The sequence below is a fragment of the Ictidomys tridecemlineatus genome, chromosome 8, assembly GCF_052094955.1.
Source record: "Ictidomys tridecemlineatus isolate mIctTri1 chromosome 8, mIctTri1.hap1, whole genome shotgun sequence".
NCBI lineage: Eukaryota > Metazoa > Chordata > Mammalia > Rodentia > Sciuridae > Ictidomys > Ictidomys tridecemlineatus.
The window spans coordinates 154,150,843-154,376,293 of record NC_135484.1 but is presented as its reverse complement, the minus strand read 5'-3'; the positions used below and the strand labels follow the sequence as shown (position 1 = coordinate 154,376,293).

At 47.2% G+C, this 225,451-nt stretch overlaps 7 protein-coding genes, 1 long non-coding RNA gene and 1 other non-coding gene across 12 annotated transcripts; 5 read left to right on the top strand and 4 right to left on the bottom strand.

Annotated features, from left to right (window-relative positions):
• The first annotated feature begins 14,025 nt into the window (after positions 1-14,025).
• Positions 14,026-27,340, top strand: C8H6orf62 (chromosome 8 C6orf62 homolog). 2 transcript variants are annotated; one of them, XM_021734398.3, is made up of 5 exons: positions 14,026-14,896; positions 17,732-17,908; positions 19,219-19,341; positions 23,040-23,174; positions 25,942-27,340. In XM_021734398.3, the coding sequence occupies exons 1-5, from the start codon at positions 14,855-14,857 to the stop codon at positions 26,065-26,067; spliced, it is 603 nt and encodes a 200-aa protein (XP_021590073.1). In that variant the 5' UTR covers positions 14,026-14,854; the 3' UTR covers positions 26,068-27,340. The 2 variants fall into 2 exon arrangements, with proteins under 2 accessions (XP_021590073.1, XP_005337081.1); XM_005337024.5 differs by having other exon boundaries at positions 14,027-16,212.
• Positions 21,785-21,857, bottom strand: Trnav-cac (transfer RNA valine (anticodon CAC)). Its single transcript has one exon. It is a non-coding gene; the product is annotated as a tRNA-Val (tRNA).
• Positions 27,341-29,638: 2,298 nt separating the features above from the next.
• Positions 29,639-42,867, bottom strand: Acot13 (acyl-CoA thioesterase 13). Its single transcript, XM_078020610.1, has 3 exons — positions 42,733-42,867; positions 33,169-33,353; positions 29,639-29,883 (listed from the first exon to the last, which is right to left on the bottom strand). Exons 1-3 carry the CDS (start codon positions 42,811-42,813, stop codon positions 29,727-29,729), a joined length of 423 nt encoding a protein of 140 aa, XP_077876736.1. The 5' UTR covers positions 42,814-42,867; the 3' UTR covers positions 29,639-29,726.
• Positions 42,868-42,924: 57 nt separating this feature from the next.
• On the top strand, positions 42,925-58,571 carry LOC120888930 (tyrosyl-DNA phosphodiesterase 2). Of its 2 annotated transcripts, XM_078020608.1 has the most exons (7): positions 42,925-43,217; positions 43,294-43,379; positions 49,377-49,550; positions 50,286-50,377; positions 53,134-53,252; positions 54,611-54,781; positions 57,272-58,571. In XM_078020608.1, exons 1-7 carry the CDS (start codon positions 43,065-43,067, stop codon positions 57,551-57,553), a joined length of 1,077 nt encoding a protein of 358 aa, XP_077876734.1. In that variant the 5' UTR covers positions 42,925-43,064; the 3' UTR covers positions 57,554-58,571. The 2 variants fall into 2 exon arrangements, with proteins under 2 accessions (XP_077876734.1, XP_077876735.1); XM_078020609.1 differs by lacking the exon at positions 54,611-54,781.
• Positions 58,572-74,943: 16,372 nt separating this feature from the next.
• Positions 74,944-120,593, top strand: Kiaa0319 (KIAA0319 ortholog). Its single transcript, XM_078020607.1, is given in 21 exon segments — positions 74,944-75,337; positions 78,622-79,433; positions 79,736-79,922; positions 86,998-87,096; positions 88,728-88,822; positions 89,732-89,819; positions 90,765-90,861; positions 92,235-92,288; positions 92,290-92,346; positions 96,524-96,752; positions 99,149-99,272; positions 99,770-99,902; positions 100,809-100,957; positions 104,452-104,603; positions 106,046-106,184; positions 106,746-106,905; positions 110,291-110,433; positions 111,757-111,873; positions 112,842-112,932; positions 115,016-115,107; positions 117,402-120,593. Coding segments are annotated over 21 exon segments (3,252 nt in total). The 5' UTR covers positions 74,944-75,282; the 3' UTR covers positions 117,581-120,593.
• Positions 120,594-122,592: 1,999 nt separating this feature from the next.
• On the bottom strand, positions 122,593-145,352 carry Aldh5a1 (aldehyde dehydrogenase 5 family member A1). Its single transcript, XM_005337086.5, has 10 exons — positions 144,826-145,352; positions 140,141-140,224; positions 139,346-139,516; positions 137,698-137,814; positions 136,540-136,683; positions 133,530-133,673; positions 131,657-131,815; positions 129,388-129,557; positions 127,053-127,111; positions 122,593-125,882 (listed from the first exon to the last, which is right to left on the bottom strand). Exons 1-10 carry the CDS (start codon positions 145,159-145,161, stop codon positions 125,677-125,679), a joined length of 1,590 nt encoding a protein of 529 aa, XP_005337143.3. The 5' UTR covers positions 145,162-145,352; the 3' UTR covers positions 122,593-125,676.
• LOC120888931 (uncharacterized) lies at positions 145,060-149,545 on the top strand. The gene is made up of 3 exons (XR_013425491.1): positions 145,060-145,196; positions 146,969-147,060; positions 148,069-149,545. It is a non-coding gene; the product is annotated as an uncharacterized LOC120888931 (long non-coding RNA).
• Positions 149,546-153,528: 3,983 nt separating this feature from the next.
• Positions 153,529-203,795, top strand: Gpld1 (glycosylphosphatidylinositol specific phospholipase D1). Of its 2 annotated transcripts, XM_005337023.5 has the most exons (26): positions 153,529-158,337; positions 158,498-158,780; positions 162,373-162,428; positions 169,990-170,068; positions 172,913-173,010; positions 173,413-173,523; positions 174,157-174,205; positions 175,263-175,317; positions 180,754-180,861; positions 181,251-181,278; positions 181,364-181,503; positions 184,437-184,502; positions 185,705-185,825; positions 187,564-187,703; positions 189,015-189,201; positions 192,820-192,930; positions 194,003-194,077; positions 194,175-194,331; positions 194,826-194,967; positions 195,646-195,748; positions 195,827-195,920; positions 198,378-198,554; positions 198,914-199,074; positions 200,752-200,778; positions 200,897-200,947; positions 203,345-203,795. In XM_005337023.5, exons 2-26 carry the CDS (start codon positions 158,591-158,593, stop codon positions 203,429-203,431), a joined length of 2,613 nt encoding a protein of 870 aa, XP_005337080.3. In that variant the 5' UTR covers positions 153,529-158,337; positions 158,498-158,590; the 3' UTR covers positions 203,432-203,795. The 2 variants fall into 2 exon arrangements, with proteins under 2 accessions (XP_005337080.3, XP_077876731.1); XM_078020605.1 differs by having other exon boundaries at positions 153,529-158,780.
• Positions 203,796-205,836: 2,041 nt separating this feature from the next.
• On the bottom strand, positions 205,837-224,711 carry Mrs2 (magnesium transporter MRS2). Its single transcript, XM_078020606.1, has 11 exons — positions 224,444-224,711; positions 223,333-223,406; positions 220,375-220,411; positions 219,269-219,381; positions 217,205-217,378; positions 215,301-215,431; positions 213,513-213,629; positions 212,142-212,294; positions 211,791-211,908; positions 207,691-207,804; positions 205,837-207,174 (listed from the first exon to the last, which is right to left on the bottom strand). Exons 1-11 carry the CDS (start codon positions 224,592-224,594, stop codon positions 207,064-207,066), a joined length of 1,293 nt encoding a protein of 430 aa, XP_077876732.1. The 5' UTR covers positions 224,595-224,711; the 3' UTR covers positions 205,837-207,063.
• Between the last annotated feature and the right edge of the window lie 740 nt (positions 224,712-225,451).

Sequence of the window (225,451 nt, the reverse complement as noted above, 5' to 3'; positions counted from 1 at the left end):
CCAACGCCATCTCACCAGTCAGTGGCAGAGTGACTCACATCCTCACTTCCAACTTTCGTTTTCTTTCTTCAGGCTTATCCTACAAAGAGGCCATGATGGATGGTGCTTAGCCAAATACTCCTCACCAAAGATTTTAACCATTTGCCTTTGTAGACAGTTTAAATATTTCACTAAGAGCAGAGAAGAGTTGATTTTGTTCTAAAAATCTCACTAGCAGAGAATCTTCCTGGTTTCAGATTGTGGCTTAGAATTCCAGAACACTGGAAATAGAAATAGATAATGATAGAAAATGACTCAGGAAGGAGCTTCGTAAGGTCGCACAGATGGAGTCTGTAAAATTCTCCAGTCTGTCCTTGATGCTTTGTTCTATGGACGCTCAGGCTTCTCTTGGTGACCGGGTGTCACTACCGCTTGACAGCGCCTCCTGGTTTCTGGTGGACCTTGTGAACCCCTCTAGGGGACTTTTTTCTCTCCTCCAGCCCCTCTGGACTCACACACAGTGACTTTCTTTCCTGTGCCAGGACTGAATGTCAAGTTCCTAGGAAGGTTCTGATTTCTAGGTCCCTGCATTTTCCAGCCAGCTTCTCACCTGCCAAGTTCCCTGGGAGCTCATCCACCCTTTCCCCTGCGCATTTACTTTTCATCTTTTAGGGTGCTGGAGATCAACTCGGGGCCTCATGCATGCTAAGCAGGTGCTCGTCTCTGGGCTGCACCCCAGCTCCCAGGTTGCTTTCCAAACTAAGTTCACCTGTGGGCTCCCACCCCTCCTGCCCAACCCTCAGAGGGCGAGATCTGTCTTTCCCGCCTCTTGGGCTGCCAGGCTGTGTTCAGCTGTGCAGCACATCTGCCCCCAGCCTCCGCTTTCCCTCTCCATGGGGACCCGCGCCCAGCTCTCATGTGCTGCACACTTGGCAATCTGCTTTCATCCCCTGGTGCACTGAAGCTGCTTTCCCAAAGGTCAGCAGCGACCTCTTTTTAGCTAAACCCTTTATTCCTTTTCTGGTTTCTTGTTCTCTTGACTTCTCTTCAGCACTAAAATAAAACAAAAAAAAAAAAACCCCAAAAAAACCAAAACTTTTTTTCCTCTCTCTGTCACCTCAGATGCTCATTTCCTTGGCTCCTGGCCCATCTGCTAACAGATCCTTCTCTTTTTATTGCCCGATATTCCTCTGGCTGCACCTTTACCCCTGACTCCCTCTGGTTCCCTGTCCTTTCACTCCAAGGTCACTTCGTCTTCCCCACAGCCAACACTCTGAGCTGGAAACGGCCAGTACTCTTTTCTCACTCAAGCTCCAGTCCCTCTCCACCAACTCCTTATGACCTCGTCACAACCTGCTTACTTTTGGATATGGGGCTGGCACTGCAACATGCATGTGGGACCCCTCTCAAGCCCTCCCTCGGGCTCCCTGCCTCTGGTCACAGCAAGTCATGTTCTCAGAGTCCCTCATATTAGTTTTCTCAGCTGCCATGAGGAAACGCACAGATGGGGCAAGCTAAAACAAAGAAATTCCTTTCCTCACAGTTCTGGAAGGGACATATCCAACACCGAGGTGTGAACGGTTTTGGCTTCTCCCGAGGCCTCTCTTCTGGGCTTGTAGATGGCCACCTCCGAGGTCTGTCCTCACGAGGATGTCTTTCTATGGGTGCATCCGATGACTCTCCCTGTTGTAAGGAACCAGCTGTACTGGGTGAGCACCCACCCTGATAACTTCACTTAGCCTTAAGTACCTTTAAAGGCCTTATCTGCAAATACAGCCACATTGGGAGGCCCCCGGGGGTGCACCTTCAACAGGAGAATCCTGGGGAAACACGGTTTAGTCTTTGACATTTGCCCAGGCCACAGACGTCCTCCTGCTCTACGTCTCCCATCTTCCAGCCAGACATTCCACCTTCTAGATCTTTCCTACTGAATGTTAAAATCCATCTCTTAACATCCTCAGCGCCACTTTCAGGTCTTCAATCTGAATTTCCCCTGCCTGGTTTTCATAAGGCCTTCTAAAATTTGACCCACCTTATCTTTTCTTTTAGTATTTTAATCAGAGAAACTCATTTACAATGTGAAAAAAAAATATGGATGCTAATAATAAAAAGCAATAGTCCTGTGCTCTGCTCCCCCGGCCCCACCCGTCTTCCAGATGCAATGTACATAAATCCAAAGGTACCACAGTCTATGCTGCCAGACGTCTCCCTCCATCTCCCGTTTCCCTGCCTCCCAGGTGCTTTCCCACAGGCAACCTTCTCCTAGTTTCTTGTTTATCTGGGTCTCACAGATAGCTCGTACCCATAAAGAATGGGAACGTCTCCTCATTTCCCACAAATGACAGCTCACCACTCTCGGCACAGTTATGCACTCTTCACTTAATAGAAAGAAAACAGCAATCATCCCCTGAACACTTGCTACCATTCTGCTATGACTGTGAAGGCTTTGCCTGTGTTCACTCACAGCCTCCAAGGATAAAAGCTGCACTCACGGCCTCCAAGGATAAGAGCTGCTATCGTCCCCATTTTTAAAATGAGCAGATTGAAGCACAAAGCTGGGAATTGGCAGAACCAGGTTGAAACTCAGGCAGGCCAACCCCAGAGCTCTCACACTGAACTGTGACACCGTGGGAGTATGTCTTAGAGGTGGTTCTATGTCAGGACACAAAGACATTTTGCATTCTCTTTAAACTTTTCTTTTAAAAGAACTCCTTTTATTGAAGTAAAATGTATGTTCAGGAAAGTGCACAAATCACAAGAGGGTAGATTAATGAGTCATCAGGAAGTGACGACACATGCACAGAAGGCTGCCCAGCTCCAGAGCCCGGGATGCCAGAAGCACCTTCTCCTGCTCTAATTAAAGCTAGCAGCCATTTAACAAGATGGCGCTGCTCCTCTTCAAGGAATGGGGTCCTGCTGGGCACAGGAGGCTGAAGGACGAGGATTGCAAATTCAAGGCCAGTCTCAGCAACTTAGCAAGACCCTGTCTCAAAAAGAAAAAAAAAATAAAAATTAAAAAATAAATAAATAAAAGAAACCCTAGGGATGGGGTTCAGTGGTGGAATGGCCCTTGGCTTCAATTATCCATGATATTGCATGTAGCTATTATTCATTTATTACTTTAAAGCACTTCTTGGTATGTCTATATCACGTGACAATTCATCCATTCTACTGTTGATGTATATTTAGATCAGTTTGGAGCCATTGTGACATTGATGCTATGAATATTCTTAATTCCTTACAGAGTAAAAGTGAGATCCCCCTTACTCTTCCATTTCTCTTTCCCCTTCCACATTTCAACTTCTGTCGTGGGTCTTTGCTTTCTCATTATCAGGGATGATAGCATTCATATTCTGTGATGACAATATTTAAGGTTATTTCTGTAGATTCACTCTAAAAGTGTGGTACATGTCGATGTAGGGTGGCATTCTTATGAATCTATAAATCTTGTTTGCTGTACAGCAAATATTATGAAAGGAATCATTTTTCCACCTAAAGTTAATTTTTATGATCCCTGGGCTGTTCAAAATAGAAAATTTATTAACATCCATATACATCCTCTTTCATTCACTCCACCAATGGCTCAAAAATCATGCCACATTTTAATTTGATTCATATTTGGACCTTTCTTCTTAGAGTTTCTAATCAGTACTTTTGCTCTAAGAGGTATGTTTGTTCCCTAGGGCTAATGTAACAAATTGCCAGGAACTGGGTGGCTTCAAACAACAGGAACATATGCTCTCATAGTTCCGGAAGCTGGAAGTCTAAAATCAAGGTGCCTGCAGGGTGGTGCTCTCTCTGGCTCCGGGGAAGACTCCTTCTTGCCTTTTCCTAGTTTCTGGGCTCCCAGCTACCTGTGGCATTTCCGAGTTTGTGTCCCCATCACTCTGATCTCGGCCTGACCTTCACATGTCCTTCCTTCTGTGTCTGTCCTCTCCTCTTCTTGTAAGGACACCTGTCATTAAATGTGGTGTCCACCACGAACCTAGGATGATTCCATCTCTGGACCTTTATTTTCTTCCCCAACATTTTACTATGAACAATTTCAAAAGTACAGAAATGTTGCAAGAATTGTATGGTGAACACCCATTTCCCTCTCACCCAGCTGGAACAGCTACCATATTCTTTTGGTGTGTGGGGGGGTTACCAGGGATTGAACTCAAGGTCATGTGACCACTGAGCCACATCCGCAGCCCTATTTTGTATTTTATTTAGAGACAGGGTCTCGCTAAGTTGCTTAAGGTCTCCCTAAGTTGCTGGGGCTGGCTTTGAACTCCCCATCCTTCTGCCTTGGCCTCCAGAGCTGCTCGGCTACCATCATATTTTAAAACCAAGTGTCCATCCCGCTACCCAGGCCTCTACTCAGATTGAGCCATCTTATTTTTTATGTATTTTGACATAAGTTGCACTCACTGCTGCACTTAAACATTTCCGCTTATAGATCAGTACCTAGGGTTCAATACTCTCTTCATTTGGGGTAAGTATATACCCAACAAAACACATAAATACTAATTATATAATTCAGTGAGTTCTGACACTGCCACCCTAATCCACATGGAGAGAGAGGTTAGAGGTTCCTTCTGCCTTCCCAGGCAATCCCTGGGCCTTCCTTTCCCCCAGATATCCCACTGTTCTGTTCTTGCCCTATAGGCAGGTTGTTCTGGTGGGCACTTCACATGGTGAATTCATACAGTATCTTCCCTTTCCTATAAGGGCTCTTTTATTCAGCACAACAATTTTGAGATGTGTCCATGCTGTAGCCTATGTCCCCTCCACTGAATGAACGTACTGGTTTGTTTATCCCCTCTCCCATTGATGGGCTGTTCCCTGTGTTCACTATTGTGAATGATGCTGCCATAAGCGTTCCTGTGCACATCTTTTTGTAGATGTAGTTTTCATTTCTCTTGAGTGAAACACCTAGGAGTGGAATTGCTGAGTCATGGGGTTGGTGTCGATTTCATTTTATAAAGAACTGCCATATCTTTTCCCAAGCAGTTGTTCCATTTTATCAACAACATATTAGAGTTCTACCTCCTTGCCAACAATTTTTAATTTTAGTTGTATTGGTGAGCATACAGTGATATTTTATTGATATTTCAATTTTCATTTCTCTCTGATGGACAATAATTTTGAGGACCTTTTTACGTACCATTGGTGTATTTTCTTTGGGGCAATGTTTGATCAAGTCTGTGGCTCAAATTAAAAAAGGTTATCTTTTTATATATTGCAAGGGTTTATAGATAGAGTCTAGGTTTCAGTCTTTTGTGAAAGTATGTTTTGGAGATTTTGTTCCCCATTGTAGCTTGCCGAGCCTGGTGTTTTGTGTTGTTGTTGTTGTTGTTGTTTTGTACTGAGGATGGAATCTGGGGGCATTGTAACATGAGGCACACCCCAAGCCCTTTTTAAAAATATTTTTTTGTTCTGAGACAGGGTCTCACTGAGCTGCCGAGGCTGGCCTGGAACTTGCAATCCTCCCTCCTCAGCCTCCTGAGCTGCTGGAATTACAGTCATGTGCCACAATACCTGGTACCTAGACATATTGTTAAGAATGTTTTTGATGAACAAGTTTTAAAATTTGACTAGTCAGTTCTTTCTGGTTTGGTTTTTGCTTTCAGAAACTTTGTCATGAAGATATTTTCCCGTGATTTCTCCTGCAGGTCCAGGGTTCATCAGTGTTCTGTGCGGTGTGAGGGAGGGCTCAAGGGTTCTCCCCCTCCCAGTTGGATGCCCAGTGGTTCTGGCACTATCGGCTGAACAGGCACGTTGGTCTCTGATGTCTGACAATCGCAGATACTGGGCCTGCTGCCAATCAGAGTCTGGTCCTTACAGTGACGGCCTGTTTCCCCCACTCTGGGTGCACGTGGGATCTTCTCTCCATCCCGTCTGATGTCATCTTGCTGCCTTTCAGCATGTCCTCTCTGGAGATCTGTGGCTCTCTCCACTTGGGAATATTTTGATGATTTCCTGGTAATCTGGTTATCTGTTTAGACCCTGGACCTGCATTAGATCTCCAGATCTTTTAGGTTTTTTAAGTTTTTTTGTCTTTTTTTTCCCCCTTTATGTCACATTTTCACTCCAATGAATTTTTTAACTGTGATAACCTAGTTTTAATTCCCAATTGCTCTTCTTTGGTCTCTAATCATGCTTTATTTGTATCATTCCATTTATTTTTTTTTAAATACTTATATTTTAGTTGTAATTGGACACAATACCTTTATTTTATTTGTTTTTTTTATGTGGTGCTGAGGATCGATCCCAGGGCCTCACATGCACTAGGCAAGAGCTCCATGCCCTCATTTTATTTCTTTTTAAGATTTGTTTTTATTTTATTTATTTATTTTTTTTAGTTGTAGATGGACACAATGCCTTTACTTTATTTATTTTATGTAGTACCAAGGATTGAACCCAGTGCCTCACACATGCCGGGTAACTGCTCTACCACTGAGCCACAACCCCAGCCCTCTAGCATTCTATTTTGATTTTATGTATTTATTGTCTTCTGAGTTATCTCTGAGATGACTTTTTTTTTTTTAAAGAGTGAGAGAGAGTGAGAGAGAAATTTAATATTTATTTCTTAGTTTTTTCGGCGGACACAACATTTGTTTGTATGTGGTGCTGAGGATCAAACCCCGGCCGCACGCTTGCCAGGCGAGCGCAGCTACCGCTTGAGCCACATCCCCAGCCCTCTCTGAGATTACTAATTTGGAGGTTTTAAAATTTCTCTTTCTTTTTTTTTTTTTTTTAAATCTTTATTTTTTTTTATGTGTTGCTGAGGCTCGAACCCAGTGCCCTGCACGTGCCAGGCGAGCGTGCTACCGCTTGAGCCACATCTCCAGCCCCAGAAAATTTCTCTTTCTTTTCCGCAAATCATTTCTCATGCAGTCAGCTTTTATGTTTTGTTTTCTACTTTAAAAAAAAATTCACATAGCTGATTTCCTTTATGTGCCCAGTGACTTGGGGGTGCTTTTAAAAATGTTTAAATAGAGAAGCAAGTTGATTTTTGTTCATATTCTCCCTATTGTTACAGTCAGTGCTGTTTTCCTGCCTGATATTTATCCAGAAAACAGAAGATGGGAAGTTCCAGGTTCTCAGTTAGAGGCTTCTCAACAGGGAGGCTGCCCTGTAGGAGAAGAGTGTGGAGAACCAGAGAGAGGAGGCCTTAACTCTACACCCACCTAGCACCAGCCTGCAGCACTTAGTTAAGGGTAATGTCTTCCGACTGTCCTCCTCTCCTTCTCGTAGCTCCAGCCCTTGTTGATTTAAACATGTATCGACAGCTCTTCAGCTGTGACCTGCAAGAGAGGAGAGACAAACGCCTGTGCTCAGGCTGCCGTCTTGTTGGTGTGTCCAGCAGCCCAGCTGGGATTCCTGCCAGTGTCCCCCTTGGCTGGATTTGGCTGCCTGCTACCTGGAAGGGAAAAAAAAGATATAAAAAGGAGAAATGGATTTAATGCAGTTTGATCCAACTGGGGAAAAAGCAGCCAGATTTCTTCTCTGCGAGCTCTGAAGAAGTGGTTATGATTTGCGGAAGCAAGCCGGGGTCTACACACAGGTGGTTCACACACGTGTGGATTCAGCTAAGCCACACTGGCCAGAGAACTTGTCACAGTTCAGCTTCCTTGGTGCCTGCCCCAGCCAGGCCAGGAAGTGGTTTTCTTCGTTTCCATTCTCAGCATGAGGAAGTTCAGGATACAGAGAAGCAGTTACATGAAGTTGCTTTTAATTTTAAAGGAGCTCTGTTTCATTACCAGAGACCCTGGGTGAAGGCCCCGGCCCGGGAGGTCCCAACAGACCAGGCTCAGCACTAGTCTCAATATTCCAATCAAAGAGATGAGTCATGTGAAGGCAGGAAAGGAACTTTGACCAGCCTGGCTGCTTTGGTAAGAACAGTGACCAAAGAGCTGTCTTCAAGGACTGACAGAAACTCCCGAGGTTTTACAGAAAAGGGAAGCGAAGGCACGGTGGGGGCTTGTGTGGCTGAGACTGGGTCGTCCTGGTCAGGCTGAGTCTGATGGATCATTATCTCAGTTCTGGTTCTGGGAAGCTCTGGGGAGGTCACCATGGCTGGAGGACAGGATTGCTCCACACGTGTGGGTGGGAGCAGTTTCATCACGGGGCGATCCCTTCTGGGAGGCTTGAGGGTCCTTGTTGCTCGGAGGTATTTCCAGCCTTTGTCATAAAGATGCTTATCGATAGGGCTGTGGTTCCTGGAATCCAAGGCGACTGCACAAGAAAAAGTTACAAGAGGCAAAAGGAGTCAGAAAGGAAGAGTTGGTTATGTCAGTGACAAGGGCCTCCTTCAACCCCAAACCAAAGCTTCATTCTGCGTTTCTCAGTGGTTTCCCTTTCTAACCAGCACCTTCCGCTGTTAGGCTGCTGTCCTGCTGTCTCGTGGATGGACCAGGCCAGCATTCGCTGACCTGGCCCCTTCCCCAGATTTCATTCTTCTCCTCCTTCTCTTCTCTCACCCAAATCTAGTGAGACTCCTCCCAACCTTCAAAGCTGAACTGGAACATATAAATCCAACCTATTAAACCTGCTTTCATTTACCTCCTACTTTTCCTACTATTCTCTACCTGCTGGGGATTGAACTCAGGGTCGTATACATGCAAAGCAAGCCCTCTACCAACTGAGCTATACCCCCAGCCCTCTGTTCTTAATTATATGTTGTATATTGCTCACTGTTTTTCAGATTTTATTATTGTGTAGATAACTACTTAAAGCTCTTTCAGAACAAGTAGTTATTTTTCTATAGCCTTCAAACCATACAGCACAGTGTGAATACATAGTAAATATTCAATAAATATTTGTTATCAATTAGCTTCTCTACTGTTTGCAGGAAAGGTAGGTAGATAACTGCTTATTTCTCTTTTCTTTCTTTTTCCCTGGAAGTAGTAGGAAGCCCATATTTGAACTGGAACTGAATTTGGGAAGCTCCATTTCAGGCAGAAAAAAATGCTGTCTTCTACCCTAAGGAAACAAGTTATACAACATAAATATCGCCTGCTGAAAGCAATGGCAGTAGATAACTATCAGTTTAAGAGGGGTTTGGGAAAAGGCAAAGCAGGCAACCATGTGTGATTAAAAGATAGCCTTATAGTGTTTCCACGGTGAGTTCTCCTGGAATTGCCAACAGTGTCTCCTTCAATTAAAAGGGTTAGAAGTCATCTAGAGGGGCTGGGGATATGGCTCAAGCGGTAGCGCACTCGCCTGGCATGCGTGCGGCCCGGGATCGATCCTCAGCACCACATACCAACAAAGATGTTGTGTCCGCCGAGAACTAAAAAATAAATATTAAAAATTCTCTCTCTCTCTCTCTTTCTCTCTCTAAAAAAAAAAAAAAAAAAAAAAAGAAGTCCTCTAGAGGTAGAACAAGAGCAAAAAATTAGGTGTTGGGGGCACAGCTCAGTGGTTAGGGTGTGTTCTTGGGTTCAATCCCCAGCACCAAAAAGAACGGGAAGCAGCCTGCTCTGGTAGCCCTTAGTGCCATTCACCAGGTCAACTGGGCAAATGGCCAGGAGTTGAGAGGCAGTCTCATAACTTGCTTTGATCAAAGAACGAGTGAGGATTCTGTCCTTCTAGAAGCTGAATGGGGTCTGCTGTGTCTGTTTCCTGCTCCGCTGATCCTGGAAGCTGGAATTCCCCATGATTCTGAAGTCCTGAGAGTCTGTAGTCCACAATCACCTGAGGATTTGTATGACTGATGAACTTTTGTTTATGACAAACAGTGTTTTCCATGTATAAACCAGTTTTAGGGTTCTATTTCAGTACAGTCTAGTCCAGGGGTTGGCAGACTACAACCTGTAGGCCAGGTGCTTCCTGGTGAAGTTCTGCACACGGCCACCCACATATGTTTAAATATTATCTATGCCACTTTCAAACTGCAACCGGGTTGAGACCTTGAAGCGTAGATCATATACCCTACAAGTCTGAAATTTTCAGTGTTACTCTTTAAGAAAAAATTCACTGTCCTCTGACCTAATGTGTCCTACCATAGAACTGGAGGTCTTAGGCAATTTCCCTTTTTCGGCTACATTCTGTCTTGTACACAACACAAAAGCTTCTGGTTTATAGTGTCTAGCTTTTTGGATGACACCAGGGGTCCCTGTGCCGCGGTATTCACATCTGGTACAGTCCCTCCCACACTGGATCGGGCTAAACAGGGTTATACTGCAGGACCTCTATGGAAGTGATGTGAACCTGGGTCATGAAAGACATCAGAGCTTCCCTCTTACTTTGTCTGAGCGTACTCACTCAGGGAGGAAGTTGGCCCCCATGCCCACATGGAAAGATACTAGGCCTCCTGCGATCAGCCCCCAAGCCTACAACTTTCTTTAGGTCCTCAGTAAATAGTCTACCATCAAGAACGAGGAACGGTGGCACACACCTGTAGTCCCAGCACTTGTGGAGCTGAGGTGGGAGGATTTGAGCTTAGGAGGTCCAGGCCAGCCTGGGCAAGATAGTGAGACTACAATTTAAAAATTCAGTGCTGACTGTATAGTTTAGGTCTATGTGAGATGAAGGTGATACCAAAGGCCCCCAAAAGAGTGAATGAAGGCTTCAAAACAAACTAAGTTTCTGGGTTTTATTTTATATATATATTTAGTTGGACACAATATCTTTTATTTATTTTTATGTGGTGCTAGGATCGAACCTGGGGCCTCGCACATGCTAGGTGAGTGCTCTACCCTTGACCCACAACCCCAGCCCCGGGTTTTTATATTCTTGATGAGCCCCTGTGGCTCTGCTGTGGACGGGAGGTCAGTGTGTGCTGAGAATGTGCTGACTAATCCCTGCTGGACAGTGAAACTGCATTAGCTCAGAGTCACAGTTACCTTAGATGGTGAATCTGTAAGTCTGAAAACTGGAGCCAAGACCCTTCATGACACTGCCTTTAGGATCACACCGTAGAGTATCTGCAAGAGGTCTCTTGTCCCGCAAGGTGCAGGTGTAGATTCCTTCTGTGTGACTGCTTACTGAGCTTATTAAACGGGTGGTCATAAATGTGGGCTTGTCTAATAAACTTCAAAATAGTAATGGAGGGAAGTAACAGAAGTAATAGAAAAATTTCCATAGGAAAGGGAGTGGGAATGCTGCAGATATTTGTTAAGAGAGCACAAGTATGTATAGCGGGCGTGCTAAAGGTAAGAGGCTGTCTCTTTTTAGGAGAGAAGAGGAGCTGCAAGCACTTGCTGGCTCTCTTGTCATGTGTAGGCTACCAAAGCACAAGCAAGAGTAATCATTTCTGAGCTTATCCTCAGTGCAGGAGCCTGGGACACCTAGACTGGTCTGGGTTGTGTTTCTTCAGGGAGGATCGTGGCACCAAATCTTTACAAGGTGTTATTTTATTAAAGCGCTAATACTTTGCTGTGGTACCAGCATTTCAAAGAAGAAAATCTGATACAATATTCCTAATGGTATAATTTAGAACTCCTGAGGGGGAAATTAAGCAGATATTTTTAGTCAAGGTGTCACTATTTTTGTTCCACAAATCCCATTATGTTGGAAACAGCATACCTCTAATAAGACGTTTCTTATAGAATGAAGTGCACTCTTTTCCATAGTTGGTAAAGTTCAATCTTAATTGAGTTCTTTCTGAATTTCATTAAGGTCATGGTTTTCAAAGAATTTCTGGGGGCATAGCTCAGTGATAGTGTGCTTAGTGTGTACAAGGTCCTGGGCTCAATCTTCAGGAAGAAAAAAGTTTGTGGATTACCCTTCCTATTCCATGGCCATGCCAAGTTGCAGAGAAAATTGAACTAGCAGTGTCTTCTTCCTCCAGGACACATGGCTGCTGTTTTTGGCTCATCCCACTAAGACCTGGCAGTTTCATGCACACAGTGTTGTAAGATTTGTTCTACATGTGTTCCAGGTACTCCAATTCTGTTTCACAGGTGCTGAGGCTAGAAGCTTCACGTTTTCCCTCAACATCTGTTCCATCCTATTTTTATGACATTATAAGAGTGTTTTTTGTTTTTTGTTTTTATGGGCAAAAGTTTAAAATAGACATTTCTCCAAATAAGATGGAAGAATGGCCAATAAGCAAGCTGCTCAATATCATTTATCATCTGAGGAAGGGAAATCAAAATCACAAGATCCACTTTATACCCAGTAGGTAGGCTGTAATAAAAAAGACCTACTTACAAATAGGCGGAGAAAATGGAACCCTCAGATGCTGCTGGTGGGAATGTAAATTAGTGCCACCAATTTGGTAAAATCAGGCAGTTTCTTTGCAGTGCTGGGCATCAAACCCAGGTCTCCTGTATGCTAGGCAAGCACTCCACCATTAAGCCACATCCCCACCCCCTTCTCAAACCATTAAAAACAGTTAACATATGACCTAATATTTACATCCTTAGATATATATTCCTAAAGGAACTAAAAACAGGTACATAGCTAAAAAGAAACAACCTAAAAGTCCATCAACTGATGGATAATATTATTCAACAATAAAAAAGCAATTAAGTATTGATACATGGTACAACATGGAAACTTTCTGCTAGTCAAAAAAGACCAGATACTGAAAGTCTCCATTTATATAAAACTTTAAAAAAGGTAAATCTATAGAAACAATATAAATTAGTGGTTGCCTAGGGCTGGAAGAGAGGAAAGAGAATAACTGCTAGTGGGTGTGGGTTGTCTTCCTGGGGAGGATAATATAATGGTTGCAGAAGTGTGACTATACTAAAAACCATTAGATCATATACTTTAAATAGGGGAGTGGTATGTGACTATTTCAGTAAAGCTAATATTTAAAAAATAAGTTTTCATCCATGAAAATAATTACGAATACAAACTAGGGCCTAGTCAAGAATGAGCCCGTGTTTACACACAGGTTTCTCTTTTTAAAATCAATGTCATAAATTATGTGAAATCTTCAATTTTACCCATTTCCACACAGCTATATGATAGTGAAAATAAATCAGCATAACAACACTAGCACTGCAAGCTGTGACCTTTCAAAGTTAGAAACACTTTGGAAACCCTAGAAATCTCATCCTTGGTTTTGGATAATTTATATTGAGGGCTCCAATTTATATTGAACCCAACTGAGGTTCCAGTTATACCTTTGGCTCACGGGTAAAAACAGAGTTATCACAATTATTATGTTTTGATTTCACATTCAGCAGTACTCCTAGGACGGGACCAGCGCGGCAGGCGCGGGCTGTGCTCCCGCCAGCTCCTGCGCTCTGGGCGAGGCGCTGACACTCAGTGGCCCAGGACCCGGGACCGACCCCGCCACACCCGCTTCACCCTGCGGACCTAAGGGTAGGGTGGGGGATGAGGTTGGGGGATCCTAGCGGCAATGTTCTGACTGCAGGGCACCCACGGCCAACTTCCCCGCCAGGTCACAGCAGCAGCGGCGACTGTGACCTTGCGCCCTCCGGTGCGCGCACGTGGGCCGAGGACCGAGGCGCCGGGCACCAACGCGGCCACTTTCCGCTGCACTGTTCAAACTGCAGCACTGGAAATGAATTCTCGGTTCCCGCCGCAAATTACCACGGCGCACAACCGCACAAGGACCACGGACGTTCTCAGTGAAGCCGGGACGTGCCGCGGCCTCCCAAGTACACGCCCCATCTCCTCTCCGCTCCTCCCTACCCTCCCCGCTCCCAGCTCAGCTCCGCCCGGACCCGACCCATGCCCCGCCCAAGGCTGCGCGGCGGGCGAGAAGCCGGGCGAGCGACTGCATCCGGGTGCTTTGTGGGGCGGGGATGGGGCGTGGTTTGTGGCGTCAGGGGAGGGGCGAGCAGCCTACTCGAGGACTGGGACGCCCTGACGGAGCTACGGGGGGCGTGACCGGAGCCCTTCCACGCCCCATGAAGATTCCATGTCGGCGAAGAGGGGCGTTTCTCTTTTCAAACTCGCTTTGGAGGGAGGCGCTCCAGTTTATAACCTTTATTATTTATTCTGCTCTCGTTTTTTCTTCCCCGATTCCTGAGAGAGCCCTGCGCGCCTCCTCGCTTCCGGTCCTCCCCCCCTCGTTCTCGAGCAGGTGGTGCAATCCGCCGGCGCGCAGCCGCAGAGGGCGCGGGGCGGTGCCGGTGCGGGCGGGTGACGCAGCGGCCGTCGCTGCCATTTTAAGTTGTTTGTTCTTGCTGCTCTCCTCAAACGCGACTCTGCGCCGGACCGGGAGGCGCTAGACGCTGCTGCCGCTCCCGCAGCCACCGGTGGGGACGAGGCTCTGCTGCCGCGGACGCGCACCCGCCTTCCGGCGCCCGCTCTCGGGTCCGCTCGGCCTCTCCGGAGCCGCCAGCGACTGTGGGGGGACGGACTTGCGATCCGATGCTCGAACTGAAATAACTTTGCGGGGCTCGCTTCGCGGACAGACCTTAGCGCAGGGCTCCCCTCTCCTCCTCCCGCCGCCCTCCCTTCGCCGCCGGCGCGCCGAGCAGACTATGGGTCCCAGGCGGGGGCCGAGCGGCGGCAGCAGCGCGGGCGGCCGGGCCTCCGAGCGCTGCGCAGCGGGCATGGAGGGGCGCAGCTGGCTGGTGGTGTTCTCTTGACATGGCTCCCGCCCGCGCCGCGAGCAGCGCCCCCGCCGCCGCCGCCGCCTCCGCCGCCGCCGCCGCTCCGCCCGCAGGCTGCGGCTAGAGGCCGCGCCCGCCCCGCCGGCCGAGCCCCTGCCGCGGGCACGGTCGCCCGCCCGCCCGAGACCGCCCGCGACCCGCCCTGCCACGCACACCCCGCCAACATGGTCTGCTGAGCGCGAAGGCGGCCCGACCGGGAGCTCGATTTTCTTGGGGGGTGGGGGGTGGGCCTAGTTCACAAAGTCACTGCTATTAACACGATTATCTTCTTTTCTTCCCACTGACCCTCCCCACTTACCCTCTCCCGCCTACTCTACCCGGGCGGGAGTTGTTTCCACGATGAAATGAGTGAGAACCCGAGTGCTCCTGTGTCTCCCGTGGTGCGAGTGAGTCGCTGCCGCTGAAGGCAAGGGCGGGGGCGGGACCTGGGGGGTGGACGGCAGGTGGTCCCCGGGCGCCGCCTGGGATTTGGGAGAGCCCGCCACCTTGGCCTCAGCCATGCTCTCGAGAAGATAAGTCGCACTCCCCCATCCCGAACGGGGCGCACGCTCAGGGAGGCTCCCTGGGGGATGTAGGACTCGGGCGCAGGGCTGAGCGCGTTGGGGTCCCGGGCATCGACCAGGTCTGACCGCAGAGCCGGAGCAGCTGCTGTCCTGCAGTACACCCCTTTTCCCTCTGCCATCATGGTTCTCCTTGGCAGCAGCACTAGCAGCCGCCTGAGGGTGAAAATGTGGGTGATGGGGAAGTTGGTAATGACTCCGCTGTTTTTTCTCATGGCTCCTTTGGGCAACAGCTGTCCGCCCCCGGTGTACACTGTAGTTGATTGCAGGGAAACTCTGTACCTCTCCCCTTCTTTCTCTACTGATTTTGCACTTTTCTCTTTGCTCACCACCAAGTGTAATCAATAACAAGCACTGACGATACATAGCAATAGTGAAATCTGAAATAACTAAGAACTAATTAGGTACTACAGCCATGGATCTGGCTGGGTAAAATCCAATTGGATATTTCAGTTTCATTCACCTACCCTGTTTTGGTGTTTTGTTTTTGTTTTTTTTTTGTTTTGTTTTTTTGGTATTTGAAAAACAAGGATCACACTTTCTCCCTCCCCATTCCTTTTCTTAATCCCTTTTCTAAAGGGGGAAAATTCGAATGGGTTTCAAGGATTGGACTGGTGTCAGCTGTGTTTTACTGCACACCTAAATCCTGATAATAGGCTTTTCATTTCCCCTTAAAGCCTTTATTTTAGCAGTGAAGCCAAATGTGTTTTCCAGAAAGTTAGTTCAAATACTTTCTCCTCTTTCTTTCCTTATTCCCCTTCCTTTTTCCCATCAATCCCCAAACATTATTGTCCAGACATGACTGGACAGCAGCTTTTGTTTCTTGACCCTGTAATATGACAGTCTGCTAATATTGCCAGAAGGTGCAGTTTTGGGGTTACAGTCGTGATTTTAGCTATTCAATCATATTAGCAGGAAAAAATGACTTGTTTCTGTTGTACTTGAGTCTTAAGAAAAAGTGCCCATAGTTTAGTGACAATTTCCAAAGGCTTTAGTACCACCTGTATTTCAAAATGGGGGACCCAAACTCCCGGAAGAAACAAGCGCTGAACAGACTTCGTGCTCAGCTTAGAAAGAAAAAAGAATCTCTAGCTGACCAGTTTGACTTCAAGATGTATATTGCCTTTGTGTTCAAGGAGAAGGTAATTTAAAGTTCTTAATGTGAATTAGCACAAGTGATTATTGTAAGTGTATATTAGTTGTTACTCTTAAATAATTTATGAATATCAGTTCAAAGAGTGGTTGGAGAAAATTATTTTGTATGCTTTGTTTTTTACCCTTATGGCTGTTTCTGCTATTGGAGCAGTTGTGGTAAAATTATCAATGGAAGGGCCTGAAGTATTAATTGGTTTGGATATGCTTAATTCTAAAGCTTAGTAGTATCCACTTAGTTGACACAGACTGTGTAACATTGTAAAAAGCAACACAGGGAACTTTATAACTAAATTTATCTAATGTAAAATAGGATGTTTGAAAGTGTTAAGTTGGAATCAATGTTCATATTCTAAAGTTAGCCTGTTTCTTTATTCATGGTTCATTTAATGAGTTAGAATATATAGAATTTAATTTTAGAATTAGCTAAATATTGAAAATGGTCAGTTTGTGTTTTAAAGTGTTTATTTTTTAAATTCAAAATGACATGAAGTTTAATTTTTTTTGTCTTATTTGATTAGTTTCACAGCTAAATAGTAAATGATGAGGTTTAGCTGGTCAAGGTGAAAGTGATGAAAGCACAATTTTTTTTTTGGCACCTTAAAGAACAGTTTCTTAAATTATCAACAAAGCTATTTGAGAGATTAGGTTATGAATGTAAAGAAGTGCTGCTTTGATTTCTTTTTTTTTCTCACTTTAAATGATGAACTAGTTTCAAATCAGAAAAGCATTTGTGTGGCATTGAGTATTTGGAAGTTTTATGAATTGTTACTGTACTCTTAACTCTGAAAGCTATTGGTATTTAAGAACACAATTACTGGAGTGTTAAATAGCATTGCAAAGTGGTTTCAAAGTAATTTGCTTTGAAGTACTAAGAACTTATTTCCTCTTGTGCTTTTTATTTTTAACAAGTGGACTGCAGAATTCAAAAGACCAGATATTAGTTGGAGATGCTATACGTAGCTTCTCTAAATCCAAGTGGTGAAACTAGATCTTTGAATCATCTGTTTTAATTTTTGTGAAGATATGCTTATATTCTATGAATAGATGTTCATACAATTGCCTTGAATAGTTCATGACCTATACTTCAATAGTGAAGAACTTTATAAACTAGTTGGTGATGAGCACTTGATCTTGACTAACATTGAAACATAATTTGGTGTACATTTTCTTCTTCAAATATTGATTTTTGAGGTTATATACTATTCAGAAAGAATAGTAAAATTGACCCATTTAAAAAATGAAAATATTTGAATGGCTGCTTTTAAATTTAGCTGCTTATAGAATCTTAAGTGAAATTATACCAAGACATGTAATTGTTTTCTTTTTAAACTTTAGAGTTGTGTGTTTCTCATACTATTTAAAAATTACTAAACTAAGTACTTGTTATGAATACCATAATACTAAAAAAATGAGAAGCAAAGCTGAAAATAAAGATACTTAACATTATGAGCTGGGTGTTTAAAGACTGTACTCCCCATGGGTTAATACCTTTTTTTTTTCTTTTAGAAGAAAAAATCAGCACTTTTTGAAGTGTCTGAGGTTATACCAGTCATGACAAATAATTATGAAGAAAATATCCTGAAAGGTGTGCGAGATTCCAGCTATTCCTTGGAAAGTTCCATAGAGCTTTTACAAAAGGATGTGGTACAGCTTCATGCTCCTCGTTACCAGTCTATGAGAAGGGTGAGTTCTGTTGTCAAGTTGTGACCTAGTGGGTGAGGTAAGTTTTGTGAGTTAAACTTGCATTTTTCCCCCCTGAAAATGGGTAGTGACTATTGTGATGGATTTCTTCTTTTTACCAAGTATGTTTTTTTAGTAAAAGTATTTCTTATAATTATGAATTATAATAAGTATAACTTATAAGCAGTTGACTGGATGTGCATGCATAAAATCAAAGGGCCAAGAGGAAAAAAGTGAAAAGAATAATACCATCTATAGGTTTACTACAATTAATTTATTCTTTCACATATAGTTTATAAGAACATATATAAAAACTATATGATAAACACTGAATATATTAATATAAAACAGCTTGACAATAGGGGAAAGGAATAAAAGTGAATAATAAGTTAACCAAACAAGACAAAGTTCAGGTAATATCAATGATGACAATCCAGCATGAGTTGAAGATGCTTTAAATCTAGTCCAAGTTGACTTCAGATAAAAGATGAATAACTGCTTATGTGGTATTATGCTGTTCAGGGTGTACACGGTTATTGAGAAGAATACTGTTTTGGGTTTCTCTTAAATAGGAAATTTAGAAGTTCTCCTGCCAACCTTCTAAACTTTGGTAATACAATGAAAGTTAATCTGGGCATACTTTAGCAAGAGATACCCACAATTAGTTGGGGTGAGGGAATGGTAGAGATTAGAGAGAACTATATTGGTCTGTAAGAGGTTCTTGGGCCTTTGAGAGTACATATACTGGCTATGATAATAGAGATGGAAACACCAGCTGTGTCAATGGAGAGTAGGAGCAGGAATGAAGAAAAGTGGTTCCCTGTCAAACCTAACAAAACAGTAGCATTTTAACTGATTAATATTAGGAGTTTCTGGGCTGGGGATGTGGCTCAAGAGATAGCACGCTCGCCTGGCATGCATGCGGCCTGGGTTTGATCCTCAGCACCACAAACAAACAAAGATGTTGTGTCCACCGAAAACTAAAATAAATAAATAAATAAATAAAATATTAAAAAAAAAAAGAAAGAAAGGAGTTTGAAGATACCTTTGTTAAATGGGTTTTATGTCATGCACTGCTGAATCTGGGACTTCATATGAGGAACATTGAACTGAATGTGTGGGCAACTGCACAAGATAAAAATTGAAATTGGGTCATGAGCTTTCTATTCAGATTGTGTAGGCCTATTACTGTTATCTCTTAAGATATAAAAAGGTATGATAAGCCTTTGTACAGTGTTTTTGTAGTCAAACTTATAATTGTTGCTTGTTACAGTTTTGTTTCTTTTAAAAGAAAAAAAATTGTTATTTTATAGGATGTAATTGGCTGTACTCAGGAGATGGATTTCATTCTTTGGCCTCGGAATGATATTGAGAAAATTGTCTGTCTCCTGTTTTCCAGATGGAAGGAATCTGATGAGCCTTTTAGGCCTGTTCAGGTATTTTATTCTAAAATTAACAAGTTAAAACTGTTGAGTAAGGTCTGACTTGAGAAATTCTTTGCGTATATACTTCCTAATAGTTTTATTTCATGAGTCCTTCCTGTTCTTTTGACTATTATGATGTAAGAGAAGGAAAGTATTTGAAGTTTTGGACCCTTTGAGATTGAGGTTATTTTGTCTAATATATCTTTGAAATTGTGGACAGAGAAAGTCTTCCTTTCCATGATACTGAGGTTTGAACACAGGCATACATTACCACTGAGTTACACCCCCTGCCCTTATTTTTTGAGACAAGGTCTCACTTTGTGGCCAAGGCTGACCTCAAATTCTCCTGCCTCAGCCCCTTGAATTTCTGGGATTATTGGCATTTGCCACCATGTCTGGACAGAGAAAATCTTTTAAGGTAGACATTTTATTTACAGAGGGAGCTGATGGATGAGCTTCAGAATATCTGACCCACATCGTGCATACTCCTAAAATGGGTTTTTAAAAAAAGTGTTCTAGAAACTGATGTGTATCTGAAACTATACAGGAGAGAAATAAGTTTAGTATTGTTTTTGGTGTTAGAAGTTGAAACAGGGCCCTATATATGTTATTCATGTATTCTACATTCCTTGCCCCCTAGTATTAGGTTTTAATTGACCTTAACATTGTGCTGACTTCTGTCATTTGGTGTATTAGACAATTTCTAATGTTAGTTCAAGACACTTATGTGTTGGTCCTACTTATATTTGTAATAATAAATTTGTAGACATAGAAAGTCTGCAAAAATGTTAATTATGATTTGTGGTAAACCAGGTGGGTACATCTCCATAATTTTCTACAGTGAGCATACTTTCACAGTTAAAGAATGGCATTTCAGGAACCATTTTAAGTATACTAACTTAATAGTGGAAGGTTTATTGTAAAAGCTGAATATTTAGGAATATGAAAATTATTTTGTCGCTTTAAAATATTTGTCTTTGTAGTGCTTTTGTGTGTGAATAGACTGTAGAAGTTGTTATACTCATCTACTTCCATGATAATATAACTATACATCTAAGATTCATTTCATAATAATTTTATAGATAGGTCATAGTTTAAATATGGTAACAAATATCATATTTAGTTGTTTTTAATAGATAGTATCTGAGTGAGATGAATATGCTAGAGAATATAAGTTGAATATAAAAAGGATGAGAATCAGAATAGAGAAGGAATGTGTGTAGTTGCAAAGCAGTGTGCCTCAATTCTAACCGCTCGTCAGAGGTGTTGGTAGGGTTTTTGTTTTTTATTCTTCCTCGAGATGTGGGCAGTTGAACCCAGGGCCTTCCTTGCACATGGTAGGCAAGCATGCAACCACCAAGCCATATTCCCAGACCAGTTTTTGTTCTTTAGTTCTTGATTTCCGATTGGAAGAAAGGAAAGTCTCCTTATTGTGCACAGTGTTTTTCGTTTTTTGTAATGCTCACAATCCAGCCTAGGGGCTTTGCATATGTAAGGCAAGTGCTCTACCTCTGAGCTGCATGCCCAGCCCATCACAGTACCTCTGAAAGATATCTAATTTATCTTTTTTGGTGGGGGGATTGGGGGTGGTATCAGGGATTGAACCCAGGAGTGCTTAATCACTGAGCCACATTCCCAGCCATTTTTACCTTTTATTTTTTGGGACAGGGTCTCACTAAGTTGAACTGCCTCAGCCTCCCAATTCACTGGGATTACAGGCAAGTGCACTGCACCTGAAGTAATGTCAAGTATCGTTATCCCTAAGTATCCTGTGGGGATTAGTTCCAGGACCCTTATTGAAATTCAGTTTCTTATATGAAACATATTATTTGCATATAATCACCTGTATATATTATATGTATATTTAATTTTAGTTGTCAGTGGACCTTTATTTTACTTATTTATATGGTGCTGAGGATCGAACCCAGTGTCTCACACATAGCTAGGCAAGTGCTCTTCCAATGAGCTACAATCCCAGCCTACCTCCTGTATATTTTAAATCATCTTTTGATTGCTTATAATACCTAATACAGTGGAAATACTATGTAAATAGTGGTTATATTTTGTTTAAGGAATAATGGACTAAGAAAAAACTGTACGTTCAGTACAGATACAGTTTTTTCCCAAATATTTTTTTATCTGGAATTGGTTGAATTTGCAGACATGGAAATTCATGAATACAGAGGGTGGGCTGTATGTGAATATCTAGAAAGGAAGGCCTTAAATATAAATACTTAGTTCTTCAGTAAATGCAAAAAGGAACAACTTTTTACACTTCAGTATTATTTACATAGATCATCAAAGGTTTCATAGTTTCTTGAATTCTCCATTTGGTCTTTTTCACTCATCATTTGTCTCTTCTTGTTGCCCAGATACATTTTGTGGAAGGATGAAGTTTTTTCTTCCTCACATTAAGATTGAAAGAATATTCTTAATGAATTTTTTTTTGGGGGGGTGGTGGTGCTGGGAATTGAACCCAGGACCCTGTGCATGTGAGGCAAGCACTCTACCAACTGAGCTATATCCCCAGCCTGGTAGAGTGTTTGCCTAGCATTCATGAAGTCCTGGTTTCCATTCCCAGTACCAAGTGAAAAAATATTGAAGGGGTTTATACACCCTCAGAAGTCCATCTGTGTGAGAAGTGGAAGTGTATTTCACACCTGGGCATCACATTTCAGTTAATGCTCCTTGACTGTCTTTGAGTAATGGGTTAGAGCCTTACAAATGAGGAAACAGAAGTTTAGAATACTTAGAAACAGTTACATAACTGCTGAGATACACAGCTGGGATAGAAAGACAGATTTTTTTTTCTTTCCTTTTTTTTTTTTTTTTTTTGTAGTGGGGATTAAACCCAGGGAAGCTTTACCACTGGGCCACATCCCCCAGCCCTTTTTATTTTTTGAGGTGTTGTCTTACTAAATTTTTTAGGGCCTTGCTTTTTTGCTGAGGCTGGGCTTGAACTTGTAATCCTAAGAGCAATTAGAGTTTGTCTCCCAAGGGTCATTGGAGTTTAAAGTACTGTGGTGTGAGCCTTGGGCCAAGTAGGTTTGCAAGTAAGATTTTTATGAAACCTCGCTTTAAGATCGTTATTAGGATTTAGTCATGTTGATGCAGAGCTTCTTTGAAGATCAAATTATATAACAGTACTGTCCAGTAGAACTTTCTACAATGAAGGAAATGTCTTTCGTCTGAGATTGTTCAAAGTAGTGGCCAGTAGCCAAATGTGGCTAATATATCTTAGTTTAAGTAGCCATGTGTGGCTGTTGGCTATATATTGGACAGCACAGGTATGTGGGAATGAGTTCAGCAAGTGTTTCAGATAGTCTTAACATTTGTAGTTACATAAACATTTGTATGGACCCTCATTGTTATACAAAATTACATATAAGAGGAAGTGAGGGGAAAGCGAAAAGAAAAACAAGAGAAATGAATTACAGTAGATGGTGTAGAGAGAGAAAATGGGAGAGGAGGGGAGGGGGGATAGTAGAGGATAGGAAGGGCAGCAGAATACAACAGACACTAGTATGGCAGTATGTAAAAACGTGGATGTGTAACCGATGTGATTCTGCAGTCTATATACGGGGTAAAAATGGGAGTTCATAACCCACTTGAATCAAGTGTGTGAAGTATGATATGTCAAGAGCTTTGTAATGTTTTGAACAACTAATAAAAAATAAATAAAAAAGTAAACATTTGTATGTTTTAACTAGGCCAAATTTGAGTTTCATCACGGTGACTATGAGAAACAGTTTCTGCATGTACTGAGCCGCAAGGACAAGACTGGAATTGTTGTCAACAATCCCAACCAGTCAATGTTTCTCTTCATTGACAGACAGCACTTGCAGGTAAGGTAATTTGAGAACAACTTTGGAACTCATGAAAGGCTTTGTTGGTTATTAAAACTGTTTTCTAAATAAGATACTTAATTGTTTTGCCATCTCAACACTGCCTTGTTTTTGAAGTTATTTTAAAAACAGGAAACAAATACTGTACTACTTACTCTAGAAGTTCCTAAATTGTGCTGTATATTAGAACTTCCTGGTGATCTATTTTGAAAGTTCTTATGCAAAGATCAATGTAGGGTATATGGTCAACAGGTGAATATTACCTAGGAACTTATTAAAATATAGACTCTCAGTCCTTACTCTACTCCTGCTTAATCAGAATCTGCATTTTCAAGTGATTCCTAACACTATTTTGAGAAGTACTGATGATGTAGGCCTTTTAAAATAAAGATCTAAAAGGATGAGGTACATTCTATATTAAAAAAATTAGTGCAAGAGAAAAAGAAAAGATAAACTTTGGCTCAAATTTTTAAGGTAGGGCACTAGAGAAGACATAATGGAGAAGGTGATGTAAGTGAAGTATGTTTTAGTACTCATTACATTGCAGACCATATGTTTATGTAAGAGAGAATGTGTGCAAACTGAAAAATACAATGTCAAATCACAGCTTGTCTCTGAGGAGCTAACAGGCTGCTTGGGAAGATTCAATATGTGCTTTTTAGCTTACAGAACATCAAGTAAGTATATGGTACAGGAGCAAATCAAAGAACTGGGAATTAAAAGGAAAGTTAATATTGGTGGACACTTTTGAGGAAGCTATACAGAAAAACATGATTGGGGAAAAAAGCATATATATATATATATATATATATATATATATATTTATGAAGTGCTGAGGATCGAACCCAGTGCCTCACACTTGCTAGGCGAGCACTCTACTGCTGAGCCACAACCCTAGCCCCTGAAGTTGACTATTTTTCCTTTTTTATTTTTATGTGTCCTTTAAATTATTTGTTGAGGAAGTGTTCTGTATAGCAGGCAGTTTTGCTAGTTTTATTCAGTTTTAAAAGTTCCTGAATTATAGTGGACTCTAAAGCACAGATTTTTCTCACAGAAGCTGTAATACTAGTATAGAGGAACCAAACTTCATTTTCATGTGAATGTATTAAGAAAAATTAGCACTATATAGCCATGACTTTGGTATGCTACTTATTATAATAAATTATTTCCTGTTAGGAATCAAGGACACATCTTTTCTATGAATTAAGCAGCTTGAATCCTGATGAAAAATTTAACTTTATAAACCAAATTTGGGTTGTAGGTAGGTGACTGTCTCATATTGCATAGAGTTTCCCAGTATAGTACTGAAAGTCTCAAGTCCTGGAAACTCTTCAGTCCCAGGAAACGGGAATGGTTGTCAACAAACTTGGTCTTTGATGCTCTTAGTCCTCTTCCTCCATTCAGATTCTGTTCTTGATCTTCATAAGCTGAACATGTGTGTGGCCACATTTGCCTGTGAGAAGAATTAACTGCAGCATTAATTTGTAAAGGAAATTGAAACGATAGTGGCCCCAAACACTTTGTGCCCAACTCTACACTAAGAGCTATACATGGATGAACTCATTTAACTCTCGATAATCCTGAGGATATTGGTATTAACTCCCTAATTGTAGCTAAGGAAATAAATCAAATAAATTGATCAAAATCATCTAGCTTGTGCATTTTTTTCATAAGTAACAAGGGTTAACCAAAGGATAATCTTGGATGGCCAGGTGATAGAAAGGTACAGGCCTAGAGTTGGAGGATTCTTTTTATTCCTTTTTGTAATTTATTTTGCAGTAGAATGCATTTTGACATAGTGCACAAATGGAGCACAACTTCTCATTCCTTGGAGTTGGTGGATTCTTAGAGCAGCCACTTGCTGGCTATGTGATTTTGGACAAATAAACTTATGTGAACATGTTCTTTTGGTTGAGCAAATAATTTTCATAAGCTTCCTGTGAGCTTCATAATTAACTGAGGGACAAGAGTGTAGCTCTGCAGTGCTCGTTAGTATACACAAGGCCCCATTTCCAATCCCTAGCACCTCAAAAGATCTACAAAATGAACTAGTCTATATACATATAATACATTCATTGACATAAATAGACTGCCTCATGAGCAAGTCAGTCTTAGATGCTTCAGTAAAAAGATGAACTTTGCAATCAGTTTTATTTAGATCCTATCTTCCAATTACTGGCCATAGTTAGCCAGTAAATGGCTTCAGCCAGTTTTAGTAGTTAGCCATAGTTACTGGCATTCTAGCACATAGTACATGTTATCCTGAAGTTAGATGATTGAGTGGTAAATACTATTAAAAAAAGAAGAGTTTGATTTAGTTGGTCACACTTAGGCTTTCCGGTCCCTAACCCCAGAGGATATGCTTAGAGCTTAACCCATGTCTAATTATCTCCCTGGCTTCAACTCCTGCTGACTCCCTATACACAAAAACATGACCAGAAGTCTGATCTGTTTCCATGAAATGCCTTTAACATTAATTTCTTTTAGCAAGCAGCCTTTGGTTGACTTAATAACTTTTTATAATTTAATTGTGCATAAGTTTTCTATGCATTTAGTTTACAATAGTCTTTACTTTTTTTTTTTTTTTTTTTTGGTGCCTTGTATGGAAAGATGATCTCCCTTACTAGATTGCTAGACTAGCTAAAATGGTAATTTATCACTTATTCTGAAGGCTTTTACTGTGCCATAGGTTCTCCCTAAATTTAACCTTCAAATAATAATTAGATACAAGTCTTACTAAAAATATTAAAAATTTTTTTCTTCCTAGACTCCAAAAAACAAAGCTACAATCTTCAAGTTATGCAGCATCTGCCTCTACCTGCCACAGGAACAGCTCACCCATTGGGCAGTTGGCACCATAGAGGATCACCTCCGTCCTTACATGCCAGAATAAAGGGCCGACCAGCAAAATGAAGAAGATCAGAGAATGCAGCAGCAATTGTTTTTCTTGTTTTCTTACCACTTTATTTTTTCAGAGTTTGAAGAAAATGGACTCATGCACAGAACACTATGCATTTTGAAACTCGTTCATCCTGGATTTTTTTTTTTTAATCATTTGTATCTCAGAACTTAAAAAAAAAAATTAGATGTCTTCTGCACGGACTGTGTGAAAGAAGATGCTTTGCATACTTGCTGCACTGCATCAGCATCTTACTAAAAATGTGAAGTGAAGGACTGTTGTACACTGACATGCTTAAATGTATCTGAAAGCACAAGGTGATACTCATTTTTTTGATGGTCTTCCCATTTGTGCTGGTTTTGCCTCTTTGACATCTGTCATCAGTATTGAGAGGGTGAGAAATGAATGTAACAGGTATAAGTAACATTGAAAAAAACTTAATAGCTTTGCTATGATCACCATTGTTCCAGAGCACTATCAGATTCATTCTAATGACCAGAAGTGGTTGTTTAAAATACAACCATGGGAAAGAAATCTTAAATGAAAAAAAGCATCTCATTATAGGCATTCTTGCCTCATTTTACTGGGCCATGTTTATGTTTCTTAGTACTCATAAATACATGTATTTTTTTCCCAGATCTCTTTCCCCAAGTTGCTGTTATAAAAGTATTCTGCTGAGTGTGGATGCATTTATATTCATTAAAGCAGATCTGGAGTCTGAAGTAGCTAAAAGCAGCTATAAAACTGAGAAATACATTCATAGCTGCAGAAACCGTGATAGGTAGAGGACTTTACTTTTGGTTTTTGTTTTGTTTTTTGGTGTTAAAGAGAAGAGATTTTAATTACAAAGAAAATTCCAATAAATTGTGCAGAAATACTGGTTTCTACACCATCCTAAAGAAAAAAGTTATGCGGGATTTTTGGAATAGGAAAACATTTTTTAAAGTTGGGATTTAAAATTGTAAAAATGACCAGAGTGTCAAAGTTCTAGTAGAACTCATTTTGTGCAATGAACATGAGGAAAGACTACTGTATAGTTTTTTTTTTTTTTTTTTTCTTTGTTTTTTTTTTTTCTTTTAAATGAAGAAAAGCTTTGCTTAAGGGTTGCATACTTTTATTGGAGTAAATCTGAATGATCCTACTCCTTTGGAGTAAAACTAGTGCTTACCATTTCCAATTGTATTTAGCTTCTGGTTGGAATTTGAAAAAAATGAAAACCTAAATAAAATAGGTGAAAGTTCCCTGACTATTCAGGTGAATACACAAAGCTTGAAGTGGTAACTTTATTATCCCAAGTCACTGAGTAGATGTTACTGACCATCTTAGGGGATTATTTTATGATCCATAACTGAACAATTAAGAAAAACCCTGGCAATTTGTAATTTCAACAAGAATACAAATCAAAGATATTTGGTTAGCTTTCAAAAGTTCATAGTCTGCTGTTACACTTGCTTCATTAAAAAAAAAAAACATTCCTAATTTCAAAGTGCATTCACATGTTCTCTGATCAGTTAAAAGTTAGAATCCATTTGAAATAACACTTTGAATTAGGTTCGTATCTTGACCTCTTAATTCTGAATAGAAACAGATGCAGAGGTCGAGTAATTTGCCCAAGCTTGCATCCTAAGAGTGAAAGATTTAAATTAGACTGTTGATCTCCAGAGCCCTAGGCCTTAATCATATGTTGGGTTACACTTGTTCAACATAGTAGGCAATTCAGCAGTCATTTTATTTTGGAATAATAAGTAATACAGAAAGTTCCTGTGTAACCAGTACTCCATTTTATCATCTTGCCATATTTGTTTTCTCTTTTGTGTATATATTTGTAATCTTTTGAGTTATTTTGGTTGTTGGTCAAGGTGTTATGCATAGTAAAATCACCAATCTCGAGAAATGTAGCATTGATATACTTTACCATCCATATTCTTGTTTTGCTGTATTTTTGATCCCCTTTATGTTACAAGGTAATTGCATTTGGTTGCCATAGCTCTGGTGTCCTTTTAGCACAGTGACTTGGCCTCCTTTGTTCATGGTCTTGGTTTTGACTTTCACATAAACTGTGGTATGTTTTGCCATTGACATAGTTTGCCCGTGGCTAGATGACAGGCCTGTGTCCTCCTCCATTCGGTATCTGGAGGCACACATCTGTCTCTTGGTGGTGTTGACTTCAGTGCTTTCCCACTTCTGGATTGTGTGCTCACTACTAGCGACCTATGTGGAGTTATGCAAATTATCCTCCTAGCACATCACCTCTGATGATTCTTGCTGCCAAACCAAGTCGATCTTATGAAGGTTCCAAGAGGTGATTTTTCTAAATCTACCCTCCCTCCATGTTTTCCATTGTTTTATTGTAAGGAGCCTCTGCCATTATTGTCCAAAGCTATGGACTCAAACTCCTAAACCCCATGCACAGTTTGTGACTGCCTCTTATTTTCTTGAATAATCCTTACTTTCAGGTTAAGATCTTGGGACATGTGTTTTCCCAGCACCAGAATCAGTTATTCTCCAAGGAGCCACAGGTTCCTTTTAGTAGGAAGCACTGGCAATGGAGACCCAGGTCTTTAGCCTGCTCACTGCCAGCAGGGAGTCTGTCCTGTGAACAGATCAGCATGCATTCCAGTACAGGAAAAGGACAACCAGCTTGACTGTTTGCTGATTTAAAGTACTTCTTTTCGATCTTTAGTCATGAAATGTTCCCTAAGACCAATGTAGAAATCAAATATTAGGGTGCCATAGTACACAGAACTTTTGAGAAATAGACTGAATTTTGTGACCTAGGGATATTACTATAGACAGGGAGATCCAAAGGGGCTGATAGTATGTCTTTTTCTCTTTTTATAAAAAAAAAGTTGCCAGCCCTATAATAAATTATCAGAACTATATGGACCATTTCCTATCTTGCTAATGTCTTTGCTTCAATCTTAACTATTTAAGGCCATGCAGTATGATAATTTTTCCAATCCAGAGTTCACCTATTTTGAAATTCCATAATCCCACATTAAAAAAAAAATGGAAATGTGGCATGGCATTTTACAGTTGGGGAAGACCTAACTCCACAATGTGTCCCATTAAATCCACACCCTCCTAAGTGATGGTACTAGGAGGTGGGATCTTTAGTGGGTACGGCTATGGTGCCCTTTTAAGAAACCCTGGAGAGCTGCCTTCTGTACCACATTGAGAATGCAGCTAGAAGACACTAAATCAGGAAGCAAGCCCTCACTGGAAAATCTGCTGGACCCTTGACTGGACTCTCAGCCTCCAGAATGGTAAGAAATTTCTGCCTATGAGCTACTTAGCCTATAGTGTGTTATAGAAGCCCAAACAGATGGGACACCATTAATTTTTCTCACTTAGCTGAATATTAGACTTTAATCTTGCCTTCAAGTAGCTCTGCTTGCTTCTTTGCTTTACCTGTTTTCAAAACATTGAGCTAACTTTTAAAATACAATTATCATGCATATGAATAAAAAATTCTGAAGATGTTTAAAATGAAAAACCAAGAAAACCCCAGCTTTACCCTACTTGGTCTCTAGGTCTTTCACCCAAAGAAAATGTCTTAAGCTACTTTGTGGTTCTGATAATTTATTTTGAAAAATTTGTTCAAGTTCACACTTGGTGTTCACTGTTGGGTATCTTCGGGCACCTGCGGGTCTCTAGTTTCCCAGGTGTTTCGTATGCCTGCCTTGTGCTATTAATTTTCCTGTGGCCTTGTTGGTCAGATCCACAGAAGCAAATGCAAGTGTTCTTCCTTGCTTCAGAATTTGTGCTGTAATCACTATTTCTTCTCCTATTTTAGCAGGTGACATGTACCTTAAAAGGAAACAAATTTAGTTAATAGCAAATAATTTTTAAAAAGGAAAATTTGTGACAAGCTCATAACAACCTTCCTGTGTAACTTCACTCCTAATAGTTTAGGAATAATTGCTAAGCTTTCTGTGCTATCAAGTTTGAATGGCTGCTACCTAAGCAGGTTCTGTCATACTCATTCCTTAATCCACACCTTTCTTCTCCCATAAATATTGAGGATGTTCTTGCCCTATTTTTCCTTTAAGTTTTTTACTTCATACTTATTCAGGCTAATGAAAGATTTCCTCTAGCTTTCATTCCATCTGCGTAATTTCCTATGTGAAATATCAATTGGGGTCTACATCTTATATTTAGCTTTTAAAATGTAGAGTTAATACAAGAACTACAAGGAATAAACAAGGACCTTACAGTCCTGGTAATGAAGTATGATTAATTATGGCTTGGCATCCATGAGGGATCAGTGCCTGAACCCTTAAGATACCAAAATCCATGAGTGCTCACGTCCATATATAACAGGTACATAGCTGTAAATCTCTTGATGGCTTAGGGTACCTAATACGTGCAAATGCCACGTAATAGGTTGTTGCAGTATATTGTCTGCATGTGTCCAGTACAGATGCAGTTTTAAACGTTTTTCTAGCTGAGGCTGGCTGAATCTGCAGAGGACTTGTGACAGGCTGGCTACACAGTTCCTGCTTCCCAGTTGTGATGACAAGTTCCTTTAATTCAATTATTGTAGTTCCCTAAAAAATAGGGTTGAGGGCCCTGGTAATGCTAATATTTTAAAGGGAAACCCTTACAATTTACTTTCGTGTATCTGGCTTTTTATAGAACAAGGAGCTGTAGAAGAGAAAACATATTTTTGCCAAATTCAAAACAAAGTCTTACGTGTTTGTGGCTGGGAGGTATAAGAAAGTTGGGAGTTCATTGCTGGAAAAAACAAGCTAGTCTTGAACTCATGATCTCAATTTAAAAAAATGAAAATGGTGTGCTTAGTAGTAACTTACTGTTTTTTTTTATTATTTCCCCTAAACTTCTATAAATTAAGAGCTCTGGCCACTAGCCATTAATTTAAATGAGACTAAGTGAAGGAAAGCAACCCCTTGTAAGGCTGGATCAGCAAGCATTAGTCCTGGGGGATCTGGAAACTGACATTTCAACAGTACTCGTACCTTAGAATTTCTTCTTTCATTGTCCTGCAAGCCCAGTTTTCTACCAGTCATGGTCTAAAACAGACATCCTTGGTTTGTGTAATGTAGAACTTAATTTGGTATCGTGTTTAGTGGTAGTACGAGAATGATTCATGAAGTGTTCAGTGACTATTTTTGAAATACCTATAACCTTTGAGACTATGTCCTACTTTAGTTTCAAGTGAATCAATTTTTAAAGTCTAGGCAGCTCTGGATGGTGTTCAAGGCTTCTGACCACACATACCCAAAAGGCCAGAGCTGTCTGCCTTATTAAAACTCTACAGAGGGCTGGAGATGTGGCTCAAGCGGTAGTGCGCTCGCCTGGCATGCGTGCGGCCCGGGTTCGATCCTCAGCACCACATACCAACAAAGATGTTGTGTCTGCCGAGAACTAAAAATTAAAAATTCTCTCTCTCCCCCCTCTCTCACTCTCTTTAAAAAAAAAAACCAAAACACTCTACAGAGTTGAGAAAGCCACAGTATCTTAGAAGATTATAAAACGCAGTGCTGGTCTGATTTTTTTTTTTTTTTTTTTTTAGTTGTAGATGGAAACAATAACTTTATTTCATTTATCTGCATGTGGTGCCAGGGATCGAACCCAGTGTCTCATGCTTACTAGCCCTGAAGATCTCTGTTTTAATAGAACACTATGGAAAAGCACTGTCAGCAACTGGCCTCCCCGCCCCCCACCCCGTCACATGGAGAAGGACTGCCGAACCCATTCACAGGGAAAGCCTTTTTTTCCCTGCACATCTTAATTTCACAAGAACACTGGTCTGCATCTTGTCCTGTCGCTTGCTTATTGCACCCTCAACTTATCCCCATAATAAAGGCAAATTAACTTGAGTCATAAGGAAACTAATAAAAGACATAAATTACTTAAGACCCAATAACCTACTTATTTCCATTACTTTTATGTCTGGTGGACATTGGCTTTCACCCTAATACCTGCCTTTCTTCTCAATAAATACATTTTCTGTTGCTTCAGTAGAGAAAGCCCAGTTGTCTTCAAACTATCCTGGGCCCTGCTCTCTACTGAACAGGACTGACATTACTAGTTCATGTTGGAAAACTGAATGTTTCACATTTGGTAGTTGGGTCCCTGAAGGCATTTTCACAACATGGAGTGACAGACATCTAGGGCCTGCTTCTCTGGTTCTGCTGTGCAGGTTTCAGGTCATGAGATCCAGGATTGCTGCTGACACTATAGTTCACAAGCTCACATACACAGGTGGAACGTTCAACTTTGCTTTTAATTTTATTCAGATTTTTCTGTATGTATGTACTCAATACATATAAAAATGTTTGCAGCAATACCAGTAGTACTTTAAGGACTGTATGAAACAAACCGTTGAGTGTGTGACTTTTTTCCCCACTAGGAGAATATTAGAAGCTGTGTGCTGTTTGGATGTTTGGGGTCATTTACCTTTGACTATTGACTGTACAGCTGGCCCTCTGTGTCTGTAGCTTCCCCACCCTCAGACTTAACCACCTGTGGATTGAAGGTGTTTGAAGAAAAAGTTGTGTCTGTACTGAACACATATCTTATTTCCCAAACAATACAGCACAACAACTATTTACATGCCATTTGCATTTATTTAGGTTTTATAAGTGATCTAGAGATGATTTGGAATGCATGGAAACGTATAGATTATACATAAAGATGTCATTTTATTTTTTCTAATATGAGGGATTGAACCCAGGGGAGCTTTACCACTGAGCTACCTCTCCCAGCCCTTTTTAGTTTTTGAGACAGTGTCTTGCTAAGTTGCCATGGTTGGTCTCAAACGTGCCATCCCTCCTGCCTTAGCCTCTGAGTAGCTGGGATTATAGTCGTGTGCCACTGTGTCCAAATAAAAATGACTTTTCATATGAGGGATTTGAGCAGAGTCCTGGAACCAATCTCAAAACATCAAGGTAACTATACTTGAAATTAATTGTGTTTTAGTTCTAGTTTTTAAGGCCACATAATATTTTAGCGAAAATCTCTAGTTGCGTTTAACTAAATTTCATACTTCATTAGTATTACAAACAGTGTCTTAATGGTTTGAAGTGATTTATCAAAGCAAAAGGCCTCTGGGGTAGTTTGTATACGTACGTTATGTTCATGTCAACGCTGACTCCAGGCAGACCCCTTTCTGAGCACAGCAAAGCCACAGTTGATATGCTGTCTATTAAGGTGGCTGTCAAACCACCATGGAGTGTGCCCATTTTATTAGCATGCTGCTCTTCTACTTTCATTTCACAAATCACTTTCTCAGGAGCAGCAGAGACGAGAGTCACCTAAATGTGTTTTAAAAAAAAAAAAGTGGACATTCATTCTGTGGTATATGAAAAATTCAAAAACAATCACTGGATTAAACTGAATCTCCTCCAAAAAAGACTGACTCAGGAATTCAATTTGTCAATCTATGATATAAATAAATACTTGTGCAAGTTGTCTTTAAAGAAAAAGGTGGGTGGGGATGTGGGCACTGGGTTTGATCCTCAGCACCACATAAAAATTAAAAAGTAAAGATATTGTGTCCACCTAAAACTAAAAAAGATAAATTAAAAAAAATTTTAAAAAGCAAAACTATGTTGAGTGAATAGTTTCTGCTAATCTTCACGCCTTCGTAATTCAAACATTAAGTCTAAACTTTTCAGCCTTATGTGGAACACCTGACTTCTCTTAATGGTCTGATTTTTGCATCAACCAACCCACCTGGTACCTGTGATCTTTCAATAACATGTGTTTAGTTAGGTGTTCCTTAATTTTTGCACAAGCAGGGTGATTTTCAAATGACTTAATAAATCGTTCGAAACAACCTGAAAGTCAAGCTGGAAAAAATTCAGTAATTTAATGAGTTTTAGAAGCTTATTTCACATACCCATTTTAATATAAAAGTTTAACAGTAGAACCCAACCAAATTAAATGACTGCTTTTTATGTCCTATCCTACATGAAGCACCACAATGAAAAGGTGTTACACCAAAGAGCATGATGCCATAAAGAGGTCCTTGTTGCCTTGCTTGGCTTTTCACCACTGACTGTACGCAGATAATGTAGCACAGACATTCCTCTCTACCCATGAAAACTTTCTGGTGTTGGGCTCACTGTTTTCAAACTTTTTAAGGACTTTTTGGGGTGTGCAAAAGCTGTTAAACCCCTTATTGAATTTTTGGGGTTCTTTTTATTCTGCAGTTTCCTTCTCACTTCTTCAGCTATGCCTTTACTAGGCCACAGGAAGTTTTAGCACTATTATGAACTCTTGGGACCATCAGTATGTGCTGCTGCTGTTGAATGAATGTCATGTGGCAGGGGACCAGACTATAATAAGGAAGGGTAACTGCCATTTTGCTATTATATTCATTATGGGTTATTTTCAAGACCAGCAATATATGACACACATAACTTCATGTCCCTCTAGTTACTCTTCTGGAGACACACAGAAGCCTTTCTGACTCCCTCCAGGAAGATATAATTCAACTTTACTGGTCTTGCTGTGTATCCTACAAGAGGACATGAAGGAAGACAAACACAAATCATTCCAAACAATACCATGTCATGTTTTGCACAACAGATAAATGGAAAATGTAAACAGCAGTAAGCGGTCTAGCCACAAATGTCCTCATAAACTAATACCATACACCAAGGTAGAACAAGGAGGAAACGGTCTTCAACCATTTCTACTTTGTTTTTAGCAGCATTAGGGATTGAGCCCAGGCCTCATGCATGATAGGGAAGTGCCCCAGCACTACGTGAGTCTTGAAGTCTGGCACTGGCAACAACAAATGAGATTGAATCCCTGTTCTCAGAGGGTTGGGTCTAAATAATGGAGCAAATACATAAAACACTGCAACAGAGGAACTTATTGCAGAAAGAATGAGTCCTGTTTCTTGAAGTAAAGATATCTAACATTAGTAAGGTCCGCCGGCCTTTGTTTTCTTTCAAGATATCTCATTTCTACACGTATGTTCTGGGGAAGAGGCATTAACCAAGGCTTCTGGGAGAACACTGGAATCCTGGCAGGCAGGAGCCAGGTAAAGGGGGAAACCAGGAAGTCAGGGAATACAAATGAGAGCCTCAGACACCAAGCGGGTTAGTGTCTTTGAGGCCCCCGTGCCAGCAGAGCTTTGTTCTGAGAGTTCATTTGCTCTCTTGACTGCTGGGATGACTAGTGAAATAACTGACCGTCTTTCATTTTCTCCTGTAGGGTTCAGTGTAAAATTTTCTTTTTCTCAGCTAAAGGCCAAAGAACATGCCAACACTCAAAACTAGTTTAAAATTTACATTAAATGGAAACGATTTTATACTGGTTGGTCTGACATGGCAAAGACATGCTTTCATTATTGCCAATGCTTGTTTCCCTAAGTAAAATAGAGGGATTAAATGGAAAATGAAGGAATGTCCTACCCAGCCCCCAGAGGTAAAAAGTAGACTTGTGGGGACAGACTCACGCAGAGCTCTTTCACGAAGAAAGGGGTTGGGAGAGGAAACTGGAAAGAAAAAACTCAGCCTGTCCGTTTAAGGTACAGCACTTGTCTTCAGTTAGCAGCTGAACAACTGTTAGAGGACAGGTGAGCAAGTTTACATGCATCGTCTCAGTCCTGCGAATCTGTGAAGTAGACCCCATCATCATCTGTCTTACAGATCAGAAAGCAGCTAGTGATGCCTACCCTTCAGTCTCAGGCTAGCCTCCCCTCTGCTGCTGGTCCTGACTGACTCATCATGTGGGAAGCAGTGGAGCCTTGGCATAGTTCACCTTGGAAATGACTGCACAAGCAGCCAGCTGCCCTTCTCTCACGGCTCCAGTGTGCTGCTGCTCTGCTCCTCATGCATCCACATGAGTTTACCTTCCCCGTCTCCAACATCTGGACCCAAGTGCCATTACAGACAGACACACTCCAGGTGACAGTTCCCCCTTCTCGCTTTTTCAGTAAGGAGACTGAGAAGGGCTGCCTGATGACAGCACTGGGGATGGAACCCAGGGCCTTGTGCATGCTAGACTGGCACTCCACCCGAGCCATGCCCCCAGCCCAAGATGCTGTTAATCCCTTACACAAAGGTCTGTCCAGAACTGAGAATTCTGCTCAGGCCTTGGCATTTCGGATCATCCCGAGAGTCGCCACCACCACTGCGACTGCTGCTGCTGTGCACAGCTCACGGCCACCACCTCTGGCCAACAGAGAAGGACTACAGCTCTGCTCAGCAAGGGTGTCTGTGTGTGATGGGCCTCAAGGACAGGAATGTGGCATGAGAATGTGTGTGTAAAAACGAGAGTCGGCCAAGAAGAGACTGAACAGGAAAGACCACACAAAGTCCAGAGAGCAGGTGGTCTCAGCGGGTGAGAATTTTGTGTGCATTGTGAAAGGGGCCATTCTCAAGCAATGTGCCCCGACGATGGATGGATGCTGATTTTTGCATGGCACTGCAGATGCCAGGAGGTGTGTCTGAGGACAATGCACGAATGTGCCTTCACACAGGAAGTGGAAGGTGTCAAGACAGGGGCGGCGGCTTCACACAGGAAGTGGAAGGTGTCAAGACAGGGGCGGCGGTGTGACTGGGTGGCTACAGCTACAAGAATAGATGGAGTCAGGCTAAGGGAACTGTGAGGGCACATGCTACAAAACCACTTGTCCAGCCATGCCACCATCAGCTCAGCACTGGGGCTTCAAAATAAATGTATGTCTTCATGTAATCACTCTGATGGCTGGAGCTTAATGGTTAAGAGTAGATTTAGGCAAAACTCACAACTGAGGTAGGCCGTCTTTGAAGTGGAGATAATAATCGCAGCACTGCCTTCACAGAGCTCTGTAAAGCTTAAAATTCTCCCTGAGGAATTCCTTAAAGCCAATTTGCGGACTGTAAAACGCATGTAAATACACCACTCCTCCGGGTCTTCTCCTCCTCCATTCACCACTCCACGTTCTTTGCTAGCTCTCATTCTGTAGGGAGTCTTGGTGCCAATTAATGACCAGGAGTCTCCGGGACATGAACTCTGGGAAGTGGAGACAAGTGGTAAACCTAGTAAGTGTCCCTTGTCATGAGCAATTCAGATAATGAGAAAAGCCATCCTGAATCCCGGTCACTGCCTTAGGCTGCTCACTGATTCCACTCTGGTCCCAGCCACTGCCGTCCCTCTTTTAAGTTGTTGCAATTGCATCCCAAATTATCCTCCTACTTCTGCCCTTACCCCCTTATGTCTATTCTCAATATTAGCAACTAGAGTGCTTTTTAAAAAATACAAATCAAATTATGTCACTCTTAAAACCTTTCTAATGGAGAGCCATTTCATTAAAGGAAAAGTCAAGTCCCTTTTGTGACCTGCAAAGTCTTAACTTGACCTCATCTCCTCTGCAACTTGCCCCTCGCTAGTTTCCAGTGCTCCCTCAAGTTAGCCTCCCTGAGAAACACTTCTGTGTGTACGTGGTGCTACGGATGGAACCCAGGGCCTCACACACATTGGGCAAGTGCTCTACCCCTGAGCTACAGCCAGCCCCTCACAACCCCTCAAACACTGCAAGCACAGAGCTTTAAAGTCTCCAGGACTTCACAATGGCTCTTCCCTTCCTGGAAGGTTCCCCCCCTTCGACATTCATGACATGCTCAGGTTTTGATTGAAATGTCACTATTTCATGTGACATCTTCCCAGCTGACATTATTTAAAATCGAACTCTCAAAAAAATGAATGCTAGAGGGCATGGCGGCGCACCGGTAGTCCCGGTACCTGGGAGGCTGAGGCAGGAGGGCAACTTCAGTCCAGGAGTCAGGGAGCCTGGACAACAGAGCAAGATAAGAGGGAGGGAGAGGGACAGAACTCCACAGGCACAAATACTTCAGGATAAAAAAACCTTAAACTCTTTTGCACCAATACTCCCTATTCTGTCTGCTTTATTTTCTAGCACTGGCCACCATCTAACATACGTATTTTCTTGTTTTGCTTGATGGCTTATTTGTTCCACTAAAATATAAGTTTCATAAGTGTAAGGATTCTTATCAGTTTTGTCCCCTGATCTATCTCCAGAGTTTAGCATGGTGCCTGGCACATAGTAGGCACTCCAATGTTTGTTGAATGAATACATTCCCATCTGAAGGGCATTCTATTACAAATTCTATAAAAATATGCCCAACACTGAGTGGCTTCAGCCACAGACTGAACAAACCACAGGAGACTCTTGCATGTGAAAGGCAAGCCACCAACCAGCCCTTCCAAGGGCACTGCAGTCCCTTTGAAAGACGCTTATCAGGCTCCTACCACAACTTGTTCCCCAAGAGCTCTGTGTGGAGGGGATGCCAGGCCAGGCAACACACAGTGTGTCCTGTCTCACACGTTAGTCAAGGTGTACAAGTGGATCGGGAGAGAAATCAGGAGCTGCCAGGGAGGCGTTCTCAGCGACAGCAAGTGTCCCTGAAAAGGACTTCGGAAGAAAAAAGTGAAAGTGGCAGGCAACTGGGGCAGGGCAAAGGATCCCCAGATGAGTCAGGTGTTGAGGAGGTCGAAGGCAACAAAGCTGCACCCAGTGCCAGGGACAAAACAGAGCCCCAGGAGGGCAGAGGGGCGGACTCGACATCCCTGAAGTCCCGCCAGCTGGAGGAACACACTGCCCGTCCCGCTGGCACGGGGTGGCGGTGCCACGAGGAACAAAGCAGTCACTGCATTGCACCTGCAGGCAGACAAGTGGCAGACTGCACCCAGCACGGTGAGGGCCCCTCACGTCACTCACGGCAGCGAGACCACCCTCAGACGCAGGTTCTGAACCGGGAAAAGAGGAGCTGGCGGAGCTCCTTCCTGGTCCTCGTCCCACTCCTCCGCATCCATGCACACCTCCAGTTTCCCTTCCAGGAAAGTGTAAGGTTGTTTTTCTGCAGCCGACTCATGTTTCCAACCAAGTACCTGAATACAGAGTACTTCCCAGGAAGGGCTGATGCCTGGGCTGCAAACCTGCTACAACAGGCCAGGGCACAGTTCAATTGTTTTATGGTAAAGCCACAAACCAAACAGCAACAAAAAAGTTCAAACAACCTCTGCTCACTACAGGCCAGAAAGTCCTAGACCTCGTCTGGTAGTTGAATAAAAAGTTTAGCATTCTGGTTTTCCTTTTCACTACTGGGGACTGGACTCTACCACTGAGCTACATCCCCAGCCCTTCTGATTATTTTGAGACAGGATCTCCCTAAGTTGCCTTAGCTTTCTGAGGGCTGGGATTACAGGGCATGTGCCTCTGCGCCTGGCTTCTTAATTCTTAAATACATAAGTTTCTATTAGAGCTCTCAGGTCACAAAATTTCTGAGGCCAAATTTTATGTGTATTTTACAAATTGTGTAAGAGTGTGTGTGTAGGTGCACACACGCACACACCCCCTACTGGGGATCGCTCTACCACTGAGCCACATCCTCAGTCCTTTTTATTTTTTTGAGTCAGGGTCTTGCTAAGTTGCCCATCCTGGCCATGAACTTGTGATCCCCCTGCCTCAGCCTCTGGAATAGACGGGATCACAGGCAAGTGCCATCCTGCTGACAACACCTCCCCCCTGTTTCCTGTTTTTAAAGAAAGGACACATCAATGTTTCCTGGAACTTACTTATTCATGGTGCTTTTATTTTGTCACAGTGCACTGGATGGAATATCTCCTTGGAATATACTTTTCTCCTTCCTAGGTTATAAATTCCTAGGGGGCAAGGAAGTATGGTTGGTATCTCTTTATAATCCCACAGCATTTAATTTGTTGAATGATTTGAAAGTGATCTTTAGAATAGGAGTAGGACATTTATTTTGACTGCTAACTTGTTCTGCATCAGGGTTTAAGTTGGGTTTTTGTGGGTGTAAACATTGATGGAACAGAATTTTTAAAAAAGAGAACAAGCTAGTCAAGCATGGTAGCACATGCACCTCAGGAGACTGAGGCAGAAGAATTACTAAGTTTGAGGCCAGCCTCAGTAACTTAGTGAGGCCTTGAGCAACTTAGTGAGACCCTGGGCAAAGTAAAAAATAAATTAAGTAAATAAATAGATAGATAAAAGGGCTGGGGATACAGCTCAGTGATACAGTGCCCCTGAGGTCCATCCCCAGTACCAAAAACAAAACAAACACAAGAATAAAACAAAATAAAGAAGTTCTAATATAGACGCAAGCATTGCCTTAATGCTATCCCATTAGTGATGGGAAAGTGCCTTCAACAAATCATTTTTGAAAGAATAGAAAATCACCATCATTTACTGGATTACAGATACTGGGTCAAAACATCTGTCCAAACCCAAAACTGCCTTTGGAATATCATTAGTCAAATTTTAATTGTTGTTCTACTTGATTCACTGACTTAACAGCCTGGCCGAGGTCTGTGATCCAGCTGCTAAGGAGATGGAGGCAGTAGGGTCAAAAGTTTTAAGACAGCCTGGGCAATTTAGAGAGAACCTGTCTCAAAAATTAAAGAGATAGGAATGCAGTTCAGTGGTAAAGTGTTCTAGAGTTCAATCCCCAGGAATGAAAAAAAAATCATTAAAAGAGCCTGCCAAAAGTTAGCACTCAGAATAAAACTGTCTCACACAACCAGGAAGAAAATCCTGCCTCTGCCTGCCGAGCTACCAGGATTACAGGCGTGCGCCAACCAAAAATTGTTTGGATGAAGCAATACATTGGGTCTATGGGGGTATTTGGTCAACCAGTGAGCATACAAGTGGGGTGGATGATGGGGAAGCTTGAACCAAATTCTTCACATCTCACTTGTTTCTTAATCTCAGAGACAGTGTCCCTTCTCATCTTTGCAAAAGCAACGCAGTTAGAACCCATTTCTAGGGGAACCATATACATCCTTACACCAACTTAATAATTTTAACAATGTGAATTTTAGAAACTTGCATTTAAAAGTGAGCATTTCTTCCCAGAAAAATCTCTGGTCACATTTAAATAACCAGAAGGAATGATTTTCTCATAAAATAACAAGGGTCCAGTGAAGCGACAAAAACCATACAGTTAACGGAGAGAATTTAATGTCAAGGTTTCCTTTATGTTTTATTTTTTTGGTGGGGTGCTGGGGATTGAACTTAGGGTCTTGCACATTCTCCCACTGAGTCACACCTCAATCCTTAATATAAGAAAAATCGTAAACCAGAGGTTTAAAGAAGGATCATGTTCTGTTCCATGACAAGACGTACAGATACCATGGTCTGAACAAACTCAAAAGTTCAGTGCAAAGATGCATAGTTAGAAGAAACAGACTAGAAATTTACTTAGGGCTGCCCCAGGAGAATGTTCTAAGTCAAGGTTTCTCAATATTGCACTATGGACATTTGGACTGGGCAATTCTTTGTTTTGGGGTAGGATATTTACCACTATCCTGGGCCTCTATCCATTAGATGCCACTCCATCCAAATTGTGATGATCAAAAACATGTCTAGACATTGTAAATGTACATTGGGGAACAAGAACCACTTGTGTCCAGGTAATGACTTTAAATTTTACAATAAAAGGAAAGGGACCATGTCCACAACTAGATTTATGATTTACTATACATAAATTTATACTTTAACCCTAGCAACTCTGCCCACATGAAATATAAACAACTGCAAATCCTCTTTTAGATCAAATTAGTAAACACAGAACAGCTATTAACAGTACTTGTGTGGTTTAATAGCCACTAGCCACATATCAGTACTGAGCATGTGTCTGGTCTGAAGTTCATGTTGAAGTGTAAAGTTCATATTGTATTTCAAAGATTACATGTGAAAAATTCAATACTTAACAGGATTCACTTTTACCTATTTCTTTTAGCTTCTTAGAAAGTGCCTATTTTACAATTTATAATAATATTAGCATTTGTGGCCTGCATCACATTGCTATCCGACAGTGTTAGTTTATACACAGTGAATACTGGGCATACCCAACTTCTGGGAACCACTGGTTCAACAGGCATATCAAGGGCTTGTTTTTTGTTTTGTTTTGTTTTGTTGTAGTGCTAAAGATTCAACCCAGGCTCTCACAAGCTGGGCAAGTGCTCTACCACTACATCCACAGCCCTGCTACAGATTATTAAGCAATTCGAATTTCTTTTTAAGTCAATACATCATCTTTTAGATAACCTATCTTTCCAAAAATTACTGTCAAATAACATGCCCTTGGATTTTACAGCGTTTTCTACTTGAAAACATTAAATGTATTTGTCCTGGTATGACTCCCTGTTTTTCACCAAAGTGAAATTATTCACACTGTTAAATACCATCTGGGGATTGTGTTCCGGAGCCCCCGGAAGGGCTGCAGCTGATCAGTATTTAAACTCCACTTCCAAATTCCCCAGTACCCTATACCAACCAGAAAAACACTGTGCGTTTAATTCAGGAAAGACTCAAAAGTTCTTGGGTCGGGTTCTTCCAACTGACAGCAGCAGGCGATCCGCGCCCACTGGAAGCGCGGTCCGCACCGCGAGCCGGACGCCGGAGACGGCGCGGGCAGCAGGCGATCCGCAGCCCCCGGGCGGGCGAAGCGCCTGGCCGGGCCGGAGCGCCTCTGTGACGTCCGCCAGACCCAGCAGAGGGCGACCTCCGCCTGCGTCTGCGCTCCGCCCGGCTCCAGCCGCCTCCCTGCGCCCGTCGTGCGCGCCACCCGGCCGCTGCCGCTCGGACCCGTGCAGCTGCGGGGCTCGCGCGCACGCCCCGGGCTCCACCCGCCTGTCGCTCCGCCTCGATACCTTTTCCAAAACTCTATCGAAGCCGGGCGACCTCAGCAGGACCTTCATCACTTCCCGCGCGTTCTGCATCAGGCCGCTCATCGTGCACGCACTGCGAGCCTCCGGCTCCCACGCACACCCCGACCTCGGACGAGACGTTCCCTGGAGCCAAGGGCAGCGCGGGGGGCAGGGGCCCCGCCCGCTGCGCTGTGGGCCGAACGCGCAGGCGCGTTGTGTCCACAATGCCGCGGGCCTCGGAGAGCCGAGCGCGTTTCCGGCCGGACTGCTGACTCGGAGCACCGGCGCGTCGGGCGCCTGCGCAGAGCGCGCACGGACGACCGGTGGCGCGAGTGATGGAGCGGGAGGACCGCGTGGTAGCGGCGCCGGACGAGGGGGAACCCGAGGGGAAGAGGCGGCGGCTTCTGTGCGAGGACTTCGCCTCGGTGGCGCGCTGCGACGCCGGCGTGGCCCAGTGCTACCTGGCCGAGAACGACTGGGAGATGGAAGTACGCTCGGCCGCCTCCGCCCCGCGCCTCGCCGTGCCGTGGCGCCCCCGCTGCAGCCTGTGCCTTTGCCTTTCAGAGAGCGCTGCACTCCTACTTCGAGCCGCCGGTGGAGGAGAGCGCCGAGGAGGGCCGCCCCGGGGAGGCGTCGCCGCCCGCGGCCTGGTGAGCGGGCGGCCGGGGCGGGCGGCCGGAGCTACCTCCCTACTTACTTACTTATTTTTTTGGTTCTGGGGATTGGGCGCGGGCGCACTCGACCTCTGAGCCACGTCCCAGCCCTCTGTCGTATTTCACCTAGAGGCAGGGTCTCCCCGAGTTGAGGCTGGCTTTGAACTCGCCATCCTCCTGCCTCCGCCTCCCGAGCCGCCGGGGTGACGGGCCAGCGCCGCATCCCTGTTGAGAGACTGCGGCCGCCTGTTACCCGCTGTCCGCAGGCTCGGCCAACGGGCCTGCGCCGCTGCGCCTGGCTCTGACAGTGGAATTGTACGAAATTTGAAAGGAATGAGGTTAGATCCTCTTTCAAAAAAATGGTGACTTGCCAGGTGTAGTGATGCACACCTGGAATCCCAGCAGCTCGGGAGGCCGAGGCCAGGATCGCCAGTTCAAAGCCAGCCTCAGCAACTTAGCCAGGCCCCGGGTCACACCAGCGCTCCTGGGTTCAAGCCCTGCTACTCTCCTCCCTCCCCGGAATGGTAACTTGAAGTCGCCTTGTTTTCTGTTTATTTGCTCTCTGCTGGCCCACCAGAACGGTAGGTTTTGGTGGTGGTTTTAATCCACACTCCTTTTATTTAAGTGACCTGTCCCCAGTTCCTGCTTTATTGCTCATAAAATAAAGCCCATTTGCCTCATAAGTTCCATTGTCACTCTGCCTATCATTCCAGGATGTTCATCTGCCACCCTCTTTTTCCTATTACCGGAAGAATTTCAGACATCGAACTTTCATTTATTCCAGTGGGCCATTTTTGTTTTTCTCTATTACCTTTGCTTGAGACTTTCCCTTTTTCCTTCCTTGCTTACTAATACTTATCTTAGAGGACTCAGTTTAGGCATGATACCTGCTGAAAATTCCCTGACCTTTCAAGTCTGGATAAGCTTCCTGTTTTAGGTACTTGTATTTACATCTTGGGTGATCCTTGTCATAACTTGCTCCATACTCTTAACTGTGATTCAGTATTTTATATCTTTTACTCCACTACACGTTTGGTAAAGACATATCTGTTTTATTTATTATTGATTTCTCAAAAATATGACACAATATTTGGCAGGTAATAGTCTCAGCTAGTGTGTGTTGAATTATGAAGTTCTTACCACTTTATGGATAGCCTGTACTGTTGGCTAGTCACAGTGCAGACTCTTTTCTGAGTCGTTGTCTGTTATTTGTAACAGACTGATAAATCAAAACAAAGTAAGTGAACTCCTTGATATAGGTCCTCACAAAAAATGTACTGAGTTGAGTAGTGTGACATTGGAGCTATTAGAAGTCCCCTACTCTAGAATGGTACCTTGGCACGGGGGAAAAAGTTATAAGGCTGTAGTCTGTTGTCTCTTAAACCTCTGAGCAAATACTGAGAAGACTGTGGCTTTAGTTTTCTCAGCTCTCCTAAGGAAAATAGAGAAAGGTCAAGCTTCCAGGTGTTTCTAATTCGTAAATATTCATGTATCATGACCTGATTAGATTTTTTTTTTTGAGAGAGAGAGGAGAAAGAATTTTTAATATTTATTTTTTTAGTTTTCGGCGGACACAACATCTTTGTTTATATGTGATGCTGAGGATCGAACCCGGGCCACACGCATGCCAGGCGAGCGCGCTCAGCCCCTGATTAGATTTTTTGATGTTGGCTTTAGGAAGATTTTGTGACCAGAAAAATTGAAGCTGCTGCACAAGGGCTTTGATTATGTTAAAGCAGTGGGTAGAACCTTCAGTGAATTCCTAAGATATTAGCAAAAACAAACAACACTAAAGTGATTTAGCCTCTACATTAGAATCTATATTTAGTGTGTCTCAGGAGAGACAAGGAAAATTTTTCTTAAAACCAGGTGTGCTGTGTTGAATCTTAGCTACTGATTAAAATTACCTGGGGAGTTAAAAAAAATTTTTTTTGTCCTGGGGCCTCACTCCATAGAGAGCTTAATTAGTGTGAAGTGGGACCCATTTATTCCTTATCGATTTTTTAAAAATATTTTTTAGTTGGAGATGGACACAATATCTTTATTTTATTTATTTATGTGGTGCTGAGGATTGAACTCAGTGCCTCACACATTCGAGGTAAGTGCTCAACCACTGAGCCATAACCCCAGTCCCACCTTATCGAGCTTTTTCTTTTTTTAAGCAGCTCTGGTAATTCTGATGTAGAGCCTGCCTCTTGCATGTTTCTGTTAACAGCGTTCTTTCTCCTAACCAACAGCATGACACTGCCTGGGGATTTGTTAGACATGCCAAATCTCAGGTCCCCTCCCAAACCTGCTGAATCATAATCTGCATTTTGACAAGACCTCAGGTGATTTAAAGCTGAGGAATTCTATTCTCAAACATAGAACCTAAGGCATCACATAGACTAAAGCATTTACTACTTAGAGAGGAAGTCAAGTTCAGTTCCTTATTATTTCTGTTCAACACTAGTTTTGGAATTTGTTTCTCCATTTTTCTGAATAGAAGTTTTTATTGCAATTCTTTAGGTACTTTTCCCACATTAAGTATTATGGATACTTATGGAACTTATTATGGATATTTATACATAAATTACACACATGGTGTTGGATTACAGTGAAACAAGGAGAAGAACTAATAGTGCAGTAAATAAGGTCATAAATTCTGGAGCCAAAATGCAAAGATATAAATCCACCTGTGCCATTTAGTAACCGATAATCTTTATCTTGAGGTGAGTAATAGTACCTACCTCATTGGGGTTGTTCTAAGGATTGAATAAGTTAATAGATATAAGACCCTTGGAATAGGCCTGGCACTTAGGAAGAGGTCAGTAAATGTCAGCTCTGATTAAGAACACTATTGTACTTTATTCATGACAGCACTCCATGACAATCCCATCTATTGGGACTTTGGATTATCTTCCATTAAGGAGAGAGAAAGAGTGCTTACATTTTTATTAAGTAGTTACAGGTAGTCATCTTTAAACTTTGAAAGGAAGATTGGGCACAGTGGTGCACACTTGTAATCCCAGCAACTTGAAATAGGATTCTAAGTTTGAGGACAGCTTCTACAATTTAGTGCAAGACCCTGACTCAAGAAAATAGAAAGGGGTGGGGATGTAACTCAGTGGTAGAGCACCCCTGGGTTCTGTGCTGATCAGATCCTTTAGTCACAGTAGTGAGAAAGCTGACTAAAAGAATTATGATCAAGTATTTAATTTACCTTACATAGCTGTATGATGTAGTACTTTTACATGACTGACCGTACTGTTTGTTTATACCAGCATCACCCCCAAACACCCAAGTAATGTGATGTTAAATTTAAGATGGCTGGGGCTGGGGCTGTAGCTGTAGCTGTAGCTCAGTGGTAGAGCGCTTGCCTTGCATGCATGAGGCACTGGATTCAATCCTCAGCACCACATAAAAATGAATTTTAAAAAAATACAGATATTTTGTCCATCTTCAACTAAAAAAATTTTTAAAAATAAATTTAAGATGGCTACAAGGTAACTAAATGATAGGAATTTTTCAGCTCCATTATAATCTTATGGGATCACTGTCATATATGCAGCCCAGTTCAGTACTATACACATTTTAAAATATATAACTGTGGATGAAAAAATTGGACAAAAGTGAGGGGCTGATATTCCTGCCTTTTTTTTTTTTTTAATGCTTCCAATGAAAGAGGAAGGTGCTAACATTCTTGACAAAATACTAGAATCATTTAGCTTTTTCTCTTTGGCAATAAGACTTTGAAAAAATATACAATAGTAAATAATTATTGAGGAAGAAAGAGCTTTTGGGGAGGATAAAACTCAAAGGAAAGTTTTGCACATTTTTTTTTATGCTCTCAAATGTGATGTATAAAAAAGACAACTTAAAAGATTTATAATTTGTTTCAAAATTATTAAGTTCATCTGGCACCAAGATAGATGTTGGCTTCTAAACACAGTTCTTTACTAAAAGGAACAAGGGTCTCTTAGAAATGAGTGATTCCAGAGCAAAGACAAGTTAGGCTACTTATAAAGAAAAAGTGTTTTTTTCAGTTTACAGTTTTGGAATCTGAAAGTCTAAACAACATGGCACAGGCTCTGGAGAGGGCCTGTTATGGCACGTGGATGACAGGAGTACATGCAGGCAGACCAATTACATCTTGACACAGGAAGCCAGAGAGTGACTGGGTAGGCTCAGGGTTTTTTTTAAAGAACCCACTCTTGTGAGAACTTGCTCCCTGAATCCATTATTCCTTCTAAGGACAGGAATCCCACTGACCTAAGGACTTCCACAAGGGCCCACTCCTTAAAAATCCCAGTACTGCCGCCCCGGGGACCAAGCCTCAAACACATGAATATATGCTTAACAAACAACATCTAAGCCATAGCAGTCGGCATTAAGTTAATTAAAACTATAGATTTCTTGAACTTATAGTTTATAAATACTTAGCAGTCATCTTTTTTTAATATTATTTTATTTATTTATATGTGGTGCTAAGGTTCGAACCCAGGGCCTCACATGCTAGGCGAGTGTTCTACCTCTGAGCCACACCTCAGCCCCTTAGCAGTCATCTTTAATGTTTTCTCTCTCCACTCATTTATTTGGGGCCTTAATGTGGGTGTAATAGAGTTTGGGTAGAACTATGGACTGGAGAACTTAAATATGGCCTCTCGTGGCAGTCTTAAGGTAGTCCGGCCTCTAAGGGCAGCTCAAGGTTCCAAAAGGCCTGAGTGGAAGCTTCAGGGCTTATGACCAAGCTTCAGAAGTCCCAGCATATCCCTTCCACTGTACTGTCCTCTATTCGTCAAACAAGTCACTAAAGTCCAATTCAAGGGGAGGAATACTAGACTTCCCCACTCAACTAAGGAAATAGGAAAGGATTTGCAGTTGTTTTTCTAATCTAAAACAGTGAGCTCTTACTTTAAATGACATAACCCAAATAAATTTGGAACTCTTATATTTCCTAGTCTAATTTGAGGCTCTGGTTGTTTTATGCGCATGTATGATGTGGGGGCCCCAATTCAGGACTTTGCACATGCTAGGCAAGCATGCTACCCCTGAGCTACATCACCAGCCCTCTTAAAAAATTATTTTAATGACACCTGAAGGATATTGAATTGGTTATAACTATGTAAGTGAGCAAACATTTGGATAACAGAGACTCTATTTTTCCTCAGTCATTTAACATTTAGTCTTCTATGAATAGATATTTTTAGGGCTTTCTTAAATTTCACTTACTGGTTAATCCCCACAACCTTGACTCAGCAGGAGTAACTTAGAGATTTCTTCGTAGAAATAGAATGTAGAAATGCAACAGTGGTCCACTTTATTCTTTGAATTAGCCCTTACTACTCTGCCACTGTGTCTTATTTTTAAAATGGACATTTTTTTTTGTCTCTTCCTCTTTGCCTGCTCCTCCCTAATCTTGGCGGAAACAGGATTACCTTTCTTCCCCTTCCTAGGCAGAGTTATCTGTCCTCTAGCACTCACCCACCACAGGAACAAAGTAATTCAGACTTTGGGGATGGTACCAGAAATCTCAGAAATGACCCTCTCAAATTAACAAGTGAAATTCAAATTCAGTCAGAGCACTGGAATGTAGCCTTTGAATCACCTCTTTAAAAGCCCCCTCTTCCCCCTGATGGGCAGAATCACAGCCTCTGGGACCGGAGTTGCCTGTGCTGCTCTTTTGCTGGCAAAGCTAGAAAACTTTTTTTCCTATAAATAAATAAAGGGGGACTACAGCTCAGTTGGTAGAGTGCTTGCCTCGTATGCATAAGGCCCTGGGTTCAATCCCCAGCACCACAAAATAAATGATAAAATAATTAATTAATTATAGGCTGAGTACCCTTTATCTGAAATGCTTGGAACAAGAAGTGTTTCGGTCAGGGAGGACATTTTGAATTTTCTAATTAGGTATTTTTAGTCTATATCTGCAAAATAAGGGCTACAAATACAAAAGAATTTTTAATCAATATATCGATTATTTGCAAAGTTGTGTATTATTCTGATCTTTGCTAGTGTTGACCTAACCAGTGAAGAAACAACTGATTCCACTAGTTCAAAAATCAACCCATCTGAAAATACTCAGCAAGAAGATGGCAGCATGTTCTCTCTCATTACGTGGAATATTGATGGATTGGATCTAAACAGTCTGCAGGAGAGGGCTCGTGGGGTGTGTTCCTACATAACTTTGTAAGTATCACTTTTGTTGATCATTTACTGTGACAATGTGTCTTACATAGCTATGGAATGACAGCCCAGTGTTGTGGGCTTTAGAATTAGATTTAGGTTCACAGGAGAAACTTGTGAGGTGATTGCCTCCAAGAGTAGCATCTTGAGGTGGGACAGATAGGAAATACCAATTTTTGTTAGAAGCCTTCTAGAATTATTTTACACAGTAAACTTTGTGTGTAATTACTATAACTACTGTGAAATTAAAATCCAGAAGATCTGTTTTTACCCTGCACCAGTTTAGTGACTTGGACAAACCACTTAAGTTTTCTGGACTTTAGTTTTCTCACTATTTTAAGAGAATCAACAGAGATAACATTGAAAGCATCTATTAAAGGGCAAGATCATTATAGGCTCTCAATATGGTGGTTTCTACTTTCAGTCATTCAGTGTATTTTGGTGGTAGATTTTTGTTTTTATGGTGCTAGGGATTATATCCAGGGCCTCACACAAGCCGGGCAAGTGCTCTGACTCTGAGCTACATCCCTGGCCTTTGTTCTTTTTAATTTGATCATAATAGTGCTGAGTGTTAAGTAACATAAATCTTTCTTATTTTATCATGACTCAAAGGTTGGATATTAAGTGCCCTAAAGGGTAACAGTTTTACATTTCTTACACTGTGGAGTTTCTTTCATTGAGGTAGCTGAAAATGAATGGTATACCTAGTATTTACATTCAATTGATGTTTCTAATTAGGTACAGCCCAGATGTAATATTTCTACAGGAAGTTATTCCCCCATATTATAACTATCTAAAGAAGAGAGCAAGGAGTTACGAAATTATTACAGGTAACACTTTTCCTGTTATTTAATTTGTCTTTTTCTTTGAAAAACAGATGAAAGAGCTGAGCAGGGTGGCACATCTTTATAATCATTTATAATCTCAGCAATTTGGGAGACTTGAGAGAGGAGGATCACAAGTTTGAGGCTAGCCTCAGCATTTTAGCAAAGTCCTAAGCAACTTAGTGAGACCCTGTCTCAAAATTTAAAAATGAAAAGGGCTGGGGATGTGCCTTAGTGGTTAAGCACCCTTGGTTCAATCCCCAGCACCTCCCCTTGCCCTCCTCCCCCCCCCCAAAAAAAAAATAGATTAAAGAGATAGACAAAGTTTAAGTTAACCTAATTGAATATAGAGAAGAAAAAGCACAAATATAAGTTTCAGGGAAAAAAGGTACAAGATTACTAAAAGAATTATAGGAGAATATTACATAACATTTAGGGTTAATAAATGTGAAAAAGTAGTTGAAATGTCTGATTTTTTTGAAAAATGTAATGTACTACAATTTGAAACACTGGCTCTGTTTTTGGTGGAATTCAGTTAAATTGTGTGTGCTGGGATATCACCAGGGCCTGTCTGTGCTGAACATGTACTCTGCCACTTGAGCTGTCCCCTGAGCATAGTTATTAGTCATTTTAAGCGTGATAGTTACATTGTGGTTATGCTTTTTCAGAGTCTTTATTCTTTTTTTGTCCCCCTTGTCTTTTTGCCCTGAATAATTTGATTTTTAAAAATTTTCCATTTATTTTGTTTTTGCTAAGTATATTTATCGTAGCACTTGGCCATATCTCCTGGTTTTGATATTCAGTGTTTTCTGGGGGTTTTTTGTTGTTGTTGTTGTTTTTAATTTTTGCTTTTACTTAGTATGCAGTATTTAATTTTAGTTTATTCTTGAATCCATGACTGTAAAGGAAAAGAGTCTCTCAATCTCTGTTTGTTCCTCTTTGTGGGCTTCCTTTCGGCATGTTCTTGGGGCATTCTTTATGTCTCTCTCATTTGGATTTCTTGTTTTTTGAATCTCATGCCTTGCTGTTCCTCAGTTTACTTCTTCATTTTTTGGGGGAGCCGATCCCTTGAATTACTTTTTAAGAAGTAGTACATTGAGTAGTGAAGTTTTTAAATCCTAGAATATTGAAAATGCCTTTGTTCTAGCCTCATGCAGTTGGTTGATAATTTTAAATGGATGTAGATTTCTAGGTAGGAAAGTCATTTCCCATGAATTTTGAAGATACTGCCTCAGTGTCTTCTAGTTTACAATGGAGGTGATGCAACTTTCTTAACTTTTGGGATATATTTATTTTAATTTTATAGGCTTTCTCTTCACTGAACAGTTCTCTTTCTTATATATTTTCTTTCTTTCTTTTTTAGTTGTAAAAATGAACACTATACCTTTATTTTGTTTTTGTTTTTTATTGATTTTTATGTGGTGCCAAGGATCAAGCCCAGTGCCTCACACATGATAGGCAAGTGCTCTCCCGCTGAGCTACAGCCCCAGCCCCTTATGTTTCTTCTTGATTAATGAATACTGCAGCTTATTTCTAAGAGCCTTCTTTCTTCTTGTTGTTGGTTTTAGGTTTTAATCTGTGTGCCTTCGCTTCCTTCTCATCTCTTTTGATCATCTATTTTTCTGTCAGTCATGTTACCTTAGACCTGATACTTAAATGTCGAGGAATCCTTGGCTCTTGATACAGTTAAATGCAAGGTACTAAAGAACCGATTGCAACTTAATATTTCTGGGCAAGTTTGGGTAGCACACCTCACCAGAGGTGAGGGAAGCATTCGTTCATTTTAGAGCCAATTGCTTGTTGAGTTGAGGGAGATCCCCGATTGTCTGTGTGTCAGTGTGTAGAAGTCTTTAACCTGAAACCATTCAGTTGCTTTAAGAAAAAATTCTTCTTAAGCCAGAATTGTGTGTAGCACATGCCTGTAGTTCCAGCTGAGGCAGGAAGATTGCTTAGGTCCAGGAATTCAATATTAGGCTAGTCAACATAGCTGGACCTGAGACCTCTATCTCAAGAAAAACAAAATAAGAGGAATAAATTCCTTAGCTCTGTCTTCTGGGTGTTGGTGTGCTTGTATTGCCTTCTTGCTAATAGGAGGTCAGTGGGAGGAGCAGCTGAGGCACCCTCTCTTGAGTAGGCTTTATCCTTATTTCTAGTCCACATCTTCACTTTATCCTTATTTCTAGTCCACACCTCACTCATTCTCCTCTCACCCCTCACGTAACAGCTGGTGATCTTTAGTCTCCTATTAGTGTGGGGGCCACTGGCTGCCCAGAGCTGTGGAAGACCTTTGGGATGTGTTTAGCCCTGTAGTCAGTCCTTCTCCTGGCCTCCTGGCCTGAGCTCAGCACCTGTCTTCTGTAGTAGCCTTATGGTCCAGTCCTGTTTCCACACTTTGGTGGAACAAGCCTGCTTGCTTCTCCTTGGTGGTCCTCTATCTGCACTCAACTGGTTCCCCGCTGTGCTGATAAACCATTTACCACTTGTTTCCATGCTTTCTCTTTTCTGCTATTGGAAACTTTAATTCACTGTGCTTCTCTTCTTATTCTACCTGAACCCCATCTCTGTTTATTTTTATTTTTTTTATATCTTCCATGCTTCTGATTAAACTTTGGGATGGGACAGGTAAACATAGGCTTGATTGGCTGTGAGCTATTTTGAAGAAGTTTAAAGATTTAGATCCATTTAATTATGTTACCTTTTGTTATAAAATCTTCAGTAAAAAAACTTGTGATAAACTGAATTTTCCCCTCACACATTTGAAGGTCATGAAGAGGGATATTTCACAGCTATAATGTTGAAAAAATCAAGAGTGAAATTAAAAAGCCAAGAGATTATTCCTTTTCCAAGTACCAAAATGATGAGGAACCTTTTGTGTGTTCATGTAAGTCATTTAAATTTAAGTTTTTTTCTTTTTTTTAAAGAATTTTTAAAAGCAATCCCATGATGTTGTCTATTTTTAGAAAACATTTTTTAAACTACTACAGAAAAATTTGCTCCTTATATATAGTCTTTTAAGTAGTCTTAAAAAACTTTGTTGAATTATTGATAGGTATGTAAAAATAGAATTCTTAACTTGTTAGATGTTTTCCTAAAAATATTTGAGAGTTTTCTAACATTGTACATTTACTTCCTAAAAAACGTTCATACTCAATGTAATTCTGTGTGACTCTGTTGTTGTTTGTGAGGCTTATAAAAGTGATCAAATAGGTCTTGCTTTTATACAGTTGATAGATTAGTGAGGGAGAGATTGTGTATATAGTGAATAAAGAGGTGTAAATGGTATTGTGTGTAAATTAAGAGAAAGGAGAAATGACTATTAGCCTTATTGTCCATGTGGGGAAATCACCATGTACAGACACTTAGGAGTTACAAGAGGTGTTTGTGTACAGGTATGGACAAGCCTTCTCTGCATTTGGGTGCAGAGGCATGAAGTCAGTAGCGTACAGGAGGTTGACAAGTAAGCATGGTCCAGATTATAGAAGGGCATGAGTCCTATATGAAAGAATTATACTTGGTTCTGCAAACTTTAATATCAGATCCTATGTTGTTAATATCTTAAATGCAAAAGGTAAATGGTTCTCAGTCAATTAAGTGACTTTTTATTTATTTTTCAGTACTAGGGATCAAACCAGGAGTGCTGTATTGTTGAGCAATATCCTCAGCGCACCAACACACACACACACACACACACACACACACACACACACACACACACACACACACCCTTCTCCCCACTGCCCCTAATTTTGAGACAGGGTCTGTCTAAGTTTCCCAGGCTGGCCTTGAATTTGTGATCCTCCTGCCTTAGCCTCTTATATTACTGGAATTATATAGGTGTGCACCACTACACCCAGCTTGAGTGTCATTTTTTGAGTACCTGTGTGCCAGGTCATAAATAATATAACAATAAATAAGAACCATTTGTGCTTGAAAATAATTTATGGCTTTGGAGAGAAATTTCTGTCTTAATCTAGTCTGGAGGCTTTAGCAGAAGCCTGTGCAGTGTGCAGTAAGCATCTAGAGGAGAGAACTGATAATGATGGCCTGGAGACCCTGGGGAAGTGCAGTAGCATGTGCTTGCTACACAGCCTTCTTGGTGCCAGGGTTAGTACTAAACACTTCTTCCATCAAGAGGAATAGTAAAATATTTACCAGTTGATTGAATAGTGTGCAATTTTGTTACCATAGTCCAGCATTAGTGATCATTGGTTATTTTAATAATTATGCATCTTGTTGCAGGTGAGTTTGTCTGAAAATGACCTTTACCTTATGACTTCCCATTTGGAGAGCACCAGAGGACATGCCAAGGAACGAATGAGTCAGTTACAAATGGTATTAAAGAAAATGCAAGAGGCTCCAGAGTCAGCCACGGTTATATTTGCAGGAGATACAAACTTACGGGATCAGGAAGTGAGTAACCAGTCAGTCCAGTGTCTGTGAAGAAGTTATTGCTAATTTAGGTTCCTTTGATCAAAGCGGTTGAAACTAGGACCTTTGATCACTCAAAGTGTATACATAACCTTGTAAATGCAAGGCAGAAAATACTTTTTTAGCCTTTGCTGAATATATACATACCTAGGGGTAGGAGAGACTCTTTTTTTTTTTTTTAAAGAGAGAGTAAGAGGAGAGAGAGAGAGAATTTTTAATATTTATTTTTTATTTTTTAGTTCTTGGCAGACACAACATCTTTGTTTGTATGTGGTGCTGAGGATCGAACCCGGGCCGCACGCATGCCAGGCGAGCACGCTACCGCTTGAGCCACATCCCCAGCCCCGAGCAGAGACTCTTATTAGCGAAAAAAATGTAGCATGTGAAATAGATAACATGAAACAAATGTATATATGGGATTTAATAAGAGGCATATAGAGAAAATGTTTAGAGGAATTTAGAAAAGGTTAAGATTATTTGCATCATTCCTACTGAAAAGTTTGACCATATTACTTAACCCTCTGTCTTCTGAAATTCTTTTTTTTAAATTTTATTTATGTATCCAGTGGTTCTGGTAATTGAACCTAGGGCCTCACACATGGAAGGCAAGTGCTCTACCACTGAGCTACATCCCCATCCCCCCAATTTTGTCAAGTTTTATTCTGCATACTTAGAAATTTGAGATTTTAAAACCATGAAAGATATTCAGTCACACTAATAATTAACAAAATGTAATGGTATATTTCTAGACAAAAATCTTTATATTGATATGTCATAATAATTATCAATATATTTACTCCCTTTTCCTGCTGTCACTGTGTCCAGGACTAAAAGTTTCTGTCCCCTCAGTTTAGTTGAGATACGTAGGGATTTTTTAGGACCTCAAAAAATTAAATGTAGAATTATTATATGATCTCTGGGGCTGGGGTTGTGGCTCAGTGATAGAGCACTTGCCTTGCACATGTAAGGCACTGGGTTCAATCCTCAGCATCTCATATAACTAAATAAAGGTATTGTGTCCATCTATAACTAAAAAATAAAAACTTACAACAACAAAAAGAATTATTATCTGGTCTAGAATTCTGCTTCTAGATATTCACCTAGAAGAAGTGAAAGGTAAGGACTTATACAGATATTTGTAAGCCCTTGTTCACAGCAGTGTTATTCACAGTCCCTAAAAGGTACAAGCAGGGCTGGGGTTGTGGCTTAGTGGTAGAGCGCTCCCCTAGCACAGACAAGGCCTTGGGTTCATTCCCCAGCACCACATAAAGATAAATAATAAAGATGTTGTGTCCACCTACAACTAAAAAATAAATACTAAAAAAAAAAAAAGTACAAGCAACCCAAGTGTAATTGTACGTAATATATACATATAGTGTAATATTATTGAGGCTTAAAAAGGAAGGAAATTTTAGCTAATGGTGGTGGTTCACACTTGTAATCTCAGTGACTCAGGAGGCTGAGGCAGGAGGTTGCAAATTCAAGGCCAGCCTTGGCAACTTGGTAAGATCTTATCTCAGAAAAGGATAGGGGTGCTCCAGATGTAACTCGGTGGTAGCTCAGATTCAATCCCCAGTGCCACAAAAATAAAATTAAAAAAAAAAAGTTTGACACATGCCACATGCTAATAAATCTTAAATTATTCTAACTGAATGAAGCCAGTCCATGCAGTTCAAAATATTATGCTATTTCTCTTACATGAAAAACAGAATAACAACTGCCAAGGACTGGGAGGACACAGAAATTGTGAATTGGTGTTATTAATGGATATAAAGTTTCATACAGAGGAGAGGGTCTATAGATGGATGGTGGTGATGGTTGCACAACAATGTGAATTTACTTAATCTCAAAGAGTCGTGTTCTTAAAAATGGCTAGAGTGATAAACTTTGTGTAGTACAGATTTTACTATAAACAGATACAACTCTATTTTGTGTTTGTTTATTTGGTTCTGGGAACTTAACCCAGGGCCTCAAATATGCAAACATATACTCTATTACTGAGCTATGCCCAGGCCACAAAAAATTTTTAAATCCTGGATTTGAATGGGAGAAAGCTCAATTTTGTTAGTACGCTTAAAATATAAATGCTCTGTCTAAATTTGTAGTGTAGTAGTTTTTTCCCTTCTTCTCATGTAAGTTCAGTTTTCAAAAACTAACAGCAATAACTGAAGCCTTAGTGTTCAGCCTTCTGTGTTTTATCTAACACCTAGAATTAGTATTCATGGCAGAAGAGAAGGGACAAATTTTGAACCTCTATAGCTCTCTCAATATTTATATATTACCTATGTGTTACCCTGTAGCATTATGCTTCTTATTATGTTTCTAGTTATATCACATTAAGCATTAACAAATCATTTTTGGCATTCTGGTTTAAAATGTTACACATAGATATGATAATAGCAAACACTTTTTTAAATTAAAAAAAAAAACAGTGTGAATCATCATCCTTTTTTTTTTTTTTCTTCTTTTCAGGTCACTAAATGTGGTGGGTTACCTGACAACATCTTGGATGTGTGGGAGTTTTTGGGCAAACCTAAGCATTGCCAGTACACTTGGGACACACAGATGAACTCCAATCTTGGAATATCTGCCTCTTGTAAGCTTCGTTTTGATCGGATATTTTTCAGAGCAGCAGCAGAAGAGGGCCACATTATTCCCCGAAGTTTGGACCTCCTTGGGTTGGAGAAACTGGACTGTGGTAGATTTCCTAGTGATCACTGGGGTCTTCTGTGCAACTTGGATGTGATATTGTGAAATGTTTTTTCACGTGTGAGTTTAAATGTTTTGAGTAGACTTCTGAACTTTTTGCAGGTATCGTTTCTACCTATCTGGAAAGGTAGGTTTCATATAGAGGAATTAATATACTGGAAAATTGTTTCAGAAAAAAAAAAGATTTTATAGATTATGTTCTCAGAATTCTGAGTTAAATATTAATGTCTGAGGCTGGGAATATAGGTCAATTGGTGGAGTGCTTGTCTTGCATGCATGAGGTCCTGGGTTCAATCCCTAGCAACACACACACACACACACACATATACAAAAAATAATAATAATAATGTATGTTTAATGTAAACATGCCTGTGTTCAGAATGTGAGGTCATTTAGTGAAAGGGCATAAATTCTGTGGGAGCTCTGTCAGTGTTCGTAGCTTCCAGATGGATTCCCACCAGGGGCCACCTTGTCTCGGGACTAACCTTTATAGTGTTTTTCAATCAGGCACCAAAATAGTAATAATTTTTAAAAGTCACCGAAAGAAAAAACAGATTACTTAGTTCCTGGACCTGGATCTCTTATCATATTTCACAAGTTTAGATAATCTCAAAAGAAAAAGCCACATTCCTCTGTTGTTAGTGACAGCTGTCCTGCATCCAACTTAAATACATAATTGGTAAGCTATAAATGAAGTACATAATTAAGTACATAATTGGTAAGCTATAAATGAAGTCTTATGATTTAAAATTTCTTAACTTTTTTCTGATTAATGGTGTAGGTATGTTGCTAACAAAGGCAAAATTAGTCTTGATAATGATTAAAATCAGATTTATAACAGCATGGATCCTTTTTCCTAAGAGAAAAATAAATCCATAAAGAGAAATAACCTTTTAGTTTTGCTACTTGTAAGATAGAGCTATTTTACAATAAGTGAATTAAGAGTATTTTTTTTCTTTTTCTTTTTTTTTTAAGTTTAAAATGTGCTTTAAAGTTTGTGTATGTAGGGGGGTGACCCCAAGAGAAATGTACTGTAAATAAAGAATTTTGTGTTTATAGTTTAGTATGTTTCTGTGTTCCCTGCTCTGCCTCCACTGCTGTTACTTCGACCTTTTATGAAAGAAAACAGCTTCCTATGTTTCCTCCCCCTCAAGGAATCATCAAGAATAATTTTCTTTCTTAGAACATAAAAATGCTGTGGGAAAAACTAGAATGAGAAGTTACAGGACCTTATTTTCATCAGTGGTGCCAAAGTTAACTGAAACACCTATTTGATTGATGTGATGTTCCCTTTGCAATGACTCTGGAAAGGAATTTTACATGTTAATCACAAGTGAAGGTTGGTGTGTAATATTTTAGTAGCATATATTATGGAGTTAATGGTTCATTTCTGTGGGAAAAGAGAATGGATCTGGGATAAATTTCTTATTCACTTGATGAAATTAATTTAGAAGAATCCCAACATATCACAACTTTTTTTTTAAATGGTAAAATGTGCTGTGTGGTATATTAAAGGATGATCAGATTTTTTAAAACTCTGCAAGTATCATTTTTTTTACATAACACGAATCCGAGTGAAGTACCTGTTTGCTGCTCATAATGAACAAATCTAAAGAAGAAGCTGTAGTGAAGTGAATAGGAATAAGCAAAATCACTCATTTTTAATCTTTTTAATTGAGACTGTGTCTTGAAGGATAGCTGGTGGTAAATCTATGCATGTATCAATGTGTAGTAAATCAAACCATTAACCGTCCCATCTCTTCAGTTATTTTTGTGTGGCGAGTATCATAGAGTTTCCACCCGCAGCCCAAAAGCTGCAAGTCGTCAGCTTGCACCGTGACCCAGTGGGTCCCCAGAGGCTCTGCTGGAGAGAGGGGCAGTTCCCAGGCCTTTGACCCGGGTGCTGGGCCCCAGCCTCTGAAGGCACGTGGCAGCTGTTCTTCAGGAAGGAGCCACGGTGGGGAGGGAAGGAGATGGGAAGCAGGGGCCACTCTGCACCGCTGGGTCCCCTGCGCTGTGGGATGCACCTCCTGGGCTGGGCAGGGACTCTGCTGCTGCGCAGGCAACTGCGAGACAGCGGAGCCTGCATCCCCCGCTGGGGACCACCGCTCTGGGCAGCCTGCTGCCCCGCCGAGGTGCGACTGGCCCCGGGAACGAGCATATCCCTGCTGGGAGGTACCTTGACAGGTGCGAGCCGGGCTGCCGGTGTGTGTCTGGGGCCGGGAGAGGAGCAGGTAGGGCGCGACCCAGGCTTCTGAGGACGGCATGGAGCTCAGAGTTGGGGGCAGCCACGCCAGGTGGTACCCTGCTTCCCAGCCTGCGGGGGAGGGCGGCCAGCCCCAGGCGCCCAGGGTTGGGGAGATGGCTTCTTCCAGACACCGAGAGAAGGAGTTTCCGGGGCCGCTGCGATGACTGGCTGTTTCTCAGGGTGGAGTCGGGAAATTGGATGTTTTTCCCCAACCTCGAAAATTGCATTTCTTGGATCTGAAGTATCAATGTCTTTAAACTTCGTTCGATGCTATTTATGCGGTATTTGCTCTCATTTACTAAATGCATGGTCTCTATTCCATATTGTAATTTGAAGCTTAAACCCTGCTGAAGGCTGTCTGTCCTACTCTTTGAATTCCCTGCAAAGAATGTAAAAAAATTAATCAGCACAAACCTGAAATCATGAATCATCATTCTTGAGATCATTTGTTTTCCTATAGGGGGAGAGGGAAGAATATTATATCCATGCACATTTTTATTGCTGGCTTGCTCATCTAAACATTCTTGTTTGTGATTGAAATGTTAGTGTTTTTCCCAGGGCTTGAATAGAAAAGTTGGATTTTTTTCATGTTCCCCCTTTCCCCCGCCCCTTTTCCTGCTGTCCTCCCTCCCCTCCTGGTTCTCCTTCCTCTACTCTACTAGATTGCCTTTTGCTCAGCTATTTATTTATATTTAATTGGTTCCTTTTACTTATAAATAAAGGTGGAATTCCCTGTGGCATTATGTGCACAGAAGGTGGTGTTTTATGAATTCATTCTGCATTGCCCCCACTTCATCCCTCTAACCTGCCTCTCAATCTCCTTCTACATTACTGATATTTTCCTTGATCTTTATAATATCCTATCTTTCCCTCCCACTTTCCTTTATTTTTCTCTAGCTTATACATTTGAGAGGAAAAAATTTGACCCTTGAGTTTCTGAGTTTGGCTTATTTGACTTAGCATGATTTTCTCCATTTCCATCCATTTACTGGTAAATCCCATAATTTCATTCTTTATGGCTGAGTAGAACTCTATTGTATATATAAACACAAAAGTTTCTTAATCCATTCACTTATTGATGGGCACCTGGGTTGATTCCGCAACATAGCTACTGTAAATTGTGGTGCTATAAACATTGAGGTGGCTTTATCGCTATAGGTTGTAGTTTTAGATCTTTGGGGAAAATACTATGGAGTGGGAGAGCTAGGTCATATGGTGGTTCCATCCCTAGCTTTTTTTTTTTTTTTATCATCCCTAGCTTTTTGAGGACTCTTCACGCTACTTTCCAGAATGGTTATCCTAATCTGCAGTCCCACCAACAATGTACAAGTGTACCTTTTCCCCCAGAACCTCACCAATGTGTATTATTATTTTTCTTGATCATTGTCATTCTGATTAGAATGAGATCTTAGTGTAGGTTTTTATTTTTAATTTCCCTAATTACAAGAGATGTTGAACTTTTTTCATATATTTGTTGGCCATTTGTGTTTATTTTTTTTGAGAAGTTTCTGTTTAGTTCTTTTGCCCATTTATTGATTGGGTTATTCATTTAATTAATAATTTGTGGGAGGTTAAGTTTGTTGAAACCTTTATATATTCTAGATATTAATCCATAGGGGAGGAATAGCTGGCCAGGATCCCCCCATTCTATAAGCCCTCTCTTCGTGCTCTTGATTATTCTTTGCTGTGCAGAGCCATTAGATTGATGGCATCCCACTTATTGATACTCAGTTTTATTTCTTGTGTTTTGGTGGTGATGTTTTTGATGATGATAATGATAATAATAATAAAAGAAATTGTCAACAACCCCCCAAGAAAACATGGATTTTTCGAAGTGAATGTCAGTGTTTATTTCTTTACTTCTGAAAAGCATGCTCACTGTTCAAATGCTTCAATTTGTTTATTAAAAGACCACAGTCACACAGTCATGGATACTACTGAAGTTATGTCAAATGTAAAATTTAATTTTGTGCTTATTATTTTACCTTACTTCTAATGCCAATGAAAGGTGGAGATATCAATTCAGTTATAGACTTCAGAGTCATAAAGAAAGCCAATTCCCCTGTAAATTGAAAAAAAAAATGTAAACGTATGAAGACATTTTAGAACAACTCATCACAACTTTACATCATGTAAAATGCAGAGGTAGGGTCTTAACTTCCCTAGAATATCAAAAATAATTAAGATACATTCACACTCAACATACACACAGACATACATATATCCCACATATACATATCAAAATATATATATATATATATTGGTATTAGAGGTTGAACCCCAGCAGTGCTGTATACTGAGCCATATCTCCAGCCCTTTCTGGTTTTTTTTTGTTTTTTTTTTTTCTGTTTTTTATTTTGAGACAGGCTATCTCCAAGTTGCCCAGGCTGGCCTCAAACTTGTGATCCTCCTGCCTCAGCCTCTTGAATAACTGTGATTACAGGTACATGCCACAGCACATGATAATATCTTTGTGTATTAAAAATAGTCAAAAGAAACTTCAGTAAGTTATTGATATATAAAAAAATGGGCTTTCTGTTAAATTTTTCTCTTGACTTCATTTTCCCCCCTAGTCAAACAGAATAATTCTAAGTCAATATGCAGAACCAGGTGTGTCCTTTTCTGGGGAAGAATGATGCAGATGCCAGATGAGAGAGATGGCCTATGTTCTTCTGTGGCTCTGTTGCTTGTTGCAGTGTCACAGGAAATTCCATAACTTCTCTCAGCCTCCATTTCCTCATCTATAAAACAGAGAAAATAATAAGATCTACTCAGTAGACTTCCTGTGAGAATTGAGTAAAATAGGGTGCAATGGCACATAGTTAGCCTGGGCAGTGTAGAAGAATCACTCCACCCCAGTCTCAAAAAAAAAAAGAATATATGTTAGAGCTCTAGTTGCCTGGCATTCAGTCATGCAGTAACATTTTACTGAAAAGGTTGTAATTTTTAAGATAGGTTTTTGTTTTCAGAAAATATTTTCTATATCTTCAAAATAATTTAGCACTAAAAAATTATTTTGATTAATTTAAAATATATTTTGAAAGTCAAGTCATAAGAAAATACATAAAATTTCCCTTTTAAGATCTTTTGACAATCATGACAGTCATAAAGGCTTGGCAATTTGACATCCAGGTAAGAGCTTTGCTTGGAATAATGGGGAGATTATTATTCTATTTGTTTCTTTTTAATCTGTGGATTCAATGACAAAAAATTATTTTCTCATTTATTTCTATTAAGCAATGATTTTGATTGAGCCAAAATAAAATAACGTCTGGTTTTATATTATCTTGCAGTCTTTTAAATGTTCATTTTTTAGTTGTACTTGGACACAATATCTTTATTTTATTTATTTATACGTAGTGCTGAGGATCAAACCTAGGGCCTCACATATGCTAGGTAAGCACTCTACCACTGAGCCACCACCTCAGCTCCCTATCTTGCAGTCTTTTAACAGTATGTAAGTTTCAGAGTAAGGCTTTAAATAGTAGAGGTTGAATGTTGGAGTTTTAGGAGGTCTGTTTCCTTTCAGATAATATTGTAGAGCTATTTTTCCTGTTGGAGCATTTTAGTAGTTTCATCTCAGTGGTCATTCTTTTCTGTAAGTTCAAAAGAGCAAGGACTTTATACAAAGGTAAAAAATTATCCTCTATGTAATAAGAATTGTAATACATTCCGCTGTTGTGTTTTCAAAAAAATAAAATCAATAAAAAAATTAAAAGAGCAAGGAATTTCAGTATAACCTGTTTAATTTAGCAGTGTAGCTAGAATAAGAGGGTAACTTAGATTTCAAGACAAATTTTCAAAATGATTGTAATTCCATGCTATAAAGTGCCAGAATAGTAAGTATTAAGGGGACGGAGTTGTGGCTCAGTGGCAGAGTGCTTGCCTAGCATGTGTAAAGCACTGGGTTTGATCCCCCTATCACATAAAAATAAATAAATAATAAAATAAATAAAGGTATTGTGTCCATTTACAACTAAAAAAATCTTCTTAAAAATAATAATAAGTATTAAGGGTAAATGAACTCCAGTGTTGCCACCACAAATTTTAAGCATTAGAGTCTACTGTGTGTTTTTTCATGTGGTGATAGTGTAGTATGGGATTCCCCTTCTAGGAAAATGATCCTGTTGTTTTAGGATTGATTATATCAGCATACCTTACCATATTTTTGCTTTCATCCTGGAGACAAATCATAGGGAATATTGCACTATCCTGTCAACACAGCTTGGTTTTCTTCAAAATTTTCCAAAATAAATTAAGATGTCTTATTTTCAATATAAGTCATCTTTACCATCTTTTTCAGTATATTTATATTTACCAGAAGACTAAAATGTTTTGTTAATTCAGTATCTTCTACCCCATCTTAAATCTACACAATATTCAAATTCTAGGTGCCAGATGCTCCTGTTTCTGGCCAGCTGTTGGTGAGGGTGAGGGGTGCTCTCAGCCCCCTTGGGCTGCTCTCAGGTTCTTCAGTGGAATAATCATCCCTCAATGTCCCTGAGGGATTGTTCCTGAGCCCCTACAGATACACTAATCTACAGTGCCCTGAGTGAGGAGATAGTATTCACATGGAACCTAGCAATGCTCCCATATGCCTTCCTTCATCTCTAGGTTGCTTACAATTTCTAATATGATGGAAATGCTATGGAAATAATTGGTTTTTTTAATTGGTGCATTACAATTTACACAATAGTGGTATTCCTTATGCCCATATTCATACCTGTCCGTAATTTGATTACTATAAATGGCTATTATGTGCTATTGTCCTGCCTGTACTTGGCATGGAGCCCAAGGACATGGAGCGCTGACTGCATTTCTCTCCTCAGTTACCTTCTCCCTCACGTCCCCTCCCATCTCCAGGTGAGACAGGTCTGCTCCTGAAAGGCAGGTCTGATAGGTCAGAACTGCTCAGAGTCTCCCTCTCTTCATCAAGTTGGTTAGTAACTTTAATTATATCTACAAAAACCCTTTTGTCAAGTACCAGACAGCAGCAGGGGAGTGGGGAAGAAGGTAGACAGGTACTTGCACACTGGCTAGTTACTGTTCCCTGACCATTTTCAAGTGACTACACCTTCAACTGCAGTAAAATTTACATCTTAATGTTCATCATGATGCTTTTTCTTTGGTTTTGACTCCTGAAGCCTATGCTTTCTGCGGCTAGGGAATAGGTTTCTTCTCGTCCTTTTCATTGGTACCACCCCATCTCTTCTCTGACTTTCAGGAATTCTTTGAAATCACATCTGCACCTGGAAGTGTGGGTCTGTAGAGACATAATGGATGGGAGGGTGGGAGCATCTGAAGGAGACTCCTTAGAAGAGGAGGTGCACATAATTGCATGCTTCTCACCTTTTCTTTGTGCCCACCTTTGTGCTTCTGTTTCTTGCTTTTCTTTTTCTTTTTTTTTTTTTTCCGAGAGAGAGAGAGAGAGAGAATTTTTCAATATTTATTCTCTTTAGTTTTCGGCAGACACAATATCTTTGTTGGTATGTGGTGCTGAGGATCAAACCCGGGCAGCACGCATGCCAGGCGAGCGCGCTACCGCTTGAGCCACATCCCCAGCCCTGTTTCTTGCTTTGAAAAGAATTACTATAGAATTAGCAGGAAAAAGGCTGCCTGCAGTAATGGATGGGTGCTGTCATGGACCAGGGGTCAAGTCTCAGCCCTCACTGTATTAAGGTTAAATGAAACTGTGAGGTGAGCCCGTGCTCCCATAGGATTAGTGTCCGTATGACAGGGGACACAGGGAATGGTGGCTTCAGAGCTCAAGGGGGCCTCCCAGGGCCGGGTATGTGGCTCAAGCGGTAGCGCGCTCGCCTGGCATGCGTGCAGCCCGGGTTCGATCCTCAGCACCACATACAAACAAAGGTGTTGTTCCACCAATAACTAAAAAATAAATATTAAAAATTCTCTCTCTCTCTCTCTCTCCCTCTTTCCCTCTCTCTTTAAAAAGAAAAAAAAAGGAGGGGGGGCCTCCCAGCCTCCAGGCTGCTGGGCCACACCAACTAAGTGGAGCTGTGTAAAAGCACCCACTTTGTCTGCAAGATCTTGTTGGGGCAGACAGCAGAGTAACACATTTGTCTCTAAGAAAAGATTGAAGACAGAAGTAAAACCCACTGTGGTTTGACAGCGTTTCTTTCAGGTAAAAGCTGAAGAGCCCTCATGTTTAGGATCTTCCTAAGATTAAAATGGAGCTCTGTGCAGTGAAAAACAACTGTACCGACCTGTGAAGTCACTTTGCGTATTTGTGCATGTTGGATGTTGAATTCCGGAGGCTTTACTCCCTACTCCCTACCAACCCTGGCAAAATTATTGACCAAGAAAATACAGCGCAGGATTTTAGGCCAGACTGATCTGGCAGGATTGCTGTTAACAACAATCCGAGTCCACAGGGCCGTCATTTTGTTAGTGGGTCTTTTCAGTCAGACGGGAGCTATATTTGGTTTGCTCTGGCTGAAGCAGCAGGGAATTGCTACCTTGTGATTTACACTCCTGCTGCCAACAGAATGTGGCACCTCGAGATCAGGAAACACTATTTTAAGTTTCTTCTCTTGCACAGTAAAGCTTCCTTGTAGGTCCATCTAACTAGGCAAGAATTCACTCCCTCTCTCCCCTCTTTCTTTCTTCCTTGTTTCCTTTTCTTCCCTTCCTGGGGATTAAACCCAGGACCTTATGCATGCCAGGCAAGCAGAGAAATGTTCTTTACAGTGTATTTTCACAATAGACCAGTCCTGCCTCTCGAACATCCCCTCTCCTGCTCCAGGCACCCTTCTCCTTCCTTCTCCATCTTGCCTTGCTTCCTTGGTGGTATGGACCTGTGTTGGGGCTTTGAACACTGTCTCTGTTCATATTTCCAGCCCGTTCTCCCCTGAACTTGTGAGCACATACACTGTGGCTGCCCAGCAGCTCTGCTTGAGTATCTCTGGCATTATTCTCCATTTTGGACGATGTGGCCCTGTTCTCATGGTTGCTCAGTTGTCCCATCCCAGGGGAAAGCCACCTGTCCCTTGCAGTGGCCACACTGGCCTCCATGGGCTGCCCTCCCTAGCGTGGCCCTGGCTTGCCTGTGGTGTCCGTTCCTGGCCTGCCCTTCTCACTCCCGGCCTGGGGCTCTTTCCTCTCAGCCTGCGTGTGACTCCCCCCTGTTCTCCTCCACGCCTTTGCTCAATGTGACCTTCTAAATTCACAAATTCTGGGGCTGGGGATGTGGCTCAAGCGGTAGCGTTCTCGCCTGTCATGCATGCGGCCAGGGTTCGATCCTTAGCACCACATTACAAACAAACATGTTGGTCTGCCAAAAACTAAAAACTAAAAAAATAAATATTAAAAAAAATTCTCTCTCTCTCTCTTAAAAAAAAAATATATATATATATATATACACACACACATATACATACACATACACACAAATTCACAAATTCTCTCAGTACATCCCGTCCACTGTTTAACCCATCCATGGGGCTTAGATAGCAAAACTTTATTTTTAGTTGTACTTGGTTAATTTTCAAATCTTACAGAATTTTTCTTTTTTTCTGAAAAAATCTTGTACTTCACAACTCCTTTTACCTCTTGAACATTTCAAGCACTCTGTCATTTTTGTGTGTCAGAATCCCATTATCTGAAAGGCTCTAGGACCTAATTGTCCTGTCTTCTTTCTTGCCTTTTGGCTCGTGCCCAGGTGTCTTGCTATTTCAATTGAAACTTCCGGTTTGTCCAGTTCTTTCTTGGTCAAGAAGAGGGTTTCTCAATCCAGGAAAGATTTATAATTGCCTCTGCTGGGCCCCTGGGGCCTCTCAGGACCACTTGAAGGTAATTTCTCCTTTGGAGGAATCGGCCCACCATAGTGTGAAGCAAGCTGTGGCAGTCGCCAGCTCTCGGGGAGACTTTTCCTCCACACAGCCTGGGGGCCACATGTTTTTCTTTTCTAGTCTGCACTTCGTCACACAAGGTTCTACCTTGTAAAGGTTCTGGCTCTATGGGACGCTTCACAGCAGCACCCCACCTTGGCTCCTATCCTGGGAGCAGGGGTTCAACGTGTCTCTGGAAGCTGCTGCCTCAATGCCCGCTTTCCACCGCTGCCAGCTCCCACTTTGGTTCTGGCCTCTGTCTGGGGTCTCCTTTATTCACCTGTAATTGAGTTTCATATTTAAAAGTATGTTCATTGTATTTTCCCAGCAATCTCCAGATTTGGCTATGTTACCATTTTAATACAGAAACCTAGACTTTAATACAGAAATCTAGACTTATTGTTTCTTCAGTTTGTAACCTGTACTTTCCAGGTAGTTATATATCAGGGACATTAGGGTATCAAGTGTTCTGCTCCTGGATCATTCACACAACCATACCATCTCATGACTCATTATATAAAGGTATGTATGCATATGCTAGTTATTAACAAGGCTAATTCAACAAATTTAGACAAATTAGCAAATTGAGACAGTTGTCCATTATTATAAGATTATATCCTTCTGACATTTATGGTACTAAGATAATCAACTTTTTAATGAAATGATTGTAATTTACATATATATGTATACACATACACGTATATTTTTAATTGTGCTGATGGTTATTTTTTTGCAGTACTGGGGTTGAACCCGGGTTTTATGCCACTGAAGTACATTCCATCCTTTTTTTTAAAATATTTTTTAGGGGCTGGGGATGTGGCTCAAGCGGTAGCGCGCTCGCCTGGCATGCGTGCGGCCCGGGTTCGATCCTCAGCACCACATACCAACAAAGATGTTGTGTCCGCCGAGAACTAAAAAATAAAATATTAAAAATTCTCTCTCTCTCTCTCTCTCTCTCTTCTCTCACTCTCTCTTTAAAAAAAACCCCTCTTTTAAAAAAAAATAAAATATTTTTTAGTTGTAAACGGACACAATACCTTTATTTTATTCATTTATTTATATTCGGTGGTGTGAGGATCGAACCCAATGCCTCACACATGCTAGGCAAGCACTCTACCACAGAGCCACAATCCCAGCCCCCCATTCCATCCCTTTTCAGTTTTTACTTTGAGAGAGAGGTATCACTAATTTCAAGGCTGGCCTCAAACTTGCATCCTCTTGAGTAGCTGGGATTCCAGGTATCCACCATCACACTTGGCATTATTTGAATATTTTTTCTGTGGTGCCGGTCACCAAAGTCAGGGCCTTGTGCATAGGAGGCGAGTGCTGTCCTACTGGGCTAGACCCCCAGTCCCATGGCAGTTTTGGTTGTTTAAATATTTTTACTGGGCTGGGAATGTGGCTCAAGCGGTAGCGCGCTCGCCTGGCATGCGTGCGGCCCGGGTTCGATTCTCAGCACCACATACCAACAAAGATGTTGTGTCCGCCAATAACTAAAAAATAAATATTACAATTCTCTCTCTCTCTTTCTCTCTCTCCCTCTCTCACTCTCTCTTTAAAAAAAAAAAAAAAAAGAAAAATATTTTTACTGGATCAGCCCTTTACTATCTCAAAATTTTAAGGTCCTTTTTAATTTAGTGTTATTAATTTAATCTGGCATTATTTTTATAATAAGTTTAATGGGAATTATTTTAAAGTTTTGTCATCAGAGTTAGGAAGAAATAGTGATAGATATGTAGAAAACTAGACAAGGAATCAAACAAGAAATTTATTAACTACAAGAAAGATTTTTAAGGGAAATTTGTATGATTATACGTGGTTCATTAGTGAAGAATATTTATGTGGTTATTGTAAAGTAAAGCCTGTGGAAAATACAAGTTATTACAAGTCTACATTGCATTTGTGAATCTAAAAAATAAGGTATCATAAATAACCTAGCTAGAAATTCTACTACAGTAAGAAATGATCAAACAATTCATCTGGAAACCTTCAAGGTGAATCAGGCCTTTATGGAATTTGAGTACACTGCATCTCTAAGAACCCCTCAAGGGAATCGTGCCAAATCCTTTGCATGTTTAATTGGGCCTTTTTCATATCCTCAACTTGATGCCAATCCATTTGGTCAATATTTATATTTGAACAACAATTCAAAAGGGCATAAAAGTTTTTTTATGTCCACAATGTCTTCTGTGAAAGAATCTGGAAAGTTACTCTCTTTGACCACTGCTTCTCAGACTTTCCTGCCTCCTCTCCTAGCTTAGAAGCTGCTGTTCGTCGTGCTGTTGGAGGAGAAACACACTATGGTCATGGTTTTCCGTGAGGTGAGAAGGATGTCTGGGGACGCTGGCAGCAGGTGGCGTGACCTGGTGGCTGTACTGTGTGCGCAGCGGGGAGCACAGTGGGTCCTCTTGGTGTCCATCAGCTTTGCCTCACTGTGACCAAAACGCCTGACAAGAACAACCAGTCGAGGAACAGCCATTTGGGGCTCAGGGTTTCGGAGGTTTCAGCCACGGCCAGCCAACCCTGTTACTGCTGGCCCCTGGTGAGGAAGAAGGTCCTGGTGAGAAGGTGTGGAGCAGGACACTGCTCAGCTCCTGGCCCCCAGGAAGGACAATGGCAAGGTGGGGTCAGGACAGACATTAGCCCCAGGCCACACCCCTCGTGACCTACCTCCTCCAGCCATACCCTGCTTTGCCTAACCCACAAGCTTTTCAGGGGACATTAAAGATCCAAACCGGAATGCGTGGTAAGAGGGATAGGAGGATGAATGAAATGGAAAGCCCAAGAAAAAGCTGTGCGTAGATGCGATGCGTTAAAAACCAGAGGCCGGTAACCACAGGAGGAGCTGGAAGTGTTGGGTAGTCTGGAAATGGGCACCAAATTCCTGATTCATAGCCCTGTGTGCTTTTAAATGACTAACTAGCAACACCGCTAGTTAGCACCACGTCATCCAGAGTTGGTCCTGGACACAAGGCGACCGTCACAGGCAGTGGTGCTGGAGATGTGGCCACAGCCCATTTGGTGGTGCTGTGTGCCTCTTGGTCCGTCTGCCCCAGGGGCCCTTTGTTAATCTGGCTGAAGGTAATGTGTGGCCCTTCCTAGGCGACCACCCCTGGCTGGTGGCAGCATTGTCCTCTTAGGCCCAGCACTGTGGGCCACTGGATAAATCTCGTTCTGGCTGGCGGGCAGCTCAGGGGTAGAGTGCCTGTTCCGCTGTGCAGGGCCCTGGATCTGAACCTCAGCACAGGCCAGTGACTCTGTCCTGGTTAACAGCCATCTCCCCTTCTGTCCCCTTCCCATCTCAAACCCCCTTCTGTCTCTGGAAGGAAGGCAAGCAGCTGGTGGCAATCCTGCTGCCGGGAGCTCTCCTGGGTTGGGGCGTGAACCTCACTCTTCACACCCTTGCTTTACCTTCTCAGAGCCACGCTCCAGGGGTCTCAGCTACCCTGGCTGGGAGCCTGGGGCCTTCCTCCCCAGCTGACTGAGGTCACCTGTGGTTGTTCCCTCCTGGCCTCTTGCCTGGCTCAGCTCCATATTTTGAAGCCCCGCAGAGCCCCTTCTGTTGCCCAGGCACTGGCCAGTGTGGACGAGATTGGGCAGCTGCACTTCGAGTGGTCAATGGCCAGATTCCTGCCCAGGGGACATGCCTATGCTTTGCTTCTTGTTGAAAACCCTAAAGCAAAGGTGCAGCAGCTCCTAACACGCTCTGCCAGAGGCGGCCATGCTGTCTGTGAGGGCCTCGCCCTGTCTGGCTGCCTTCTGCCTGGCCACCACCTGACTGCAAGACCAACGGGGAGACCTCTGCTGTCCTTCCCACTGCTCCTCCTCCAACAGGGCACCTGGGCGTTCTCAGGTGTGCTGTGATGCTTCTGGAAACAGGGGTGAGGAGACTTGTCCTCTGTGCACACCTGGGGCTGGAGAGGGGTCCGAGGGGTGAGTGGGGAGAGACCCAGGTGAACCAGAACCAAGACCCGGTTTACCTGAGCAGCAGCTTGACCTCCCAGCAGGTTCCAGACGCACGTGTGTGGAAACTTCTCTCTAGGACTCGAGCTTGTGCATTTCATTCTGAGATCCTAGCAAGTACTCAGAATCCCTGGGAGTCCAGAGAATGGACTCTAGCCTCCCCACACTGGGAGGCCCATTAACTTAAGATAATCATCCTATGAGTTGTGAAGATCGAACTGAGAAAGGTGCCAGGCAAAGAGAGGGGGCTGGCACTATGGCATTGAGCCAGATCCTGTCTCAAAATACAAAATAAAAAGGGCAGGGATGTGGCCAGTGGTTAAGCACCCCTGGGTTCAATCCCTGCAACCACCCATCCCCCCAAAAAAGAAGGCAGCAAAGGAGAAGAAGAAATAACCCTAAGGAGGCAAAAACACTGTCAAACCAGGACACATTTCTTTTCCTTTAGAATATTTATATCAACAGGATGATAGGAGAGTATACTTGGAAACATTTTTATCACAAATCATTTTGTGCACATGTACCACCAGCTGGCCAGACTGGCAATAAGAGCTGGGTTCAAAGGAGCTGGCTGTATCAATAACTATGTAACACGAAGAAGAAACCACAGAGCCCACAGCATAAGTTTCTAAGGCAGGACAGCTCGGTGACCCCAAGGGTCAGCTCCGTGCTGGAAGGAACAAGAGAGTGAGCACACCCCAAACCCCTGTTTTTATTTAGGGGAAGTCATTCGAGAAAGTTCCACCCAAATAAGGCAAGGGATGGGGTTTCGAAGGGTGGATTCTTGCTTGGTGATGTCTTGTGGTCAGCAGACTGACCGACATCTTGGAAAGCCACACTCATCTCATGTGCTGTGTGGGATCACAGGCAGAACGAGAGAAAGGGCACACATATGTCACACAGCCCAATCAGGCAGGACCGTCAAGCCAGTCCCCTCATATACTCACATGCGCATAGCTCACAGACACAGCCCTTGGCTGGCTCGCAACACACATGTATAAAGGAAGATGTAAATGTCATAAAATATTCTGGTAGAGTAGCACACGCCTGTAATCCCAGCAACTCGGGGGCTGGGGCAGGAGAATGGCAAGTTCGAGGCCTGTCTCAGCAACTTAGCAAGACCCTGTCTCAAAAATTAAAAAGGACTGAGGATCTAGCTCAGATGTAAAGCACCCCTGAGTTCAGTCCCCAGTATGAATTACTCAATCCCCAGTGTGAATAGATGTTCCTAGCTAGGCCTGGTGGTGTGTGCCTGAAGTCCTGGCTGTGGAGGGGGTTGAGGCAGGAGGATTGCTGAGCTCAGCAGTTTGAGGTCCACCCGGATTCCATCTCAAAGAAAAAAAAAGTGTGTGTGTGTGTGTGTGTGTGTGTGTGTGTGTGTGTGTGAGAGAGAGAGAGAGAGAGAGAGGGAGAGAACACGAGTGCACACACACATTCTTCATTTCTGCCTAACATCTTATCAATTCAGTTACTGGAGGAAGTCCCAGGAGTTCCAAAGGGGGACCTCAATCACAAGGAGTGGAGTTCTTAACAAGTGTTGCAGAAATGAATTCAAGGATGCCTGGAGACACAGAGATTCATGTAGGAAAGCAAGGAACACACATGGAAGGGAGAACGTGGACCATGCGAAGAGCGGCAGAAGGTTGGGGATTCTCGCTTGGAGAGAGGGATTGGGTGAGGAGGTGCCTGGAGCTGGCCTCTGTCTGGTGGTCAAGGGGGCTCATGGTGTCTGTGCTCTGGATCCTCAGGCTGTCCCCATTACCTGAGGGGTGGGTGTCCATCCCCAGGACTGCAGACGCCCTCGTTGACCCATCCCAGAGAAGAGCTTGGAGGACTCGGCGGAGAGGGTCGGGCATTTATCACTCAGACCTTGGCGGTGGCAGCGGGGTTCAGTGGACGGCCTCCCTGTGCCTACAAGCAGGGGCTGCACCGGAGAGGCCGCAGGCCCTGACGGGTGGCTTGCCGCACATGTTCCAGGAGGACACTCCTGACTTTACAGCCAGGGTCAGGCTGTTCAGCTCCTCTCCTAGGCTGGGGGAAAGGGAGGCGGCCAGCCACCTGAGTCCATTCTCTTTGAACCGCATTCTCTAGGATCTTCTTATCTCCTGGCAAGCTTTCCCAGGCGTCTGTCAGTGTTTAACTCAGTAGTAGATAACACTGGAAGGATTTTCTTTAAAAATCCTTTCCTCGCTTAGTCTTTATTACCTGTGCACGAGGTGACTTGTGTAGGTGGGTGAATCTCCACTACCTCCAAGGTTCACAGAGACTGACAGGCCTGGGAGGAACTGGCTTAGGGAGACGGAGGCTGGGAAGGCATGCAGACCTCCACGTTAAAATCAGATTTCCTGTCCTTCTTTTGCACCTTTCCTACCCACCTTTCACTTCTTCTGTCCCACCTCAGTTTCTATGGCTGGTCACACAGAGCTGCTTGGTGCTGGCAGGAGCCCGGGCGGGCACAGTGCTGTCTGTGTAAGAATGCTCTGCTTTTGCTGTTGTTGCTGCTGCAGCTGGGAATGGAACCCAGAGCTGTGAACTTGCTAAGAACTTGTACTGAGCTACACCTCCAGCCCCTTCGTGTGGTTTTGGAGATGTTCTTCCAAGCCTCAGACACCTGTTCTGCATGGTTGATGTTCACACACAAGCCACAGCATGTAATCCTGCCTGTCCCTTGGCCAACTGCAGCTGTAAGACATCTGAGGTCAGAGGTGGCAAAATGAGAAAGCATTTACATGCTGGAATTGAAAAAATGGAGCAGTATGTTTGTGTCATCATCTCACAGGTCTGGGCTGTGAGATACTGAATACACAAGTGGAAAACGGCCAGGCCATATCTAAAAGTAGGACCTTGAGCCATGACCTGCAGCAATAAACTCAACAAACTGGCCACCCAGGAAGTGGCCTGCTATCAGCAAGACTTATAGGAAGCCAGAGTGCTATCTCTAATAACTCAGGAAGCTAAACAATAACTTCTGCAGTAATTAATCCTACATGGCCAGGACTGGATCGGTGACTGACAGCTTCCCTGTTTTTTATATCTTCTTCCAACTCAGGACCGACCTGAGAAAGCCATCCATGTTCCCTGCTCCATCACACAGGATGCTGCACTTCTAGGCAGCTGTGCTCTGCTTTTGCACGTCATGCCAGCAGCTGCCAGGCAGTGCACACCTGAAGCTGTTCCCCTTTTTCCACCTTAAAACCTTCCTGGTCCCCGTCTGCATCTGAGTGTGTGCCAAGGTCCTTTGATGATGATGGCCTGGTCCTTTGCCGTACAAGTCTGAGTTCATTGCTTGGCTCTTCTCCTTTGGTGGGTTTTTGCTATTTCCACAGCCCACGGAGGCAAGCTTCTTGGATCTGTACTCACCCTTTGAACCAGCTCCTCTGGACGGATGGCTGCCTGGAATGTGACTCTGAGGGTGTTTGGGCCAGCTTTGTTGTTTGCACTCTCACCTACTCTGTTCTCCTTCCTGTCTCTTTTCTTTTATTTATTTATTTATTTATTTTTTAGTTCTCGGCGGACACAACATCTTTGTTGGTATGTGGTGCTGAGGATCGAACCCGGGCCGCACGCATGCCAGGCGAGCACACTACCGCTTGAGCCACATCCCCAGCCCTCCTTCCTGTCTCTTTTCTGTTTTCCCTTTGAAGACCTAGAGGCCAATCTGGCTGTACCCGAGGTGCTGCCTCTGAAGGCTGCCATCACCCTCTGCGAGCTGCGGAATGGCGCCCCCTGCAGTTTCACTGGCTTCACTGCTGCTGGTGGTGACCCTGGCAGGTAGGAGACCAGGGCTGGGAGCTTGTGCCACTGGGCCTTGTCTGAAGTAACTCAGGTCCACTCAACACCAAGGTGCGGTGTTTTCGCTTTCCAGTAGACCTTATGCATAAGTGGTTTTCTGAAGGGATTTCTTTTTCTTGGGCATGCCAGGCAAGCACGCTACCAGCTTGCATCCCTGGTTTTATAGAAACTGGAATTTAAATTTTTTATTCTCGTGAACTTGCCACTTCTTGGAACTGGACTCACCCTTTGAACCAGCTCCTTTGGACGGATGACTGCCTGGAATGTGGGAAAATAAAATCACATTTAATATATCTTAGGAAAAATTTGTATTTGTAGAATTATAAAACTTACATCATTGATATTTCTGGAAGTATCAGACTCTCTTTTCTCATAGGTCTTTATTTTTATTATACTCAATTTGCTTATAGTGGATGCACTTGCACCATAAAATCGTTGGAGACTCTCAGCTCTGGTGGCCCAGGACACCAGCTGAACCAGGGAGAGGGCACAGGGGTTGAGGATGGAAATACACTGGAAAAACTGTTCATTTACAGACTTCGTCAGCCATAGTGAGGCCATGGTGAGGACAGCCTGAGACCCTTACCCTGGGGCCCGATCTCCAGGTCTGCTGAGTCAGAACTCCTAGGGCAGGGCTCAGAGATCTGGGGTTTCAGCTGGCACCTGGTGGTGGTTCAGAAGACCTAAATTTTTGGAAGCACTATTTTAGATGATGCAAGGGCCACTTTGGAAAGTTCTGCACATCATGCTAGTTTACCACCCCCATCTACTCCTGTCACCGCTAGTGTGCAAGACAGAATGTTCAACATGCTCTGAAAGTATACTGTCATTAATATTAATGTGTAGACATCCATTTTTAAAAAACAAAGGAACATTTTCCCATTCCTTTTTGTTCTTTTTTTGAGAAGACAACTAAGTTAATGAAATTAATGAATGTAGGGATTTACATAATTAAGACCGAATAGGTTTTAGTGAGATGCTGGCTCTGTCATTTTCTTTTGAGGTACCATCCACTAGTTCACAAATTCAGTGACTAAGTTACTGAGTCCCAATAATGTTATCTGCAATTTGTCTTTGTTAAATGCTAACCAGTGATTTTATTGTCGACAATCAAATGCCTACAATGTTCATGGATTGGGTTAGGGTTTCAGAGCATACAAATACTGACAGTTCCTTGGTTCCAGGAATTTGGTGCTCCTTCAGTCAAGTGTGCTGTAAAGATGGTAAAGTGGGGCTGGAGATGTGGCTCAAGTGGTAGCGCGCTCGCCTGGCATGCGTGCGGCCCGGGTTCGATCCTCAGCACCACATATCAACAAAGATGTTGTGTCCGCCAATAACTAAAAAAAGAATAAATATTAAAAAATTCTCTCTCTCGCTTTTTTTTTAAAAAAAAAAAGATGGTAAAGTGATTATGAAACTTTTTTTTTTCAGAGTAGAAATTAGAAGTTTATTAAAGGATAGCAGAAAAGACTTCTCCCGGAGGAAGAAGGGGACCAAAGAGGTAGAATCCTGATTATGAAACTTGGACAAAGGAAAAATGATCTGGTTGTGGAGCCACCTTCCCAATTCCTTATTTAGCAGTCATGTCTCTGCTTAAGTTTTGCAGAACATAGGAATGGTCTGCCCTGCGGCCTCCTCCAGCCCAGTTGAAACTGGCTAAGCTTGAGTTGAAGACTTCTTCCACAGGAAGTTCTCTTCACCCCTATAACTATGTGTGCTCCAAGGTCACTGCTTTCCCTATGAGGTGGTTCCTGTGACATAGTTTAAAATTTGGCTCTTGAGCTTTCTGGGAGCCAAGGCCAGAAATGAACATGATTTTTCTCTGAATCACTTTGTCCAAAGGAGATGACCCGACTATTTCTCAAGAGAACGAAAGCATATCTTGGCATTCATGTGTGAAATAATGGGTCTAGCTTGGGTCTTCATTTAAAGGCCACTCAGAGATGCAGTGATACCTCTAAACACAGTGGTTTTGAGAGTGGAGTTGGGAGTGGGAGATTCTCTCTATTCTTCACCTCTCATCATCTTTGATCTGGATGAGATGCTATTTTGTGATACTCAGCTGGAGTATATCACTACTTTCTCCATATCACAGATGAAGCTCTTTTCTAGAAAATAAAAGGACAAAACTATTTGGATGATTTTAAATAGTAGACTTGTGTTTGAGAAGTGCCACTTCATTTTAGTGTGTTGCTATCTTATGCACTGGAGAAGAAACACATCTGGGATACCTAATTCATATTAAATTGGACTAAACAGGAAGGGAGGTGTAGCTCAGGGGCAAGGCCCTAGGTTCCATCTCCAGTGCCAACAAATAAACAAATAGGACTAAATAGTATTTTCATAGAGTCAAGGTTTGGCTTTGGGTTATTTTAAAACTTATGGTGTATGCAGGGATACATAAAAATAATTCCTAGGCTGTGTATACCTTTTACACTATTTCCAGTTAGAACAACCTCTGACATTCCCTCATATGAAAAAACAAAACTCAGTTATTTAAAGAATCATTAGTGATGAACCTACCTAGGGAGGAAATCCCTTGCCATTCTGAATTCTGCAAAACTATAATACAATGCTTTCAAAATCATATGTGGCAAGGCCGGTTTGTTTTTGTGTCCAATCTGTCATGGACTGATTTTTCTATAAAATACCAAACAAACAAGAATACAAGGGAAGTGATTTTGCCCTTGAATTTCAGGCAGTGACACCTTTCTATGGAAGAGACTCGAAGCTGGTGTGACATGGAGTTGGTTTGAGCAAGTTATAGTAGACCACTTCAGCAGTGCCATCGCCTGCGGTAGTTACTGCCTTCTTCTGTTATTGAGAATCTGATTAAGACTACTTGGTTCTAGATATGTACAGAGAACAACCTTTTCTCAATCTTGGATATTTCCCTGTTGACTCATCTGTCATCAGAATAACCTGTGAAATTAAAAAAAAGAAAACATCAGTTACCAACTGCAACCCAAACCCCAAAGATGTCATGCTGTTCCCAAAAGTAAACCTGTGTAACTTAATTTTACGTGAAGAGCAAAGTGTTGTGAGTGATGTAAAACGATATGCACGTGGAGAAGAAGGTTTCTGCTCACTGAAGGGCATGGAGTCGTGAGGCTCTGGAAGAACTGCATGGTGTGTGGACAGGTGGAAGGCCTGCGGACGGAAGGTGGAAGGACGAGGGGTGGATGGGTGGGTGGTGGAAGACAGATGGGGGGGAAGGTAGCTAGCTTGGTGGATGGACTGTGACGTTGCAGTGGTCTTTCTAGGAGACGGGAGTCCGGCTTCCAGAGTGGCACGCCTGCAGGGCGCCTCTGTCCTCACTGTGGACAGCCTCCTCCTCGCAGGTGGTGCCTGTCAACGGTGCAGCGAGGGGAGGACCTACCCCAACGCCGTCATTCGGGCCAACCTGGAGACCATCAGAATCGTGCCAGTGCCTCAGACTTTCTCCCTGGGGGCCTGCACGGCCGCGTGCTGCGACCTGCCCAGCTGCGACCTGGCCTGGTGGTTCGAGGGCCGCTGCTTCCTGGTGAGCTGCCCGCAGGAGGAGAACTGTGCGCCCCAGAAGACTGGCCAACCCAGGTCGCACCTCGTGTTTGTGCTGAGGCCCGCGGGGAGGCCCGCGCAGCTGCCCGACTCCGGGGAGAGGATGCTGAGCAGGGCCGCCGCCGCGGGGGCCTGGGGGGACCCGGCCGAGGGTACCAGGGAGGACCTGCCCCTTGGAGGCCAAGGCCCAGGCCGGGGCCTGGAGGGGATGGCTGGGATGGCTGAGCCCTCCGAAGACGACGGGGAGATGGAGCCCAGTCTCCGGCAGCCCAGCCCCCAGCCAGGCCCCAGCGGGAGCGCCGAGCCCGCGGCCTGGAGCCCGCAGCCCGGAGGCGACGGCCACAGCCCCGCGGTGTCCTCGGAGAAGCCGCGGGACCCGGAGCGCCCCTCGGGGAAGGACTCGGCCGGCTCCGCGTCCCCCAGGCCCAGCCCGGACAGCAGCGACCCGCCTCCCTCGGCCGCCACGCCCCCTCCCGGCCGGGCGCTGGGGAAGGGGGCGGCTTCTCCGCGAGCCCGCGGCGACTCGGGGCGCGAGGTGGGTGCGCGGGGGGGCGCGAGGTGGGTGCGCGCGGGGCGCGAGGTGGGTGGGCGCGGGGCGCGAGGTGGGTGGGCGCGGGGCGCGAGGTGGGTGGGCGCGGGGCAGGCTGCGCGTGTCGCCCGGCCCCTCTCGAGGCACCTGCCTGGCCTAGAGCAGAAAAAGTGACCGTCTCGCAGAGCCTTTTAGAGAACAAACCCTCTGCCCCTTTTCGGTGCTTCTGAAACAGAAAAGAAAGTTGGTGACATTGACATTCGCTGGTTTATCAGACTTTTTTTTTTTTTTTTTTAATGATCTCGCAGGTGCTGAAGCCTTCCCAGAGTCCTTCTGCCAGCCTGGGGTTCAGGCCAGCCGCCCTGGAGGAAAGCTCTGCTCCCACAGCCACCCCGCAGAGCGCAGAGTGCAGCATCCCAACCGTCCCCAGTAGTGCTGTCCCTCCTGGGTCCACTCTGGGGCCACCCGCATCTCCTACCGCTGCTCCCAGAACAGGTAATCCCGACTGGAAGGACTGTGCTGAACACGCGGCCGAGTGCGGCAGCACAGCTTTTAGAGTCTGCTGTTTCCTCCAGGCTTGGCTCTGAGCAGCTGCCGTGTGCCAGCAACAGTGCTGGGTACTGGCCGTAGAAGATGAGGGAGTCCAGGAGCGGAGGCGGGCCGCTGTGCTGTTGGGCTGGATAGAATCTGTCGGGGCCCGAGGCTGCTGTGGGAGCCCAGTCTTTCTAGAGGAGGTAACACTGGCATCGAGTGCACCCGCTAAAATGGGTCTGGAGAGCAACGTGTGATGTCCTAGTGACAATGGAACTCAGAAGGCTTGCAGAAGCCAGGGACTCTGCTCAGCACTCCACCGCAGGGAGTTTGGACTTTCCCTGGAGAGTTTTCACAATGCCGTTCTTTGAAATAAAGCTGACAATAAATTAACAGAAAAAACGAACAACAAATTCATTAACATGGAGAAATAGAAGCCAGACACAAAATGTGAGGCTGAAACACAGGCCTTTTCATGGGGACAGGGAGGCAGGCAAATAGGAAATTTGGGGGGGGGTAGTGAATTATTTTTAGGGTGGATAAATGGGCCAGAAGAACTGACAGTGGCCTAGTTCCTCTGGGTTCTAGATGTGATATTTGAGTTTCAGTCTGATGGCCAGTGCGCGGGCAGTGAGAAGAATTCTCAGACAAGGACCAGCCTTCAGGGAGGTTATTTGGAGGAGGATCACTGAGGAAGCACAGCAGGGACAGGACAGAGGGGGTCTGGGCTCACATGCACTTCTGAGTTTTTCATTCCCTTTGGTGGGCACTTTGCTAGGAGTGGTTTAGGCCAAGCAAGATTAGAAGACTCCCGTCCCTTGCCCATTATGCTTAGTGTGCATGTCCAAATGCTTATTTCTGGTTTGACTCTGGATTCATGAGATGCAAGTAATGAGTATGAGGTCTTAGACTCCAGCTTTCCCTTCTTAGGTTACTGGAGGTCAAATTTGCATCTCTGCGGATGCTCCTCAGGATGGTTGGGCCATCTGTTGAAAAACAGGATCTTGTTTATTCTTCAGGGGTAGTTAGCTTCTCCGATCCACAGCAGCAGGATAAAAGGCAGGCCCTTAGCCTCAGTCACCTCTGCTAACAGAGGTGGGTGGAGCCTGGGAGAGGCCCCTCATCCAGCCTTCTTGAGTCTTCCTCCTGTGCAGTGCCTTTATAAGATTGTGGTTCTGAGAAGACAAGGCAGTGGTGTTCCAGTTTGGGCCACCCAATCAGGCAGGAGAAAGCTTTGCAGACAGCCTGCCCTTACACAGGGAGCGGAAACAAGGAAAGGTCAGATTGAAGACCTTACCCCATTTGCCCCATTGGTTACCTTAGATCCCTGATTAGGAAACCCGTTTCAACTTCCTCTCCATTGGCTACTTTAGGAAGCCTAATTAGAATTCTGTCCAATTAACCCCACTAGTCATTTTAAAATTCTGCACCTGCAGCGGGAGTTGTCATGGTAATGGGACACTGTGAAGAAGGGCATGACTGGTCTCCCTATGTTGCCTCCAGTGGCACCCTTCTGTTACTCCGCTCTGCCATTTTGGAGTCTCTGAACTCCTACGTAAGACGTAACAGAGTGACAAGCATTCTGGGGTGGCACGCTCTTCCTCCATAGACCCAGAAAGGAGGAAGAGCCCCTGGACTGTGTATTGCAGAGGCTTCAGTGAGGAATGGAAAGCTTCTGTTAGATTGTCTAATAAAGAAGTTTTACGCTGTGGAAGGCCTAAGTGTCGTGTTCACTGAGCTTTCCTGTGGTGATGTATTCTGAGGATTATGTTCTGTTGAGCGAGAATAAAATCAACCTAGTTGAGAATAAAGAGGACTGCATTTTTGTGGGGCTAATTAGGATTGCAATCTGAGAAAATATAGATCCTCGCAGTCTTAACAATGTGCTCCAGGGGTTTACAAAATGGTGGCTATATTTAGAGTTTAAAAGCACCAGAGAGGCCTGGTCATTACATCACTGGTCGGTCAGGGACTGACTGGTGCTGGCAGAAGGTAAGGTTGGTGTGGATTCCGTCCCTGACAGTTGGGGGGAGGGAAGGAGGGCTCCCTGTCCAGCAGGTCAGCAGCGGCTCCAGTCCGACTTGCCTTAGGTCTGACTAACAAGGCCCTGCCGAATCGTTTTCAGTGCCCTGAGCCAGTGAGACTCAATTTTGATGTTTTTTTCTTGATACCTCTTTACCTTTTTAATTTACTTTGATCCTGAGCTTCAGAAAGGGTTAATGATGGAAGAGAAGCTGTGTGGAATATGGAAAAGGAAACTGCCCTTGGAATCAGGATCCTGGGGTTCTAACAGTCCCACTGTCAATGAGAATGAACTTTGCTTTCAGGAAATAAGAAAGTAGTTTATTTTGAGTCAGTTATTAGTGGCCATGGCCCGGGAGCACAGATTCGGGTCACCCTGAATGACATGCTCCTCCATGAAAGAGCACAAAGAAAATGACAAATCAACGTATTAATGAACACCGTGGGGACATTAGGTAGGTGGCTACAGTAAAGCAGAAAAGCTTGTGACCAGAGTTTTAGAGTTAAGGCCCAGCTCGGGGGTCTCAACAGACTAGATCCAGCCCCCATCTGAAGGACCAATCCAAGAGCCCATCAGTGACAAAGACAGGGAAGGAATATGTAGCCCACCAGAGACACAGGGAGACCCACATCCTCAGTTGCCGCAGTCTGGCTGGGCACAAGATCACGAGCCACTCACACCTTGTAGATTCAAACAGCAATTCTTTATTCCCGAACTCACACCGGCCCTGTACAAACACGTTCTGGGGAAATTCAAGTTCTGCCGCCGCACAATTCACGTCCCAAATACTTTCTCAATTCCACGAGAACTCAACGGGAACTCAGGCAGCAGGAACGCCCTATTCCCAGCAGCAATAACCTTAAACCTGGAACTTCCCTAAACCCAGATTGTCTTAAACCGGGAACGCCCTAAACCCAAGGAGCAGGATACTTCCTCAAACCTGCAGGATACACCTTAAACCTGGATCCACCCTGGTCCTTGAGCAGGGTCACCTTTCTCAAAGACACATGCAATGTCCAAGGCAAGTCCATTTAACATGGGGTACGCTGGCAAGGAAATTTCGATGCATCATTCCTACTTGGCAGTGGCCCTCAGCACTCAGTCCTGTCTTGCAGGGGGCTGTCATGAGCATAGACCAGGGATCAGAGGACACACAATTAAGGAGTCTTGGTCCAGCTGATACCGCCCGTCACCGGTTACGAGTTCTGCCCCCTCAAATGTTGAAGTTTGAACATTAGAGAAGCATGCCGAGTCAGGCATCTAAAGCAGGGTTTCTTTAAAAAGGGGTAACAGAGACTCTCCCTGGAGGCAGAAGGGGCCACGGCTGGTGTCCTGGTATCCCAGGAAGGAGGTGTTCTGCCCTTTTTATGTGTCCTAGGCTTCCTCTGTTCTCCTGCCTTCTCCTTCTTCTCTTTCTCCTTCCTGCCTAAGTGACTAGGCCCAGGAATGCTTGGTGGGATGCCCCAGAGGTGGGGAACAGGTGGGCTGAAGGGGGAAGGCAGGATGGAGCAGCTCCCTGTAGGGAGGGGCAACTCCTGGGTCCGGTGACCTTAGCAACAGTTGGAGCAGGGGCAGGTTCTTGATAAGGATGGAGGAAGGGCTCTGAAGGAGTTAACATCTCAATCCCTCAGGGGACAGTCTCCAACAAGCTGGAGTGACTCGAACTGACCTGACTCGATTTACCTACCTAGACCTCCTGTCTAATTCTGGCTTCAAAACTGTTACGAAACCTCGATTAGGGTCCCCAGTGCTAATCCAGTCAGGAGGACAGGGTTTTGACAAAAAGGGAGAAGGAGTTTTATTGTTTTACCAGCCAAGGAGAAGCACAGGGGAGTTCTGTGCGATTCCCAGGGAACAGGGTTTTTAAAGAGGTGACTTAAAGCGTCCATCCATGCGTTCCCCGGGGAAGTTGTAATTCACTTGTTAATTTGGGAGATACTCATTTCTGAGATCTTCAGGTGCCATCCCCAAAGTCTGGATTACTTGTTCCTGTGGTGGCTGAGTGCTCAGGAAAGACAACCCTGTCTAGGGTGGGGAAGAAAGGTAACCCTGTTTCCCTGAGATGAGGGAGGAGCTGGGAAAGGGGAAGAGGAAGAAGCACATCCACTTAAAAACTAAGTCCCAGTGGCCGAGTAGTAAGGGTTAATTCAAAGCATAGGGTGGGCCACTGTATAAAACTGGTCTGGTTGATTATTATCCCAGGGTTGGTGGGAGGAGGGTGGTTGTTGCCTGGTCAGTAGAGATATTTGCCCATCTGACCTGTGGTTGTGGAATCTGAGCTGATGGCAGGACAGAATGTCTTAAAGCAAAAGGGACAGATTCAAAATGGGGATTGTTAAACCCTGAGACAAAGACCACCGACTCCAATTTAAATCAAATTAAAGCAAGCTTGTAATTCCGACCGGCCGGGGCTGTCTCTCCAGAAACCCGTGGGAATAGAAGACAGCACCCCAGCTCTCTAGGAGCGCAGCTTTATAGCACAGGAAATTGCAAAAAGTGTGTGTGTGTGTGGGAGGATGTCTTGAGAACCTACAGATGACAGGATTTGGACCAGCATAACACAAAGGCAGGTAGTAGGCTAATGGTCTAAATGGTCCAGCACTTAGGGAGTAAACTTAGGTCCCGACGTCAGAATTTATGAGGCGCCACTAGAGTTTCAGAGAGGGCTGCTATCTGGTCAGGGAAAGCCAGGCATGGGTGAGTTCAAGGCACGGGCAGGCATTCCAAGCAAGTTTAGAAATCGCAGTCATTTATAGTAAAGCCGAAATTAACTTTTCATGTCTTTGTGACGAGGTGGCTCCCAATCTTAAGAGGTAATTAGGCTGGGTGTATCAGGATTAGAGCCAGGTATGGTGGCTCGCACCTGTGATCCCAGCTACTTGGAAGGCCAAGGCAGAAAGGTTGCAAGTTCAAGACCAGCCTCTGCAACTTATAAAGACTCTCAAATAAAACATAAAAAGGGCTGGGGATGTGGCTCACAGCTAGGGTGCCTCTGGGTCCATCCCAGTACTCTCCTCCCCTAAATGGAGGGAGAGATGCTGAGTTTTTATCCTGCTGTGAGTTACCCATCAGGCACCTGCGCACAGCTGCAGGCCCAAGAGTCAGTGTGTTTGGCAACAGCAGCCTGGAAGTTCTTGTTACAGTCCTTCTTATAGGTTTCAGACGTTATCTGAGAGCAAGCTCAGCTTAGGGTCCATGGGGGCTGTAAGGGTCCAGTGGAGCGTCGGAGAAAGAGACCACACAAGAGACTGGCTCCATGCAATTGGCAAAAGGGGATTTATTGGGGACCCATTCCAATGCACTGGGACTCCGTGCTCACTCAAGAAGGGAGAACAGCCCAGAGCCCAGAGCAGAGGTCAAGCAGAGCTTAAGTACACTTTTTGGAGAGGGCGGGGGGGCTTTGCATACATCAGAACAAATCATCATGAGGCGCGGGAAAAATTGAACAACAACTCTGAGACAGGATTAGTACATTCATTGGTGAGAACAGTCTGGGCAGGGGTGATTGGTCACTCCTAAGCGGGGTACACATTTAAACTGATTGGTTTTGGAGCCTGGATGCTTACGTGCCGAGCTACTTAGAGCCCTTAGCTATTAAACAACCAGGGGACCAGGAGAAATATTTACTGGGCAGTTCAGGTATTGTCCTAACAGCTACAGGGATTACAGGTTCCGGGGGTAGCAGAGGAATTTTAACAATACCTAGTCTTTTACTTTTTAGCCCAGGCCTTGTAATTTAGAAGCTTTACAATGCCCAGTCTTTTACACTTTAACTCAAGCTTTTGCAGCTTAGAATCAGCTTAGAAATTTTACCTTTACAGGGGCTAGAGGTCTATTAGCTCAAAACCCTTCTGAGAAGTCCACGAGTCAGGAGAACGCAGGTGGTACACAGAGGGTGGAGGTAAATGGCTGCATTTCTCAGGGGTCTGGCAACCCAAGGAAACTGTGGCTCCAAACCTGCCGAGGTCCATGTCTGCACAGTCACAGCGGCCCTCAGCCCAGGCCATGCGTCTGCAGGATCTTTAACAGAGGCCATTTCTTCAGGACCTGTGGCTTCACACCGCCATGTGAGGTTGGGAGGATTCCATGGTTTTTTGGAAGCCTCTGGAGCAGTGCTTGGCCAGTTCAATCTGGTACTGAAACCAGTATATCTAATTAAATCCTGGTGGACCAGTAAGCACTGGCTAGTTATCCAGGTGGCCCTGGACAGCGTGTTGTGCCTCTCCAGGGCTCCGTTTCCCCACTGTGGGACAGGGGGCCTGGACAGTGAGAGGGACAGGAGGGGGAGCCCGAGGAGGGGCCTGGGACTGAGGGTCGCGGGCGCCTGCCTGAGCCCCCTGTGCCTCCAGCGTCTCCCCGTGGCTGAGACCTCTGGTGAGGGCTCAGATTTTGTTTTCACTGCTTTTTTCCTGCATCGTGTTTTATGTGTGACATGTGGTTTATGAGTGACACTAGTGTCCAGCCCAGCAGGCCTGCAGAACCGTGGCAGGACACAGTGGGGCGACCCTGGCACCAAGCCCAGGAGCACTGTTCCAAGTGCTGAGCTGGTTGGTGCCCTGTGCTCCTGTTGGAGTCCCTGTCCCTGCCGCTTGAGCTAAAGTGGCCTTTTCATATATCGAGGCTGCCTGAATTTCCTCCTGGCTGCCCAGAACTGCGTGTGTGATCTGCGGCTCAGGAACGCTCATGACTACTGATGGGGAGCCCAGGAACGCTGGGGCGGTGGGAGACAGACCCACTCCGCAGCCTGCGCCTGGTTCCAGAGACTCACTCGACCTGACGTCCTCTTCCCAGCACCAGCCCACCTAGATGCTCTGATTCACAAAGTCTGTCCGCAGCACAGCAAGGGCACAGTTCAGTTACTAACCGGGGGCAAAAGTGACTTCCATAAAATTATGAAGCACGAATACAAAACCATGTTATTTTGTTTTATTGAATCTAAGAACAAACCTGTTGTGGGGCAGGGATGGGAGTGGGCACATCATGTGAGGGCATGCATGGTCCCTGATTACTTTTCAGTGGAAGAACTGTGGGTGTCGGCGGGAGACAACCGGGTAGTGACCTTGCCCCAGGACCAGGTGGAGCTGAAGGCCTCCGTGGTGCCAGCGCCACCTGCTGGTGAGTCTGACTTTCCTGTGTGACCTTCCCGGGAAGGGCGAGTCGGGTGGGGGTGGGTGTTCTCCCGGAGCAGGTCTTTACAGTTGTTTTCACAACTCTGGGCAACAGCACCAAGCAAGGTTCTGTGGGAAGACTAGGCTTGGACGATCATGAGTGAGGAAGTTTCTTCAAACAGGTTTTTTTTTTTTTGGGGGGGGTACCAGGATTGAACTCAGGGGCCCTCGACCACTGAGCCACATCCCCAGCCATTTTTGATATTTTATTTTGAGACAGGGACTTGCTGAGTTGCTTAGGGCCTCTCTGAATTGCTGCCTCAGCCTCCTAAGCCACACCGCGGCCCGGCTTCAGTCTTGAATGGAGTAAGAGATCACAGGCACTGCATAACCTGTAATTGCTCAGGATGGAAAACTCTTTCCGCTGTGGACAGCAGAACGCCGCGTGAGAGCAGAGTGCCAGGCAGCAGAGCTCCATCTGTGGGGACTTATGGAGCTCAGGACATTCCCCGGGAGGAGGGAAGCAGTGTGTGACCAAAGGTTTGTTTGCAGACACCTCATGCCAGCTGCTCAACAAAGGTCCAGCGTGCTTTCTGCAGGTGTCCAGAGCTCTGTTGGCCAGTGGACACTTGGCTTGTCCCCAGGTGGTCAAATGCCCTTTTCCCTAAGGCAACTCCTTCTTCAGGGCTTTGGCTGTTTGTCACTCAGTTGGGTTCCTCTGGTTCATTCCCATGTGGCTCGTTCTCACATGTGGCTGGGATTTTATAAGCAGAGCGGATACTTCCTGACATGCATTTCAATCCTGAGAGGAGGTACCTCATTTTTTTTCTCATATCTGAAGGTGGGAGATGGCTTTAGCTTAACCTAGAGATGCCCAGCTCATTCTCATATCCTTACATAAACCTTACAAAGATCAAATGGGCTGAAATCCCCCTGCCTTTTATTAACAGGAGAGAAAGTAGAGTGTATTATCCTCTTAAAACTTACAGGGAGGATCAGACGTAGCACCTGGAAGGAACGGCTAGCAGAGAGATTGGGGAAGGTTTTTTTCTTTGTTGTTGTTTATTATTTTCTGTTTTCTAAACTTTCTATAAGTTATGTTTTTATAATAATAATAAAAAATTTCCCATTAAGAGGATAGAGAAACTGCCAGTCACAGTGGCTCACACCTGTAATTCCAGCAGCTCAGGAGGCTAAGGCAGGAGGATCTCACGTTCAAAGCCAGCCTTGGCAATTTAGCGGGGGCCTAAGCAACTCAGCAAGATCCTGTCTCTAAATAAAATATAATATAAAAAAAGGGCTGGGGGTGTGGCTCAATCCCTGGTACCGAGAGAGAGAGAGAGAGAGAGAGAGAGAGAGAGAGAGAGAGAGAGAGAGAGAGAGAAAGAGAGAGAGAGAGAGAGAGAAGAGAGGAGAGAGGAGAGAAGAGAGAGAGGAGAGGAGAGAGAGAGAGGGAGAAGGGAGGGGTGGGGAGAAACGTTGTTCTCTTTGCTGGGATGGAGGGTGAAGAGGGGTAGGTGGGGTCAGGGTATGAGGTGTCCACACTCCTGGGCTTATGGCTGTCTCCTCCCTGTCAACCCAGGTTATGGGGTGACTGCCCCAAACCCATAACTGCTCGTATTTCTTATTTTCTCTCAGAAACAACCTACAAGTATGAATGGAGCCTAATAAGCCACCCAGCAGACTACCAGGATGACATTGAAGGTCACAGGCCGACGCTTCGCCTCTCCCGAGTAGGTACCTGGACTCAGTTGGCACTGTCCTACCTGTTGAACCCAGATTCAGGTCTCAGGCAGAGGCTGGGTGGTGCAAGCCTGCAGTCCAGGCCCCGCAGAGCCTCAGACAGCAGGGCTGCTGGAGCCCACTCAGAAGAGAAGTGTCCAGAAAGCAGCTTAAGCCATGCAGGTGGACGGGGCAGATGGTCACATAAAGGCTCTGGCTAGCATATCTGCCAGGGGACAGGCGTTGCCCGGCGCCGGCTGTGCAGGGTTAAAAGCCCGTCCTGATCCCACAGCTTTGAGGCGCAGAGCCATCTGCCCCTCACTTCCTGGTCAGGCGTCCCTCAGAGGTGATTCCACTGCGGTCCCAGATGGCTTTGCCTGTGGGACATTGCTCTGAGATAAGGTCCCCAGGAGGAAGCTGCCCTCTTCCTGACTCACTGATCCCGAGAGACCTGGTTTTCCGCAGAGGACCCTGTGCTTGTCACCTCCTGAGACTACACAGCTGAAGTTGCCACACCCCTTATGCCACCTCTTGTCACTGAGCTCCATTGCTCAGCGTGCTCCCCTGACCATCAGCGGTTCCAGGCTGGGGACCTGGGTTAGTGGGGCAGTGGCCGGTTCCATCCCCAGCTCTGGGAAAAAAAATGGTGCGTGATTTCCGTGCATTTGAGATCTGCTGTCCCTGGCTGGTCCACCTCTACACTCAGGCCTCTGTAGGGCCTGAGCTGGCTGTAACGAAGCGAAAGGGCCGTCCAGCTGACCTCCATGTCCTGGAGTTCAGGTGGCCACCAGACGGAGTCTCTGAACAGACGGGATGGGAGCTTTCTCCTGAGCCCCCCGTGCCACCCCAGGGATATTCTAGCCCCCCTAGGGTGCATCCGCCAGGGCTGGGCAGGCTTCCTGTGTGCCTTTATGTTGCAGTTGTCAGCAGGACTGTATACCTTCAGGGTGGCCGTTTCTGGTGAGAAGGCCTCTGGAGAGGGCTTTGTCAACGTCACTGTGAAGTCAGGTAGGTGTGACGGATGGCCTGCTGCTCTGTGGGTCATCTTGATTTTGGCGTCTGGGTGACAGGGCCAGGATGTTGACTTCTACCTTAGGGTCCGTGATGGGAAGGCCTGTGGATCCCAGGTGGCTGTGTTTTCCTGCCATCTGAGGACTGCTTAGTACCTGCTGGACTCGCAGCTCGGCCTGCTCGGTTCCTGAGGGGTGGCGGTTGGACCTCAGCCTCCTCTCTGACCTCCGTCCACTCCCCTGCCCTCCTGCCCTCAGGGCTCAGCTTCAGCTTGGGAGCGGGGGTGTTTTAAACACACCCACTGGAGCCACCTAACCATGTTAAGCCACCTATACATGTTCCCGGTCAGGGGACAGGTCTGCAGTGAGCTTTGTGTCCACTCCTGGGCTGTACATCAGGGCATCCATGTGAATCAGAGCACGTGGCCTTTGCCCTGGGGCCACAGCCCTGGTCAGGGAGTAGGCCACAAGCCGGCCTTCAGCCTCCAGCACCGCTCAGCAGGGCGGGGCTCAGCCTGTGCCACGGAGATCTGCCAGGTCCCCTCCTCCCTGTTGCTGGTCGGCAGCTGGCCTTCTGCCCACTCGGCATGATCTTTATCATAGCTGGAGCATGGTGGTGGCTTTGGGCATCATCAGTCAAAGATCCAGACGCAGCCCATCACAGGAGCTGGAGCCGTAGACTGCTGCTGCTCTGACGGAGGGACCGGCCCCGTGTCATTCTTCCCTGTCTGGCTGGGCCTTGGTCACAGTCAGAAATGTGAGCTTGCAGAGGACGCTGACATTCACGGGAAAGTGCTAAAGCTTCAGAACCTTCTCTAGGTGGAGGCCTGCGGGGAGACGCCCTCTTGGCAGGATGCTTCAAATCAGGGTCAAAAGCCGTGGTCGTGTGGGGTGGCCCTGTGCTCGCACAGCCGGGCTCAGGGCTGTCTTTCTGTCTCAACAGCCAGAAGAGTCAACCTGCCTCCCGGGGCCGTGGTTTCTCCCCAGAGACAGGAGCTTGCTCCGCCCACGACAGCCGCGCTCATCGATGGCAGCGGTGTGTGTCCCCTGAAGCGCCTCGGTTTCGCCCCCACCCCCCAGGATCTGACTGTCCCTGCAGCAGGCCTGGGGACTCGGCCACCACGCGATGAGCGTGTCCTCCTCTAACTTCTGTTACAGCTCCTCAGCTTTGTCCTCACTGTGTCCTCGTCTGTGCCCCCTTTCCCTTCGGCTGTCACCTGGGTCTGTAAGGAACTTCTTAAGGCCAGCTCATTGACCTGGACCTAAAGCCACCAGTCAAGAGGATGTGTGTGACATACGTAAAGGGCAGCTGGAAACCCACTTTAAAGTAGCCTGAGTGGACTCCCATCAGTGAGGTGGGAGTGTCCCTGGCTGATGTGACCAGGGTTCCTTCTCTCTAGTGGAGAGGCCCCCGGGGCTACAGGTGGCCACGCAGATAAGAAGAGCCTGGCGTGTGTGTGGTATCTGCGTGTCGTGTCACTTGACCACAAAGCTCATGCAGATCCCCTGGAGAGCTGTCCTGGCTGCGGGGAGAAGAGCAGGGCGCAGAGGTCACGCCCACCTGACCCTTGCGTCTGTCCAGATGGGCAGGTGCACATCTCCCCTTGCGACCTGAAGGTGAGGCATATTTTAGATGGAAGTGTTTACAGGAGAAGACGCCTCGCGTTTAAATTCAGTGCAGCTTAGTGACAAGAAATCAGAATAGTCTGCCACTTGAACCTGTGGTTTCCTTTAATGAATTTGATGAAACGGGCCCCTGCCAGGTCTCGATTTCTATAATTCCACATGAAACATTTTGCTGTGTTTTAAGTGGGAACTTCTCAGGCAGGATCAGACCTTTCTAGATTCACGCCTTAATAATGTCTGTAGGGAAGCTTTGTCTGAATGACAGAGAAGCAGCTCTTCACATGGTCAGCATGGGGGGGTTCGGAACCTGTGAGTGGGGTCCCTCCTGCAGGGGGCGGGGGGAACCAGCCTCTCCATGTGCTGTGCTCTTCACACCTGTTTTCTCAAAAAACAACACCGTCACTGTGCTTCTTAAAACTCACGTGGTGGGAACGTCCTCACTCGGATCTGCCCAAATCCGGGAGAAAGACAGAGATCATTTAGGGAGTAGGAAAATGGTCCTTTCTAATACATAATATGTGCCATTGAGCTCTATGCAAGAGTCTCATATAAAATGAATTTAAAGGGGGCTGGGGCTGGGGCTCAGTGGTCAAGCGCTTGCCTAGCATGTTGAAGCACTGGGTTCGATTCAGCACCACATGTAAATAAATAAAAATGAAGTTTGATCAACAATTAAAAAAATAAATTCAAAAAATGGATTTAAATTTGGAATTACATAAGTCACAAAGTTTATGCTTTACTCTTCTTGGGTTTCATTCTGGTTTCTGCTTTTGACCTTTCAGGGGAGTACAGATGACTCTGAGATAGTGAGCTATCGCTGGGAAGCCGTCAGCGGGCCCCTCGTCCGACACCCCCGTCCTGCGCGTGGCTAACCCTGCTCCTGGCAACCACACCGTCAGGCAAGTGGGTCCTGTTGCCACTGTTCATTGCTTCCCACTACTTACGTTTTGACTGCCTCCTTGAACTGAAGCCTAAAAGTCGCTGTGCTCTTTATCCTGGTCCACAGGAGAGGTGGATTTGGTTTCCTCGGGGTTCTGGTTGGCGCCTCCGCAGGCTGATTCTCCCCGATTCCTGTGACCTGTTCACTGGAAGTGTTTGTTTTGGGTGTCAGCAACTGACTGGGGACTATAACAGAGCACCCTTTTTGCTCTGTTGAGTTACAAAAAAGAAAGTCTGCATCTTCAAAGGGAGGCAGAGTTATGGGATTGTCTGTTAATTACCTGGCGATTTCAATCTTTCCTTCTTATGACTTTCTAGGGTACAGCTGAAGTAAGGGGAACTGCCCATATTCAAACTGTGGAACTCAGTGACTCTTGGCCCATGTGCACTCCTGTGAAGCCTCCACCCTGGTGGAGTCAGTGAGCATTTCTATTGCCCCCAAAGCTCCTCTTGCCCTTCCAGGCAGCCACTGGCGGGCCTCCTGCCACCGATGACCATTTTGCATTCTGTAACTCGTGTCCCTGGAGGGCACCGTAGCTGCTCCTCGCCTGCGCTGAGGATGACCTGTGTCGTCCGCATCACAGGGTTCCCTGGCCTCGGCTGAGTCTATGTGAGCGTAGGGTGCAGGAGAGAAGGAGCACCTTCCAGGATTCGCTGCCGTCAACTGACAGATGAGACAGGAGAAAAGGCCGAAGGCTTAGTGCAGGGGAGGACGCTCCCGGCCAGGAGGCGGGACCTGGAGGGAGTCGCCCCCTCAACACTGCTCCAACTCTGGGCCCTTTGCCTGACGGGAGGGAACCACTGAGGCTCCTGGGCGGTTCTTAGGGGAATGCTGACGTGAGGACTGCTTCAGGGGAAGTCCATCAGCGTGGGCTCATGCCTCAGCCTTCCTCTCTGCTGTGGACAGCTGGGTGTCAGGGTGGGGAGGGAGGGCAGGTGTGTTCCTCGGGGTAGGTGAGGCCTCAGTGCAGACGAAGGGAATCCAGAGAAAGTCTTTCCCTTTACTCGAAATTGTTCAGTATGCCCCCCAAAAGTCATATACTGGGGTATCATCTTCTGAGCCCCAACAGTAGCTATGCCGTGATTCACTTATCCATTCGTCCACAAAGGACATTAGCCCCAACAGTAGCTATGCCACGATTCACTTATCCATTCGTCTACATGGACATTAGCCCCAACAGTAGCTATGCTGTGATTCACTTATCCATTCGTCTACAGTGGACACTTAGGGTCTTTGTTTGAGAGGACCTCACTACATTGTCCAGGCTGTTCTTGAACCCCTGGGCTCAATGGGCTCAAGCCATCCTCCTGCCTTAGCCTCCCAAGTATCGGGGATACAGGTGCACCCCACTCCACCTGCTGAAATCTGGGTTCTCTGTGGCAGAACAATTATAAATAAAGCTGCCGTGAGCATGTCTCTGGGAGGACATAGATTTGCATTTGGGGATGGAGACTGAGAGGCAAATGGCCAGGAGGGGAATGAGGGGAATGCCGGCTCAGTGCAGTTCTCTTTCCCACGGTGGCTCTGCCCTCCGACCTCCCGGGAGTTCTGTCTCCACACTCGTGTCCCTCCCTCCCTCCCGTCCCCACCCCCCCATCTCCCTTGTGACCCTGAGACTCTGCTCCCAGTTATCTCTTGGACCCTACTGACTTTTCTCACTTAGCTCTTCTCTTCTTGATTGGAGCAGAATTCCAGGTGGCTGCAGCTACATGAGGTGTCCCTTCTGCTGCTTCCCAGCTGTTAGACCTAGACCGGCCCCATGGGTCTGCAGACCTGGAGTCCGGCTGGGTTTGGGGTCCTTCAGAACCTGCTGGGTTCTGTCTTTGACCACAAGGTCCACAGAGGAACTCCACAGTTGTGTCAGTTTGTGTTTTAGTTTATTTGAAATGTCAGCTTAGAAATTATTCATCCATTTCACATTCGGATTGCTAAAAAGGAAAGAAGGGAGGGAGGAAGGGATGGGGAGGGGAGGAGGGGAAGGGGAGGAGAGGAGAAGGAAGAAAATAGCCAGCGCTGCCAGGGGTGTGGAGAAGTGGAAGCCCCAGGGCTGAGGGGGCATGTCCGCGGCAGCTCCTCAGAAAGCTGAGACAGAATCACCCATGACCTAGCGGTTCTGTCTCTGGGCCCACACCCAGGGGCCTGACAGCAGGGACTCCAGTGTTCAGCACAGTGTTGTTCACAATGGCCGAGAGACAGAGGTGTCCTTGCCTGACTGTCCATCAACTGATGAATGGAAAGTCAAAATATGAAATGCGCACATGCAATTGAGTGATATTCAACAGGAATGAGCCTGGTGTAGTGGCACACGCCTGTAGTCCCAGCAGCTCGGGAGGCTGAGGCAGGAGGATTGTGAATTCAAAGCAGCCTTGGCAATTTAGTAAGACCTAACCTACTTAGTGAGACTTGTCTCTGAATAAAACTAAAAAGGGCTAGGGATGTGGCCTAGTGGTAGAGTGCCCCTGGGTTCAATCCCTGGTACCAAAAACAATAAAAACATCAGCAAACAAAAACCCAGGAATGAAATTCAAATAGAATATACAACACAGAGAAATGCCAAGAGCATTACGCTAAGGGAAATAAGCCAGACACAAGGACACAGAGGGACGGAATCTGATTTCATGTATCTGAGGTGAACTTCCTCATGGCTTCTTCGTGGTATTTAAGTACCATGAAACCCCTTTTCTTTTAAAAAATTTTTTTGTAGTTGTAGATGGACATTTGTTTATTTTTTAACGTGGTGCTGAGGATTGAACCCGGTGCCTCACTCATGCTAGGCAAGCGCTCTGCCACTGAGCCCCAGCCCCAGCCCCTCACAGCCCCTTTCTATTCACAAACAAAAATGTTTTTCTCTTACATGGACAAAACATCTGGGGTGTTTTGCAACCTACCTTCTATATTTTCTTCTAACAGTTTAAAATTTTGAATCCTTCATGTTCAAATTTTTATCCATCTGGAATGGGTTGTCTCTCAATCGTGGTTCTCCCCACCTGGGCGTTGGTTCCACTCGTTGTCCCTCTGTCCCTCCCAGTCTGCAGGGCACATCTTTCCTCCAGCAGATGACCTTGTGGGGGGTCTGGTTTGGGTTTCTCTGCACGTTGGCTGCTGTGGTGCTACAACATAGTAGTCGTTATGAAGTCAGCCTCGCCATTCCCTGTTTAGTGAACATCTTGACGGCTGCATTTTAGGGAATGAGTGAAACTTCTGGGTCAGAGTTATGTGTGTTGACAGGTGTTTGAAACATTAGAGATAAATTATCAACCACTTTTTTATTTGAGGATTTTCTCATGTGGACTTGTGGAAAGTTTCTGATATAAGAGCCTAAGGAACTTCAAAAAGTTATTATTAAAATATTTCTCTATCACTTTAATTACTTATTAGTATGACATTTATGCATGATGAAATGGGAGTTTGGACCTTGGCTGGAGAGAGCGGGTGGGCCGCGGGAGAGGAGGCCCAGGAGGCGCAGGCCAAGCGCACCTCCCTGAAGGTGCTTCTTGGTCCTCATCCCCACATTCCAGTTCGCCCACCTAGCCCTTACCACTGCCCAGCCACCGTCGTCCCCCGGGAGGATGGAGTGGCCCTTTGGGATGTCCCATTCTCCACTTTCCAACTAATTCCATCAGTCAGTACAGGAGGGTCCATGCTGGTTTCTCTTGGTGGACTGAGCATCACTTTGTAAAGTGTTGAGTCCCAACCTTACCTCGAAGAGTGTCCTGAAAACACTCATCATAAGCTTCTGGAAAAGGGTTGAAAAACTATAGGAGCTTCCTAGCTGAAAACCCACGAGCGGTTCGCTGTCCCCCAGTGCTGCAGACTGAAGGCAGAACTTGCCTCGGACGCCGTCCTTCTCAGTCTCAGCTGTGGAGAGCAGCTGCTCTGGCCGAGGGTCCTCCCCACCCAGCATCCCAGAGGCAAGGGAAGCCCATAATCTAACATGAGAAGAGAAACAAAGATGAGCCAACAGGAGCAAAAGCAGGAAAAGCATCCCTGAGTCCGTGTGCTTCTTTAAACTTCATCCTCCATTTCCGTTTGCCTGTTCTGAGCCGTTCTGGAGACTGTGACCAGGAGAGCTGAGCTGGCCACTCACGTCCAGGTGTGCAGGCTCTGCAGAGTCACAGCCTCCTCTCCTTCTGTAGGTTGACCGTCACCGACTCTGATGGAGCCACCAACTCCACCACGGCCACCCTGATCGTCAGCAGTGCTGTGGACCACCCACCTGTGGCCAACGCAGGCCCAAATCAGACCATGACCTTGCCCCAGAACTCCGTCACTTTGAACGGAAACCAGAGCAGTGATGACCACCAGATCGTCCTCTATGAGTGGTCCCTGGACCCCAGCAGTGGGAGCAAAGAGGTGGCCATGCAGGCACGTTCTCCACCTGCTCCTGACTCTGGGTTGTCTGTCCGTATCGCCCATCTCTATTGTCTCTCTGTATCTATCTCTATTGTCCATTTCTATCATCTACATCGTCCACCCTTATCAACTACAGCATCTGTCTGTGTCACCTGTCACTACCATCTATCTATCTACCTTACTCCCCCATCCATCCATCCTTCCTTCCATATTTTATTTCTACCAACTGAGTCTTGGTTTGGGGAAGGGGCAGTTAGATCCAGAAAGTCTGCTTTCATAAGTGTGTCTGTTAGACTACTGCACTGATAGAGGAGCACCTAAGCTCCCAACCCTTCCAAGTTCGCAGCCTTTCCTCTCAACCAAGCTGTCCTGTGTTGATGACTGGATCTTGAGGCTAATTCGGGTTCAGTTTCCAGTACTGGCCCAGAAAAGAAAAGGAAGAATGGGCTATTTTATATTTCCTTGGTTAAGAGATTTTCCCAAATTTTCTTTAACGTAATTATTGAGCCTTCTGTGCCCAAAGCTAATCCCTCAGAATCCACCCCCCACCCTGGACGTGTAGTGGAGGGAAGTTACGCGGCTGGGTCCCCGAGTGAGTCTGGCTCTCCATAGCAGTGCGGTGGCTGCACACCCCTCTCTCCCTGCCCAGAGACTGTCCACAGGAACATGTTATTGCCACATGGTTAATTAAGATGTCCAAAGGCACGAGGTTCGTACCCACTGGGGCCACCACCAAGTCGAGTTCTGAGAACCAGACCCTTTGCAGGGCCTGAAAACCACACCAGGCAGCCTGCTGAGGCTGTGTGGCAGACTGGGGAAGGCGCCGGTTCTGCAGAGTTTCTTTGTAGACACTTTGCTCAGGCAGGCCCATGGTCTGCTCAGTTCCCGTGTGCATGAGCATCCCTCTGACCATATCAATTTTGAGGCAGGTACTAGAAGTTATGCTTTTTCTGTTGAAATTTTCAGAGAAATGTGCTTGGTCTGTTTAGTTAAAGTAAAGGGTCTGTGGGGGAGCCCAGAGGCAGGGCATGGGCTTGGCGTCCACAAGGCCCTGCGTGCGTTGATCCCTAGCACCAGAGGGGGAAAATAGAGGAAAGCATTTTCTTTTAAAATTCTTAAGTATTTATGCATTTCAAATTTCAGAATATCATTCCTTGTGATAACACAATTGATACTGTATCAACTTTCTTTATCAATTTTCCACTAAAACCTTAAGAAATATAGACACATTTATATTTAGGCATTTCTGGGGTATTTAAAATTAAATAAATTGAAATAGGATTAAAGTTAAAATTCTTTCCTGATGCCATGAACTGCAAATGTAAGAATAACTGAAACTATTACTAGCGACAACACAGCAGCATGCACATGCTAAGCACCTGCTCTACCACAAAAGGACTTTCACCTGCAGGCACCGAGTGTGGCTGAGAGCATGCCTTTTGAAAAACGGTGTTGCTTTTGTTTGTTTATGTTTTTTGCCTTAATGTTAAAATTTATTTTTTAAAATTTATTTTATATATTTATTTTTTATGTGGTGCTGAGGAACAAACTCAGGGCCTCGCATGCACTAGACGAGCGCTCTACTGCTGAGCCACAACCCCAGCCCCCAGATTTATTTTTGATTGCAAAAGTAATATATGAATTGCTTCTTACAGGAAAAAAATTAAAAATCAGTTCAAATAAACTCTGATAAGGTGAAAATGTATATTGACTACCACTCTCTTCCAGGTCCCCTATTAGAGGCAATTTCTTTGATAAGTTTAGTGAGTGCACTTCCAGAATCTTCTCTATGTGTTTGTATGTGTGTGTTTGTGTAGCGATAACTATCACAGTGTGTACAATGTCTTTTTGTTTGTTTGTTTAATATGTCTTTACATTTTTCGTTTTAAAAATTTAAAGTTGCCTCATTCTTTTAAATTTCTTCTGTTTGACTGGTGGGTATGGAACCCAGGGCCTGGAACATGCTAAGCACTTGCTCTACCACTGAGCCACAGCCCAGCCCTGAGGATCTCTCTTCTAAGCTTGCATTCCATGGTGCATTGCAGTGGCCTTGGCCACTCCCTAGTTGGTGGGCAGTGGTTTGCTTCCCTTGTGTTGCTGTTGCACCGTGCTTGGTCAGCCCCTGGGGTGAGCCTCCTGTGCATTTCCCTGGTGTAGATGCTGAGAATTGCTGGGGAAGAATGTGCCCGCTGTGCATCCTGATGGACGTTGCCTCTTGGGCTATATTCACCTAATTCCTTCACTGCTCTGAGGATACACGGTGGGCTACACCTTCCATTTTCCTGGGTTCATATACCTTTCATATTTTCTGAATTAGGTAAAATCATGAGTTTGCATATGTCACACTATTTACTAGTGCTTCTTTACTATTTCTCTTTGTTTTTGTTTTTGCATTTGCTGCTGCTTAGGGAGCACAGACCCCGTACCTTCATCTGTCCACTCTGCAGGAAGGAGAGTACACCTTCCGGCTGCTAGTGACAGACTCCGCCGGTCAGCAGTCCACTGCTGTGGTCGCTGTGATTGTCCAGCCTGGTAGGTGACATGGAAATGAGATCTGGCCCCCGGGATGAAAGCAGGAACAGTAACTGGGCTCCTGGGCTTAGGTTGTGACCAATTGGGCAGGAAAGTCTCTACACCTCGCTGCCGTCAGGTCCAGGCTGGGAGCTGACGCTGCTCGGAGAACCGGTTTTCTTTCAAGGTTCAGAATCTTGTCTTGATTATATCTCTAAACCGCGGTACAACATGATTGGGACTTAGCAGGGGACAACAGGGTCTGCAGGAGCCCAAGGACGGGCACCAGTGGGGGGCAATATCTGCAGAGGCTTTCACCACAAAAAATTGATAAATGAGGCGATTTGTCTGATGTAAACATGAGGCAGCGCACACACGCATGGAACGTTCTATGGTACCCGTTATCAAGTACCACTTTTATGTTTTTATGTATCAGATAAATGTTTAGAACAATAAGTCAGAGGATGGCAGCCTTCCGGCAGAGATGGGACCTTTTCACACGGTTTCTGCACTTCTAGGAAACAACAGGCCTCCCACGGCCGTGGCCGGCCCCGACGAGGAGCTGGTCTTCCCAGTGCAAAGTGCCACCCTGGATGGGAGCGGGAGCAGTGACGACCACGGCATCGTCCACTACCACTGGGAGCACATTGGGTGGGTGTCCAGCCACCCCACCACTCTAGGGGTTACAACCATGCTGAGGGACAGTGTCCCCTCCCTGGAGGACCAGCACTAGACGGCCAGTCAGGACTTGAGCAGGCTTCTAGAAGTAACTGGGCATGGTTGGCTGAAGAGTGCACCAAGTGCAGACAGACAAGATGGACAGAGACTGCAGGGCGTGGGGCCCAGGGCAGGTGGCAGGGCTGTCCTGGTGTGAGGTGAACTGTGGATGGAAGAAGCTCAGGGGGGCCTGGGGGAGCCCTGTCTGCGCCCCACCACCCTGCGCAGACTGGAGGCCACGGAAGTTCAGAGCGCAATATGACTCGGCATCTCCTGAGCTTCACACGCTCCATGTCCTAGACGTCTACGCGACGTTTTATGAGCCTAATTAAGAATGTTACTCACATTTTGAAGCTGAAAACCTAAGACGCACAAGGACTGGTAAGATCACATGGCCTCAGGTTGCCAAGGCAGGAGGAGAAGGAGCTGGGCTCAACCTAGGTCTTCTGAGAACCAAGCCTCCCTCTTAATGTACCGCGTAATGCCTCTCTTAGGACATCCACCATCTGGTTCACCCTCCTCCGTGCACTCCCTAAAGATGGATGAGGGTTTTGACCCAATTTTATTACGAAAAGAAAGGGGTAGTTTCTAAGATTCTGTTTCCAAGGCTAGATCATTTCACTGGCAGCTAATTAAAATAAAAACCAAGAATAGGGATCTTCTTCCAGGAGCTGTGGTGGTTGATGATGAGGCTTACCTGGAGAGTACCAGGGACGCAGGGTCACCATAGGATCCTCTGGGTGTGCACATTGCCCTGAAGCGGCAGCGTTTGTGGGGCAGCCACACTCTTGCCTGAGCGCCCCACGCCCTCCCTGTGTTCTCCACTGTCTTGGTTTACAGAGGCCCCAGTGCAGTGGAGATGGAGAACGTGGACAGGGCTGTGGCCACCGTCACGGGGCTGCAGGTGGTTACCCACCTCTTCCGCCTCACAGTGGCAGACCAGCAGGGGCTGAGCAGCACGTCCACCCTGACTCTGGCAGTGAAGAAGGGTGAGTAGACCACCGGCCTGCGTTTGTGTCCAGCAGGACCCTGGGCCCCGCTGGGTCGAGGTGTCGGTGTGTGCCCACTCCCTCCTTCCCAGCAGAGGCCACTCTGGGCCAGCAGGGCCAGCCTCGGAGCCGCACAGCTCTCCCCAAGCTCTGTGCAAGGAAGCACCTTTCCTTTTCCTTAGTGTACCTTGTGACAGTTCCACTCTCCTTCAGGGACCGTGGCGACCGCATCTGGAGATGTGGCCACACTCTGCTCTCTGTGGGAGTTGGGCCCAGAGGTGCTCCCAGCCTCTCGCTGTTACCTGCTCTGGGCTCTGTTCTCTTGCCTGCCTCCCGTGGTCCTGAGGGCTCGGGCCCTTTGCTTCAGCCATTTCTTCATCCTCTCTGTAAAGCAGTGCTGGACTCGTGGCAGTCACAAATGTAGGTTAGTTGGAAGGACTAAAGTGGACGATTGTGACGTGTTTAAGCACAGAGGAAGGAGAGCATGGCTGGCGGAAAGGTGCACATGTGGTATGGGAAGGGCCAGGGCGTGGGGCTGTGGGGACAGCTGCTGGGGCCTGGGTGCACTGCCACCTGTCATGCCTAGCAGCTGGCAGGTAGTGAGGCTGGAGCAGGTTCATCAGCCGAGTGATACAGAGCTGGATTTCTAAAGGCATCTTAGTGTAGATACTTCTAACCACACACAAAAGCAGAATAGCCCTAAGGCCCCTCGTGTGCCACGGGCACCTCCCACGGCTAGCACTGCTTTGCTGGTCTTGTTCCTCTGATCAATTCGCCGCAGCTGAGTCTATTTTGATTGGCGTGTTTGAAAGCAAACCCTAGCACCATGTCATTTCAACTCTAAGACGTGGATTTCTAGGAAGATGACACGACTGGGGTGTAGCTCAGGGGTGAAGCGTGAGCACCAGGTGTTTGGCTCCATCCCAGCATCATTTAATATACATACATAAAAGAGCAGGCGGGAGGAGGTGGGGGTGTGGAGTCATCTGGGCAGGAGGTGACGGGAGCCTTCCTGGAGGCCAAGAAGGTGAGAAGAGGGAGAGAAGGGGCACAAGGGGAAGACCCTGGGGGCGTGTGTTCTCAGGACTTAGAATGCACCTGAGGGTAAGAGAGGTGGCATGACGCTGGGAAGGATGGCAGTGACGGCACCAAGATGCGTGACTTTGGCATGTGGGTGGGTGATGAGGGAGACCGCATTCACAGAAGAGCAGCAGTAGGTTTTAAATGCAGATTTGGACATTTTGAGTTGGTGACAATGACATGTCTGGGCAGGGTTCAGGGAGCGTATAACTGGAGTTCAAGAGCACAGACCAAGGGAAGTGCTGGACCTGCCACGGACCTACTTGGGACCTCGGTGTTGTTTTCTACAGGACTTGGGCTCGGTTGATGCCTGTTTGTCTCTATTCTTCAGCTCCTTCCCCCTTTTTCACTGTGGAATTAAGTTTTTCTGTGTCTTTTGTGTGTGTGTGTGTGTGTGTGTGTGTGTGTGTGTGTGTGGTGCTGGGGATTGACCCTGGGGCCTTGTGCATACCAGGCGAGTGCTCTACCTCTGAGCCCCATCCTCCTCCTAGAATTGAGCCTCCTTATGTGAACCTCGCTCCCTCCCCATGTCCCACCCCTCATGGAATGTGGTAGATGAGATCCTCTTTTTTTGTCCTGGGGATCAAGCCAGGACCTGTGTGTGCTGGGCAAGCACTCTGCCCCGAGTCCCATCTCACTTACGGAAGCGGGAAGCCTGGGAATGGGACCAGTTGTCTCTGCTGCAGTCTCCAGCCTGGGGATCAGGGATATTAACAACCCATTGGGCTCCATCCTTGGCCTCCTGTCACGATGGGCAAAAGGTACAACTTATGCAGTCGGGGGGGGGGGAATAAAGAATGTCCACACACTTCTGCCCCTTTCAATGCTTTATGCACTCAGATCACTCAATACAGTTTCACTCTACAGGTTCTTAATCAAGAAAATGGCAATCCTAAATGCTGGGCACTGCGTAGACATAATCAATTCACAGCAACAAGTCTAGATTGATTAATTCACAGCAAACGATTCTAGACTAACTAATTCTAAGCACTGCAAACACACTTGATCATGACAGGCTGGTGACAGGCACTCCCTCTGCGTGCCAAGTTCAAGTGTCAGATCAGAAGTCTCAGCCCCAGGCCCTAAGTCCAGCAGATGCCCACTCACTCAGACCTCAGCGATCAGTCAGGAACCGAGAGGCAGGCTTCTCCTGGGGTGGAGCTGACGGCTGGCTGGGGAGACGGTCATGGGAGAAGTCCTTTTCTCACCAGAGTCAGGAGGCTGCTGTGCAGTTTGAGAGGTGAGAACCACGCAGAGGATCAGGCGGAGGGGAAGAGCTGGGAGGTCAGTCCAGGTCCTCAGCAGGCTCTCAGGCTTGTGTGCGTCAGTGTCGGCTGGCTGGACGTCTGCTCATGTGCTCCATCACTTAGACTGAATTTGGGGGCATCCGACCACCCTTTTAATCCTGCCACCGGGTTTCTCAGTGATGTCATTTGCCCTGGTGTTAAGGCATCTGGTCTGGAGGTCCTCACCCTGATTCTCCTGCCTCTCCCCCTTATTGGGACAAGGAGAACATGACAGAGACTTCGTGCTGAGCTTGTCAGGGTGGGGAGAAGTGACTTGTTCATGTCAGGGCTGTGCCTCATGCCCATACCGAAGGGCTCCGTAGGCACCTGGTGAGACCGCAGGTTTCAAAGTGGAGTTTTTAAATGGAGTTGCTTAGGCTCAGACCCCCTCACCCTGTTTTCTGCTGCTGCCTTTGGGGAGGAGACTCTGGAGCCCTCTGAACAAGCGGAGTTCGCCCTGCAGCGGCCTCCTCTCCAGACCAGCCCTGTGCCTCTGGTGGCACCCGTCCCTGCTGGTGCCCCGGCCCTCTTTCCTGGGGTATTAAATCAGAAATGGCTCTATGCTGTCTCATTTCTATCTGACACCTCATCAGAGGAGGGAAGGGCTGATCACTTTCTACCAGTTTGATAATACTAAAAAATCCAGATATTTCTGTAGCCCGACGGTGTGGACCAGTAAAAGATGACCCAGGGTGGATTTACTTTGTTTTTATTTTGATTTCTTGGCTGTGTCTTGAACCTAGTAGGCAAGACCTCTACCACTGACCTATACCCCTAGAGTGTGTTTTAAATAAAAATGTTTTTACTTTCTGGACCCTGAACATTGTAAGATCAATGTTTCTCTCTTTTTAAAAAGAGAAGTAACCGATTATTACATATACTAGAAAAGTTCCCAGTGTCCAGGCTGCCACCTGCCCTTTTCACCCCAATCTTAAACAGCTAAGCACAGAGTTGTAAGAAAGTCTATATATTGCCTTGCAGGTATTTGGAGCAGAAAATAATGTCATTTAAGTATTTAAAATCTGCATCTCTGCAAGAGGGAACAGTTGTGGGTATTTTATGACCTGCTTTCTATCACCAGCATTTTAAATCCATGTCTCTGCTTATTTTTTGCTGTACTTGACATAGAAAGTAACAGTCCTCCCAGAGCCCGGGCTGGTGGCAGGCACGTTCTCGTCCTTCCCAATAGTTCCATTACTTTGGATGGTTCGTGGTCTACCGACGACCAAGGCATTGTGTCCTATCTGTGGGTGCGGGATGGCCAGAGTCCTGCCGCGGGGGTGAGTACCTTGAATGCCAGCTGAGTGCCTGTTTGTGATGTGTCTGTGCCAGTTGCTTGGGCCACTACAGCAGCACACTGGGGCCCGGTGGCTTGGCCAACAGGAATCCACTTCCTGCTGCTCTGGAGGGTGGGAAGATGAGACCAGGCGCCGGCCAGTTCAGGTTCTCTTGCTGACTAGTCCACGGCTGCCTTCTCACTGTGTCTTCACGTGGCAGGGAGCGAGGAGGGGAGGCACAAGCCCTGCATCTCTTCTCAGCAGGACACTGATCATATCTAATCAGGGCCCCACCCTAGGACCTCCTTTCACCTTGATTACCTCCTTGTGGGTCCTGCCTTTGGGCACCGTCACATGGTGGTCAGGGCTTCCACAGGTGAGGTTTGGGGGACACAGTCTGTAGCAGTGTTCATATCATGGCCTCATCTCCCTGCTAAGGGGCTTGGTCTAAGTTTGAATGCCCCAGGGCCTGCTGTTGGATCCTGAAATCCTTTCCGCCCCTCCCTGACCACACCCTGGCTGGGGAGCAGAGCAGAGCCTGGAGCACTTGGAAGCCAAGTCTCTTGAGGGCATCTTCTTGCTCTTCCCTGTCATTGCTATTGGGTCCAAGTAGATTCTTCCTCTTCCTTATGTCATTATCAGACATGTCACAAGCCGGGATGGCCGATCCCCTCCGCAGGGGAGGAGGGAGCCTTGGCTCTGGTCAGCTAGCCTGTCCCTCTGCCTACAAGACCATCCAGGACGCAGCTTCTGGGGCACTTTCCCACAGCCCCTGTGCCTCCTGGGCTTAGGGCTGGGCATCTTCCTTCCTGCCCTTGCCGGGGACTGCAAACCTTCTCTGGAGAAGTACGGAAGGTGTGGTCACAGGGAGGGAGAGCGCTCCACGTTTCCCCAGCCCCTCTGGAATGCCCTCTGCCCAGCTGTGGTGGGTCTCCTGGGCTTGTCTTCCTCTCCTCCGAGCCCCTGCCTTCTTGTGCATCCTTTCCCGTCAGCAAGTTCAGAGCTGGGAATCTGGAGAGTCTGTTCTAATCCTTCGGACCACCGAGGCCCACAGAGCAGTGACGTTTCTCCCAGGGTTTTGGTCTGAGGAGAACATGTCGTGCTGGGAGGGAGCCCAGGATGAGAGTGTTATAAGGCAGATATGTTAAATAAGACCCAGGAAACCCAGGCCTTGCCCCTGGGGTCCTCGCCCTGGTTAGGGTCTTTCCCTCTCTTGGACAGAATCACTCATTTGCTAATTCCTGGAAAGTGCTTGGGCCCTGGAAATCCTGCCTTGGACTTTGTGCCCTGGAGCCGTGTGGGGAGGAGAGCCGAGGGACGCTCCCAGCCCAGCCGGCCTGCCCCCTCCTCAGCCTGACCTGGCTCATCCCGTGGGTGAGGGTGCTCGGGCTTGGGATCAGAAACCCGGGGTTGACAGCTGCCCTGTGCATCCTGTTACTTCGCAGGATGTCATCGATGGCTCTGACCACAGTGTGGCCCTGCAGCTCACCAATCTGGTGGAGGGGGTCTACACTTTCCGCTTGAGAGTCACCGACAGCCAGGGGACGTCGGACATGGACACGGCCACTGTGGAGGTGCGGCCAGGTGGGTTCACAGACTGAGGAGCTGCCCAGGCACGGTCCAGCTGGCCAGCACCTGGGGATCTTCACAGGTGCAGCCGTGGTGGGGGCCTCCTGTGGCTGGAGTCAGCTCTCGGCCCGCTTCCTGCCCTTGTGATCCTCACTCCATCATCCAGCCCCGTAACTTGTTAAGGACACTGTAGCTGACAGCGAGATCATCTTCACACTTTTGTTTTCCTGCCAAGAGACAAAGACTTAATGTGTCGTGGATGCAGGGACGAGGGGCTGGGATGCCCGGGTGGGGGAGAGCTCACAAGGTGGCCACACTGACCCCCACTGTGGGTGGACAATGCTCAGGGCACGGGGTGGGGGTGGATTCTCTTTGGTCCTGGGCAAGCATGGGGGATGCTGACATCTCAGATTAGCGCAGAGGCTCAGGTATGCTGGGAAGAAAAAAAGACAACAAACAGGGATAAAACAGAGAAAGTACTCCCCATCGCGGCCTCTGTGGTGTCTGGAAGAACGTCCTAGAAGCTGGGTGTGGAAATCCGCCTCCAGGTGGAAAGCCCTGGGTCTCTCCTTCCAGACCCGAGGAGGGGTGGCCTGGTGGAGCTGACCCTGCAGGTGGAGGTCGGGCAGCTGACAGAGCAGCAGAAGGACGCCGTGGTGAGGCAGCTGGCCGTGCTGCTGGACGTGCTGGACTCGGACATCAAGGTCCAGCGGATCCAGGCGCACTCGGATCTCAGGTACCTCTTGTTGGCTGAGCTGTCCCAGCGCCGGAGCTGCGGACCCCGGAGGCCCGGACGGCGCTGTCGGGCTTCCTCCCTGCGCACGCCTCTTCTCAGCTTCCCTCTTCCCAGGGTTGGAGTGTGTGAGGCTGAGCTCCTGCCTTTTGTGTTTCCATGGGGTTCGTTTTGGTCTTCTTTTTTGGTACTGGAAATTGAACTCAGGGGCACTCAGTCACTGAGCCACGTCCTAGCCCTATTTTGTGTTTTATTTAGAGACAGGGTCTCACTGAGTTGCTTACCACCTCCCTGTTGCTGAGGCTGGCTTTGAACTCAAGATCCTCCTGTCTCAGCCTCCCCAGCAGCTGGGATTATAGGAGGCGGTCCCCGAGGAGCAGGGCTCACTGGGATTTGTTTTTAAATGTTTATCCGACTGAGTGGAGGGGAGGAGAGGAGGACTATGGGGGAAAAACCGCCATGCACAGTAATTCCATCAGCTCGTCCCCTTGGGCTAGTTTTCCATGGGACTGATATTTACTTAGAAAAGTGCCCAGTGAAACACATCCTAATTATTACTACTATCATTGTCATTGTGGTGACTTTGCGGTGCTGGGATTGAGCCCAGGACCTTGCGTGCTCGGCCAGCCTCTACCCCGAGCTCCTTCCCAGTCCTGTATGTATATATGGATGGATGGATGTGTGGATGTTTGGCAATGGAAGTTTAACCCAGGGGCTCTTTACCACTGAGCCACATCCCTAGCACTCCCACGCCTTTTTACATTTTTAAATTTTGACACAGGGTCTCATGATAAGTTGCTTAGGGCCTTGCTAAATGGATGAGGCTGGCTTTGAACCTGGGATCTTCCTGCCACAGCCCCCCTGCACCCCCACCAAGTGGCTGGGATTACAGGCATGGGGTGCCAGGCCCAGCCCTCAGGTTACTTTTTACAGAACTCTTTCTAAAACACAGCATACATTTCTCTTACTTAAAAAAGACCAAAAAGTACTGAGTCACAGACTTTCCTGGAAATCAGCAAAACCAAAAGTTGTTCCTTTGGCCAGTCAACAAAGTTTATAAAGATTGACCAAGAAAAACCCAGAGAAGGCTCAAATTGTTGAAGCCGGAATAAAAGAGGGGACATCCTTACAGAAATGGAAAGGACTTTACAGAGATGCTCTGAACGCACGCCAGCCCACCAGAGAATCTTGTGAAATCGAAAACCCTAGAAGGACATAAACAGCAAAAAAACTTACTGACAAGAAATGACAAGTCTAAGTAGACCCACGTGCAACAGGCGGAGACTGAAGAGTAACAAAGGTCCCCAAATGTCCCAGGACCAGCCGGCTTTCCCAGCAAACCCTGCAAAATGTTTAAAGGGTTAACAGAGCACTTCACAAGATTCACCCAAAATAGAAGCTGGGGAACATTTCCCAGTGGTGCTGTGAGGCCAGCTCCCCCCCAACCCTCAATCAGAAAAGGACGCCACAAGGAAAGAAAACTGTAGGCCGACCGCCCTTCCAGTGCAGAAGCACAAACTGGTGACAAAATACTGTCAAACTCAACTCAGCCCCTGGTGAGAAGATAGGCCAGGACCAGTATGCCTCACCCAGGATCACGGCCACTTCCATGCTCAAGGGCCAGCCTGTGACAGGCCACGCGAGTGCACAGAGCGCAAAGCCCAGCCACAGGCGCTGGAATGTGGGGACGAGTACATGGTGTACTTCATCCATGGCATACGTTAAGGGCTCTGAGTGGCAGGCCCTGCCCTGGTGCTAGGCACAGAGAGGGCGTGAGCGGCAGGCTGCTTACCCCGTAGGCACACCCTGGGCTTGAGGCCATGTGTGGCTGTCCCTGCACTTGCTCCACGGCCCACTCCTCGATTGGTCGCTGCAGGGATAGTTAGCAGCCATTGCACTGGTGGCTGCCTGTAATCTGCTTGGCTGCTGCCTGAGTTTATATCCATGGTAACTGTGCAATGAAATCAGACCTGCTTCCTGCTTGGTCCCCCGAGGTCTGGATTAGTGACTCCGCAGCCACACTCTCCTCTACCTGCTCCGTGGACCCCTTGCTGGATGAGAGAGCCCACTCACTGGAAGCCCAGTGCCTGCAAAAGAAACACTTGTGGTAGAACTGTGTCCCCAACACGGTTTAGCCAAGTGCTGACCCTGGTACCAACTCTGTGGGAAACTGAGCTGTTGCAGAAGTATGTAGTTAACTTAAGATTAGGTAGAATCAGGATAGGTGGCTCTCGATCCATGTGCCTGGTGTCCTCGTGAGAAGAGTGGAGACACGGGTACACAGGGAGCGCCACAGGACAGAGGGGTCAAGAGATACAGACAAATTTGTTGTATTTTTTCTTTTAAACAACATTCCTGGAAAGCTAACAGATCTGAATAGTCATTTCTCTGAAGATGTGCAAGTGGCCCATTAGCACGTGAAAAGACGCTCTTCATCATTAGCCACTAAGGAAATGCAATTAAAACCCCACCTTGGCACCACTCAGCACCCACTGGCCGACCAGGGCAGGGCAGGTGCTGGCAAGGACGTGGGTACCCTGGAACATCTGCATGGCACAGCCCTGTGGAAGGTCTGGTGTTCCTAAGGCTGCCGATCAGAGCTGCCATCGACCCGATGACTCCACTCACAGGTGTACACCCAGGAGAGGTGTGTATGAATACGCATAGCACCTAGTCATAGTAAAGACAAAGTGGAGAAACCTGAACGTTCACCAGCTGAGGAGTGGCTAAAACAGCGATCGAGCCGCACAGCAGATGCTGCAACGCGGCGAACTTTGAAAACACTGTGCTAAGTAGACAGCCAGACGCAGAGGATTACTGCATCGTGTGAGTCCATTTACACCAAGTGTCCAGAGTCCTCAAATCCCTTATAAAGAGAAAAGGCAGACCAGTCGTTTTCAGAGTGGGAGGAGGAGAGGGGAAATATCTGCGGATGGTCTGGGTCATCTTTTTAGGGTGAAGAGGCTGTTCTGGTTTAGACAGCGGTGATGGTGGTGCCAGTCTGTGAATGTACTGGAGGCCATTGCAGTTGGGCTTTAGAGGGATGGGGTTTAGCTTAGGGGTAGAGCATGTGCTTCGCATGTGCAAGGGCCAGGGTTCAATCCAGCACCAAAAACAAAGGAGGGGAGAAGGCAGACGCTCCTCGTGCGCGGTCTCCTCGCGTGTGCTGTGTCTGCTTGCACCTGTGCATCAGGCTACGCTGTGAGGCCTCTCCCAGCTGTACCTGGAGACCTAAGGGCCGTTATTTATGAAGAGAAGCGATTCCTGGCCGCCGGCGAGCCTGCCTCCCCGCCTAGCTCCCGACAGCATAGGCTGGTGGCCAGGCTGGCGGTGCCCCGTGGCCCTGCCTGACATGTACGTGTGGCTGTGCTCCGTGTCTCCTCTGCAGCACCACGCTCCTGTTCTATGTGCAGAGCGGGCCTCCCGCCCAGGTCCTCAGAGCCGCCGACGTGGCCCGAGCCCTGCACAGGCGGCTGTCGCGGGAGAAGGCCGACTTCTTGCTTTTCAAGGTCTTGAGGGTGGACACAGCAGGTATGTTGCATTCTGGAATCTTCTAAAAGAATCAGACTCGCCGGTGGTGGATATGATATGGCTTTCAGGCACAGGGAGAGGAGTGGGTGGGGACACCCAGGGACTTGTTCTGCACTTACTTCTCGGGCTGTTTCCTGCAGCACGCATCTGCCCACAGCCGTGTCTTAGAAGGAGATAGAGAGCAACAACAGGCGGGGTCTCTCTGTTTTTTTTTTTTTTTAGAGGGGGTCCTCTGTGTTGCCCAGGCTGGTCTTAAACTCCGGGGCTCACGCTCTTCCCTTGCCTCCGTCTCCCAAGTGTCAGGATGCAGGCACGTGCCGCTGGCCTGCCCGCGACACAGCTTCGGTGTGCCTCCCACGTGGACCCTGCTCTCAGTGCCTGCTGGCCACCCTCCAGGACACCCACTGGTCCACAGTCCACAGTCCTGTCTTCATCTCATGAGCAATATGAATGCACGTCACGCTGAAGTGGTCATTTCTGTGAGGGTCACAGGGACATGATAATATTTGGGCAGTAAGATTTATTTCCAACAAATTTATTTCCAACAAATTCTCCAATAAACTGTTATTGACTTTCTTCATTATAATGTAGAGTAACTTGATGTAACAATATCTTCTTTTTTTCTGGCTACAAAGTAATATTTATAGTTGTGGGAAACGTGGACTATCCAGAAGACACCGAGGAGGAAAGAATCTTCCAGATGGTGAAGTCTAGAATTCACACCACTCAGAGATGACTCATAATCTCTGCTATTTCTCTCCAGTTGCTCCATCTCTGTGAACATGTAATGCAATCAGGATGATTTGATGTCTGTCTTTGAGACCTGGGGATTGAGCCTGGGCCTCACTCATGCTAGGCAGCGCTCTACCACGGGCCGCACCATGAGCCGCACCCCCAGCCCCGCCGTCTGTTTTAACTGTGCTTTTAACTTCAGATATGGTCATTTTCTCAACTAACGCCTTTCAGCTTCCCGTTAGGGAGATGCTGGTGGCTGTGTGGCGAGCCTCCCTGGGCGTGATCTGCAGTCATGTGACCCGCCCTGTATCCATGGACTTTAGGGTTGATTTTCAATCATGTTACAATGCAGATGTTGTATCCAGGGAGCTCTGTGACATTCCCAGTCAGTCTCTCAGAATCCGCTTTCCTGGGCCAGAGGTGGCACGTGTTGGCTGTACGGTGTGGCTTCTCTGCCATTTGCTTCCTGATGAGGAGGTCGCAGGTCCTCGGTCCAACCCCACACGAGTGCTCAGGGCCTATGCTGCTGGGTGCCGAGCAGGGAAGCCAGGGCCTTCCCTGCGGCCCTCAGCGCCCCGCCCCTTGCAGGCTGCCTTCTGGAGTGTTCTGGCCACGGCCGCTGCGACCCCATCACCAAGCGCTGCTCCCAGCTGTGGATGGAGAACCTGATCCAGCGCTATGTCCGCGACGGGGAGAGCAACTGTGGTGAGTCCTGGCACTGAGGTGGCCGTGGCAAGGAGCTGCGGGGCCACCGTCCTATCCCAGAGTCCTCCCCAGGGCTGCCTTCTGGCTTATGCCTCCAACCTCCCCGGGAGGAGTGCTCTGCGCCAGAGCCGCTTGCCAACCCTGGCCGGCAGCTCTGAGAAGGGGCTGCTGTGGCCTCAGGCCACGTTTCCAGATTGCACCTCCCTTGGCTCCAGCTCAGGGGGACCTGCCTGAACTGGACCAGGATGGAGACCCAGCCCACTCCTCCGGGCTGTCCTCCAGGCAGGCACCCACCGTGGGAGCCAGGGCCTCAGCAGGCCGGGCTGGGTCCCTCCATCTACTCTGGGGAGAAAACCGTGTCCGATCAGTGGTCTTCCTCTAGGAGTAGATTTGTGGTTTTGATGGGAATGATGGGCTGAAAGAATGGTCAGAGCTGACGGCCGGATCACAGCCTGCCTCACATGGCACAAGCACGCAGAGCTGCCACCTGGGCCAGGATTCCAGGGAGAGCGTGTGACGTTCACCCCACTTTAACCCAGCTCGGCTTTGGCTCCCGCGGCTCCTCTGGTCCTCAACTGCTGGGCAGAGCCCTTGACGAGCGAGGGCCCAGGAGGAGGGAAGACGGGGCTGAAAGGTGTCTTCACTTGGCTTCATCAACACCACGCCAGGACCATTTCTGGGGGAGGGTTGTGATCTTGGGGTTCTGGAGGGACTCGGCTGATGGGCCGCAGTGTGTGTGGGAGGGACATTATGCTGCTTAATGGGTTGATTTGGTTATTTTAGGTCACTCGGTTCTCTAGTCAGCATCCATGAGTCCCTGGACCAATGGGCCGGAACAGGGCTGTCCTAGGTGTTGATTACTGACGTTCTGCCTTGCTACTCTGCGCTGCCTCAGAGATCACTGCAGCACACACCGGTGCTGTGTGCAAACAGCCCACAGTTCCTACCCCGGCTCTCTCGTTTTCCAGAGTGGAGCATATTCTATGTGACGGGGCTGGCTTGTGCTCTCCTAGTGCTGGCGGGAGGTGTGACGTGGCTGTGCATCTGCTGCTGTCTCAGGTACGTGCTGGTGCGCCTGTCCACGCAGAGCCAAGGTGCCTCCCTGGGCACCGTGTCTTGCCGTGGTGGGCTTGCTGAGGTGTCTTAAGTCGCGGACCTGTCTGACGGTCGCTTTTATGAAGACAAGCTAGTCCAAGAATTCGATGCACATCTGGCCCCAGGTGCAGGAGCCTGCAGAAGTGGATTAGTACTGGAGGCTGCCTCTCTTCTGAAGGCTGTCACTTTCCAGAGGGTCCAAGTTCTCCCTCAAATCCAGTGTTATCCTCACGCGCTCAGGTCACTTCCCCAGAGCAGAACCCTGGTGGCCTTAGAGGTCTCAGTGGAGAAGAGTTCTACAAGAAAACCGGTACAGACTTCTAGAAGAAGACTTCAGTTGTTATTGCATGAAACAACATCCTGATCCATATGAATCCCTTGTGTTTTTAGAGATTGAACCCAGGGCGCTTTACCCCTGAGCCACATCCCCACCCTCTTTATTTTTTATCTTGAGACAGGGCCTTGCTAAATGGCTGATGATCTTGCACTTTCTATCCTCCTGCCTCAGCCTCCCGAGTTGCTGGGATTAGAGGTGTGCACCACCAAGTCGGGCCTGAGTCTCTTCTAATCTAATATCACCAAAGAGAACCTCGAATTTGTTTTTCTTTCTTCTCTCCATGGGGTGCCTAGAAGCCCCTCAGCTCCTGGTTGTCTGAATCTCCCTGAGCCCTGCACTCGGCCCTCTGAGAGACTAGGGGGAAGTGGTCACCTAGTCCTTAGGAGCCTGCATGGGTCCGTTTTTCTATGAGTCTCTAAAAATGTGCTCCAAATGTGTGATAAAGAGTAGGTGAGTTAAGGTGGGCGCACGCCGTGATCCCAGTGGTTGGGGAGGCTGAGACCGGAGGATCACAAGTTCAAAGTCAATCTCATCAACTTAGCAAGGCGCTAAGCAACTCCGTGAAACTCTCTCTAAATAAAATACAAAATAGTGCTGAGGATGTGACTCACTGGTTGAGAGCCCCTGAGTTCAATCCTTAGTACAAAAAAAAAAAAAAAAAAGGTAGATGTACTAAAACTAACAGTTTCTTTTCAGCATTCGCTTCTACTCAAGTTTTACCTGTGCTCATGGCCCCATGGTAGGATGGTGAGGGAGAGCCAGGCCCAGGCCCAGGGAGAGGCTGAGGTCCATCTGGTTTTCCTGGTGCCACCTGGGATGGGGTCCCGTGCTGCTTGTGGCCCGCGGCTTTGGGTCCTGTGTATCAAGCGGATGGGGAGGGTGGTGACATGGCTAAGGCCTGTCTCGTGTCATCTTGTGTCATCTCGTGTAGTGCTCCCAGCAACCAGAGAAGAAAGGGACCATCCTTGTCCCCATTTTACAGGTCAGAACATGGAGGCACCGCAGTCTAGGAGAATTCTCAAAGCCAGAGCTAGGAGGTTCTAGCCTGAGGGTGAGAGGCCCATCTCTTATTCACCTCGAGATCAGAAAATTGAGATTACTCAAGGTAATCCAGACCAGAAATGCAGCAAAAGGACATGTCGACCTCACAAGCCCGCACTCTTTACCTACCTTGGCCTGGTTTCGATGTGTTTCAAACCGTCTTCCAGCCTGGTTGTCAGGCGCCGTGATACAGAGTGAATGTCTGACTTGTTGCTAAAGCAACGACTAAACTTGGGAACGTCCTGTAGTATAATTTCTGCTGTTTTTCCTTCTCTGATTGCCGGTTTGATTCCTGCATCTTTGACGTTCCGAGGTGCTAATGCTTTGGGGGAAGCTTGCTCACCAGGCTTCTCTCCTTAGTAAGGAAAAGCTCCCTGGACCTGTGGTTTTGGGGGCTGCTCTCGGGCTCCGTCCCTCAGAGCCCTTGGCTACAGGCCCAGGGCTGGCTCTCCCACTCCTGGCACATTCTCCTGCTACTCTCTGCAGGGGGCTTCTGCGAGGCCCGTGCCGGCCCTGCTGGGCTCCAGCTGCCCCGGGTCTCACAGTGCGGAGCCGAAGTGTCAACTCCTAACACCAGAGGCCAACACCTCCTCAGTGTCTGCTCCCCAGTGTCCCCAACCCTGGGTCCCAGTGACGGATCTGAGTTGAGCTTTTCATTGTTCCTTTCAGACAAAAAAGGACTAAAATAAGGAAGAAAACGAAGTACACCATCCTGGACAACATGGACGAACAGGAGAGAATGGAGCTGAGGCCCAAATACAGTAAGAAGCCCTGGCGGTGCCCGGGCCCCGCGCCGCCTCGCCAGGGTGTTTGCCAGGGTGTTTGCCAGGGAGGGAAACGGCTTAGGGGAGGAGGAAGCCGAGTGACCAGGGTGGAGCCTGCGATGGCAGCCAGCGCCTCTGTCCGGGGACCTGCCAATGGGAGCACTGTGGCCTTAGATAGTGCCATCTTGCAGAGAGCTTTAGGCCTCCATGGTGAGGGATGTGAAGTGTCATCAGTAGGCTCTGCCCAGGGACCCCAGGGCAAGGCTCCTTGGCACCCAGTGCCTGGCTCTGTTCCCTGTGGTGGCAGGAGGCACGACACAGTGTCCCCAGCTCCTGTGTGAACGCTCGTCGCTGTCGGCCTGCCAGACCAGAAATGCAGCAAAAGGACATGTCGCCCTCACAAGCCCGCGCTCTCCGGCAGCTGCATTAGCTCCGCTCAGGGCGCCCTGCGCGTGGGCCTCTCCTGCCCGCCTCAGTTGGCTTTGGGAGCTCAGTATTAACTGCGGCCTGCTTCCTGTGCCCTCTCTGGCCTCTGCGGCTGCTCGGCCGGGCGTCTGTGGATCTGCCATGACGCTGGCTTTCAGCTAAATTCATGCTCACACAGGGACATACTCACTTTCAAGGTCAAGAAATGCAAACGCTGCCCACTCTCAGTGCCTGCCCCCTGCATAGTCCCTGGGTTCCCTGGGATGGAGGGAAATGAACCTTCACCTACCTTTACAGGAGCCCAGCCTGAGGGCACATCAGACCCTGCAGTGCTGGGAGTCCTGTGGGAGCCTGAGGAAGCCTTAGGACAGAGGCCAGGATGCCTGGGTACACCGAGTGTAGTCAGAGGCTTTGGCAGCAAGAGCTTCACTGCAAGTACAGAGTAGTGTGCATTTATTGAGTGCCCACTGTTTACATTACATAGTTGACGTTGGAGGTGCTCCAGAGTGACTACACCTAAGAGCTCAGGGTCCTCTGGCTGCATTAGGTCACTGCTTCCCACTTGGAACACGCCCACCCCCTGGTGTCTCTGTCCTCCTGAGGCCCTTCTTACCCAGGTGCAGGACTCAGTCATTGGAGCTCACCTGGTCCCCAGCTCCAGCTGCCAGTCTCCGCACTGCCATCCCCTCCACCCTCGTTCAGACCCTCACGGTCTCACCTCTGAACGGTGTAATGACAAGGGCTGAACTGTGCTGGGTGCTTGCCGCGCACCTGACCCGTAGTTCTCATCCATCCACAGTCCCTAGACCACAGTTCCTCCTGGATGTGGGCAGCACATTGGGTGCCCGGTGAGGGCCAGCTCCTCCTGAAGGCACCCTCTCCCCGTAGCCTTGCACTGTGTGTAGGGGGGGTGGGGGTGGGGGTGAGGGGTGCCAGGGGAGCTCTCCAGTGCCTCCTTGATTGGGACTGTGACCCCATCTATCACCTCCCAAAGACACTGCCTCTCAGGGCCTTCTCCTTGGGCGTAGAGCGTTTCGAGGGGACGTAGCGTGGCGATCACAGCAGCCTCGTCTGCAGTCCCCCGGGCCTTTTCCTCTGTCCCGCAGCCTGTGCCTTTGCCACCGACTGCCTCTGCTGCGGGGTGAAGCCGGACTCCACGTCCTGCCCTGACTCGGTGCTTCTCTGGGAGGCCCCAGCTCCCACTCGCTATTTCCTTTGGCCGCGGTCTAGTCCTGAGTCTTTCTGGGTGCTGCCCGTAGTCCATGCCCCTGCTCTTCTCCCCAGCCAGATCCTCCCCTTGCCCAGCTCCCAGGCTAGACGGAAGGCCCCGGAGCAGTCGGGGGCGGGGTGGGGGCCACTCCTCTAGATTGAGGTCGGTGTTTATTTCTCGTCTGTGGCGCTGTCTGCTCACCTGTCTGTCTATTCCTTCTCTGAGAGCAAGGGTCACTCTCCTTCCTGTTCTGCTCCTCTGTTAACCCCAAGAACTCAAATCTGTTGAACTATACAGCAGTCGTGACGGCTCTCATTGAGGGCTCACTCTGCGGAGTGCTGGGCCTAGACATTCACAGCACTCTCTCACTTGATCCTCTCCATAAACCCAATTGATAGATGAGGAGAATGAAAGCCCAGAGAGGCTGGGTACCTTGCCCAGGGTCACACAGCTGGGAATTGCCAAAGCTCAGGTGTGACAGCAAGGTCCCTATTGCTGATCACTGGGAACCCCAAGCACTTGCTCTGCTGAAGGTTCAGGGGACACATCTACGCCCCTTCTGTGACCTGCACCCAGAATAGTGGAGCTGAATGTGCAGAACAGGGCTCCTCCTAGGAGGGGTGCTGCTCTCTGAGCCTCTGCTGCTTCTCCCTAGGCATCAAGCACCGGAGCACGGAGCACAACTCCAGCCTCATGGTGTCCGAGTCTGAGTTCGACAGCGAGCAGGACACCCTCTTCAGCCGGGAAGGGGTGGAGAGAGGGCCTCCCCGGGCGTCCAGGAACGGCTCCGTCAGGAACGGGGCTTCCTTCAGTTACTGCTCCAAGGACAGATAGTGCAGCAGCCGGAGATTGTGCAGGACCACCGTGGCCTGCACCTTCCAGCCCACTTGCCCTGCACACTGATCCTCTCCCAGGGGCCTGGTGTGCTTCTGTAGGAAGAGGCGGGGTTCTTGGGGTTGAGAATGGAACATGGCTCTTGTGACCCGGAAGCTCCTTAGCGGGCCTGAAGGCCGGGGAACTCCCAGGCTACGCGCGGGCGAGAGCTGTGTGTTTCCAAAGCTGGCCCTGTGCTGAGGCCCTTGTCCAGGTGCAGCTTCACACCTGTGTGTGTCTGTGGAACCTTGGAGAGCCTTCTGTGGCAGGCAGAAGCTCAGGAGCTGAGGACATGGAAAGGGGAGGCCCAACACCCAAGGCAGCACTTCACGTCGCCTCCTCCTTCTCTGAGAGAGAGCCGGCGCTGAGCCTGTCTCACCTGTCCTTGTCCACACGGTGGAATCACCAGCTCACTGAACATTGAGTCTCACTGCGGCCGGGCGTTTGGACTGCCCCAGATGGCGGTGACCACCCCGTGACCCGTGAGCCAAGGTCCTGAGATCCGGTCAGTCTTCATGCAGGTGGCAGGGTGCTGAGGTTCTGGGCCCCTGGGCACTTTCCATAATAACTGGACCTATAGTCACTTCACATGCTTAAAAGTGATACTTATTAAACAGTTTTTGGACCCAATCGATCTTATTTAAACAGCCGTTTCCTCCCACAGAGCAGCACCCAGAGCGTGACCTAGAGTTGGCTGTGGCCTGGCGGTCCTAGCCACCTGTGGTCCTGGGCAGGTCTGTGGAGTGGGGAGGCACAGGGTGTGGCACAGTGTGACAGCCAGCGCTGCCCTGTGGCTCAGGCTCTGGCCTGCCGCAGGTGGGGATGCCTCTGTCCACCCCGAGGAGAAGCAGGCCTCTGAGACCCTCAGGCAGGAGTGCGCGGTGTCCAGTCCTCCCGTGGCCGCACACGCCATCTAACCCTTTCCACCTCGCGGAGCATGACACGCGGTGGTCATGGCTTCTGCAGGTCGAGGTGTGATGACAAAGCCACACAAGCTCTCTCAGCATGGGGCTTTCTTTTTTTTCCTTCTAAGTCAAGAACTTTCACTCTTTACTTGAAGGAAGCATTTTGCGGGTTCTATTAGCATGTACAAATTGCCAGCCTCACTGTTCTTGTGCCTTGGGGCCATTGTTAAGTTAAACTAGGGGTTACCTTAACATACTAATGAGATGCTGTGACCATTGGTGTTGGCTGCTACCCAGTGACTACTGGGCAGGTAGCATATACTGCACGGACACAGTGGACACAGGGCGGCTCACTTCAGGCTGGATGGAGGGCAGCAGCATGCCATTTCACCATGCTGCTCAAAAGTGTGGATTGCTCATTTCTGATTTTTTTTTCAATATTTCCAGACTGCATTCGACCTCAGAAAGTGAAACCATGGGTGAGAGGGGACTCCTGTGTCACACTTCATGCAGAATAGTAGAACTAAAATGTACAGAAGTGTAATTTTACCTTTACAGTAATTTCTTGGTGTAGTGATTTCTTATGTTTATATTTTCTGTATAACTAGCAGGTTCAATACCATCTGTGTATTATAAGGAAATGCTTTTTACACCAGTATTCAGCATCATAGACTTAGATCTGCCCTACCCAGTGACAGGTCAAGTGGATCTTATGCCTAATTGGAAATCACTGGCACAGGAGACATCAGTCCAAGGGCGATGTCACAGAGCCTGGTAGGGGCCTTGCTGTGTCATGACACACGTCCATGGGCTCAGTGGACCCCTGCTGCCAACCTGGAAGGAGACAGTGCTGTTCTTGTGTTCAGAGAGCCCTTTGAAGGCCAGGAAGTTTGTTTCTGGCTTGCCCAAGGCCACAGTCGATTAAGCGGTGGGTCAGGAACTGAACGCAAAGGCCCACCTTCCACTGCACGGAGAAGCCCTGCCTGGCAGGGCGACTCCTGGGGGCCTCTGGGACTCATGAAAGTCCTCCTAGGACTGACGGGAAGCCCTCGTCCTATCAAGGGCTTGTCCAAGGACAACAGCCAGGGGACAGCTGGCCCACCCAGGCCTCCTGCGGGAGCTTTGCTGGGCCACTGCCCCCTGGAGCTGGCATGGCTGCTTCCACCCCTTCTGTCCTCGCCATCTCAGCCCCTGGGACCCTTCCACCCCTCTGTCCTCACCATCTCAGCCCCTGGGACCCTTCCACCCTTCTGTCCTCTCAGCCTGGCCGCTGGGACCCTTCCACCCCTCTGTCCTCACCATCTCAGCCCCTGGGACCCTTCCACCCCCTCTATCCTCTCAGCCTGGCCCCTGGGACCTTCCACCCCCTCTGTCCTCGCCATCTCAGCCTGGCCCCTGCGACCCTTCCACCCCTTCTGTCCTGGCCATCTCAGCCTGGCCTCTGGGACCCTTCCACCACAGAAGAATCTTGAATCTACGGGAAACCAAAGTAAACGTCACCAAAGTGACCAGAAAGCGGGTCCCTGTCATCCCTCCTAGAGGAGAGAGCACCAGGTGGGACGACCCCCTGCACGCTGTCTCCTGCTGCTCCTCACGAGGGTCCCAGGAGGCAGAGCGTCGTAGGAGCTGTGGGTGGGGAGAGAGCGGCTGCAGGGCTCGCAGGGTGACACGCTCACGAGTCGCAGCATGAGAGTGAACAAAGAGAAGGGCTGGAGGTGCAGCTCAGCCAGCACACACAGGACCTGGCCTCAGTCCCCAGCACTGCAGAACCAAGGGAGAAATCCTCACCCGAGAACAGGATTCACTCCCACCGCACCAAGAGGCTGAGCCTGTTAGCAGAACCTGTTAAAAGCACTCAGTGAGGTCAGACAAGTTATCACTGCACATGGGGACAGACACGCCCCCCTGGCAGGAGGGCAGGGCGAGAGGCCCTCTTTCCTATGTGACCAAGCTGTGGTGGACGGTTTTAAGTCTTGACTCTATTTTTTAAAATGCATAATCTCCCCAGTGCATTGACAAGATATTCCTTCTAACGTAACACTATTAAACGTCTTGCTAATTAAATAGAGGGGCCTCTCTTCTGTAAGCCTTATTTTTAGGGGAGATATATTTTCTTCAGGCTGCAGGCTTCCCTGGACAGGATGTCCAGCAACTGTGGGCAGCAGCTTGTTTTGTACATCCTGGGAGCCCAAGGGCATGGTTTTCTGTGTTTTCAAACAGCTGGGGAAAAAATACTTTGTATCACGCAAACTGTCTGAGGCTGGGCTGTGTCTGGAGACCCTCACGGAAACACCTCCACCCGCATTTGCTTACGCCGCTCTGTGCTATGGACAAGGCAAGAAGTCTTGGCAGAACAGTTTGCAAACTCTTAGAATATTCACTGTCTGACCTTCTACAGAGAAACAGAGCAAGAAAGCCCTGGCTGCAGTGCAGGACCCCTGCTTCTCCCACCCGGGGACAGGTTGGGAGGAGCTGGGGCCCCAGCCCGAGGCCGCGCTGCCATTGACGGCCGTCTGCCCCCTGCTGGCGAAGGCTGGCAGTGCCGGGGGTGGTGGTGAGATTCCGTGGCAGGTACTAACCTGCACTTGGATCAGTAACAAAGCTGGCTTTAAAAAACAGTGTATTGAGGCACAACACACTTGCAATAACCTGTGCTTACTTAAGGCTTGTGATTTGATAGGTTCTGCAGTACGTGCACACCTGTGGATCCAACACGACCGTCCAGCCAAGGAGCAGATATGTCCACTCCCGAAAGTTTTCTTATGGACTTTGCAATCCCTCCCTCCCCTAGACATCAATACAGATTAGCTTGAATGTTCTAGAGTTTCCTATAAAATAGAGTCATACTGTGTGTACCCAAATTTTAAAAAATCTTTTTTGTCATATTTATCTTTTAGTTATGGTGAACACAGTCTTATTTCACTTTATGTGGTGCTGAGGATCAAACCCAGTGCCTCATGCACGGTGAGTGAGTGCTCTATGTAGGTGGGCAAACGAAGGGCCCCTAGGCCACTGTCCACCCTGCTAGGAGCTCTGGGCAGTTCCCTGGGGATCAAACTGCTTTCTGTGTGTGTCCCAGAGAAGGCTTGGTCCCCAGCCTGTGTGTGTCCCGCTGAAGGCTTGGTCCCCAGCCTGTGGCACTATCTGGGGGGGCGTTTAGGAGGTGGGCCTGGTGGGGAAGTCACCGGGCCCCTTTCCCTCTCTGCACCTGGCCACTGGGTGAACGGCTTCCTTCCACTGGGCACTGCCGCCCTAACGGTGGCCTCACCACTGCGCAGAAGTAGCAGGCCAGACCGTGGACGGGCGCCTCTGAAACTGTGAGCCAAGATCCTTCCTCTTGTTGGTTACCCTGGGTGTTTGCCTCAGCAATGGAAGGCAGGTCGACACCCGCTCCTGGAACTGAAGGGGTGTTGACGTGGGTTGTCCAGGGCTCCTCCGGCTCCCAGGGGACGTTCTCTCCCGGTGCTCCAGGAGGCGGGGCCTGCAGGCCTGGAGGGGGACCCCTGTGACTAGGCTCTGCCCTCCAGGGTGGACCGCTCTGCACGTCTGCTCTAAAAGCCAGCTTGGGTAGGTCTCTTGTCATGTGATACCCAGCTGCCAGGAACTCTGCCCGCAGGGAGGGCCATCACCAGATGCAGCCCTTGACCTTGGACCAGACTTGGACCAGAGCCAAAATGAGCTATGCAATCTGTCCCATCTGTGGTGCTGTTTCTAGATCCGAAAACAGACCTCGGGCACTGTTAGTCACACACAGAGGTCACATGTGGACACCACGGGGTCCTGTGCTTTCCCCAACCCAAACCAGAAACAGCCCTTGAACAAGCGGTTGGTCGTGGGGTGTGTGGAAGACAGACGGGCGGATCCGGGCAGCACCTGACTTGCCGCGGGGTTCTCAGACCAGGTCAGCAAACATGCCCTGGGCACAAAGCCCTCCTTCAGGGGTTCAGGGGAGAGCGGTCTCCGGGGATGGAGTTATCTACGACGTCCACGCTGGCCCAGGACTGTCCAGCAAAAACAGTGACCTGCCAAGGGAGAGAACCAAACAGACCTCCAGGCCTCTCAACACTCTGGGAGCTGTGCGAATTCAGCATTTATTGGCAACACACATGAAGTCTGCTGGCTGCAGAGAGAGGCGAGAAAACAAGTCATGGGCACGCGTTTAGAAACCAAAGGGTTCACGTGTTTCACACTAACACTTACTCCCGGGTTCTAGCCCACAAAGTGCAGCACGGCACAATCACAGCATTAAGCATTATTCAAGTAGAGTGCTAAGGAACTAGCTGATGGAGGGTAATTAATGACACCACCTCCTGCCTTCAGGGGAAAGAATCCCACAGAACTTGAACTTCAGGTTCAAGTTCCTGTGTCCGTTCACAGTAAAATAGGCTTGTCCACGTGGTGCTTCTGATCTTTATTCACGCAGCCCTCGTTAGGAATAAAGATCCACACGGACAGAGGCACAGACAGGGTCAGCTCTTACAGGGGGAAAGCTGCCCAGCTGGAGGAGGGAAGTCAGAGGTGTCCTTTCAAGGCCTTGGAGTCAGGAGGTAACTGCCGGGGAGTCCCTGCTGAGAACCCGGGGGAGCCAGGAGAGAAGCCCAGGCACCTAGGGCTGCCAACAGTGACAGGAAGGTCGGCACGGCCCCTGGGCATTCCTGGGGGAGCTAACTAGTAACTATTTCGGCTCGCCACCTTCTCCTGTTCCGTGCTGCCAGGCCAGAGGCCACAGACCACAACACACAGGACGGCTGTGGCTGCGCTCCAGGAAGATTCCACTGAGACCTGAATGCCCTACAGTTTCCAGGCGTCATGAAACACTGCTGCTGTGCGTTTCCCCCATCTTTTGAAAATACAAACACATTCTCAGTTCATGGGTTGTACAAAAGCAGCTGGCAGGTCACATCTGGTGAATGGTTTGCCAACCCTGGTCTAGTGGTCCTTTTCTATTTCATATATTTCATATATATCATCTATCCACATAATTACTGAAAACTAACAAAACATTCATTTAAAATGACTTTTAGATGGACGTGATGGCGCATGCCTGAGTCCTGGCTACTTGGGAGGCTGCGGCTGGAGGATCACTTGAGCTCTGAAGTTTGAGGCCAGCCTGGGCAACACAGTGAGACTTTATCTCAAAACAAACAAAACCCCAAAACCCACACACTTCTCTTTTATCCCGCAACCCGGAACCATTTTACTTAACAGTAAGTTATTTCTTTTTCAAAAAAAATTTTTTTTTCTTTTGGTGGTGCTGGGCACTGAACCCAGGGCCTCAAGCATGCTGATGCTGAGCTCTACCACTGAGTCAAAGTTCCCAGCACCCCAGCTATTTTTAAAAAATATTTTTAAATTGTAGGTGGACAAAATACCTTTATCTTATTTTTACAAGGTGCTGAGGATCAAACCCAGTGCCTGACACATGTTAGCCCAGGGCTCTACCTCTGAGCCACAACCCCAGCCCCACCCCAAACTATTAACTACAGAATTGATCATGGAGATTACAGTGAGTCTCTGGCCTCGATTTATGTATCTAGCAGGCCAAATATGCAAGAAAACTCAAAATTTCTCCCTGTTTACAGGGCTGAAAGTGTGTTTTAAGGTTTTCCTCTGGACATTTCAGCATTGGTATTCTACTTCTAAAAACAACACCAGGGCATTTGCTTTCTTATTAGGAAAAAGGATGGATGCACAGGAACCTTAAGCAATGAGGGCGTTCTATAAAACCACCAAACACTGTACAGCGAGGAGCAGAAATTAGCTGACAATGTGCTGGGCGCGCCTCTTGACAGGCCTGGGCAGTGTCACTAGAAGGCAGAGTTCTGATTCTCCTTTGGGGTTGGGCACATGGCAAGGACTACCCCAGCCAGGTGTGCAGCAGCTGCAGGACTGGAGGCATCCTGTGTGCGTGGGACTTTCTGCACTTGGTTACTCAGCTGCAGCTGCCTGTGCTCAGTGAAGGGTGCTGGGTGGAGCTCAGGAGCAGCTGCATCCAGCTCTGTTTTCATTCATGTCTCCCTGCTACTACCAGTGAACTGAGGGGCCTCTATGCATAAAGAGAAGGGGAGGAAGGAGCTGGAACGGCCAGGTTTCCCTTCAGAGTGAGCAACAACACTAGTCACAGGGAATTTGAGGGGTGGTTCGTATGCTGAACTGTAAATGGGGTTACTAGGTAAAAGGTGCCTGAAATCCTAGGTCTTACACCTCCTCCACACCGTGGACTGGCACCTTCTGTTCCTTTGAGATGACGGTGGTGAAGGTGCTTTTTCCCTTTGGAAGTGCAAGAGTGCATGGCACCAGGACAGATGGGCTGGGCTTGGGTGGGTGGGTGTGCCTCTCTGGGCCCAGTGCAGGGCAGCGCTGCTGCTCACAGGTGGCTCCGTGCTTACGCTGCACATTCCCTGTCTTGCAAGTCACTTCCGCTCAGGCCCAGGTGACCTGTGTGACGCCGACCTGGACTCAGGTGTGCTCCTGGGCAGGAGCAGGAGGGTGGCAAGGCTCCACTGCACGAGCTGCCTCCGCGGATCCTGCTCTCAGCGTGAGCTTGGGGAGCAACGTGAAGCTGAGGCAGGACCAGGGGCAAGGAAGGCTCCCGTGTACACACGGACCTGGGACAGACGCGCTCCTGCACCACACGGTGGAACAGGTGATTCCCGCTGCAGTCGAACGCTCTCAACGGTGACCCCCAGCCTCGGCCGCAGCCCCTCTGGACACACAGTACCTCCAGGGCTCAGCTGGCTGGGGAAGGGGATACTGGGCCCACCCACTGCTGATGGTACTTCGGGGCTCCGTGCAAGCACTTTGGGCTCACGCTGAGGGCCAGCCGTGCCCCCTGCCAGGCAGGGGTTGGCTATGTGGCCCCGAAGGGCGGATCTGTTGGGCACTGCTCCTTGCCCTCAGGTGGAGGGGTCACGTGGAGTCCTCCGGCTTGTTCTGCAGGCCCCGGCCTGGCTCTCTGGGGTCTGCAGCCACAGGTGGGCGGCTTGTGTTGGTCCCTCGTGAGGAGATGGCAGGGTGGGGTTGCCTCTGATTAAAGACCACGAAGACTGGCTGCGCGTGACAAGTCATGACTCTAATGACCGAGCTGCTCATGAAAGCAGGGCAGGTCCCGAGCGTGGGTGAGCCTCCTTTATGATCTCCACCAGCGAGGAGCTACAGGCCTCCGTAGCACACGTACTTGACTTCCAGGTACTCGTCAATGCCGTACTTGGAGCCCTCGCGCCCCAGGCCAGACTGCTTGACCCCACCGAAGGGGCACTCCACGGAGGAGATGAGCCCTTCGTTCACGCCCACCATGCCCACCTCCAGCTGCTCTGCCACTCTCCAGATCTGGGCAGGGTCCTGAGAGTAAAAGTAGCCTGTGGCGGGAGGAAAGGACACAGGTGACCCGTGGAGCGTCCGTCAGAGACACGACCGAAGCTGAGGCTCACTGACCACTGTTTGCCCGAGTCTTACCGCTCCCTGGCAAACCCCAGTGGGTCCCGTGCCCTCCTCATCTTGGCACCAGAAATCCCCTTTTGCTTCTGTTCCCTGCTGGCCGGGCTCTCTCTCTGCTCCTCGCCATCCCGCACACCGGCCAGGTGGCCACACACTCCCTGCCACACCCCCTCCCCTCCTCGTCGTCCATGCAACACGGCTCCGTCCTCGGTGGATGGTCAGCTCTCTCCATGGGGGCTGAACCGGCACCTCTTAGGCCCGTCACTAACCGTGTCTCCGAACTCCCCACCAAGTCCTCCTGCCCTTTCTTACTCTGCTCCTGATCTCCCGGGTTCCCTCTGCCGGCTCTCTCCCCCACAAACCGCACAGTGATCTTGCCCCTCGTTCTCGACCTCGTACGGGGTGAGGCTTCCCCCACCTTCATCCCACCGGGAGGGAAGAGAGAGGATGGAACGCGCTCCGGAAGCCCAGGGCAGACGCCTCGCTCCAGTTACCGTGGAGCTGACCTGGGTGCAGCGTGGCCAGGAGACCACAGAGGCCTATTCTTCCTCCCATTACAAGGGGCATCCGCAGCGCCACAGCTCGGCCTCACTGTGGACGCCAACACTGACTTTCCCGGGGTTACAGGGACATGCTGTGGCACCCGGCCATGTCTAGACTGAGCAGCAGCCGTCCACGAGGCCAGCTGCAGACACTCTCGCTCCTTCCTCTGCCGAGGAAGGACACTTCTGCCGAGGCCCAGGGTCAGAGGCCACCTAGTCGTGCGGGCTTTAGGCGTGGGGCCAAATGAAGAGAGAGCGCTTGGCGTTTCTGGGCATCGTGCCTCTGAGAACCCGAGACTTCGGAGGTGGGTGTGACCTCCACCCTCAACGCCTGCACTGGTGTCCTCTGCACTGCTCCCCAGCTCCAATCACGGCTCCCATGTGGGCCACGGGGGACAGAGAGCCGTGAGCAGCACAAAGCCACCCTCGCCACTTGGAAAACACACACACCCTGCTGCAGTGTCCCTCTCGAAGCCCACGGTGGTGTCTAAGACAGTGTGGCATTTGCTGGAGCCCAGGAATGACAGGGCAGACCAGGCAGACACCTACCTGCCAGCCCGACCTCGGTGGCGTTGGCAATGGCGACGGCCTCCTCCTCCGTGTCGAACCTGCCGGAGGGAAAGCCGGTCAGCAGCAAGCTCTAGGGGGAGGATGAAGAACCCCGATCAGGGCAAGGGGTCCGAGTTCCGCAAAGGGACCCCAGGGCTCAGAGCGGCAGCAATCGCCGAGGCCACTCGGCGTTCACGGCCAGCACCCTCCAGTGGACCCTCGTCTCTTCTAGGAGAAAAGGAAACAGCGGAGGCAGGGAGTACCACCAGACAGCGTCCCACGGAAAGGGAGTCCTGGCCTGGGGGCTCCCCAGAGGGGTGACCACCACGCTGCGCAGAAGCAGGCCCAATAGGGCAGAAAGCCCCCTTCAGAGACCCAGGCCAGGTTCCCAGGGGGCTCTGCCACCCGTTACCACTGAGCTGGCCGTGGGGCTGTGCCCAGCGTCGCTCCTCTCTGATGACCGTGTCAGGGCCCCCGTGGGCTCTCCCAGCGCCACCATTTTATTTCGGAACAAGATTGGAGTGGCAATTTTCTGTCACTCCAGAATTGCTACTGCCACAGTTTCTAAGCATCCCGATTCTAATTTTAGAAGCCTGTCAGCGGGGCGGGCCGCAGTCTCTGCAGGGCTGGTGGCTGACCCAGAAGAGTTAACCTGGGGGCGGGCAGCGGGGGTGCTGGGAGGAGGCGGCACAGCCTGCGTTTGTAGCCAAGGCATCCTTCCGGCTTCCTGAGAAAGCGTCCAGTCCTCATTCTAGGGCAAACGCTGTCATTAAAACAAAGAAGTGACCCTTTTCTCCAACAGTGGAGAAACTTCATGAGCAAGATGGCAACAGGCTGGCAGAGGGGAGAGAAGACAGACCCCGGGCCCTGGACAAGACGGCACAGCCAGGGGAGCGCGGCTGAGGGCCAAAGCTGGAAGTGCCCGAGGAGGGACAGAAACCAGGGCTCACAAAACGCCTCCACAGCGGCTCAGGGCACGGCTCCAGGCACAGCTCCGGGGGAACATGGCCTGGGGAGCGGGCGTGGGCTGCACCTCCCCCACTCCTGTGACTGTGAGCTGGTCCCATCTGCAGGCCTGGCTCTGGGTTCGCGCTAGGTACCAAGGGGCAGCAGGGACCGAGCCAGTGCCCAGCCCAGCTGGCACACCAGCCAGTGCAAAATAGGCAGAGGCCAGCAGGCTCCTTTCCCTGGTCCATTAGAGGCAATTGCAAAATAGCCCTGGGGGGACGCGAGGGGCAGGGGTGTCGGCTCGGGATTTAACACAAGACGTCCTCCCCCTCCCTGGGGTGCGAGGCTTTGCCCTCCAAGCCTGAGCACACACAGAGGTTGAGCTTTGACCACAGCCCAAGCAAGGGGCCAGAGATGAGCTCACAGGGAGTCACGAGACATCAGAGGAAGGGAAGACCCCACAGGACAGCAGGTGACAACGTCAGAAAAGGACAAACCTACAGCAGGTGAGAGAGCGCGAAGCGGGAGGAGCCGGGGTGGGGAGAGGGCTGGCGGGGTGGGGAGAGGGCTGGCGAGGTGGGGACCGGGGGGCACCAGCTGGAAGAGCCGGGGTGCCCCTGAACCCCCGGCCTGCGGAGGGAGGGGCCTCGAGGGCGGCAGCAGGGCTGGTGCAGAGTAGGAGTGAAGTGAGCCGGGGCGTGTGGGTCACAGGGTCAGGGCAGGAAGGACAAGGCAGGGAGAAACAGCACTGAACAGACCCCTTAGATACCAAAGAAAGGCATCAGAAGGCAGCCCGAAGAAGCCCTGGGCACCAACCAGAGTCACTGCAGCACCCGTGAGGGCATCCACAAACCACTATTTACTCGTCAACAGGAGATGAAAGATCCCGGGAGGTCACTTGACTGTCCATTCCCTACAGACTGCCATGGAAGAGCCCTCAGAGGACATTCTCCATTAAGAAGAGGAGGAAGGCCGGGCAGTGGTGCACTCCTGTAATCCCCGCAGCTCAGGAGGCTGAGGCAGGAGGATCACAAATTTGAGGTCAGCCTCAGCAATTTAGCAAGGCCCTAAGCAACTTAGTTAGACCATGTTTCAAAATAAAAAATAAAAAGGGCTGGGACATAGCTCAGGAGTAAAGCACCCCTGGGTTAAATCTCCAGTACCAACAGCGACGGAAAGAAGAGGAGGAGGAGGAGGAGGAGGAGGAGGACGTTCAGCAGAAAGCAAGAAGCAGGTAAATTCTGTTTCCTAAGTTTAAACGTTGAAGCCTGTGCGTCAGTCTGCTCTGTGCAGCTCTGGCCCCCCCCGGCCCCCAGACTAGCTGGGCCATCTCTCCCAGGTTGCAGTTCCCCTTCCCTCCCGGGGCCTCCTGCGGGCTGGGTCTTACTTGATAACGGGTGCCAGAGGCCCGAACGTCTCTTCGTGAGTGCAGAGCATGTCCTTGGTGACACTGCTGAGCAGCGTGGGCTCGAAGAAGTTCTTTCCGAACTGGTGTCGCTTCCCGCCCATCACCACGGTGGCCCCTTTGGAAACGGCATCGCTCACGTGCTTCTCCACCTGTGTGACGGGAAAGAGGACGCTTGGGCGGCTGCTGGAGGTCACCTTCCAAATGACACCACCTCCTAGAACGTCTGAGCCCCAGAGAGCAGCGACCGGTTCCCCTCACCTTCACAGGGGCCAAGCAGGACCGCCCGGGCCCTCGGGACCGCTCTGCAGAGCAATGGCGCAGGCCTCCCCCGCTGCCCGCCCCTGCCACCTGCCCCCGCACCTGGGACGCACTCCCCCCGCTGCAGTCTCCTGGGTTGGGCTCTCCTGCACTCTGCGCAGTCCAGTCTGGGTGCCCCTTCATTTTGTCTGGCACATTCTAAGTGCAGTCACGTCCCTCAGGGCAGACTGCGTGACGTTACAAGTGCCAAGGGGCCGTCTTGTGCCGGGAGGGGTGGGGTGCGATGACCAGAGAAGGGCCCCGGTGTGTCCACCTGCTCCACCCTCCCTCCTGTACCCCACTCCACTCTAGAAGGCCGCATCCCAAACGCGCCTCTGGGTCCCTCCATCTGCCCCGTGTGGCGGACTCAGCCTGCTGCCCGCAGAGGTCCCTCAGAGCCTCTGCCGCCTTGGAGTCCTCCCCAGCCCAGGTTCAGAAGAGATCCCAAAGGCCTGGGCCGTCCTGCAGCGCCCTCGCAGTGTGCCCATTACCCGCAGGGCCTGCTCCAGGATCGGAGCTGGGAAACAACTCTGCTCACCAACCCAGCCCCACGCCTCTCCCCCACGCCTCTCCCCCACGCCTCTCCCCCACGCCTCTCCCCCACGCCTCTCCCCCACGCCTCTCCCCCACGCCTCTCCCCCACGCCTCTCCCCCACGCCTCTCCCCCACGCCTCTCCCCCACGCCTCTCCCCCACGCCTCTCCCCCACGCCTCTCCCCCACGCCTCTCCCCCACGCCTCTCCCCCACGCCTCTCCCCCACGCCTCTCCCCCACGCCTCTCCCCCACGCCTCTCCCCCACGCCTCTCCCCCACGCCTCTCCCCCACGCCTCTCCCCCACGCCTCTCCCCCACGCCTCTCCCCCACGCCTCTCCCCCACGCCTCTCCCCCACGCCTCTCCCCCACCGGCCCTTTCCTGCCCTTTTCTGAAATGTCACGGAAAAGTCTTTTCCTCGGGATCTACTCCTTAAGGGTCTGTGAGGATCTGTCGCCAAAGCCAGCCCGACACACTGTTTCCCTTTATTCTTGTTTATTGTTTGTGGTGCTGGTGGTGGAACCCAGGGCCTCCTGCATGCTGGGCGGGGCTCTATCACAGAGCTCCATCCTGGCCCCGCAGATTGTTTCTGAACAGGCCCTTTCTACCCAGCCTCCTTCCACTGAGATGGAAATCCTGCGACAGATTCTGGGAGGTCCAGTGCACAGCACCGTCCAGGGCCACAGCGCCACACTCACTGGAAAGTCCCCGTGCAGGACACTGTCCAGGGCCACAGCGCCACACTCACTGGGGGAAAAATCACTCCCAAGCCGGCTCCCAGAGGGCCGACTCAGCACCACCTGAGGCACTGAGACCCAGTGCTGGGCTGGGCGCAGCTCGGCGGAGCACTTCCCAGCACGTTCCAGTCCCTGGGTTCCACCCCAGCACTAGCAGAACCAAGCTAAACCCAAAACCAGGCCCTGGGTAGACACATGAAGGTCGGGGGGCAGGCAGCTCCAGTGGTAAAGGGCACAGCAGCGGGTGAGAGTCACCACTTTTAGGATTCGAAGGAGGATAAACTGCACTCACTAGACCAGCAGCAACCCGTGCGTGTCCTAGGAGCCAAAGTCACCTCCGAGTCACAGGTGGTCCTGCCTGGAGCCACCCACGGCAACACTGGACACTGGCCAGATGCCGTCCACCTCTTTGCGCCCCGGCTGCTTTGCTCAAGGGCGCTTCTGGAAGGGCATTTCATCATCCAGGAAACTGACCCCCTGTGGCGGAAAGCTCAGGCCAGCCGGGAGGACCCTCCGGGGATCTCACAGGACCCCATCGTCACAGCCACAGAAGCGAGCGCCGGGGATGCGCCAGCCGTGGGACCGCGGGCTCCCACCTCACTCAGGCGACTTGCTCAGCGACTTGCTCAGCCAGGCTCTGGATTTGAAAGCGAAGTCACTCCACAGACGAAGGTGGACTCACCTTTTCTACTGCCTTCTCGTTAATCAGCGGGCCTTGGGTGGTCCCCGCCTCAAATCCGTTGCCCACACGCAGGTTCCTCTTCATCGCCTCCGCAAACTTTTTGACAAAGGAGTCGTGGATCCCGCTTTGCACCAAGAATCGGTTGGAGCAAACACAGGTCTAGATGGAAGAGGAAACCGGCCCAGGGTCAGCTGGACAGCAGTCAGTCCAACCAGGAACCTCGCTGCAGCTGCCTGCCGCCTCCTGTGGGAACACTTCCCAGGGCCCACCTCCCAGGGCGCTCGGGCCCAGAGACAAGCGCAGGCCACTGGAGGCTGGGCAGGTGGCACTCTGTGTCTGCAGAGGGAACCGGCCGGACGCTGAACGCATCAGCACTGACATGTGAAGGGGAGGTAAGCTCAAGGCCACAGCAGGGTGCAGGCTGTGCACAGGGAGCGGCAAACAGCACCCATTCTCACACGGGACCTTCTGCAACCCTGACTCTGTTTCTGGAGAAACATTTAAAAATGCTTATTGGTGATGCAGATGTTCAGATATATATGTGTGTGATTTATTTACTTTAAATGCTGGCATCTGAGCTCAGCTGGCACACTGTGCCACATCCCCAGTGCTGTTCATTTTTCGAGACAGTGTCTTGCTCAGTGGCCAAGGCTGGCCTTCACTTGGGATCCTCTTCCCTTAGCCTCCTGAGTCACTAGGATTACAGGTGTGTGCCCCTGCACCAGGTTTACTGATGATACTTTTTAAGGCCAAATGCTTAAGAGTACTTGTTAAGAAGCCAGACTCCATGCAACCACATGGATAGAAGCTGGGGACCGGGTAGGACCACTGGCTCAGTGACCCTTCAGTTACCCAGTCTTTTAACAGTTTGTTTCTTCTTTTCTTGAAATATTTTTAGTTGCAGGTGGACACAATATCCTTGTTTTTGTTTATTTATTTTAATGTGGCACTGAGGATGGAACCCAGTGCCTCACACATGCTAGGCAAGTGCTCTACCACTGAGCCACAGCCACCACCCCCAGTTTTAGTTTCTCATCTGGAAAATGCAAGACCTACATCGGATGACTTGAAAGGTCCCTGCCAGATCTGAGATTCCAGGGCTGCCTGTCAGATGTGAGCTCGGCCTCCACTCTCCCAAGACATGTCCAGGCACAGTCCAGCCCTTTGCCCCTGCGTCCTGCATCTGGTGCCTCTGATGCCCCATCTCAGGAAGAATGAGGCCCAGGCAGGTCTTTGGAGGCAGCAGGGCTGTGAGTTTCTCCAGGTTTTGTCCTGACGTTTTTCTATCTTCTTTCTCTTAAGACTAAGGGACTATCTGGGTGCGCTGGGGCATACCTACACTCCCAGCCACTAGGGAGGCTGAGGCAGGAGGACATGAGTTCAAGGCCAGCCTCAGCAACTTAGTGAGGCCCTGAGCAACTTAGGGAGACCCTGTCTCAAAATAGAAAATAAAAATAATAAAAAGGAATGGGGCTGTGGCTCAGTGTTTGAGCACCCCTGGGTTCAATTTCCAGTACCCAAAAAAAAGGACTTTGGGCCTCAGACCTTGGCTGTTCAAGGCTGCTTCGCCTCTGAGCTGCCTGCATCCGTTAAGTGCAGAAGGCCCTCACTGGACGGAAACCTAGGAAAGCGCTCAGGCTGGAAGGGCAGAGAGAGGAGGACAAGGGCCATCAGGTCCAGGGAGCTCTTGAAGCTACAGCCTGCCTCCCTTCCCTTTGGACTCGCCTGGCGCGGTCCCTAGGAAGAAGGTGCCTCCTAAATGTCGCCCGAATAATCAAGTGAGAATGAGCGGTGTGGGATCCGGGAGGGGGAGGCAGCAGAGGGGACACACACATCCGCTCCCTCAAACCCCGGGCAACGCCCCGGGACTCACCTGTCCCGCGTTCCTGAATTTGGACGCCAGCGCCCCGTCCACGGCCTGGTCCACGTTGGCGCTGTCGAAGACGATGAACGGGGCAAGGCCGCCCAGCTCCATGGAGACCCTCTTCACAGAGTCTGCGGCATAGTGCAGCAGCACCTGCGGGCGGGGGAGAGCGTGGTGAGCGCCAGTCAGCTGCCAGGCGCTCAGCCTCCGTCTGCAAAGCCACCCAGCCAAGAAGAAAAGAGGGTGCACGCAGCGCGCTGGAAAGACGATCGCACAGGAGAGGGAGAAATGAGGGTGTGCCTGACGGGGGCCCGGGAAGACAAGGGCAGCTCTATAAATAAGCACTTGTAGAGCGGAGGAGGGGTCGGGGACCAGGTAGCGCCAGGCTCTCAAAGTCCAGTGCTACCGTCTCTCTGTCTGAGCCACACAGCTGCGGCTGCATCTTAAAATCCGGAACACAGGAACGGGGTAATAAAACCACCCAGAATGCCACAACTTAAGGATTAACACTGGAAAGAGTATTCCAAATCCAGACGCACGCATACATACTTTTTTAACACAGAAAGAATATGGTGAAAAAGAAATAGTTTTCCAACCTGCTTTATCTTCCCCATGAACCTAGGGAACTTCTTAACATGTTCATAACTCTGTACATCTTGCCCCTTTAATGTAGTATCTGCTTATGCAACTCTTCTCATGTCAGCATGCCTGTTTCTAGAACATTCCTTTAGATGGCTGCCTAGTATTCCCCTGTATGGTTGTACCATAGCATATTTATCCACCCCCATCTGCTGGACATCCAGGTTATTTCCAATTCCTTGCTACTTAAAAGCACTGTGACTAATCCCTCAGGATAAATTTGTAGACCTGTCAGCTCAATACACGAGTGTAAGGCTTTTGGTAGACATAACGATTAGACTCAATATCCAGTAAGAGATTTCAAGGGCTGAGAAGCTGCTCAGGATGTTTACATTCTTTATGGGGAGACGTAGGTCTTGGTCCAGTCAAAGCTGAGAAAGAGAAATGCTTGAGACAGTTCAGGGGCACGGGTGGTGCTCACAGGCCCAGGCTGCTCTCAGGACACAGCCCCCTGTGACGTGCACGCGGAGGCCGCAGGTTTTTACAGGGCCCTGGGTAGAAATTCAGAAGGTGTGGCAGCTGCACCTGCCCTGGTTCTGCTCTGTGCCATTCTAGCCATCAGACGTGCCACCCAGGAGCTGCCATCCAACAAGCAGCACGAGTTGACAGATCAAACAGACTTCCTCAGTGGACCAAGTTCCCTTTTGAATTCTTAAGAAATGCTGAATCTGCGCCAGTGTGATGAGGATCCTCACTGCGGGGTCACCATTGGGCCTCCATGTCGTCTCCACCAGCCCTAGGCACAGGCCCTTCCCGTGGTGCCTGTCCCCCACATCGCTTGCTCTGAGTTCTGACAGCATCTTCTCCCCACTCGGCCTCGGCCTCCCGGAGCATGGCTGCCTGCTCTGGCCGGACACAGCCCCCAGGACTGCCCCAACCCCTGCCCCTCCTAGTGAGTCCTCGTGGCGCGGTTCCCACTGCCGACCTCCTCAGGAGGGATGTGACGGGTCCGGCTCCCTTCTATGCCTGGGTCACCTCACCGGCCAGCCGGGAAGTCCATTTCCCTCAATGACTGCTCCTGGTTCCTTCTCTGTGTGGGAGAGGCCAGGTGCTGAGTGCTGTCCCTCAGCAGGGCCAGGGGAGGCAGCTGTCTGAGAAGGAGGTGGGAGAGCACAGGCTTGTCCAGCAGAGGTCACCCTGTGCCCCAGTGGACAGCGAGACTGCACCCGAGGACCAGGGGTTAGTGCTGACGGTCTGTGAGGTCACTTCAGGGAGGCACTAGACTGCAGATCGGGGCTGGACCACTGGGTAACACCCATCCCCATCTTGTTTTGGCCATATTGTCACTTTCCCCTGCGTCACTTGAGGTAGATGGCTGTGTTGGGAGAAGAGACGCAGAGCCGGGCTTGGCGGGACCCTGGTTGGAGGCTTCCTGGGGTCCGGACAGGTGACGACGTGGCTGAGTAACTGGAGAAGCCCCCAGGGGTGGGTGCTGCTGCCCAGCTCCTGGGTCTCGGCTGGAACCTCAGAGGTTGGCAGCCCTTCGTCCCCGGCTCTCCGGCCACCTCATAGTGACATCTGCAGGCAGTTTATGGACCTGAAATTCCTGTTTTGATAGGAATGATGGAATTCCAAGATGCCACCCCTGAGTGTGAGTCTATGGGGTGACAAGTGGCTTATGTTGGGAATTCTACACCATCGCATTATTCACCCCTGCTCCTCGTGCTTTCTAAAAGTGACCAGTTTCATAAAAACTCTCAGCTTAGGTTTGCATCATTTTTACGTGTTTATGTGCGTGTTTATGGCACATCTCGCAGGAGTGCATGCACATTCATGCACATGTGAACTGGGAGAGCGGAGCACACTGTCTGGAAACACCACCAAAAACAACTTTGGTTCTGCCCTGACATTTTTCTCTTTCGAAAACACATAAAAGGATAAATAGAAATGTACTCAGAGGCACACACGTGGTGTCTTGAGGAAAGACCTTTTCAACACTTAGGGGAAAAAAATAAACTGTTTAAAGATCTTTCCACGTCTGAAAGTTCCCTTGGGCTGCGCACACCTTTGTTCAGCTCTAAGACACCCATTTCAGCATTAGTCCTGTGCTTCTGGAATCGCCAGTCCAGACTGTGAAAGAAACAAGCACTGAGGATTGGAGAGCACACACAGGAGAGCCTGCAGCCGCTTGGCGAGCAGGAGTCGGGGAAGTGACGGGAAGCTTGCTGTCCAGCTCCTTAGCTGCTGAGGACCTGGAGCCCAGGAGCACCCCAACAGGGAGGACCATGCAACGATGGCCAGGAGCCTCTGGGGGGCGCTCAGACACGACGTTATTGGAGCTAGGACTGTCTACACACAGTGCTCAGGGAAGCTGCTGTTTTACGCTATGTAAAGAAAACGCTAGAAGGAACTTTCTTTCTTTGGGACTTGAATCGCATACCTTTCCTGTAGCTGTGGACCCTGTGAAGGAGATCTTGGACACCAGCGGGTCAGTACAGAGTGCTTTCCCCACCTCCTTGGCCTTGGACCTAGAGCAAGGGACCACGTTGTACACGCCGGGCGGGATCCCGGCCTCGTTCGCAAGCTGCAGAGAAACAGAGACACATGGCCACAAATCATCAAACTGGGAAAAGAGAAAGAAACAGATGTTTAATCAAGGTACTGTGAAAACCCAAGCTGATCCTTGGGACATAAAAAAACATATTTGGGGGGATCACGTGTAACTTGCTGGTAGAGCACGTGCTTAAGATGAGTGAGGCCCTGGTTCCATCTCGGCCCCCACAATTATATATATTTGGAACTAAAATAAGACTCAGAGTGCTAAAGCGATGCCAGTGTTAATGTGCTGCCAAATGTCATTAAGATAAAATCTCCTAGGGAACGAGTTTCAATGCCACCTTCTGTTTAACAACCTTGGACTTCTTTCCCAGGAGAGAAAAGTCAGAGGAGAGTCCAGTAGACATCTTTGGCCTGCAGAGCCGAGGACAGGAGCGTGAAGGGGCCCCTGCACACAGCAGGCAGGAGCGTGGACGGGCACAGCCCTGACAGTGTGGGTGCAGGCAGTGCAACTCTCCCGGCCCAGAGGGGCCTAGGGAGACGGGACATCCAAATGCCACGTGGTGACCAGGACAGGATCCCAGAACAAGAAAAGAGCACGAGGTGAAAACTAAGAAAATCTGAAAACATTAATGACGTGTCAGTATTGGCTCATTAACCGTGATGGCCGCACACACGATGCTCATGTCAGAAGTGGGGGCTGGGGTTTGTGGCTCAGTGAGACAGCACCCCTGGGTCCCATCCCCACTAACAACAAGAGACAGAAAGAGAAAGCATGTGCATTTCTAAATGTGAGACATGCCTACATTTTAGTGCCCGTCTAATGAAAATGATGGAGAAATGTCATTTTTAGGGTGGCCCAAAGAACACATGGTCTGAATGTACAAGGGAATCCCCACCTAGTTTTTTTTGGAAAAAGAGTATCTGACTTGACTTCCAGAGGACTAGAACAGCACGCAGTGGGAGACACAGGCAGAGAAGGAGGCTGCAGACTGCTCGGCCTGCCCCCTTTGGACTCTGTCCGCACAGCTCAGAGGCTCACCTGGGCCAGGGCCAGGGCAGAGAAGGGCGTGTCTTCCGCAGGTTTCACCACCACGGTGCACCCAGCTGCCAGGGCGGCCCCCACCTTCCGGGTGATCATGGCGCTGGGGAAATTCCACTGGGATCAAAAGAGCAGAGCACACATTGAGAGCTGCCTGGACAGTCCAGGGGAAGGCAGGGCAGGAAGTCAGTCAACAACCCCCTTGCACAACTGAGTAGTGAACCTGTTCTCCAGCTGCCCAGGTGACCTCAGAACACCTGGCCCGCCAACCTGAGGGACCCGGGAAGGAAAGGGTCATAAAGATAGGGAGCAGATTTAGAATATGACACAGTACAACTCTCTGGACCAGTGACTTCTGCAGAGGGCCAGTAAGGTTCTTAGACGGTGTGGGATCTAGTTTCCTTCCCAACTGCCCAGTTCTGCAGTTGCATCAGGAAAGTCACCAAAGAGAAGATGTTCACAAATGGACATGGTGTGTCCCCATAAAACTTTATTAAAAACACAAGCAGTAGGCTGGATCTGTCCTGAGGTCCTTGGCAGAAGATATTAGGGTTGGTGATATTGAAAATGGCGTATGATTTATGACTTCCTTCTGCATACATTTTGTAGACTCTAGAGACATCTGCATATCTAGATAGCTACGACACCTATGATCTACGTCTTCATATCTATAAAGCCATTTCACTCTGACAAACAAACATAGACTTAGTCTACGTCGGTTATTGTTCTAAGCACTTCAAAACTATAATCCAATCCTTATCGCATCTCGATGAGGTCAGAGTTACTGCTGTCCTCATTTACAGGTTTGGGGAAACTGAGGCAATGGTCCTGGAACTTGCCCATGGTCACATGACTGGTAATCAGTAACCGTCACATCAAAGTCCCAGCAGGAAGGAGGATCCCACCTGTGCTGAGCAGGAAGGGACAGTGGCCTCCTGACCCGTGGCAGGTGCTGGAGAGAAGGCCTGAGACAGTGGGATGGGAGGGCTGCTATGCAGGCAGCACATGGCGGTCCCAACCAGGCACACGCTGAGCCGTACTTCGCAGCCTCTGCCCTCCAACCCTGCCCTGAGCCTGCCGGTAAGTGCACAGATGCTCTGCTACTGTGAGAACCCCAAGTTAAACAAAAATTTTCCAACAAAGGCACGTGAAAAAGTGCGGATGTCTGTAATCCCATCAGCCTGGGAGGCTGGGGCAGGAGGATTGCAAGTTCAAAGCCAGCCTCAGCAATGGCGAGGTGCTAAGCAACTCAGTGAGACTCTGTCTCTAAATAAAATACAAAACGGGGCTGGGGACATGGGCAAGTGGTGGAGAGCCCCTGAGTTCAATCCCCAGTAATGTACCCCCCCACCCCCAAAGAAAAAAGCAAACAAAATGCTGACTCCCAGATCTCTTCAGAGGCGCCAGGCCAGGCCAGAGGAAGCCCTCCTGCTGAGTCACAAAGCCCGGGTCCTCCAGGTCCTGCAGGCCGTCCCCCTCCCACTCCTGTCACCACAGCTGGCCTATCACAGAGGGCCCCACTCCTCCACACCCCACAGAGGAACCAGGAAACCAAACAGGAGGCGCTCACCTGGCAGGAGGAAGAACACGACTGCCCACCCCACCCGCCCACCCCACCTGCCCGCCTGCGGCTCGGCCTCCCGCTCACCGGGGTGATGACCGCAGCCACTCCCAGGGGCTGCTTGAGCACCAGGGCCCGCCTGCCCTTGGCGCTGGGGTAGATGACGTCCCCGTAGATGCGGCGGGCTTCCTCCGAAAACCACTCCAGGAAGAGGGCCGAGTACAGGACTTCTGCCTCCGCCTCCTTCAGCGGCTTCCCCTAGACGGTCACAAGGGTCACAAGAGGACACCTCAGGCCTCCTGATAAACAGTGCCGGGCGGCGTTCCTGAATCCTTCATGGTGGCAGGGGGAGAAGCCCCCAGGACAACCCACAGAGTCGCTGGGAAACCCCTGACGGGTGAGTCCAGAGAGCAGAGTGGCCCCGGCCACCAGGGCGTGCGCGGTCCCCACGTGCCTACAAGTTGGGATGAACGGGCACTGCAGCGCCTCCTAAGGTTCCCTCCTTCCAAGATCTGCTCAGTGGGAACCCAGGGTGAAATCGTTCTTCACAGCGAGGGAGGAACTACTGTGCACTTAGAAATACACAAAACCTAGGACACAGCAAAGCCGTCACTTAGGGAAGACCTGGGGGAGTGCAAAAGGAGTATTCCCGTAGCTCCCGACAAAATCGATTTCTGCAGATCAGCAAAGAGTGAACTAGAACATTCAAATTTTGTTTTATTGATGTGACCGCCAGGCCCAGGGACTTGGCCTCTGCTCAGCAGACAAGGAGTCAAGTGCTCTCCGGCCCCAGAGCAGCACTGGGGGAAGAGAAGCTCCCAAAGGCCGAGTCTGAACTTTCCGGGCAGTCTGTCCGGGTGGCGTGGCGGGACCTGTACTTACGCTTTCCGCTGTGATCAGCTTGGCCAGGTCGCCCTTGTTCTGCATCATTAAGTCGTACCATTTCCGAAGCAGTGAGCTCCTCTCCTGAAACAGAGCAAGGCAGAGGGGATGAAATGTCACCTGCAAGACAGAGACCTCCTGAAGCACCAGCAGGGCGGGAGGGCCGGTGTCCGGGGCCAGTGTCGCTGGGCTGCGGGCTGCGGGGTGCATGGAGTGTGGACAGCTGTGAGTGTCCAGAAGAGAGGAGGGTTTGACTTGGTGACGGTCAAGAAAGCTGGCCCTCACCAATGCACCTGGGCCACATTCAACACCAAGGACCAGACAGAGCAAGAAGGGGAAGGAAAGGCCAACTCGCTGTCTCTGGGACCTCATGTCCGCCCTGGGGCAGGCGTGCCCCATTCTCAGGCCTGTAGACTGGAACTTCACCCCGGCACCCCTGGGCCTCCACCTCACGGGGTCAGTTCTCATGGTAACTCTCTTCCTATGGATCCCTGTTTAGGTCCTGTTGGCTGTTTCTCTGGAGAGCCCTACACTTGGGGAGACATATATGGACCTTCTTTGATAGGGTATGACACAGATCAGTATTAAGTTGTACCTAAGGTACTCGGAGCCATAGATCACAAAAGTCTCGTGGAGACAGCTAGCACTGTTGATGGGAAACAAGACCAACTTTACCACATGAGGGGACATCTCCTACTTTTAAAAGTTATCATTATGTTTTTAGCTGGGGCCAGGTGTCCAGCTACTTGACAGGTTGAGGTGGGAGGGCTGCTGGAGCTTGGGAGTCTCAGACCAGCCAGTCTGGGCGACCCCATCTTAGGGGGAAAAAGTCAAATTGTAGTAAAAGACACAAAACCCTGGAGAAGAGGCCAAAGCTGCGTTAGTGGGGTAATTACATCTTATCCGCGATGCGTGAAGCACCAGTGAAGAATCTGTGACCACAGGCCTCGTGCCCCGGGTTACTCTGGGAGAGAGAGGGATGAAATACTAAAACCTCCAAGGCCTGGCTCAGAAGTAGACTGAATATCTGAGTAAACAAACTGCTGTGAATAGACCTGAGGCCGAGTCCCAAAAGAAGACAAGGACAGAAAAGCGAGGGACCCGTAAGGAGAGGGGCTTCTGCAGACTGAACACATGGGCCTGTGCAGGCAGGAGCCAGCTGAAGGTGGTGTGCAGAGCCCTGGGCATGCCGCGAATAACTGTGCCCAAAACAGGGGTGGTGGAGTCACCTTAGAGACCTTAGAGACTTTTCTGGTCTCATGAGAGGTTCAAGGTAAAATGAGGTCATCCAGTATGACTGATGTCCTTACAGAAAGAAGTCTGGATACAGGTACAGAAACACACCTACGAGGATGATGTGAAGAGATACTAGGAAAGGGCCACCTACAGGCCCGGCAGAGAGGCCTGGAACAGTCCCTCCCTCGCAGCCCACAACCCTTTGGACTCAGCCAACACTTTGATCTCAGACTTCCTGCCTCCAGACCAGAGATCTAAGTGTCTGTTGCTTAAGCTTCCCAGTTGACAGCCTTTTGTTACAGCAGCTGTAGAAAACTAATACACACGCGTCTCGATCTATAATTGTGCTTTCTACACATAAACCCAGTGGAAGTGGAAAGAGCCACAAAGTGTGCTGAAGAGTACCGTGTCTGCTGGGGAATGTGACTCACTGTGCTGCCCAGCATCATCAGAGACAGTGTCCCACTGCATACGGCTACCTGGGAGAAGATCACAACTCGGAATCCCAAGTTCAGTGTCCACTGGATGCACATCACTCACACACCAGTGAGAAGTTGAATAATCCCGGCTTAAACCATCCTGATTTGGAGACCGTTTGTACAATCAGAGCCAGGGGCCGTGTGGATGTGCAAGACTCAGGGTTCCTGAGAGGTGGAATGATGGACAGGCACATGGGGCCCCAACTCCAGCTCCCCACTGGGAGGAAGTGAGGATGGTGCACTGTGGCTTCTCTCAGCCATCTCCTCACCCACAACACGAATCAGTCTACTGCAGGGGCCACCAAAAGGACCAAATCCAACACAGGCACAGCACCGAGAACAGTACTTGGCTGTGGTGGGGCACAGTGATGGCCTTCAAAGATGTCCATGCCCCAGTCCCTGGAACCATGACTGTTTCCTAACACGACTAATGGGGCTTTGCAGACGTGATCAAGGACCCTGAAGTGGGGAGACTATCCTGGACCATCCGGGTGGACTCACTGCAGTCAGGAGAACCATGAGAGGCAGGAGGGTCAGTGTCAATGTCGGAGAGCGCTATGTGGCAATGGATGCAGAGGCTGGAGGGATGAAGGTCATGGATCAAGGTGCACTGGCCACTTCTAGATGTTGGAAAAGGCAGGGAAATGGATTGTCCCTTGGAACTTCCAGGAGGAACAAAGCCCTCCCCAGCATTTTGGACCTCTAACTTCCAAAACTGTATGAGGGAATGGGGACATAGCTCAGTTAGAGTGCTTGCCTTGCATGCACAAGGCCCAGCACCACATGCACACACACACACACACAAAAAAAAAAAAAAAAAAAAAACCTGCATGAGAATAAATTTGTATCGTTTCAAGCTTCTGAATTTATGGAAATTTTTTAGGAAGCCGTAGGAAATCAATGCATTATCCTACAAGCCCTCCAGTAACTACCAGTTCAAGAAGGGGGGATGCACCCAGGCCTGGATCAAGGAGAACAGACCCAGGAAGAAAGGCCTCAGAGGCTAGGAGGGGAATCACTGCTGTCCCCTATGGCTTCTGCTGCTCACCTCCCACCACCAGGGCCCTCAGGGAACCGACACCACCCTCTTAGCACCACGTTGACGCTACCAGTGTCAGCCAGAGGCCCTGGCACTGGCCCTGAGGCCGCCACACCACCAGCAGGACTGAAGGAGCTCCCTGCACCTGGCACTGTGACAGTAGAGCCCTTGTGAGACCCAGATGATGCGAGAGGGCACAGGAGGTGGACCTGACCCGACCGAGAACACACGCGATGCACACACGTGTGCCTTCCACACATGCATGAGCCCAGGGCTTGTGTTCAACTCCAGCTGACACGTCCAGCCGCCTGGGTACAGCCTCACTCGCGAGTCCTAGGGATCTCCCAGGCGACGCGCATCTCACACTGGACTATCTCAGCCGGAGGTTACTCCATCCTCCCAGTCGCTCAGGTCCAAAGTCCTGGGTCCAGCACTGCCTTCTCTCTCTTATATCCCATAATATGCTGCTGGAAAACACAGCTGACGCTGCCTTCAAAATACATCCTCGATGGCCCCACTTGTCACCACTCCCCACTCTGTCTAGTTCTGTCACCATCTGCACCTAAACCACACCAACAGGTGGTTGGTCCCCCAGTCGTCCACATGCTGGAGGCTGGGTCCTCGGTGTGGTGACCTTAGAGGGTGGGCCCTAGAGAAGGTCCCCAGGTCACCGAGGCGTGCCCTTAGAAGGGATCAAAGCCCTTCTCCTAGGAGCTTGGGTAAGTTCTGGAAAGGGAGAGTGGTTAGAGTGAGCCTGACGGCCAGCTCTCTCTGGCTTCCTGTCCGGACCTGTGACCAGTTGCTCCTGCACCTGCTCCCACTAGGACACTGCCATTTGCCATCAGTCCCTCACCAGAGGCCAAGTCCATGGGGGCTGCCTCGTCTTGGACTTTTAGCCTCCAAAACCGGTAAATAAACCTCTTTTCTTTATGAAATCTGCCTGACTCTGAATTTCATTATTAAGGCAGAACCTGCCAGCACACCTCCTAACAGGTGTCCACTTCCTCTGCTGTCCTCCTTCAGTCCCACAGCGGGAGCGCCTTCCAAAATCTGAATCGGGTCATATCTCTACTTAAAACCCTGCCATGGCCCCCGCCTCACCCAGAGTAAAACTAAAGTCCTGAGAATGGGCCCTGCGTCCCCAACCACCAGGGCCCTCCTCTGGTTCTCTTTCCCCACCTCTTAACCTTGTCCAGTCCTGACTGGCCAAAGTGCCTCCTTCTGTTCTGCCAACAGGACAGACAGGTTCCTGACTTGCTCCTTTTTTTGTTCTTTGGGTCTCACACCTAAGTGAGGTCCACCTTGATGTTACAGGCTGAAAGGGTCTGCTCCCAATCATTATGTTGAACTCCTAATCATAAGGTGCCTGCATATGGAGATAAGGTCTTTAAAGAGGTGATTACATTTAACATGGGGTTACTAGGTGGGCCCTAATTCAGTAGGGCTGGTGTTCTTATTAGAATGCCATCACACAAAGAGACGCGACCTGCAAGCCAGGGAGCAAGATCCCACAAGAAACCAAGCCGGTTGCCCCCTTTGACCTTGGACTTTCAGCCTCCAGAACTGTGAGAAAACCTCTGTCTCCCAGTGCTCCAGAGTGCTGTAAGGCAGCCTAAGCGACTGCTTCATCCGACCACACTACACCAAGACTGGTCCTGGGGTAGCGCGCGGTGCTCTGCCTCCCCTACTGGACAGTGAGCTCCCAGAGACTTGAGAGCAGAGGCCTTCTCCACCGCCCGCCACAGCGCCTGGCACTGATGCTCCAAACTTCTCTCTTGTTTGTGTCCTTTCTTGTTGCTCTTTCTGCAGTGTGTATCTCAGGAAATTGAGGGAGACGGAGAGGTCGCGGCTGTTTTCGCTTTTGAGCACAGCCCGGTACTCGGCGCCGGTCCTGGGCCAGCGCTCGCCCCCTGCACCCGACGCACTCTCACCTTGACCGAGACCTCCTTCCAGCTGCAGAAAGCCTCGTGGGCGGCGTGCACCGCGGCGCGGGCCTCAGGCACCCCGCAGTCGGCCACCATGCCCAGCGTGGCGCCACTGGCTGGGTCGTACACGGGGAAGGTGGCGGCGGCCGGGAGCCAGCGGCCGCCCACGAAGCTTTCGGTGCGAAGCAGCGCTGCAGAGAGGCCCCCCGGGCCGCCGGCGTAGCTGCGGAGCTGGGCCCGGCCTGGCGCCGAGCAGCCGGCGCGGGGGCGGAGGAGGCAGCCTAGAGGCGCCCGCGCGAGGCTCGGGCCCCAGCAGCTCCGCAGCCGAAAGCTGGTCGCCATGGCCCAGGCTGCAGCGGCGACAGTAGCAGGAACAGGCAAGCGCGCGCGCGCACAGGAGCGCAGGGTCGCGGGAAGCGGGCGGAGCGAGCGGGCGGCGGGGACGCGCGGGCTGCGGAGCACCCGGCGGCCGGGGCCGAGGCTAGAGCAGCGCGTTCTCCACCCCGTGGCTGCGGACGCAGCGCCCGAGGCCGAACCTGGCCCGGTCGCCCGAGGCCGAACCTGGCCCGGTCGCCGCGGGGCTTGGCTCCCTGCGCGTCTTCCACCCGGAAGGTTGGGCCGGGGCGGGAAAGGACCGCTGTCACCTCTCCCGAATGCGGTGTTCATTTGTATGTAAATACTAGCTCCCGGCTGCGGCGGGAGAAACCCCCGCACCCTCTCCCTGTCCCGGGTCCCGGTCTCCTCGGTCCTGGTGCAGCCAGAGATAGACAAGCAGGAAGGCCAGGGTCGGACCGGAGAACCGAGGGATTGACGTGTTAACTCCTTCAGAGCCCTTCCTCCACCCTGGTCCCGACCACCTGCCCCTGCTCCCACCAGTTGCTAAGGCCACCTGCCCCAGGGACTGTCCCTCCCTACAGGGAGTTGTAAATTACGCCCCCTCCGGCCCAGATCACTCCATCTAGGCCTCTCCAGCCCAGGGCTTCCCACCTTTTGGCCATCCCACTGAGCATCTCCTGGGCCTAGAAAGAGAGAGAAAAGGGGAAGAGAGCAGAGAACAAAGGAAGCCAGACTGCCTTCACTTCTTGGGATTCCAGGATACCGGCTATGGCCCCCTTCTCCCGGGAGGGGAGGGAGAAGCCTATGTTACCCGCTTTTTAAAAATACATATATTTTTTAGTTGTAGATGGGCACAATACTTTTATTTAGTATTTTTTATGTGATGCTGGAGATCACACCCAGTGCCTCACGCATCCCTAGGCAAGCGCTCCACCACTGAGCCGCAACTCCAGCCCTATGTTACCCCTTTTTAAGTAAACCCTGCTTTATATGCCTGCCTGGACATGCTTCTCTAATATTATACTTCAACATCTGAGGAAGCAGAACTAGTCAGTGGTAACTGGCATATCACTGGGACCTGTGTTTGGTTCCTAGGTGAGCTGGTGTGGGTCTCAGCCGCGAGGTCATCGTCTGGTTTTTCCCGTCAGGGCAACTCCAGGATAGGATCTGGGGGATGGTTCTCCAAGGGGCTCAGTGCTGCTCAGCGTTCAGTTGCTTGGATGCTTTTCTGGCTGTGTCTAGGCACATTCATTGGAAGGTCGATGCTCCTGATAGACAAACATCCCCTTTGGATACAGACTTGGATCCAAACTCAGAATCTATCCTCAAGGAGCTGCCTTACCTTGGACTAATTAAGCAATGTCTGTCCTCTTGTTTGGAATGCAACAATGCCTACCCTACACCTTTGTTAGGAAATGACCTGTAATGCTAGTACAGTTGCTACATTAAATTCAGTAGTATTTAAGTCATATTAGCTGTCCTAGGTAAAACTGGGCCACCAACTAGTATACCGAACCATTTGACAAAAGGAAATCAACCTAGCCCGGCCCAATGGAGTACACTGGTAATCCCAGTGACTCAAGAGGCTGAAGCAGGAGGGTTACAAATTTAAGGCCAGCCTCAGCAATTTAATGAGACCCTGTCTCAAAATAAAAAATAAAAAGGGTTGGAGATGTATCTCAGTGGTGAAATGCCCCTGGGTTCAGTCCCCAGTACCAAATAAATACATAAATAATTTAAAAAAGGGAATCCACCAAGGTTGTAAGGATTGAGTATATCAGTCATCTGTAGACAGCAGTCTTTCTCCTTTCAGAAATTAGACTTGGACCTAAGACTCAGAAGCGGCAAGAAGGCTTAAACCTTAATGAGGATAAAAGTAGAAATACAAGTCTATACTCAGAATAGGTGAGTACAGTTGAAGCCCGACTCTGTGCATTGATTTTAAGGTCGCTAGGGTCATCATGCCTCCCGTGCTCACTACTACTGAGTTGCCGGGGTCTTGCTGGCTTTTCCGGAGCAGGTGAACTCTTCACCTATTTCTAGGATATTATATTCTTGTTTGCAAAATGCGAGACAGTACTTTGATTATTGACTTTGTGCTGCATCAGAGCCACTCAGTTTCGTGCCAGGCACATCTGGAAGAAATTATAACAGCCTAGTGAAATCGTGGGCGTGCGGGTTCACCATTTCTCTGCATTTCATTGAAGGAATTGGGGAGTGGTAGCCTCCAGCAGCTCTTTCGGGTCTGGGGAGCTGGTAGTTCACAGGTTCTGCCTGCAGAGGGCGCACTGCAGAGAGTCAGTTTCCCCTGGGGAAATCATTCCCTTTCAGGGCTCAAGTCAACTGAAGGCCAGAGGAAGTCCATTGGTCAGTTGTGAGTCTCCCATTCAAAATCAGTCTGCTTGTTTGTTTTATGGGTTTTATTTTCTAAATTTATTTATTTATTTTAATTAAGTAAATATGACAGCAGAATGCTGTTTGATTCATTGTATACAATTGCAGCACATCTTGGGTTTTATTTTTGTTTTGTTTGGGTACTGGGGATTGAAGCAGGGGCATTCTGTCACAGAGTTACATCCCCAGCTCTTTTAAAAATTTTATTTTGAGACAGGGTCTAAATTGCTCAGGCTGACCTGCAACTTGCCATCCTGCTGCAGGGATTACAGGGGTGCGCCACCTCCCCTGGCTCTGCGTATCTTGTTAAGGCTCTGTTTCTAACAAGCTGGCTCCCCTTCCCCACTCCTTTACCACTAGGCACAGTAGGTATGACACCTTGTGCCCATAATATTTTTAAGGCATACCGAATGTTTAATTCACTTTAAAATCTGAAGGAGATAAATGAACTTGGGTGGAATATTAATACATTAATCGTTATACCAATAAAACATATATTTTTTCCATTTATTTATAAAGGAAGGGACCCACAAAGGCCACAGTGCCCACGGCCTGGGAGACTCACAGTGTGGCCCTCCGCTGATCCCCTACTGTTCGCTGTTCGGTGCCCTCCACAAGCCCCATTCAGAGCGGGGCCAGTTTCCTCCTGGCTTATTTCTAGGAGCCCTGGTGCCTCTGGCGCCTGGCTGAGTGTGATTGCCAGGGTCAACAGCACCCGGCTCCTTCAAAAATGTAACCCAATTTTACTGTATGATCATATCTAAATTGTTATACAAATATTATGCTGAATATCTACCTGTGAAATACTTTTTTCTTGATTTAAAAAAAGTTCAAGAGATGGGTTGGGGTGTAGCTCAGTGATAAAGCACTTGCCCTGCAAGCATGAGGCCCGGGTTCCACTCCCAGCACTGCACACAGCAACAACAGAATCCACAAGGGAGATGTTTCAGGCTCCATCCCAACCACTGTCCATACATGTATTTACTCATGGGATCTTCACCACAACCCACGAGTGGTCCTAGTATTACCTCCATGGAAGATGAGGGAATGGAGGCTCAGAGAGTGTTGCTAACTTGCACAGGACACCCAGGGAGAAAGAAGGTAGCAAAGTGGGATCCAGATGGAACCCGTGTCCACTACCTACTCCTCAGTATTAACACACACTCAAGCACACACATTTGGTTAATTATATGTAAAATTTGGCATCACAAATTAATGATCTGAGAGCTTATATAGAAATTAAATTTATGTATTTAAAAAATTTAGAGACCACTGAGATGGTGCATGCTCTGTAATCCCAACTGTTTAGAAGGCTGAGGCAGGAGGATTACAAGTTCAAGACCAGCCTCAGCAACTTAGCCAGGTGCAGGGCAGCTAGACCCCATCTCAAAATAAAAAATAAGAAGTAGCTCGGAGGTAGGGCACCACCCACCCCCACACCCCTGTCGTAAATAAATAAATAAATAAATGAAAAGGGTTGTGTTCCATGATAAAGTGCTCCCTGGGTCCAGTCCCTCAGTACCCAACAAAACAACTACAACAACAACAAAAGCGGGGGGCAGGATGTGGAGTAGGAAGACAAATATTTCTTATGTTCTTGTCCTTGTCACACATACTTGTCATTTGTCATATAGTTTCCTTAATTCTGCAAGTTATGTTTTAACTTTCTCTTAACATTACAGCGTTGGTGTTTTCTACAAGAGAATACAAACTTCATGAAAACTCAAGCACCATTGACACTCAGGGCCCACTTCCCAGCCCGGTGCAGTGGCACACACCTGGGGTCCCAGCTACTGGGGAGGCTGAGGCAGAGGAGGCCAGCCTGGGTAATTAGAGAGACCCTCGCTCGAAAAGTGAAAACTAATAAAAGGGCTGGTTGGCTCAGAGGTGGGGCGCCCGCCTGGCTGGAGCACCCACGCTCCCAGCCGTGGCGTGCCCTGAGCGAGTGGCCCCTCTGTTTCAGTGCTCCTATTAATCAAGCCGTTCCTTAAATCCATATGGTGTGTAATGGGAAGCTTGGGATTAGCATCTCTTTGGTTTCTGCTCTGGTGCCTTCAGGATGGCTCAGTCTCCTCTGCTTAGATTTGCTGCCTGAGCAGGTCACTTCCTTCCTGCTGCTCTCTGCAGCCACCCACTGTTACCATGATTGGTCTCCACTGGATGCTGAGCTTACCAAAGTCCCATAGGCTGCAGGAGGCGGGCAGGGAGTGTGTGTGTGTGTGTGTGGGGGGGGGGGGGCCCAAGGCTTCTGTGGTGGTAGGCTTTGGAATCCACACACAGCCTGTGGATGTGGGAGGCGGGGGGGCGGGGGGCCGGGGGAGGAGGACACTAGCTGGCTTCTCAGCTCCAGCTGATTGTCTCAGCACACCTGTGTCAGTTCAGGAAGCCAGTTATTTTGCAGAGTGCTAGAAATTATATTTGTCTGTTGTTATGCTCGAATTCGGGACCCCCAAAAGACCACCAGAGACCAAGATCGATGTAAACAGCAAAGAAGTGTTTATTGTGAGTTAGCTCGGTCCTCCACACGCACAGCAACTGGTGACACTGAGAGGCCCCGAGCCCAGGGTTTGCAGCAGTTTTATACACTCTTTGGGGAATGCAGGGACCCCCACATACATCATAGCATCTCTTAGCAAATCATCACACACCGAGGAAAAATCAAATAACAACTCTAGAACATGATTAGCACACTCACTGGCGGGAACAAGTTGGGTAGGGGTGATTGGTTACTACAAGAGGGGGATTCGTTTGAACTGACTGGTTTAAGCCAAGAGGGGAGTATGTGCTGAACTACATGGTTTCCCAATACATTATCAACCACCATAAACTACTGGGGGGGTCATCTGGTATTTCCCTGTCTCATGCTGATTGGTGGCTGCTAGGGGGCTGCTATGGGTCCCCACCTAGCCTGAGTCAGGGACACCTGGTCCAGCAGATCTCTCCTGTTATTTGTAGATAAACAACTCAGCAGGTGGGAATGTGCCTAGGAGCGCTCTGTGGGTCTTTCCAAGGACAAAGGTGATGTCCCTTCCTTGGACAGGCTTTGCTCTGAGGTAGAGGCTGGTTTCTCATTCCCCCCTTTGTCTGGAAACTTGGGAATAAATCATGGTTCCCTCAGTTGGGGTCTATTTGGGCAGACTGTACATCTTGGTAAACAGTAATCTCAGGGGACCGTCTTCAACTTCCCAGACTCACTCAAAATGGGCCTCCTATATCCATCCAACCTGACTCGATTTACCTATCTACACTGCCTATCCATTTCTGGCTTCATTCCCCCCTAATTTTAGGAACTCTTCATTGCTGTAAGGAGAAGGGGCGGGGGCTCATTCTGGCTGCTTCAGAGCTGAAAAGGGGTGTCGAACATGAGGGGGCTTGACAACATGGGGGACGATGTGGGGGACGTGAGTTCCCTTTAGAAGTCAGTTCCATTTGAGGTCTGGTTGGGGAAAAACAGGTTGTCATCTGGGGATGGGTGCTTCCATGAGAGAAACAAAAACCATGAGTACTGAATAAGTGTTGCAGCAGCTGGAACATGTCACTGTACAGAAGTTCCCTCACCAGGCTTTAACACCCCCAGTTATCAGGACTGTAAACATAACATTTAACTTTTAGGGTTACTGATGTCCTTCCCCTTAAGATACAGTTTAATAATTTAATGTCATCTGATCTTGCAAAATCCTTTTACTAGTATGACCTCTGTGTCTAATAGAGAAATCTTTAATTCTGTTACTCAGGGCTGGATAATCATACTAGCAAACACCATGCTTACCTGTGTAGGTTAGGAATAGCTGTAGGCCTTAAACTAAAAACTACTCTGGCAGTAATTTGATAGTTATCAGGCATTCCTGCCTAAGAATCTAGTTTGTAGCCTCCAGTTTACTTATTCTTGGAAGTTACATTTAACTATTATTATTATTTAAAATGCCCAGGAATAACTGTGTTTTGGTTTTAACTGTCTTTGCTAAGTGTTTAAGATGAAGCAGTCAAACTGACTTTTGTTTCTATCTATTGTCAACAGTCAGCTGTGTTTCCTTGGGAGTCCTGGGGGAACTTTGGAGCAGCTTCTCAGTTCCGCTAGTGCCATTTGCGCTAGGATGGGTCCAGGCCTTGCTTGACCATGTGGCTTCCCTTGGAAGCATCAGGGATGTCTCCTCTCTCTGATGACCCTCCTCTTCACAGCAAATGCACTGATTGGCTTTTTGTCTTCCAGTGGTGTCATTAATCTCCCTGATCGAGAGGTTATGTGGCCCAGAGTCGCAAAGCTCTTTAGAGAAGTCCCCTGTTCTGACTCAGAGGGAAAGAGCCAAATATTGGTTTCCTTGGCCCTTTTAATTTAACTTTAATTTTAAAACTTAATCTTAAACATCCAGAAAATAAATTTCAACAGCCTTATATTAAGAGTACTGGGCTTTAATGTCTATGTCTCTATCCTGTAGGTGATAACTCATTATCTTAAATCAACCCAGGTTGTGTGTTCTTAAATCAATACCTCTGCAAAACATTAACAGGCAATCTTTAGACCATTTATAAGAAAACTACAAAATAAAATTAACAAGAGTAAAAACATATTTAGTTTGTGTAATAGCTACCTTGAATTTTGGCAGAGTTATACATTATAATCCCCTGTTTGAGATCTTAGTAATCTTGACAAAAACCAACTTTTGGACACAACTTTAAATGTACTGAAATCTGGCCTACTTCTTTTGTAGTCATTTTTACATGTTGTGAGATGGGACACAGAGCCTTATCTCAGGTAAGGCAGGGTTCTTCATAAATCTTAAGTACTGTAGTTCTGAAGCTGATCTTTGCTTTTTAGACATCATTTTACAAAGCCTACATAAATTATTGCTCAAGTTTACATGAATATTAGCTAACACAATGTAATATCACATCTAAAACATGAATTAAAGAAAGTCTGAAAGCTTTTAACCTTTTGTAGAAAAGTAGCAAAGTACTTTTGTGTTTTACAATATCAACCTTCGTTTGAATCAAATGTATGAAATATGTCAAGAGGTTTGTAATGTTTTCAACAACTAATAAAAAAAAAAATAGAAAAACAACAACAATATCAACCTTCACACAGATTAGGCTCTCATTAACTTAAAAATACATTTAAATTGTATCTTAGTGTAAAAAGTAACATAGAACTTTACATACCTTATTGATAACAAGTCCAGTTATAGAACACAAATGATACAAATAAATCTCCAACATGTTTTTCTTTTAAGCCTAAAATTATCATACAACTTTAGAACACCAGCTTGATATAATGTTCTTTTTTTAAAAAAAATTTTTTTTAAGAGAGAGGAGAGAGAGAGAGAGAGAGAGAGAGAGAGAGAGAGAGAGAATTTATTTATTTATTTATTTTAGTTCTCGGCAGACACAACATCTTTGTTTGTATGTGGTGCTGAGGATCAAACCCGGGCTGCGTGCATGCCAGGCGAGCAAGCTACCGCTTGAGCCACATCCCCAGCCCCAATATAATGTTCTTTTAAAGCTTCTACCTTACAGACTTGTATACCTGGAAGATATGAATACATTGATAGCACCACAATTACCTTGATGTTTTTATATTAACCAAATTTAGTTTTTAAAGAAATAACATAGCACAATTCTCTAAAACAACAGTTCTTGTTTAACCAGCTGTTTAATTTCTTTAAGATTACTTGCTCAAAAAACTTACATATATAACCAACTTACACAGACCTTCTTTATCACTTACTAAAACCCTCTTATTTACTTAATTACATAGACTCTCTTATCCAGAAACACATTTTCCCTCTATTAAATCCATTCTTAGAACCTTCTAGTTTCTCTTTTCCATCTGTTAACCTCCTTTTCTTTTCACATTTTGAAACAATCCTTGTATATTTCTGAATTTAGGCAGATTATTTCATAGATATCAACATTTTATTAGTTTTTTTATTATCACCTAGGAAAAACTTATAAGCTTAATTTTAAAGATATCTTTACTTTTATCTGTTTACCCAATTTAAATTGAACCATTTAAATCACGTGAATCAAAGATATTTGCATCCTTTTTTTAATTTCATGAGGCTCCTCATATATCTGCCAATCGTCATATAATTGCATGATATATGGACATACACATACAGACATACAACACATAACACAAGTGTGCACACATACACAATAGTAAAGGCCTTGTAGCTTTTCTCAGGTGAAATCTCCATTGCAATGTTTAAAAAAACTCCACAGTTGATCAAAAATAGAACTGATCAGAAAAACATTAACTTAGGTCTGTAGGATCAAAATCATGAGCTCAAAAAAAAAAAAAAATACAGAATCTAAGAAAAAGCAACAGTCCTAGAAAAAATGACTGGCCGGTAATTAGTAAATACCATACAATTTACTTTTTGGATTAATCCAGTTTGAGTTCAGGTAAAAGACACCTTTTATTTTTTTTCCCTTGGGCCTGAGCTCAGTCTCCTACTGAGCTCACAGGCTTCTTCTATTGCATTTCAACTTAAGTCCTGGCTGAGGTCTGGAAGGAGCAAGAAAAACTGGAATTCTGAGGAGAAGCCTCATGCCTAAGGCATTTTAACCATAAGTCACAATTTTCAGGTTTGGATGTTGAAAATTATGATACAAGTTTAAGATACAATTCACAAAATTTCATACCTTTACATCTTCCTACACTAGAAAAACTTGCTCACACAAAACTGAAAATAGGATCTTACTTGATAATATAAAAGCTACCATCAGAAGAAAGTCCTTCAGGATCATTAAGCCACTTCCTTTGTTCTGAAGTTAGTATTAAGTTACATTAAATCACCTGAAAAAAATTCCAAAAGAGAACCACACACTACCATGTACATCCAAAATTAAGCTTTGAAAATTCCCAAGACTGTTGCTATTCAATGCATTTCAATAAGCCAGACCAACGTCCCAATTCAACACTTTCCTTTCCTAAATCCTACACACTGAGGGGAAGAGATACCATATCATAATTTACTATCCTTGCCCGAATTAATGCACTGGTACACCTAGTGAAACCTTCCCAGGATATCCAGTTCAAAAATTGATGAAAAAATAAAACTAAATGATTGGGAGTTACTTGCCAACTTGGAAGTAGAGTTTTTCAATTTTCCATCCTAAATATTTAAGTTCTCTAGCATTGAAGTAGCACCCCCTTTCTCCACAGAAAAGCCCTCTTCACCATGGCTGATTTTAAGACTGTCAGCAAAAGGGTTCAATGTAGATAAACTTCCTATTTTCGTGTCGCCCTGTTTACTTGGCCACTGGCCAAGAAGATACCAGCCCTCCAGGTGCTGGACACCCCCTTACTAGTTTTTCACAAACGTATCAGAATAGTACTTTGAAGAAATGTGCAAACAAGGCCTCTGGCCTTGAGCTGGGCTTCACAGAGATGTCTATATTTTTAAGATAAGTTACAATTGGGCTCCGTGGTAACAGCTGGCAGGGGGAGGAAAGAGGGGAGAAGAAGCTCTCCCCTTCTCAGGGGTTGTCCTTGAAGGGTTAACTTGCCCACAACAGTGAAAGGAAAAGCTGCTTTATGTGAACTTCTGCAGACTGTGAACTTCTGAGCCCCTCGCCTTACATGCTGGGTATAAAACTCTGAAAGTCCCTGAATTCGAGGTTCAGGGACTGATTGATTACAGCAAAGGCTGTGCCCTCTGAGCCTGGCTGCAGCCAAATAAAACTGTTTCCTGCTATCTTTGGTGCCTTGCCTCCTTTGTCCCTACAACAGCATGAACTATCTGAAATCATAAACTAAACAATTACCTAAACCCAACTTTTAACTGCAAGATTATGCAATGCTTCAAAAACCCATTCAAATGCCAGATTGTTACAATAAAAAATCATCTTTTAGACACACATTCAGCCAAGATCATCCCCAAGAAACAATCTATAATAACCTTTAAAACAGACCAGATAAGAGAAAAATTTCCCCAGGTTTCTGACTCCCATTATGACTCCTACATCAGTGGCACCATAGATCTCCCCACGAGTGGACCAGATGCTCTCACACAGGGGCAACCAGAAGTGTAAAATCAAGGGTATTGGTGTGGGGACTTTACTGCCTTCAGTGTCCCCTTCTTTTTAAGTAGACAGAGACGGAGCAATCCTCCCAGTGCAGGGAAGGAAGAGGGAGGTCCCCAAAGCAAAATGGCTTCGGCAGCTGCTGGGAGTCCCCCAGTCCCTCCTTTTACTTTCAGGATTAGTTCCTCTGGTTTGGTCCGACCCCAGGCACCAGGCACTCTCCATATCTCCTAACTTTTCAGTAGTCAGCTCCCAAAAAGTTCATCTTACATCCTCGGCATGCAGTTGTTTGGGGCGCTAGGCTCCCCAAGAAAGCAGAGGGGAGGTCCTCTAAAGTCCCCTCTGGGGTGCCAGAATTTGTGACTGAAAGTTTGGTTCCTGTCCTCGAAGCCAATTAATGCCAATTTAATAATGAGGACAGGGTTTTGAGAAAAAGAAAAAGGGAGGTATCAAAGTTCTTAGATCCCCGCAGGCACTTCCCTCTGCAGTGGGTGCACTCCAGCCAACTAAGGGAAGGAAAGAAAACACTGCTTCCCTAATCTTGCTTGGCAAAGGGGAGTAAAGTTTATCAAAGTTCTTTAAAACCCAGCTAAAAGGGGTGTAAGAGGTGAGAACAGAAAAGCTGGCAGTTCTATTGACGTTTGGTCCCTTACAGGAGAAGCATACTAGGGACATTCTTAGGCTAAAATTTAGCTAAAGTTACCTCCACACATCTAAGCAGATGGGAACTTGGGACTCTGCATCTGTCCAAAGTAAAACAAAGCCATCACACTCAACAGAGACACAGACAAAAAGACACACAAAGTCACAGATTCGCTTTTCAGATTGTCAAAAAAACGAAAGTGGGTGCTGGCCCCAAGCCAACTGGGGCCTTCCCTTCAGACAAAGGGATTGGGGGAGCATCCCCCTCAGATTGGGTCTGACGACCCCAGACTGGGAGATTAGTTCTCTTGCCAGGGTGTTGGTGTGGAGACAGACAGGACAATAGGAACAAACACCCATAACACAGAATTCAAAGCGCGGCCACAGAATTCGCAGCATGTCGTGGATTGCTACCCGGAAACTAAAGGCTCAGGCGGACTTCGGATCTGTCAGCCACAAAATACTTTACCAAATACTTCACAAAATACTTTACTACAGGCAATCCACTCAGAACCCAGAAGGGGCTGGGGATGTCTCCCACAAACCCCGTCGGCTGCCCCTGGACCTTTTGTCGACCACACAACACAGAACCAGAACCTGCAGGCAACAAGAGTACAGGATCTTACACATCGGCGATACCTTTACTTACTGCCGGGTTTTCATCACCTCTCAATCGGGGTGTCTGGGTAGGCTTATTAGGGGGATCCCAGACGAGCCCCCATATGTTATGCTCAAATTCGGGACCCCCAAAAGACCACCAGAGACCAAGATCAATGTAAACAGCAGAGAGGTGTTTATTGGGAGCTAGCTGGGTCCTCCGCATGCACAGCAACTGGTGTCGCTGAGAGGCCCCGAGCCCAGGGTTTGCAGCAGTTTTATACACTCTTTGGAGAAGGCAGGGACCCCCACATACATCATAGCATCTCTTAGCAAATCATCACACACCGCGGGAAAATCAAATCACAACTCTAAAACATGATTAGCACACTCACTGGCGGGAACAAGTTGGGGAAGGGTTGATTAGTTACTACAAGAGGGGTATTCCTTTGAACTGATTGGTTTAAGCCAAGAGGGGTGTTCGTGCTGAACTACATGGTTTCCCAACATGTTATCAACCACCATAAACTACTGGGGGGTCATCTGGCATCCCAGGTATCTCCCTGTCTCATGCTGATGGGTGGCTGCTAGGGGGCTGCTGTGGGTTCCCACTGAGTCAGGGACACCTGGGGCAGCAGATCTCTCCTGTTATTTGTAGATAAACAACTTAGCAGGGTGGGAATGTGCCTAGGAGTGCTCTGTGGGTCTTTCCATGGACAAGGGTCATGTCCCTTCCTTGGACAGGCTTTGCTCTGAGGTAGGGGCTGGTTTTTCACTGTGAAGTTTCTCATTTAAAAAAATAATTGTTGACTTAGGTTTACAAAACACTCTTAGTAAGACAACACCGGTTTGTTTGTGGCCTAGAAGTCGTTATAAACAGTGTCCTAAGCCCCTCTCCCCAGGGTACAGTGCTCTCTTCCCGGGGCCTCTTCACCGGGCTGAGGTTGCACAGCAGCTATTGGCAAACCAGTCCCACCTTGGGCTCATCCAGCTCTTGATGGGCGAGCCCAAAGTGAGGAGGGTGAATACCATTCCCTCCCACTCTTTCTAGCAGCTCCTCTCCTGCCTTTAACACATGCTATACATAACTTGACCTTTAAGATTCCCATGAAAAGTTTGACCTAAATTTCCCTCCTGGACTAAGTGCCATAGATTTTCTACTCCAGGGCAGAGAGACTCAGCCTAGCATTTTCCAGATCCTGGTTTCTTGGCTGTCCTCTACCCATCTCCCCTCTGACTCCCAAGTGGAACCGGCATCTTTGAGTGGATGCAGGAATCTGATCTTGCAACAGGCCCTGGATAAGCCCTAGGAGCCAGAGGAAGGAGCCAAGAGTGGCTGCACTTGTGTAATCCCACACAAGTGTCAATATCGGTTGCCAAATACTGAGGCGAAGCCGGTTCCAGCTGATCACCATTAACGCTTTCCCAGCCCCCCTCCCCCGGAGGCAGGGCTGCCTGATAAATGTGCGCAGAGGATGCGCGAGTCGCCTGCGGGACCGGGGCTGTCTAGAAGAGCCGCTGTCGGTGAGTCTGTTTTTAGGAAGCCAGAACTGTTTGGAGACAACTTTGCTTGGCCTCCACGCCATCGTCAGTTAAGATGAAGAGCAGGGCCCGCGGGGTGGAGGATGGGGGGCCCCCATTTGGCAGCTTTTGGGCTTCACTGGCTCCCTTTCCCCCCTCCCAGGTGGACAGTGGGTTCGCTGTTCTGCTGAGGCTGAGCAGTGGCCGAGCAGCTGACTTCATTGGAAAACAATATTTTGAAAGGCGCTCGGTTTCCATGTCAGTGACCTGCTCAGGGAGGCGCTGGCTCTGGGCCAGCTGTGGCCGCGGGGAGCTTCCTGTGAGCCCAGGAGCCCGGAGCAGCGGCAGCATGTCCCCTGGCCGGCTGTGGTCTGGCCTGCTGGCCGTGCTGGCCCTCCTCTGCCCGACAGCTTCTTCGTGTGGCCTGTCAACCCACGTGGAGATAGGTAAGTGCTGGGACCTGTCAGGGTCTTGGGAGGACAGGCCATCTGTCTGGACAGGTAAAGAGTGAGATGGCCACAGCTGTCCTGCAGTGCTGGGCAGCCTGACCCTGGGGCGAGGGGAGAGGGGAGTGCGGTGACTGGGGCCTCGGGCGGAGGCTGGTGGAGGCGCGAAGGTGAGGAGAAAAATGAAATGACGGCATTGGCAGGAAAGTGGCTGGAACCAGAGACCCGCTCTAAGTCCAACTCAGAAGGTCAAGGCCCCTGGCAGCTCTGGGTGGGGAAATGGGGGCTTCCTACCGTGAGGCTGCAGAGCTGGCGGGGTGGGAGGAGGAAGTGGGTGCGGGGAGGAGTGAGGGATTCATCTTGTTTTACATTTCTAAAGACTGGCATTTCCAAGTGTATGTCAAAGGCCTCCGGAGTAGGTCCTTAAAGAGGTCTTGGGGACCGTGGAATCTGACCAATCTCTGGTGTCACCGCCCAGAACCGAGGCAGGAGTGGGCTGGTGTCACCGAACTTTAGGCAAAGACAGAGGTGTTTGTGTAGGTAGGTCACGTGATTTTTTAAAAGACAAAATTACTTTTCCAGCTTTTTTGAGGTATAATTGACAAATAAGTGTGCAATGTGGTTTCTTTTTAAAAAAAAATTTTTTTTTTTAGTTGTAGTTGGACACAATATCTTTATTTATTTATGTGGTGCTGAGGATCGAACCCAGGGCCTCGCACTTCCTAGGCGAGCGCTCTACCGCTGAGCCCCAGCCCCAACATGGCTTCTTAATAACACGCAGGCTGTGAATTCTTGGCAAAAACTCTGAAGATCTCTTAAGATTTGGGCCAGGTGTGGTAGTGCACACCAGTAATCCCAGCGTGACCAGAGCCTGGGGCAGGAGGATCCTCAGCTCGAGGCCAGCCACAGCAGCTTAGTGGAGCTGTTCCAAGACCCTGTCTCAAAATATAAGGAGCTGCAGGTGTCAGCATGCCTGTGGCCTCAAATCCCAGTACCAAAAAAAAAAAAAAAAATCGTGTATGGATTGTATTTATAATATTTTTAACATAAGGAAAATGTGGGTCAATTCACAATATAATTAAAGATCACATTCTATAGCAGTTTTCAGATTAATTTCAGATGTATCTGATGGTCTAGGATTCATTTAAATAGAGACTGTATTATGGTTTTATCACCTCTCAATGTTACAAAGAATCACAAGATTATAAATTTGAAAATTTACCAGTGCAAAATAGACCCAGATATTGAGCAATGGCAGACAGGAAAAAAACCACAGAATTCTACAATGTGAGGAGTACTAGAGGTCGCGGAGCCCAGTTCTTGCGTTTCACAGGTGAGGAAGCTGATCCTAGAGAGTGTCACAGCTATCTTGTTGACGGCCCTGCTCTTGGCATTGAACAGGGAGGGGGCGGGACAGTGGAGAAGAGGGCACGACAGGTGTGTGTGGCCGAGCCAGGCACTGACCTCTCACTTCTGCTCTAGGACCCCATGGAGCCCCCCACGAGAGGGTTTATTTCCCGCCCTACTTTGTTGGTGCCTCATGGTTGTACCTAAGGATGAGATCTGTCGGTGCACATTCATCCATGCACACGGCACGTGTCCACCCCCCACCCCAATCACCCCGGGTTCCTGTCCTCTCCTGACCTCCCTCTGGTTTTCATGAGCTCCCACCCCCACCTCTCTCCCCCTTTTCTCCTCCATCTATGAGAGAACACATACGACCGACCCTTGACCTTCTGAGTTTGACTGATTTCACTTAATATGATGGTCTCTAGTTCCATCCATTTTCCTGAAACTGCCATGATTTTCGTGTTCGTCTGTGGCTGAATAGAACTCCACCGTGTATAGACACCATTTTCTTTATCCATTCATCCGTGGGTGGACCACCTAGGCTGGTTCCTTAGTTGGCTGTGCGTGTATCACCGTAGTGTGAGGACCTTGATTCTCCAGGATAAGTGTCGGGGAATAGGATAGCCAGGTCCTATGGTGGCTCTAGGCCTAGTCTTTGAGGAACCTCTACTAATTTCCACTGTGGCTGTGCTAATTTACGCTCTGGCAAGGGTAATGGAGCACCACATCCTCTCCAGCATTTATTACTTAGTATTCTTGATGACTGCTGTCCTCATTGGAGTGAGAGAAAATCTCAGTGTAGTTTTGATATGCATTCCTCTAATTGCTAATGATATTGAACATTTTTTCATATATTTGTTGGCCATTTGTATTTCTTTTGAGAAGTGTCTGTTGAATTCATTTGCCCATTTATTAATTGGGTTATTTGATTTTTTTTTTTGTTTGTTTGTTGTTGTTCCAGGAATGGAACCCAGGAGTGCTTAACCACTGAATCACATCCTCAGCCCTTTATTATATTTTATTTAGAGACGGGGTCTCGCTGAGTTGCTTAGGACCTCACTAAGTTGTTGAGGCTGGCTTTGAACTCATGATCCTCCTGCCTCAGCCTCCCAAGCCACTGGGATTACAAGCGTGTGCCAGGCTGGTTATTTGATTTTTCAGTTTTAGGTTCTTGGAGTTCTTTAATGTTGTAGATATTAATCCTTCTAAATGTTTTCCAACTAAATTCAGTGATATTGCTTGAAGTATAGAAGATGAATACCTTTCTTCAGTCGTTACAGGGTCCTAATAGACACCTAAAGGTATTTATTGCTACAAAGCTGAACATAATTAAGGGCAACTCCTGAATCTGTACTGATTCTGAGAATTTTCACATAAAGGAGACCAAGATGACTGTTTGCTTACTCGGATGAGTATCTTGGTTCGCTTTCTCATTGCTCACATTGGGCCTGAGTAGAAGGGTGACATTTTGGTGAACTGATTGATCCAAACTGGGCCTCATTCAGAGCTTTGGTCTGGAGTCCCTGGGGTCCTGTGTGGAGTGTTCGTAGGCTGTGACTTGTCTCTTAGTCATGTCTTCAGTGTAGGAAGGCCTTTATTTTTTTGTTATAGGAATTTAAAAAGTGGATGTGGATGTGTTTCATGGTAAAAAGGTGTCGCCTGAGTGTTTCCTCACAGGAATGCCAATCTTCCTGTCCCGAGAAGGCTCGCAGGGTGGTGGGTGGCGTGGGCGGCCTTCTGAGATCCCCATTAGAGTGTTCCAGTGTTAGACACATCTGGCCACCGTTGGTGCAGCCCACAGTTTTACATATTATATTTCCTACGTGGGTTTATTTACCTCGGTTCTGAGGCAAAATAAGATGATGACTGCTTCTGTGGCTCCTCCCGTCCGGCCACTGTGCCTGTCACTTAGTGTTTACTTTCTGATTCTCTCCGCCAGCTGTGGAGGTGGGTGCTTCTGACCTGACTTTCCATAGCAGGGAACTGAGGCCTGCATAGGTCAAGTACTGACCCAAGGTCACCGAGCTAGGTAGGCAGAAACCAAATCACCACGCAGCTCCGATGTGCATAGTAATAATATAAATACTATACGAATGCAATTAGGCCTAAATAAATTCTGAGTATGAACTTCATCCTCATGTTCCGCTTCCCTGACAGTTTTTGACTGCAAAATTGTGCATTTTCCTTGAAAATGGCCTCTGAGTGCAGGTGCATGTAACCCGTGCACGTTCCTCTCTTCCAGGTCACAGAGCTCTGGAGTTTCTCCGCCTTCATGAGGGTCACGTAGACTACAGAAAGGTACGGAGCCTGGCTCTTTCTCCTTTGCATCAACCTCCACCGTGGGTGTCCAGCAAGGCTGGACAGGCTGATCCTAAGAGCCGTTTCACGTCTTTCATATTACGGTTAAAAAGCCACTTGAACCTTTTATGTATGTGTTATTATAAAATGCAAATATTTTAATGATGTGAATCGTAATTTGAAAAAACAAGAGAAATTTTAAAGCGATGCATCTTTTTGTTTTTATAAAGAAAGGTCACACTGGAGAGAAGCTTTTTTCCTAGTTTCCGTCACTGTTTGTTGTCCGTGGGTTGCATCACCCAGAGGAGCAGGAAGTTTGCTTGTTTGGTTTCGCAGCCCTGGGGATGGCACCCAGGCCAGGCCAGCCTCTGTCCCTGAGCACATTGAGACCCCCTCTGTGTTCCTGGTCGACTTGGACTCCTGGTGGCCCGCCTTTTTCCACCCTCAAATTAGTTGAACCCGTTCTGACCCTGTGCACCACTCTAGTTTGACAAGCTAAAGAATAATGTGGGGTCAAGGTGATTCTTAAATACGAAGTTTGGTGAGGGTGGTTGACATTCCCTGCAGACAGCGGAGGTGGACCTGGTGATTTCCCGAGGCCTTGCTGATCCAGGTGGAAAGCGGGGTCAGGCAGTGCAGAGCGACTGAATCCCCACGTCACTTTCCACCAGCAGTCCTGGCTTCCTTAGGTGCCACCTTAGCCAGCCTCTAGGGAAGGCTGCATTTATATCTGGTGGATGCTGCCGCTGATCTCGAAGCAAAGATGTGGGAAGGAGAAGCCTGTGACCCGTCAGCCCCAAGTGTGCAGAGTGGTTTCCAGTAGGGTTCACGCTGGTAGGATGAGCTTAGTGACCCACGTGTCCCCTGCAGCGTGGCTTTAAAGCCACACACCGAATGTCACCTTTGGGAAGGACCAGGTGCCGAGTGCTCGCCCTCCTGTGTGGCGTCTGCACACACGGGGATCCTTCACCTGTTACACCGTCACCACTGAGGCCCTTTCCAGAGACTGACGATGCGCATCTTCCCGTTTGGGGATCTTGCTCTTTTTCCTTGCTCTCATCTGAACCCTTTTCTGTGTGGCCTCTCGTCAGTGCAGCTGCTATAACACTGGGGGACGTGGCCTGAAGGACACTTGTTGGCCAAGAGACAAGCCCCACAGACGGGGTGGGCAGGATTCTCAGGGTCTGACGGTGGGTTCAGGGGTCATCTTGTCAACGCGGTCAGCGGTTACTGGGCTTCAGAGACTTTGGCTTGCTCAGACCAAGTTCATAGTCGATCATAAAGCTGGGAAAATCGGTTTATAAATTTGCAGGAGCTGGGGAAGCCCAGTGACCTCACTTTGGTAGTCACTATTGTCCCCGTTTACCCTTTCTGTATGGAATTCTGAATAGAATGTGGGTGTTAGCATGGAATCAGCACAGCATGTCACCCTCTCCGCCCCTCACAATGGAGAAAACTTTTGTCCTTTCTGATTATAAAACTGATATGAAGCTCATAGGTTAAAAAAATTTTTATATACACACACACACATATATATACACATACATATATGCACATACATATATAAATATAATGTGTATTATATACCTCAAAGTAACCAATATTAGTATTAGTGTCTTGCTTTATTTACATTATTTCAGGTATATTCTTTTTCTCTGTACTTTCTTTTTTTTTTTTTTTTTTAAAAATCATACATAGTTTTGTAACTTTTTTCACTTATTAGAAGATATATTTCAATGTCAGTAAATAGAAATCTTCAGAATAATTTTAATTATGCACTTTTATGTCATCCAGAGCTAGCATCATTTATTTAACCAATTCTCTATTTTAGCTTATTTGAAATAACACAAACCTGTCAGGCTGAGAACACCAGATAAGTAATTCTCACATTGTCCTTTCCAGGTTCCGACAGGTTATCGTACCTGCCTTTTCATCCTCCCAACTTGGGCGCGTTGGTTTCCCCGAGTCGTTTGTGGGTTGGTTGTTAATGTGGTCCTCACTACCTTTTAACATCTCTGTGAGTTTCCTAATGTGGAGGATATTTCCCACACACCATAGTATAATAACCTGGATTGGGAGTCGGCATCATAGTAGGACCACTGCCCAATTCCAGGCCCTCGTTCACATTTCACCGGCCGTTCGCGGTCCAGGATGAACTCGGGCAGGAGTGAATGAAGGGTAGGCTGGTTGTCGGTCCTCTTTGGCTTCAGACCAGAGCATCTCCTCAGCCGGCCTTGGCTTTAATAGCTGGGTGTTTTGGGGAGTCCGGCATGGTAACAGTGGGATGCACCTTAATCGGGGTTCTTCTCGTGCCTCATCACCAGAGTCCCCGAAGGCCACACCTTCTTGTGAGGCTCTCGGAGGACGCTGAAGGTTCGGCATTCTTCTCGTTGACAGCATCAGGGGGCATGCACTGCCCGTCTGTCCCTTTGCTGGTACCTTGTGTTTCTAGACTTCCACGTGGCTCTTCTTCGCATCTTGCGTCTCTTTGCCGAGACTTTGTTTCCTCTCCAGTGTGGTCACATTTGACTGCTGAGACATGGTGGTGGCTGTTGACAGCGTTTGTCAGAACTGCACCATTTCTGACATCTCCATGCTGGGATCTGTTCTGAGGTTTGAGACCTTTGCTGTTCCTGGTGTGGTGAATGATTCGGGTGAAACCTGGACCTATGGGTGTGTGGCTGTGGGACTCTGGATCTCATTTAAACCTCCTGTTTCAGTTGTGTGCTTCTGACACCACTGTGAGGGAAGGCTGGGAGCTCAGCCTCCACACTCGGCCTCCACTGAGACCGGCTGGGGGTGGGGGGGTGGTAACTGCGGCCTCTCGCTTGGCCTTGCTGATGCGGTGGGCAGGGTGGTGGGAAAGCCTGACTCCCCTGGGCCTCTTCTGACCCCAGCCCAGTGGGGAGAAGACGGACCCCTCATTACTGCAGATTGGCTTGGGAGTCTGGGCTCTCCTGGCGACCCCATTTACCCCAGGTCAGGGCACGGCAGGACCCCTCCCTCCTGTCCCCTCCTCAGCCTCTGAGACCTCAGCCCAGCAGGACACGGGCCTCCTCACAGCCTGGCCAGGTGCAAGTCTGGGCTGCTCACGGGGCCTCAGTGGATGGGAAGGTTGGTCCAGGGTTTCACTGTGGCGATGGCTGAACAGGTTATTAACCGTTTTCTGTCTCGTGAGGCTGCTCTTTTTGGCCCTGTGGCTAGAGGGAACAGGCTTTGTTTGTTTTTATGTCACTGTCCCATGGTGCTCCAGGTGGTGGCTCTTCCAGAACCCAGTTCAGGCCCAAGAAGCCAAAGAAAACAAAACCCCAGGAAGTCGCCACACTGTCACCTGAAGTGCCCATCCTGGCTGACGTCACTCTGGTCTTCATGGGAGGCCCTGTTCACTGCGTGTCCAGCTTCTCCACTGTGTCTCGGGGGAGGAGTAGGGAAGAGTGTGTCTGTCATCTGTTTTTCTGGAAGCAGATGTCCTAGGGATGTCAGCTGTCATCTCTTGGTTAAAGTGGCATCTGCCTCATTTTGACACTGGAAAGTTGATGAGCATTTTCTACTTTTTAACTCATCAGGGAGTAAGTGCTTTGTGGAGAGAGCTGGTGAGGCTGAGTCCCACTTCTCACCCAGCTTGTGCCCGCTGGTTTTAGCACCTATGGGCGATTCGTACCCGAGACGATTGTGGTGACGATGGTTGCCAAGTGGCATTTCTGATCCTGCCCGTCTCCTGCATTTCTCGGTTGGCACTGTGCTAGAAGGTGGCTTTCACTCCAGCTCATCCACTTGCCTGTCTCCTCAGGACGGCGGGTGGTTCTTCTACCCCGTGTCTTACAGTACATTGCTATTCTTAGTCTTTGGTACTGGGATTGAGTCCAGGGTTGCTCCCCCACTGAGCCATATTCCTAGAAATTTCCATTTTTTATTTTTGACACAGGGCCTCACTAAGTTGCTGAGGCTGGCCTTGAACTTGTGAGCCTCCTGCCTCCGCCTTCTGAGTTGCTGGGATTCCAGGCATGTGCTGCCATGCCCAGTTTAGTTCTCAGTTGGCTTCAAGTTGGCTGTCTAGTCTGTCTGTCCACTGATTATCTATGTCCTATTTAAAACTATAAATCCCATGAAAACACAGCCAATTCTGATTGATCTCGCAGGATCTATTTCGAGCCTTTTCTGTGTCTCTGTGTGTAACCCTTTTCTCCCTGCCGAGACCCCTTGCTTCTGTTCTCAATGTTTATTTTCGTGCTTAATCTCCTTGCATGAAGTTAGCATCTTGACCACGAGTCTCCTCTGCTGTGGCACGGCAGGCTGAATCCCCTGGGCCCAGAAATAGATGAAACCAAAAACTTCTAAATGACAGACATTTAGAGAAGACATGAGTGCAAGAGGAGGGCAGGAGAAATGACGGGTTTCTCCTGCCCTCCCACACCGCCGTGATGGGCACGAAGGCTGTGACCTCAGAGGGTGTGGGGGCTCCTCCTCACCAGCAAGCAGCAGCTGTCACCAGCGGGGTGTCCTGATCCAGGTCAGCTGTGACTCCACTGGTTACAAGTCTAGGCCTCTGGAATTTTTGGCAGATTGGCTACAAATCGGGGGTCCGATGCCGCCTCCTCAAGTTGGCACAGGGGCCACAGTGGCTCACAGAACTCAGGAACACAGTCCTTACAAACTTCCTGCAGAGGGTGTTATAAAGTCCAGAAATCGGTGGCCGGAGAGGAGTGGAAGAGTCCCCAGCACTGAGCCCTGGGCGCTTCCTCCTGGGAGCTGGGGGAGTCGCCCTCCCGGTGCCTGGGTGGCATCTTCCTGTGGCCCTCCCTGTGCACAGCTGTCCGGAAGCTCTGCAAACCCTGTCCTTTGGGGCTTTATGGAGATTGCACTGTAGGCACGGCCTTAGCAGGGATGGCTGTGTGGAAATGTGGCTGGGTGGGAAGGGTGGGACGGGGTGGTGACAGCCGGGCAGGGACACCGGCAAGTCCTGCTGGGGCTGTTCCTCCACATTCCTCCCTTGCATGTGTGGGGCAGGACCCTTTCTTGGGGGGCTGGTTATCAGGCAGGTAGGTCAGAGGGCTTCATGGCCAGATGCAAGGCGGAGCCTCTGACTTGCCCTGGCGAAGAGAAATGCTAGATTTTATGGCTGGCCTTTGGGGGGAAGCTAAGAGCCAGGAACCATGGACCAAAAATATGTAGGTGGACCTAATGTCGCACAGGAGGAAACGGCATCCACTCCTTCCAGCTTGCTGATTTTTGTTTTTTGTTGGTTCTGGGGATGAAACCAGGACCTTGCCCATGCGAGGCGAGTGCTCTACCCCTGAGCTGTGCCCACTTTATCGACTTTTTTTTTTTTTTTTAGTTACAGGTGGACACGATATCTTTATTTTATATTTGTGGTGCTGAGGGTCGAACCCAGGGCCTCACGCATGTTAAGCGAGCCCTCTACCTCTGAGCCACTACCCCAGCCCCTAATTTTGTTAGTTTTGGACACTCGGCTCTCTAATCCATCCCAGGTCTATGTTGGTAGAGACCGTAATAGGGATCCATCCAGTGACCTGTTTTTGGTATAAATTCCAAGTCGCCTGGGTGAAGCACGGAACCCGCTTGCGGTGTATCCATGGTGCACCCGTGCATAGGGCAGTGATGGGGCATTTGCTGACTGTCCCCTCGGCCTGCATCTGTCACATATTACGTAACATGCATGCTCAAGCCTCTCTCTGCTCTTTTCTATTTCACGGTCTGTTCCTTTGGCTCCTGTATCAAACTGTATTTGTTTCTGTAGCTTAAAAATGTATCCGAAGGATTCAGCCTCCCTCAGGACTCTTTCTTCCCATCTCTTTTGCACACTTATTTATTTTTTTCAAAGTTGACTTCAGAATTATTTGGCCGCGTTAAGGGACACACCCACCTCGGGAGAGGAGCAGATTCGTCAAGTCCCATGCAGGTAAAGCAGTTAGGCCTTAGCTGGCAAGATAAGTGTCCTATGAAGTTAATTATTATTTCCAAGGGACCAGAGTTCAACTGGGCTACCTTTTGGTCCCAGGAGGGAGAGAGTTTATTGATCCATGTGACTTGCAGCCCTGGGGTGGAACTAGGCCCCAGGGGTGAGTTGTGGCCTCTTTCTCCCCTCGGAGGACCCTGCCCCAGACTCTGCAGCCCCCAGAAAGAAGAGCCCATCTTCCCCAGCTCTGGCTCCTAGCAAGTGTCCATTTCTGAGCCAAGCACGTGGCAGGGAGGAGAGGGCCACCTGCTGCTCCAGGGGTCGGCCTGAGGGCTCGTCAGGGCCCAGGCTGACCTCGGGAGGGGCGATTCTCTTCTGTGAGAACTGGGAAGAGGAAGCAGGTGCTGCCTCTTGTCCTCGTGGGCCATGTTCTCGGGGGCTTCTTTGCCTCCGTTTTTGGTCCACGTGATGAGTGAGCCCTGGTTGAAGAGGAGGAGGTTGGGCTGCCCACTCTTCCTCGCCCATCGTGCTCCTCCGTCTTTGTGAGGATCGTGGAAACTCCTGGGCTGGCAGGCAGCGGAGGACACCGTGCCAGGAATTAGGCGCTCACTGCTCAGACTGTGAGGACAGAGGGGCAGCCGCCAGCCAAGTGTCCGGAGAAGACGCCCAGAAGGACACGTGGACCTGGCTGCCAGGGAACTGCTCCCTGAATGTTGTCACATGGCCAGGTCCCCTTCCCTAGGCGCAGATTCAAGTCTTGCACGTCGTGGTGTGGAAAATAACAGGGCGGCAGATGTGGAGCAGGGGTAGCTCACTTGCCTACTGTGCCCAGGCCCTGGGTTCCTCCCTAGGAGTACAGCCAGAAAAAGAAAAAAAGAGGCAGCAGTAGCCACCCCCCGACAGTTGTTGGCCCCGAGACTCCACCATAGCAGTCCTCAGCAACTGCTTGCTCTAAACTCTTCCTGAGGACACGGGGTGCTGGAGCACATTAGGGGCCTCAGCAGCACAGCCTCCAGGTAGCAGAAGCCGTGGGCCGTGGAGGAGGCAGGCGGAAGTGCAGCCAGTTTCTAGCCCCGCAGCCTGCATGCCACGAGGGAGTCGGGATGGAGCTGAGCGAGCCACCCGCCAAGGAAGAATGTTGGAAAGGAAACCGTACCGTCTACTTTCGCCTCGTGTTAAAGGGAAAAGGATGCTTCTCTAACTCTCTGGAAGCACAAAGTGCATAGTCCTACTCTAGTGCACAGGGAGCAACTGTGAGCTGATACATACGTGTGTGGACAGCTTCCATAGATCTCTACCGACCTAATCTAGTCTCTGCATTTTTCTCAATTCACTGTGGGTCATAAAATGACCCCACCAGCTCTGGGTCCGTGAAATAGCTTTCAGGAGGTCCTGCCCTACTGGGTAGACAGAACATGAAAGGAAGTGGAATTAAATAGGTGACTTTTGCTTTTTAATTAGCCCGCTCCTGCTTGGTAGGAAGGAGCCTGAAGATACATCCCAGGGCACTGTCTTGGGTGGAGCATGAGCTGTCATCCCTGATCTGCCCGCACTGCCTGCCTCCTCCACAGCTGGAAGTCCACGGGCCTGTGATTCCAAGGCTGCTGCTCTGCCCCCTAATCTCTGTGTTTTCCTGCTCCCCAGCTGTTACTGGAACACCAGGATGCGTATCAGGCTGGGACCGTGTTTCCAGATTCCTTTTACCCCAGCTTCTGCAAAGGAGGTAAGATGATGGCTTGTGGCTTCTGCTGGGTTAACAGGAGTGGAGGTGACCTGAGACATGCTTTCCAGCCAGGCAGTGACTTCTTCCCAGGTTGTTTTTTTCCGTTTATCCAAACCTCCCCCCTGGAGCACTGACTTTCTGCAACCCTGAGCTCCTTTTGGATGCAGCCACTCTAAGCAGCCTGCTGGCTTTAGTGCTTCGCAGCGTCAAAGACGACATTTCACAGGAGATCAAAGGGTCTGAGTTCCTGTTCCTTCTGTGTTGCCTCTTGGTCTGGACTTGGGAAAAGTCCCTTCCACGTGGTGTCAGTTTCTGTGTCTGAGGTCGCAGTGACAGTGCCCGCCCTGCCTCGTCACTGCCTTGACGCTCGTGTTCACGCAGAGCCCTTTGTCGAGTGCTGAGCAAGTTGAAGGTGGGGCTGCCCATAAACAGGGCTCGGGCTGTGCCCATCAGGCCCCAAGGGGTGTGAGAGGCGCACTCAACTGAGCACTTCAGGGACCTTTAACCAGGTGCTGTCCCAAAGGTGTGGACAGGATGTCCGGAATGGCAGGGGAGAGACCACCAGGACCGTGGGCAGAGGGAGGGCCTTGGCCAGGGTCACCTCACCCCGAGGGAGGGGAGTGGGGAGCCTGAGCACCCAGCCTCACTCTTGTCCTCTGCTCTGCTCTCACCTTCTTTCCACAAGACAAACCCAACCAAAGCCAGGGGACAAAGAAAGAAGTCAGCAGAAGCAGGTGACGTTGGAGTCACCAGTAGGCAGAGGGTGGAGAGAGGCTCTGGGATGAAGGAAAGCCGTCCAGCTCCCTGGGACACCGTGCCATTGCGGAAACCGCTCCCAGTTTCAGGATTCTTTGTGGTTTTTTCCTACAGTGATGTCTGTCTGGGTTGATGAAATATTTAGGGTGACTTGTTCCCATAGTTAGTATCCCAGGCAGCCAAGCTGTGCACTTGTCATATTGGTAAAAATTTTCCTGCCGTTTTTATTCCCCCTGTGATGTCGGGGATCAAACCCAGGGCTTGGGGCATGCGGAACAAGTGCCGACCAAGAGAGCCACCCTAACCCTGTCATGTATGGCCCTTTTATTTTGCCGGTGGGGTGTTATAGTTCTCCTCCTTTCTAACCTGTCATTTCTACTTTAGCATTTCCCAAACTGGATTCATGAGAGCTTGACTGTTCTTGACTTTTTAACTACCCCTTGTTTGTTGTTGTTTTTTTTTTTTTTTTTTTTTTTTTGTACCAGGGATAAAACCCAGGGGTGCTTAACCACTGAGCCACATCCCCAGCCATTTTTAATATTTCATTTTGAGACAGGACTTGCTGAGTTGCTGAGGCTGGCTTTGAATTTGCAATCCTCCTGCCTCAGTCTCCTGATTACAGGAGTTGTGCCACCCCTCCTGGTAACTGTTAAGGCGAGATTGCAATAAATCACTGAGTCAATCTTGGAGCAGGAGACAGAAACTTTATTCACCAGCCAGAGGTCTGGATCGACCCGCTGGAGGGCCACCAGGAAGGCTGCAAGTCTACCCTCTTCGGCCCCCTCCAGGGGTTGAGTCTACCTTTTATAGTCCAAAACCATATTAATCATAAGCAGTAAAGCACTTGCCTGGCATGCATAAGGCCCTGGGTTCAAGATTTAGTACCACATACAAATTGATAAAATAAAGGTATTGTGTCCAACTACAACTAAAAAATTAAATAGATATTAAAAAAATCATAAGTGTCTGTTGCTATGATTCAAAACCATAAACATGAGATCCAAAGTCATAAGCAGAAAGGGGAGTGGGTGAAAATGTCCCTAGTTGAGCACAAGAATGTTTACTGACATCTAGACAATCAATCTCTGACAGGTTACATCGTCCAAGAAAAATGGGAATCAAAGAGAGCAGTTTTACATTGTATAAGAAGTGGCATTTTGTGTTGCCAAGCAGGCCAAGCTGAGCAACTGTTGATGGGGACAGAGGCGGGGCTTTCCCGGGGAGAAGCAGATTGTGTGTGATGTGGAGTCTCAGGGCCAGGAAGGTGTGCACAGAGGAGCTCCGGCACGGCACAGGGGCTTGCTGGGGGCTGGCATCTGGCATGCAGCACGCCCTTGGTCCCGTCTGTGCCATCCACCAAAGGACTGGAGGTCTCTGACTAATCTGCAGTGTGGACGAGTAGAAGTCGTTCCAAGGAACTACTGCTCTACTTGATTCTGGATTTTTATTGTGTCCCGGGAACAGGAAGCATTTCATATTTCATCTCCAGAAATCTGCTGGAGCAGCTCAAATTTCTTAGTTCCAACTTTGAAAATCGTTTTCAGAAAAACTAATGACTTAAACTTATATTTAGTTTTTATTTTGGGCATAGCATTAAGAAAAATCTGAAGTGAGGAATCTGAGCTCCGGAGAGTTGCTTCCAGGTGTCTGGTGACATTGGCACCCTGTGAAGAACCTGTGGCACTGGGGAGTTCAGACAGACTCAGCGCTGTCTTTCCCGCCCTTGTGGGGGAATAGAGGTGATGTGGGACACCCTCTGGCCTACCCCAGTGATGTTTGTGTGAACTACTCATTGGGTCCTGTGACACTTAATGGCAATTGTCATAAATTTGTGCTAAAAGCCTTTGAGGATCTGCTTTTGTTCTTTTGAGCTCTTAGGGAGGCTGATTATGATGGATAAAGGAGAGATTTAAAATTCCCCAAAAGAGGAACCTGCATCTGCTTTGCCTCCTTTGAGCATCCGCAGGAGAATCAAGGGAGTTTGTGGGGAGCGTGGGGAAGGGACAGGGCAGCCCAGGGGTGGCGACGGGGGATTTGCATGAGACTCTCCAACTTTTGGGAATCCAGAGCCCTCTTTTGCTTTGTCAGGAAAATACCATGACGTGTCTGAGAGCACTCACTGGACTCCATTCCTTAATGCAAGCGTCCATTATATCCGCGAGAACTACCCGCTGCCCTGGGAGAAGGTAGGCCCCGCCCTCTACTCCTGAAGAAATGCACCCCACACCTGCCAAGGACCGTGTTGTGCCTGAGTTGACCCCCTCCCCTGTGACAGCTGTTTACCATTGCACCTATAGTGCCCGGACCACCATAGGCACCTAGTTCACACTTGAATTAAGACATGAAAAAATCGGGGGTATGTAGTCGGTCATTTTGTCCCCACTGGTAGTGGATCTGAAGGCAGTTCCGAGACACTACAAAACATTTCAAAACGTTCTACTTAGTTTTTAGTAACTAGAGTAATGTGCCCACCTTTAATCTTTTTGTTAAGCCTCAAAAAGGAAAATAAATCAATATCTAAGACATTTTTATAGGACATTGGTGTAAAACAAGCCAAACACAATGACTATAATTTGCTTATTTGGCAGGACACAGAGAAATTGGTGGCTTTCTTGTTTGGAATCACCTCGCACATGGTGGCAGACGTCAGCTGGCACAGTCTGGGCATTGAACAAGGGTTCCTCAGGACCATGAGCGCTGTGAGTACCGTCTCTATGGCTGGCGACTTACGGGGTGAAGCTTTCGTGCCCGAGGTCAGAAACCTAGTTTAATCGAGTGCCACGTGGAAGCAGACTCGTCGCCCGGAGCGCTCGCTCGCTGTCGGGCAGAGTTCCGTCCTTTCCTGTCCCTTCCTCTGTTCGTGATGCCCAGGTGACTCATGCACAAGGACAGAAGGGCTCACGGGCACTCCTTGGGGCAGCAGATGTTCTGATTCAGTTGACTGAAGCCGGGTCCTAGGAGGTGTGAGTACCAGCCACTGGCTCTATTTCAGAGCCATAGCTCCCTTTGTATTTCTGATTTTCTATATGAAAATGCCAGATCTGATCGTGACCTCCCCTGGCCACTCCTGAAAGACCCATCTGGTCATCAGCTGGTACTCATTCTGTTCTGCTGGAGGTCACTCTGGGACTCTGCTGGAGGTTTGGCAGGTACCCAGGGAGCCTGGAGCAGCCAGCTCCCCTGCCTAGGACGGGCTGGTGTGACACTCAAGAGTCCCTCGGAGGCCTCCAGGGCAGTTGGTTGGTTCAGCTGTTGCCTCCTGCTGACCACTGGCCTGTGGGCTGAGGGCTGGACTGCAGTTCCGTCTCCACCGGATGCTTTCTCTCTTTCAGATGGACTTTCACGGCTCCTACCCTGAGGCCCACTCCGCTGGAGACTTTGGTATGTGCTCATTGCAGGTTCCCTCCGGGGTGGCAGCAGAGCCCTTGTGATGAGCTCATCCCTTAGCTCTGCATATGCTGCTGCTGCTGCTGTGGTGGTTTCTAGGAGCTATGTTAGATGCCGTTCTGTGTTTCACGTTGCGGTAGTTTTGAGTGCAGGTGCGCCTCAGCCAACAGACAGAGGTCTCTAAATAGTTGCATCTGGCTGTTTGTTTTTATTTTAAAAACCATGCATTTTGTCGCTGACTTGTGTCATAATTTTAGAAAGACTTTATTTGGATTAAAACTTATTAACTTGTGTCTCCTAATCTGATACTACTACTTCTTTTTTCTTTTAGTTATCAATGGTCTTTCATATGTTTATTTATCTCTATGTGGTGCTGAGAATTGAACCCAGTGCCTCACCCATGCTCGGCAGGTGCTCTTCCACGGAGCCACCACCTTAGCCCGATAATTCATCTTTTGATTGGTAAATTCCACTTTTTCTTGGTAGATTTCCTTCCGCAGAGGTAAATGTTAGTTTAAAAGAACACTTATGGTCTATTTTTTTCCTTAAAATAAAACAAAAACAAAAAATCTTTGGTTATATGGATAACTCTTAATGCATATACTTTATTAGCTTTTAAACTTCATTTATTGATTGATCAATAGATTTTTCATTTTGAGACAGGTCTCACTCAATTGCTGAGGCTGGTCTCAAACACTCTGTCCTTCTGCCCCATCCTCTTGTGTCACTGGGATTATAGATGTGTCCACTGTGCTTGGCTAGATAAGATTTTTTAAAAATTGCTTTTTCCTAGCTGTGTATGGTAGAGCAATCCAAGTGATTCAAGAGGCCGAGGCTGGAGGATCACAGGTTCAAGGCCAGAGAGACCTTTTCCCAAAATAAAAAATGAAAAGAGAGGGCATAGGGATGAAGCTCGCTGGTAGAGCACGCTGGGTTCAAACTCGAGTACATAGCAACGTGAAGGAGTGTTGACCGGCTTTGCAACTTGTGTGGAAAGCGGCGTGCTGTGTTGTCACTCATCTACCAAGTAAATATTCTTCTCATACCACAGGAGGAGATGTGCTGAGTCAGTTTGAATTCAATTATAATTACCTCGAGCGGCGCTGGTAAGAGCAAGCCATATACTTTCAATTATGTGAATCTAAGTGGCGTTTAGTATCTTTCTTAGAAAACATAACTTAAAGAAGTTTCCTAACTAGACTTTAGGTTTTACTTTCAGTTACCCCTTAATAATCGTTCATATTTGTGGGGTGCAGTGTGATGGTTTGCACGTGCCGACCTGTGTAACAATCGACTCGGGATAGTTAATGTGCCCATCACTCAAACATTTACCAGTCACTTGTGAGACCACTCAGAGTCCCCTTGCTATTCTGAAACACGTGGTGGCTGTTAACTGCAGTCCACCCACAGCGTGACGGCACCCAGAGCCCGTTTCCATCCTGAACTCTGCACTTGTTGGCCAGCGTTCCCCATTCTCAACTCCCGCTCCTCTCCCAGCCTCTGAGACCCCTGCTCTGCCCTCTCCTGCAAGATGAGCTTTTCCAGCCTGTCCGTGTGAGTGCGATTGTGCGGTCCTTGTCCCTCTGTGCTTGCCTTCCGAGTCCACCCGCAAGGCCACAGAGGCAGAACTTTAGACAAAATATGCAGAGTGCATACTATGTGATTCCATTTATCCAAGGTGAAAACCCAGGTACTGTGCTGCATGGGAACACACGTGTATGTAATGAAACCGTTGAAGACCAAAGTGGTTCAGAGGAAGCCTAGCGCAGCGGTTCCACCGGAGGTGGCGTGACTGGGGAGACAGGAGCTGGTGGGATACAGCAAGCTCCTGTTCAGGGTCATCCCTTCCACAAGGGTTAGAACAGGCGCCACCTTCTTGAACTTTCCTCGGTCCACACCCTCCGGTTGATTTCATTCCCTGCTGTTGTGAATGCCACTGCAGTACACACAGAGTGCAGGTGCCTCTCGGACGTTCTGAAATTCCTTTTGGTATCTACCCAGAGGGTGTTGTGGGATCATAGGGTGGTTCCATTTTCACTGCATTTGTAAATTTTGAAAGGCAAAGTTGGATTAGAATAGGGTAAGAGCCGGGCATGGTGGCACACACTGGTAATCCCAGCCACACAGGAGGCCGAGGCAGGAGGATTGCAAGTTCAAGGCCAGCCTGGGCAATTTAGACCCCATCTAAAATATAGAAGGGTCTGGGGATGTAGCTCAGTGGTAGAGCACCCTTGGGTTTGATCCCCAGTACTACAAACAAAAGGTCCAAGTAGTTTTTTCAGAAGTTATAAATTATACCAAACATATAAAAGAATGTGTGTAAGTAAAAGAATAATAAGTCATGCACACCTGTAGCTACTGCTCACCTTTAGAAATGGAGCACTAGTGGATCCTTACAAGATCCCATACCTCCTCAGTCATGCCACCAACTTTCCACCAGGGCTAACTGCTGTCCCAGGCCTCTTCTTAAAGATTTTGTTGCTTTTCTCATAATTTTATTAACATATGTATGTGTCCAGGTGCAGAATAGTATATGGTTTTCACTTTAGATACATGCAATTGCATAGTATATATTATCCTGCAATTATTTTGCTCAAAATGGTCTTTGGGAGTTAATCACATTGATATGACGAGCTCTAGGTCCATTCATTTCTACCACCAGGTGGTCCTGCACTGTAGGAGGATGTGAATGTACCCAAGCTATAGCACTAGGACTTTTGACCTCCCGAGGGCTGCTGTGCCCCTTTATCCTTTGCCTTCAAAGGTGACTTGTCTATTATTTGCCTTTGCTCTTCATGTACAATTCAGGACCACATTGACCTGTTCTAAGAAAACTTTGTTGGAACTTTGATTAGATGTTTGTTCAATCTGGAGATGAATTGGAGGAGAATCAGCAATTCAGAAATATTGTTGTCTTCTCCATAAATATATTTTATATTTTAAGTTTTCTTAATTGACTTGAATGTCTCATAAGTGTTTCCACCAAGCTCTTATTTGATTTAGTCCCAAAGATTTTGTTTGTTACCATAAATGGTAATTTTTAAGTTACATTAATTGATTGCTGGTATGCAGAAATACAACTGAATTTTTGAGAGCGCTGGGGGCTGGGGATTGAACCCAGGAGAACTTTACCACTGAGCCACATCCCCAGCCCCTTTTATTTTTTATTTTGAGACAGGGTCTCCCCAAGTTGCTTAGGGCCTTGCTGATTTGCTGAGGTTGGTCTTAAACTTGTGATCCTCAGCTTGTGTCACTGCACCTGGCTGCAAGGGATGTTTTAGTTTGATTTTTTTTTAATCTAGCAACATTTCTAAGTATCTTCTATAATAACTGATCTGGTTTTTACTTTAGCTCACAATTTATAATCTGCAAATTGAAGGGGCTCGGGTTGTGGCTCAGTGGTAGAGCGCTCGCCTAGCATGTGCGAGGCCCTGGGTTCCATCCTCGGCACCACATAAAAATAAACAAGTAAAATAATATGCAAATTGTGATCATTTGTTTTGCTTTTTCGATCCATATACCTTTAATTCTTTTTTTCTTGCTCTATCACCCTGGCTAATATCTCAAGTACAATGAGAGATGGCAATGGTGATATTTAACATACTTATTTTTTTTCCTGATATTTTAAAAAAAATGCTTTGAAATTTTCACTATTAAATTGCTGTGTATTTTTGTGGATTCCCTTTATCCAAAGTAGGAAAATCTCCATGTATTTCTAGGCTGTTAGTAATTTTTATTTATAAATGAATATCAGATTACATTGAACATTTTTCTGTATCGGTTGGAACAGTTATTTCTTATTGATATGGTGAATTATATTAATCTATTTGCTTCCATTAAATCAACCTTCTTGCCTGGGGAAAAAACTAATTTGGTCATCATGTGTCATCTTTTTTTATGTGCTCTCTGTCTCCTCGCTGTTCGGGGTTTCTGCATCGGTGTTTGGGGTGAGCTATGTGGTTGCTTACTTCTCCTGTTCCTGCTTGGTTTTGGTATCGAGGTCATCCTGGCTTCAGGAAAGCAGATGGGGAGTGTTCTTTTGGATTTTCAGGAAGCTTGTGTATGATTCAGGCTTTGATCCGTTGAATGTTTGATAGAATTTGCCTGGAAAGCTCTCTAGTCCTGGTGTTTTTCCTTTGAGGACTTCCAAAAAGTTTCTTTAATAATTATAGGATTTGGGGTCTTTCAGTTTCTTCGTAAGGAGTTTTGTGCTTTTCTAGGGCTTTTCCGCTTCACCTGGGTGTTTGGGTATTTGGGCAGAAGGTCCTTCATGCGTCTTCCTTCTTTCTCGGGCCATGTTTATACTGATGTCCCCTTTGTTCTCCATCATGCTGTGTGTTCTGCCTTCTCCAATATTCAAACGATTTATTTTCTATAGTATTCCACATTTTTGTTTTAAAGAACAAACTTGATTGATCCTATATATGTTAATTTTCTATTTTATATTTTCTATTTCTGTTTTCTTCCTTTTACCTTTATTGGACTTATGTGAAATTTATTGAGTCTTAATTTATAGCCTAGAACATGGTTGATTTTTATAACTATTTCATGAGACCTTGAAATGAATGTTAATTCTTCATTTTTTTTTTGTTTAATGTAAATGGTTATTTTATCAGCTCCTCCTTATTAAATCTACCATGCAAATCATAAGACTTGTAAGTGTTAACTAAGATATTCTTAGTATTTATTTTTTGTCAGGTTGATCTAACAATTACTGAGAGAAATTTGTGTTAAAAACTGACCTTGGGATGGTGGATTTTAAAAAATTCTCCCTGTTCCATCAGTGTTTGCTAGTGTTTTAAAGACAGTGTTAGGTACATTCACATTTCAAAGTCTTATATCTTTTTTAATTGATATAAGATTATGCAGCACAGTGGGTTTACTGTGGCATATTTGTGTATACCTAGAAATGTAACTCCATCAATTTCACTTCCCATTGTCCCCTCCTACTTCCTGCCCCAACCTATTCCAATGCAATGGTCTCCCTTCTTTCATGGTGCCCCCGGCCCCCCATTTCACATATGAGAGAAATCATGACACTTTTCTGAGTCGGATTTATTTTACTCAAAATCATGGTCTCCAGTTCCATCCACTTTCCTGAGAATGACATGATTTTGTTCTCTATGGCCAGCTAAGACTCCATTGCACTTATTTATCTGCCACCAACTCTGATAGCTGTGAGCTGACTTTCTTCATCCCGATGGGGGGCTCTTTGTCCCTAGCAGTGCTTGTTGCCTTAACGCCTACGTCATCAGATGTGCCTGTGGTCAGACTGCTGTCTTTGGGTTGTACTCCATGGTGCTTGAATTGCTTGGGGCATGTGTGGGGCTCTTGTATCCCTCTGGAGAGGGTTTTCCTTGGCCTCTGCAGACTACCTGAGGACCCCTTAAATCACCTTTAGCCCTGGAAGTCTTCCCACTGGGCAGTAACGTGGTTGTGGGGCAGAACCTCTGTGGGCAGAGTGACGTGTGGCTCCCCAGTACAGAGGGTGATCTTCCCCCTCCATACCAGGGTGGGGATGGTAGACTCTCTGCTCTGCTGGGTGGTGCTGGTTTCTTTCTGTCTCTCACTCATGGCGGACACCTGGCCTTCTGTTTTCTAGATGGAGTGCAGACCTCCTCTGTGGCTCACTTCAGGTGTCTCCTCTGCTCCATCTCCTGCCTCCCACCTGCCATCACAACTGCCAGTCCCTTGGCGGGTGGCCCCAGAGTGGCAGCTGCGGTCCTGCGTGCTTACCTCCCAAAGCTTTCAGTTTCTATTTGTTTTTGTTCTTTGGAAAAATTTTGCTTTCTTGCTAGTTTAGTGATTCATTTAAATAAATATTTTTGTTGATTTTTTCCCCCTTCCGGCCTTTCAAGCTATTTTCATTGGGAAGACCATTCCAGAACTCTTATAAAATAAAAAATGGACTCCCCAATCCCTTCTTTCTTGCAAATATAATTAAGACGTATTCTATTGGTTGTGACTTTTGCCTTGTTACAGAGTCTATGGATTTTGAATTTATGATAAAAGATTGTTCAAATCTAATTTTAAAATATTGATCTTTTCCAACTAAAATAACTAGTGTATATAAACCCAAAGCTGAACTTAGAGTATGCAGCACAAAATAAGGGAGACACTCTGAAGCATGTTTTAGTAAGGAGCTATATTTATTTATTTTTTTAAATGATTCTTGAGAATAATTTAACTCAAAAAAATGAGGCTATTTTAAAAATGCTTCTTGAAATCTAAATTCACAAAATTATACCCCCTTTGAATTATTTGTAGTTAGTTTTCAATCTTTATACCTTCATAAATATTTGACTAAGGTGCTGTTTGCTCTGCATCACTGAGCAAATTTTTAACTCTCTGTTGCCTCAGCTACCTCTTATATAAAATGGGGCCATGTTAGTACCCACCAAGGTCACTGGTAGGATTCAGTAACCAGCGTACGTGAAAACCCTTGCATGGTATCTGGCCAGAATAACCATAGAATAGCTGTTATTGTTGTCTTCAGCTTCAGAATCAAAACGTCTCTTATTTTATTCTAATGCATTTCTCAGGTATGTGCCCATCAAAGATCTACTGGGAATTTATGAGAAACTTTATGGCCGAGAAGTCATTACCAAAAATGTCATCATTGATTGTACGTACCTTCAGTTCTTAGAAATGTGAGTATAACCCAGAGGAAGGGTCTTTTTTTTTTTCAAAATTTCGGGCACTGGAGGCTGAACCATGGGCTACTTCACCACTGAGCCTCATCCCCAGCCCTTTTTTATTTAATTTTTGAGACAGGGTCTTGCTAAGTTGCTGAGGGTGGCCTCGAACTTGCAATCCTCCTGCCTCAGCCTCCCTAATTGCTGGGATTACAGGCGTGCGCATGGCTTTCCTTGTGACTTTCTTGTGTGTGAGCTCCTGAGAATGGGTTTTGGTCATATGGATCTGGCTTATTCAGAGCAAATGCATCATAGTGGGTGTCTGTGGATGGCCTTTCTCTTCAGCGCTTGCTTCATTTCTTATAGGAAATGTGATTTACGATCAGTCCTTGTTTCTGTTGCAGGTATGGAGAGGTGTTAGCCGTTTCCAAGGTAAAGACTTCATTCCTCCCCGACTCGAGGCTTTATGCAGGTGCAGGCTCAGCACCTCGTTTCTTTTTCTTTTTCTCTGCTGCAGCTTTATTCTACATACTCTACAAAGTCCCCGTTTCTGGTGGAACAGTTCCAGGAGTATTTCCTTGGAGGACTGGATGACATGGTGTTCTGGTCCACCAATATCTACCGGCTCACGAGCTTCATGCTGGAGAATGGGACCAGGTGAGCAGCCATAACTGTCTAACCTGTCGCTACCTGCCCTGCTACCCTGTTCCCCGCCTAGCTCTCGGGATTTTCATCTGATCAAACAAACACAGAGCAATCTCGTGAAGTGCTGCCTTAACCTGCTCAAGGAGGAAAGCCAGGAAATCCGGCACCGCAGGACCCTCCTGGTTCCCATCCACTGGGCTTGGCTGACGCCCCTCAGGTTTTAGGAACAGAGATGGGTATTGCGAAGTGTGTGGGAGGGGGTACTTGTGAAGGCAGGAAGGATCGCTCCCCCAACCCCCAGGTGGCACCCAACTGTTTTGGGGGGATCCGTGCTGGGGCCAGCCCTCCCCAGGCTCTAGAGGGCTCTACCGTGTGTGCCACAGTCCACTTGACGACCTCTCAGGGTTGAGGGTTGCAGAGGGCTCCTCACCTAAAAGAGGGGAAGCCACCAGACCCCTGGCCACACCTCCTATATGGCACTCTGTGGAAACCTGACACCCGCCCAGATGGGACAGCTGCTGCACCCGAGTCCTCTTCCTCCTCTCCTGGCCATGCTAAGGACGAGAGTTGACCAGACTTGGGCCAAATGCAGGTCAGAGCAGCTGGACGCCTGCTCCAGGCTGCAGCCAGGCTCTCACGGGATCTGCTGTGACCACACTGTGGACAGTACTACCCTGGCCCCTGTGGCCCAGTGGAGCAGTGGGGTTAGACGGGAAGCCCTGGAGGCAGCCTGTGCTGCAGGCACAGGGCCCAGCAGGGAGCCCTGGAGATGCCAACAGCAGAGGACCAGGGATCCTCTGGGCAGCAGCTGTGCCCTGGAGGCTGTTCCTGGACAGCTCTGTAGGAGGCCCGAGTGCCCCAGCCACCAGAGTGGCCTCCAGAGGCACGGCTCCAGAATGGCAGACACTGGAGGGTGTGCTAGGACCTCGAACTCCTGCGGGGATTCATGTGGTGAGCGTCCTGATTATAAGTTGTGCTGTTTGGAACGCCCTCTGATGCCAAGTTCAGCCGTCAGCTTGTACATAGTAAACCTGTGTTTACGAGTCGGTGAGTAACCACTTGGCTGGGGTGATCTGATGCAAATACCATTTTAATATGAAATGAACCTCAAGTTAAATTCCCAAGGCCTCGCTCCGTGGCTGCGGGTTTTTAGGTGCATTTTTGGAAAGAGGGTGGGCTTTGGAATTTGAGAGAGCTGCCACTCATACTGAGTTATCTGGAGCAAGTTGCTGACCTCCCTAAGCCTCGGTGTCAATCAGGGACAGGAATTGTTCTGCCTTCTCGGGGGGTGTGCAGACTGAATGAGCACAACCGCGTCCAGGGTTTCGTGTGTAGTGAGCACTTAGGTGTCGGCTACCGTGATTATAGTTAGAAGGGAGTCGGGTTCATAACACCTGGTCACATTAGACTGACCTGCATCTCCCCATTTTATATCACCCATGTGAAACAATCAAGCTGGAAAAACTATTTTTTTTTTTTTTTTTTTTTGTGGCAGGGTACCAGGGATTAAACCCAGAGGCACTTAAACACTGAGCCACACCCCCAGGCCTTTTTCTTATTTTTTAGAGACAGGGTCTCCCTAAGTGGCTGATTCTGGCCTTGAATTTGTAATCCTCCTGCCTCAGCCTCTTCAGCCACTGGGATTCCAGGTGTTTGCCACCATGCCCAGCTGGAAAACATTTTTTGATATTTATTTTGGGTTTGGTTTTATACAGGTATGGAAAGATATGTTGTAGACCTTAACTTTTTGGAAATTCTTGGTTTTATTAGTTGTAGATGAATACAATGCCTTTATTTTATTTATTTTTATGTGGTGCTGAGAATACTCACAAGTGCTAGGCGAGTATTCTACCATTGAGCCCCAACTCTAACCCCTAGACCTTAATTTCTAACTAGGAAGAAATAATGGAGAGGAACCGATTTCTTGTCACTTGACCCAAGATGAAAAATTCCACAAATTGATTGCTTCTTATATAGACACAAGAAAAAGTTGTCAGGATTTATGGAAATTTAGGGGAAATTTGGAGAAGGCTTGAAAGGCAGTACAAGACCATGACCAAAACCAAACATGACCAAAAGCAAACATCTTGCAATTTACTAATTCATTATTTTCCAAAGCTCCCATGTTATTTGAAACTCAGTAAATTTTCCTAAGGAAACGGTGACATAGCGATACTTGTGTCTCCAGCCGGAAGTCCACTTACCTCAAGATGCACTTGTCAGTGGGTGCACTTGTCACCAGCTGCTGTCTGGGTCCTAGTGCGGGGGCAGAGGACCACCCCTCAGCTCCATGCTGCTCCATGCTGCTCCACGTGCCCAGGGGAGGCGTGACCGCCTCCCCTCCCCTCCTCTTTGGCTTCCTCTCCCAGTTCCCCCCTGACCTCTGCGACCCTCGCACTGCCCGGCCTCCCTTGGTGACCTCCACACACGTCTCCTGCAGAAGGGTCTTCCCTGCCAACGCTCCTCGGAGGCCGAGGCCCTCGCTCCTCCGTGGAGGGCTGGGACCCTCCGAGAGGTCGTCTCTGGTGTGCTCAGGGGTCTTTCCACTTGGAAAAGGGAGACTTCATTTCCTTAATTCCTAACTATTGAATTTGTAGACTTGTTTTAAAAGAAGGAAACTGTGCATTCCAAATTCATTGGGTATCAGTGGTCACAGCTGGGCAGGCATTTCACGTTAGCCCGAGCAGAGATGGGAGGATGGCCAGGGGAGGGCGTGAGTATGAGCTGGTGGGCGGCATGGCCACGTCGCTCCCCAGTCCCTTAGCCACGCTGTCCAGAAACACTGAGCTCTCACTTGGTCCTGTGTGGTGTGGTCACGGACCCTTGGATGTGGGCAGTTAGCACACCGGCCCTCCCTTTCAAAGGTGGTTTCAAGTTCACCACTGGTTCTCAGAATTCATGCTTGAAAAGAAGGTGGAGAAATGCTCACTCGTCTGTCTCCCCAGTGCCTGCGACCTGCCGGAGAACCCTCTGTTCATCGCATGTGGTGGCCAGCAAAACCACAGCCACGCGTAAGTGGATTCCCAAGTCACTCTTGGAGAAGGACCTCTCACCCAGAGGGGTGCCCACAGAGGCTGGGAGCAGGAGGACTGGAGACGGGCAGAGGCAGGCTCGCCCTCCGGCTCTGCAATTTACAGCTCAGTGACGTTGAGACAAGTTGCTGGGTTTTCTCTTGAGCTACGGCTTCCTCCTATTGCAGAATGGAAAAAACATCCACACTCCTAGAATGATGGTGGGGTCCGGGCACTGGTGGACGTGGAGTTTTTTCTTTTTGAGATGGAGTCTTGCTTCACTGCTAAGCTGGCCTTGAGGGGCTCACTGACTGGGAGTTGGTATTGTCAGGACTATCATAATCATCATAACTTATAAACCCTGCCCAGATTCCATCCTGAAGAAGTATTTGTCAGTGAGGCGGGGCGTGGAGAAGCCTCTGGTGATTTCTGGGGAAGAGGCTAGAGGGCGGTTGTGTAGTGTAAGAGGGGGTGTCTCCAGCTGGAGCCGGTCCTGACCCCCCTCCATTCCTTCAGTAGAAATCGGTTTACTACTGGTAAAATGGAACAAAATACCCGGGTTAGTCATTAGTCCCCTGGAGCTCCGGGGCACGCAGAGGGCACCGAGAGGGGGCATGCTCCTGGCGGGTGGCACTGACCAGGAAGCTGTAAGTGTCGAGCGATAGGGAGGAAAGGCCAGGCGCTCTGGGAAAGTACACAGTGTCCCACCCAGGCCCAGGGACTTTCCTGGAGGACATGATGTAGCAGAGGTATTTCAGGGTAAGTAAGAGTAAGAGACTCGGAAGGCATCGCGATGAAAGACAGAAGAGCGATCTTGGCCCCGCAGAAGAGTTAGACGTGCAGAAAGGTCCACTCATGTTCAATTTATTAAAGTAGGTATTTAGATTTTTTCCTTTTTGAGATAGAGTCTTGCTTCACTGCTAGGCTGGCCTTGAACTCCCATTGTCTGGCCTCAGCACCCTCAGAAATTCAGGGTTTTTTTTTTTTTTTTTTTTTTTTAGGACAGGTTTTTAAGCCTCAGAAATTTGTTTATTAAAAGATTTTGTGCAATGAAGATTTTTCTAAAAATTTTTGTGTCATTTTTCAACCCTCGGATGTTAAGACGTGTGATTAACCTGTGACTAACTTGACCGTCGGCTTCGGTCATTCAGGGGTCGGTTGTTTTCTGCCTTAACCATCTTATTATTCGTGTCTTTCAACAGGGCAAAAGTGCAGAAGATTGACTTTCACAGGAACGTGACGGCGCCCAGAACTAAGGGTCTTGGAAGAAACATCAACTACACTGAGAGGGGCGTGGTCTTCAGTGTGGACACCTGGACCCCGGTGAGGCCCTGCTGCCCTGATGGAGCAGGGGAGCATGCTGCTGCTCACGATGGGCGTTTCGCAGCCTCGTCCCTGGGCAGTGACCATATGGCAGGGTCCTTGGGTTCCTGCAGAAAACGGCTGGGGCCCCTGAGTGTGGTTTGTGGCAGAGACGTCCTGAGACACAAGTCTAGATGGGCCTCTCTGGCCTTGGTTGAGGTGGAGGAGCCTTGGGGCTGTGGGCACCTGGACTAGCCCGGTTTGGCCCTAGGTCAAGGCGTCCACCCATGGGAAGCTCCTGCACAGCCCTGTGCTCGGGGACCCATGCTCTGAAGTTCGTCCACGACGTGGTCTCACAAGTGACACGCTACCATGGGGACATAAAATGAGAGAGATGGATTTTGTCCCTAGATTTCACTCTAGTATGAGTGACACATGCATCATGTGGTAGGATAACTGATGTCAGGGAGAGGGACTGTGAGCCAGGCAGTTTGTACCCAGAAGGCTCTGTGGAGGAGGGGCAGGGGCTGGGGTCTCCGTGGCGGGTAGTGTTTATCAGTGAGATGCACTTTTCTGGAAGTGGGTCGGGACGGGCTCTCAACATCAGACGGAGTCCACAGCAGCGTGGACGGTGTCATGGGAGGTGGCAGGGACCTGGGCACTTGGCTATGTGGAGACGCGGCCTGTCGGTCATGCAGAGGGCCGTCCTTGGTTCAGTGCTGCTGTTCACTGCCTTAAAATTCCTGATTTATGAGTAAAGGGCTCTGCATTTCCCTTTTTCCCTGGGCTCCATAAACTCTGTAACTGGTCTTGCACCTGGGAACCTGGCGCAGCACGAATCATTTTGCCTTGTGTTTATACTTTTGTTGGCAAAAAAAAAAAAAAAAAAAAAAAAAGAAACGAGTTGCGTGAGAGGAACTCTGTGGTCCCAGTGCCTGCGTGATGCCTGGGCAGGGCAGGGGTGGAGGAGGTGCTTCCTCAGTGGACGAGCACGTGGAGCTGGGCGGGTGCCAGGCTCTGCTTTCCGACTGGGAAAGCAGGCCTGGCACCCGTCTGCAGGCTGCTCGGGCCTGTGCTCCCCAGGGCCTGGGCTGCCGGCTGCCTTGTGACTGGCAGTTCTGCTCTGGGAAGGTTGTCTGCCTCGTGTCACCCTCGGGTGGGTCTCGTCATGTCCACTTTACTTGGCTGGATCTAGTACCCGACCAGCTTGCTCAGGGCCACCTCAGTTGGCACCTGTGTCTCTGTAGTAGCCAGGGGAAGCACAACTCGGCATCCCAAGTCGAGGGCTGGCTGTCCCTGGATTCTCTGGCACCCGGCACTCTGCTCATGGCCTCTCATGCCCGCCGGCTTCTGCACACTCCAAAGGCAAATGCGGGTGTGCTTAGGAGTGCTTGAGAGGGTCTTTTTGGCAACCTGGTTTTACTCTGGTTCATTTGTTTGGGAAAAAAAAAAGTAAGTATACACAAATACGTTATGGTTTAGGTTAAATAGACTTAACTTTTCTAAAATTTTAGTCTGTGAAGATTATTTCATTCTGTTAGGTTCTGCAAATTGGCGCAGCCTCCTGATGTGGGCAGCTACCTTTCCCACACTGGCCCTGCCCTCTGGCTAGCACTCTGCCATCCTGCGGCGTAACCTGGGTGATCGGCTGTCCTCGGTGATGGGCTGTTGATAGGAGTTTGTGCTCTGCTTCCTGCACAAGTCCAGAGCTTCTGGTGACGGTGCCGTGTGCCTCCTGTAACGCCTCCCTGTCTTCCAGGATTCCATGTCCTTCATGTACCAGGCCTTGGAGAGGAACCTGCGGACCGTGTTCATGGCCAGCTCTCAGGAGCCCCTGAAGCACATCTCCAGCCCCTTGGCATCGTACTTCACGTCTGTCCCCTACGCAAGGCTGGGCTGGTACGTTCGAGGCGGAGGAACTTGTGATGTTCCCACCGCCACTGGCTCATTCGCCATGTATCTTAAGTAGCTTCTGTTAGCACCTTATTTTCCCATCGATTCATCATCAGAAAAACACTGATTTAGTGGTTGAGCTATTGTAAGGATGAAGCAATCTCCTTAAAGTTGGTCAGGTATGTGTAAATATAAGAAACTTTCATTTCGGTAAGCAGTTACCAACAAAATGTCCTTCAGAATATTTGCAAAGCTCCAATGATCTTGGAGATGCGTTGTCTGTGAGTGTATTTTGCAATCTCGAGGCATTAGGAGAGTGTATGCGGATAGCTCTAGTCATGATGTGACTATTGTGTCTTCATTGGTAGGAGGCTGGTGCACCTTGGTGATTTTGGAGAGATTGTCAGGGATTCCCTTGCTCTTAATATTCATCCCAAACTCAGCCCAAGGGATGGTTTTCTGGAAGATTTAGTGAAAAATTTTTAAGCCCCGTCCCTTAGGTCTGCATGACCTGGTGTTTTCTTCCGGTGGTCCCTTTTCGGGCCACGGATGCTTCCCAACTAGCACAGGAGTCTGGGAGGTGCAGCGTCTCTGCCCTTGTGAACAGTGGCTCCTCGGACGGCAGCCTGCCGGGCAGGTATGCTGCTGGGGCAGCTCCAGGGCCTCCGTGGTGTCCGCCCTGCCAGCAGGCGTCCAGCTCAGAAGCCACTCTGCCCGCTCTCAGTCCTGCTAGTCCTTTACCTGGCTGTAAGGACTGGAGTGACATTCGGTCTTTCCAGTACATGGGACTGTTGGTCCACCTCTGTAACCTGAGGTCACGAGTCCCACCGAGAAGCACCCATGCCACACACGGGGTACTGGCTTAACTCGTGGCCAGTGCCCTGTGCGGCTGTGGTGGAGATGAACAGTTCAGCTCCTCTCGGAGTGGATGTCACTGAAGTGAGCTGAGCAGGTCAGCAGCGGCCTGTGTCCTGCCTGGAGGGACCGCAGTGCGGGGACAGGTGTCTCTGTGCAGAGGCAGGCCAGGTGGGGCCGGGGCTGCCTGGTTCTGCACACAGGCCCGGGTGCTTCCCGAGGCCACTTTTCATCTGCTCGGGTCACGTGGGCTGCAGACCCCAGAGGCCTCCATTTGGGCATTTTGTCTTGCTGTCCCCTTGAGAGTGACTGAATCCCTTCACTACTCGGGCTCTGAGGGGAAGGTCCCGGCAGTCGGGCAGGGTGGGAGAGCAGCGAGAGGAAGCTGAACCATCGGGCTCAGACAGAAGTGGGGGCAGTTGTACCTGCAGGGTGCATAGTGGCTCCTTCCTCTTCCCTAAGGGCCATGGCCTCTGCGGACCTCAACCAGGATGGGTACCGCGACCTTGTGGTGGGGGTGCCCGGCTACAGCCGCCCCGGCCACTTCCAGCTTGGGCGTGTGTACCTCGTCTACGGCAACGACCTGGGTCTACCCCCCACTGACCTGGACCTGGACACGGAGGCCAGCGGGAGCCTGGAGGGCTTCCAGGTGAGACTCCGCCTTGTGTTTCCTGTTCAGGTGGTGGGTGAGCCACTGCCTGCTGGGTGTGTGGGTGTGGGGGGGTGTGTGGTGTGTGTGTGGTGTGGGGGGGTGTGGTGTGTGTGTGGTATGTGTGGTGTGGGGGGGTGTGGTGTGTGGTATGTGTGGTGTGGGGGGGTGTGGCGTGTGTGTGTGTGTGTGTGTGTGTGTGTGTGTAGGTGTGCGGTGTGTGTTGTGTGTGTCGGGGGAGTGTGGTGTGTGTCGGGAGTGTGGTGTGGGTGTGGGTGGGTGTGGGTGTGTGTGTGTGTGGGGTGTGGGGGTGTGTGTGGTGTGGGGGTGTGTGTGGTGTGTGTGTGGTGTGTGGGTGTGGGTGGGTGTGTGGGTGTGTGTTGTGGGTGTGGGTGTGTGGGGGGGTGTGGTGTGTGTGTGGGGTGTGGGGGGGTGTGGTGTGTGTGTGGGGGTGTGTGGGGGTGTGTGTGGGAGGGTGTGTGTGTGGGGGTGTGTGTGGTGTGTGTGTGGTGTGTGGGTGTGGGTGGGTGTGGGGGGGGTGTGGTGTGGGTGTGGGGGTGTGGGGGGGTGTGGTGTGTGTGTGGGGTGTGGGGGGGTGTGGGGGGGTGTGGTGTGTGTGTGGGGTGTGGGGGGGTGTGGGGGGGTGTGGTGTGTGTGTGGGGTGTGGGGGGGTGTGGTGTGTGTGTGGGGTGTGGGGGGGTGTGGTGTGTGTGTGGGGTGTGGGGGGGTGTGGTGTGTGTGTGGGGTGTGGGGGGGTGTGGTGTGTGTGTTTGTGTGTGGAGGGAGTGTGCGGTGTGTGGGTGTGGGGGGGTGTGTGTGTGTGGGGGGTGTGGGTGTGTGTGCGGTGTGTGTGGTGTGTGTGTGTTGTGTGTGTGGGGGAAGTGTGTGGTGTGTGTGGGGGTGTGTGGGGGGTGTGTGTGTTGTGTGTGTGTGGGGGGTGTGTGTGTTGTGTGTTTGTGGGGGGTGTGTGTGGGTGTGTGTGTGTGGGGGGAGTGTGTGGGTGTGTGTGGTGTGTGGTGTGTGGTGCGGGACCTCAGGCCTCGCACGTGCCGGCCAAGCGTGAGCTGGGGCCCAGACCAACTGCTTGCATTTTGAGGCAGTTTCTTCAGCAGGAATAACCGGTAACAGGAAGAATCACAGTCGTGGAGGGTCGGAGGGCTACATTTAGAGCCCGTTTCCTCTTCAGAGCGTGTGCACACCATTCATCTCATTGTGTGTTTATGTATCTAACATCTTCCCAAAACGTCCATGCTGTTTAGAACGGCTTCCGATGACCAGTGGGCTGGGGTTCTTAGTGAGAAACCCCTTCTCTTTTACACACACACACACACACACACACACACACACACACACGTTGCACTTTCTAAGGATTCTGGATGCACGGAGAAGTCGTGAAGGCCATGGAGTCCCCACATGCCCTCCGTCACCTCTCTATGTCGACATCCTAACGTGATGGTGCACAATTGTCAAGTGAAGGGCCGACGCTGGTGGACTGCTGTTAACTACAGGCCAGACTCTTCAGATTCGCTCCTCTGTTTTAAGCTTTTTCATCACCGGGAAGAGTCCCAGGGACCACACAGATGCTCCTGGGGAGGCTCGCGTGCTGGGTCCTCTCGTGCGTGCTCAGGTCCTGGAGGACCTCCCAGGCCCTGGGGACAGCCTCACAGCAGAGGACAGGAGGCAGCACTGCCTGTCAGACAAGGGGGTGTTGGGGACAGGCTTGGTGCGGTGGGTCCACGGGTCAAGCTCTGGGGAAAGAAGCCTGGGCTTCAGTCAGATCCTTTTCCTTTCATGGTAAATGTTGTGAACAGAAACTAAGATAGTGCGCCCGAGACGCACTTTAAAAAAAAAAAACAAAAACAAACTATACTGGGGATTTAACCCAGGAGCACTTTACCACTGGGCCACATCCCCAACCCTTTTTTTATTCTTAAATTTTGAGACGGGGTCTCATAAGTTGCTGAGGGCCTTGCTGAGTTGCTAAGGCTGGCCTCAAACTTGCGCTCCTCCTGCCTCAGCCTTCCAAGTTGCTGGTATTACAGGTGCGCACCATGTGTCTGGCTGAAATGTATTTTAAAGAAGCAAAAGTTACAATGGCTTCTGATGTAGGTTAGGTAGTGATGGAAGAAGCCTGAGCTGGAAATGTGTCAAGTTGACCAGAGTCTGAGGTCACACAGTCCCAGAAGCAGTCCCATTTCCGGAGCCTTCTCACCATAGAGGTTTCAAAATTCATCAGCCCATTCTGATGGCTTCTCACTGCTGCACAAGCCATCGCCCCGTCTGACTGTTGGGTGAAGTCGAACCCTTGGGGCTCGTGTGGATGGGGAGGAAGAGGAGGATAAACTCTCCCAAGGACCTCCTGGGTGGGCTCCATGCCCACCTCACGCCTGGCCTTTGGTGGTTGGCAGATGGCCAGGTTAGGGCCTGGAGTCGGGTGGGAATCCCGTGTTCCTGCCCTGGGCTGCAGTGAGCCTGTGTCCTCATCTAGAGTGGAGGGTGGAGGTCCACAGATCAAGGACGTGCCTGTCACAACATCCCGAGCTGCTCTGGGCTGAGCCGAGGCCGGGCTTGTCAGCATGGCTGGCGGTGGGGAAAGGCTCCAGTCCTGGAGGGCTGTAACCAGGTCTCCACCTGCCCGGGCCTGCGGGTGTCCCTGAGCGATCTTCTCGCTCATCGAGTTCCTACTGTTGATGGGCAGCGTTCGCAGGTGCCATTGGGCACGGTGTGGGGATTAGTGAGTCACAGAGATGGACCCTGGGGCGTGTGGCCTGGCAGGCCTCGCTGCGTGGGCAACCATTCATCCTGGCATTGTGAAAGAACTGGGGAAACTCCTGAACTGCTTTAGGAGGAGGCCGACTCGCCACAGCAGAGCAGCCAGAGAGCCCCAATGAGGGCAATAACAGAAGGTCCACCGTGCAGGACAGTTGTCCCGAATCCACTGAGTTTTCCAGTTGTAGCCAGAGTGGGGATGACAACGGTCCCACCTTACTCCACATAAAGTGTTCAGGACAGGGCTCCAGCTCTCTGGCCCCCAGAACCTTCTACCGGCATGAAATGTCCTGTGGCTGTGCTGGCCAGCATGGGAACCACTAGGCACGGGACAGTGAGCATTTGAAGTGGGACAAGTGAAGTGGGGAACAGAAATTTTAAGTCTTATTTGATATTCGTTGATATTTGAAATTCTTTGATATTCGTTGCTTTTCATTTCAACACACTAGCCATATTTGGCTAGCAGCTACCACCCTGGATGGTGTGGCTCTAAATCATCCAGCAAATGTCAGCCACTGGTGCTGGCATTATGTGATGATTACTTTAGATGTTTTCCAAGAGGAGTTTGGTGCTCTTGGTCGGGTAGAGCACCTGTAGGGCCATCTTCTACCAGCCTGGAACTCCTAAGGAGGGTCCTCTGCTTTCTGAAATTTCATCTTTCCCTCGAGGCTGACAGATGCGCCAAAAAGACGTGCGGAGGTCCCAGGCTGCTGTGGTTTTGCACCTTAGACTTTGGGCCATAGGTGGGGTCCTGAGGTCTCTGCCTGCAGATTCAGGCTCTTGTGGAGGCCATGGCTTGGGGTGGGGGGTGTTCAGCTTAGCCCAGAGGAGTGACATCTGCATCTTCAGCCCTCAGGTCGCTTTGGCTCAGCCGTGGCCGTGTTGGATTTTAACCAGGACGGGGTGCCGGACTTGGCTGTGGGAGCACCCTCTGTGGGCTCTGAGCAGCTCACATACAAAGTAAGGCTGCTGCTGATGGGGATGGAGGGGAGGCCAAACTGGGCAGCCCCTGGAACAAGGCGGATGCCCCCCACTGTGCCAGGCAAGCATTTGTGGGCAGGTGAGCTCTGGCCACATTTGGGTCGGTTGCCTCTTAGCACCTCTTCCTGCCTCTGGCCTTATTCTGACCTCAGGGTTTCCCAGTTCCAGCAGGTAGTGGACACCTGCCCCATGACGCTCTAAGCTGGCAAGGGAGACAGGAATTCCACCCACTAGGAAGCTTCCGCAGCCACGGAAGGGGGGGGCACTCCCTGGACCTTCTTTCAGGCTTCTCTCCAAAAGCAGAGGACCTGGGCCCTCTCTTCCCACAGGTTCACCAGGCCCCCAGCACCTGGGCACCCATGTAACCCCTCTGGCTCTCACATCAGGACCTTTTCTTTAGAAGTGACTTGTCCCTCTTGCAGGAAGTGTTACTAACCCTGGGTGAGGCCAGCTTCATTGTGCTTGGGAGCGTCGTACTTCTACCCAGGGCTGCTCCTTCCACACTTCACACCCCGCCTGCCTGCCCACCAGCTCAAGGAGAGCACAGAACAGAGCTGGCCTTACCTGCCCTTGTGCACCCAGTCCTCAGCTAAGGTGGAAAGTGAACTCTTGTAGAGTGTGTGGGGCTCGAGAGAGCCATCTGACTCGTCACCAGGAATGGAGCTCAGATGGCTCTCTGGCCAAGAATGGAACAGACTCGGTGTTCTGTCACCTTAGAGGTGTGAATGCTGGCTAAGCAGGGAAGGCCCAGGGGACAGAATGGAGCTAGCCTTGGAGGGAGGAGTTGGGGGAGATTCTCTATAGACACATTCGACAATGACATCTGGCAGGTCCTGAGCAAGGCTCCAGGGAGATGAAAATAGAAATGGCCTTCTGCTTTGGGGGCTCCCATAGTCTGATGGAAGTGACCAATTGAGAGACTTCAGCCCAGTGGCCATGGGCAGGATGGGCTGGTCAGTCCAGGCACCCTAGAGACGGTGGTGGTTTGTTTCCTGGTTGGTCCTCTGTTGGCTGCTCTTGAGGGCTCCTGTGGCTGTCTGTTCTTGCCTAGGGTGCAGTGTACGTCTACTTTGGTTCCAAAAAAGGAAGACTGAATTCTCCCCCTAACATCACCATCTCCTGCCAGGTATGCACACCCCTTCGTCCTGGTAGAGAATCCAGTACGTGCTGCATCCCAGTTGCCTCAGGGTGAGTCCCCAGTGCCTCTCTTGTTCCCCCTGAAGGACACCTACTGCAACCTGGGCTGGACACTCCTCGCTGCAGATGTGAATGGAGACAGTGAGCCTGACCTAGTGATTGGCTCCCCCTTTGCACCGGGTGGAGGAAGGCAGAAGGGAATCGTGGCTGCCTTTTATTCTGGCCCCTGCCAGAGCAACCAAGGTAGTCGATGGAGGGAAGGGGTCCAGCGCCCTAGCTGTGGGTTTCTGGACTCTTTCCTCATTCCATATCATGTCAGCGAGACTAACAGTCTTACCCTCTTAGCGATGTTCTGGTAATGGGTGTTGACTAGTCACTGAGTCTATAAAAGTGACCTAGATACTAGAGAGTCACTAGCTCATTCTCATAGTCTTTCAAGGTGAAATAAAAAAGCTAAGAAGTCCTAGGACCAGGCATCCCGGTGTGTGCTGAATTTCCAGAGAAGGGCATTTCTAACTAGTGTCCGCTAACCCATAGAAATGAATTCCAGGAGAGTATGTATGCAGAAGTGGGAAATATGCCTCTAGTGTTGGGGAGCTGGGACTGGGATGAGGACCTATAAGAGTTCTGGCAAACCTCAGCTGAACAACCTGTTTCTCTTTAGTCTACGAGCAGGATCCTTGCTCTGTCCTAGTGGGTTTCCCAGGCGACATAAAGGGTCTGGTTGTCTTATTCAGAGCAGCTGAATGTGGAGGCGGCTGACTGGATGGTGAGCGGTGAGGAGGACTTTGCCTGGTTTGGATATGCCCTCCACAGCGTCAGGGTGGACAGCAGAACCTTGCTGCTGGTGGGGAGCCCCACGTGGAGGAACGTCAGCAGGTGAGTGCTGCTGTAGGACAGGGACAGGAGCTTGTTGCTGTGGGAGCCCCTGAGTGTGGTGTGCAGGGAAAGGGGTAGGAAATCCTGCCTGTCTATGGAAATGCTCGGCTTTGGAACAAGCCAGCAGGTTCTCCATCTTAGAAAGTGAAGAGAACAGTAAGTGTGTTAGTTTGCCACTGCTATGACAAAGTTCCACAGCAGAGAGGGACTGCCTTGGTTCTGGGGGCTCTCAGTCCAAGATCAAAGTGTTGGCTGGTTTCTTTTGAGGCTTCTCGCCTTGGCTGGCAAAGGGCCATCTTCTCCGTGTGCTCGCCCGCTCTTCGCTCTCTGTCCTCATCTCTTCCTGTAAGGATTAGGCCCACGGGACAGTCTGGTTATAGTAACCTATTTAAACACCCATCCCCTAAAAGTCACATTTGGAAGTACTGGAATTTAGGACTTCAGCGTAGGGACATGGGGAACATGATTCAGCCCCTAACAGGGTCCCCTGTGTTTGGGGTCAATTGGGAGAGAAGGGTGTCAGAACTGGAGAGCTTCAAGTTGGGCTTAACTCTGATGGTTCCCGCTCCAGGTCAGAATCCTAGGACAGAGTTCAGGGAGAGGTGTCTCCTTTCCTTGGAGGTGCAGACCTGGCAGCCAGCCCTGAGCGCTGGGCTTCACCACTGTCTTGCTCTCTAGGCTGGACCATGCGTCCCACAGCCACGACAAGCAGAGCCTTGGCAGGGTGTACGGCTACCTCCCCCCAGATCGCCAGAGCAGGTTTATCATTTCTGGTGACAAGGTATGGCGACCCTCCCTCCCCAGGACAGTGGACACAGCAGTCTTCCCAGATTACACTGCTGACTCCTTGTGCTTTCAGGCAATGGGGAAGCTGGGCACGTCACTGTCAAGTGGCCACGTGATGGTGAACGGGAACCGTACCCAAGTGCTGCTGGTGGGAGCCCCGACTCACGGTAGGCCACAGGCCACGGAGCTGTTTGTTTCAGTCTCACGGCTCCCAGACTATGTCACGTCGGGAGAAGGTTGCAAGATCTGGATCCAGGGCAGAAGTGGTTTAAATGGTATCCTTTTTTCAGCCAGGCGTGGTGCTCATGGGCTTCCTTAGTCCCAGCTCTTGGGAGGCTGAGGCAGCAGCATTGCTTGAGCCCAGGAATTTGACAATCTGGGCAACACAGCAAGACACCATCTCAAAATAAGTCCCACACCTTTGTTTATTAAAGGCAAGCTGTGTGACTTAGGGGAAGTAACTTACCCACTTAACTTCCATATCCTCTGCAAAACGGGGGTTATAATATCTAGTTCAGGAGTTTGTTGAAAATGACACGTGAAAGTGACTCAGTTAAAGCCTTGATGCCACTAACCTTGGTGCTAGGATTTTCTAAGTTGGTTCATCAGGAAAGGTCTATTTTGAATGTGTACACACACACACGCACATACACACACACGCATGCTCATGCTGAGGATAGAACCCAGGGCCTCACACATGCTAGGCAAGGGCTCTACCACTGACTTATATTCTCAGCCCTAAATACATTAGTGTGATGATCTGATACAAGTTCAAATTGCACAGTGCACAAAGCAGGGTCACTGGCCTATCACCTTGCACGTTTATCATTTCTTGTGGCGAGAGCGCTCAAAACTCTTGTTAACTCCGGTCGCCTAGATGTACAGTGAGAACACTAACACTTACCCTCCTGTACACATGGAACTCTGTACCTGGTGTGCCGGGTTGGAGAACATTCCCACAGGCAGCCACACTCGGGCTGATTCTGGCTCTGAGACAGCCCTGGGGAGGCTTCCCTCAGGAGTGGCTGGATCTGAGTGGCAGATGCCCTTTCTGCTGGGGACTGAAGCTTGTCCAAGAACTCAGGGCCACACCTAGAAGGCAAACTAGCCAACCCAGGTGTGCTACCCTATGCAGCAGGGGGAGGGCCAGTGTCCAGCCAGGCGACAGGGCCAAAGACACAGGCCTCACATCCTGCTTGCTGTGGAAGGACAGATGCAGGGCAGTCCACGGAGTATAAGGAATCTCTTAAGTTCCGTCACTCCAGGGACCGCAGGTTCCCTTCAGGAAGCTTGGAACGATGAAGCGGATGCAGATTTCTCCCAACTTTTCTTGAACCTGGGGCTCGATCCCTGAATATCCACTACTGTACTTCCTTAAGTGTTCTCTTAGGGGGTGTGGTGTGAGGTCAGATTGTTTATCCTAAAATGCACCAGTGACTGAATCTTTAAGGACTGCTGCCTGCCTATTTTTTTTTTTAGTAACTTTAATTATTTTTATGTGGTGCTGAGAATCAAACCCAGGGCCTCGCATGTGCTAGGCAAGCACCTTACCACTGAGCCACAACCCCAGCCCCCTCCTGTGTTCTTTGCTTGTCTCCACTGACTCTGCGTTGGGCCCTCAGTTACTTGTAGTAGACAATCTGCCATAAACTCGGGGACAAGAGGGTTATGGAGAATCATCAGATCAGTCTCCTCTGTTACACAAGCAGCCCCAGGTAGACTGTGCTGAGGCTACGCCCACTCGCCCACAGTGCCAGCTCAGCCAGCCTTAGGACACCAACCCCACCAGTGCACAGATGCCACTAGTGCTTGGAGGGGTTCCGAGTTCTAAAAGCAAACTGTTTCAAGTGACTATGTAGCAGGTACAAACCTCACTGGCTTTGTCTTGAATTTGTCCACCATGTATTCATTCAAAAAACATCTGCTGAGCATAGGGATGTGTAACCAAGCCACATGCTGGGCATAGGGATGGAGACCTAAGACATGGTGTCGCTAGTGGGCTTGACAGCTGAGGTAGTAGCTACAGTGGGCAGAAACTGCTGCTGTCCTGCATTGGGCACTGCAGAGCAGGAGCAGCAGCTATCCTAGGCCAGGGAGGGGACACCAGAGCCAAATTCTGGAGGATGAGAGCTGTGGGCAGAAGGCCTGAGCAGGGGTCGTGAAAAGTATCTCTTGGCAGACACAGTCCAATCAAAGGCCCCAGTTTAAGAACGACGCTGTGGGTGAGGTGGGGGCAGTGGCCTGAACTGGCACTGGAGGAGGCCTAAGTAGGAGTCATTTTAGGGAGGCCTTGGGGAAAGTTGGGCTCCATCCACAGTCCACTTGCATTTGAAATTGTAAGGCAGAGTGGCATGAGCAGTCCATGATGTAAAAATAAAAATAGCTCTGCAGAAAACGTATGTGGGGGTGGTGAGACTTGGAATCACTGAGCTGCTTCGGTGTTTGAAGTCTTGGTGCCAAAATTATTTGCACCTTCCAAACTGCCGGAGTTGACTGGCCCTGAACCACTGTCCTGTGAGAAAGAGGGCCACAGCACTTTGGGGCACACGTGGGGCAAGAACAGGGTTCTACTGTGTCCACAGCTTGTCCTCGTTTGATGCAGTAGGCACTGTGGCTCATTTCAGATGATGTGTCTAAGATGGCATTCCTGACCATGACCCTGCACCAGGGTGGAGCCACCCGGGTGTATGCGCTGACCCTGGACATGCAGCCTTCTCTGCTCAGCACCTACAGTGGAGACCGTCGCTTCTCTCGCTTTGGTGGAGTTCTGCACTTGACTGACCTGGATAACGATGGCTTAGGTAAGAAAGGAACAGCGCATTTAGCAAGAATTAAGTCTCTGCCCGATGGACCAGATGGAAAACTAGGCTCTGCCCTTGTGACTGACAGCCCAGTGGCCCAAGGGCCTGGACAGATTCAAATCAGATAAGAAATGGTCAGGCACAATGCTGAAGATTGCAACATGAGAACCCACCTGTCATTACTGATGGGTGGCAAGAGGAAACAATGGCCTCAAAGGTTACTTTGTTCAGGAGGACATCAGGGAAGACTAAGGGTGCACTAATTAATTATTTGTGGGAGGCTGGGTCAGGATCCAGTAGGAGAGGAGGATGAGAGGGAGGATCAGAGACAACCTTCTGCCAGTTCTTACTGTTTACAGATGAAATCATCCTGGCAGCCCCGCTGAGGATAACAGATGTAACCTCTGGGCTGCTTGGGGGAGAAGATGGACGGGTCTATATATACAATGGCAAACAGACCACCCTTGGTGACGTAACAGGCAAATGCAAATCATGGATAACTCCTTGCCCAGAAGAAAAGGTAAAGTGTTCTGCAAAACCCCACGCCACGTTGGGAAAGCACCACTATTAGCTGGAGCCCTGCTAACTCACGTTGACTGTGAAGCAGGGACAGGGAGGATGAGAGCTGTGGGCAGAAGTCTGGGATCTAGGCAGTCATTTGTTGAGCTCTGTGTGACCCACAGCCTGCAGGCTGTCTGGCTTTGCTGTCATGTGGGGTCCTGGTCAATGACTAGGAAGGTGCCCGCAGCAGAAGGAAGGAGGCAAGTGGTGGCCCCTGGAGTTTTACTGAACCTTCCAGCCTTTTGTTTACTCTTTTGTTCCTTGTCTCAGGTTGGTGTCCTTAAGTTATGTTTCCTGGACCTTAAACATTTGATCTTACTATTTTTTAAATTAACAAATTATTTTCTAATTGAAAAATTAAAGTTTCCTGTGAACATTTTAGAAAACACAAGAAAGTATAAAAAAGAAAATTAAAAATCATCTCTCTGGGATTGCACCTTGTAAAGCTAATGCCTGCTGCCCCTTAGAGCATATCCTTCTAGTATTTTTCTATAAATTTAATTCTATATATTGTGGCATCAGCACTATATATATAATTTAATCCAAATAAAGCTATGAAGTTGCCATTATGCTGAATTATAAATGAAGAAACTAAAGATCACTGAGTCTTTTCAAGGTCATATTGCAAGATGGTAGAACAGGGACTTTACCACTTTTTAACTAAACCATGATGATATACATGATTTTGTGCACGTTGTAATCTGACCTTTTAACTGTTACAATATATGAAATAAGCATTCCTAATCCCAAAATTTAAAATGCTCCAAAATCTGAATCTTTGAGTGCTGATTTAAAGTTACAAATGAAAAATTCTACATAAAACTATTTTCATGCACAAAATTAGAATATTATACAAAATCACCATCAAGCTATGTGTGTAAGGTATATATGAAATATAAATGAATTTCATGTTTAGATTTGGGTCCCATTCCCGAGATATGCAGATATTCCAAAATCTGAAAAAATTCAAAATCCAAAATGCTTCTGGTCTCAAGCATTATGGATAAAGGACTTTTTTTTTTTTTTAAGGGTCACATTTATTTTCTTATGTAGTAGCTAGACAGAAAAAGGTGTTTAAAAAAAAAAAAAAGGGACCTCATAGAAATAGAAAGATCAGTCTAGCAGATGAAGGGAAGGAGGGGAGGATAAGGGGAGGTACTGGGAATGAAATTAGTCAAATTATGTGCATATACTGTCAACTGAACCCACTACTATGTATAATCATAATGCACCAGTGAAACAAGAGTCCATAAAACCCCAATTGCTATTATCTGATATTCTATGCCAGCTTAATTAAAAATATCTTATATTTGCCAGCTGCCTACTATTTATCTATAAACCATAACTTAACCATTATTAAAGTGATGATTATTGGTCACATCAGTAAATTTTCCCTGTTGTAAGTAATACAATGGCAAATATTCAGAAACATTTTTATACATTTGGTTAATTTTTTGGAGCTAATATCCTATAAATGAAGTTTCTAGGGTCAAAGGGCATGCACATTCCTAAGGAGTATCTGGAAATGTTGAAATTCGAGCATAAAGGTACATTGTAAAATTGTTTAAAAATCCACACAAATAGTAGCAATAGTACTAATAGCTCCCTTTCCTCCCTTTTAAAAAAATCCTCCCAGGCCCAATATGTATTGATTTCTCCTGAGGTAAGTACCTCCTGAAGGACCGAAGAAGGAAAACTGCCAGAAAATGCCCTTTCCCCTTACTTCAACTGATGCAATACAGTGGAGTGCTTCAGATGCCCACTATCAGTATGTCTTACAGGCAAGTTCAAGGTTTGGGAGCTCTCTGATGGCTGTGAGGTCAAAGGAGAAGGTAAGTGTATGGACTGCACTTCTCTGATGCTTATATCTGTTCTAAGGCCAGGATTTGGTGATCTTCAACAACTTTAGATTTTATTTTTATTTGAAAATTAGCACAAAGGTAGCACTCACATAATCTCATTGTTTTTGAATGAAAAGTTCCCCTTCTTACTCCTATTTTATTCCCTATGGCAGAGGCTGTTGGTATACTATAGCCCACTCCCTGTTCTAGAGTAGCCATTAACTAAAATGGTCATTATGTGTTTAAATAGCTGAAAAATATTATTATGACACGTGAAATTGATATGAAGTTAAAACCCATGCCCATGAAGTTTCACTGGAACTTAGCCATACTCATTCATCCATGGCTATGCTACAGTGGTAACTTCAGAGACTGATGTCTCACAAAGTCTAAATTATTTATTATCTGGCTTGTCACAGAAAATTTGCTGACGCTTGTCCTACTGGAAAACCATTGTTCGTATTTTATTTTCTTCCAGACTTGCAGCTCTTAAGTGACTCTAGAGACAGACACATGCAGGGCTACTGTTTCATTTTTATGTACTGTTTGATGTCTTCCCAGAGAAGTACCTGAGCTACCTGCTCCTTTCCTGTTCTTAATAGCTACCTAGTATTTTGTTGTCTGAATTTATCATATTTCAGTTCTCCAGTTCAGATTCTCTGATATTTAGGTCATTTCTTTTTTGGTTTCTTGATTCTTGAATCTGTATTTTCATATAACTGCAAATATTCTTGTAAGCAACAATCACTAAATGAAAGGTGTATACATTTAAAATTAGTAGATGTAGTAGATTTAAGAGTCTTACCTTAATTTATACCTCTAAACCACTAATTGCATGTGTATGATACTGTGTAGAGCTGTGCTAGACTATTAAATATAAGCAAAGTCTCTGGTTTTGAAAAATAACATATACATGAGAAATTGAATAAAATGCAAACTGGTGTAGGATTAAACACTGCAGAGCAGAGTGAACAGGAAGCATTAACTGGGAAGAAGGTCTGGGAGGCCTCAGACTTTAAGGACTTGGCAGGCCCTGAGCCAGGATCCTGCCCCCAAGGAGCATGGTGAAACCGCCCTCCAGTGGCCAGCACTGCAGGCTGGCTCACTTACAGCCATGCCTCTCAGCAAAGGTTCAGGCTGAGCACTACACAAACATGGATTAAGCTTATGGAAAGATTCTTGAAACAATACTTTACCATAAGTTTGGATTTTATTTAAAATTTAATGCATTTCATTAACACCATTAATAATTAGATATTAATTAATCCATGCATTTGATAACTGGTAGCAACAAACCAGAATGCGGAGGCCTTAACACTTACCCAGGTGGTGCTGCCCGCATCTATATTCTGAAACTTCTCAGGAGGTGCCAGAGCAGAACTCGCGGATGGACCGTGAGCACCAGAGGTGGACAAGAGAACCCGAGGCCCAGTCCCCAGGACCTTATAGTTAGGTAGCAGAATAAAACATGCCTATGAGATGTGGAGGTCAATATGACAACAAAAAGCTAGTCGACCGCAGTGATGCCTATGCTGGCCGGGTCAGGGAAGGCCTGTGGGCCCCAACCCGCACTGGGAAGATAAGCAGATTCTGCCTTGAAGGCAACAGCTAGGGAGGATTTGATTCTATGAAGTGAACTGGCTGGACCAGGAAATGGGAAGGGGACAGACAAGAGCCAATGACAAGCACATGCAGTCAATCAGTAATCCTTAAATAAGGAAGGGAAGGAGAAGAAATTACTTTTTAGATGTTTTCCCTTTTAGCTGGGAGAGATATTTGACATGCGGTAAAGCCTCAATACATCTTAGCCATCAATTCTCCATCCCATCACTAGTGTTTCAAAACCAATTGATGAAAAACTCTCAGTGCTCTGACCAAAACATCTGTGCCACTGTTTGGTCACCCAAACCTCATTTACTGGCCTTGGTTCAGAATCATTTTGGCAATTTCCACAAATCAAATCTAACCTTTAATAATGAACATTTGTCATCACTGAAAATGTCTAAGAATCTGCAGCAGGTCTTGCAGGCAATTCTTAAAGGGGGGTTCTAAAATGTTCAAGCAGAGGGGTGACGTGTATATCACCAACCAAGGCAGCCCCTACACAAGGCCTTACTACTCCAGAGATGCTATCTACACTGGGCCACAACTAGAATTATGGAATAAGCACGCACCTCTCCATTATTCTTCATGTGCAAGAGGGGACTGGGTGAACTTCCTCAGCTGTGGCTCAGAACCTAGAGATTTGAGAAGTGGTTATCTAAATAAAGGGAAACAGGCTTTGCTGTAGAACTGGCCAGTAGCTTATTCATGTTTAGTTTCCAGAGCCAGGTGGCTGAACTTTAGGAGGAGCTTAGCAATATTCTGTCCATATTGTGTCCCTTACAGAACCAGCTTGTCATTGCTGCTGGAAGGAGTTCTCTGGGAGCCCGGCTTGCGGGGGCACTTCATGTCTACAGCCTCAGCTCAGATTAGAGATTTCACTCCATCTTCCTCCTCTGCTCGCTCCTCTCGTGTGTGGAATCATCTCCAGGGTGAGAGCTCTGGTGGACCAGCTGAAGTGGGCCAAGGTGGACCCTGATGGTGGGGTCCTGGGAGCAGAGCCGAGCACCAACAGCCAGGCCATCTGGAAACATGGAACAGTAAACCACGTGCCTCCACCAGAAGCGGTGAACCAGGAAGCACTCTAGCCGTGCACGCCGTGTCCTCAAGCTCACTTCCTTGGCACCTAAGCCTCTCTTCCTAGCTGACTGCCTATGCTCCGACTACCATACAGACTCCTTCCCCTTCCATTTGAACACCTAATGCCTGTATAAAGGTTCTCCGTGGTTTTCTCTGAGGACAATCTCTACACAATTCCTCCTAAACAAAACAACCTCCCCACTCCACCCTGCAAACCCTTTTGTTAGTGGACAATTTCAATTAAAACAAATAACATACAGGAAAAAAAGGAAGAGAAAAAGTAGAGATGAGTACAGGTGTGAGGATAACTCACACTCCCAAATTACTAGTGAGTTGGTCCTTTCCAGCCCATTACATCCCATCCTACATATAGGACACATATAAGACTGCTTGATTTGTTTTCATAGGTGTCTTATTTAGAATGATTGCACATAAGGGGTTACTAAGGATTAATGCATTTTCCATGTTTTCTATAGTGAAAGAGCAACATAACAAAGCTTATGTTGTGTCCTCAAATGCTTTTGCAGATGGTTGTTCTGACAGGTGACAAGCCATGAATCTGCTAGTGTGAAATCAACGAGGGGCTTTGCTGTGCTAGCCTGCTATGTTACACCATAGGACTAGAACAGAAAATAAGTCCATCCTGAGCCAAAGGCTACTGTGAGGGACCATAAAGAAGGATGTGGGCCTTGGCTTCACTTGTCCTTGTGCTGTTCTTAATAGGGTGGATTTTCTCGTGAGTCCCGAGCAGGGCACACACAAGGGATAGGGTTAGTCACAGGAGTTACTATCTGTAAACAATAACTGCTTTGTGTTAATTGGTGGAGATGTTCTTCTGATAATGATAAATGGAAAAAAAAAAAGCAGGAGAAAATACACGAAAAGAGCCTTTCTCATCTCAGCTTCTCTGGAGAGACGGGAAGAAGAATCCTAATGGGAAGTCAGAAACCAAAGGAACGGCTGTGGCCAAGATGTGACCACAGGAAAGTGGGGCAAATGGGCATGCACCCAGAGGGCACCTCTGGCCCGCACCTGGAGCCCCCTCATTTTTCTGAGTTGTGCTGGCCGCATGGCTTCCTATGGCACAGCAAAAAGCACACAGAAATAACAGTTTGTTTGGCTAATAATCTGGCAGCTCAACCTCTTTGAATAATTTTTAATTAAAAGTAAGGTGATTTGTAGGGGACTGGAAATTGCTTATTCACTTTGAGCTGAGAGGTCTGAGTGTAGAACAAACTCAGATGACATCTGACACTGCATTCAGGAAAAGTTTTTCTCAGTATTAGATCTTTTAAAGATGCATCTTTCTATTGCCATTATTATGTAAGTATCAGTGTTTTTGTGCTTCACTAAACGACTGCCTGTGTTTAAACACAGTGACTCTCTACCCGAAAGAATCTATTTTTCTCAGTGTCTGAACACAGCACAGATAGTAAGCACCAGGTGAAGAAGGTTAAAAATCTTTAAAGATGGAAGCATTTTTCAAGGTTAGAGAACATTTAGCCAATTAACCTCATTGTCAAAAACTATATAAATACCTACTGTTGAAGGTCAACCTGAATATCAAATTTGTCAAAAACTTGGCCTTTGGAAAAAAACTGTCAGTAACGTATCATCCTAAAGAGGTAGATTAAATTTTCATCCCACTATTAACTGTAGTTGAATGCATCAACTCTGAAATGCTTGGTAACTGCCAAGGTCTCGGCTTGGCACCAGAATCACGAGCCACCACACACCTTTGTAGGTTCAAACAGCAATTCTTTATTCCCGCTCTCACACCACCTCCACACAGGTCCAGGGGCAATCCCGTTCTGCCGTCTGCCCGCACAATTCACCTACTCCACTAGGCTATCTCCAAATCCCATTTTTATCTCACAAGCAGCAGGAACACGCTAATCCCAGCAATAATCTTCAACCTCCAACTTCCCTAAAACCCATTGTCTTAAACTGGCAACGCCTTAAACTCAAGGAGCCGGTTACTTCCTCAAACCTGATCAGCTCTAAACCCGGATCTGCCTTGGTCCTTGAGCAAGGTCACCTTATTAAAGCATGCATGCAATGTCCCATCGAATGTCCTCTAAGCAGCATGGGGTACACTTGGCAAGGAAATTTCGATGCGTCATTCCTACTTGACAATGGCCCTCAGCAGGTAACCAAAATAGAAATACCCTAGACAGGTCTCATTCACACAAACCAGCTTAATACAATTATTTTTATTTCACAATATCAGAAGAATTTACATATTTACATTTCCTATCTTCATCTGTAACAACTTTCATCAGTTTCAAGATTGGAACTGTTTTTATGCCTTTGTATCATGGATCCAAGGGTAAAATAATCTGAGGTGAGCTTGGGAGCAAAACTCAGGTCTGAGTCCCTACTCCATGCACTATCCATTAGATCACCTCTGTAGCTATTACTAAAGTAATGAAAGTTGATTCAAAGTGTGATGTTGGTCTTACAGTGCCAAAGAAAGGAAACCGCATTCCATTCTTGTACTAACTTGCCAAATCAGCTTTCTAACGTTAAACTGTTTAGTGTTATTTCAGTCACTGCTTATAAAGTATCAAACAAGGCTTAATAGCATCTTGAAAGGCCACAAAGACAGTCTGAGTATCAGACCTTGTGCTGCTTCCCTCCTCACATAACTCAGTGTTTTGTATTTTATCACTTTTACATGCTCCATTTATTTTAGTTCAAAATGTAAAATCGGTGATCCTCACTCTTTTAGTGTTTATTTTTCATGAGGACTAGTAATGTGAGAAGCATCTTGCAGTCCCCAAAGCATAGCCATCCGATGTTGAACTCACACCTGACCTAACCATCTTCAAGAATTTTATAAACCTTAGTACTTCCTTTATCAGACTTATGAGAGGTACTGCACGTCACATGCCAGCATCCACACCATGAGGGGTCCTCCTGACCCACAGTGAGGTGCACCATCCCAAGACCAGCCCCGCCTATTTCCTGCCACAGGTTCTTTCTCCAGCTTCCCTCAAGAAAATTGATTTCCCCCACACCACAATATAAGGTTATGCCAATGATCGACTTTCAAGCACAAACGTCCAGAGTTTTAGGGTTAACATGTATTAAATTGGCTTTTCAGCCCCCTGAGTCACAAAATTCACAGGTCCATGATCCCTGTACCAAGAACTGCAGCTATGTGATCTCAGTATGGGTTTATCAAGTGCCTAGGATTCATAATATGTATAAATTAAATGCACATAACAGTCTTGTCTTATCTATAAAAACTATTTGTAGGAAACAGAATTTTGCCCTTTTAGAAAACAAGTACTTCTTTACTGAGAATTCTACATGTGCCTGTCATAGTTTAAATATCAAATTTTTTCAAGTACATGACTATAAAAACAAAGTAATAGTAGTATTAGAAATATAAAAAACATTTAGCATGCACCAGGTTGTTGCTAACGATCTGTCAGGACGGTCCTGTTGGATCCAAGTCCCTCCGGCCTGAGGCTGTGCTTCAGTTCCATCCTTCTATCTGCCAGAAAGGGCTTTTTAGGTAAAGAGGCCATCTAAATAAAGCAGGAAATTTGACTTTAATTCATGTCTTTCTTAAAAGCCTCTAGTAAAATCCTGTAGAAAGGAAGACTGTAAGCCTGTATCAGTATCTAAGGTCCTTATTCCACTGGTGTCATCTTCAACCCAGATGAAAAACAGGAGGTAACTGTTATACCTTTTCTTAATGAGAATACTGTCTTCCACATTTTAATTTGGTTATGACAAAACCTTAAGCAAGAATTACATTACTCTAAATGTATAGTGCTGGTCAGTGTTCTACAAAAAAAGCCACAACATTTCTTTCTTATTGTGCCAGGCACCATACTAAACATCCCCTCATTGAGTCCTCCCAATGACCCTTTGAAGCAGGTAGTATTGACTTAATTGATGGATGGAGACACTGAGAGAGGTCTAAATAAATTAAGTAACTTTGTGGCCTCACAAAGCCATCAGGCTTAAGCCCAGGTTATGTGATTGCAGAGCCCATGATCATCTCTCTGAAATACTGCTGTGAACCAGACCCTTCATACCATGGGAGGCAAAGGAGCTTCTAGTTGTCGTCCAAGGAATGAGAGCAAACGCCTCCAGATAAGTCCACTTCCCAGAAACATGATTCCTGTAATCAGCCAGAATACTCTGTGGTCCTAAAAGAGAAGGAACTCATCTCAATCACAGAAGGCTAGGTTCCTTGGAGATAAAACTTCACAATTATTGCCTAGAGTTTAATGGCAGCCTTCTGTTACTCATGCAGCTGTTTCCTGTAGAAAGGAAGAAGTACCTGGACACACCAGAGATCAGGAATGGAGACAACGGAGCAAAAGACCATCCAAGAAGACTTATATGTTTTTAAGTCATCTATAAGCAAGCATAGCTGCTTTGTCTCTTCTAGTCTTCATTTGTCCCACACACAAATCTACACACCGATAATCAGAGGACATACAACTAGTGTTCAACTGATAGCCACAGCTGCCCAAACTGTGAGCTGGGATGCCATAGCACCCCAGGATATTTTAAGCTTTTAAAGGAAATAAGCAAAAACAAATTGTCAACATAGTAAGTGAAATGTGAGGTCCAGTGACGCTATGGAAAAACAGACAGCATAAACCAAAGCAGTTCGGGGACCTCGCAGCGTAGCCGACGATGCTTTGTCAGAATTCGCTCTCGCAGTGCAGCAGTACACTGTCAGGTCACGTACCAAGGTGAGAATTTACTCTCTCACAGGAAAGAACCTCGAAGGCTGAGCCAGTGGTGGGTCACCAACCACGGCTTGGTTAGCTACAAGGATCCAGGGCTTCATGGGAGTCTGTGAAGAAATCTGTCAGTTATTACTGATGGGAACTCATATCCTTCACTGTGCAGAAATCTGCCTTTTAGGATTTAACATGAAGTTAGATGTCAGACATGAGCAATTAGGAAGGTAAGTATTAACTGTTTTTTTTTTTTTTTTTTTTTGCACCAGGGATTAAACTCAGGGGCACTGGACCACTGAGCCCCATTCCCAACCCCTTTTTGTATTTTATTTAGAGACAGGGTCTTGTGCTTTGCTTTTTGAGGAGGCTGGCTTTGAACTTGCCATCCTCCTACTTCAGTCTCCCGAGCCACTGGGATTATAGGCATGTGCCACTGCACCCAGTGTTAACTGTTTTTTGATGGTGAAAACATTTCCAGTTGTCTAAACTGAGGACCCTATTTTACTAAACAAAGATTCTGTTTAAATGAGATTTAATATATACAGCTTACTATTGTTTTTCACTTCAGATTAGTTCTTTAGCCCCTAAACCAAAGGTCTGGAAATGGCAAAATGTGGCAAAAGTGAGAGGTAAGCTAGCCAAACTCAAAACTCCATGTGCTATTACACATACACACAGGACAGTGTGAGACCTCTTGAAGTCAAGAAAAGGGACATGCTTCTGGAACTGGAGATTTTCTGTTTGGGAGTGCCCTGCATACTGAGGGTATGTGCCTTCACATCCAGTGTCCAACATGCCATCGCTTTACTCTTGTATGCCCTTCAACTCCTGGACTCCTCAGTCTACTTCACTTAGAAATAGCTACAGAACATCTGGATGTGCCAGAGGCCACAAAAAGCACTAAGAACAGATGGGGATGTGTCAAAAGTACTCAGAAGCCAGATGAAAGACATGATTTGAACACCACAATAATAGTAACATAACTGACCAAAATAAGACCCCGTGAATATATGTTGATATATGTGAAAAAGAGGTGGGTAGGAGAAAAGAGAATCCTCTATCACGCTGTGCCAACTGATAATCCCAAGAATGAGGAAATTTGGTAATCATTACAGTAATATCTGACTCAGGCACAATCAATTTTGGGGGATGGCATGACCCGAGGGTGAGGTCTGCAGATGTGGCTCAGTGGTGGAGCACCTGCCTAGATCGCACGAAGCCTTGGGTAAAAGAGTGTTAAAATCCCAAGAAAACAGGGTTTTTTACACGGTCTCACAGTATTTCCCTATAGGACACAATTTCAAAGAGATAAAGGAAAGTTGTCTGCATAAGCAGACATTAAGGGCCCCAAAACTGACTGGTATTTTTCTTGAATGTCAAGGTCATGAGAGAGAAAGAAAAACTTGTAGACTGAAGAGGGAGGAGACATGACAACTCTATGCAGCATGTGACCTAAGGTCTGGTTTGTGGTAAAGAGTGCTAGGGAAGTCAGTGGCAAAGTCCAAACAGGCCTGGAGATCAGAAACCATTCCAGGTCAGCAGGGGAGCACTTGTGTAGTAGGTATGAGGTCATGGGTTGGTTCCCAATACTGCCACAGAAAAAAAGAAAATAAAGTACATTTCTAGAAATGGATGAAAATGTGACAAAACGCTGACATGGAAAGAACATGGTCCGAGGGTATGTGGGGATTCTTGGACTATTCTTGAAATTTTTCTGTAAGTCTGAAATTATGTCATAAGATTCTCTTCGCAGCAGGGCACAGGAGGCTGAGGCAGGAGGATTGTGAGTTCAGAGTCAGCCTCAGCAAGGCCCTAAGCAACTCAGAGGGACCCTGTCTCAAAACAACAACAACAAAAAAAAAAACCGCTAGAGATGTGGCTCATGGCTAAGTGCCCCTGGTTCAGTCAATCCCTGGCACCCCACAAAAGATAATTTCTCTTAGATTCACTATTGCAAATGTTAATGCTGACTGGATAGGAAGCAAAGACACATCCACGGGTTAATAAATACTTTCATTATTCCTCAGGAAACGCAAAGACGGGATTTGTACTTCTGATGAAGTACCTAAGTCTTGTTTATCCAGCTACTTCCCAAGCCCAAGCCCCTGCCCACCACTCGCATCGCATTGGCTGCTCTGTTGCTTTGTCTCTAGGGTTGCAGAGGAAGGTTTTTTTTTTTTTTTTGTCAGTGGGTGGGGGACAGGCGATAGGGTTTCATTATGTTGCTGGGGTCACCCTCAATCCTGGACTCAAACAATGCTCCTGAGTAGCTGGGATTACAGGTGTGTGTCACCATGTGTGATTTAAAAAGGAGTTAACAAAACCAAAATAAGCCCTTTTGTTTTTAAATAATATTATTCTTTCACTCAATGCTTAACAAATGTATTGCATTTCCTTTTCTGTTTCAAATTTCACCAAAGGGAGCATAAAAATGCACTGTTAGCTATATCTCAGGAGCTTAAAGGTCTTTTGCAGACTCTGTGCAAGTAACTGCACATCTGAGGAAAGTGACAGAAAGGAAAGAACCGGCTGGGGATGTAACTGGAAGGCAAGGTTGGGGTACAGTCAGTGCAGTGATGCCCAAGTTAACTATGCAAAAAAGGCGGCAGGTATGGAGGCAGCGGGAAAAGCGACACTGAGGAGAGTGGCTACAGATACAGAGGAGCCCACAGGCAAAGCTTCACAGACCAAGGCTCTGGGCGTTTCACTGTGAAGCTAATCAAAAGTGACTACTTTTATGCAGAAGAGTGACATAATCAGGTTATCTTTTAAAAAAAAACACTTTTTGAAAACACAGTGGTCCACGAGATGATGTGGACTGGACTAGGGTGACAGCAGACCCTTAGGCTAATTAGGACACAGACTCAAACACCAGTGTACGCCAACTGCAGGTTCAGATCACTGCTAGACATCTACACAACGTTCTCTGAAACACAAAGCTGTTGTGACGTGAGCAGCTTTGGGAGTTCTGTGCTCTGTTAACAAGGAAAGCCAAATCTTTGGGCTGGAACCTTAATTCTGTTATTTTCTAGTTCAGTATCCTTGGGAAAATTACTTAAGATTTTCTGAGCATGTTTCCTCATCTACAAAAGAGGAATAATAAATCTATTTTCACAGAGTTGTGATGATTGAGCCAAATAAGCAGACTTCCAGGTACATTACCAGACATGTATGAATGAAAAATAAACTCCTTAACACAGCCTCATGGTATCATACCACTAGCCAATCTTCTCCATATGAAGTTAGGTGTTTTGGGAAACAAAGTGTAAAACAGACTATATTTACACTTATGCAGTAATAGAATTCAGATAGTATTGTTAGATCCTAAGTGAGTTTATATTTATTTTACTATGGGAGTATACAAGTTAGACTTAAAAGTAAAAACTCATCTTCAAAACAGTAAAAATAATCCCTAAAATATTGAAACTTTATCTTCTTACCTCCTCAAGGGAAGATTCCAGATTCATTCCAAAAGCAACTCCCATTAGTCCAAAGAGTGAGACAGAGAAGGTTCCCATGGTCAACTGCAGGTTCAACCTCATCATCACATTGCGGTGGCTGGAGGGGAGGACACCAACCACAAGGGCTCACCAACTAGGTAGCAGATTCACTACATAGTCTAACAAAGACTCCAGGTATTAAATCTGTACCGCTAAACAAAGCAAAAACCCCTACTTCTGTGCAGTAGTTACAGATGATTGGTATAATTCCTTCCAAAATTACATTTCCTTAAAATCTTTGTTACTTTATAAAAATTTTACAAATACTTGTTTCATATAATGTTTTCTTACCTGTCCAGATTGATGAAAATAATACTCTGTGAGTCATCAATCAGTACTCTCAGTTCCCGAGCTGCATTGGAAAGATCTTCAGCTAATCGGTGGTAGTTTTCCAAGAGCAATTCCATCTCTTCTGCATGGTCAATCCCGGTACTGCTCTTCTCACTTGAATTTAAAAAGTTAACATAATTAACATGCCCGCAATGTGCATCACACATTTAGTACCCAAAAGTTTCTGAGTTAGTATATGATATTTGGCCACCAGAGAAACAACTAGCTTTGTCTATGACTCTGGCCTCAACTGATCTTAAAACACTATACAAATAACTTGAGGGCAAAGATTCCAATATTATATGGACTAGTTAAATTCACAATATTCCATGACCCCCATCCAACAGACTCCTTCAAGTATGTGAAATCAGAGGAAAATTCAAATGTAAAATGATGATGAATTAGTGCATATCTAAAACCACCATCAGGTAAAACCAAAATTAAAAATGAACATAAACAGCATTTTCTTTCCAAGGTGAACATGTCATTTTCATATCTGAAGAAATGTTTCTGAGTGCTACTAAAACATCATTATTTTCCTTTATATATATAACCTCCACTAAGAAAATTTAAATATATTATTTAATATATTTAATAATATATAATTTTTAATATATTTAATATATAATATTTTAATATATTTAATATATAATATTTAATAATATATAATATTTAATAATATATAATTTTTAATAATATATAAATATATTATTTTAAGCATTTTAGAGATGAATAAACCAGAGCAAAGCAAGAAAGAGTGTGTTCAAGTTCCTGCTACTATGTCTAAAGGTTATCTACAAACACCATACCCCTCTTAGTATCTCGTTAGAATGTAAACAGCTAATTTCTCAACATGCTTAACAAAATCTGTACAAATCATGGAAACTACATATATTATAAAGATGTCTGTATTCATTTCTGATACTATTCTACAAAGAACAAACTATTTGGGGTATTTTAAAAAAAATATTCAACTTTCAGTAGATGCGTGTGCCAACTTTCATCTCTTGAGGATGAAGGTAACTATGTGTTTCGATTCACCTTGGCTCAGCAATGTTAGGGCACAGTACTGCACAGGTAAAAACTGAATCAACTCAGGATGAAAAATGGCTATATTCTGGTGCTGGGGCTATAGCTCAGTGGCAGAGCGCTTGCCTAGCCATGTGTAAGGCACTGGATTTGATATCACTGCATAAAATAAATAAATAAATAAATAAATGATGTCCATCTATAACTACAAAAAAAGGGGGGGGGCTGTATTCTCTACTTTTTGAGCCCTAGAAGACAGAGGTTCACCCTGTAGAATAAATAACCAAACAGGACCATACTCACAAGACCTGTGGGTCACTCCACTTCGTCAGACAGAGCTCTTCTAGCAGCTCCTCGTCATCCAAGATCTCCAAAACTGACTCTTTGAAAATCTTGATATCTGTTTCTAACTCTGACAGACTGTAGGAACAGTTACACAGAAACAATCAAAAGCATTGACTTGTAGCCTTCTGCTGAAAGAATGATACCTTCTTGGGGCATATTATCAAGTTCGTCTACCTATCACTCATAAATAGCAACTTGTTAAAAAAAATACAATAATTATTATGTAAGAATTTATTATTATGCCTACAACTTGGCGAGACACTGTCTCAAAAATTAAAAAGGGCCAAGCGCAGAGATGCACATCTGTAATCCCAGCGGCTTAGGAGGTTGACACAGGAAGATCCCAAGTTCAAAGCCAGACTCAGCAAAAAGCGAGATGCAAAACAACTTAGTGAGACCCTGTCCCTGAATAAAATACAAAATAGGGCTGAGGATGTGGCTCAGTGTCCGAGTGCTCCTGAGTTCAATCCCTGGTAATCTCCCCGCCCCCCAAAGGGGGTTGAGGGTGTAGCTCAGTAGTAGAACACCACCCAGTGGGTTTAATCCCTGGGTTCAATCCTCACTATCACAAACAAGATTTCTGGTTTGGGAATTTATTATTATTATTTTGGATACAATACCTTTATTTTATTTGTTTAAAAGACCATTTACTCTTTGTGTACGTGTGTTGCTGGGGATGGAATCCAGGGACATGCCTGCTGGACAAGCATACCCTCAGCTCCAGATTATTTACTCTTAACTGATAAAAACACCTCAACATTTTTGAACAAAAACTCCTAATGAATGAGAAATTTTAACAATTTCTTTTGTCACCATCTTTTTTTTTTTTTTTTTTTTAAGTGCTAGGGATTACACTAAGACCTTGATTATCCAAGGAATTTTCTACCATTGAGCCACATCCCTAGGCCTTAACTATTAATTCTTTTGAAGGAGTTTAGGGAGTACAAATCTGAGAGCTTGTTTATTCAATCTGTGATACAAATTAAAATACTGCTGTTAAATTCTAGAATGCATTACAAATTTTTAAATAAAGAACACAGAACACGAACCATGGAGGGAGAGAGAACTGGATCTGAATTTAGATCTGTCGTTTACTAATTATGTAAGTTTACATGAATTACTTAAACTTCAATGCTCTCATCTTCAAGGTGAGGACAACATCAGCTACTGATTGGGGGTGCCAGTAGGATGAGACAAAATTACAGACAAGCCTTATAGAGTGTTTCAAGCAAAATACCTTTTCCATAAACATTAAAGCTCAACTTTCCAGCTGTGCTACCCTGTTTTAGAAAAAAGTTGTGAAAACATGATTTTAATAGTAACCAAACACAAATATAGCAATGAAGATAATATGATTAAATCAAAAAGTAAAAGAATCATTATCATTAACAAGACTACTTGGTATTTTTAAAACAAGAATTATGCCAGGCATAGTGGGGCACGCCTATAATCCCAGCAGCTCGGGAGGCTGAGGCCGAAGGATTGAGAGTTTAAAACCAGACTCAGCAACTTAGTGAGACTCTGTCTCAAAAATTTAAAAAAAAAAAAAAAAAAAAAAAGCTGGGGATGTGGCTCAGTGGTTAAGTGCCTCTAGGTTCAATCCCTGGCACCAAAATAAATAAATAAATAAATAAAAACACACTGATTCTGCATGTAAGTTTATGCTGACAATTCACTGCTACAACTTCTGAGAGAAGTTGAAGACATTCATCACTAGCTCCCAACTTGATAAACCACCAGACTTACCTTTTGCCATTCTGCAGTAAGATATGCAGTTTGCTTCTGTCTACAGAAGAATGTCTGGGGTCCACTAAAGCTTCCAATGTTTCAAGGATCAGTGGCTGCAAAACGCTAAGCTTCCCCTGAAGGGTGTTGATCTAGATAACAACATGACCTTTCATAAGAATTAAAACAACCTTTTTAGAATACTTAGGGTCAGTGAATCCTCTGATTAAATACAGAAACTTGTAATATCTAGAAATGCTGATAATGCTTCAGAACATGGATAATACTGGAATGCCTATTACAGACAACTGAAAAATGATCTCTTGGGTTAAAAGAATTATGCATGATGTCATCATCAGGCTCAAATTTGGTTGACAGGGAATTAACTCAGAGAATCCCGTACAGACAATTATGAGAGGACTGAGGTATTGATTAAAAGGAAACTGGCCATTTCAAGGTGAAAATGCAAAATTTACAGTTGGTAAATAATACCTATATTGTTTGTAAATGGAATACAGCTCAAAATTCTGATGAAAAATATTCTCAAGAACCATAACTTATCTTGGACTTTAAAGAACATAATAAATAAATAAATAATAAATCAGTGAAAAGTCAAAAGTATACTTTTCTTATTCAGGGTAACACCAGCATATTTTATAGTCAGCAGGAATGCACTGATAAAGCTATACTAGTTAAACAACTGAAATATTTCTAAACCAGTTGGCAAACAGAACAATACTAACCGATTTAAGTGACAAAATTAACAATATAAATTCTAATATACACTGTTTATGCCAGAGGCACAATTACTTCAAGGCTGAACTCTTCTGATCTCAGTCAGAAAGTGGAGTCCATCCAGGGTGCCTGCTGCAGTGCCTTGGTTATTCTGCGTATGGAAGAGCTACTTCCAGTTTCAGAAGACTGTGGGTGGGAAGGAGGCTCCAGACAGCCAGATTTAGGCAGATCTAATGTTTTAATATCCACAGACATACCAAATCCTCTGCCCAGCAAAGTTTGGGAAGTTACCCAGGGTTACAGTCCAGGTGTCTGTGAGGCTTATCTGGTCCTGGTATGTAACCCTTGAGAGGGTTTGGGTAACTTTCCTTTATTTGAAAACTTATTCCTTGTGGGGGATGGCCGGCCTTGCTTATTGTGTAGTGTTCTTTCAGAAGGAAATCCTCCTGGCACCCCATGTAATGGAAGGAAGAATATATATCCCAGCGAACATCGTGAGCACCCTAATCTCCCCATGGCAGCTGCCTGTGTAGCCTATCAATGGCCACTGTTTGTTCCTACTTCTGTTGCCTCTTTTTAACCCCAGCAGGGAATGCAGTAATCTATTCCCTCAGCAGAGCAAAGCAGAAGAGAAGGGTACAGGTGGAGGCCAGGAAACAGTGAACCACTCTTGTTCAGAGCCTGCCAGGTTCAGTCCCTGCCAGGTTCAGGGAAGAGGGTTTGTGAGGAGTGGAATATTGCTCCTCAGGGCCTGCCAGGATCCCCAGACACACTGTGACCATCACTTTAATGAGGGATCATTAGAATAACTTTGGGTGGGTCCTCTGGCAATCTAGGTCTCAAACAGAGGCATCATGTAGCTCCTTTAAGGACTGTACAAATAAATGAAAGAATGATCTAATGAATGATGTAATAGTCATCATGTGTAAACACTTTTATAATATATAGTTTAATCAGAGAAAAAATGGAATACATTTAAAATCTGACATCTTATTTTTTCAGCCCACAATAGGCTTATGTCCTATATCTAGAGTCCTAAAGCTTCAATACTTTCTCCACTCAGGACCCTTAGAAATGCTGGTGGTCTAGGAGGAGGATGTAGTTAGCAAAGTGCCACCGAAACAACACCAATCTGCCTCTTCATCCAGCACGTGACACGCAAACTCAAGAGCTTAATATAACAGGCTTACCCAATATTGCAGGAGTGCTTCTATGGCTCTGAACTCAAAAGGTAAAGGGTATGTGACAAGTTGACCTTCTCCAGCCAGCTGTGATGGGAGTTCCCGGAACAGCCATTGCTCCAAGTTTAAATTACGATAATCTAATATCAGAAGGCACTCTGGAGTTATCACAGCTTTTAAATACTGTTGAAAAGAAAACCAGGGAATATATGTATATATACACACACACACATATATATATATACACATTCATATACATGCAAATTATAGAGCTATAGAAAAAAATTCATGAAAGTGTTAACATTTTAATAATTTTGGATTAAAACTAAACCAAATCAGTGTTCATTTGGCTTGTTAAAGAAAAAAAAAATCAAGACATATTTTTAATAGGCAGGAAATCTAAATATATATGGAAGTCTTGATGCCTCTCATTCTCAATAGAGCTGGAATTACTCAAATTATATATTTACTAAGACTTCCAGGACAATCATGAGGAAAATAGGGAATAAAAGGAAAGGTTTTCTTAAATGTCAGGAATTGAGTAGATTTTTAGAAAACACCTAGTTTCATCATAAGTAGTTTGGCTCAAGTAGAAAAGTTTTCTTTTAAAAACAGCATATTAAGTGAATTTGAACACAGCCTTTCTGTCCCAATTTAGAATAGTATGAAGTTAGACATTTTTCTAAAGAGAGGCTGGCATCTTTTATGTAAAGAGAAGAGGCAGCTGTGACACCTATATTATTAACATAGAAATTATGGATTTTTTTAACCTTTTTCTCATCATTTTATTATAACAATTTTTGTACAAGAAGTTGAAAGGCAACAACATATATCTACCATTTACATTATACAATTAACATTCTGCTAAATTTGCTTTATCACATACCTGTCTATCTCTCCATCCATCAAAGACATACTGTTTTGAAGGATGCTAGCTACTGATACCAAGAATGAAGAATGTTTTCTGGAGAAAAATCACTTGGGAGAAGACTGTTTCCATTGTCGTTATTTTGATTAATTCTAGACAAATGGACAAAAATCTGCCATCAAAAACATTTTGCAGAAAGCAAGCCCATGCCCACTGTAGAGCCAATAACATAGAAACCTGTTGTCTCCTCCTCTCTCTCAGAACTCTCATCTTGCACCTACCAAAATAACTGATAATGGTGTTAATGCTGCATTACTAAGAAAAGTCAATGTATTTGGTGTGATCTAAGTAGATAAGGAAAGATACAATCAATGTATTTTAAAAAGCTTTCAATAAAAATTTAAATTATGGGATCAAAATTTAACATATATAGGGGCTGGGATTGTGGCTCAGCGGTAGAGTGCTTGCCTTGCACGGGCAGGACCTGGGTTCGATCCGCAGCACCACATAAAAATAAAGGCATTGTGTTGTATCCATTTACACCTAAAAAATAAATATTAAAAAAAATTTAACATATTTCTGGGCTATCTGGAAAAGTAGAATATGTTCTTGGTAGCTAAGAATATACTATCATTACACATAACAGGATAGAAGTGAAAAAATACATTATAAATCAAGGTTCTTTTTCTTAAAATTTTAGAAAGTAGGGATGGGGACATAGCTCAGTGGTAGAATGCTTGCCTAGCACGTCTGAGGCACTGGGTATGATTCTTAGTACCACATAAAAATAATAAAATAAGGTGTATATATATATGTGTGTGTGTATATATATGTATATATATATATATGTATATATATATGTATATATATATATGTATGTATACATATGTTTGTGTGTATAAACATCCAGTATATATATATATGTGTGTATATATATATATATATATATATTCACAAAGTAGAGACTAAATTTGAACAAGAATAAAAATCAGAATTTTTCCAACATAGAACAGTGTTATGCCTGTTGTGCATATGAATTAATCTATGCAAAATGAATGCTTCTTTTAATGTATTAAATTTTAAAACAGCCTATATTCCACATAGATATTTTAATTCTAGGAGGACTTTAACCTAGATATTAACGGATATGGCTCGGCATAACTTAATAAGACTGTGGAGAATGATAATGAGAGGAAATCCTTTACCTCCATTCTCATGATAATCCTATTGTTTCTGGTTGTGATGCTCATCACATGCTGAAATCTCAAATCTCTGGCTTGAAGACCTAACTCTTGGTATAATTCAGTTTTCTTCCTTTCTATAAAAGTGAACAGTGAGTTAAAATAACAAATTGAAGAGTTTAGATGTCTTGTCAAGGCCCCTCCCTCATCCCCAGCACCATTAGGACAACTCTCCACTTCAACCAGAAACAACAGCTAAAACAAAGTCTTTGTAATAACCATTTTTAACCTCAAAAATATACCAACCCTACCCTGACACATCCTGGCAGATGGCACCACTGGTAGAGGAAAGTTAAAGGAGCCAAGAAGCTTCGCACAAGTAACCAAGAGTGATCTCTGAGGAATCTCAGCTGAGTAGATAGGAACAAGGGCAGTTTTGACCAACTTGGTCCTAAACACCTGGCAGCCTGAGCACAGTCCTACATGGATATTTAAAAGGAAAAACAATGTTTGTTTGCTTGCTTTTTAATGTAATTTATGATGTACTCTTATGTCAGCTCTACCAAAGGTAAGTAAAGCTAAGTAAAGCTGGAGGCGATAGAAGGAGGATTCTTGTGTGGGAGTGCTTTATAATAATGATCACAAAGGACTGTTAAGTCACAAGCTTGTCCTGAGTTAATTTGAGTCTGATCTCATAAACCTACACATCTTCCTATCCTTCTCATTGATAAACTTGATCTGTTTTCCACTGATATGACTGAGTTACTATCTTCATGGTTTTCAGAGACTGGCTGAAATACTAATTGCTTTTGTTAATTGTTCACAAAAAAGTAATGCATTGCTGTTTTGTTTACTGTTGTCTTAGCATGATCCCTGCCCTACGTGGGCCTTGTCTAGTCATCTGCCATATGCCACTGTGGATCTATGAACTGCCCTGTTGCCTAACTGTCCACTCTCTACCTGACAGAGAACAAGAATTTTGGATTACTTCCCCTAACTTCACCCTCGTAGGAATGAAGGAATCCAGACCTTGGGGATGGGACCAGAAGATCTAAGAAATGACTATCTCCCAAATGAACACCAGATTCTCATTCACTGATTTAAAAAGTGATTTAGAAGAAAATACTCACCAAAAGAAGTTACATTTCCCTTTTGGTCAAATTTTGTCTGTAGATCATAAAAAACAACATGTTATTTTTTCTCAAATTAGAATACTATTGATGGCATTAATATCTCCAAAATATTTAAAAAGTTATAAACCATAACTGATTTCCTCTGCACTAAATACAGTAATAAGAGTTAAAAGAACGTCACCCTCTTACTTTGCTGGGACAAACTTGACCTTGGATTGACTCTCTTGGGTCCTCTAGAAATCTGATAAAGAAGCATCAGCTGTGTCACTGGAACAGTAACCACCAACTTTGGCCACCAACTGCAGAGACACTGCACTGGGAAAACTAGAAATGTACTCCAGGTGGAAGGCCAGAGCTCTGTCCCTGCCTGAGAGTGGTGGCTCTTGTGCCTGGTTATGTTCCCTCTGAGAGGGTTACAAGAAATATTAGCACTGAGGGGCAAGCAGATTTCAGGGTGTATCTTACACCCTCCTTTGAAAATTTCATTTCTTACATCCCAGCTGTCAACTAGCAGGTAGGAAGAGTCTCCAGCTGGCTATAAGGACTTTTGAGGAAAGACCACTCGATGTTTCCCTACTTTTTTCTCCCACTTTCTTCTTTTTTGTGTTTGGTGGTATTGGGAATTAAATCCAAGGCCTTAAGCAAGCCAGGCAAGTGTCATACTGCTGAACTATATTCCTAGCCCCTTTTTAAATTGTATTTTGCGACAGGGTCTCATTAAGTTTCTCAGGCTGGCCTCAAACTCCTGAATAGACGGGGTCACACGTGTGCACCACCTTGCCCAGACTTATGTATCTTTGTTCATCATTTTTTCTTTTTTGTACCAGTGATTGAACCCAGGGGTACTTAACCACTAAGCCACATTCCTAGCCCTTTTTTAATATTTCACTTAAAGACAGAGTCTCACTGAATTGCTAAAGGCCTCGCTGAATTACTGAGGCTGGCTTTAAATTTGCCATCCTCCTGCCTTAGCCTTCTGAGCTGCTGGGATTACAGGCGTGTACCATGGTATCTGGCTGTTTCTTGTCTTTCATCCTTTTCATTAGCTTGGTACCGAGTATGGCCTGTCTCATGAATCTAAATGTATACTTGAGGTTCAGAAGTTTCTCTGATAGGCACTGTGGAATCAATAAAGATGTACAGAAAAGGCCTCTTCAGATAATTTGAAAAAAACACGATGCAAAAAATTCATTCATTTCCTGTAAAGTAGAGGAATATTCTTCTGTAATGCTTACCAACAGTTAAGTTTGAAATTGTCAAATAATACTTAACTAATTTGTGTGCTGGGCTCTACTGTTTACTATGAAAGACACACTGAGAAAAATATACTCTAAATTATTGTAGTAGGTACAATACAGATCTTTGTTACTGCTTTGGAAACATATGCATACTATTAGGAAGAAAATAATAAAAATCCATAGTATAAATTTTAGCTTGCTTCTCATGAGCAAAGGTCAATATGAATACATTAGTAGCCTAAACATCAACAGTAAAGGTAAGTTTTTATCAAAGGCAGCTTTATATTTGTATAATATAGACTAGTTCTTGGATTTGTTCATGAACAAGGGTTGTGACATTCACATTTATTGACCATCTGCTTCTTTCTGAAATAAAACTCCCTGGTCTTAATACATAAAAAAAATATATATATATATATATATATAGACTAGTTTTCCTCCTTAGCTTTACTTGATAAACACATGTATCCAATGCAGAAAACTATGTAAAGTAAAACTTACAAATATTTAAATCACATGATATAACAACTTTGAGAGAAAACCATGCTCATATTTTTAATGGAAGTTTTTCCAGTCTTTTCCCTACAAAACACATTCATATTACACATACTTTTTGGCACTCCTTCTTTTAATACTAAATATTTTTGTATGTCAATATTTATGTATTAGTCTTCCTTTAATGGTATACTTTTCTTAAAAAGAGCATACAACTGAGTTTTTAAATATCTGATTTCTAAACCTATCATTTCAAACAGAATCAGCTGAATTCATTATGTGTTCCTGGTAGACAATTATTTCACCTGCAAGGAATTGTATTTTAGTACATAACATGTGATTTTATTTTTGTTTAACTAAACTGGATAACTTTTCCACAATGCTGAATAAAAGTAATAGCTTTTATAGGTAATTCTGGGAGTTATCTTAAAGTTTTGATGTTAATAAGCCAAAATAATCATAACAGCTAAAAATTTTGGATGCTTTTATATATGAGGCTCCCTTTTAAGGGTTTTCACATACAAGTCACTTTAATTCTCACAAAAATTCTATACAGTTTATTCCTACTTTACCTGATGTGAAAAGTAAGGTACACAGATGTTATCATAGCTTGATCAAGTCTATTTAGTTAACAAAGGTAGAGATAAGGTTTGAATTTAGGAACTCTGGTTCAGATCAAGCATTTTTAAGATCAGACTTCTGGAAAAAATTAAAAGTCAACAAAAAAATTTTGCAAAAATATAACCAACTCCTACATAGATTTCACTTGGGTTATCTTTTAACATTTTCTTAAGGGCCAAAAAAGACACAAAGGTGAGATCTGCATTAGTTATCCATCCTCCCTTCTCTGAACCATTTCAGAGAGGGTGGTAGAGACATGATGTTAGGAATGCAAGCACTCTCTAAGTACTGTAATGCCTTCAAGGTGCTTCTGCAGAGCAGGGACTCAGGTACCTCTGTAGCCAACAGCTTTCAAGGGGTTCTAAACAGACTCCTGGCAAACTGTTCACAGGAAAGCTTTGAAGGTGATTTGAATGATCTGTTCTAGATAAAGGAGCTCCACAGCCATTAGCAAAATTTCAAGAGCTGTTACTGGCTAAGCACCACACACAGACGACAGGAATTACAACATTCACTACAAAACAACAACAAAATTAAAATCAAAGTCATCAGTCCAATCCTGCAAACTTGATTCAAGTTTTCAGATGTTCTATATACTTACCACAGTAAACACCTGGGCTACACTGGCTAAAGTGGCTTGAGAAGCGTCAGTAGTTGTAAACCGGAGCACTTCACCTGAAGAAGGAATGAGAGAAACCCCTGGGATCAGAGAAACCCTTTTTCCTATAAAACACGATTGGTTTTCACACAGTGTGTGCAGAAGTCCACACCGCTATATTATTTTTTGAACCTTTTTTCCTACAAGAAAAAGAAATACTCCTCTTTGTAAATTTTAATATTTGTGAGTAATCACGTGAGGTTCGGCCGGCCATGATTTTTAAAAGTAATGGCTTAAGCACAGCATTGCCCTGAATACTCTGTACATTTTAGAGTCGTGTGGATAGAGGCCCAACACCGCCTCTGAAAGGACAGAAACGTCTGGGTTGGACCGACCGGGCCCTCGGGGCGCGCAGGCAGCAGCGGCGGGGCCAGCTCTGTGCCTTGGGACCCGGGGCCAGCACCCGGCCGGCGGGGCCTGCACGGAGCCTTGGGACCCGGGGCCAGCACCTGGCCGGCGGCGGGGTCAGCACGGAGCCTTGGGACCCGGGGCCAGCACTTGACCGGCGGGGCCAGCTCTGTGCCTTGGGACCCGGGGCCAGCACTTGGCCGGCGGGGCCCGCACAGAACCTTGGGACCCGGGGCCAGCACCTGGCCAGTGGAGCCAGCACGGAGCCTTGTCACCCGGGGCCAGCACCTGGCTAGCGGGCCAGCACGGAGCCTTGTCACCCGGGGCCAGCACCTGGCTAGCGGGCCAGCACGGAGCCTTGTCACCCGGGGCCAGCACCTGGCCGGCGGGGTCAGCACGGAGCCTTGTCACCCGGGGCCAGCACCTGGCCGGCGGGGCCAGCACGGAGCCTTGTCACCCGGGGCCAGCACCTGGCCAGTGGAGCCAGCACGGAGCCTTGTCACCCGGGGCCAGCACCTGGCCGGCGGGGCCAGCACGGAGCCTTGTCACCCGGGGCCAGCACCTGGCCGGCGGGGTCAGCACGGAGCCTTGGGACCCGGGGCCAGCACCTGGCCGGCGGGGTCAGCACGGAGCCTTGTCACCTGGGGCCAGCACCTGGCCCGCGGGGCTCGCACAGCAGCGCGGGACCCAGAGACCGGGACGGTACCTGGGCGGCGGGGCCAGCACAGCGGCTGGACCCGGCTCCGTCGGAGCAGGGGCGCCGCACCGCCGCAGGAGGCCGCAGCAGGCAGGCCCCAGGCCAGGGCTCGCGGGGCGCGCCGGGGCAGGAGCCGGGGCAGGCTCCTCAGGCATTCCATGGCGCTGGGGCACGGAGGAGGCAGCAGCCGGACCCCAAGCCCTCATGCCGGACGCAGGCTGCTCTGCCGGCACTGCGCGACCTGCGTCGCCCGTCACGACCGCTGCGCACTGGGCATGCGCGGGGGTGTCACTGGGCATGTGCGGGGATGTCAGTGGGCATGCGCAAGGAGCTGCGCATGCTTAGAAGAGGCCTAGGGGGGCGCGCCTCCCGCGTCTGGTGGCTGATGGGAGTTCGTCTCCGGCCGCTGGGCTTGTGGGGTGAGAGGTTTAGCCGCCGGCCTCGGGGGCGATAGAGACCCATTTATCTTTGCAAATCTGTGCAAATCCTCTGTGTCGCCTAGGTTCTTCGGCTTTTGGAATGATCAGACAGTTTTAAAGGATCGATTATTCCTGTTAACTAGTAATTATTAAATAAGAAAAAAAATAACAAAATGTGGCTCATGCTTTGCAGTTTCTGCAGCATTTCCATTCATATAATGACACCTGCAGTTTGGAAGCCCAGAGGTTATTTAGCAATCCTCAAACCACTAGTTTACATTTAAGTTTACGCAGCCAAAAAACCCAGCTGTCATAAGGAATGATGTAATAACTTGGTAGTTAAGAATGAGATACACACGATTTATGTTCTGTTTAATTAAACGTGATGAACAAGATGAAACATACACAAGATGAACCAATTTCAAGGTACCATTATTTTGTGCACTAAGGAGAAAGAAAAAAAAAAAGAAAGCTTATATTGAAAGACCCCAGGCCAACAATGTCAGGCCTAGTTGCAAAACCACCGAGGCATGTCACAAACCTACACAGGCACCAGAGGTGTTTTTCAGATAATTAGTTAGGTGTAACCGGTTGAAAA

Excerpts from the sequence above, each read along its gene's own strand:
- C8H6orf62 (XM_005337024.5), top strand. The coding sequence starts at position 16,084 with ATGGGGGACCCAAACTCCCGGAAGAAACAAGCGCTGAACAGACTTCGT. Across the intron at positions 16,213-17,731 it reads CCTTTGTGTTCAAGGAGAAG|AAGAAAAAATCAGCACTTTT; the intron begins GTAATTTAAAGT and ends TTTTTCTTTTAG. Across the intron at positions 23,175-25,941 it reads TTGACAGACAGCACTTGCAG|ACTCCAAAAAACAAAGCTAC; the intron begins GTAAGGTAATTT and ends TTTTCTTCCTAG.
- Acot13 (XM_078020610.1), bottom strand. The coding sequence starts at position 42,813 with ATGAGCGGCCTGATGCAGAACGCGCGGGAAGTGATGAAGGTCCTGCTG. Across the intron at positions 33,354-42,732 it reads TCGATAGAGTTTTGGAAAAG|GTGACTCTCGTCTCTGCTGC; the intron begins GTATCGAGGCGG and ends AAACACATTTAG. Across the intron at positions 29,884-33,168 it reads AGCGTTGACATGAACATAAC|GTACATGTCACCTGCTAAAA; the intron begins GTACGTATACAA and ends TTTCCTTTTAAG.
- LOC120888930 (XM_078020608.1), top strand. The coding sequence starts at position 43,065 with ATGGAGCGGGAGGACCGCGTGGTAGCGGCGCCGGACGAGGGGGAACCC. Across the intron at positions 43,218-43,293 it reads AGAACGACTGGGAGATGGAA|AGAGCGCTGCACTCCTACTT; the intron begins GTACGCTCGGCC and ends TTTGCCTTTCAG. Across the intron at positions 53,253-54,610 it reads GGAACCTTTTGTGTGTTCAT|GTGAGTTTGTCTGAAAATGA; the intron begins GTAAGTCATTTA and ends ATCTTGTTGCAG.
- Aldh5a1 (XM_005337086.5), bottom strand. The coding sequence starts at position 145,161 with ATGGCGACCAGCTTTCGGCTGCGGAGCTGCTGGGGCCCGAGCCTCGCG. Across the intron at positions 137,815-139,345 it reads TGGCTGCGGTCATCACCCCG|TGGAATTTCCCCAGCGCCAT; the intron begins GTGAGCGGGAGG and ends TTTTGATCCCAG. Across the intron at positions 131,816-133,529 it reads AATTCAGGAACGCGGGACAG|ACCTGTGTTTGCTCCAACCG; the intron begins GTGAGTCCCGGG and ends TCTTCCATCTAG.
- Gpld1 (XM_078020605.1), top strand. The coding sequence starts at position 158,411 with ATGAAGAGCAGGGCCCGCGGGGTGGAGGATGGGGGGCCCCCATTTGGC. Across the intron at positions 170,069-172,912 it reads CCCCAGCTTCTGCAAAGGAG|GAAAATACCATGACGTGTCT; the intron begins GTAAGATGATGG and ends TTGCTTTGTCAG. Across the intron at positions 181,504-184,436 it reads ATGCTGGAGAATGGGACCAG|TGCCTGCGACCTGCCGGAGA; the intron begins GTGAGCAGCCAT and ends CTGTCTCCCCAG.
- Mrs2 (XM_078020606.1), bottom strand. The coding sequence starts at position 224,594 with ATGGAATGCCTGAGGAGCCTGCCCCGGCTCCTGCCCCGGCGCGCCCCG. Across the intron at positions 220,412-223,332 it reads TAGCCCAGGTGTTTACTGTG|ACAAAATTTGACCAAAAGGG; the intron begins GTAAGTATATAG and ends TATGATCTACAG. Across the intron at positions 219,382-220,374 it reads GGGAAATGTAACTTCTTTTG|AAAGGAAGAAAACTGAATTA; the intron begins GTGAGTATTTTC and ends TCACTTTTATAG.